Here is a 282,572-nt window from a genome sequence, read left to right as displayed (position 1 = left end):
AAAGGAGCTGTCTTGTGGAAGCCGGGAACATCCATCCATCCTCGAGAGCATGTGTTTTCATAATGTAGCTAATACGAGGAGAAAACACACCTTAAAGCTGCGTCTGTGTCGAGGTCTAGTGATTCGCTGGGTTGAAATGGTTACACTAGTTATAGAGTGAAGAGATTCTGCTTATCTACCATCAAACGCATTTGTATGAGTCTGTCAGCGCTGAACGTGAACATGACCCAGCGTGAAATTAGTTTCCCATTTTTCTGACTTTCTTTGTGGCAGACGGTTTAGGACCTACATCATATAAACATTTCTGTAAAATGTTGCCGAGCCGCCAGAGACGACAGTCATCGGAGAGCGGCATCTATCATTTAAGACTCATTTTAACAGCAAGACATTAAAGTTAGTGGCTCCCAGCTTCTCTCGACATCCTTAAAAGCCACTTCTGCATAATCCGAAAACACACACACAAAAAATTACCGGCTCCGGCGACGGCTCTTTGGTCCCTGTCTGTCCTTAAAATGTTCCACCACATCATTCTCTGGGGGAGGTTTTTACAGATTCACGCGTTCACAGTGGAAATCGCCCCTACGTCTTCTCACTACTTTTCCGTGTGTGTGTGTGTGTGTGTGTGTGTGTGTGTGTGTGTGTGTGTGTGTTTCATTTCGGGTTATTAAAGCTTTAAATAAAAGCTAGATGTAATTAATTTATTTTATAGTTAAAGCCGACTGCTCCTCTGAGTCTGTTAAAGGGGCTCAGCAGAAAGTGTTACTTTAAACATCACTTTTTAATTAACTTGGGAAGAGAAACTTATTATCATGTTCACGTCAGAATCTGAGAGTGAACATCAGATGAACCTTTGCAGATGTTGCTGGCAGGTTTACCACCTTCTGCGGCCTCACAAAACCTCTGTGAGCCCAGAGCTCCGTCTTGCAACAAGTGTTTGATGTTGATTGAGGAAAATGGACTCGCGGCGGTTTGTACAGCAGCCTTTTCTTTTCCAGCCGTCTTCTCAAACGGGGGCTTATTGATTTCTGCTCCCTCCGCGGAGCCGGCGTGCCGTGCGTCAATGTTGCTTTGCATTTTCATACCACTTCTGTTCATTTGCTTTGTCTCGGAGCTGCTGTGACGCGGTGTCTGTTATGTTTAGTGTTTCTGAGCCCAGAGAAACTTTGAATTAACATTCTAATTAGTTTCGCCTGTTTTCTCTCAGTGGTTCTTGAAGCCTCTTCACACGAAGTGGAGTTCTCATGTTAAAATGCACGAGCTGAAACCCGCCAAAATCCCACCCATTTTAAGCTTTTTTTAATATATTGGTGCAATTAACTTTTTAGTTGAGCAACTGAAATCTGAAACGGCGTCATCGGGTCCGACACAATCCATCAGTCACCAGCTCCGGGTGAGAAATATGCTTCAGCGCTGTCACTTGATTACACGCTGTGAAGGGACTGAGCGCCTGTCATGCACAACATCAGTAAATAAGGGGCTTAGCCAAAAATCAATTAGGGACACGAATAACGAGCAGCGTGCAATTACCACCCAAAAATAATACTTAACACGACAGAATGCGGCGTGAGGTAGCACTAACAAGACACAAATCAGTCCACTGTACTCCACCCAGCCCTCCGCCTCCTTCTAGCATCTACTACTACGCTCTGCACAGACCTCTAGGTAATATTTCTTATCAGATCACACTAAATAAGCGGCAGCAGGCGGGAATCATTAAATGAAACCTGAGCCTCGCTTTATGCCAGGCCGGGGATGGGTGTCGCTTCATGCTCTTGTCCACAATAAAATAAGCTTTGGAGAACATTTCTATTCCAGAGAAGCGCTCACTGTACATCACTGGGAGGACCTCGCCTGGAGTGTGTTATTAGCATTTCATAGAGTCCTATGGCACGTCCACGTCCAGTCGGTGCACAGGTTGGCCACCAGATCGTTAGAGACAGAACTGGGTCAGCCGGCTGCGATGGACACAAAGCATAACACATTCCCACAGCTGTCCATGAGCTCCCCTCATGTCACTGAGGGCCACACCTGACGAGATGACGGACGCGGCGCGACCAGCAGAGCTGCTGCTTCTTGTCCATAAACTGCACTTTACAAGCTAACGGCATCAAAATGCAGCACGGTTACGCATCCTGTCAGACACACCGGGTGTGTGTGTGTGTGTGTGTGTGTGTGTGTGTGTGTGTGTGTGTGTGTGTGTGTGTGTGTGTGTGTGTGTGTGTGTATGTGTGCGTGCGTGCGTGCGTGCGTGCGTGTGTGTGGCTGGTAGGCAGAACGCCAGCGTGACCCAACTTCAGCTTTTCAGCTTTAGTGCGGTGCTGCAGACAGCTGTGCCACAAACACGCTGCTACGGATCACCGCGAGGGCCTTTTTATTTAGGTCACATTCTGTGCTTCAGCGGCCAACAGAAGGGATCTCTGTCAGCTGCAATGAATACCTTTAGCTGGACACAGCCCACTTAAGTGCCCCGCGAGAAGCGGACACCGCGTGTGCTGCAGGAGTTGGAATATTGCAGATAGACGTGGGGACAGAGCGCCGTTTATTTCCTCATTTCTCCTCTAACGGTAAAATAATTAATCCCTGATTTATTGCAGACGTGGAATTGCATGTGGATTTCCTGGATTTTTTTAATTAATCCGATTGGCAGTCACATCAATGAAAACAATAACCTCCCCCCCAAACATACATTCATCCCCATAAACACATTCCGTGGCCTCCGTGGTGTCCTCTACGTATGTGAAGGCCTGATATGATATTTCATTCTGCCGCTGTGTTTCCCTCATTTCCTCTTATCTGCCTTCCTTTAGTTTCCTCCTCCTCTTTTTTTCTGCTCACCGCCGTGGCCTTTGCTACTGCATTATAAATGGCAGTAATGAATTCCGCAGCCACACACTGCTTTCACAGAACCGCACCGGAGTGTGTGTGTGTGTGTGTGTGTGTGTGTGTGTGTGTGTGTGTGTGTGTGTGTGTGTGTGTGTGTGTGTGTGTGTGTGTGTGTGTGTGTGTGTGTGTGTGTGTGTGTGTGTCTCATTATTATCTTGTTAGCTTTACCTCCAGTGCATTGGAAGCAGCGTGGCGTCAGCGCCGGCTCGGCCACGGCCCCAGATGGGCACGGAAAGCAGTTTAAGGGCACTGATGAATGCCATTGTTTTCATGTCACCGTGTGAGGGAAAGGTCATTTATTGCTGGTCGCCTCAACTGGCCCAGAAGCTGTCAGTTGGGTTTTACTGGCCAATTAGTTTGCCCTTAGAGGAGAACTGGAGGTACGGAGTGAAAGTGCAGGCTCAGGCTGTGATCGTTTGATGTGTTTGTGTGTGGGGGGGGGTAAATAAATGGACTTTTGAGTATTACCTAATCTATTAAAACACTGAAGGAATGAGCACTTTGAATGTTTGAGATTTTAAGGCACAGATCACCAGCTCTTGTTATACTTTTTGTTCAGACGCTTCATTTCTAACAGCACCTTTGAATAAAAATAGCACGCGCTTAAGCTGAAAATAGATTCAAATCATTCCCGATCCCTCTCCTTCCTTTTGTTTCCCTCCATTTCCTCGGTCGTCTCATTTATTTTACTGAAAGTCTACCGGAGCAAACGAGAGGAGGAAGCTGGAGGACAGATTCTGGAAGTCAGGGACCACATGCCAAGCGCCCGCTATATTTGGCGCCGCAGCTTTTTGAAGTTTTCAAGGACAAAAATAAAAGGTTGAAAGCGAATAATAGGTCTGAGTCCCGTCAACATCAGCGAGTTGTCTCCTCCGTGAAGGCGCGTCAAAAAGCATTTTCCTCAAAAGAACGCAGCAGAAGACGCTGCCCTGTGCTTTGACTCAATATAAATATGAGATATTTCTAATTCCGTTTTTCTCTCTCTCCTGTTTGTTTGTCTCTTGTTCGTCCGTAGAGCGACTTCCGAGGCCTCTGCAGCAGCAGCAGCAGCAGCAGCAGCAGCAGCAGCTGGACGCGCGAGCCGCAATGACCATGAAGGGCCTGTCGAGCAGCCGCAGTCACCCCCACGCGGTGGCCTGCGACCCCTCCTACGACTCCATGACGCTGGGCCACTCGGACCGCCGGCCCTACGTGCTGGGCCGGGGGGAGGCGCCCCCCCCCGACCGCGCCTGCTACAGCCAGTGCACCTCCTACCCGTCCGAGTGCGGCGCCTACCCCGACCTGGCCAGCTGCACCTTCCCCCGCAGGCACTACAGCTCCCACCACGAGCTGAAGGAGGAGTGCGGCGCGGTGGTGCCTTACATCGGGCCAGCGGCGGGCGCCAAGGGCAACGCAGGGGGCGGAGGCAACGGCAATCACGTCCCCTCCAACCTGCTGGAGCAGTTCGAGCGGCAGGCGCCGGTGCGGCGCGAGGGCTACCACACGCTGCAGTACAAGCGCACGGCGGTGGAGCACCAGCGCAGCGACAGCCCCGGACGCATCCGCCACCTGGTCCACTCCGTGCAGAAGCTCTTCACCAAGTCCCACTCCCTGGAGGGGCCCTCGGGGGCCGGCGGCGGGAGCGGCCGGATGAACGGCAGCAAATCCAGCCCCGACGACCCGCCCTCGTCCTCCGGCACCCTGAAGCACAGCAAGCGCAGCAAGAGCAAGGACCGCTCCAAGTCGGAGCCCAAGATGCGCACGGCCATTTCAGGCTACTGGAGCTCGGACGACACGCTGGACCGGGAGGTGTGCCTGTACCACCACCACGCCCCGGGGGGCCTGCCCTCCGGGGTCATGACCATGGGCCGGCACCCGGACAAGTCCCAGTCCCAGTACTTCATGGAGTCCTACAACACCATCAGTGCTCACTCCCTCAAGACGTCGCGCAGCAACAACGACGTCAAGTGCTCGACGTGCGCGGGCGGCGGCGGCGCGCTGCAGCTGGTGGGGCCGCTGGATGGACAGGTGCAGCTGAAGAAGAGCTCGTGGTCGTCCACGCTCACGGTGAGCAGAGCCAGGGAAGTCTACCAGAAGGCCTCCGTCAACCTGGATAAAGCTCTGGTGAAGGCCGAGCAGGGACGCACCTGCCACTTCCTGCAGGTAGGACCCGCGCGACAGGACCGGCCCTCACATGTCACGCTCCATCCGTCATCCGGTGCCGGCGCCGCCGTTACCTCTGGGTCGAGTGTTTTGTGCGCTTGTGTCTTGTGGGATCCCTTAATCCAGCGTGTGATCTTCACACACATGGAATCACACACAGACAATGTAATGCCCGTTTATTTGTATGTACCCGTGCAACATTCCCAGGTTGGAAAGGTTTAAATTCGCTTGACGTTAACAGGATTAAACGCTCTGCCTTCGTAGAACGTCTCGGGGCTCGTTCACGGCGGTAGCGTTTCAGATCTTTTAATCACAGACCTGCTCTTTCCTGAGATGTTAACACAATCCGTGGTTGCACCTGACATCAAGGTGAACTTGGTTTCCTAGCTGCACCCGGCATGTTAAATGACTCTCGTGCACTTTTCCCTTCCTCTGTATCCCGTTTCGTTCTCTTCAGAGCCGCTGCTCTAACAGCCACTCATGTTGGGGCTGCATCGGTTTGGCCCAACAAAACCCTCTTTGTTTCCCCCTCTCTCTCTCTCTCTCTCTCTCTGTCTCTCTCCCTCTCTCTCGCCATGTCTGCTGTCTTTGACTCCCTCTCTCTCTCTTTTAGATTAGGGCTGGAAGAGACTGTAGCTTTGCCTCCCTTTTAGTTTCACCGTCATTAGTGTGTGTGAAAAATCAGGAGAGCAGACGGAGGCCAGGAAACGGCAAAAAAAAAGTAGATTCCTTGCATTTGATATGCTGCTTGCATCAGAGGGCGCACAAAGAAGGCCTCCGGCGCACACCGGCTGATGGTGTGATCAAGGCAGACCCCGCAGTGCTGCTCGTACCGATGCGCGACATGCGCGGTGCGACACAGGTATTTATCCCAGGCCGCGCTCCGGGGAGCGGAGGCCCGGGTTGATCCCGGGCCCAGCGCGTCCTGCAGCCTGGAGGGCGGCTCACCCCCCTTCGCCCGTCTCCGCAGGTGCCGCAGGACGACTGGAGCGGCTTCTCGCCGCTGGGCAAGGACGACGAGATCCCGTGCCGGCGGATGCGCAGCGGCAGCTACATCAAGGCCATGGCGGAGGAGGACAGCGGCGACTCGGACTGCAGCCCCAAGCCGTCGCCCAAGGTGCAGGCGCGGCGGGCGAGTTACCTGAAGGCCACGCAGCCGTCGCTCACCGAGATGACGACGCTCAAGTGAGTGTGCGGCTGCTGCGCGAACGGGCTGAAGGCCCCTTAGGAACGCACGCCGGGCTCTCAAGGACTGCATTGTGGGTTAGGAGTCATCGAATATTTTCTCTCCCCCGAAGTGATTCCTTTTGAACCCATGAGGTTAAGAGCTTGTCTTCGCTGCTCGAGGAGTTTGGTGAAGTCGCCTCTGGTTGCGTGAGACTCCACTCGGCAGCGTACTTTTTCACAGCTTTGGCTCATGAACTATTCATAGTCTGAGGAATCCCTGATTTAATGCAGTCTGAGGATGTTGTTCACAGATGAGGCCGCACACACCGAATTTACATTAATTACACCAAATAGATTTTTGATTTACTTAACTTGGAATCTTGATTGGAACAGTAAAAAAAATTAAATTGAGACTTAATTGTTTTTGTTATTTACATAATGAAGCAGGTTCCTCCTTCATCTTTATTACTTGGCGACTTCTAACCAGACTTTCAAAAGGAACTGGCCACTGGTTTAATGCTGAGCACAAGGCTGGGACTGATTAACTGTGTAATGCAAAGTGATGACGAGAACACAAGCTTTGCCCCGTCATTGTTTCTGGCTGCACACATGCGCACACCCTTATGTAAGCGCCGGCGCCGCGGCTCGCGGGCCTCTAATGACTGGGCTTTGGCCTGGAAGAAGGCCGCCGTCGTGTGACGGGGCCCCGTGGAACCGACCCGGCTGCAGGGCTGCGCGGCGGAGATAGAGAGCGAGCGGCTGACATCTTGTTTTCACACAATGCGCTTCTGGGATCTGGCACGAGTGTGTGTGTGTGCGTTTCCCTCCGCGGTGGTGGTGAAATAATCAGCTCGGTTGCTCCATATGCTTCATGGTCCGTCCTGTGGCCACGGTGCCTTTGACTGGTGAAGGAGGTCTCCTGAGAACGTGGAGGGCTTTGTTCAAGCTAACAGCCTGCTTCATGCTAACACACAGCAGACTGAGGCGTGCTCGTAGGTGCTCAGGGTCTCTGGCAGACAAACCCTTGGTATTCTCTCGCCCGTCGCTTCTGCTCAGACGACGAAGAAGGTGGTAAAGAGGACGGCGGAGCCGGACAGAGAAAGCCTCTTAGGCAGCAGCGAGGAGAGGCGATAGACGATAGAGACAGAAAGGAGAAATCAGCAGACAGCTTTGGACAGGCGTGAGTCCTGAGTGGCAGACGGCGGCGTATTCATTAATGTCACTTGTTCCGTTGAGGGACAACCTGGGACAGACTGACCTCCTCCCTCAGGTGACGCTGATTACAGGCTGGGTCTGCCATTCAACTGGCACAATGGACTTCCCTGATCCGGCCTATAATCAGCCCCACAGGGAAATCACCATGAGGCGTGGACAGAGATAATGGTGTAGGTAGAAAGTTCGTTGACTTGATTCCTCTGTGCATCACCTGCAGTCACAGACTGGGTGGTTGTTACGGATGATTTATGCCCAACTACAAAAGTGGAGTTTTAAAAAAAACAGATTCTTGCTTGACTTAAAGGTTACTTTTGGGGTTTTAGACTTCAGGTGACCCATGGGAGTATGTTGACCCAGAAGCATGGAGGCGCTGAAACACAAAGTTTTCTAATTTATTGTACACTACAAATTTACTCTTGCCTATTTTGGCAAACGTACTAATACACCATTTATTTATTTTCAAGAGATAAAGGAAATTTCTAAAAACTGAAGACCTATTACCATAATGAATAATCATTTTACCCCTTTTTTTTTACCATGACGGCTAGACAGAGATAATTAAAGAGATAAAAGTTAGCTAATAAAGCTTTAGCTCGACAACCATTGAAAACGCAGCTCTGAATTGGAAGCAGCGCTGCTGAAGAACACCTCTGTTTGGAAAGCTGTGGTTAAAAAAGAATGAACTACGTTAAAGAAATTTACCCGGTGAGAGTGAGTCACCGTTGAAAGCTTTGATACAGGAGCTCCCAGTCAATTCTGCTCAAGATTAAAGACCTCAGAAGACAGTTTGGCTACATGGAGATGCTTTTTAAATTTAGTAACCGTTCTAATGAAATCACCGCCCTTATTCCCATCTCAGTAGCTCATCTGGCCCCCTACTACCTGTTCCTCCAGCCTCCATCTTCTCCCCTCTGTTCTTTTATCCAGGAGTGAGTAATCCAGTTGGCCTTGCTGTGCTAACCACGCTCTATTTTAAGGAGGAAATACATAATTAAAGCCAACCTGACCTGGAGGCAGAGATTAGGAGTTGTGTGTGCGCAAATGTTTTTATATCCACACGTGGGAATGAAGGAAATACAGTTAGAAGCTGGACCTTAGCTTCCTGTAGCTGATAGAACTAGAATACACACATTTCTCTTAGTTGGAACAGAATAATGTTCCCACAATTTCTGAGTTGTTTAGCTCATGTTAACCTGCTGCACACACACACACACACACACACACACACACACACACACACACACACACACACACACACACACACACACACACACACACACCTGCACATAGGTGTCAAGCAAGCTAAGCGGTGTGACTGGATACAGATGAGAGTTAATGAGACACCTCATCTTCTGTGGGGATTGGATGTGATCATGCTCGTCTTTGTCACACACACGCACACACACACACACACACACACACACACACACACACACACACACACACACACACACACACACACACACACACACACACTTAAACCTTGTTGTAAATCGGCGCTATATGAATAAAGCTGAATTGAGTTGGATTGAATGTACACAGTGTTTTAGTGTGCTTCAAGGACAGACTAGCTCAGCTACGGCCTGTTTCTCAATAGTACTGCGCTTGTTGATTAGATAAGGGTGTTTCCTGAAGCTATTGTGGATGGATCTGTATCTTCCCGTTCACACACACTGCTAAGGACTTTCTCCCGCTCTCATCTTAACTCTCCCTCTGCTGCTTCGCTTCTGTCCCTCTCCTTCCTGTTCTTTACCTTCAGCCGAGCTCCCTCTTTTCCCTGCATTTCAATTATTTATTCTTTTTGTCCTCTTTCCTTCCCTGCGGCAGGATTTCCACAGAGCATTCGCCCAAGCTGCAGATACGGAGTCACAGCTACCTGCGGGCGGTGAGTGAGGTTTCCATCAATAGGAGTCTGGACAGCTTGGACCCGGCAGGGCTGCTGGCCTCGCCTAAATTCCGCTCGCGAAATGAAAGCTACATGAGAGCAATGAGCACCATCAGCCAGGTTAGTGGCACCCAGGGGCCCGAGCCTTTCTGCCGTCGGCCCGCTCACCCCCTGTACCTTAACTGCTATGTCCAATAAGGTCGTGCAGGGGGAGGAAATCCAATCAGTTGCAGTCCTGAGGCCTAAATTAACCACCGGGTCACCATCTGGCAAAGTATGAACAGGACGAAGCTGTTTTCCTGGACTCTGATGATTACTGCTGAATGTACGTGCTTCTTGTGTCTGAGTTTGAGAAGCAAAATGACTAAAAAGGCCTACAAATTGTTTCCTCAGTCTGGCACCTGCTTCATAATGTCCCTAATTTGATGGTTATGGAACATATCAGAGAACTGGCGTGGAGACAGCGGATGCCTGTTATTGTCACAGCTGCTGCAAAATAAGATGTCGCTCATCTCGGATCTTGCGCCCAGCTTCATACTTCGCATCATTCGGAGTGACAGGGCAGCTTAGCTTACCTTTCTGCCTCGGCGAGGGGGATATGTACTCCTCTCCAAAGCCCAAGGGCAGCACTTAGCCTCGCTAGCTGAATGATGGACCCCTGAGACATCCCTTCAAGTCCTGGCGTAGAACAGGCCCGGGGGAGAATGACACACTGGACCTGGCATCTACAAAAATGCCACTGAATAAAAGAGGTGCTGCTAGGCTCTCTATTTTACTCACTCTCTCTCTCTCTGTGCATTGAGTGTGAAGTGATGCACCAAAAAGGGAAGCTCACAGGGTTGAATCGAGGTCCACAAACCTTTCTGACTCCAAGCTCCATAGTTTGTCCAGTAGCATTAGTCCCCGGCCACATGCCATTCCTGTGTGTTGCCTCCTGCGCAGGCGTCCTGAAACCCTCTCTCCGCTTGGACTCGCTGAACAAGAGCAATGTAAAGGAATGGAATGCAGGTTGACGTTCTCTCCCCTCACATAACCACACGTCTGCAGTGTTATTTTGGTTTCTTGTCTTGTTCCGGTTCTCTTTAAACCCGAACTGCACCAGCTGGCTAGACCTCCTGAAATCCCACCTTTATTAACAACACTCTCGCCCTTCACTCCTGTGTGGCCCCCTGACTTTTTAACCTGCAGTGATTCCTCCTCCTCTGCACTCCATGGACATGTTTGTTTTGCTTTTGTTTTGTTTTATTGTTAACAAAATGTACATTTCTATATGCATCTTAAAGCTTCACTAGACACTGAAGTAGTAGCATCACAGCTATGTGACGCGGTACCTGAACAACCAACTCTAATGGGTAATAATAAATATATGGTGTTACCCATAACTCAAAATTTAATATGAAAATGTATAAAATATCTGCAGTAGGAGAGGAGAACCCTCCAGCAGAAACAACCTGTCTACTGAAGCTTGACTCATTAACTGGAGTTTGCATCTGTATCATATTCTATTTAATCTAGGCTTGTGTGCGTTTGTCTTTTCCCCCCACAAATGCATGTGTGTTCTTCTGTATGTGTGTGCATGTGTGCGTGTGTATCTGTGTGTGTGTGTGCGTGCGCGTGTGTATGTGTGCGTGTGTGTGTGCGTGTGTGCGTGTGTGTGTGTGTGTGTGTGTTGGCCACACGCATGCCGCCCGCCCCCAGGTGAGCGAGGTGGAGGTGAACGGGCAGATCGAGGCCGTGTGCGAGTCGGTGTTCAGCGAGATGGAGTCGCAGGCGGTGGACGCCCTGGACCTGCCCGTGCCCGGCTGCTTCCGCATGCGGAGCCACAGCTACGTGCGCGCCATCGAGAAGGGCTGCTCGCAGGAGGAGGAGGAGGGCGGTGGCGCCGCGGCGGGCAAGCGGCGGGCCCACTCCCCCCCACGCTCCACCACCGTCAGAACCATCCAGAGCAGCACAGGTTGGTGGGAACATCAATACCTACTATTACCTATTGACACATATATGGACAGTGTATATTATAGATGCGCTGTGTGTTTATATCTGATGCAGAATTTATTTCAAACTGCACTTTCATATTGAATCAAGGGCCATCAGATGAAATAGTTTCACTTGACTCGCTTCTCAAAGCCCCTCTGCACTATTATTCATCTGACCCAGTTTTCCTCCCGAACACAAAGCGGTGAATGCAGAACTGTTGTTTCCACGCTGGAGCTTAGTTGAGCCGTAAAGCTCTCCGGCTGCCGCCTCTCGTGTGTGAGCCTCGTGGATCCGGGGGGCTCGGCTGCTGATGCCGCGCGGACCCGCCGTCGCCTGGGTCCCGTGGAGTCGCTGCCGCGCGTCACGCTCCCCCGTTCTAGTTTAATTACGCCTCTTGAAAGACACAGGCTCCCCGTCTCACCAACGAGGTTGTAAGCAGCTAATTAAACACATTTACTGCAAATTGGAAGAATTGGAAAAGTAGTTCAATCCATTCAAAGGGCTTACCTTGGCTCTGAATAAGCATTTATTTAATGGCTTCAACTGCTTCAACATCATCCAAGACTATAATTTCCATATTAATTTAATGAAATTAGCCCAACTTTGAAGCTGTGCCCCAGTGTTTTTATTATTACACGTCTACTGACAGTTCAAGCTAACAACGCAATTAAAGGCAATGGAGGATGCCGCTGATTGTTCTATTGTGTGGTGGTAGTTATTTATCTATAAATGGGGAGTGATAAGATTGAAAGAGCAACATTGGGATCTTTACCCTCCAGGAAGGGAGCGATAATGACGGCCATTCGTCAAGTGAAGTGTGGGGATTAAAGTGGGGTGTTGATGCTACTGTACCGTCGCCGTCTCCTCTCGCCTCCTCCCCGCGGCCTGGAGCGAACGGCCAAGCTGGGTGTAGCGTCGTCGCAGCTCGCTCGGAGCTCAGACGGAGAGGGGAGGCGGCTTGGAGTGATGCGCCGTGGTCGCTCGTGCACGTAGGGGGCGGCGCCAGATCCTTCCCCGGCGCCATTCATCACCTGCTCGGACCTTCACCGCCGCGTCGTCACTCACTATAATTAATTAGCTCCCCCTTTTTTCCTCCTCCTGTGGCGAGACAGTGATGGAGGAGCAGAGGAAGAGATCTCGGTTCCGCTCCGTGTTACCTGCCTCGCTGTTCTTCTCAGCGCTGGCAGTAATTAGCCTGCAATGTCCACGATTTTGGTTTCAGCTTCAGACTGTATAGTGAATAAAACATTGATCGGTTCACGACTTTTGCAAGTCTGGCTTCACACCAGCTTTTACTTACATAAATGATCTCAATACGTCTTCCATCCCTGGAAAAACTACACATAACTGATGGTTGCCAGTCACGGCTTGTACACTTTGAGTTTCTATCCATCATGTCTCCATGAGGGAGAAACACTCACTCACTCACTCACTCACTCACTCACTCACTCACTCACTCACTCACTCACTCACTCACTCACTCACTCACTCACTCACTCACTCACTCACTCACTCACTCACTCACTCAAATGCACACGTTCATATATTTCACTGGAGATTGACTGGGAGCTCAAAGTGAGACGTGAGCGTTGTTGTAGTGAATATTGCATGATTCTGAAGGACGGCCCGGGCCCCGGGTCCAGTAAAGCGGGCCGTACTTATGGTTTCGCTCCCTCTCGTCCCTGTGGCGAACCGCCGAGCGCTCACACAAACACACGGGAGCCCATCACCCACTGCGGCGCCCGTGCTCCTCTCCAGTTCGCCCACCGCGCCGCTCTGCTCCGCCGCATTATTATTGATGATCTTTTTAATCCCGCGGAAAGAGACCGCGAGTGCGGTTCTGTACTTTGATCTCCCCTCTTTGAACGTGGAGTGGCTGCGGCTGCGTTCGCCCGCCTCGGACGGACGCGTTGGCCTCCGCGTCGGCTCCTTTGGATTGGTTTAACGAAATCTGGAGCAGATCCTCTTTCACGAGCTTGGGAAAATCCATAGCAATCGGTTAATGTGAGGATTTTACTGCCTCTAAGCCCCGGCTCCTCCACCCCACGTCGTCTCGAGTTAACGTATTCATCACCTCTTCGCTCTGCTTTGTCTTTGGCTCCATTCCTTAAACTGCAGCTGCAGCACGGGAGCATTTAGGTGTGGGGAGTAAATCAACCTGTTGTTTCGCGGAGCGGGAATGACCTTCACTTAGAAAAGGGAACGCACACAGGTCTGACGTCTGGGAAAGCTGCCATAGTTCAGTGTTTGTCTCGCTCTCACCCTCGGTTTCTCCGGCTCACTCACCCGCTGTCAATTATCCACAGCCGCTGTCGATCAGAGGTGAGGATTCTCTCAAAGCTCAGGCCTCCACCTCGTGCCCATTGGACAATGTTAGATTTAATGGCTGTGAATTTCCAGGCGTTGCGCTCAATAAAGCCTTCCTCAAATAAGCATTTGACGCATGTAGACGTCCCGATAAAAAAAAAAAAAAACACGCTGGAGGTGCTGCCAAAGTCATTCAGTGAATAATGACAGGAAAAGCATCTACACTGTCTGATTTGAATAATATTCACTCACTGATGTCAGCTATGAGTCAGGGATAATCCTCAATGGGAGCAACTTGTTTTTCGATGATGCGGGAAATGCCGGAAAACAGATATTTAAAGCATTTATATAATAAAGTCAGTCGAGCAAAAGAACAGCTCATGCTCTTTTTAGGGGAAAGTACCATGAGAACAGAAAGAATCAACAGCTATAAAGACGTCCTTTACTTTACAACTTGGTTCGAAATGCCCAGTTCTGCATTCTGGAAAAGCCCGAAGCTCAGAATCGCTGTTTATGTGTGCAGACTTTTCTTTTTGAAATCACATCATGCTCCCGGCACCACAGGCCAAAATAAAGCCTGTACAACAGTGCCCCCAGGGGCTCAGAGCAACACAGCACTGCACCGCTGCCTTTCCTTTTTATAGTAGTAGTGCAGGTGGGTGGATGAAAACTGCCAGACAGCTTGACCCAATTAACAACAATCGCTGCCATCACTGGCACTTTTCCAAGGGTTCTGTTCTGGGAGAGGTTGTCAGAATTAATTCATTTGGATTTCCCTTGTTTTCTGAATATAAGTGGCACAGGAACAGACCACCGAAGGCCCTGTGTGAGATTCCCACTGTGTTTTGAGAATCTTTTATTTTCAAGTGCATTTGAAAAGGTCTCCTGTGGTCGCATTAGGCCCAGAGAGCTGTTGCTTTGCAGGGAGTTCACTTCCCCTGGATTTGACCATTTGTTTAGCTGGTAACACAGACTGGTGAGGTCAGGAAGTCACACGGAGTCACATTTTCTGTAAATGCTCCAAGTTAGTTGTGTTATGTAACCCGAAAAATATTTGTAATGGCAGAATGTCTTGGCAGAATACTTGACGTAAACCTCTAGCTGTATTTTATTAATGGAGTAATTACAGTTAGTCACAGTCTAAGCCAGACAATGTCAATAAATCAATCCGTTAAGCAATTATCATGATATCCGATTTGTTTATTATAAAAACACTTGGACACAATGAAAGTATGGATTTAATTATTTTGAATATTTTACAAAATTACTTAAAATAACAAAAACGATAACTGAATAAATAGCTTGATTTTCATTTCATTTTCATGATAACATTTAATTATTAGAGGTCGAGGTATTAAAAGGAAACTTGTGTTTCACTGCTGTTGTTATAGCGTCAGCTGAGTAAGTTAGTTTTATTAAGTGATAGTGGGGGGGGGGCATCGAGGCGCGTCCACATCCTGACATTAGATCCAGTATCGTCAGAGTGAAAGAGGAAAAGCGGGAGAGAGGACTCGTCCTGTCACCTCAGCTCAGCTCAGGGTTGCCAGATCGCAGGTTTTCATGACGTTTCTCCGGTGTTTGTACAGCGCGCTGCTCGGCATGTGTGACTACTGGATTCGGCTTTGTAAGTAAAAAAAATACGCTGCTGTGTTGCTGTGTTTGTCAGTGAGCCATGATGCCCGGTGGAGAGCTGCAGGCGCAAGGAAGTTAGGAGATGCGGTTTTCAAAATAAAGTGTTTCGCGGACAAAGAGACATAAAGTTGCGAGTTAGTCCTAAAATAAATTGTAATGAAGAGAAGGGACTTTCAGCACAAGTTACTATATGAGAATAATGATATTTAACGACGAAGTGCTCAGCAGGACAACATTAAAATGCTTTGCTGACCTTTACTGTGAAAACCTGAACCCGGTAAAGGTGTTTTTATTGTGGAAGGCTTGACGCTGAACGTGTCAACGCCCATCGCTAGCTTTCTGCTTATTCATGCTTCACATGGAAATGGGTGAATCTTCCTAAATGTGTAAACGGCTAAAAAACTATGACATATCGTACCTTAGTAAATATTTTTTAGGGTTTGTGAAGTTTTCAAATTAAAACACAGATTTCAAATGATGGTAATTAAGTAATAACGAAAAGTTAAACCTATTTTATTGTGGCGACATGTGCTTCTATGACTAACAAACTACTGACGCTGCTGTTAAACTTGGCGTCATGTGCTCATGACTCCGCAGCATTTGAGCGTACTGATACTTAACCTACGTGCCATTTGCTTCCCCATCTGCCCGCGCGTGCCGTGAAGCGGCGATCGGCCTCCAGCCCCCGGTTTATTTCGGTGTCATGTCTCTGATGGAGGGAGGGGAGACAGGTGTGGCGCCTGCATCACGCTGAGCAGCGCCTGGCACAGACACGCGCCTCTGCGGGGTCCGCTTATTTTAGGTCAGGCCGAGTTCCCCCTCTGTTGTTCAGGAGGGTTCATCTCAGGATCTGGAGCTCAAATGAAAAAAAAACAACTCGTGCCACTCACCAGTTTGAGGCCTCGAGCGTAGATGGGGGCCTTTGGCACCCTGCTGTGAGGCGGATGAGCCGTCTGTGGCCCCTGTGTTTCTGACCGACCATCTGCGTTGCCTGTGTGCTCACCTAGTGGCTCCCTGCGTTCTATTTTCAGACAGGGCTCGACGTGCCGCGCTCATAAACACATGCGCGCCGGCCGCACACGCTGATCCAACTAGGCCGTAGTCATGTGGGCTCGGGTTAATCCATTGTAAACGAGAGAGGTCTTACTGGAAACGAGTTAACGAAGGATCGGCTGCTGACACGCTGATCCAGGAAGTCATTAGTCATGGGGGCCCTCATGCGCGGGCAGGTGTTGAATCATCGAGTCATAAATAAAACAACTGCAAGACGAATGTAAATGATCTGTGCCATAAACTGGCAGCTGGAGTTTGTGTAAATTTAGACAATGTGCTCATTCTCACCACTTCGCCCCCTGCGTTTGGACGACACTGGCCAAGACGATCACCGTTGCCTCTATGTTTTTTCGCTCCCTTCATTTCTGCTTCTCGTGCTGTAAAGTCATTTTTCACAGAATCTCATTCGTTTCTTTGCTCTACCTACGCGTTCCCCAAAGCATCATTACCCTCGCTTTGATTCAGAAATTCTCCCAGCTCATCAGTACTTGCTTGACATTAATCATGATTAATGTTTTCTTGGGGACGCAGATATTGAAATGCCACTTGTTTAAATGTATTGGCATTTAAACTGATTAAAGTGCGAGGCTCTGGGGGGGGGTCCTCCCCGCTGGAAGGACCAAAAACAACAGCTCCCATTAATTATATCATATCCTGCTCATCAGAGTGTTTCATTGAGAAGGTGCAGCAACACAGAACAGTTACAGTGCAGTGTGTACGGTTTTAAGGTTGTGGTTGTAAAAAGCTCCGTCTTTAAGTAGGGACCGACGTGTGGGACTTCTGTTTGCTACTTTTTTCACTTTGCATAGTTTGACTGATTTTTGCTTTTCTTTCTTCTGTGCTTTCATCACTTTCATCTGCCTCCTAATTCCTCTTTGCTGTGGGCAACGTTAATGCCAGATTTGATTTAATCCACATGAAACGGCCAAACAGAGCAAGGAAGATAATGAGGTCAGGTGAAAATGTGGTTATTGATTAAAATGGCAAACGCTAACATGTGAATGTAGAAAAGAGACTTTTCTGCTTATTAAGCTTATTTTGCAAAAAAAAGTCTTTGTATGTGGATAATCAGCTTTATTTTCCACTGTGTCATATTAAAACAATTCAAACAAAAAGCTTTTTCATACCAGAGGCAGTAAATACAAAATACATGCGTTCTTAGTTTTTAATTCTCGTTGGTCGCCACTAGAGGGAGCCCCACTTCTATTTTCTAACTAATCTTAGTCCCTGTCGCCACAAGTTCTGTCTTGATATTGCTGTCAGGCGTTGTTTTTGGCACGTCGTCAGTCTTATCAACTTTACAAGTGTGTTGGATACAAAAAAGACTCTGAAACAGGAAAAAAAAAACCTGCGCAAGTGAGTGTGTGTGACATACTGTAAGCCTTGAGTCATGACTGATTGGCTCCTTGATGTACGTTTGCCTTAGAGACATGGCAAATCACACAAACGTTCAGCGAGGACGCTGCCCAGAAACGCTCCTTCCTTCCAAGCCTTCACCCCAGTCAAACACAGGATTCACTGTTTCCTGCTTTAATTACAGGGCCAGATAAGCCCCTGCCTCCTGTGCATGTGAATCCACCTGCGTGTCAGCGGATCAAAGCCGCCGACCTCTGAGGTGGAGCCATTATCCAGGGAGCGGCTGTCAATTACACAGCGCTCCGGTGTCGCCCGCCTTTCTCTTTGCTGCTCGCTCGCTCACAGCTGCACCGCGCCGCCGTCCCTGCCGCTTTGATGGTGCTGGCGGGTGTGTTTGACAGGAAGCGAGGGCCGGGCCGAGGCGGCGCCGTTCCCGGGCCTCCGCCGCGCTTTGAGAGGCGCGGGCGCGTGACTGCGGTGTCTCGCGGCGGCGGGATCGGGCCCGAACTGGGAGCGGGATGAGGGTAGACTGCGATTTGGCTATCGCTCTTCCCGGAGGAGATAAATCCTCAGCCATGCTGGTGTGTCAGCCACTCAGTAATTACTTCATCCTGTCATGACTGTCTGAGAATGCGAGCCAGTGGGAACTTGCGCTGTCGCTCTCTCACTGGCGCGGGGCGAGAGAAGCACTCAGCATCCCCTCCCTCCGCCTCGGCGCCGCCCTGAGCGCGTGAGCGTCAGATGTGCCCGTTCAGAACAAAGTTTCACATCTGTGTGAACTTTACTCTCCCTGATTAATATTTTACTCCTCCTGGAATCCAATTAGTAGCAAACCACTTGTTTTAATCCAGGCGCAAGCGTCCGACCTGCAGCACCAAATCCCCACTAGGTGTCATCACCGCGTCAGCTGCTTTCAAGTGTGCAGCGGGTCCAGACTGCACCTTTTGACTGACCCAAATGTGCGATCGCTGCCTCCGCAGACGGAATCGCACCTGTAGGCACTCGCTGAGCGCTTTTGTGCAGAAATTGCCATATCATCATATCAATCACGCGTAATTGGTGTGTTTCCGGGAGCAGAGCAGGCGGCGGCTTGCTCTGAAGCAGAATCCCAGTCCACGGGCTCCGCGTGCAGGACCCGGAGCTTTGTTTAGCAGCTGCTGAGGTGTTTGTGTTTGCTTACGACTTAATTGGCCCCCGCTCATTACGGCCTGGAATGCTTTGATTATAGGCATTCGGGGAGGAAGAGGAGCGTTTGGATTTGTTTTGACACAGGAAGCGCACACTGGAGGATGTCATTCATTCCTCTTCTCCTTTTTCTGAGCCTGAAAGGGGCGAGAGAGGCACGGGGAGGAGCCGCCGGGGCTCCAGCGACGTAAAGAATGGCTGCGGCAGCGCGCCCCTGCTGTCCCCCCCCCCACACGGCACCAAAAAAACACACCTACAGCAGTTTTCCCCATCGGAACATAAGTGATTTGCTTTGAGGGTGACTGCGCGGCTGTAAACAGCACGCTCGGCGTGTCTGATCAGGTGGAGGCCGCTCTGTCAAGAAGGGGCTGTCCCGCTCAGGGCTCTTCTCTTCCTGTCTGTGTTTTGTCATCAGAAGGAGCAAAGGAAAAGCAAAGCCCCAAAAGGATTTCCTTTGGTGTTGACTGTGGATGATCCTCGTGGCTCCTGCCGGCTAAACCTGGGCAGGGCATCGCCTGCAAGCGCAAATCCCCGCGGGGGACGAAAACACACACGAGGGGTCAGGATGTGCAGCCGAGGCTCCGACAAAGAGACGCAGCTATTTGGGTTGTCTCGCTAGGATGTTGGGAGTTTTGAGAGTTTTTTTTCCTGACAGCTAAATTGTGAGTTCATGCTGCTTTCACTGCTCGGGAGGGGAGGGAGCACGCCGGAGTAACTCAGGAACTGTGCCTGGCTGTAAGTGGGTGGTTTGGGCTGTGCAGTGTGGGAGGCCAGGCCCCAGTGCAAATTAAAGACTTCTCTGTGAAAGTCCCAGACTCAGCTACAGTAATGTGTGTGTGTGTGTGTGTGTGTGTGTGTGTGTGTGTGTGTGTGTGTGTGTGTGTGTGTGTGTGTGTGTGTGTGTGTGTGTGTGTGTGTGTGTGTGTGTGGCGGGGAACAGACCCAGCCCTCCTTTTTGAATTTTTTTTTTCAACCAGTCATTAAAAATAAGCCACAACTCACCCCGGGTACACACTGAGAGACAGCGAGAGGGAGAGAAAGAATGCATCTCCTCTTTCTCCGCCCTTTCTTTGAGCTTTGCTGCTTCACTAACCAAGTAAAACAGGGGGGGGGTTGTGGGGTTGTGTCCGAGGGGGTCTGATTCCACTCAGGGGTTTTTAAGATGCCCAATCAGACCCCTCCTCCCGTGAAGGGTTAGCAAGAGGGGCTTTTTTTCTGTCCAGGAGGGGACAGATAGAAAGAGATGAATGGGCAAAGGAATGCAGGAGACAAACGAGAGCTCTCAGCAGGAGAGTGGGAATGTCGGAGAGGCCATTGTTCCTCCCCCACAAGTTTCTGTAGGGAGCGTATGTAAACACACAGGAAGAGGGAAGAGGGGTGTGAGAAATCACACCTGGGGGACACGTCGAGCTCTTTAGCATCACCTCCCCTGATATTTCTATCCGTTCACGTTGCACACATGCAAACGCATGCCGCCGAGTGGCGTTGGATGCCAGCTCGTCCCCCCCCCCCTTTCCCTCCTCCCCCCTCCGCTCCTTCAACAGGATGTATAGGGTCACGGGGTCACGAGTGGAAACCGCAGAGATGCTGTGCATCAGTGTGGCCCGCTTCGTGCCCCCTCCCCCTCCTCACCCCCTCTCGTACTTCCTACCTTTCTGTCTCCCGCTCATTTTTCTTTCCCTCTCCCCCCTCGCTTTCCAAGCGCCCGCCCTCCCTCCCTCCCTCCCTCGCGCCTCGCACAGGAGGCGCAGAAGGCCCGATGTTTGGTTCTGGGCCCAGATGGGTTCTTTGCGTGCCTCTGGCGGTGGATTAAGCCACTGGTGTCTCCTTTAGCCTCCATGTGCAAGTGGTCGGGACAAAGAACGTCAAACAAGGGGAAAGGGGGAAGGAATGCGAGGAGGAAAGGGGGAGAAAAAAAGCCCAGCACTGTGAAACAACCCCCGACGCTGATGTTTCATGCCATTCCTGCAAGATTAAACTCCCAGCTTGTTAAAAACTGCCAGCCAGCTTTTGTTACTGTCTGCACACTCATTTTATGAACCCAGTTATGACTTTTTCCGTTTTTTTTTTTTAAATTAATCTCCAAAGTGCCTGCTACCATAAAAAGACCGAGGGAACTTTTGACCACACTCTGCTGCATTTATATGTAAATACCAGCTGCAGCACGCGGTGCTGGTGATCCTTCATGTAATGACATGACAGGAGCATTGTGTTTCAGCCTCCGTCAGGCCTGATGCCTGCGTGTTCGTGTGTGTCGGCCTCTTTCTTTCTCCCCGAGTCCTGTGGTTTCGTTTCCCTGCACTCGGGCTCCAGCGCCGCTGCCTTTGGGCTCTCGTGGACGGGCTTTGGTGTTTTTATCAGGAGCTGCGTTCGGCACTCGGAGAGCGTGTCGTGGCAACGTTGGCCCTGTTGTTGCGGGTATTTTTAGTTTACGAGACGCCGGCGCGGCCGGCGGCTGGTGTCTTCTTAGCAACGACACAGACACGGCCCTCTCTTCTCCTTCCTCCTCTCTCTCTTTGTGCGTCGGGCTCAGTGAGTCACTGCTCTATCACACATCCAGTGGCGTTCAATGACTAACGGACCCCCTCCGCCACCAGTCACTGCCGGCACATGCGATGTGTCACCGCTCTGTGGGAAGCGCGCACGGTGAAAGCATGCGTGAGATGCGTGGGCGTGTTAGCTCTAGCGTTAGCGCCAATACTCCGCTTCATGCCCCACAAAGCGGCTGGAATGTACAGGAACTAACGGAAGCAACATGGCAACGCTGTCCTCGTCCCCTCCTCTTGGTCTTTTGTTCCCGCGCTCCTCACCGGCCGCTTGTCTCCTCCTCTCCTCGCGAGGAGCGGCCGCTCTCTTTCAGTAGCCCGCAGGCAGGTCTTTGGGCCTGAAACAAAAGGCTGATGTGTCTCTTCATGTGGTTGTGGACTAGTCGGGGTAAGGCTCCTGCCATGGAGCGGTGGAGAACAATGGAAACAGCCTGGAGCCAGCAGGGCAGGTCTGATGAGAAAACCCCCTTCATGTAAGAGAAGTCTTCAGGAGATTAGTCCACACGCCTCCGTTTGTGCAGGGAGAGACTCCTGGATAGGTTTAAACCAATCAGCTGCCTCATTTATTACCTCAACATTAGATACACGCTAAAAAAATCTCTCCACAGTAGAGAAGAGAAGGAGCCAGATGTGTTCCCTAATAGGTTTTGGATTATTTATCTGCCCCGTCGGCTTGAACTCCCTGCGTGTCTCTCCCTGCCTGTCGCTGAGTGACGGCTGCGGGAAAGCGTCGGGACATAAAAGAGGAATGCAGGTAGCCGGGCTCTGAACTTGGAGCCCGCGAAAGTGGGTTAAAGCGAAGTGAATCTATTGCCCAACAGGCAGCAGCTGCCTGCCAGATTTGGCCGCGGCTGACAGTTGTAAACACGCTCTTATCTGGCGGTTCAGGAGGCGCAGGCCTGCCGGAGCGCCCGGCGTCGCTCCGAGGACACCTGAGGCACCGCTCGCCAAACGTTTTGCGCCGATACGCGTGCTCGAGATGACAAACTCAAATCAGCGAAGCGGGTTGGTGTCGCCCGCGCCCGGAAAGCGCTCGCACATGCTAAATATACCCTCAGTAACAGGCACTCCCAGGCTGCCACCTTCCCCTTCCGCGCTCTCCGCTCTCACACACAGTCGGCTATTGTGTCTGAGAGAGCTCTGGCATCTGGAGAGCAGAATCCCCCTCCGGTGACCTCTGACCTCTGGCGGCGGAGGACTGTAGACTGACGAGGAGGGTTTGGGAATTTCAGGTGGTTGGAGGTCTGACTTTGGAAGCAGCATTGCGTGTGTTTTGTCTGCGCAGCGTTAGCTAATCAACAGCTACTTGTTTATTTGCGCGTCTCTCTGGTTCTGGGCAGTGACTTGAAGTGGCCCGCTGGAGGCCACGCTCTGTTGTTCAGGATGCGTTTTGTGCCGCTGCATTGTTTTCCTGCGCGGCCGTGTAACGTCAAACGGTGTGAACCTTCTCAGCGTATTGTCATGTAATGGCAGCGTCCCAGATACCGGGTGACAAACTGGTTGGTGGAGTTTGGCAAAGTTGCACAAAGGTGACGCTTCAGGGAAACATCGCGGGACGTTCGCTTGCGACACAGTCACGTTTGTTTGCCGCCTTGGTGCGTTTGTGTGTGTTCTGAAGTCGCGGCAGCTGTGGCCCATTACTCCCGCCGCGCTTTGGTGTCGGCCGGCGTTGAGGTGAGTGTCGGTGCAGCTGCGGCGTGTTCCGTCAAGGTAAACAAATGGCCGACAGAAGCTCCCCTCTGTTTACCGCTGGTACAACGCCAAGCCTCCCGGCAAGCGCCGTGTTGCCGCGGGTTGCCGTGGTAACGCTATCACAAAGGACTCCAGCTGGTTGGCGGTGAGTGTGTGTGTGTGTGTGTGTGTGTGTGTGTGTGAGCAGAAAGCGAGGGCAGAGGCAGGAGTTGGACGGCCAGCGCGCAGACGGAGGCTCGGCTTCGCCCTCGTCCCTCCTCCTCCTCGGTTTTGTTCAGCTCCCCCCTCTCCCCTCTGGCAGACCCTCATCCCAAACACGCTGCAGCTGGGCTCAGCTGTCAATGTTCCCCCATAACGGCCGCCCCCTTTCCTGGCCTTTGTATTTGTTTGGATGGCGGTGAATTTGCCCTTGGCCCCCGCGTGGGGGAACCCGTTCCTGCTAGCGCGCCTCCTAAACCGAACCGTCTGCTCTTTGAAGTGGCCTATCGCACAGATCCGCAGATCGGAGATTACAAGGCAGCTGTCTGCCTTCAATCTGTCCAGTAACATGAACGCGGTGATTAAATAAAGGAAGCGGCGTACACCTAGGCCAACGGGACCCAGTGAAAACAGTGGCTAGCAGCTCTGTTTTTGTCCTGGAGGCTGCAGAAGGAGCGGAGACTGTCGGTCTCAGGGGAGGGATGATGGCTTTCTTTGATATGGTGGAAGCCAGGGGTGGTGGGGGTGTGCTCTGCCAAGAAGAACTGCTATTCACACCAACTCGCCGGCATGGGCCCTTTGAAGCATTTGTCAAAAGAGGGATTTGGCAGCGAGCTGCTGGAGGTTTGTCATTCACACAAGTCCTCGTTGGGATGACAATGCTCGCAGCGGGCTGCACCTACAGCTCCGAGAGGAGGAAGAGGCCAAACTCCACAAGCAGCGTTTCCATTCAGTTGGGAAGTTGCTCCTGGTGTTTGTTACATGCATGAGAATATAAATGATGACTCTGTTATTCTAGTCACCAAACCTGACTCCATTAGGCAGTATCAACCTATTTCCTTATCATGTCTGTGGGAACTGGAGACGAGGCCTCTGTGGGCCGGTCAGGTCCTTCCTTTGCTTGTCAGACGACTCGGTTTCTTTTCACACATGAAGAGGTCCTGTACAATTACTGGTCCTGCTAAACGCTGATGACTTTACCCCTGCCCGCCTTCAAGATCCCGCTGACATCACCTCCTGATGAATGGGGAGTATATTAGTGGCAGGAAGTCTGTGGTCTCTCTTGATGTGGAGCGGCTGAAGCATTAGGCTGGCTCGCGTCGGTGCTGCATGTGTGCTTCTGCAGGCCTGTGCGTGCATGTGTGTGTGTGTGGGCATGGGCATGTTCGGACCCCGGGTGTGTTTACCAAACCTGTCTCTGCATTCAGAACCTCCTGGCCCCGGCCCGTGACAGCTAGGTGGGACGCGGCGCGACGTCTCTCGTTTCATACGGAGCCGTGTGGCGTAGATGAAAACCCTCTGTTCTAGAAGCCTTCTGGGCACGAGAGGCGAGCGTGCACACGCCTATATACAATCACTCAACATGCACACACACACACACACAAACACACACACACACACACACACACACACACACACACACACACACGTGACTCTTAGATGACTTCAGACGATAGACGCTCTGAAGGGGCTGACATTCGAACCTTGCTGGTCGATAAGGGGCAGGGCCTGTCCTTCGCCTGTGTGAGCTCACTGTGTGGGTCTGTGCTCCCTGACAATTAGCCCCAGGTGTTGCTGAAAGACATGTAAGATCGTGGTGCAGGCCGTGGTTCTCCCAGAGGATTCATTCCTGCATGTACACCACGTCCCAAAAGAAAGACGTGTGGTATTTAGATGCAGGAGGAACAGTAAGTCTGTCTTCTGACTTTCTTGTGGTTTGTTACCACACTGTCAGAGACGCTCACTTTAGCAACTGTGATCTCATCCCAACACAGCGCTCGCCGAATCTGAGAACTTTCCAGCTTGTCAAAACCTGACTGTGATCTCACCCGGGATCTGTCCAATCGCGGCTGCCGAGGCAGGAGGGAGGCAGGGTGACTCTGACGGGCCGAGGCGATGAATCAGCGCCTCTGTTCACCTTTAATGCTCCGAGGCCTCTCCGTAGCCGCCGGCGAGATGGCAGGAGACAAAAGCGAGGCTCCTCGCGCTAATAGTTTTTGCCGCGGCCGCTCTTGCTGGGCGTGGCTGGCAGCGCCGGTGTCGCCGCGCTAGGATGTTTGTCTGTCGGAGGGATTAAAGACATCCAGGAAACCCGCTGTCCTAGTTTTGCTGCAGAGCACAGAGAGAACGACCTAGTTTTGATGACAGCACCGGGCCAAGGAGGAGATTCCAGCATATAATGTGGTCTGAAGGGGTTAAACATCTGTTAGTGTCCTTCTATGCGCAGGCTTTTAGCTGAGTTTGTGTGAGAGGCTCTATTGTCTGTGCGGAACCTGTAGCTGTAACCTGAGACGGGGTCACACGGAGCGCGAGGCCGAGCGTTTCCGACCGGAATGTGTTTGGTTTTCGCAGACTTCTTTGCTGCGCTGTGCTTTCCCATCCATTACCCTTTAATATGCAATTACAAGGTGGACGGTGGCGTGGGACTATATTTAGCCGCGTCACGTAGCTGTGGTTGTGTGCAGTGAGTGCATGGTGAGCTTAGCCATCTAGATCAGTGGGTCAAGTAGCTGATGTCCTAATCCCATTACTGGACGTGGCTCTGATTTGTTGAACTTGGCCCTAATCTACTGTCCATTTTGAGTCCAACACAGTGACCTAAGGCTTCCTGGTGAACTGTCAGCTGAGGCCAAAGTAGCATCCACTCAGTGAATCCATTCAGACTTGAGGCTCTATTATAAAGAAAGATACAGAAGTGAACAAACTGAACTGTGTGTCCAACACATTGTCTCCGTATCTACCTCCTCCCCACAGTGTCATCATGCATCACCACTTACAAGAAAACGCCTCCCCCCGTCCCGCCGAGGACCACCCCATCCAAGCCCTTCATATCCATCACGGCCCAGAGCAGCACCGAGTCGGCCCAGGACGCCTACATGGACGGCGGCTCCGGCGCGCGGGCCGGCATCAGCTCGCAGCCGGGCCTGTCCAACTCCACGGAGAGCATCGACAGCATGAAGGCCCTGACGGCGGCCATCGAGGCGGCTAACGCGCAGGTGCACGGCCCCGCCAGCCAGCACGTCACCAACAGCACCATCACCATCACCGCCACCGCCACCACCTCGGCCGTCGCACACCTGTCGGCGGACAGCAAGGCGCAGAGGGAAGCACTGCGCAAGTGCCTCTCCATAGGGATCCAGGTTGGTGGGTGGACCCGGGTTCATGTGGGGGGTTTTAGGTCACAGCTTCGCTTTGAAAAGTCTCTCCCCTCCTCTCAGGTGGACCCGGACGAAGGGGAGCCCGCGGACGAGCAGTCGAAGTTCCAGTCCATAGGAATTCAGGTGGAAGATGAGCGATGGTGAGCAGAGAGAGGAAACCCACCGTTTTTAAAAATGAAACCAGATAAGAATTTGGGAGGGACGAGTCAGAGTTGCCTGGACAGGAGATGGACTTAGGGAGACAGAGGGAGGCTTGTAGTGTGAGGTACGACCCCCCCCCCCCTGCACTGGCTTCCTCGCAGCAGCTGTCCCCAGTTTAGGAGAGGTTGGCTTCAGAGCCCCCTCAGCCAGGGGCCCCGAGTGACAGCTGTGCCAGAGGATGTGGTGCAGGGAGGGGGGGGGGGCAGTTGACAGCCATCTGTTGCTCCAGTCATTGTGATTCAGGCTACTTTGGGGCTGCGTGTGTTTGTGCGTGTGTGGAAGGGGAGGGGAGGGCGTTTTATTGGGTTTTTTTGATCGCGAGCAGCCTCTGTGCGTCGGCCGGAGCCTCTCATTCCGCAGCACGCCGGCAGTTTGAGCAGTTTGAGGTCTGTCTGTGTGTCTGTGGGGAACACATGGCGTTTCCCGTGGCCCGGTCCGGTCCGGTCCGGTTGACCAATGTAGCCACGCTGCTGGCTTCCGTCCCGCAGCCGGGACGTGTCGCAGGAATTCGAACAAAAGCCGTTGGCGTTAATCAGAGGTCACAGAGAGGACTGGGCCCGGCGCTTTAAGGAGCACACGCTCGGGGAGCGAGGGGGATTTCTGAAACGGGAGGACTCGGCTCGCTGGCCGAGCCCTCGGCCAAACATTAACTCATCCAGACACCTTCCAGCGAGCAGCGGCTCGGACGCTGCGCAGCGGTGCAGCGCGCGCATTCCTCGGTTAATGTTTGGACGATCAACGTGTACACACACTTCTGCCTGGGGGGTCCAGCTAGCTGCCCCCTGCGTCAGATTCCCAGACGGTGAGAGTGCCAATTTCCTGTGGCCTCTCTCCAGCGCACTGTGTTTATGTGCCGCGGAGCCGGGTCATAACCTCGCGTTGCTCTTTGAACTAGTATTAACTGAAAGAGGGCTGTAAAAAGGGATTAGCACAGCAAACAACGACAAACACGCACACACAGACACACACACACACACACAGACGTACAGTAGATCCGACCCCTTCTGTGTAGCGTCTGTGCAGCCATCTTGAAAAGTCACCTGTTTAGGACCGCTGAGGCAGGACCTCCCTGTCTTTTCGTTGAGCTTCTTCCCGGCTGGAGGCCTTTCATTACTGCGATAAGACACACTACCATCACAAGGCGCATGTGCCGCCGTTAAATATCAGTGTGCGGTGCATAATTGTGCGAGCGAGCGGTGTTTTTGTCATTTAGCGTAATCCTGCTGCTCTTTATTCTACGTCCAAACAAGACACGCTCCAGTCTTTGATTCACATCCGTGGTTCCAGAGGCCTTTCTCTCAAACCTGAACCGCGTGGAGTTGGACTCCTCCCCTGCCGACGTCTCATCCCTCACGTGAACCTTCCTCCAGAAACACCTTCCCCGTTCCTTTGCTGATGCGTCTGGACTGTGTTTGGCCTTGCTCGTCTCTGCCCATGCAGGAAGTTGTTGGCAGGCTGATAGAAAGCAGACTGAGGTCATTAGAAGCCAACACCTGCTCAGAGGAGTTACTCTTTAACTGCTGCACACACACACACATACACACACACACACACACACACACACACAGCACAGCACATGCGCGCTGTTTGATCCAGCCGAAGCCACTCCCTTGCTCTCGCTCCTGCTTTTTTCATGCTCGCATAAGAGCAGAGATGAATGAGAGCGGTGCAGATGAATGGGAAGCGCCGGGGAGGAGTGAGCGTCCGGGGACGGGCTTCTGTGTGTTATGCTGCAGGCGGGTCAAGCTGAGGTGCATGTCTGGGAGGGAACACGTGACCCGCAGCCGGGTCTCGGCAAACTTCTGCTTTGAAGTTGCAGTCTGTTGAGTCCATTCAGCTGAAATGTGCATGTTTCCTATTTGAGTCTATTGAGTCGCTTATCAAGGTGCATCTTTTATTCATGGCCCGGCTCAGTGAGCGGCTCCCTGGCTCGTTTTTGTTGGTGTTAAAGTGATCAGTCTGCTGCTTTCCACATCTCGCTGCCCAACGTCCTCCCACCAACACCCGCATCCCTCTGGCATCTCATTCATTAGCAGCGTGTTGAGAGGCTGTGTAGGACGTAGCCAAGTGTGTGTGTGTGTGTGTGTGTGTGTGTGTGTGTGTGTGTGTGTGTGTGTGTGTGTGTGTGTGTGTGTGTGTGTGTGTGTGTGTGTGTGTGTGTGTGTGTGTGTGTGTGTGTGCGCGCTGAGACTGCACACTTTGTTGCTCCTGAAAGAGCCAGGTGACAAAAGGAGGTTGCAGGAAATCACTGGGATCTCTTCAATTTCATAAACAATCTTATCAGAATGTGAATCACAGACACAGTACTATTTCCCCATAACGTGCGTATGTGAAATCAGAGCCTCCGCACCTGCTGCTTTGTCGTCGCTCACCTCTTCCTGCCTCCTGTCGTAGTCACCGCCGGATGACCCGCTCCAACAGCGTGACCACGGCGGTGCAGGCCGACCTGGACGAGCCCGGCGCCGCCCCGGCGCTGCCGCCGCGCCACTGTGCCACCATGCCCCGCCAGTACTCGCGCGACGCCGCCACCTCCACCGTCAGCATCCAGGGCTCGGGGAACCACTACCACGCCTGCGCCGCGGACGACTACGGGGACGCGGGCTTCGACCCGTCCATCCTGCCGCCGCCCGACCCCTGGATGGACAGCGTGGCGGAGCCGGAGGCGCCGGAGAGCGCGGGCCGGGCCGTGTGCCCGCGCGACGGCCGCTGGTTCCTGAAGCTGCTGCAGGCGGAGACGGAGCGCATGGAGGGCTGGTGCAGGCAGATGGAGCAGGACGAGATGGAGAACGAGCTGCCTGATGACAGTGAGTTGAATCGGCGCCGGTATTAGATCCTCCTCCTCGTTCTCCGATTCGGACCGCGCCGGTCTTCGTGGTATCGGACCACAATAGCTTCTTGTTCCTGTCTCGGTGCCTCTGGCCTCTTCAGACATACCGTGCATATTTATCAGTAGGCCACTGCCGGCGCTGGCCACACATCTGTATAATGATGCCTCACAAACACAGTGAAGGGCTGCTTCCAGATAACTATTTGATCTTCACACAACCCCCCCCAACACACACACAGGTTCATGTCTGCATACACACGTCTAAGTACATTTCACACACATACCAGACTAAGCAAACAGGCTGCAGGCGGCATAGGCTCCGCGTGTGCACCCGTCCTCACTATGCAGCTGACTTACCGAAAATGTCATTGCTTATGCAGCTCGTGTGCTGTTATGGTTCCAGGCAAGAGATTCTCTCACCGAACATACAGAACAGGGAGAGTTTCTCAAGGTTATGTTTCTCCCCCAGATCCCACACACACACACACACACAGACACACACACGTCCTGAAGGGCTATGTTTGTAGTGCAGATTCATTACTCCCCTCCTCAGCTTCTCATCTCATTCTGTTCATGTGCAGCAACGCACTGACAGCTCCTTTCCATGGGGATGTGTGAGTCGATAGGACTGACCAGTGGAGTCAGGACCGGCGGTGCAGCTCCACACAGCTCATATTTCAGTCTGCTGCACTGCTGTTGGGAAACATTCCATTTTTAAAATATGTCTGATTTGGCAAAACATGAAAGCATCCGAATGCGTTACTTTTTGCGTTTTTTTTTTTTAGCATGTCTAATTATTTCACACTGAATAATTCCTTTTCCTGAGAGGCAGCCACCATTCGGGGGCTCCTGGCGCATCCCTCTCTGCTCCATTACCAACGCACCCTGCTCTCTGTGAGCGCTGCAACATGCCTGCAGAACGCGGCGCCGCCAGTAATTGCATTGTGTGTGTGTGTGTGCGTGTGTGTGTGTGTGTGTGCACGTGTGCGTGTCTTTCTGCAGTCCTAGGGAAGATCCGCAGTGCAGTGGGGAGTGCCCAGCTGCTGATGTCCCAGAAGTTCCAGCAGTTCCGGGAGCTGTGTGAGGAGAATCTGGTATGTGTCACCTCATCCTCTGCATGCTCTCCCCCCCTCTCTCCCCCCAGCTCACACCCCCTTCCCCACACACACGTACCGCACTGACATCATCCTGCACAAATCACCCTGACAGGCCGGGCCGCTGCTCATTTACTATGCATCCAGTGTGTGCACCCTTTATCGTCTTCCACATACAAAGCAGATCTTGCGGCGTAAAATCTCCAGCCTGACGAACGGCCACGTTTAGATGCTGAAGCCAATGAATGCGCGCGTTTGTGATGAAGCTTTTGTGTTTTTTTTATTTTGCATGTCAAAATATTACCAATACACAGTATTATATAACAGTACAATCTTGTATTGTTTATTTAGGTTATTAGGCTGGATTCAAATAAACTTAAAGCAACTCAATTCTGTGCAGCAGATTTTGAATTTTTACAAGCGATTGTGTGATAAGCTGCCGAATCTGTGTGTGTCAGAACCCGAACGCACACCCGCGGCCCGTCTCCCAGGACCTGGCGGGTTTCTGGGACATGCTGCAGCTGTCCATCGAAAACATCAGCCTGAAGTTCGACGAACTCCACCAGCTCAAGGCCAACAACTGGAAACCTCTCGCGCCGCCAGACATTCAGGTACAGACGCACCCGGAGGGGGGGTCTGGTTTACTTACCGCCACCGACCTCAGCTTTGTTTTGGAATGCCGTACTAACGTGCACGTCATCTGCCGTCATTACTGTTTACGTCTGCCACGGCGGCGTCACGGCTAATGCTAACGCTTTGCTGCAGCATGCAGACATGTGTTGCGTACTGTCATGTTGCCTGCCTGACGTCACCTCTCGTATTTGTGTGTCTTGTTCTGTTTTGTTGTTGACAGTGAGCTGCTTTTGAGAAGCTACTCTACCTGCCATACACCGTTGGGGCCTGCCCGTCTCCAATGGTCATTTTTACCTCACACAGTGGCCACCACCGTGCTCCCTTACCCCACGCAAATGGCTGCCACTGTGAACCATAGCCTCATACGAAATTGCATGCCCTGACATATAACGTGCAAAACTGGCAACCGGCTTTCCGTTGCTGCTTGTTGTGTGTGTGTGTGTGTGTGTGTGTGGCCGCCGCGGACACAGTCGGTCATTAAACCTGTCTGTCATTCCTGTCCAGGAGAGAAGGATACCCCCCGCTGTGCCAAAGAAGCCCCAGAAGGGCAACCCTTCCCTGGCTAGGGACCGCTCGCTGGAAAGCTCTGAGCGCCAGCGTCTGGAGGCTCGCAAGCGCCTGCTAGCTGCCAAACGCGCCGCCTCGGTTCGGCAGAGCTCTGCCACCGAGAGCGCAGACAGTATTGAGATCTATATCCCCGAGGCTCAGACTAGACTATGAGACGCGCCGACACACGTACCCACCCCCCCACCCAGTAATAATGGTACGGCCAGGGTGCTAACGTTACATAATCAGAGTACCCAGATCACTGTGGGCTCAGTCGTGATGGAAGATGTTGTACAAGAAATGTACGTTTACAGTATTTATATTATTTATTTATTTATTCATGCCCCCCCCCCAACCCTTTATTTTAATCCCCCAGCTTTGATGTAGCACTCCCCCCTTTTCCTCGTTACCTCCACTTGCCTCTTACCCACACAGAAGTATCCTTAAATCTCTTTTATAAGTGACCTGATATGACAAAGTGTAGCAGTAATGCTTCATGATAACAGGAGGACGGTGTGAGTTGAGTGACCTGATCGGTCGGGGTTTATTAATCAAATTAGATGAAAACTCCAGACCTGATGCCATATTTACCGAAGTTGATTTCACGTTTGTCCGAGTCGGATCGTAGCGGCAGCTCACACGTTTTGTGTCATATACTGACGTTGAAGCATAGGACGGGAGGTCGGCCTTTTAGGAAGGGGTCAGAGGTCGCCTTTTTATCTCCTCCAGGTAAAGGAAAACGAGCTCCGGAGCCGACGCCGGCGTGAGTGCCCTTCACCGAACGAATCACTGTTCTGAGATGCCACAACCTAATCTCCGCGAGTGTTTTTTCCCGTGACTGATCGAGGTGCGCGTGTTTTTTGATGTTTCTTTTCAGAAGTGCTTCCTATTTTTCTAGGTCTAAAGGGTCCTAGCTGTAATGGATTACCGAGGTAGCCGCATCCACCGACCGTAAACACACTAAGCGCCCTGTCTCGTTCTAGGATTGAGCCAAACATATTTGTATAGAGGAACTATTATAACATAACGTGCATGCTGACACAAAGTAACCGATATTTTTGTCTTTTTTAACAGGTTCGATCCTTTTTCATGTTTCATTGAAGCGTTCAGTGGTACAGACTAAGCTATAATACTGATATTTGACACAATACTGGTAGTTGTACTATATTTTATGATGTTCATTTCTTGACAGTGCTGCGACAACAGAACTGAAAAGGGACTTTCTCTCTCACTGTGTGTGCACTATCTCTGCCTCTAGATGAAGCAATTCTTTGATGGTCATACAAAGGAAAATGCTATTTGTAATCTTTTGTATTCACATTTAATTTATTGATTAGGAGAACAATGACTGTTTGACATTGTGATTATTATTATTATATTATTATTATTATTATGCACTGAGAACAAGGCCCTTATACTGTGTTTATGTTTCATTTGTGTTGGTTCTTTTAGCATGACAGGCACCGTTTCGTCGTTTCCGTTTCAGTGATCAGCCTTAATTTAATATGATAGTCGAGCACAACAGCAGTCTCAGGGGAAGAAGCGTGCGACTGAGTGTGTGTGAGCGAGTGTGACTGTATGTGACCCACGGTTTCGTCTCTTGCTGTACATAACCCCTGTCACCAACACAGGCCGCGACCTTGACTCAAAGGAGGCGACGGCCGTGCCATCTTTAAACCCGACTTATATCAGTCCAACACGGAATATCTGTCCGCTGCTTGAATGTGGAGACAATCCTGAGCCGTTTACCGTCACCTTGTTTTTGTTGAATAGCAGGAGTTTGATGTGTTAGTCGAATCAACCTGAGAAAAGGTTTTGTGCCATTGGGTGTTCATTGGTGAGGATATATTCCTGCTATTTGTCGCTGTTGAAAGGTAGCAGAGGATTTAACCCAGACGTTTATTTCAGATGGAACTCAAGTGAAGGTCAAATTGTACGGGATGATTTGTATTTCCTTTAGATGTTTGAGATACAATTTTAGAGAGGGTGCATACGAGTAAGAGTAGTTCAAATGCCCTTTTATGTAGATGAAGGTCATTTTAGCATTTTTGTATTTGAATTGAACAAATCTGTCAAATGATCGACTTCTTATTTATGTTTCTTATAACAACATATCAATATAACAATCCTGGTATAGCAGGAGGAAAGAAATCCGACAGCTGGGTTGCTGGAAACACAAAAGGCACTTCAGCAACCGTGGCCCCTCAGAAGCTTGTGATGTAGTTATACTAAAACATTCAAATAAACATTTGTACATAAATGAATGTTTCCCTATGTAAATGTAAACTGAAAACCCAGTTAAATGACATATTAAGCATATATACATTTTGTAATTAATGTTACTACACTGTTGATGTTACGGCACGTGTATGAGCTCTTATCAGCATTAAAAGAAATATCGTTGCCATACGCTGTGTTTATTTCCTCCCCTTCTTCACATGTGTTTTCAATTGGAATATAATTAAACAGATTACAAGGCCAGCGTGTTGTGTTTCAGGGCATTTCCCTTCCGCAGGGCGGGCCCCCATAATTAGACAGCACTTTTGGCCGGGGCTCAGCCCTGATGCTCCTGTGCACGCAGCTTCTGGCGAGTCGCTGCTCTCGCGTCGGCCCCCGGCGTGGGGCGGCACGCTGACCTCGGCGGCCCGGGTTCAGGGGCGGGGGAGGGGCCTGGGGTTTGGGGAGGCGGGCGCAGCGTTCTGAAAAGCCGGGGTCAGCCTGCCGTGCACACACCCCGCCTCCCACGGTGGGCCACAGCCAGGCTGTGTTAGCGGCTCCGTCCTCCTGACTGCACCCAGCCTCCATGTGATCTGTCACTTTTGACAGGCTCCAGCTAATAAGGTGCCACATGCATTCTGGACCTTTCAGTTTGAGCTGATGAGGCTGAGATGTGCTCTGGGATTGGATGGTGGGGGAACATCCGTCCACCTGGCCTCAGACGAGGCAGCCTTCCCAGCCGTCGGGTGCCTTAACGCCGAATGGCGCGATGCAGACGCACGTAAAACCCTGTTGGCAGGAAACTGTTGACGTCTGCTGTTTGCCCGTGTTAATTCATGCAGGATTATGCTAATTGGCAGGAGCTGCTGTGAACCTCTCACATGCAGGAATGTTCCTGGATGCCTGCAGCCTGTGGAAGGACATGACTGACACTCCTCTATGGTCTTACTGTGCTTCACATCTTCAGTTAATAATAAACTGATTCAATACGCTGCCCTCAGGGGATTTCTATAATAAAAATAATCAGTTCTGAGATGTAGAAAAACAAAACTTTATTTAAATCCCATGTGACCCCTATTTGCCACAAACATTGCACAGTATGAAAAGAAATCACATCATTGGGCATCATCTCACATTAACTATATACATACATTATAATACATGAAAATGCTTTTTGGTGATTTCAAAAATGCTGCGTTTGCCAGGTTGCAAAACAGCAAATGTAAAAAAAGAAAAAAGACATCTGTAGTGTTTTATTTTCCAGTCCACTGGCCGTCGTTTTCGCTGAGTGATGGGATGAAGGCTCAGACTAAGAACCTGCTACATTGGTCATCTGAAATATCCCTCGATAGGGGGAAAAAAAAAGAATAAAAAAAGTCTTTCTTTTAAAATAGCTAAAAGTAAAATACAAAATCAAAACTATACTCGAGAAAATGCATAACATTTACTACAGTAGTGAATAAGTTTGTCATAGATGCCAAGAGCAAAGCATGTGTAAGACACTGAGATGACCTTCCTCTGCCGTTAGTGTGCAAACAAACGAGGCAGACTGACGATGAACTGACGCTTGAAATGTAAAACGGGTGCGACCACTTCGTGTGGGTGGTCCGTGAGCGAGGGTTGCTTCTACGTCTTCTAGCTCTGTTCTCTAAAAGGATACACGGTTTAGTGGAAGGACGTAAGACAGGCAGCATTTCTCGGATAACATTTTTGGTCCCTGTGTGCAAATAAGATACACATGTAGATACATACGCATGTATATGAAATGAATAAACAACTTACAGCCAAGGCACCTCAATACATGTTTTCAATAAAAAAACATCCTCATCAATTTGATTGGTATACCAAAAATAGAAATGATCAGGCTTTCATGTGGATTTGTTCTTTGTAGCGTGCAGACAAGTCACTGAACTCAGAGGAGCTTCATAGTGGAGACATGAAGTCAGTTCCTACTCCCTCCTCTTCCTCCGTCGCGTCTCCCTTTAGGAGACCAGCTGCTTGGCCTGCAGCTCCATCTCCGCAGCCCGTTTCAGGGCCACGTCCACCAGGAGCTGGAAGCCACTGAAGTCCTGTGTGAGGTCTGGGGGGGTGGGGGGAGGGGTGTTGAAGAGCCCGCTGCGGGGGCTCAGGTTGCCCTCCACGCCGGTGCCACTGAGGATGGTGGTGGCGGTAGCGGCGGCGGCGGCGGGGGGGAGCGGGTGGCTGCCGTCGCGGCACCTGAGCAGCGCCTGGGCCGACTGCAGCAGCTCGGCCGCCTTGTCACAGTTCGCCCCCCCCGCGGGGGGGTGGGGGCCGGCGGGGGCGGCCTGCGCGGCCGCCGTGACAGTGGTGTGACAGATGACGGAGGGCCGCGTGGGGACGGGCCCCGGCGACGCGGCGCTGGGGGAGGGCGCCGGGGGCGACGCGGCCTTCCTCAGCACGCCGGGCGCGGCCGCGTCGAAGCTGGACGGGTGCAGCGCCCGCCCGTCGGCGGCGGCGCCGCTGGCGGCGGCCGGCGGCGCCGGGCTGCCGTGCTTCGGGGACTGGGAGCTGTCGGAGAAGCCGTCCCCGGCTTTGCTGCCCTTCCGGGAGATGGTGAACTGGTTGGGGTCCTTGCCGTCCTTGCGCAGCATCTCGGGGAGGAGCCGCCGCCGCGCGTTGATGAACCAGTTGCACACCTGGACGAGAGAAGAGGAAGAGAGAGAGGGCGGCGGCGTGAGAGCGCTGCATCACGGCCGACGGCTCACTCGCGTCCTGCCTTGCAATTTAAAAGGAACTCTGCGGGCAGGTTTCCCCCAGGTGCACCGTGCACCTGTGCTTCCAGTGGAGAACTCAACGGGTAAACACCACCTATCACGCTATGAGTTCACACCGGAGCTCGTCTATTTCACACCATTAGAATTTCCTGTTTACCACTTGAGCCCTGCACAGCTTAAAAGCGCCGACGCCTGAAGACCCACAGCCGAGCTTAGCATGAAGCTGAATATTAACTGCACAAACGGCGAGTTCTGACTTCTTGTCTCAATAAAGACCCATTTCCTTCACCACGGCAGTGATCAGCGCCACGGTTCTCCTCTTTCACCCCCCTCAGTCCTCAGGCTAGTCGTAACTGGCTCAGGGAGGCTTGTAGCTCTAACTATGTAAATGACTCTGCATTGTTCCCAGACAGCTGGGATGGAAAGGGGCTGGAGGGAGGGAAATTCCTGTCCAAGTTCCTCAGCCAAGCCCACAGCACGCGCGCACACACACACACACACACACACACACACACACACACACACACACACGCACAGTGAGTGAGTTCACTCATGTTGTCTCACAGCCTTTAATGTTGCAACATCACGCTGTTTAAATGACCTTCACTTCACTGCGTGCGTGTCATGTTTTGTTTGCCATCGTCTCAGGAAATGATTCAGGCGAACTCACGCTCGCTCCCCCATTTCCCGCCGCACTCGAGCCCCTACCTGCAGCGTGGAGAGCTGGGTCTGCTTGGACAGCAGGGCTTTCTCCTGCTCCGAGGGGTAAGCGTTGTAGCGGTGCTCGTACAGCCACTCCCGGAGGATCTGGACCGACTCCTTGGGCAGGTTCCCCCTCCGCTTCCTCTTGCCGTTGCTGCCGGTGCTGGACGACAGGTCCAGGGGGGCGTCCACGCTGTCCTCGTCGTCCGTCTCGCTCCCCGACAGCATCATTAGACCTGCGCGGGGCGAGCGGGCAGAACAGAAGAGCGCGTGAGAGGGCGCGGGGGACGGATGCGCTCTGATGTCAGCCGCCCTGTCATCGGTCGCCACAGCTGCTCGGCTGAGAGCGTTTACCAGAACCCGAGCTGTCTGGGAGGTAGTTGATGTGTCAGAAGCAAGCTGTCAAGTCCGGCCACGTGATTCATATAAGGAGGGAAGGGGGGGGGGGGGGGGGGGGGGGGGGGGGGGGGGGGGCGCGACGTCACAAAGGCCAGTCTGATGCGGTGTCAGTTATAAAAGCTGCCAGGTCCACCGCAGCCTGGGCGCACGCCTGCACGGGTCAGGTCCACCGGGCCGACCACCAGAACCAGACCGGTGCAGGAGGAGATTAGGTGCTTAAGAACTGGAGCGATTACAGGGCTGCTTTTTGACACTGACGCTTTAAAGTCAGGATTAGTGTTGGTGAATGGCTTGAAAACTTGAAAACAAACTGCTGGTAAAACCTGCTTTGACGGTCGAGACTCTGCTGCATGTGATCATACGTGTTTATTATTTGTTCAACAGTCACAGACCAATTTTAATGCAGCCGTTTACGTCACTTTTCACACATCAATATCAGCTACGTGCAGGTGGTAAGAGGTTTAACCCACGGCCCACGGGTGTCTGATCTGCCGCAACGCGAGTGGGAGAGGAATAAGAAAGTTCCCAAGTTCCTGAGCGGCCGACAGGATGAGGTAATTACGTAGGCTGCGCGAGCGAAGGGGGAGGGGAGACCTGTTGCAAATCAGCGTCTCCAGACTAAACAAAAGAATCCAGGGCTGCGTGCTTCTTTGTATGCGATTCAAAAGTTTTTACACGCAAACGGGGACTTCGCCGTTAACTTCAACGTCCCCGACGAAGCACCACGCGCCCGAGTGGCCGCAAATGGGGTTTTGAGCCGGCGAGCGCGGCGCTTTTATAAGTTTAAACAACTTGTAATGGGCTTTCTATTGTGTGTGTGTGCGCGCCGCACCACGAGGTCCGTGAATGTAACAAGCCAATATCAACTTCCCACAATGAGGTCAAGAAGAACATTAGCCTACATTTCCCTTTATGCGCAATTTAAGCGAGCCCGGCTTGATTTTATTCGATATGGAGTTTTACATGATGGTTTTGAAAACTTACACTATGTAAAAAGGCGACGCTTCTTCCTCGCAACAGTCGCTTCCCTTCAACTCGTCGAAGTTCGACACAAACGGAGCCCCCGTCCCTCAAATGGGCTTTAACGCGAACGGAAGACGAGCCTCGTTCAATTACATTTTGACGTCTCGTTGGGCTTTAAAGTTGCTCTAATTGCGGCGTGACGTGGGAAAACAACACGCCTTCGTGTTATTGTGTCAAAACCGGTATAAAACCCTATGTACGAGCCGCCACATTGTGCGCAAACGGAGCTATATCGACTTTTGACACCGCGCCAGCACATGGCAGAAAAAGCCCCCTGTCATGTCTGGAAAGGAAACAATAGACTGCATGGTCTGCGTAGGAGCGAAACGGCTCCGAAGCCCGCTGGCTCGGCTCTCCCCCGAATTAATTGGGCAAATCCCGTCAAAAGGCATCGCGCCTACCTTTTTTCGTCTTCATGTCCGTTTGAAAAATGCCCACTTTTGCCTCGTTGCGCGCAGAAGAAACGTGTCTCCGGCGCGAGCGCTGCGCTTTTCTTCTTTCCCCGGATCTCCCCAGCGCGTCCGTAAATCCGTATTCATCCAAATGTGCGCCTTTTCGCTGGTTTATGGATAAGCCAAGCGCGCTTCGTCCTCGCTGGAGCCCTGCGGATGGAGTGGGGGGGGGGTTACCTGAGACCTCTGCGCGTCTCCTCGGGTCTAAGCGCTTTTCTCATTGACTGTGTGTGTGTGTGTGTGTGTGTTTGATCCTGAAACTGGGTGACAGCTATCTTTGACAGCTGCGTGACTCAACGCACAGAGATCCTCCCACCGTGGAGGGCAGGAGGAAAAATCTCTGACATCAGCACGCGTTGTTCCACTGACATGGATACAGTTGCGCTCAAAAACCGCCGCAGACCCCGCAATAAACGCTGCGAGCAAACATCCGCGCGACGTATTTTAAATCGCGCTCCCGCGAATAAAAAAAAAGGGCGTCGATTTAAGCGGGCAGCGCCAGTGACAACAACAACAATAACAACAACAGCGGGCTGGCGGGGAGCACTGCGGACCTCGTGGCAGCATCCAGCAAGCAAATGAAAATTGAATCAAAACGTCGCTACGGGCTACACGTTTTCTGCAGCCTCGCACTGTTATTATGTGCTGCCGTAATTTAGAACTAGGTCAGTTTATATAACAAATCAGCTGATCGGCGATTCTGTCGCTTTTATCTAGCGCGTGCGCTTTTAGAGTCACCCTTATTGTTGTCTATTCACTTAATTACTTATACTATAGAGATCACACGTTTAATTATTATATTTATTTTATAGCATCTCGCGTCTGTTGCACCGTTTCCTTTTTCACCTCGATTATGTAGGTCGTTTTCTTTATGTTTAATTCTTATTTAATTTGTGTAATTTCCTTCTTAATATTAACGGTCAGTATTTAAACATAAATTCGAACCACTTTGATTCCTCTCAGTAGCGAGAACATGTGTAAAACACAGTGTAGTGGATGGATGTAGCTGGAGGTGAGTGCACCAGTTCAGGTCAATGGAGACAAGGGTACAGCAGAGGAAACGATCAATGCCTTCATTTGTATGCGGCGCACAATCCTGCGACAGCTGCTGTAGCATAGTGTGTTTGCATGCGTTTGTTCCAGACAGGCCTTCGTTTCCACCGCCACCACCCCCGTCAGGCTTTATGTCGCCTCCGTGTGTGTACATGCGGTACTTGAATGCAACATGTCGAACATGTTGTCCTCTGATTCCCTCTAGCGGCGATGCTGAGAATGTTACTTTACTATAATAATTATTTATTATTAGAGCATGATCCGTTGCACAACGATACTTGTTTAATCAATATCTAAACATTACAAATGCGACTATGAACCTTCCTAGTTGGCTAGAAGGTCCATAGTCGCATTAGAAATATTTAGATATTTTCACATTATATATCTATATAATATCATATATCTATATCAAGCGATCACGTAACGTGACTGTGATTCACATCGGGTTCTTTTACTGTTTTGAAAATAGGATTGTGAGAAAGTCTAGGCTCGCAAATGTTTCCATTCTATTACACCATGTGTAAATTAATAATAATAATGATCATAACGTTGTGTGCATTCAGATGATGTTTGTTTCACCAGTCCTCATTCATCTTCATGCGTTTACGCTCCACGTGCGACAAAACGTGTCAGGATATTGGTTTAGTATGGAGGTTGTCAATGAGTTATTTGTTATTTGACAACACGTCAAATTCTCGAAACTTCATGCTTCTCGAAACTTCACGCTTCTCGAAACTTCACGCTTGTCACGAAATGAAGTTGCAGACGAAGAAAGCGGAAACAGTTTAAAGCCCCCCCCCCCCCCCCCCCCCCCCACACACACACACGTGTTGCTTTGTTCTCTAACTCATCACTTTACCGATATCGTGAGGCATCCGAATTTATTTTCTCTTTGTATTCACATTGTTTGAAGCCCCATGATTAATCACAATAAACATTTAAATTTGTGTATTATTCGGTGGTTTAGAGATGGTCATCATCTGGTGAGATGATCTCCATTTATTTATGTATGCAAATAATAGCCGGTGAAGACTCTGGCACGTTATTTAATTTATACTCACAATGAAGCAAACCTCTTACTTTTACGATTACCGCTTTTAAAAAGTTATGTTCGTCATCTGGGATTTTATTTTGAAGCCACCTAGGCGGAAGCCAGTATGGCTCCACTCAGTCTGACTTGACAGCTCGAGCAGCCAGGGTCCTGTCTAAGTCTAAAATTAGGGAGGCACCCCGACGCAAATGACGCCAGGAGGCTAAAGTGTCCAGTGCGCTCGTGTGTGCGCGCCAGCGGTGACAGGACGTCGGCCCATGGAAACGTCCCACACAACTGTGCTGTTGTTGATGACATGAGGGGTATTTTTAACCGCTGTTGTCATGTTTTCGTAACAGCCCGGCGGTGGCGTTCAGTATAAAGGACTCTTTGAAAATGCAGTTGTACAACAGTGCGCTGACACACTACCCGAAGTCCTCCCGCAAACTCACCATAACTTTATCGGCCGGATCCGAGCGTTTGAACGGGACTGCACCGAGTTCCCCCGAGCCTGAAACGCCCGGACTCGCACCAGCGGACCGAACTTTAGCGGCCAACGAGGATCCGGTGAGAGAGAGCGCTTCTTCCGCAAACATGCCTGCGTTTTCTTGTTACGAAGCTGCGCCTTTGAGGCCAATTTACTTCACGTCCACCGCCGAAATACTGATCCGCAGGCCCGACGGAGTGGAGCGGTCCGTTCCCGTCCACATCGTGACAGAGTCCAAAGCCAAACCGCCCTCTCCTGACGCACATCACGTGGACGGTGTCTTCTGTAATGACTCTGATGTGATACAGGTAGTGAGTTTGATAGATCATCTGCGTAATGGGGCAGACGGGCTGTTCTCCGACAGCCCAGAGCTGGTTGGAAACCACCTTTTCAGCCCCGAGAACGACTCCGAACCAAGAATAGAGGAACGCGCGAGCGACGTGGGACGTTCAAGCGAGGATGCAACGGCTCCGGCGACTAACGCTCATTTCAAAAGCAATGGATGGGACCCGACGCACGAGGAGCCGGTTTCCCCCCACGCAGATGGACCTGAAGCGGTCGCCCGCGCAGCGTCCAGGGATCCGGCCCCGGAGGCGAGGCGGGCCTTCGAGCTGAGCGTCCTGCAGGAGCACCCTCCGCAGAGGCCCCAGGAGAAGGAGGACGCCGGCGACAAAGTGGCGCGGTACCTGGCGGAGGTGGAGAAGCAGGACCAGTACCTCCAGGAGAAGCACAAGTACAGGTACCACATCATTCCAGACGGCAACTGTCTGTACCGGGCCGTGTCCAAGGCCCTGTACGGGGACCAGGCCCGGCACCGGGAGCTCAGGGAGCGCACGGTGCACCACATCGCCGACCACCTGGACGAGTTCAACCCCATCATCGAGGGCGACGCCGGCGAGTTCCTCATCGGCGCGGCGCAGGACGGCGCCTGGGCCGGGTACCCGGAGCTGCTGGCCATGAGCCAGATGCTGGAGGTCAGCGTGCACCTGACCACGGGCGGCAGCCTGGAGAGCCCCACCGTGTCCACCATGGCGCACCAGCTGGGGGCGGGGGGGGGCGCGCCGCGGCCCGCCGTCTGGCTCAGCTGGCTCAGCAACGGCCACTACGACGTGCTGCTGGACCGGCGCCTGCCCAACCCGGAGTACGAGCGCTGGTGCAGACAGTCGCAGATGCAGAGGAGGCGGGACGAGGAGCTGGCCAAGTCCATGGCGGCCTCGCTCTCCAAGATGTACCTGGAGAAGAGCGGCGCCGTGTAGGAGTGTAGTGGATAGGAGTTATGAATTTTTTTATACGGGACGTGCAGTGCACATTCACAAGAGCCTGTTTTGAACGCGTGGGAGCCTGTTCTTGTTGTGCTGAGTGGAATGCTTGAATGCGGTTCCTGTACATATACTGTAAGCGTGGAAGAGGGTTCCATTTGTTTTTCTAAGACTTCTGTCTTTCATTAATTCTGAGTTTAAAGTCAGAACATTTGACCATAATCCTCTTCCATATTGCGAGAGTGTTTGACTCTATTTATTTGCCCTTTCTTGGCAGACCAGTTATTTTTCTATAATGTTTGTGCTTTTAACCGTTGCCAGATACTATCAGTTACAGAGACTCAGTTTGCTGATGTCGCTTTTGCATAAAAGTCCTGTCAAGTCCTGAGTTTGATTTGTGTCTGTGAGAACAGTTCGTACAGCGGCGTTCCTGTTATTCCAGTTGTTTGGGGGGATTTGGGGAGATTAAAAAGTGTTATGAAGGAGCGTGATTTGTGGTGATTTCATATTCAGATCCTGAGCTCATTCCAGCACAGTTAGGGTGACGCTATGATCAGCTTTCATCCTGCAAAACTACAAACATGGGGCCCCTCGATTAAAGTGGATCAAGGCGGGGGCAGGTGATGGGTTGTGTGCGGTGCTGAGCTGAGCTCTCCCCACCCTCACCCCTCCTCCCCCACCCTCACCCCAGCCTCCTCTAAAGCCAAAAGTTATGTTTGGAATTTATTACACGCAGTAGGGCTGGAGCCGGCAGCATCTCGGTGTATTACGTGACGGCGGATCACGGGGGGCTGGTTGTGAGTCAGGGCTCAAGGGCGCGATGCCGCTGGAGTCGGTGCGTTCAGCGCCTGCCTTTCATTAATGGACCGCTCACAAGCGGCTCAGCTCGTGCTGGAACGTGACGCAGCTGCAACGGGAGGAACGTTCCGCTTCGTTACCGTTTGACGCGAACTGCGTTTGTGCGAGTCGATGTTTTTTTTTTTTTAATTTGGCCAAGTTCGCGATGGGGGGAAAAATGAGCAACAAAGAATTAAAGAGCAGAGTCCAGCATTAGAAAGGGTGATGGCGTCGCTCTATGGCAGTTCACCCTCGCTTCTGCTGCCTTCGTGCAGCTCGTGAACTGATCCGGCTCCGAAAGGCACTGGCGACGGAGCCTTTGCTGCAGCTGTGCAGGATCACACTTAATGAAGGCAACTGTAATGATTTGCACCCCCCCCCCCCCGCCCCCTCCTGCCCAGGACGCCAGCGGCTCATAGCCTCTTCCTCCTTTAGGGGGCATCACAGCCCCCCGAATGCTCTGCAACCGACTTCATGTATTATTGAAGGAATTTGTTCCTTTTTCAAATGATTGCAGCACATTCTCAGAGGTCCGCTGACTAACGCTCGCTCCTCCACACGCACACACACGCACACACACACACACACGTCAGGATTAGTGGATGCTAAACAACGAATGGAAACGAGAAAGCGTGAATTATTTACCAAGTGGAAGTTTTTGTGTGGATTTACCACTTTGTTCCAGCGTCCTGGGAAGTAGAGTATGCGCTATATGGTGAATATCCGTGTGAACTCAGTGCATTTCCCATGAACTTTCATAACAGTCCTGATGATGGAGCGTTTCCCCCGAGCGCTTTATGATGATGACGTAACCCTGCAGTCATGTGGACGTTAGGAAAAATAGTTTTGATCTTTTCTTGTTGCGGGAGGAGGGGAGGTGCCTCCCCCCGCCCCCGCGCGCGTCGCGTCAGGATCTTGGGCTTCAGAGCAGAGGGCAGGTGAGAGTGGACCGAGCGGGTTCTCCACTGCAGTACTGGCACACTGTCAGCACCGGGACACGCACACGCGCGCACACACACACACGCACACACCTGCGGAGAGCAGAGGGAAAGTCAGTGACAGAGGCGTTCCAGACGCGCGCGCCCGTGCGTGTGCCTGCGTGCGCGTGTGGTGCGTTTGGATCCGAACGGGCTGTGGGCTCGGTCCCCTCGTCGCGCTCGGGAAGTTACGGGACACTTCAGAACAAACGAGCACAGCCGGCGGTCGCGTGGCTCTGACCTGAGAGGAGGCGTCGAACATGTCGGGACACCGGGTGCAGTTCGCCGACCTTCCACGGAGTGAGCACGCGGGGAGTCCCAAATGTCACAGTAAGGAGAACAGCTGCTTCATTGTTACTTACTCCGAGAACAAAGCGGAAGTTCACGGGTTAATTTGCCCCCGTGCAGTTATCCACAGGCTTTATACTAACATGTAGGAGGTAAAAGTATAAGTGCTGCGTTCCAGTGAACAACATGAACATCACAATGGATTCTCTGACGTCTGTTAATGTCAAAATAATAATAATGTATCTGCTAATAAGAAGGAAGCTGTTTTTTTTATTTTCAAGCCAACTTTATTTGCTGTCTTTTATAAAATGCCATTTACATGTGTTTCAGTCAGTGTCTTGTAGTGGTGTCGACGCCTCACTGGGCTCTTTCTGCTGGGGCGTCTGTGATATGATCCCATTCACTCTGTGTTTTACACAGTTATGTGAGGTGGCAGTTGCCCTTTACAGGCAGCTCTTGGCCTTTTCCTCAGCGAGTCCGTCATTAAGGTGACGCTCACCTTGAGGTGCGTTCAGGGGACTGCCGCCGTGCCAGACGTCCGGCCGGCGCTGCCTCCCGCTGAGCTGGTCAGGAGACGAGCGTTTGGGCGCACGTGTGGTGCGACAGCGTCAGCCCGCCCCTGCTGCAGTGCACGCGCCGCGCAGGGAAGCTGCGCTCGTCTCCATGGCGACAGGTTGAGTGACGGCACACGTGAGCGAGGACACAATGGGGGAAAATTGGCCTGTTTGCTCCCAGGATCTCCACGGGGGGAGCATCCGCAGCGCGCTCTGAGCCGGAACCCGGCTTCTGCCTGCGTTTGCGTCCAAGATGGCGGCGGCTGCTCCGACCGGCCCCACGTGCGCCCGGCGACACGCATGTGCGCAGCTTGGGTGCATAAGCGCTGACGCCGAGCGCAGGCTGAGCTCGGCTGACGCGTGCTGGAGGGCAGAACGGCAGCTTCAGCACACGCGCTCTGACTCAGCCCGTCGCTCGTCCTGCTGCCCACAGCCCAGCGGCCGCGGGGTCACGTTTGCGCTGTCTGTGGGATGCCCGGGCTCCTTAGCAGACGCAGACGCAGACGCATCCGCAGACGCAGACGCAGACGCGCAGCCGTTCCCGGCTGCCGCTGTTGGGACTGAATTTCTAAATACATAAAACACTTCTCTCACTTCCAGCCTGGAGTCACTGAGGATCTGTTTGTGAGCTGCAGCATCTGCACTATATCAGATTCATGGTTGGACCAAAGACCCAACAGTGCATGAAGTTTGCATTAGTTTAACATCAAACCATGAAGGCACCGTCTCTGATTTATTTTAGAGAGGGCTCTCCATTGCTTCTCATGTGTTGCAGCCGGTTCCATCCTGACCACCCTCCTATAGATGCTGTAGTTGCAGGCGCCTCTTCTCCCATTAAGGGGACTGGGTTTCGACACTCACATTTTTCGCCCGAGAGCTGCACGTTGAATGAGTCAAACCGTGTTTATGTCTTTCATTGAGCTCCTCTACATCCCAGGCAGCTGCACGCTCAGCCGTGACCTTCATTACCTCAGATCTCCATCAACATTTGAAGATTAGGCCGGGGGGGGTTACATGCAGCCAGTCTGGTTTGAATCGCTGAAGAAGATGCCGTCTCAGCCGCCGTCAGTCTGGTAACAATTGTCGTGGAGAATTCCATCCGGCTGCAGTCCGTCTGCCGTGCTCTCAGCCGGGACCAGGTTGTTCCTGCAGCACGTCCCGTATGTCTGTCTCCGTCAGCTTGGATCCGTCACGTCTATTTGTACCTCGAGCCAAGTCAATCAAACAGAATTGTCGCGAGTCCATATTTTGTTGTTCCTGAGTTCCGTTGTGTCGTCAGCCATCTGCTTCTAGTCCGTTCTATCAGCCTGGCTTCAGACCACATACAGTGGAACAGCCAGTAGGACTGAAGATACCAGTTCAGTGGGCGACTGGATCAACAACAGCACGAGGGTGCAACAGTTGTGATCATCATTTAATGATTTGCCTAATTGCGCAGTGACAACAAACATGAACTCAGTGTTCTTCCGCATCAATCACATGACAGCAAGTGCTTAAAGGCCGCTTAAAGTCTGGATTCCACACATAGCGTGTGACTGGGCGTGTTGAGGTCACACCTTCGCAGCCAACGCTCTCAGAGCCGTCTTACTTAATGCATTTATGTTGCTAAAGAGGACAACGTGGTCAACCACAGTCAGGTGTGGTGTGTTCAGCCATGTTGTTGATCTGGATGGCTCCTCGTCGCCAGGTGGTGAAACCATCGTCAGGCTCTAGAGGCCGGTTTGTCTGGAAATGGGTCCGATAGACGTGAGAGTGAGGGGCAAAGTGGGGCCTTTCATTTCCTGGGGCACCGAAAACGCCACCGCTCCGTGCTGCTGCTTCTCGGAGGAGGCGTCTCCTCCGGCGCCGCCTCGCTGGTGACGCTGATCACGCCGGACGGCCGCTTGAGACGATCCTTCTGGAAACAGCCGAGGCCCTGAGACGCTCCCCGGCTGTTTTCGCAACACATTAAAAGCGTGTCCCTTAAGGGCTCTCAAGAATAAAACCTATATTTAAGGGGTACTTTGTGGCCTTCTCAGCCCGAGAGTAATGGGCTGTTGTTTCTCCAGCTTTCCCTGATAAAAGCCTGTGATCTTGAGATGACAGCCATTTTCTGTTCGCTGCGTGAATGCTGAGCTTACTTTAGAGTTGCAGAATTAAACAAAATTAAAGGAAGACGCTTATCTCGTCAATAATTCCACCAGCTTTTCTTTATTCCTGCAGCTATTGTGGATTCATGCTAGACTTTCTTGTCAGAGCATTCAATTTATTGTTGAATTCATTTATACTTGTAAAGTAAAGGCCCACAGTCACATTAGACGAGCCTCATGTATAATAACATTATCCTTTTAAACGTATGTATCAGTTTGATCTCTTTTTCCACATCACTGGGTTAAAGAGGGTTTCATCAGTTTTCCCGCTGACCTTTTCGTATCTTTCCAGCTGCTCTGTTCAGTAGATCCGGAGCTGACGCTAACGCATCGAAGAAGCGCTGCCTCTGTTCCCGTAAAAAAAACATCGCTCACTGTTTCCTGACATCTGACATTTCCTTTTCCTTAACAGGCGTTTGTGAGAACGGAGAGTTTGCGTAAAGGTCATTCTGGAGAAAGAAGCGAAGGCAGATAACATTTGAAAAGACCGAACATCAGGCTTTTACTGTAACGTACAGTGCACGTTATCTGACTCATCATCTCTGCCCGTCCGACAGCAGGATGCTGATGCTGCAGAGAACTCAACCACATGTTGTACTTCTTGACCTGCATCCTCCCTGATAACGATGCATCGAAGTACCTGTTGACATTTGGACCTCTGAGTGCTCCGTATCGGCCGCACGAAGCTGCCAGCGCGCGTTAGACTTCACTTCATTGTCGCTGCCGCGGCTCCTTGTTTACACTTCGATCAGTGTTTACAGTAATCCTAAATCTCCGCGGATGCGGGCGGGTCCCGATAAAACCCCGCTGTCAGCATCGGCTGCAAGAATGATGCCTCCCAGAGGGTGACGGGGCTCTGAACAGTCGTCATCCCCCCACGTCGCGCCGTGTCTGCCTTCCTTTTATCGGCGATTAGAGACGCGCGCGCGAATTGCAGATGCAGATTCGGACACAGACGAGCGAAAAAGTCAAAACATCCGTTCTTTGATGCTGCGGCGGGGGTCACGTTCAAAGGCGGATTTCAAACAGATACGAGGTTAGAGAGTGAGGTTTGCTGATGAAGGTGCTGCCGCGCACCTGACAATTAGGCCCAGCGCTTCACCCGCCAGCTGTGAACTTAATGATTTTACAAGCGAATGGAGATATCAAAGCTCGCAGCTCCTCGCTCCAACCCTCAGCATCACAACCAGGTGCTTAACTAACCCCTGCACGCTTTTCATCACACAAACCCTGTGTCTGTCTTATTGTCGGTAGTGCTGCATCTTTTGATGTGCAAAGCAGCGGGCAGCTCGAGCGCAGACGCCCGGTAATGAGGTGAAGCAGAAGCCGACAACACAAACACACATGCCCTGACACATTTCTCGGCGACAAACAGATGACGCGTTACTTGTGCTCGCGTCGCTGCAGACGAACCATCTGACGCCGCTCGTTTAACATTCCAAACATTTTGCTCCAGTATCTAATTTGATAACCGAGCTTGTGGATGGGACAAGAATCCACTCCCAGTCAATAACCGCACGCCGCCGCTGTCAGCGTGATGAATGGGAGGTTTAGTGCGAAGACACTGGTGGGTGTTTATAAGTGGATGGGACGCCAGCGGCGGGGTGCGGCCGCGGCCGGCGGCTGTGGGAGGGAGGCGGGCCGTGACCCTGTGGAACCAGCCGAGCCGCCACCTGCTGAGGTGCAGCCGTACGGCGGCCGGCGGGTTCCCAGCGGTGAAAAGCCACAGAGCAGCGTGAGAGGGCGGCCGCCAAGCGTCCGCATCAGCACAGTTCGACGACGTGAGAAAGAGGAAGCGAATGCAGCCGCTGCCGCGCGCAGTGAATTATTCGGCACTTCCTGTGCATTTCCAGGTCAACTTAGACTAATCCACTTTACTGCCTTCAAAGTCCGTGAAGCACCAGCTTGCCAATAAAGTGTGGAGCGGAGGCGCTGGTCTCAGCAAACGGCAGCAAGTTCAAATCCTCGGATTTGAGGCGCAACGTGAAGACAAAGAGACTCTGGGATTTCTGTTTGAGTGATAAGCTACAGTCAAGGTACCAGCGTTCTCCCTCTGGCGAGGTCATGGAGGTCAGGTCTCTGAGTCAGACTCTATACTGTAGGACCGTGTCTGCCAAAAATGCTTTTAATGATCCTCCGTGTGATTCATGTTGCCCATATTGCTATGGAATGAAACCACAGCGCGATGATGTTATTTCGGTTTGAGTCGTGAAGCTGACTTTGGCTTCACGCAGTTCAACTTTATTAAGAAGCTGAATCAGTTCGATGACGTGCATGTGTTGCCAGCGACTTGATCCATTCGGTTTGATTTCGCTCATCCGTGCACATTGACGGAACGCGAGGACGTGCTGTGAAACTCTACTCTGAGTTTCAGCCTGCGGGTGATTAACGCGGACGTCTTGGGCTCACGTCCCTGTTTGGCCGAATAAAACCGGAGCTATGGCTGCGTTTGATGCCTGCTGCGCCCGCGGGGCAGCGGCTCCTGCAGTCTGTGGACCACCAGGTTAGAGGCGACTATATGCTCAACATTTGGCTTTCCCTTCAAAACGTGATCATGCACCGTTTTTTTCCTGCAGGGAAAAGGCTCCGAGTCTGTTTGTACAGGAAGCTGGCAGCCTCTGCTAATCACCTCCAGGGTGAGCGGACGGCTTAAACACAGTAGCTGCAGAAACTCACCGGTGATTTATGGGACTTTTTCATTCTGCAGGTTTCTGTTTTCTCCTCGACGGCCCCTCGGTGGTTTCACACCGGGGTCAAAATCATACGTCACGTTTGTTTGGAGCCTCGCAGCTCAGTGTTTGCAGTGGCCAGAAATGTTAACGATGCCCTTTTTAATTTGATAGATGACAGCAGTATCGCGTAACAGCTGCTGTTTGCATTCCAGGGCGTTTGTATAAATATTGTGATTTGATGTTTTAGGTCAAGTCCTTAATGAACCGACAGCTCTGATTTCTGATCAGCATTAAAGCTCTGACACTTTTGGGAAAAGTCATGTTTTAGTTTTTGTGATTAAATGTATTAAAAAAACTCATTTTAATTTTAATATTCAACTAAATGAATGAACACATTGCTGATTTTTACTTAAAGTCACACAGTTTAGCGCACTAGTCTCCATTTACACACAGCTGCTCGTTATCGTCGGCTCCTGCTTCTCAGCTTATTCTGCAGTGGCCAATCACTAAGGTGCGAGAAGTTGGCTCCAACTTTCCTGCGACCTTCGGGTCCTCCAGCCGCTGTGCTTCCCTCAGAACTTGACACTGAATGTTTTAATATCACGGGGATTGAGGTTCTCCTGACTGATAGAGGTTTGCCTTGGTCTTTGATGTTCTTTGTGCCTCTTAATGAGGATCAGACTCGGGGAGGAGGGGGGCAAAAGGTGCCTCTTTTCCATTTGGGGGCAGAGATTGAAGGACCCGTTTAGCTCAAGAGCAAAGGATATTTCTCCTCCTCTTCCTCTTCTTCATCGCTCCCCCCAGTCTTTGCTTTTCCCTGTCCTTCTTTATTTAATCAGCCTCGATGGCAACCCCACGTCTGCGCGTCAGTCTGAGTTCATCAGTTCATTAGAGAGGTCTTGGCCCAGATGAATCACACCTCTGAAGTCTTTTTCATCAGCACCTTTGGGAAGCTGGAGGTGTAGTTTGGAAAAGCTGAGACGGAGACATGGCACAGGAAGCACACCCGGCCGGGGGGTGGGGGGTCCGACCCAGTCTGGTCTGGACACGAACACTAAAACATGTGTGTACACAAACCGGCAACCAGCCGACGGGTCGGGCGGATGTCAGGCCGAGGGTGGACCCAACTAACCCCTGACCCCAGATGTGAAATTGAAGGACCATCAAAAACACGTGCGAGCCAGAGCTTTAGACACGTCTGATGAATGGGAAACAGACACCGTGCGGCGTTTGCTGCACTGGAACCACTGGTTACACCACAGGCCTGAGAGGCAGCAGCATTAGAATCTGAACAGAACCCACTAACGAACTGAAGGTTACAGGTATTGGGAAGTTTTTGAATTCCTGTGAGGTAATGCCTTTGTTTTTATTGGTGAACCGAGCCCCGCTTTAGGTGCACATTTTCTGAGTTGTGTCCCTCTGTTGGGCTGTCAACAAACCCCTGCAGCTGTTTCCTGTCTCATTTATTACACCTGGCCTTAAGTCAGTGTTATTTCGAGCCGAGGAGCTGGACTGTTAATTCTGATTATTGCCATAGAGGGAAACCGTAAAGACTGGAGCCCATAATTCCTGTGGAAGCATTTGGGCCACAGCATAATGACGAGCAGAGGAGCATGTGTTCTGTTAAGTCCAGTCCCGTCTTGGCCTTAATTCTGCAGTCTAGTATCTGTTTTTACATCAATAATAGCAAATTTAGCTCCAATACATTTGACGCCATCGTCTTTTGTGGCCTTTTTTGTGTCTTCATCACTTTTTGGCCCCTTTGTGTCGGATGCTTATCTCTGCCCTGTGTTTTCAAAGACCCTGGCTGGCGCTGTTTGCTCAGCACATCTCGGCTGCTGACTGAAACCTTGTGTGTTTGTGTGACCGTGCGTTTGGTTTAATGTTTAGGGCGTCCTATTGTGTTGTGACAAAGATGCTGGTGTTTGCTGTCACTGCGGCTCACTCATCACTGGGACTTTAGGAAGTGCACCCGGAGTCATTATCTCCTCTCTTCTTAGTAATTCAACCCTTGATATCACTCAGCACTACTCTTAGAGGTGTGTGTCAGATTAGAGCAAATAGAAATACAATAAAGGATCATTTAAATGAGAGGACAGACTTGGTTGACCTCCAACTCAGGTCATTTTAACTACGCCTACTTTATACAAACCTTTATAATAAATAATATCTTTGCTTCTGTAAAATTCCCATGAGTTTTAACATAGTTCAATTCACCCTGATTTATAACATATGATGCGATTGCAGTGAGTCTTGTATTTGTAATGTGGAGTGGAACTATATTCACTGAAACCATGCAAATTTATGGCAACGGTAATCAGTCATTAGAAAGCTGTCAGCTCGGTTTAGAGACTCAACCCATGAAAACCTGCAATGAAAATCTACTTTGCTGGCGAGGTTGTGTGCACACACAAACAGAGACCCAGACGCACGCACGGATTACCCAGAATTCCCCTGGGAGCGCTTACACAAATTGCATTTTTCCATGTAAAAGGTCAGAAATAAAGTAGCCGATGAAATTGAAATTTTGGGATTCGAGCTGCTAAAAGGGCTCCGTGCATATAGAAAATTACATATTTAAGGTTCGTTTCAAGCATGACTGCTTGAAAAATCAAAACAAGGGAAAGGAAAAGAAAGACAAAACACAATCACCTTGATTTGATATTCTGTACAAGGAGGAACATGTCTGTAACTTCGTGATCCTTCCTTCGCCAAGAGCAGCAGAAAAAGCAAGTTGCAGCCGTGTCAAAACACAACCGTCGCTCCTCCATAATATATGAGACACTAAAAGGCTGCTTTAGCTGCTGGAGGTGTTTACACCATGCTAACAACAAGATCTAACAGGTCCTTATGGTTTGCATGTGTGTCTGCTTGGCCAACGTGGATGAACGCTTGTTTTCGCTGAGGATGTGTAGATGTGTCTGGAATATATTCACCTTTGTGTCAAATGTTGTTTTTTGAATGTGATGAATTTGTGCCACGAGCTCAAACGTGACCTCTTTAATTCTAGCTTTTCTTGTATGTTTGTTCCTGAGCGCGGCGGTGGGGAATCGTTTTTTCCTTCCTGCTGCTGTTTCAGGATTTACTACCTGCGCATCGGCGTCTGTCTTCCCGTCTCTTCTGCCCACAGACGACCATCCAACTAAAATCAATGAGCCATAAAGGAAGGGAAACGCTTGTTATTTACATCCGTCCTAATGGAGAGGTGCTTTGTCTCTCCTCATATATATTTTTGCACCGTTCCAGTACAAGCGGCCCAGTGACAGACTGTCCCGATAAGAAGCTAAACTCCCCTAAAAGGCCGAGGCGTAAAACCAGCGCGGAGGTGGAGGTGGAGGTGGAGGCGGAGGCATCGCCCTCAGGGAGACTGGGTGCGGGTGTGAGTGTGGAAGTCAGCGTCTGTGGGGGCGTCTGAGGATGCGTCCTCCCGTGTGGAGGGCGAGAAGCGGGAATGATTCACAAGGCCACAGGGGGGCCCCAGAGACAGGACAGAGGGAGCAAGGCTCCGCCGTGACACAGTGGAGCTCCGCTCCCATCGCGTTTCCTTGTCGCCGTGAGTCACGAGAACTTCCATTTTTACAACAATCTTTTTTTGTCCACGTCAAGAAGATCTTCCACTTATTCCCAGGGACGGGCATCACTAAATTAAGACGGCATGACTTTGTTGCCTCAAGCATTTCCCTTTTTTACAGAGTTTTTCTTCCTCTTGTTAACTGCAAATTGAGCCTGTTCTATCACTGTGGATTATTTGCTGGGCTTCTCCCTTATAGGCATCTCTTTCTATTCATGTCACTTTGCAAAAAATACATGAATAGGATCCAGCGTGAACCGATGATCCATCAAAATGTATTTATTTCCCCATTCTCCTTGTGTAGTAGCTACACGGCGCCCGTTGAAAGGCCTGGATTGCGTGATCTTAGCATGTTGTAACCTCCAGCGCCGGACATTCTGTTGATGCGACATTGCAGATCCATGGAGTACGACGGCGCAGACGCGGAAAAGGATGGTTCAGGGACGCTGCTCGGTTTAATTAGAGCGAACTGGCCTCCGTCGATCGCATTAGTCAGAGCGACGTTTGATGGTGACGGTCGAGGCGGCGCTTCCCTCCTTTGGCGTGAGTGGCGGGCTCCACTCAGACCCCCATCGCCCGCATCAGCACCGCTGCGTTTAAGGCAGCAGATCACGTGATGTGTCGAACAAGGAGCAGCTGACCGTTAGGACTAATTGTCTCATCTTATCGACTCGAAGGTTTCTGCCCCGACGACTCACACGGGAGTCGGCACCTAGAGCTACAGAGGGGAGTTGGGACTTGATGTCATATTTGATGGACAGACCATGATGAGGTCATGTCAGATGCTGATTATCTGACATGGGGTAAAATGTGAGTTTGGACTTCCCGTCTTGTGTGACGCTCAGGCTGCCTCACCTGCCGCACCTGGTCGGCCCCGCGCTCCCTCTACGCCGGTGCCTTTGTGCAGAGCCGCAGCCGATTCGGGCCGCTGATACTGAGCGAATGTTACAGTCAGTAATGACTCATGATATGGTTCGGAGGGAGCGCTGAGATGGAATGTAGGAAAAGAAACAACGAACCCCCGAGGGCTTGGAAAACACACTCAGCCTTAATCCTCAGCAGAGAGGTACACAGTTCACCCTTCCCCCAGCCCGTCTCCTGCACCCCCCACTGCACAGTCCGCCAGCGCTCCTCCACCAACCCGTGTGCGTTTACTCTGCTCTTAAATCGCGTCTAATGAGTATTTTTATACCAACAATGGATAAAATGATTAAAAGGCTCATCAAGATAAGTCCACTCAACCTTTACTGTCAACAGATCTGCTGTTCTGGTTCCCTCTCATCTCCACAGCAGCTTCTGAAGACGCATAATCCTGAACCTGGCTTTATTGATTTAACAGCCGTTTCGTAGGAACCTGTTGCTGCTTGTGAGAGCGTCGCTCCCCGCGTCGGTTCTGACCGTCGTCCCGCGGCTCGACTGCTGCGTCGGTTGCCGTCGTGTTTTGGAAGAATGTAGGCAGGTCCTGCACGAGCGGCGCCCAGAGCCCAGTCCCCACTGACCTCAGCTCAGCGGTGTGCAGCCCCTGTCTCTGGCCTAATAACAACCCGCAGGCATGAAAGTCAGTTAATTAGAGAAATGCCGTGGAGGCGCCCACACAACCCTGTCTGGGCCCACGGGCCTCCTACATGTCCAGCTGCCCCTGCTCTGCACAGCACCGACACCGGGGCCGGTTGGGTCCTTCACAACCCATCACGCTCCGAGTCCCCACTCCCTCCTCGCTTGTTTGGCTCCAGAACAACGTCTGTGGGTGGCGGTTTCGTCGTCGGGGTCTTTACTTTTTTTATTTTGCGACACCGGCTTCAAATCATCAGATTATCATCCTTTCACAAGTTGTTTTTGAAAGTGGGAATAATTGTGGCGGACTGTCTGGAATGCGCGAAGCGAGGCTGCGAGGGCTCAGTCGAGTCGATGCATACAGTAGATGCGCTTTATAATCTGCCACTTTCCACAAAATCACAGGCTTAATTAGGAAAGTCAAATTACATCCGTGCCTAAATGCTGCCTTATTTAAAGACTTGGAAGTGATTTCCCGCCGTTTGTCTACTGTACAGTCAGAACTGGCTGAGAGCCTGGGAGGCAGCCAGTCCACATAGAGGGTTTTAATTTACTCCCAGCACGCGCACACGCGCACGCACACACACACACACACACACACACACACACACACACACACACACACACAGTTAACCATAGAGTTTCCATTTCTATCCCGCATAGAAACCTACATGGACTCCGTGTCTTTTCATGGTCGCTTTTTTTAGATTTGTCGTAATCCTCTCTCTGTACTACGACGTTGTAAACACCGTAGGACTCAGCCGAGCTGGTGACGCTCGCACATAATCTGACACAATTCTCATATTTAATCTTATGTTAATGTCTCGCGCGTTGTGTTCTTCACTTTTTCTCTCTCCATCCATCAGATATGCGGCAGTTCCCGTGAGGTTCTTAGCGCTCAGATTTTGTCAGCGAATTATTCATTGGGAAAGTATGTAGGTCAATCTGCTTTGCTCTTTATCTAAAGCCATACAGATATGTGGCAATATGATTAATATTTCACATCTATACAATCAGCGGTGACTGTCATCGTGTTCGGAGAGCTTAGCACTCTCGAAGGCAGTCATGAGGCTGGTTCTGGAGCAGCTGATTGAATCTGTTGAGTGGAAACTTCTAACGCGCATGTCGCTGTGTACTCGTCTCCAAACAGAGCGGGAGGTGCGTGAAGTGGGCTGTTGGTTCGTCTCCACCTGAGCCGGGACGTCTCCCTTTTACAGCTCGGCGCTAGAATCTGAGCCCCGGCGTCGGCTCCGCGAGCATCGCTGCTCTTTTATGACGCGTTGCCTGGACGCGGCTGATCCTTCTCGCCCGCTGTAATCCATTTTCTGGTGTTCAGTCAGCAGGCACGCAAGCGGCGTCGCCGCGCCCGCCGTCACATGTCGCCTCACGGGCTGCAGCTCCACGGAGGCAACGCACATTTATTTACTGCCCAGAGTCTGTCAGCAAAAGGCGCCTCCGCTCCACACAACACAACAGACCCGCGAACGCTGATTCATCCGTTATTGTGTTTGCAAGGATCACTTCTGTGGAGAAATGGGAAACTAAGTGTGTTACGATGTGAGGAGCCGGGTGTTTTTGAGGATGAGAGCTGCATTCGTGGCTTTTTTTAGGTCAGAGGCTACGCAGGGAAGAAGCTCTGATCTTCTGTTCCTCGCTGTTTCTCTCCCAGCAAACTTCTGCTGCTGCTTTTTTTTTCTCCTTGTCACAACTGATGTCTTTGGTGCAGCAAATCAGAACGGCTTCACACACACACACACACACACACACACACACACACACACACACACACACACACACACACACACACACACACACACACACACACACACACACACACTCCCCTCCCTTGCGCTCTCTAATTCTCTGTTAAATCACACCACCCGTGCGTCGCTCAGTGCACGCGTGTGCGTTTCTCGCCTCCGGTCGCCCCAACATCTCGCTGCGCCGAAGGAACTAACGCGGACGGAGGGAAAAGATGAAGTAGGAGGGGGGAAAATGGGAGGAGGTGAAGCCAGTGATTTCTCCCACAGTGTGGCTCAGAGCGGTTGGCTGATGACGCGAGGCGCTGCACACACATCTGGAACAGCTTGAGCAGCTGCACCTGAAGAGAGAAGAAGCTCCGCAAAGCCTCTGCCGGCACTTTCCTCCCCCCTCTCTCTCTCTCTCTCTCTCTCTCTCGCTCTCTCTCTCTCTCTCCCTCTCTCTCTCTCTCTCTCTCTGCCTGCCGGAGTGCTGGAATGGTTACTCTCAGAGCATCAGCAACAGAGAGCGAGTGAAGCAGAGACGAGGACATTGGAGTGGATTATTTGGCATGAGGAGTGGTTGACAACCATGTTGGGAGTATAAGAGAAGACGAGGGAGCACGAGGGACTAGAGAGGAACAAGAATGGAGGAGGCGAGTGTGTGTGTGTGAGAGGCAGAGCGGGGATTTAAAACTCGGAATGCACTGACACTGGAGACCTGAGTTTCTGTTTGCGTTTGGCACAGCACATCCTGTTACTCCACAGGTTTGTCCACACACACGCCGATCCGCGAGCACACACACACTGTTTGCTTTGGAGGATGAGCCCCGGAGGCCTGGCCTGGAGAAGAGAACACCTTCCAAGGAGCTTTTAACATCCAACCCCCCCCCCCTTCAGCTCGCCTCCCTCCCAGCTTCCCAAAAGCACCCTCCCTCCCTCCCTCCCTCCCTCCGGCCCCATCAGCCTACCTGTACCAGTCACAACACGCTGGAGCTGGCGAGTCACATTCACAGAGGGCTGAGAAATCCCGGATTGCCCACGGGACACAGCTGTGGTCGCCCTGCCTGAGGAAGAGACTGCTGCTGCTGCTGCTGCTGCCGCCGCTGTCCTGCAGGATGTCCAAAGCCTCCCGGCTGGCCCGGCCCCCCTCGGCCGGGGTCGGATCCAAGCTGCCCTCCCCCAGGAAGGAGTGCCCCGGCGCGGACGCGGCGGCCGGCAGGGCCCGCGTGCTCAGCGTGGGGGAGAAGCTGATGAGGGCGGGCAGCGACGCCGTCCTCAACCGGCAGAAACCTTTAGCGGCCGCTGCGCCGCGGGACAAATCACCGAGCGAGACCCAGGCCCCCAACCCGGGTCCGGCCGAGAGGGGTCAGAACATGGAGACGGTGCTTCCCAAGAGCAGGATCAGCCCGCCCAAAGCCTCCAGCCAGCAGCAGGGCACTGTGCACAGTAAGTGATGAGTGGAGCCTCTGCATCCGAGCTGGCGTGGGACGCGTGTGTCTGTTAGAAGCCCCTGAGTTGCTGTTTTCTTGTCTGAATCGCATTATGAAGTGTGTTCATTGATTCCTGTGACTCTGTCAGCGCTCAAAATGGAAAGGATCAAATGGTTTTCCTCTCTTGCCGAGCGTGTGAGCGCTGCAGGGCACGCAGCCGACCTGGGATTAGCCTCTCCCTGTCTGTTGTAATGTCAGGCCATTGTGTTGTGTACTATAAGGAGCCGTCCAGGATCTACTTCCTGCCCCGTGGCAATGGACGGGATTCTTTTGTCAAGCGTTCATCGTCAGCAGCAGAACTTACGGTTACTGGTGAGAAAGTCCAAGATGCACCACGGTGCCACATCCCAGCATCTTGTGCCGACAAATGATGATGCAGCTCCTGTCACTTTTAAAACTTTTTGTAGTTGGAGGTTCAGTTTGCACACTGTACATTAGCAAGGCACGCTTTGACATCCGTGTTGTGGTTTTTGAACCGATGCAGCTCACTGCAGCAGACAGATGTCCAGCGTGATGCTCGCACCAGTGCAGCGGTTGAAATGGATGCAGGAGCCTCTTCTTTTGGACCAGAAGAGTGGAATCGCTGCTCCTGGAATCTCTGTCTCACTACCTCCACCCCCCCTCATTCCCATCGCTTCAGTCTCTGTGGGGCACAGATTAAGCAACTGGAGGCCAGGAGGTTGTGGAAAGTGGTCTTATCTTATTCCCTTGGGCTGCCTGGCTAGATAGCCGGCTCTGCAGGGTGTCGGCTTTCATGGTTTTGTCAGGTCACAGTCGTCTCGCTCGCTCAAAAGGCGAGAGGACCGGGTGCATGAGGATGAGTTTGTGAAACCCGCGCGTGGACGGCTGCTGTCGAGGGCCTGAGTCTCCTGTCACTCACTCCTGAATCACTCCTGACTGTTCAGCTTGTAGTCGCAGATGCAGACAGGGTTGTGCAACATGGGGATGGGTGGGGGGTGGGGGGTTTGTCGAGCACGAGGGTGACGCCGACACTGGCAACGGGGGGAGAGTCGAGTGAGAGGGTGACAGAAGGAGGTCAAGAATGTGAGCAGGGCATGCTGGGAAATCAACAGGTCTGGAGCTGCGAGTCCCTCCCTGCAGTAAAGACAGGTTATGGGTTACAAGGGGGCAGGTTTGTACTGGAAACCAGATGTTGGAGCCTGTGCTGCCTCCAGTCTCTGTCTTTGCATAAATAAATTGTCTTTCTGCAGACATGATTCACTTCTCCAGGGATGGGGCGACTTACCCTTCAGCTGATTGGCTCCTAAATTTAACCAAATTCCCCTCATAAAGAAGATTGGACGTAGAACCTTTAATGGAAAATGCCAAAACCCCCCTTTTCTTTTTTACAGCTGGTGTTTTTAAGTCATTCTTCTCGTGTCCTCCCTCGCTCATCTCACTCTTTTCACTCACTTTGCTCCATTTTTTTTTGTCTTTCTTCTCTTTATTCCCTTTTTTTCCCTGTTGTAGTTCTGACAGCGGCTGAATCAGTTATTGAAAGATGTCACGGCTGCCCACACACACACACACACACACACACACACACGCCCTGTCAAGTGTGAGTCTGTCTTCGGAGGCAGGCACAGCTCTTGTTATGGGCAGTAACTTTGAACTTACCATAACTTTTGAAGTTCCACCGCGGAGCCGGAGCTCCAGTCCAGCCTCACGAGAAACTATCTATGCCGAAGCCTGATTCCGCAGCCCTTTGATATATTGCACTGTATTTTACGTGTCATGTAAGGTATCCACGAAAGTGCTTTTGGGCCTACGAAGCCGTAAAGCAGCCAAGCACAATATTTGCATTTTAAACAGGGCAACAAAATGAAGCGGCCTCTGAAGCAGGCTAATGCACCGCTCCTGCTGTTTCCTGCCCACTTATGGCTTCCACGGACGCGGCTGTGGGCTGTGGGGTTCAGACCGTGTCAGGCCTCCGTCTCCCGAGCTAATGCCGGTTACAGGGCATGACAGCAGCTAAAGCGCGAGCCCACGGGGTCCCGGGGAGCTGATGCACACAGCTCCGGCAGACAATAAGTGCATGTGACAGGTGACATTTCCACTGTGTGAAAGCTTCAGAGCTGACTGCTGCCTGCCGAGGGGCCCAATTTCGCTCTTAACATGGCAGCTTCCACCGAAAGCAAAATCTGTGTGACATTCCCTGTGCAGACGGGGGACTAATACAAATCTCAAGTGCAGGTTCGAGTTAGACTTCCTCCTGATACTGTGTGACATTGCGTGGAGCCGCTGTTCGGGCCTCTCCCGTCCTGAACGCGCACGGACCCCGCGTTGCTTCAACGCTCCTCTCTCTCTTTCCTCCTCCCTCGTTCTCTGCCCGTGTGGGTGCTTTGATCCCGATGCTCAGTCACAGCACAGATGTGGGTGACCTGGCCTCCTGGTGATTGAAGGGGTGAGTCAATAAAGCAGAGGGCGCTGTGAGGTCGTCTCGTCGCGTCTGCCTTTTCTTTACTCACCCGGCGCGTGTGCTGCCTTTTTGTTCTTTCTCGCCCCTTATGGTTTCGCAATACGATCGAGTTGCTCCATGCTGTTTTTGATGTCGGCGTTTGAACGCACACATACCTGTTGACTGCTGTTAACACCACGCGAAGACACATTCATTATTAATAATCTTTCCGGCTTGAGTCTGTTGGAGGGTTTTTTTTTGCCTTACTTCCTTTTGGGAGTAGAGTTGAAAACACAGCTTAGTGTCATGGGAATGAGTTTGAGGATTGGGATGAGATCACCCGTTTCTTTGACACTGAAGCCAAGAGTGAGGATTATATTAATTGCAGCCTCTCATGACTCCTTAAACCCCCAGTTGTCTCTCTATCACTATCAGACAGACTAGAAGCGTTACTAAAGATACAAAATGCTCTGCTTCCACACTGGCTGTGCAGTTCAAATGATCACAGATTCATTTTAATGACCTTTTTGGATTCGGATCCTTCACATGTTCTGACAAACGTGCGAGTTATTTTACTCTCAGCTCCAGTTACCTTTCCTTTTTGGTGATTGAGGATTTGAAGTCTGTAAGTGGGGGGTTGATTTAGCCACCACCCGTTCCCCCTTTTAACTTTGAATTGTGCAATCACAAACTTCTCTTGCATCTATTTATGTCGCTTACTTTCCGTTTGGTCATGCTTTGTCGTTTTCCAAGAGAATTTTAGCCGACTATGAAGTCTTAACTGAACGTGTGTAAAGGTGGCGAGTCCTCTGACGCACTCACATATTTGTGTTTAAGCCTGTCACAGTGATCCTTTCATCGACCGGAGTCAATTAGGAGACTCTTAAAAAGTTTTGCCTTGGTGCTTTCTTAGCTGTGGGAGGCACCTCACCTTTGTCCCTGGTTTGTCAATAAGTACTCAGAGAAGTCCAGTGAATCATTAGAGGTGCGAGGGCAGGCGAGTTAATGGTGTGTTCATGGACCTGGGGTCTGTTTTCAGAAAAGGAGCGAATGTGACTCATCCCTCAAACAGAAACAGACAATATTCAGGCCACTGAGCAAGAAGAAAGAGCCCCAGTCATGTGAGTACTCATGAGTGTGTGTTGTAAATCCCCCTGTCGGGCCGGGTGTGTGTTTTTCTTTTGGGCTGTAGCTTCAGGGCAACGCTGCCTCTTCCTGATTCCTGGGGCTGCTCAGTTTTCAGAGAGAGACCTCTGCATCACAGATTATGGATAAAGCAACGGCTTAATGTCCTTTGTGCCCACACAGGCTTCAAGTTGGGAGGTTTTCACCTGCTCAAGTCAAACTAATGTCAAGTCTGCATGGTTCCCACATTTCATCACTGTGGTCCCAGTTACTAGGTTACAAACTCTTCAAAGTGATACTGCTAATGTGGCGTGAAAGGTCTTCAAAGCAGGCATCTCACCACCCGACTGTTTATTCGGTTTGATATAATGCATGTGCGTGTTCCAGCCCCGGAGCGTAAATGCGGTTAATTCACCTAAGGGGGGGTGTAAGCGGATGCAAGCCCTCTCTCGTGGCTTCAGCTCAAAGAGCCGGCGGAGAAATCAATACCTCCACCTCCTCTTGTGCCCTTTTGCCCTTTAGCCAGGCACAGTGGTGCATGTGTACGTCTGCATCTGTCTGTGTGGGCACACAAACTGCTGGTAAATATTCACCAACTGTATTCTAATTAGGTCTCTCGCTGTGTTTAATTCTTTCACGTTGACTTGTTGATGGGACTTTTTCATCTGTATTAATAATATAATAAAATCTGTATTCAGCGTTGCTTATGTGTTATTGTGTGAAGACTGGTTGATCAGACTTGCTAAAATACTTGATGGAACAGAATCCAGGTGTGGTTTTTACCTGCAGCTCTGGTATCAGCTGCTGCATATAACAATCGCGCCGTCTCCAGCGGTGGTAGGGAGCGTGAGCATGGAGAGACGTTTAGCCGGGACGGAACATCCAGTGCTCAGATATGCCGCTGTCAGCACCTGTGAAGCACGTGAAGCACAAAAGTTGGGGCTTTAGCAAGTCTAGGGGTTGTTTTGGAGCCAGTCTGGTGTTTTCCCCGCTGCTGCTCGTCTGAGCTCCGCTATCATCCGTCAAGCTCCTCCTGGCTCCGGCTGCAGCTCTTGACAGGGAGGCAGAAAGTGTTTTTGCAAAATGTTCAGCTATTGAACACGAACATAGAAGCTGGGCTTCATCAGCAGATGCTCGAAATTAGATAAACAGCTCATTGATAACTCATTTTAACACCAGACCGATGTTGTCAAATGACTTCAAATCAGTTTTTCTTTTATATTTCTGCTGTGGTTGATGATTTATACTATTAGATGGAGAACATTTTCATCTCTAAGGTAACAGTGAACAAACATTTATTCAGAGATTTGAGTGAAAACCACATGGTTTCTCCAAACATCTGTTCTGCAACGAGCTGAGTGTTTTCAGCGTGGAGACGTCACAGCAGCGCTTGTTCTCCTTCAACCGTCACCTTTCCTGAGATCATTTCCCAAATCACAACCTCGGAGACGCTCAGTCCGATTTTCCATTCTCGAGCAGGGCATGAAATTCAGCGTTTCAGGGCGGTTTCTTGAAAGCACGGCTGTGGTTTTTGGTTGGAAGCAGGAACTTGTAGCAGCATGACCCGCTGGTATCTTTATTCATTGTTGAACAGAGGCGCTCTCTGTGTTCTTTGCTTCTCGCGTCGCCCCTGATCTCGGGAGCGACAGCTGGCGTGTGCCCATGACAGCGTTGCCTGTGTCTTCAGGCTCTAAAATAGAAGCGTGGTGGAGGCACCCCGGCCATTTTGGATTTTCCTCTTGACTTTATCCTCTTGTCTGCGGTGCCACATGAGTGCAACAGCGGCTCTTAGTGCTTAAAGCTGCCGTCGCCCGTCGCGCTTTGCAGCAGCGATCGTGACGACAGACTGTGAACACGCAGGATCTGGGGTGAGAGTCACACAGCGCCCAAAATAGGCCGAATCAAAGGCGGCGCTCATCTTTGCTTTGCTGTCTGATGAACCTTTTCTTGACACTCTACGCATTGTGCAAATTCCAGCTTGTCATTTTTGACACATTTCTTACCTTGTGGTCAGTTTGTGCTAAAGATCTCTGTGACCCAGTTGAACGCACAAACTAAAGGAGCGGGAAATTACATTGAAGGCGTCAGCGCTGAGGGTTTGTGGATCCAGGAGGAGCAACATATGACTTTGTGTTTTAGCCAAAGCACGGGCTCGTAAAGGTTATTGATGACGCTCACTATGTGCTACGAGCGCTGAGCAGGATGAGGCAGCTCTAAATCTCACTGATGCATGTGCCCCTTCGTGTCCCGGAGGGGAAGACGGATGAGGGAGAGAAATTAAAAGCTAAAGCGAGGGAAAAGCCCGAGAACAGCGGCGTGTAGCGGTCCAGGCTTCCTTCCGGGCTGCATCCGTACTGTTTGTTGGTACCAGTGTAGACGAGCGGAGGTTTCGTTAAACATCCCAGCAGCAGCAGCAGCAGCTCACGCTTTGTGTTATTGTTGCTGCGTGCTGCAGCGCATGGGTCATAAATACCGGCTGGAGTGGCGCTAATGTGCATCACTTCTGGCGAGGAGCCACTTCAGATTTGCTCGATGAGACCCGTAAATCGTGTTCACTGGAAGCAACTGTTGCTCGCGAGGGGGGCGACGGAGCCCCTCCCCTCCCCCCCTCCTCCCGTCATACTCTGGGTCTGAGTGTGCGTCTGATAAGTGGCGCGTCCCGCTCTGTCTGAGTGCGTCGACGCCGTCGCCGGATCCTCAGCCGGTGTTTGTTTGAGCCGTTCGTGTGTGATTCACGCATTTAGAAACGGATGCCAGGCGTCTTTAAGTCTTGATCAGCTGTGCTGTGTCTCACGCTGCAGCGGATGAAGTCAAGATTGTTTGACTTTTATTCTAACGGTAGAGAAGTGCTGGATTCTGTGCCTCCATCACATTCCTGAACGATTAATCAACTCAAAGCCTGCGCCCTCGCGCTGATCTGGAGCCAGTAAGATCACCGTGACCTGTGTGCACCTCCTCCTTCCTCCTTCCTCCTTCATCTTCATCGTGTGTGGTGTCGGTGCAGGAAAATGAGGCCATATCACTTTAAACTTTGATCCTTGTTCAGTCTCCTGCTACTGGATTGAACTGGCTTCTAAATTAACAGCCAACTCCCCACATCCACGTTCCTGAATCGCACCTCGTTTGACTTTGGCTGCTGAGGATCGTGGAGGATCGTGTTTTGGAGTGTTTCTCTCTCTCCACATACAGTACTCGCACCTCGCTGGGAGCGCGGCGGGTTCGAGGGCTGGGAGCTGCTGGCGTGCAGCGCCCCCAGCTGTACGGCTCCCAGGACGCTCACGCTGGAGCCCGACTCTGTTCCGTCCCAGGCTTTGAGTTGACGCTGATTCATTTGATCCTCACCAGCGCAGCTTGTTCAATTACGCTGTGACTAAAAGCCTCGCTTTTCTGGCCAAGTTTCTCTTTTTCGCCCTGCGCTGCCGAGCGTCTTCCGTTCCTTTTACACTCTTAAACACTAGAAGCGCCGACTCCTCCCCCACCCCCACCCCCGCTTAAATCTGGGGATTTTTCAAAGGGGAATAATACTGTTTGGCTGTTTGATGAGGTCACTGGTGAGACATGCAAGCGTTTCAGCTCAAGCCGTCATGAGAATGATGCAGCATTTTAGCCTGAGCTGGAGGATAAGGGAGGGGGGCTCTGCTCAGCTGATGTTAGCAGCTGGAGGTCTAATACTTACACGAAACTGGGATGCACACCACATCTTTTCTTTTGTCTTCCTCACCGTGTTTCTTTCCACCCGGAATCGAATCAAAACGGGTGAATATGTTATCAGCCGCGAAGGCGTGGAACCTGGATAGGAGCAAATGTAATCCACTATTCAACCCCGCCACAGGATGAAAGGATTTAATCCCGTTATTGCTGTACTTTTCATGCACCCGGAGAAGCTGAGGCACGTTTGGAATCAGATCTTTCGGCGGCGCAGCGGCCGGACGTTCGCTGACGTTCGCGGCCGCCGCTCGTTTCTGGGCTGCCGTTGTCTGGCTGCGTTACAGTCAAAGCAGTGGGCGCTTGCCGTGATCCTCCCCGGCCGACGCGCGCGCCGCACGCCACACAGAAGAACGGAGATGAGCTGCGATGGGCATCAGAACCTCTTATCTAACATCCCCGCTTATATAATATTTGATTTCTTGTGACCAGAGAAAAAGACAATGTGGGGCAGAACAGACGGGGCGCCTTGTGGCATCGTTACACAACGGGAGGTGAAACCGGGACACGAGTCACATTCGAGCATTCAGTTGTGCGCTGACATGTGGCGGCTTCTGTGCGTCGTGTTTTACCTCGTGCACAGGTGCTGTTAGCGTCATGCGCGTTACTTTTAGGCTCCTGTGTTTTTAGGGAACAGATGCTGCGCTGCGAGGACCTTGAGGCGCTGACCCGTGCAGATTGTCCTCCTGAACCCGAGGACCTCTCCTCTTCAGCCGTGTCCACTCATCAGCACCTTTCTGTCTGATTGAGAAGCTCCCAAACTGTAAAAACACGTAATTTCATTATGGGAGTCTGGAGGATGAAGGATTCTGTGTGTGTCTGCAAACAAGGCAGTGACACAGTCATTTACGCTTTCCTCCTTGTTTGAAAGTCAATTAACTCAATTTGGCTGAAACCACTTAAGTCAGTGAAGAGGTGCTTTAATAATAATGTTCTAATAATTAAATCACAGAGAGTTAAAGGAGCATGTCCACATCTGACATGCCGTAAGCCCATTCCTCTGTTTTACTGTTCTCTTTACGCTCTGGGTGACGGAATATTAATTGTGATCGGGGCCAAATGTTTGTCGGTGCTGCATATTTCACAACACATTTGTTTGTTGCTGCGTGATCCTCTGAAGCCGCCTGACAGGCCGACAGGGAGCGTGTCTCGCATCGGTGGGAAGTCGAGGAGGATATGCGAAGTTGCTGATTGAGGCCCGGCGTTCGCGACGCGACAGCTGGCAGATAATGGGACGTGCAACCAGAAATCATCAAATATTAACAGCTGAGACATTTTGCAGTAATAAACTGTGCTTTTATCGACAGACACGAGAGTCTATGAAGAATCACTGCTCTGTTCTGGATAATAAATACTGTTAAATGCATATAAAATGCTGCAGCTTTTGAGTTAATTTTCCTTTCACAGTGCATATTATATTATTATAACCCACAGTTCTTTGCAGCAGATGACACTAGAGTGCACCTATGGGCCAACACAATTAAAATAAATGCTTATGCTTAAACCTTATTTCTTTAACCCTGGTAAAAATCACAACAAACAGCTTTTGTGTGCGGCATTCTACTGTCTATGATGTGTTACATAACAGAGAGGAAGGCCCAGATGGATTGATTGACGGGTGTGGGAGAGAAGAGCTCGACCCGACCTGAACCACAGTCTCCTCTTCCTCTCTTTACTTACTCTCTGATGCTGTGGGTTTTTTTCTATTCAGCAGCTGACGGACAAACGAGCGCCGCCTCCTCTTTTTAACGAGCTTCCGGGGCATCGGCGCCTCCTGCGTGCCGACGGCTGCTTCACAGGCCCCTGAACGTAAACACGGGCAGAATCTCACAGCCGCAGCCCAAACTCGCAGGCGAACGCGAGGTCACTCCCACGGTGGAGCGCGCGCCGGCCCATAAACAGGACCCGCTTCTTCAGTAAAGGTTGAAACAGACGCACGGAGCGCTGGAAGATGTCTCCACAGCATTTCTGTGAGATTTCTGGCTGCGTTGTTAATCGGCGATGCCTTCGCTGACCTTCTTACTCGGATAAACAGAGGGACCGCTCTCGCTCTCGCAAGGACGTTTTTTTTGTCTCACGCCGCGCTGCCACTTTATTGCATGCATGTGGGGGTGACTCAAAGACAGAGAGAGGCAGACAGACAGGAACACAGTCATGTGACCCCTCCAACCCTCTGCCCCGTTCCCCGGGTGAGCCGTGTCTCATTGTTCCCCTCCGTCATCCCAGCAGCAGGCTACAGGACAGTCACACTGGCCTCATAGTGCCACATTCGCTTCTCCAGCTCGGCTCTGATCTCACACCTCTCACTTCGGAAGCTCATTACTCCTGGCTATTATTAATTTATTTAATCAGCATCTGTTGAGGTCCGTCTCCCCAGGAATCCGTAATGACAGGCACATTCTCCGAGCTGCTCCGTCACATTATGGGCAGCGGCTGGAGTTGAGGCGTGTTCGCCGGCTCTCGTGGTCTTGTTGGCTTGTGGGGTATTATTTAAAGCGCACATGGTCGTCATCTTCACGCCGACCTGGAACCAGTAAATTAAACCAGGACTTGAGCTTAAAATATTGGGTGATCGCACTAGTCCAGGACTGTGGCTCCATTGTTGCCATCAGCTAAACCCCAGCCTCCCTGTGATTATGAAACAGGCTTTCAAGTGTAGAACAGCAGCTCAGCAGAGCCCCGGATGATTCCAGGCTAAAAGGCAGCTGAGGGGGATCTGGGTGGACGGCAGCCAGGGCCTTTTTGGGTGGAAAGATGCCCAGAGAACCAAAACCCAGAGCAAGTCAATATGACTTTGAAGGGTTTGTCACAGCTCAGAGAAAGATCATTTCCATTTAGTTGTTTTTAACTCAACAATGCATTCAATTAATGGCGTAGAGTTCCTATAGGACGAGCTGTCAAGTTGTCACGGCTCATCCGCGTCTCGCATTGTGTGCTATGACTAATCTTCACAGAGTTCCACTGCCAGGATTTTGGAAGCGCTCTCTTTGAGATCGCGGTGCCGTCGAGGGAATCGGGAGTTTCTCCTGGCGTTCGCGCCGCCGAAAGCAAAGTGGCTGCCGTCGCGCCGGAGTCGTATTCCTCAAACGCGGAGTTCAGCCTCTTCCAGAACACACAGGTGGCTCATTCACTGGGCTGCTGCCGGATCGGTCCCTCAATAGGCAGCTGGCACGGGCCGAGTCGCCCCAGTGAATGGCTTCAGGTGTAATCCTCACCTGCTCTCGCGCCGCGAAGCCCCAATGGTTTGATTTATTTAGCGCTTTCTCTGCTGTTTGTTTGTGTCTCCATTCAGCGACGGCAGGATTTATCACTAAGGGATTAGTCAAAGAGTATTGACGCGGGAGGAAAGTGATGTGGAGGCATTTCCTCTATCGCACGAGGCAGAAACACAGTGGCGCAGACGCACGTTGGCCCGTGTGCAGTTCCTTGCACCTGCCTGTTATCTGCTCCAAATATTTATTCCAAGTCAACGTATTCTTCTCAGTCTTTGTTGTGAGGATAAAGAAGCATACGAAATAGACGCTGATGCACAAAGCCTCCACGCTGTCACACCTGAGAGTAGTGACAAAGCACATTTTCCCTTTGAATGCGGGCAGTTTGGTCTTTTTCTTTTTACTAACTATCACTTTGAAGTGAACTCTTTTGTGCTTTTAAACGCTGTGAAAGTCCAGATCACGTCTGCTGGTCTGTGGGTTTTGATTGTGAGCACTAGAATGGGGTGGGGGGGGGTTCCTCCCCGTTCCAACACATGGTGCCCAGACTAAACAACAAGATGAGTGTTTCCTGAACCCAACCTGGCACGGAGGCCCCCCGATTCTGGCCGCGCGGCCCGCCGGGCCGGCTGAAAGGGGCGCAGAGTGAGGAGTGGGGGGGTTCTCGCTGCTTTAAGGGGCTTAAAAGTGGCTTGGGCCAACGTGAAGTGCTGAAAACACATTCTTTGAGTAGCACCGCTCTGCTGACCGCCAGGTGCTACCGTCACTTGATGATGGAGCCGTTAGCGACACCAACAAAAGCTCAGTGTGCTCCTGTCAACCTGCCTCCTCCCACACGTCACCTTTCACCTCGTTACCATGCAGCCCCACATCCCACCTCCACCCGCCTCTTCTTTCTCTTTTTTTTTTACTTGCAAACTAAGACAGAGCTGGCCAGCTTAGCGGGACCCTGAATTAGAGGCCGGGGCGTCGGGAGGAGGGTCTGATGTTATTGTGGTGAGAACTTTTGGCAGCCCCTCGACGGGCTCGGCCTCCACGCACGCAGTTTGTGGGATTTGGAGGAAGCGTTTTCAGACGCACCCCTCGCTCAGTCTGTCCTCCAAGGAGGAAGCCCCCTTTTTCCCCTCACTCCTCTACATTGAGTGGGGCCAGGATTTGGATGGTTGAAGGCGTTAAAAGCCTCAGTCTCACACTCGCACGCGGGCGGTACATGTGACCAGCCCCAGACAAACAATGGCCGTTGGCCGAGGCTCAGGAGGGGACGGAGGGGAGCGGTCGCTTCTTGGATGACCTGATTGGAGCATAAACAGCAGCCCAGGAAGTGCTGAACGGGGAGAGAGAGAGAGGGGAGGGGAGGGGGGGGGAGTCGATCTGCCGGGAGGGAGCAAAAAGTTTGGGGAGTGCAACGGTTTCTTAGTTTGTCACTCCGGTTGCTGCCTTCAATGAGGACGAGCTTCAGCAGAGAAAGGTCAGTAGCTCCATCTCACCCAAGGACGCGCACACAAGCTCCGATCCGGACGCTCATGCGGCGCTTTTCCTGTCTAAACGTACGGGCTCTGTGGTGTGCAGCTCCCTCCCGGTCCCGTGTGTTTGTTTGCTCTGTTTTGGTGCTGCCTTGAACTGCAGCCAGAACGCGGCGCCGTCTAATGCGTGCGCGGCCGTGTCTAATTAAGGTGACGAGAGCGGGGGCTCCACGTGGAAACAGCACAGTCACTTTTACACCAACTCCGGCCCGTGGAACCTCGATTGTCTCGCATCCAGTCGCTCTAAACCCAACTGCTCTCAATCTTTCCGCTGCCTCTAAATCTCATTTTCCAGATCCCTGAGAAATGTCATGTGTAGATGAAAGTAGCTGGTTTTGGGTCAGATTTACTGTGGATTTGGCCCGAGCGCGGTGCTGTTTGCTCTCTGGATTAAAGGGATTGCTTAAGTTTCCCACCGGAGAGATTCTGCTGCCCTCAGAACCGAGCGTCGCTGTCACTGCGCGACTTCAAAGCCACTGTCGCGCTCACGCGTCACATTAACCACGCAGAGCGACGTAGGTGAGCTCGTTTTACTGGGAAAAAACATTTTACGAGTTTGTCAATACCCTGCAAATAAAGTAGCATTTTAAATATTCGACTCTCTTCCCATCTGCAGCGTTCCCACACTAATGGAGGACTTTCCACCCTTGACTAGATTTGCATCTGGAGAAACCCAGTCTGCCCGAACTGAGGCAAATGGAAACACTGAACTAATTTCACAGCTATTCTATTATGTAAGAATGTGATAGAAATCTATCAAACACCATATTAAAAATGTTTTTATCACATTAAAAGAGCCAGTTTACCCCATTTAATTGTTTTTCATGTTAGCAGTACTGCTTCCTAACGTTCCCCTAATCCTGGTTTTCATCACTCACGCTCAGCGATGGGTGTCTCTCTTAGCAGTGACTCCATCAGCTTCAGTTCCTCCGCTGGGAGGGACGATAAACAGGTCAGAGACGAGCGCCTCATCAGAGAGACAAACGATCTTGCACCCTTCCCAGAGCCTCCAAGAGCCATCCTTCATCACTCGGTCGCGCTCTTTGACAGCGTCGGAGCGTCTGTCACACGTTTCCCCGGTGCCGCGCTGAGCTAGCAGCTCGTCAGCTTCCCGCGAGCCCAGACCAGCGCGTTGTTAACGCTAGGCCTCGACTGCCACTCGAATTCAGCCGCGCCATTTGTCCGGCGCTGGCACGCGTGGGGGGTGTTTTTACAGGCGCACGGTAGTTCCCGGCCTGCGATCGCGAGGTCACGTCGCCGCCTGATCACCTGGCTCAACTATTTGCTTGTGTCAGCGTCCAGACATAACGGGAAGTATCTGGATGCGTGCGAGCGCTAACGGGGGCCGCGCGCGCCGGTGGATGCGAGTCTGGAGCCGTGGCGTTGGCGGGCGGTCGCGGAACGTTGAGCCTGGTGGAAACACACCTGGGCCGGTGGCATGCGGCCATGAATGCGGTGGGAGGGAGGAGGGGGGGAGGGGGGGCCAGGTGTTGCTCTGGAGAGCTGTCTGCACCCACACCCCTCAGAGCCAGGCCCCGAGCCAACGCGTGCCGGGCCTCAGCAGGGCTTTTATTTTGGAGGAGTTAGAAAACATTTTTAATCGGTGGAGAGGCTGAAACAGAAAGTGAGGCTGGATGTTTGAAGACCTTTTACTTGTGCAGTGTGCACCACAGGACACGTTTAAAAAAGGCTAAACTAAATATAATGACACACGCTGTCCGTTTTTTTCATCAGCAGCTAATGGCTGCGGTTGAATGACTTATACAGAGAAAAGTGACACATCCGGGTAAAATGATTTAATAAGGCAGTGATATGTCGCTGAACGATTCATTAGCCTCAGTCTTCTCAGTTCGTTCCTTTTTCCTGTGCCCTTTTGAATTTGACGCCCTCAATCAGAAATGAACACATTTGCCCCCAAATGTGAAATGTGTTACAGCCAGTGATTTTCTGATATTGTTGTGCGTCGGGATGTCGGATGCTGGTGGTCCTGACGTTTTCATGGAGGTCCCTGTGCAGACTGTACAGGGACAGTCGGTTATGATGGGAGAGCTCCTCTCCTGTTTCCTCAGTGATCGAGAAAGAGGGGGGGTGAGACAGACGCTCTCCTCCACCAGGCTCATAGTCGGAAGCATCTCAAATAGACACAACCGACATTCTTCAGGCACTATTAGCCCCGCTCGCTCCTTCTTCGCAGCGTAAACATCCCTGCGCCGCCCCCATCCGTCCACTCCTCCAGGCGTTTACTTTGACATGGTGCCTCCTGGAGCACCCAGGCTCTTTTTGTTCGCTGAGGGACGTGCTTTGTGCGCACAAGAATGGAACTTGTGTGTTTGCGTTTTCATGTTTGTCCCATCGGTTTAGCCCCACTCGCGCCCTGCGGTCAGATTAATTAATAATTAAATGAGGAACAAGAAGTGAGATTGAAGATTAAGCGCAGAGGTGCACTGATGATATGACTTTCTCTCTAATTAGCGCCCTCCAAACGCCGTGATGTGTCGGGTCCAAGCTCCGTTTACATCAGTCTGACTCTGATTCTCCGTCTTCATAAAGTAAAGCTTTGTTAATTAAGAAAAGTGTGAGTTTGAGTATTAAAGCTGCCCAATCCCAATAAATATGGATGAGGCTTCCGTCCTGGGTCCTGTTCAACAACCTGCTGTGTCCGGCCTTTTTCCCCTCGCATGTCGGCGTTTTGATGTTTTCTCATCGACCGCATTGACCGCCCGCTAATGACTCGCTATCGTGGAGCGATTTCACAATTGAGCCTGACGAACTCGGGCGCGATGATAAAACCTCTGCTTCTGAAAATACTCCGCAAGCCGGTGACACAGTGTTTTGGCTGAGCCTGGCTATTCTGAGCACAGCAGCTACCTGAGCTGTGCAGGTTTCAGAGGGAACCTGTCTTCTCTCTGTCTGTGGTCTGCTCGGATTTCTCCTTCCTGGTCCGAATGATAAATAGACGGAACCACGTAAATACTGGGAAGAGGCCTTCGGAGTGGAGTTTAATGAGCATGAAAAAAAAACCATTCCAGACTAAATGCAGTGACGGATACACGGGGAGCGGCTAAATTTGGAGCATCCACGGATGCGTGACGGCCCAGAATGAAGCCTGTTTACTCTCTATATAAGCAGTGGTAGGATTAAACTAGTTTGACACTTCCTAACTTCAAATCCACTCCACAGCTACGGACAGATTTTTTTTTCCCGTGTAGCAGGAAAGTTTGGCAGTAGATGTGGTTTCTGAGCAATTTCCAGTCTGCGCTCTCCAGACTGAAATATGTCCTCAACTCTTTAATGAAGTGCACTGAAGGTTTTTGCAGGCGCTTGTATGACTCCTGGACCTGACCGTCCCCTTACCTCTGGTTTCATCCAGTAGGTGTGCGACGTTCGTGTTTGAAAGGCTGCCCTCAAGACGTGATCGTCTTCATATCCTCATCATCAGCAGCTGCAGCGGCAGCGGCCTGAGCATAAGTTTTACCAGACTATCATTACATTCCTCATAAAACGGCTAGTAATCGGTTCGCTTGAATTTTCCATCCACCCGAGAACCCGCCCTAAAACTCACGGAGCACAAAGTTCTGCACACTTCCAGTAGTTTTGTAAAACAGGAAGGTGGGGAACGGCTCCTTAACGCATGCATTCACACACACAGCACACACTGTTCCGTCCAGCGTGCACTCGTGTCCCTTTATTAGCTTTTCTTAGCACTTTGTTTCTAAGTTTCCTTCCTGACGAGCTTCCTTTCTCCAGAACGTGTATCCTCCCCGGCCGCCGCACGACAATGGCCCGCTTCATTCTGCCTCTGCGGGAGCTGCACCCGCTGGAGCCCGTTGGACCGCCAGGCACATGCTAAAGCCATTAGACGGTGGATGGCGGTGGTTAGCCGCGCTGAAAAATAACTGTATACTTAATAAAGCAGAGGGGTGGGAGGAGAGGGTGGAATCAGCTGTCTGCTCGTGTTCACGTGCAACGGGCTGCTAATCACACAACATGTGACTTCCTCACGTCAGGATATCAATTAATGTGACTTTCTGGTCAAAGTCCCTGTGAATGCGGCCAAGCGGGGCTGACGGAGCCCAGACTCATCCCAGGCTCAGGCTCAGGCAGTCTGATGGAGCCTCCTCTCCAGGCAGCACAATGGTTTAATTACGCTCACTATCTTCATCTAAATTTACTAGGCGTGCATCCATAATGCATGTCTCGCTCGCTATCAGCGGGCCTCAATTAGAGGCGAGCGATAATTGCGACAGAACCCTGCTGGTTTGATGCAGACCGACTGACGTCCGCATAGATTGGGATGTAAGAAGTTTGAATAGATGCACGAGTGAGCTGCCGTGATTTGTGTTAAACAGCTGATCGCTAACTGGGCACGCCTGATGTTTGGTGCTGGGCAGGTGGGTGACATGGGGCTCATCAGGGTTTAAAATAACCAATAGATTCTGTTTGGACTATTAATCTGTGCGGTTTCTATGGAGCAGCTGCATAATTCACACTCAATCACAGCACTTCAGAGTCCATTTCCTGATTAGAGTCTTTGGAAGGCATTTTTTCTCTCCAACCAGGACTTGGATAGATATTTGGAATGAACTATCCTTTGAATTGCGCTTATGCTGCAGTTGGTGGTCTCCAGGTTTGCGTCATGCGCTGCGCTGTACTGTATCATGTCCACGGGGGTTATGTGTTTTACAGGATGTCCCAGTAAGCTGGATTCTGTGCTGCTTTGATCAGGGTAGAGTTGCCACAGTAATCCGCTTGAGCTGTGGATGTTTGCCTAGGACACGTTAGTTACACACACACACACACACACACACACACACACACACACACACACACACACACACACACACACACACACACACACACACACACACACGCACGCTCATTCTCAATTTGTGATTAAAAAACAGATGTCAAGACCTACTGTAGCCAAAAAAAGCGGTCTAAATACATCAAATAGGAACAAGCTGACATAACGCTCCGATGTCTGACGGCACATTTGGATGTTCATGTGTGTCACTTCTGTCGCCGCAGACAGTTACACGGGGCCAAAGAATAGACCTGTACTCTTCATCCATATCAAGTAAGAACCTGTATTTAATGAAATCATGCTCACCTGGGAAATGCACACGACCGCTGATCCACATTTTAATTAAGCTTTCAGGGCAAATATAAAGGATCAGGAAATATAAAGACTTTCATTTTGCCACCTCTCCTCATCTTTTTAGTTAAAGCTTTTAATAGTCCAGGCCTTTTTATTTTTGCTCCTGTATTTTAGTACAAATTAACAAGTGGGGCTGGATTTTTATCTAGATACAGCTGATGGTGGAAGGGGGGAAGTGAAAAGATGGAGGCTGAGAGAGATAGAGAGCTGAGAAATGAGAGGAAAAGGTTCTATTTGAGCGTTGGTCTTGGTCCTCCCTGCATTACATCACTGAGATGCTTCAGCACTGATGACATCGTCTGGCTGGGAGGGGGCTGGCCCAGGGGATGATGTCATCAATAACCAATCAGAGAATTTGGGCGACCTCGGGTTCGGGGCCCGTTCCTGCATCTCTAATAGTGGGATATGTGACAACGCTTCGTCCTCCTCTCAAATCACAGAGCATCTGTGTCTTCATGTGCTTTGTCCTCGGGTTATTTTTAGGCGTCTGTTCAAACAAATATACTTCAGGCCTGTTTCTGCCTCTGCTACGGAGCAAAGGGTAAACGAAGCTGACTTTCCCAAACAGCAGACATCCATGTAAATATAGCCCTGCGGATATTAGTGCTGAGCGAGTGCAGCAGCCCACGGAGGAGCCTTTTTACTTGCTGCTGTCTTTTGGGGGGGGGGGGTCCTGCAGTGGAAGCTGTGGACCCCGCGTTAATTACACATTCACTGCAGCTTTAGCGGCTGCACAGTTTAACCAGTGAGCTAAACGATGCTGAAAGGCTGAGGGATAATTCTGATTGATCTCCATCACTGTCTCCTCACACATTATATGGTGGCGTGTATTGATGGGTTCAACCTCACAAGTGCCCACTTTCTCTCCTCCGCCATAGTGCAGCTGTGCGACTCCATTACACATCACTAATTTTAACTCACTGGGGATAAATGACGTGATTAGCTGCAGTTTATGCGCTGGGACCTTTCCTTCCTTCCTCTGCAGAACTCCGGCCAAGCCGGGACACATTTCCAGCTCGGCTTCTGTTTAAGGCTGTATAGAGTCCACCCACAGACTCACCAGAGAACATTACGGATGAAAACAATGTTCCTAGGTCTCTTGGAGCAACCGACCCTCTGTGGGGCCCATGACATCCCACCACCATCTGCTTCACTTACCAACCTAATATGTCTCGGACTTTCACCAGAGCAGGACACTACTATACATCATCCTCACGCCTCTTATGAAGCGCGAGAGTTCCGTGTGTATAAATGCTGATCTAGTATCGCTTGACTCCTTATTGCGCTGCATTTGTCGCTGCATCCCTGAGCTGTTTGGGCGCTAATACGCTTGAGATTTACACTGGTTACGCTGCGCTAGCATGCAGAGGAGGAGGGAGGAGGCGATGCCGAGGCTGAAGGGAGGAACACATGATTGACTGGCTGGCCCTAAGCTGCTTATCGCTACGAAGAGAGTCAATTGCAGTGCAATCACTTTTTAATAAACTTGTGAGAGAGCAGTCATTATGAAAGGCATATTTAAATGGAGGCCATGTGCAGGCTGAATGTGAGTTAGCACGCTGCAGCAGAGCGGGATGAGGAGCTTTCATTTGCTCAGGACTCTGCTCTGAAATCTGTGAGTCTTCATCTGGTTCATCTTTTTTAATGCATCTAATTATCAGCAGTCCACACAAGCAGGTGCTGCCAAGTCAGTGAAACATCCCGTCGTGTATTTCCTGTAGTTCCAATTCTGCTGTGTGCACTTGTTTTGGATTTGTTGACGCAGAAAAGTTGCCAAAGCGGATGAAAGGTGTCTTGTGATACACTCGGCACACGGCATGATGGACACCTGAGAGTTCTGTGTTCCTGCTTCACGTTGTCATGTTGCAATGCAGAGGCAACGCTCTCCCGTGCACGGCGGTCCTGCTTGTCAGGAGGGAACTAGAAAGGCAGGATGTTGATGCAATGTCGCGCGTCTGCAAGGTTAAAGGCGGCCGCAGCTTCGGCCTGGACACATTCCACAGATTCCAGACAAACGTTACTGTCGGGCAGCAGAAGAGGGACCAAAGTCCTCCCCTCTGTCGCTCCAGCCTCACCGTCGGCCCGGCGATGGTTGTCACGGGATACCAGACATGGCCAGCTTGACTCACACCCAGTCTGGCCACGAGTTAATGAAGTGTGTGCCCTGGTGGGATTTATTAGGAAACACACGTGCACACGCACCGGTTCATTAAGCAGCTCTTATTGGCCCAGTTAATAAATGACAAGGGGCTTATTCTAGAGCCTGTTTCCTTTTGCATTATTAAGAGAGCAAACAAACTCGCTAGTCAGTGATTCCCAGCACAAGCTGCATAATTTCCTCTTTAGCGTTGCGCAACATGCCCAGAATGTGTTCAACAGCCCCCCCTGGTGTGTGAAGGGTGCAGGTGGTCCCAGGAGGCGCTGCAGTGAGGAGGAGGAGGAGGAGGAGGAGGAGGAGGCAGATGTGTTGCGTGGCTTTGCATTGATCCGCCGCTGATGGGTGTTAGGGAGCAGACGTGGGCTCTGTGCTCGTCGGCGGAGCTGGCCAATGTATGAAGCTGTGTGTTCGACTTGAACCCTGGCTGTGTGAGAGCGAGGCCCAGAGCTGCTGCTCCTCTCCGCTCGCTCCTCCTGGTTTACTTTATTAGTTGCACCGCGGCAGCAGAAAGAAAAAGAAGCGGTGAAGGAGGCGGATAATAAATTTGTCTCGCGGGCGTCTGAGTATCATTTACTCGCACAAGGCCGGCGCGACAACGTTGTCCTCGGCTCAGTATGAAGGGTATTAACTTTGCACTTGAGTTAAAGATCTCCAAATCTCACACTCAGGATAAGCAGCGCTGAAATCTATTTGTCATGCGTCAGGGAGCCCAGCTCCTGTTTTGAGCTTGAGTTTGTTTGGATTCTCCTGCTCCTGTGCGACACGCGCGTATTTAACCTTTATTTTCCGGTGGTAAATTGTCAAATTGCCTGCTGCTCTGTGACTGTTGATATCTGCCTCCACCGCTGCCACTGCTCCCAGCACCGACACCCACGTACACTCACTGGGCCACATGTCTGTAACTCATATCTTTTGGCCGACAGCCTGTCAGGTTGGCAGCTTGCTCTGTTTATAAGCAGAGCAGAGAGCCTGGCCAGACCACACACACACACACACACACACACACACACACACACACACACACACACACACACACACACACAGATTATACTACTATATGTATGTACACACAGTGAATTGGTGTGTGTGTACTCCACCACAGAGCTCTGGGTGTCTGTATATGAGCTGAGACAGATGTTGCGGTGGTCTCAGCTAACCGGGTGGGGGATCAACAGACAATAGGAGCCGCGGCAGCTGGGAGATGTCTCATTAGGTGAGAGAAGAGGAAAAAGGAATGCATGGAAAAGACTATAAATATGCAAACAAGTCGAGTAGGGGAAAAGTTACTAGGAGAAAACTCTGACACGAGACGTCCAGAGAGCTTTCTTTAGCCACTAATGAGCTTTGATTTGTTTCATTTGTGTGATTTATGCAGATGTTGGTGTAACTGTGATGGAGTGGACAACACTGTGATCCTGAATGGATACATCACGCATAGAGAGGAAAAATAGGTTCAAATGCAGGTTAGAGGTCTAAATAGGAAAGAGAGAGAAGGTCAGAGAGTCCAGTTGTGTTCTAAGACAACATGAAGTCAAATAAACTTAGCTGCTGTGACGTCCTGACCTGATGTTCATACCATTCATCACTAATCAAACCAAAGCTGCACACATTCACATCCTGCTGGACAGAAGGGCTAAAGTTCAGCCTACTGGCCTCAAACCGGATCATTGGCCTCGTTATTATGACTCTTTGCAAAGTTTAAAATTGTCAACATGCCCAAAAACTGGACTTTCTGTGACTTTGACAGCAGACAACCCAATGTAAGCAGCAGGATCGTTGCTGTGTGTCGGTGCGATGGCGGTGAGGTCTGTGTTTGTGTGCCGGCGAGAAGAATGCGACCGAGCTGCATTTTTCAAACCCTGGTGTCGTTACTCTCACAGAAGGCGCTTATCGGCTGCATCAGCAATCAGCAAGTGGGCTGGAGTAGACTCCCCGTGGTTCGTGGTTTTCCGCAGCTTTGGGCAGGTCACCCACACTCGGCCTTCCACTGAGGAGGGGGACGTGGGGTCAGGGTGCAGCGCTGGCTGTGGGCAGCAGAACGTACAGGGATGAGGGAAGGCCAGAGAATCAGGTGGTCTCAGGATGACTGATGGGAAAATAAAAGACGCCACAATGCATTTGGATCATTTCGTTTTACCAGGAAGCACTGTGCGTTTCAGAGATCGCCCTGTGAGCTGTGTTTTTACCGCACACAGCAGGGTTTTGAATCTAAATGCACATTTATGGAAACAGCACTGGGGGAGAGTGGGAGAGGACACGGAGAGAAATTCCTCCGTAAATAACCCAGGACGACTAGAAAGTAGCCGTGAGCGGCAGGAGCCCCTGCTCCTCGTACGACCCGGGTGCTCACGAGCAAGTGCTCCACGCTGTCTTTCAACCCGGCGGACCATCATTTAGTCAACGCCGGCAGCTGCGACACAGACAGCAGCATTCCCCAGCCATCGGAGGAGGAGGTGAGGCCTCTGGCCTGGGACGGTGACAGGAAAAGTGCAGGCAGGCAGGTTGTTTGGGTCCCGGGCCGTAATTGGCAGTTTGGAGGCTTTAATTACGAGTTTAGCTTGGCCGCTCAGGCCGCTGGTTAGCTGGGAAGGCGCACGTGTCGCTGCCTGGACGGAAGGCGTTTGACACGGTCGGACAAGAGTGAGACCTCTGTGGGAAAACGTTTCACTCGGTGACACCGGGCCTCATTTTCATGATGTACGTCGAGTTTGACAGGATGTGGGAATCATCAGTGGCTCTATTACTGTTTTTGTCGTTGTTCAGCAATTACACATAGAGAAATCTATCTGATGAGATAGATTCGTCCAAGGTTATAGCTGCTGCTTCCACCATCTGCTAATCCAACATGTTCACATCTGTTGTTTAGGGGGAAAAAGAACAGCACTGACTTAAGCGGATGTAGATCTGGCAGCCTTAGGAAATGCATGCATCAAAAATATTAATGAAAACAAAAATACCGGCGAACAGAAATAAAACCCTGGAGTGCGTGACGGGATGAAAGCGAAGCGAAGGGGGGGGTCCCCACCTCTTGATCCCCTCACGTTTGTGCTCTTTCCTGCACATTCAAGGTCACTTACATCAGCAGGTGCGAGGAAGTGAGCTCATGCACAGATGCGTCGGCCACAGACGAGCGTCTACTGGGGTGTTTATTACAGTATAAGGAGCCAGTGAGTGTCGGACAAACAGGACACGGCTGCTTTACATAAGTCCCACAGCAAACGCTCCTAATTGGAAACAACACGGCCTGAGGGACCGACGCTCGTCTTCTTCTGTGGTGCCGATCAGTTAGCTTGATCGCCCATTAGCCGGCCGCCGTGTTTGGGTGTGGCACAGAAGTGGGTTATGACACATTTGGATGCGCGCTAGCGGCTGGCGGGCCCCTCGACGGGGACCGGGAGTTAAGAAGGAGGCCGCTCGCTGGCAGAGCCCTGACGGAGAGCAGACTGTGTATATAAGCAGCCTCCCTGTGCGTGAGGAAGTTTGGGAGGAAAGTTGCTCCTCTCCCCTGACGTTTGAATTCGGTGTATGGCCGCTCCATGGCAGCAGGGGAGCTTTCAGCCCGGGGGCTGGTGGCTCCGTCCTGGAATGCAGTTGACTTTCTAAATCCCCACCAGTCTATCCTGGGGCTGTGGGGCAGGGCCTATCGCAGGCCCCCTTCTCCATGTGAGCAACGTCTGGAATCTCCAGGCGAGCGGTCCGCAATCCGATTCCCTCCGGCCTCGCTCCGCTCGCCGCGCGCGCTTTGATCGCACAATGGAAGGAGCAGGCGCCGACGAGGGCAAAGATCGTCCGCTCGGCGAAGGTAATGTGCTTCCTGACGTGACGCCCACCAAACGCGGCCGGATCGCCGGCGGGTTCCGCTCCATTCTCTCCGCCGTGTGTAATTTGGCGAGCAGCGGGGAACTGTGGGGAGTTAAAAATAGGACTGGAAGCGCATGAGACGTGCTGCGTCTGAACTTGAGCAGAGTGGGAGCCGCTGACGAGGCTCCATCGTGACGTGGGAGCGTCGAATCAAGGCAGTTTTAGGCATTAGACGAGGCTGCTCAGTTTGAAAGGCAGAGCACAAAGAGAAGTTCAGCGGTTAAGCAACAGCAGCGTTAAACCTCTCCTGCAGTCCCAACACGTCCGGGAGGAAAACAAGAAATTCCTTCATCATCTGCGGCTCGCGGCTTTTAAGCCTTCAGCGAGGACGAGGAGCGTCCACAGAATAGCTGCAAATCGTTTCTAATGTCTTCTCTCAACTGTACTGCAGAAAGGGCCTTTATTTTCCCTCATTACCCCCTGAAGGTACACATTACAGCCCGTCCAGAAAACAAGGCTGTAGATCACTCTGTTTTCACGCTCGGGCAGATTTCGTCCTCTGTTGCCGTCCGTCCGTCTCAAACTCTCGCCGTGTAGTTTTAATCAACCTGCAGCGGCAGTGAAACTGGGCACGCGTGTCATTTAGAGGGAGCCCGGGACCTGGACGGGCGCGCACGGGTCGGTAATAAACGCAGTTTACTGCATGTGGGAGCCGCTGCTTGATTTGGGGTGAAGCGTAAACATTAACAGGTGTTGCCGCCGGTATTATTTCTCTCACGTCAAACTGTGGATTTACGGCGCGGAACCCGGTCTCACCTCTCGTCTATGTGTCTCTGCCCCCCCCTCCCCTTTAGAGCAAACCAAAAGTAACCTGAAGGTGACGTCCCCGGAGGACGCCGAGCACGCCGGCCGCAGGCAGGCCTCCCCGAATGGGACGCCCCCGCCGCGAGGCGACGCTAAGGGCAGCCGCACGGTGCCCCGCAGGCACACGCTAGGCGGGCCGCGCGGCGCCCGCGACATCCTGGCCATGCAGCCGCCCGACATGGACAAGAAGCGGGAGGCCTTCCTGGAGCACCTGAAGCAGAAGTACCCCCACCACGCCTCGGCCATCATGGGCCACCAGGAGCGACTGCGAGAGCAGGTCAGTGGGTCTGACGCGCACCGGTCGCTCCCGCGGCTCCTGCGGGCTAGCGCGACTCTGCTCTGTGTCGTCTCAGCGACGCCAGCTCGGGTTTACGTTTGCACTGTTGCCCCCAGGAGACAGAAAAGGCATCATTAGACCATCCGCAATTAGCTGCAGTAGATTGTGCCGTTTATCTCACATCTGTCATTTGAATTAGCCACAAGCCACAAATATCCCTTAACATGGACAAGATAAAACAAATTGTGTAGGATCGTTCAGATTTTGGGGGCAGAATGTCTACGCTTTCGTCCAGTCTTGGAGTTGATGGTATTTTTATTATCTCTTTGCAGACAGAGGCAACATTGCAACTGCAAACCTATTTCCTCCTCTTTTTTGGCCGCAGGTTAAATGAGAAGTCTGTCCTATAAATCACATTTCCCGCCCACAGCTGCTGAGAAGTGGTGAGGTAGTGTTTTTCTGAAGCAGCGGGAGAGATGTGATTTGCTCATACACTTTGAAAACCCGGTTTGATCACTGTAATTGAGGCGGGGAACGGTTTGTGTGTTCATGGCGTTAAAAAAACGAGCCTTTCACAGTGTTTGGGATTATAATGATTTTAAAGTCTGGATTTGGTGACGGAGCGACGCCGAGGGAACAAGCTGCAGATTTAGCTCACCTGGTCATTGTCGGTCTGTTTTTTCCGGATCAGAGGAGACGAAAAGGGAGGCGCAAACTGACTTTGTATCCAAAACAACCAAGGTAATGGTGAGAATGGCACGGAGCCACAGGGGAGCTCCAGGCGACGCACCAGCCATTGTGCAAGAGGCTCTTTATAAAGGTTGTTTTCAAGCCCAGCCTACATGCAAAGCAAACTTTTTTCCACAGCACTGATCATGAACTCGTGAAGTTGCATAGACCTAATTTCAGCCAGCAGCGTTAGATCGCTGCGTTCGTTGTTCTCACTGTGCACGCGCTGAGTTTAAACACTGAAAAACATCCGCAGACGGTCGGACGGTAGACGTTTGTTATGAAATTCATGTAGTCAGACAGGTAAGTTCGGCTCCGGACCGGGGTGGAGTTAGCGTTGCCATGGTGATTCGTGATGTCACCGCTGGAGGGGCTCAGTTTACGTGTAGGTGCCTGCTGAAGCGAACGGGCTGCAGAGCAGGCGATGGAGTGAGGGCGGCAGACATGGCGCTGCGGACGTGAGGCGGACGCGGGGACGGGAACTTTGTTTTGCGCGCGGAACGGAGTGAACTCAACCCGGTCGCAGGCGAGGAAGGTAGGACGCGGCAGAATGTTCACTTTGTTTACGTGTGCGCGCGTGCGTGCGTGTGTTTCTGTGGTGTGTGGGGAGGGGGGGGGCGAGTCGTTTGTGCGCGCGTCGAGGAGTTTCCGAGTTTCCGTGCGCGCGCACGTCCGTGAACCAGGTGCCGCGAACTCCTACGGAGCCCGTGCAAAACTTGGTGGGTTTGATTTTATCACCAGGAACTGCTACAAATAGTTCGGCAAAATTTGAACAAGTCACGTCGCTTGGCGGCTCCATGTTACAAATGTAGCCTCTGCTTCTTTGCGCGGCTACAATGCGTTTGTAAGGAAGGAGAGGAAGGAAAGAATCTTGACTATGACGTTTGCGTGTGGGCATGTATATAAAGCTCTGTTTGACTTGCAGGTCATTTAGTTTGGAATCCACTTTGCTCATTAAGTTTGTGCAGTGTTTGCTTTATTGTTTACCTTGTTCCAGTTTGTCTCCTTAAACTCCATCTTGACATTCCAGTGTTTTCAGAAGCAAAAGGAAGGAGAGAGAGAGAGAGAAATCCTGGAGCGAGTGATCTTATGCGACTGTGCTTCCATTGATTTGGGAACTCGAGGCCTCACATGCGGCTCGGATGCGTGCGGTGGTGAACTCGTCACGCCGAGGAAGACGATAAGAGGCGCTGTCAGAAAACAGACCAGTTCCAGCACGAGTTTCTGGCGAATAGAGGATGTGGTGATCGTGATCGAGGGCCACGTTGACGTAATGCAATTCAGCGTGTCAAGATGCGAGCCGTAATTCATTGTTAACATAAGCAGCCGGCAATTAAAGCAGAGCAGGGACGAGTTTTGAAGTTTATTGATGCATTTGTCATTGGGTGTCCCGGGGAAGTGGAATCATTAGGCTTTGACGAGAAACAGCCAAGGAGCGAGTCGGCCCTCGCTCGAAGCTATGACGCTGCTGAATCCCTGACAGAGCGTGTGGGAAAGAGCAGCCTTTCCTGAAGCGTTCTCACGCACCGCAGCTCCTGCCATACAGGAAAGGCAACATCGGAGGCGGCGGAGCGTGTTCCAGGGGTGAGAAGCAAACGCGCCTCCGGAGGCTTGAGTTACAGAGGCGGAGATTTGTCAAGGTCAGCCGGAGGTTAGGAGATGATATCACTGCGGCCTTGAAAGCGGACGATCCTCCGCCGCCGCGGCGGCGCAGACGCCGTTCACGTCCGGGGCGACTTGTCCGCGCGCGACGCGCCCCCTCCGTTCGCTTAAACCCCCCAACAATAGCGAGCGCTTTCATTTCCTCCGCTCCTCATCGAGCCTGCAAAGGCCCCGGATCCCACCCGGGGGAGATGAGATAACATCCCACACAGGCCCCCGTTCGCCACCCATCCTCTCGCCCCTCTCTCTCTCTCGCCCCTCTATCTCTCTCTCTCTCTCTCTCCCTCTCTCTCTCGCCCCTCTATCTCTCTCTCGCCCCTCTCTCTCTCTCTCTTTCTCCCTTTCTCTCTCTCTCTGTCTCTCTGCCCAGAGGGGCTTCGACAAGCACAAACTGAGCCGCTTGACCGATCACAAGCGCACACTTGCATTCGGCAAAGTCCCCTCCCTTCCGCCCGTGTGTGTGTGTGTGTGTGTGTGTGTGTGTGTGTGTGTGTGTGTGTGTGTGTGTGTGTGTGTGTGTGTGTGTGAGATGAGCTGTGACTTGCTGGGCCCGGGCTTTACGGGATAGAGTGGCTGCGTCCGGACATTTGCCTGCAGCTGTGGGCACCAGGCACACAGACAGACAGACAGACAGACAGACAGGTCTGTCAACCCAAGCCATGCTAATCCACATCTGATGAGAGCACAGATTATATGAACAGGTTCCAGTGCACTTTGAGGTAGTTTAGCTCCTCGTACCTGGCTTAGTGTAGTATTACTATTACTACTTACCACCAACAGCTATCTAAGAATTACGTCTGCTGCCAAGATCATAGCAGTAAAAATGCATTAAACCAAACAATCTCAGCAGGGATGAAGCTGATAAGATCAGCTGTAGTTGCATAATAATGGTTGTTGTGTTATCGCTCCACCACTGTAACTTCCTGTCATATATTGCACACAGACACACAGGTTGAATGTGCTCAGTGCGTTTATTGCGGCCAATACGACAACGCTGATGACCAGCAGCGTCAGATAAAAGTCCCAGTGTGAGATCCGACTGTGATCAGGGAGAAGGACTAGGAGGGAAACGCTGTTATCGGCCAAACGGCACAGAGAAAAGTAATTCCCCGACCTCCGCTGCCGCCAGTATCCCTGAAATGATTACAGTATCACAGATCAAGCTCCAGGCATGCGTGCAGATACTGAAACATTCATAACTCAAGGATGCACTTTCACAAAGCGCCTCTTTGTCGTGTTACACGGTCAATCGGGACACGTGCATCTGGTTCTGATCTCCCCCACTGACCATTAGCAGTAGTTAGATTGTGTTTTTTACGGCCGGCTCTGCATGAAGTGACACTTTTAGAGCCGCCCTCAGTAAAACAAACAGGGGCCTGTCACCTGGCAGTTAGCAGGGGTCACGAGGTGGGGCTTCGTTATTGGGGGTGCAGCACCCCCACCGCGAGGACAAGTGGTCCGTGGAATGGCGTCAAGGTGGGGGTGGGGGTGGGGGGTTAAGCCGCTCTGACAGAAGGCCCTGACGGACAAGCCTCCAATCACTGCTGATAATGAGTCAAGCCAGACAGAATTCTACACAGCGTCTCAAGCGCAGCGTTAATCAGACCAGCTAATCAGGTCTGAGCTCCTTTCAGCGCGCCACCCGCGCTGCAGAAGAACGGAGCGGCATTATCTCGGGTTTACGATGAGAACGGCGGCCGGAGTTGTCTTCATTCACGCTGAACAGGCACAAAGCGGCTTCCTGACAGATCCGCAGAGAACGGAGGCGACACGTCCGGGGACCCCTTTAACCCCACGCCCCCGCGTTTCTGCGTGGCCGCCATTAAACCCATTTATCAGTACAGCAGTTGTAGCATGAGGAGCTGCGGCTGACGTCTTGTTCCCTGTCCCTCTCTGACTCAGGCAGAATTAACAGAAGACAGAGCAGGTAATGAGGGTTTTCAACAGGGGACTGATTTAACAGACATTTATGTAGTCGACGATCACCCGGTGCTCCTGGTTTATTAATTTCCCATTTGCAGCCTTTGTCAGGTCGTGTCCTGACAGCGCTGTCTTTTCTATGAAGACAACTCAAAGCCTGGAAGCTCAGCACGTCTCACTCTTCTCGTGCAGGATCACATCTGCAGAAAGTGAAGTGTTGCTCAGTAATGCATCACCATTAGTTTAATTACGTATTAGCTCAAAGACAGAGACAGGCACAGTTGTCTTTTTTGTGTGCCACATGCAAGCAGGGGATGTTCCCCTTTGTTTTTGGTATCTCTGACTTTGGCGTTGCTAAGTCCAACATCTGGATGGCACCTTGGGGCCAAAGGTATGAACCCAACTTCAAAAGGCAAATCAGAGACAGAGGCTCGGGATGATTTCACCACTACCAGGACCGACTCCAAGCATCTGGATCAGACTTCATTTTTCCTCTCCTGCACTTTATTTCTCTGTGGTGTCTGTCAAAATGAAAGCGTTGCGTGTGAAGATGTGAGATAAACCTGAAGCATGTGATGTCATGTTTAAGGTTAAAACATACGTGTGCCGTGGAAGAGGAGGTTTCATGCATCTGCACTTCTAAAACTGTATGTTTTACATGTTGCTGTGTTACATTTAGATTTAACTGGAGGCAAGAGATGGGGGAAGATGAAACATGGAGATATTGCACTTCTGCATCAGGGGCTCTTGTTTGTTGAGATTGTGAGTTGGAGCGTCACCACTTACAGTAGCACATGTAAGTGTCTCACTGGCTGACTCATCCGGTGCTGATGGGTCAGGCCTGTGCACGTTTCTTATCGCGTCACCCACAGGTCAAATCCAGGTCATCTGTGGTTAGAAGAAAACAATCAGCATCGAATATTTCATGTAACGCGGGCGTGTCAAATAAACTGTAGCTGTGTGTGTTTACATGGTGCGTAGTGGAGGGAATACATGAGCAAAACACAGTTAACAGACACAGAGACGGGCTCATCAGGTCGTGTGTGGGGCCGTTTCGCCTGCTTTTGACAGCTTCCCTTGCTGTGCGTGAGAGTGTGACATGTATTTGTGACTCCGGGAGCTGTGAGTGCAGCTGTTCAGCGTGTCTCCACGTTAATGAGGTGATATTAACGAGCAGGTCCGGACACGTCACTAACCTGCAGCCCCGTCAGCACATAGTTGAGTTTGCATGTATTTGTTTGAGAGACAGCGAGTGAGAAATCGGCATGTGTGTGTGTGTGTGTGTGTGTGTGTGTGTGTGTGTGTGTGTGTGTGTGTGTGTGTGTGTGTGTGTGTGTGTGTGTGTGTAAACCAATGCATGCACGACTAGTTAATGATCTGTCAAACTTGGTCGTAGTCTGGGCTTGTAAATCTTACGTAACACCTCGGACTCGCTGCACAGCTCAAAACCGCAACACAACAATTTGGCAATATAACTGTGTAACGACATTCATTCATTCATTCATTCATTCCTTATCAGAAGTCTGGATACATGTGTGCTGTGCATGCTTCCTATAGGGCGACACCCTGCTGACTGTATGTTGCATGTACTCAGGACACCTCTATCATCTCCATGTCTTACCTTCAGGCGGTGAGATCGAAGCTGACTTTAGAAAAGCAGGTTATTGCTGAGGCAGCAGTTTTCAAATCAAATGTTTTTTTAAGCCTTGAATGGAAACTTTATGGATTCTCAAAGCTGTTGCAGGGATCAGATTCGCTGGAAAAACCCTGCGGGCAGAATGTAATATTCTTACAGTGTGATTCGAGGAGACACGGTCACACACGCAATAAGCGGCCATGAAGCAACAACTTGTGCGCCGAGGCTGGATTGTGTGTTTGTGGTGTGCGCCCGGGTCGTTGGGGATGCGGGATGCGGTGGGGGCATCTACTGAGACCGAGCAGAGAGAGGCGAGAGCGCTGCGCAGCGAGTGCCACGAGAAGTCGGAGCGGAGGAGGCTGCGTTTTCCCGACGCTCGCGGGTTTCACAGGGTCGGCGCTCGTCTGAGGTGGTAAATATGAGTTTGCGATCGATCGATCACAAGTGTTGCTTTTAAATGTGCCGTGTGCGTCGTGTGAGCGTTCATTCATGCGGTCAAGGCTGATCCGCGTTCACGTGGGACCGTCTGACGTGCTTCGTGGACTCCCACAGGCTGATGGAGCCGAGGGTCGCACAAAGTTGACTCCGCTGACCTTTCCCGCTCGCAGCCGCCGCCCGCGTGCGATGGGAAATCAATTGAGCCGAGTGCCTTAGTTGTTGAGAATGTCACCAGATCCAATCGTCATCTCGCCTGCTCTCTGCCGACAGGTCAGCGGGCGCGGGCTCTGTTGATTGTCCGCCTCCCTCGCGCTCCATCACAGATCCGCCTGATTGTACTTTACTTGCCGATGGGATGTTTTATTAATGAGACCCGCTTCTGGCCTCGTGTTTTGATTGCGCCGTGAACCGCACACGGCTCCACCTGCTGCACGCACTCGACCTCCCCCCCCCCCCCCCCCCCCCCCCCCCCCCCCCTCTGCGCTGTCGGCTTTGACTGCGGACTCTATAAAGTCATCCTCTTTTAACGGGCCAATTAACAAGCGAGCCCATCTCTGAAAGGTCATCTGGGGATTTGGGTGAAGGGATTAGAAGAGGAATGCATCAGAGGAGGGAGCGGGACTGCGGCGGTGAATGGGAATGGATGACTAGGGAATTTGAGTATAATGTCATTAAGGCCGGGGGAGACAAAAGATGTTGGTGTCCCCATAGACGGCGTACAGACGGCTGATTGATGGAGGGCTTTGTGCTTCAAAGCTGCGGCGCTTCGGGGTTTTGTGCTTGCTGCGTTGAACTTTTGTGGCACATTGTTGTCATCTGGACCCGCGTTATCTCTGTCGGCCTGCAACGAGCGATCGATCGCTCCAAACACCTCGGTTGCCTTTAACGGAGCGCCTGCTCCAGACGTGTGTCATGTGTGTGTTTACCGCACGCATGGGACCAGGTAATTACAACCAGAGGAAGGACGCAACCTCCCCACCGCTCACATGTTTACATTCCTTCACGTCTGGCGAGGCCGTAAAGGAGCGGCCGCACAAACCCGTTCCTCTGGTTCCCTCCGTGTGTCGACTGTGTGTATATGGGAGAGGATCGCACCCTGTGGCTGTCGCACTGTTAGATAAATACACGCGTGTAAAAGCTTTCTGGCTTTATTATTGTCACAAAATGTCCCCAGAATGATCCATGAGAGCCTTCGTTTTGAGGCTACACCAGGCTGTGATGGAAGAAAAGCTATTATGACCCCAACTACGCTGATTATGTAAGAAAGCAGGCACCAATCAGTGGGCTTTATGTAGGCAGGCAGCAGGTGTGGTACATGACGCCCTGACAGCTTTCGAGGCCATGTCTATACTTAAATCCCCATGAGTGACACAGCAGGCTCCTGATGGGAGCCGCCATCACACTTAACAATCATAATTTACTTTAATCGGCCCTTCTCGGCTCCGCGTGTCAGCCTGTCTGTCGGGGGCCACATGATATAACATAATGTGCTCCGCTTTGTGATGCAGCGCTTAACGGGCGGGTGACAGGTGCCCCGTGAAAAGCACCGGGCGCGTTCATGCATGTTCATGAGGGAGGTGTTTTTAATAGAGAACAGCGTGCTGGTTATTTGGCGAACGCAGCTTTGAGCTCTGCTTCTGGTGACGGCGTGCTGTTTGTCAGGCCACTGTTGCATAAATGTTATCAGGATGTCCTGGGTTCGGGTCAGATTTTCTGGAACAATAGCCTGGCTCACCCATGCACACGCACCCTGTCTGTCTGGTCCCTGTCTTCTTTATACAACACACACACACACACACACACACACACACACGCACACACACACGCGTTTGAGCTGCTTTAACATCATTATTATTTAACATCATTTTCTCTGCAGCGTTTCCCCTCACAACTTCAGAACTTGTCGTACTCCTGCGCATAAGCTAATGTCAGTGTTTGGGTTTCACATTCATCACGGCTGTCAGGGTAAATGGGGTGTACAGAGGGAGATGCTGTTGAAAAGGCAGAATCGCCGGCTGCGTGGTTTGGATTGCAAGCGGTGGGGGGGGGGAGCGGTTCGCCTGGCGTGGAATGCTCAGCACCGCAGGTGTGTGCGGGTCGGAACAGGTTCTGCAGCGCTAATCGGTAGTTGGTCTGCGGGTTTGACATCTGGATCCTAAAGCAGGAAGTGGTTGGCCGGGACAGGAAGTGGCTTCCGCTCGTGCGTATCTATTGTTGAGATAATAAATCGGTATGCGACCTTTAAAGGGGACATTTTAACCTAATTACCTCTTTCTTTTCTGTTCGACTGCTTCAGTTCAAACTTCCTTTACTGTGAAATTCTTCAGTATATCTTAGATTCTTTTCCCCTCAAATTCAGCATATGTCACTCTACACTGCTAGATCGCTCCCATGCAAAGTAATTGGCACCTGGGTGATGAGGGTGATGAGGGAGGCCGATATCATTTAACGTCTTTGGGTATGAGGAGGTAGAGCTAGAGTTGGAGAGCTGCTCAGCCCACCAGCACCGAATACGCTCATAAATCATTCAGCGTTCAGATTCAATTTCCCAACACATGTCTGGTTTCAGGTGTCACGTCAACTCCACGTGACCTCTGCTTTTCAGAAGGTTACTGTGTTTACAGGCTAAAGTTATAAGTGCAAATAGTTATTTATGTCCCTTTAATCCCTGAGTTGTGCATGCGAAGCGTGTTTCAGTGGAATTACAGAAGTGATGGCTCAGCGGTTCTCCCTGCTGTGTCAGGTTGATGTGCATCCCATGAAATGTAACGCTGGGATGAGAGGGATAAATGTGCTGCTACAAAATAAGACGTCATTCCATTGGTTTCCGCGCTCGTGCGTTTATCTCTGCACTTATTAAACTCAGATAAACTTATAGCAACAAATGTTTTGCTGTTATTGTATCGAACCTCAGTTCTTATTTTACCCTCTTTGAAACTGATTTGTCTCCACAGTTCTTCTGTTTTGTTTTGCAGGCCCGCTGCTTCTTCCATCTCACCCTCACGTGGCATTTCTCAACCACTTGCTTCTTTTTCTCCCAACAGTCTTTGCAGGCATTGCTTTCCTCCTTTCACTCTGAGCTTGACATTCAGGGGTATCTGACGAAAATCCAATTGCCCCACAGAGTTAGTCTGACTTTTATCTTATCTGCATCATGCCACGGCGTGTGCGTGCGTGCGTGCGTGCGTGCGTGCGTGCGTGCGTGCGTTTGTGTGTGTGTGTGAGAGAGATTGACCATCTTCCAACATTTGTGCCCATGTGCGTGTGCTGGCAGTAGAATTGGTCATTAGACCCTCACTGTATTTAACGTAATAGCTTGGATTGTTTAATTGTGTGTGTGTGACAACAACAGCATGTGCATGGGCGTGTGTTCCCGATAACCCGGTGGACCTGGGCCCCAGCTGCCAGCTCCACCACACTTCTGTCAGAGCAGAGGAGCATTTCATAGAGAGCCCTGTGTTCGCTGACCCACGTGGTTCTTGGGGAGTAGATCGGCTTACAGCACCACATAATAGCTCAATGGGCTCCGCAGTCATGTCACCCATCACCTTATCGTAGCTGAGGCTTGAGGATGCCACATCATGCGGATCTGATTACAGAGCAGCCGACTGATCTTCGAATTATCACGACTCCACTCCGTTTGGTCGCAAAAGGAATTTCTTGATCTTTCGGACTGGCATTGTTGGCTTCTGTTTGATCACTGAGGAGGGACTCACTGCCTTCCAAGTATTTAGACTCTTAAAGTAGATTCCAGCTCATGCAGGTACATATGAGATGCTTCACTTTATTCCTCCTCGTGCTTGATGACATTTAGAGGTGTGCTCAGTGCAGAGTGTGACAGACGTGAGCGTGCATTAGTGAGTTGGAACATTCAAATATTATCACCTCTCTGCACATTTGCATGACTGAACCTTTTTGGTGTGTTTGGCTGTTGTGCTGGAGTCAAGCTCAAAGTCAACATCAAAGGTACTTTATTCTAGCTGAAGAATGTGTGTGTGAATCATAACACAGTTGACGCTGTCAGAATGGCAAGTAGCTCATGGATTTCTAACTCCGCCGAATGCACGCAGTAAAGTACTAGAAGGTCTCACCCTCACCGTGGTCTCTTCACCCCTCCAGAGCAGAAGCCCGAAGCACGGCCCCAGCCCGCAGCCCTGCATCGGTGACCTGGTTGACCATTTGTCCTTGGCCTCCCTGGAGTCGTTGGACGCCATGTCTGAGGCTGATGCTCCCACAGCGTTCACCCGCGGCAGCCGGATTCGTGCCAGTCTGCCGGTGGTGCGATCCACCAACCAGACAAAGGACCGCTCACTAGGTACGCTGTGCTGAAGTCAGAGTTAGTCTTTGCTGAACACTAATGTTTCAATCCATTGTCTGATGTGTCCTAAACATTGAGGTGAAGCTGAATCAACCATCTGTCTGTTTGCAGACTTTTAACACAAACTTGAGAAACTTTAAAACTCTTGCTGTTTTACCTTGAAGTGTTTTCCTCACACGTCTCATCTCCTCCTTTCCTCCACACAGCCGTTTTAATTAGAATTAATTTCCTCTGTAGTGAAGGATTAGCAAATCCATCCACAATATGCCATCATGTTATTGACAGGATTAGAAGTGGGTCGTCTTATCAATGCGCGCGGCGCCTAATTTGCATTCGTTTGCGGAAACCGAGTGAAAAGTGTGGAATTAGGCTGCTGCGCCAGGGTGGAAGTGGTGCAGAGCGTTGAGGTTTTTAGGAGGACACTCATCCAAGGTAGTTCAAATCTCAGCAAGGCATCTGCTCCTGGGTAACAGCGCAGCGTCGGAGTGGCACGCCTTTCAAGCGAAGTGAGACTGAATGAAACCGCGGGGTGTCGCATGCGGCTCCCTCCAGTGCCGGCGGTGGCTGTTGCTCCGCGTGGGGAGAACAAATGTGCATTAGCACACACGCATGCAAATACACGAGCATGAGGCATCGCTCCCTTTCAAAAACATCAGGACAAAGCTTCGGGACAGTGGGGGGTATGGTGTGATTGAGGAGGAGGAGAAGAGGGGCACCGCTTTACTGTGTGGCCCCTCCCACAGTGTCTCTCACACACACACACACACATACACACTTCTCTGGGTCCCTGTGGACGTTCGGGGCTTCAGTTCTTACCGGAGGAGTTGGCACGCAGGCTTTTCCACAACATCGTGAGACTCAGCACAGAAACAGGAAATCCTTAAAATCCCTAACGTGAGTATCAGATTTAGTCTGGAGCGTGGCATCAAGCGTATCGCGTTTCACCCCATCTACTGCGGCCGTGGCTTTAAAAACCGCACCGAGTGATATTTTACGACTGCACCCTAAATGTTCGCGTCTCACGGCTGAGGCTTCTGGAGGTCGGTTCGGCTCGGACACAGCGTCGCGCTCGGCCCATTTGGTCAGGAAGGAATGGCCCGCCGGCCATTTGATCCCAGACTTAAAAGAAAGCAGGCGCCGAGGAATGTAGCACGGCTCTCCCTTAGAAATGAGCCATTAAACTTTGTTGCGGCGAATAAAACCAATGTTAATGAATTCAGATCTTTTAATATGCACACACAATCAATGGCGCTTTGTCATCAAACCCTAGTTGCTAACATCTGGTTGAAAACCAGCCGACTGTTAACATAAACGGCTCTCGGGGGAACCATGAAGTTTTTCTGCACATGGGCACTTTGTTAAGTTATTACTACTTAGGAACCCAGACAGACTGAAGACAGCAAAGGAAAGACTCAGCAATTTTATTTCCTTGATTTGCCCTCTCGCTGTCTCATGCAGCATGTAGGATCTTGTATAATATTTCACCAGCATCTGGTAGCGTTTTACATGAAGTAGGAACATGCCTCCTGTCCTTAAAAACTGGTTAGTTATAGTGTAGAACAACAACTAATCAGAAAGAAATGACATGATGCAATTAACCGGTTACTATTTGTCATAAAACTTTTGAATGAACACAAAGGCCTATTGTTAAACCGTGCTGCTCAAAGCAATGAGCCACAGACTAGAAATAGAAATGTGATTTCTCTCCTCCGTGGCATTGTTTATACAAGTGGGACGTGGGCGTGTCCATAAATTTTGTTGGAGAGGCATCTGTTTTTCTGAAGCGCAGCACAGAAGCCACACCCAGAGTTCAGAGGTTCAGGCTTGGGTTGAAGCGATCCGCCCCGATCACACGCCGGAGTCACGGGCCGATTTCCTTACTATGCTCAAATGTTTGTTTAATGTGGTTTCATTTCATTTGTGGCCCCTTTTTTAAATGAGGAAACATATTTTTCAAACACACATCAGAGGTTGTTGCGACAGGCACATTTCCTAACAGCACTTCATGTCCATGAAGTACTGAACTATCACAACAGCAGATCGTTTCATGACTTCACGTGGAGGCTGTTTACTGTGTTAATGGCCGCGTGGTCTCTGCCTGCAGGCGTGCTGTACCTGCAGTACGGGGACGAGACCAAGCAGACCCGCATGCCCAATGAGATCACCAGCATCGACACCATCCGAGCCCTGTTCGTCAGTGCCTTCCCACAGCAGCTCACCATGAAGATGCTGGAGTCGCCCAGCGTCGCCGTCTACGTCAAAGACGACATGAGGAACATGTACTACGAGCTCAGCGATGTCAGGTGAAGATGTGAATGCCTTTTCTGAGTCTCGTCAGTCCGAGGTTCACAGTGCTCCATCGTTTCCGTGCGCTTCCTGTTTAAACTCTCCCTGCACAGGAAGTTGCTGCCGAGGAAAGCTTCTCATTTCCTTTTCCCCTGTTTTCCCGCGGTGAAACTTACCAGGAATGAGGTTATTTGGAAATGAATCCCCCTCAGAAAATCAGAACATTTGCGATACTTTGATGACTTTCCTTCCTGTTGTCCTCGCGCTGCTGAAAGTTACCGTCTGGAAAGTTGCATGGGAGGCTTTCGTCCTTTTAGTGCGGAGCAGCTTCTACAGATCTGAGCACAGAAACACTGCGTGCATAATTTGCAGGCAAACGCACACGCACACTAGCTCAGAGCTTTTCTGTTTATTTATCTGCATCTCTTATTCATAATGCATCAGCATTGATGCAAGCAGGAAAGAAGGAAGGGAGGAACAAGCAACTCTAAACCTCTATCTGTTCCTGCCCGAGTGCGATGTGGACTTTGTGACTAATTCTTTATCACCGCTAATAAAAGTTGTCTCATGATACTTGCAGTCAGGGTTGGCACAAGTGTCCAGAACACGGTAGTGAGGGACTGAGAAAGCACTGGGATCCTGTCAGTTTTGGTAGTTTTGAGCCTTTTACAGTTCAGGCCAAATGTCAGGTCACAGAGGACTGATGCGTGACATTTCACGGCCTGCGTCGGCCTACGAGCCCTTATCACAGCTGCTGAGGAGATCCATGTTCAGACAGGATCGGCCGCTGTCCGACGGCGATATCTGGGCTCCTTTTTTACCGCCGTACACTTCTTCTCCCTACAGGAACATCCAGGACCACTCCTGCCTGAAGGTCTACAACAAAGACCCGGCGCAGGCATTCAGCCACGGGCCCAGACCTGCCAACGGCGATACCCGGGTGAGTAGTTACCCACAATGCAGCAGTGAACATGATCTACTTAACCGCAGGGACACGGCCAGAGATGTTAGCGATACAATAGCAACCCCAGCCTCCAGTTCTGCCTTTTCTCCATCCTGTTTGCAGTTACGGAGAGGAATGTCCCCCTGCCTCTTGTTAATCTGTTTACAGGGGGTCGCTTATTGTTCTCGCTGTGATTCAGCCTTGCCTGTGTGCTCAGGCGCAGCTCGCTTCAGGAACAATTCAATTGTTCACTCTTCCTCCACTATCAACTCTAATCTCATATGTGTTTCCTACTGATGTAACCAAACTTAAACCTCAAACGGCCCCTTTCTTGGAATGTTCCATCCCAAATCCACCTCTAATCCTCGCCACCCATTATCTAACGCCACTCCTCTCTCCGCCTGCTGCTAATTCCTCCGCAGTTTAATCTTCCTGTGCCACATGGTGAATGTGTGTCATTAAGTGAAACTGATGACGTTTAAAGGAGCGATGGGGGCAGCGTGATGATGGTCTTACTTCAGTTGACCAGATGACTTTGAGCTGCTGTTAAAACTCCTGTTGTGGGAAAGTGAACAAAAGATGGAGCATCGCAAACTGGGATCAGTGGAAGATTTCAAACTGTTGCATTTCCTACACGTTTTGCTATTTAATAACTCTGGGACTTGCTGAATCATCGCTTACTGTAAGTCAAACACAACTCACGCTGGAGCACACTAGGCAAAGAGAAGGCAGGCGGTTTTATAAGGGCTTGAGCAAACATTGTGAAATCTCAGGTTTAGAGCAGGGGAAAGCTCAAGAAGACGACTGTTGTCACTGTTTAACCAGGCGGCGGGCGACACAGACACTGGGATGGTGAACAGCAGAGAACGAGGAATTAGTGGAGGTAACATACGTGGGATTAAGTGAAAAATGCCAAACTGGTCTTCCCACACAAGCGCTGACAAGTTTCAAACACGCGCGCGCTTTCAGAGAAAAGCAAAGAGACAAGAAAGTCTTTATTTCTCCCTTTGTTTTATGTTCTTGGCAGCGTCTTTTAATAATGAAACAGGACCCCTGGCACTCGAAGCAAAAGGGCAAATACTACAAACTAATGAGCTGCACACCTGTTCAAACACTGTGGAGGGGGGGACTCCCACTGCTGCTGCTATTGAGTGTCTTCTTGTCTTACAGGAATGCCTGTCTTCAACTGCTATTGATTGAACACAACGTCTTGTGTGTCAAAATGAATAAAAATAGACATCAGACGAGCAGAGAAGGCTGCAGACGCTCAGGATGAAGCATTTGTTGGCTTGTTTTACCTGGTTGTATTGATGAAAACACGGTATTTCGTTTGAAATATTAATCTGTACTCAGGTATTGAGTCAGAGGTAGAGAGACTGAGCCCAGAGCAACACTTTAATTAAAGCGTGATTAATGTTTTGTATACAGTGAGTAGCTGGAGGACGTTGGTTTAGTTACTGGCTACCTTCTTTATATTAATCACAGGTTATTATGTCAATTAGCAGCATGCGTCACTCATATTGGGGGGATGGTATCTGGAGCCAGCTCTTGCAACGCTGACACATAGGGTGGCGTGTTTAGCTTGGCGGCCTGTACACGCTGCAGTTCTTAGTCGCTTTAGAAGTTCCCTCATGGCAAGAGACCGAGACTGCTACTGGGAGCATGGCTCCTCATTACTGGGAGGTTGGGCAGAAGCACAGAGGCTCAATGTGGCTTTGCATGGGTGCGTGTTTATTCTCCCAGCGCTTTGCATGTTGCACTGATAAGAGTCGGTGGCGGCTTCGTGCTGGAATTAGCAAAAGACCTTGCGCCGCGTGGCAAACCTTTTATTTTGAAGAGCACCTTGGATCGAGAGCGTCGTTAAGGTTTGATGATGTTTTCAAGTGAGCTTCTCAGGTTTCCCATTAAGTCTGTTGCTGCCATATATACAGGCGGCGCACTCTCGTTTGCCAGCAGGTCTCTCTCTCGTCCTTTGTTAACGGAGCCAAGCCTCAGTCCTTTTAGTCGTTACTGTACATGTTTGAGGCGCTCGCACACAGACGCCTACTCACACCACGCCATTGTTCCCTTCATTGCATTAGCCTTTGTCAGCATTGGGATTATAAATGATTTCAGCTAGGGAGAAGGTTGAAAAAACACTGTCAAACGCTGCTCATGTGGCTTTTAAAAGCCCTTTGCTTTGGGTTTCGACTTGTCTTGTGTAGGTGTAACTCGTGACTCATACCTTGAAGGAACAATGCTTTGTGTGTTTGGCAGGAAGGGGGATGGACTGGACTCAGCCCTGTTTGTGACACGCCCTGCGAAGTGTATTATCGTAGCCGGTGCATCTCATATCCTCATTGTTTACTCGTTCGCTTATGTTGAATCTTATCATACTTCCCTTTGCTGTACATTGCCCAGAAGCCCAGATGAGCTGACAGGTCAGACAATGCCAGACAGATCTGATTGCAAATCGGCCCATTTCAAGGCCCATGGGTGCAGAGACATAAGATGAGCTTCAAAGAGGATGACAACAGCTAAAGTGTTTCTAACTAAGGAGAAAACATATTGTGATACTAACACTGCTTTGTGTTTTTGTGCTTGTCTAGATGCACAGTGAGATGGTGCATGCCAGTCGTGAAGGACAGCACCCCCTGAGACAGCCCCCCATGGTTACCCCACCCCACCATCCAATGCAGGGAGCGCTGTCCCCGACCCCCCACTCCATGCCCCCCTCGCCCTCCAGGATCCCATTTGGCTCACGGCAGGGCTCCGTACCCAGCACCTCCACTATGCCAAGGGAACGGATTTCCAACGCCAACCCTTCGGTGCGCTCCATCTCGCCCTGTCCCAGCGCCATCCTGGAGAGACGGGACGTGAAGCCCGATGAGGACATGGGTGGGAAAAGCCACACGCTCGCCAGGGGACAGGAGGGGCTTTACGCAGATCCGTTTATGCTCCAGGACGGAAGAATGACCATGTCTGCAGCCCACGGACCTCACCCCAACCCTGGGTTCGATGGACAAGAACACGGCATGGGGGGGTTTCATCGTGCCTCCATCCGCTCCACAAGTTCCTATGGTGGACCAAGCCCCACAGACACTGTGGATCACCCCTCTCTGTTCAGGCAGAAGTCAAGAAACAGCCAGCTGCCTACTTTAGGCTCCAAGACTCCTCCCCTGTCCCCTCACCGGATGGCTGAGGTACGGATGATTGACATCCACGGGGGGCCTCCTCACGGCATGCCCCCTCATGGTGTTCCCCTGGAGAGAGGCTCACCGGTGCGCCAGTCCTTCAGGAAAGAGGAAGTAACTGGTACCAAGGCCCGAAACAACATGGGCTCACCTGTGATGCCAGACCTGCCAGGTAACGTCCAGGGGCCCGTTCCAGCCGCCGGTGACCCGACGCGGTAAGTGCAGGGAGGGAATTTTTACAGATTAGAGCATTGAGAAAGTGCATGGGAGCATGGACTAACTCTGCATCCCAGTTTCTCCCTAACCACCAGCATCATCCATAACTAAACCCATGGAAACGCCATAACTCCCCACCTCACAGTCTTAAGCCCCAAAATCTGAACATAATTAAAGCAGAATAATGTGAATTATTATGAAAATGTTCAGTTATGTAACTTGGGCGCTCACAGTCTTATTTATTATATTTATAATATATTATGTGACAGCATTGGATTATTTTTTTAGACAATGTAAACCCAAAACTAGCTACTATAATGACTTCTGAAAACCCTGGTGACCTCCTATGTATATTTTTTGTAGCCATAGTGCCACAATGACAACAACCCCCACTGAATGATGTTGTAGACATTGTGATACCTGGGTTAGATTAGTCTACTCTCACTGAGAACAAATAAACTTAGAAGCTGAGGTAGAGGAATGCTCGCCACCAAAACAGGCTGTGGTTTTACAAACACGGAGGTTATTGAAAAACGAAAAAAAACATCGAGCAGGTAGTTGAAGCAGCCTAATGGGCCAAACGGATCGGACCGGACCTCTGTAGCCCAAAGCCCTCCGTCTGAAAACAGAACACGGGACATTGCATCTTAGGCCTGTCCCAGTAGTCCGTGCCCTGTAGCTGTCAGATCATTTACTCCTGTGACATGTGCTGCATGACATGAGGGCAGGCATTGTTGTAGATCCTTTGTGTGTCTATTGTGTAGAATCACAGCCTCCTCTGTGTCCTGAACTGGCCCCAGATCCTTCCTCAAGATATATGATAATGTCTGAAAGCAAACATTATCCTTCCGCTACGCCGACCAAACCATCTCAGAGTCACGTTCCTCACTCTCCCCGCTGGTGTTTGGCACTGTCATTTTTTTGAATTGTCTTCTCCTCTTGGCTCCCACCACCCAGTGAGACGCTATTGTTTCGTTTAAAGCAAACAATTGGACTTGGACACAAGTCGTTCCTCTTGTTTATTCCATTTAAATATCAGCTGTAGCCTGACATGACAATGCATTTTAATGAGACTTCGTACAGTTGAGTCAGTTCTGTCACAGCCCCCCACCCCCAGGTTTGTTCAGAGCCAGTATTTGCTGTAGTGGCAGCTGTGTTGTCCAATAGGCCTCAGTGTTGAAAGTAGCATTTTCTGATGTTTCTGCAGAGAGCGAATGAAGGCTATGGAGCAACAGATTGCCAGCTTGACTGGCCTTGTACAGCATGCACTTTTAAAGGGGGCAAACACTAGTGGCACCAAGGAGCCTCTAAGGTAAGCAATCACAGCATAGGGCAGAGTGAGGCATCAGGGGAAATGGATTTTCAAATTAAAAGCTTGGCAGAGGGGATAAGATAAAGTGTGCCTTCTATAATGGCCATATCAAACATCGGGTGAAGAGGAAATGGGTTTGACTGTGAATCTGATATTAAAGTCATTTGCTTTCTAGATCAATGGCCTCTGTGTACGGTTTATCTGGCTGCATTTCACCTCTTTGCATTTCAATCTTCTTTGTGGAGACCTTAAACGTTTGCTTGACAGTGTAAAAGGTCTGAGTCGAGTGGATTTGTACGTTTCTGTGTAACACTGCGGGCGTTTGTTAACATTATTAACATTATTTTAATGTCTCTGGTTTGCCGCTTTCTACTGTCATATGTTTAATGTGTGTGTTTCCTGCTAAAACTAACCTGAAAATCTCAAAATAGATTGCTTGCTTTTTTGTGATTCTTCTGAATTTGTCTCTGCGGCAGCGAGCGGCCACCAAAGACATCGTCTCCAGCCCACGGTGGACATAGCTCAGGTGAGGATCACACTCATCCTGTACAACATCTTTCCCTTTTTTGTAATTGAAATTTAGCGCCATAATGTCTTGTGCAGACAAGCCCACACATCAGTGTCAGTCAGCAGTCTGCAATGAGCAGCGCTGTGGGGAGAGAAAACAAAGTCAGGTTTCTCCTCTTGTCATCAGCTCATATTTCCTCGGTCCCTTCCCCCGTAAATCCACTTTAATAGTAGTTAAGAGGCGAGAGCTTGCGCCGCTAACGCAAACCTCTCACAGGCACCATTACTCCTCGGGCCTGCCAGGATGATTCAGCAGTTCAGTCCTAGCGTCGCAGATCTAGGTTTGATAAGAAAGATCTGCAACCACACACACAGGGGGAACACAAGTCTGTTTATGTGTCCTTGGATCTAATCTCGTGTCCGATGATCCATTTCTTACGTCGCTTTCGGAGAGCTGTACTTGTCATGTTGCTTTGGAGCAAATCTTAAGAACATCAGAAAGTTGGAGTGTTTGTTTTGTCACAGTGTCCATACATCAAACATGACGAATCAGTGGCACTGTTTTCAAACACAACCACCGGTGTACTTTGCAACCTGTACTTCAGGTCTAGGCAGCTGTCACTTTCTGTCAATAGACAAAGTGTATTTGGAATCAAGAAGACAAACGTTTGTCGTTCCACTTCTCCAGCAGAAGGAGCGGTGGCATGCAGGCACACAACATCTACATTGTACTACATGCGCGGCCATTTTGTCCAACGCTAACCACACGCCTACGCCGCATGGCACGCGTCCTGCATGTTTTAATAAATATGCAAGAGGTTAAGCTATTTTTTCTTCAATTCCCGGGCAGAGATTCTGCTTTTTGGTTGTACAAAATAGAAAAACAGATACTTTTGGTTTTGTCTGTCCATGCCTTGAGGCATCCGTATGTGGGATTTATGCCTCAAACCTAATTTAATGGACAATGATGAATTTGTGGTGTCCACAGCTATGAAAAATTATATAAAATCATCAGCACAAACATGTTTTACCATAAACAATTTTCCAGTTACTGTGGATCATTAACACATGTTGGAACTGCTTTCACCAAAGAATTTAGAATAGTAGATAATAGTAAAGTAATGTGCACATATATTAAATCTACTCGATGCATCCTGAAGTTTATAAAGTCAAAGGTTAGAGTGGAGTTTCTAAAATTAGATTAGATTGAAGCATTATGTTTGTTGAGCATTGAGAGACTCTCACCCAAACCACAAATAACAGCCCTCTTAGATTCTACAGTTTCATCCTCCCCATCAGTCCACAGACATTTCAGAGGTGCAGCCGCTATGACTGCCAGTGTATCTGTGCTTGTTGTGCAGCCACAAAGAGGCAAAGAGTGTTGTTGTTTGTAGTCTCGATGATAGCATGAGGGTTTAGGGGAGAAGGATCTGTTTGCTGCAAAGTGTAACTTCTGTATTTTAATGATGAGATCTGTTAGAAGCTGTTTTAGGAGTATAGCATGTTCAGGTACAGTTAAACCTTTTTCCTGGCCCAGGTGGTTCCCCAGTCCTGGCTCCTAAGACCAGTGCCGCCCCTCCAGACAAGGGCACGGTTCCTCTCAAGGTCAACCTCCTGCAGTTCAGGAAGAATGTTTCTGACCTCAGGATGCAACTTCACCAGATGCGGCAACTCCAGGCAAGACCTCATTCACCGTCTGCTTCCTTTAGCGTGTGCTAGCACCTGTTCGGACATCCACAAACGATAACCCCAGATCCTCATCCCACTGTGTTTCCCCTCAGCTCCAGAACCAGGAGGCGCTTCGCTTCCAGCTGAAGCGAGCCGAGCAGGAAATCGGCGTTAAACTTGCAGAGGCCATGCGGCGTCTGGAGGACCCAGTCCAAAGGCAGAGAACTCTGGTGGAAGAGGACCGGCACAAGTACTTGGGCCTGGAGGAGCATGTCCTTACACAACTCAGGTGGGTCTGGGTCCTGTACTTGTATAATGGTTGTGTTTTATATCGGCTTGAGCATCAAGTACAGCTGATTAAAAATACATCTTATTTGCAGATAATAATCCAAATAGACTTTCTATTAGCTCATCTGAGCTGTTCAGCTCTTTAAAAAGCCACCACCCTCTGAATTGCATAGTGCAGGTTTATACAGGCAAGCAGTGCCTGACTCCAAGAGACAGCAGCTAGAACAAAGGACTCGCCTGTGGAGTAATTACTCACTATCCTGCTCTGACTTTACTTCACTGGCAGGCTCCTGCCAACAGGGAGCTGTAATTGAATCCCTTTATTTGGATGTTTACAGGCAGGGTCGAAAAGCAAAGTGTTGCTAGTCGCTGGTAAGCATGTGCTCCAACGATGCTCATGGAGAAATGAACAGGTGGAAGGAGGCGAATTAAGGCTCAGTGTTAGTCCATCCAGCCAGTCGTGAGTCAGCGAAACACGACTGCTGCTCTTTAAATAGGACTCAGTGTTGGGATCGTGGGGAGAGTGTGGTGTGAAAACCGCTGCCCTCGAAGGGGAAGAAGAAAATTCATCATGACGTCTGTTTCAATGATGAAGTGTTTGCAAGTCATCTGACAACAACAACAATCGAAAAATAAATCACATTAAGAATTAAATATTATGTGAGCAAACATTTATAAAAACAAACTCAAGAACCTGCATTGTTTACTCTGATATTCAGAATTATAAATGGTAGAAACTTTCCATATCTGTTTTTGTTTGCGGGAGATTTGATTAAATAATCCTCAACTGGAATTTCCCATCAGTGTTTCCTCAACACACTGTCTCCTTGTTGCCTCACTCTCCCGTTCGGGGACTTTTATAAAAGAGCGTTTCTCAAGGGTACCTGGCTACAATGAAACACCATTTTAGTCTCTCTCATGCAATCCAACACTGCACACAATGTTATCGTTGGCCACATTTCCCCTCGGTGCGACCCGTTCCCTCTTCCCTCTAGGACTGGGATGGCCATGGAGTGCCGTGATGGGTTTTCTATGTGAGGAAGTGCTCTGTCACAAATAAATGCTCATTCAGTGTGTAAACATTTGGGGGTTTGGGAAGAGATCCAATCCAATCTAGTCTGAGTGATGTGGTTTAGTCAAGAAAGTTTGGCTCACAGTGGAAGTTTATTGTCTTTTATAATCATTGTATGAATATGACATACTACTAGATTTTCCCCTAGTTTCTTAAGAGTCCATGCAGCTGCTCACTTTGACCAGTCAGTGCCACTTCATAACCTTCTTTATAACCTTGAACATACATGACTATGTCCTGCCCCCTGGTGTTTGCTGTTCGCATCAAATGTGATAACATGAATTAATATTTGAATGTTTTTCTCCTACATTAAGAATTGTGCAATTGGCATGAATGGCATTTTGTTTATGTCCGTAGTGAGCTGGAGCAGTTCGTAGGAACTCTGCAGAAGGACTCGACTGCGACACACAAAGTCGTGACCCTGAAGGATGTGGAAGAGGGAGCAGTGACTCTGAGGAAGGTGGGGGAATCTCTGGCAGGGCTCAAAGGTAAGTGGACAGATAACATTCTTACTACTGAGGACACTAGTGTGTATAAAAAGTAGTGTTTTAAGGAGTTACTTATAAGTAATGTACTCTGTTAAACCTTTGTGTTATTACCTTTATATAACATTTGTTCCTTTGAAGCTGAAATGATGAATGTTGCTTAAACACTCTTTCATCTTTCTCTGCATGTGTGTTTTTTCAAGGAGAGTTCCCAGCCCTGCAAACCAGGATGAGGGCTGTGCTCAGGGTGGAGGTGGAGGCTGTGAAGTTCCTGAAGGAGGAGCCTCACAAACTGGACAGCATGCTGAAAAGGGTCAAGAGCCTGACTGAAATGCTTGGCAGTCTGAGAAGGTAGAGGACAGATGGAGAAAGACTGTTAAAGGAGATAAAGTAGGCATCAGCAGAGGAGTATAAGTATATGGACTGAGTGGGCTGGAGCTACACTGGGCTCTGTGATGTGGTAGTCTGTGCTGTGTGATGATACTGGCAGGTCAGCCTTCATCCTATCAAAGAGGTCATTCCATGTGACAGGAGTACGGCATCCAGCCTGATTTATTTCCATCGCCTTCACTGAAGCGATGAGCGAGTTAATTTGGTGGACAGTGCAGCTCCTCATTTCCATTTTAATATGTCACAGATACCAAACTCACTATAGATATAGTTTCTCTATCTGCCTCAGCCTCCATGAATGTCTTATATATGAAACTTGTCTGGCTGCCAAACCATGGTAAGTAAAAGAGTAAAAAATCTAAAAACCTTTGAATAACAGCTGATTTCTCTTGGGGACGGGTGTCATTTTAAACCATTTGTATGATGATTTATTCATGTAATGTTTGCACACATGCCGGATCTGTTGCCTTTAAATCACACACTGTTTCCTTCATTTGCAGGAGCGCTACCGAAGGGGCTCAGAAAGCATCAGACCCTTCTGCCCAATTCTCAGTGGAGAACAGTCCTCCACCAGAGGTCCCTGCCGAAGCCGCTCCAGCAGTAGTCCAGGGTAGTGCCTCCCCAGCCCCACCTGAGCCCCAGAGCTCCACCATCAGATCAGAGGTGATGCCCTCCTCCCCCATGGTCATTCATCATGTCCAGAGCTCCCCGGTCCACATGCAGCAGTCCCAGCAGTCTGCAGCCTTGACCACTCAGCCCAGTCCTCCACTCACTCCCAGCCCCACTCAGGTTCCAAGTCCCAACCCATGCAAGCGGCAAGGCAGGGAATCTCCCAAAGGAGGCGCGTCAGAGTCACCCACATTTCTTAAGAAGACACATGGGAACCCAGTGAACAATGGCAACGGCACTGCCAGTCAGGTCCTCGTCATAGAGGAGCTGCAGAGCAGTCAAGACAAGAGCAAGAGCAGAGCTGTGTCCATAGAGGTATATTTGGCCACCCGACCAGAAGCATGTGGGCTTAGTACAACCATGGTGATATTGTGGTGTGTCTCTCTGCTCATTCAATCATGAAACTAGGCAGCGGAGAAGGAGTGGGAGGAGAAGAGGCAGAACATGGGCCATTACGATGGGAAACAGTTTGAGAAGATCCTCATCGAGGCCCAGGCCAACATGATGAAGGGCATTCCCAGTCTAGAGGTAGACGAGAACCCAGCAGCGCCTCTTACTGCCAGTAGAGAACAAGCTAACATCCAACATCTTGTGGAGGCAGCTACAACCTCAGGTACAACATACAGTAGAAGGCACATGGCCACATTTTACATGTTACTGTATATGAACACATGAGTATAGTACATAATTTAAATGATCTGTCTGACAGAAGAGCCCCAGTCTGAGCGTCACTCAGACAAACCAGCCAAGAAGGGAGCTGAGAAGCTTCCAAAGCCTGTGATGGAGAAACCAGCCAAACCCGTACTGGAGAAACCCTCCAAGACTGCCATGAAGCCAGCACTCACAGACAGTCTTACCAAGCAGGGCTCTGACAAGTCTAACAAATCCCCCCCACCGCCTCCGCCAAGGAAAACCTATTCCAGTTTGAGCTCAGGCATGACCACCACCCGCTCTGGAGAAGTGGTCTACACCAGCAGGAAGGACTCCGTCTCAGCTCAGGTCAGAGTTGAGGTCCTGGTTATTGAGGGAGATGTGGTCAGACAGCAGCTGCAGCTTGCTACAATTACTTAAAACAGCAAGGTGTGACTAAACAGTTTTTGTCCCCACCAACCCTTAAAGGACGGTGAAGAGGAAGTCTTGCCTCCCGCACCTCAACCCAAGCCTGCCAAGGTCCCACCAGAGACCAAGCCGAAGCCTGCTACCCCTCCCCTCGTTACTGCCTCTGTTACGAATGAAGAGGAGGATGAAGGGGACAAGATCATGGCAGAGCTTCAGGTAAGAAGCACGTATACGTTAAAACGCTTCAGCAAACATTCCTGCAACCATGCTTTCAATGGGTATATGATGGGGTCTACATGCTGCATTGTGGGAGTGGGTTGCCTTCCTGTGGTGATTGACTTCCTCACAAGTGGCAAAGGGTACAGTAGGCAGTGACAGCTGACGAGAGGTGGGGTTTTATAGTTTTCACGGTCAAGAAACTGAAATTCCTTCCACCTCCCTCGAATCCTTGTCCCCGTTCCATTTTTCTCTTCAGGTTTTCCAGAAGTGCACAGTTAAAGATGTAGTGGTGAAAAATTTGGTAGAGCCCACCACTCGAATTGAGCCACAAATCAGAGAAATAAGACCCGGGGCCTTGTTGCCCCTCAAAGAGAAAAAGGTAAAATCTATGTCGCCGTGCAGCTGCCCAGCTAACTGCCTGCCTCTGCCAACTGTCTGATATCACCGACGGCCGTCTTAACCACTTCTACAACTCTTTACACCCCTGCTTTGGCCCCAGAGAAACCAGTAACAGCTGCCTCTAAAACTCTCTTTTCTGCGCTGCCTTCTTTACCTTTCCTTTTTTGATTCTGCAGGATTAAGTCTGCATAAAATGATGCCTCTGAAAAGGCGCTGTGTCTTTTGTGTGCCTGGGCCAGGCAATGATGTGTTTTGCCACTGATTTATTATAACTTGTCTTTTCCTCCAAACCAATAAAGACATCAACACTGTCTTTCACAGGCAATTCCACCGTCTTGTGTCTTTTTTCTAATCACGTCTTCATAAAAACGAATATTTTTGAAATCACAGACAATTCAGAGACACAACATAGTTAAACTCTCATTGTATTGTAGACACAACCTGTTTTTGCAGACTTGGTTCACTAGAGGTCAGTCTGGCCACTTTGCATGCTCTTTCCCTCACTTACCACTATTTCCCCCTGATAAAACTTTTTCAATTTTCTTTGTATTTACATAACACTTTTTTCTCCCCCGGCTTCAGCTTGCAAAGTCACAGCCACAGTGCTACAATTATATTTAGCTTGAACATCAGCTACAATAAATAACTCTGCTCTGTGGCAGGAAGGACGGTCATCTTTAAGGAACTAATATTATTTCTAGGCCAAGATGAAACATTCTGTCAGATTAGTAGTTGATGCTATTACTGTAGTCAATACCATAGATCATCTGCAGTGAATCTAGGTATGTACGCTAAATTTCACACTGGAAACAGGATGTTAAGGTTGTTAAAAATTATACTAGATGGTTTATACAGATGTAACTATACAAAGTAACTGAATTAACTTAGCCCTGCACAAACATAGCAGGCAAAAGGTTGTAAATGAAAGGCTCGTATGGTCTTAGCTTTCTAAAATATTCAGCATTTATACACCAGATTTAGATAAGTCTATGCAATCCAAGGGTGGTAGAGTTGCACTGGATTGTGTGAGGCCTAAAACATTAGAAAAAGGATGCACTCCAGTACAACTGGATCACCCACTAAGCTACGGTATGGTACTATTACCCAGCACAGTGTAAACACTGGATGCTGCTGCAGCCATGTACAGCAGTTGCACAGTAATATTATTCCCTCACACACTGTCCTAGCAGAGTTCAGAGCCCAGTCAGGAGGTCAAAGATCCAGACACTGACGAAAATGGAAATACCACCATGAGACAAAGCCAAGGGGTATGTATAGCTTTATAAATATAAAACTATAATTATGGCTCTAAAAATTCTAGAATATACATTAACTTGACATTATTGAAGAGTTTTTTTCTATTTTAAAATCACAGGTCATTTACTATGTAACCGGTCAGATTCACAAAGATCATCCATCGCCGTCAGGAACCGACGAGTCCCTTGAACAGCGAGAGCCTGTACAGCCTTCAACACAGGTGTCAAATGTCAATGTTAATGACATTTCTCCAAGCCAGGAAAATCACCAGCAGCCACAGTCTCCGTCAGTCAAAACACCCCCACCAATAACGCCTCCGCCTATATCACCGAAGCCTGTTGGACTGAACGGCATCAAACTTTACAAGAAAAACATGAAACGCTCGGAGTCCTTGAAGACCAGTGCAGAAATGGAGAAGGGAAAGATCCTAAACAAAATTAACACAGAAAAGAAAAGCAAAACCTTTCAGGAGCATGTTTCTTCCAGTAAGAATAAAATACCTGACCCTATGAAAATCACAAAAGCCAGTGTTGTAAGAGAAGCGGCTAAAAGCTCTGTTGCTTCGCCTAAAAAGGTTTTGAGCGAGGCCAGTGATCCACCGAAGGAGGTGTATGATGAGGGTTATGACGGGGCGAGTCTTAGTCCTGACTTACCTGGAGAAGAGGCCCCTCCACCTCCAGACAACATAGCCTTCATGATCACCAACACCAAGGTTCAGGCCCTTTCTTGTGGCGAGTACCAGGAACTTGTTAACGCCAAGAAAGGAAGTGTCCAGACAGTTACTGTAGGCGCTGCCACAAACAGAGGGAACTCCACAGTGAATTCCAATGCACTGCCGGATAACGGCCTCACCAAGAAGCCCGTCATCATCATTTTTGATGAGCCCATGGACATCCGGTCCGCTTACAAGCGTCTGTCCACGATCTTTGAGTGTGAGGAGGAGCTGGACAGGATGCTCGCGGAGGAGCGCATCGATGAGGAGAGCGAGGAGTCGGACTCTGAGAGGAGCGGTGGGCCGCAGGAGAAAGCTAGCGAGACGGACTCGACGGACGGCACAAAGGCGGGTTCTTCAAAGGGCGCCGCTGACCACGTTAGCCTGTCGTCCTCGTCCTCGTCTTCAATATCAGAAAGCGGGATAAACTCGGAGTCAAACGGAGACGGCAAGCAGGATAGTAAGAAGAAGTTCAAATTCAAGTTCCCCAAAAAACAGTTGGCGGCACTGACCCAGGCACTTCGCACGGGAACCAAGCCAGGGAAGAAGACTCTACAAGTTGTTGTGTATGAAGACGAGGAGGAATCGGACGGAACCGTCAGGCAGCATAAGGAAGCGAAGAGATTTGAGATCACCCGCACGAAATCTTTAACGGAAACCTCCAAGCCAACTGGAATTTTGAAGAGGCAGAGCTCCGAATCCGTCTGCAGGACAGACGAAATTCGAAAGAGCACCTACAAGACCCTGGACAGCCTGGAGCAAACCATCAAGCAGCTGGAGACCACCATCAGCGAGATGGGACCACGCTCTCCCGACGAGCCGGGTTCTCCGGATGCGACTGCGGTACCAAAAGGGAAAACCTCGGATGGAGTGGGCTTGAAGAGGTCTTCCTCTCTCCCTGCCTCCAGAGGCTCCGGTCCTATGGTCCCCAGCAAAAAGAAGACTAAACCTCAGCTTCTTCCTCGCCCTGTAGTCATCCCTACTACCAACCCCACCAGCTCCTCCACCATTGTCCCCAGTGCCCCCAGCGCCGTACAACAGGTCTCTCTCTAGCTTTTGCTGCTCCGGGAGCCTTTGGGTCTTTCTTCTATTTCCATTTCCAACCTACCTCCACTTCAGTCCTAACCACTGAAACGACAAAATCCACGTGTGGTTGGAAATTTTGGAAATGTCCCCCATGGGTTTCTCCTCCTGGGGAATCATGGTGACATGACTGGGGGTGGCATTTTGTTGGGTTCCTGGCTACTGTACCATCTTTCTCTTTCAGTTCGTTGTTAAACCTTTGAAGTTCTCCACAAGTGGCAGACTCATCATCAAAGCCATTCAGCGCTGATATCTTTCTATCTCTGACTGCATGTACTGTGTTTATTGACTGTAATGTTGAAGGTCTCACTGGGTGCATGTTCTCTCATTGGTGTTGATTGAACAGGGTTTTTATACCTGTCAGTGCCTTGAATTTTCATACTTCCTATATGGTGTGTTTTTTCTTTCTTTTGTTTTATTTTTTGTTTTGTTTTTCGTTTGGATCCCCTTGCAGAACACCAGTGTCGCTTCCCCCACTAGTCGGATGCCCGTCCCTCTGTCTGCGAAGTCCAGGCAGTCACCGAGTACTACTGACAAAGCAGGAAAACAGCAAAAACTGCAGGACGCTCAGAGGCAGTTCCGACAGGTAGTTCTACTGTAGGGCTGTAGGGACACATGAGATATGTATTATAAGCGTGAAAAGACAACCAAAGCTGTGGGGGTTCAAATGTTTTGGAAAAAAAATAACGTTGCCATGGTGGCGACCGTGGATGTGCTAATGTTTCTCTCGAGTCTGCTCTGACAAGAAGGCATGTTTGACTCTTGACTGTTACCCCATAACATCACTGTACTGTACGCTTCTGCATGTCCACACTGGTCATGGTTTTCACTGTGTTGGTGACTAAACAAAAAAAAAAGGAAAAAGTGGAATCACATCCTGCATCTGAGTTGTCATCACATCTCCAGTTCCCATCACAGCTGAGTTCCTAAACAGTGTTGCCAAACTCCCAGGATGCTTGTGGCTACATGAGAAAACACACCTAACCGCCTTCTCGGCTGTGTTCTGCCCTTCTCACAATGCACCTCTGCACAAACCCAGCATTACTGCATAGCTTCTTAACCTCACTGTGATATACTTCCTCCCCCCTCCCCAACACCTCGGCACAACTCACCAGTTTCAGCGGAACACTGGCCCTGCTCCCACAGGTCAAACTCCTCACCCTGTTGTCTAACGCTGTCCAGCCTTTGCCTTCTGAACCACTTGACTAACCCGCAGGAAGCACCTGCTGTCTGCCACTGCACCGTCTAACCTTTCCTGTGTTCTGCTTGGAATAACCTCAGCCACTATCAGCGTCACTATCAGTGTCTCACATTTCATGTAACCTTGTAAAACAGAGCTTCGGTACATGTTGTTTTGGTGTCTTTTAGTTGTGTCTTAGCTCAGTCATAATGTGTTTGTGTGTGTATAACTTGTAGTTTTTTTTAACCACGTCTTGCTTTTTGTATCTATTATTTGATCAGGTTTCTATTTTGACAACCAGTGTCTGTTTGGCATCTCTGTTTGCAGGCTAACGGAAGTGCTAAAAGAGTGGGAGGGGATCATAAAACTTCCCCCCCTACTATACCCAGCTCTAAAATCCCTGCTTTTAATCCTAGCTCTACTAAAGGCAACCCCCAGTCTGCACAAAACTCAGATGCTACTAACCATATTAACCCTTCCTCCTGCTCCTCTGTGACAAAGTCCTCCATCCTGTCCTCTCACACCCCTCGCTCCAGCTCCCTCCCCTCCTCCCACATCCCCTCCCTGTGTAACGGATCCCTCAAACTCCACCCCGCACCCTCACAGCACACAGGTAAAGTTCTCTTGTTCTCCTCGCAGACTCAGAATGGTCGAGTGCACTCCTCCTCTTCATTCTCCTCCTCCTCCTCATCCTCTTCCTCCTCCCCCTCCCCTCTGTCGCCCACACCTTTGGGCCCAGGTGGAAAGAGCATCCGCACCATACACACCCCCAGCTTCACCAGCTACAGGTCCCACAACGGCAGCAGCGGCAAATCCTGCATCCCAACAGCCACAGCAGCTAAGGACACTACTTAGCTTCATTACAGCCTCTCTGGCTTTACCTTATAGCAGGTAGACTCATATTTTATTTTATTTTATATTGTTTTGGTTTCCTGTATTTCTGTTTTTTTTTTTCTAAAAGTATTCAGCTTTTCGCTCCCGCAATTCATGTCTGATTTGATACTATCATTCTCACACAGACAATTTTGGCTTAGTTGAGTTACATTTTCATCATTTTTACCACACTCACTTGGATTTTTGATTCTTCGTTGAAGGTGTTCTGACAAAAAAAAAAAGATTTTATAAAGAAACTAAACAATCTAGTTTTACCACATTGTATTTGAAGTGGAAGACTCAAGGTGTTACTTCTGTATCTCTTGCTGTAGCTAGAGCTCTGTGTTCACTCACAGGGAATGTAGAGGTGATGTACAATCACAAAGTATCATGTAAATATTGTGTTTTATTTTTCCAAACAAGAGATTGAATAACCATAGTATATTTAATCCTCTATGTTTCTTACTGTATGTTGCCAGATATTCACCACAGCCCTTGTAAATGCCTTTTATGAATGTATACACAAAGTATACAGACATTTAATAACATGAACTCATTTTAACTTTTGTTTTTTACGAGTATTTTCTCATTCCTCCCTCGTTTTAAACTGCCGATTAGTTTTACAGATATGTAATTCTAGTACCACCACTTTGACAAATACAGTTTTTCATTTCATGTGCCTCCTTGCCAAAGTTGTTGTACAGTGACCCACTGTATGTCAGGCCTAATTTAGTCACAGGATCTAGGGGAATTAACATGCTCTCTGTTAGTGTGATGGTTGAAGTGCTGACCTCAGTGTTTGTACTGCTGGTCTCGGTTTGTTAAATTAAAATATGTTGTTGTCTAATTGTAAACTTTACTAAAAACAAAGCGATGAATTTGTTTTACCACGTGTAAATAGATGCTTCTACTAAGAATACGAGTAGTTTTGTTAACATACCAAAGTTTATTTGTATGCATGCCTTTCAAATGCTTTAGGAGAGTGGTGTAAAAGAAGAGTTATGTTTGCACAGATAGATTTTGTAAATAGTTGTTTTTCTCTCCTTTTGTAAAGCTTTAAATCATACTATAACGGAGCTATGTGGTCAAGACAACACTGTGTTGTAGTAGCATAAATAAAGATTTGCATGCCTGAAATCAGCTTCATGTGTTTCCTGTTTCCTGTATGACCTGAGCATGTGCGTATAAAAGCGTGGATGCTCCACACAAATGAACAGTTCTTCTTTTCACTTCACCAAGCTTCTGCCACTGAGACTACACCAACAGTCCAGTTCTACAAACTGTTGTCTATAATTACAGGTAAGGATATTTTTAGTAACTACTGACACACTGGTTATGTCGAACAGAACTACAAATTTTAAGCCATTATCTGGGCTTTAAGATGTTGATACACTTTTTCAATGTAGTTACTTTAGCAATGCTTGGTGATGGCGAATCCTGATGTTGAGATACAACTATAAGATGTCACCTCTCACGGAATACTGAAGGCTTAGCACATGTTTACGTTTTTTAAATACAACAGTATTCCAATTTATTCAAACACGCGTTGCCTGCATTGTGAGAATAATTTTTCATCTGGATATTTAGAATTTTTTGCAACTACATAAAGTTGTTAAAGCTTTATATGCCAAGTTGCAAGTTAGGAGGCACTTCCTGTTTCTTATGTTTGTTAATGTGAGGTGGTTTTGGCTGTATTACATCACGCTAGTCATCTATTTGTCACAATGCACCATCTAGTTTTGTTTTAGTTTCGCGTCAACAGTAGAGTTGCGCATTAAAAGGTCATTCTGATTGCAGGCTCTAGGGGCTGTTGTGATTATTGTGATTCTCCTAACAGGCTGTTTGTGGCTGTTTGTGTGCTGCGTCAGGGCAAACCTCACCGCATCGACTATGAACATCTCTGACGAGGACAGGGATTGTATCTCTGCCAGTCAGTTAAACCAAGAAAACATCATCTTTGCAACATTTTACATCCTCGTCTTCCTCTTCGCTGTCCCTGGGAATGCTCTGGCACTGTGGGCCTTCTGTTGCCAGAAATGCACGTCTCCATCAAAGGTCTTCCTGAGGCACCTTTCTATCGCAGACATCTCCTACATTCTCCTGTTACCCATGCGTACACTGTACCATCTTTTTAACAGCCACTGGCCACTTGGGCACATCCTCTGTCAGTTATCAGGCTTCCTTTTTTATGTAAACATGTATTGCAGCATCTATTTGATGAGCTTCATCAGCCTGGACAGATTCCTAGCAGTGGTTCTACCAATAAAATCGCAGTTAGTTCGAAAGGCAACATATGCAAAGATAATTGTTGGCATAATTTGGGTAATGGTTATTGTTTCAATGAGTCCTATTCTTTTTTCTCGAAAGAATATGGCCAATAACGCAACAGGCGATTGCACTACCCTGTACTTGGAAAAGACATCTCCCAAAGCTCTGGTTTCCACGATTGTGGCTTTTGTTATTCCATTCAGCACCATTTTGGTTTCCTATGTATTGATACTCTTAAAACTACAAGCAGTCAAACAAAAAGAAGCTCGACCGGTGAAGGACAAAGCCATAAAAATGATCATTCTTGTTTTGATGAACTTCTGCTTTGCGTTCATACCCTACCATGTGAGCCGCGTAGTCTACATTATGAACCACAGCCACAGCTGTTCAACTAGAATTGACTGTGAGTCACTGGGAAGAGCCAACCGGATCACATCTGCACTCACCTGCGTCAGCGCTGTCCTGGATCCTGTCATGTATTTCTTCTTGAATAGAACATACAGAAACAAACTCCTACAGCTGTTCCGTGAAAGCAGAGGAGAAGATTAATGATATAATGATGATGATGATGATGATGATAAAAACTGTATTTATCACACGGACAATAAAGTTTTCAAGAAACTATTCTTTATTATGTCAAGACTATTTGAGACAAATGCATACAAGTAACCTGATCAATAGGGTCTCTAGAAAATATTTAGTTTGGAATTTTAAAAATCTAACTGTTTAGGGAAGTTAAGACACCTCTGATAACTATGCAGCAGGCTATTTTTATGTGCACTTATCATCCGCACGCCCTTCTGAAGAAGTTTCACAACATTTCACTTCTCAAAATCTCAGTGGAATTGACTTTTGCACAGTTTGGCTCGTCCGAGCTTCCGTAGTGCCGAGTTGTTACCAAGGCAGCGAGCAAGAAGCTGTTAACGGGACTGAGCCGTGAGTAGATTCCCGTTTAACGGAGACTCACGTAGTGTCAGGAACGTTTGCCGTGTTCGTTAACAATCTATAGAAATTACAGATGTGTACTGAAATGATTGTGAAAGTTGTCCAGTTGGTAAATGTCGCGCCGAGCTCGCTAAAGCAAGTGATGTACCGTTATGTTAGCTAAGGTTGGTCTGAGATGCTAGCTGATCAAAGTCGCAGCTTCTAATCTATTTCTAGACCAGATGTTCGTGGTCAAATAGAACTATTCAGCCACACAGCGGTTAAACGCAAACATCTTGTTAGTTGTGTGAAATGACGGGTTTGATGTATTTGGTTTTGTGAAGCTTTTGGCTTTGACTAGAAAACGTTTTACTTGACCAGTGTAATGTGATACATCACTGACAAACTCAAATATGCAGAAAAATACTGTCACAACCTTTCCCACATATTTTCCATCTTTGAAGAACAAGAATATACTTACTGGCATTTGTTTACTCGTGTGTCAGTTTGTTATCATAGCTTTTCTTCTACTTTCAGGTTTGTTTTGAGGAGTAAGAACCTCATTCACATCTTCCAGACATCCATGCCTGGCAACTCTTCCATCACTGGTGAAAACAAGTTTTTGTTAGATTTTCAGTCTAAGTCCAAAATGACTTATGTTTCTCTAAAACTCTGTAAAAATCGTGTTAATTGGAGTAAGACTTTAGTTCACAATTACACACAGACCCATAACATTACAAACTAGTTCTGCAGGACAATTTGTTGCTCTTGCTGCTACTGGAATCATTTACAACAAACCATGGGCATCTGAAAAGGCTGAATACTTTGCCACAGTGCCATCACCATGGGCACTGCCTCTTCTTTAGTCACCCCAGGAGAGGTTATTGAGGATGGATATGGAGGTGAAGGAGGGGAAGCCTGTGAGATCCCTGTGGAGGTGAAGCCTAAGGCCAGGCTTCTGCGCAGTTCCTTTCGCAGAGGACCTCGTGTGATTAGTGCCAGTTTCAAATCCACGGGTTCTGTGGATTTAGAATATGCTGCAGAGTATGATCGACTTCGTAAAGAGTATGAAATATTCCGGGTCAGCAAGAATAATGAGATCTCCTCCATGCAAAAGAAAGAAGCCAAGCTGGATGAGGAGAACAAGAGGCTAAGGGCTGAGCTTCAGGTAGGCACTGAGTACTTAGCTTATGAAGATACAAGCTCATTAGTTTTAACATTTTACATTACTGCATGTCACAGGCTCTGCAGAAGACTTACCAGAAAATTCTTAGAGAAAAAGAAAATGCCCTTGAAGCAAAGTATCAAGCCATGGAGAGGGCTGCCACTTTCGAACATGACAGAGACAAAGTAAAGCGACAGTTTAAGGTAAAGCACAGTAAATTCTCAGTCATTGTTAGGCATGACTGCAACCCTAACACACTGAATAAATGACCAGATTTTCCGAGAGACAAAAGAAAAGGAGATTCAGGATCTCCTGCGGGCCAAAAGGGACCTGGAGGCCAAACTGCAACAGTTACAAGCTCAGGGTATACAAGTATATGACCTAAATGATTCTGACTCAGATGACAATCAAACCGTTGTTACTGGTAAGGCCCAGAAATCCACATTTTTGACTTGGCTTTACTCATCTGTCTATTCAGTATACCATTTGCATCTGTGTAGCTGCAGGGACACAGTGTGAGTACTGGACTGGTGGTGTGCTGGGAAGCGAGCCCTCTATGGGTAGCATGATGCAGTTGCAACAGACCTTCAGAGGGCCAGAGTTTGCCCACAGTTTGATTGATGTAGAGGGGCCGTTTGCAAATGTGAGCAGAGGTAGGTAAACTTTGAGTATGTATATATAATAAAGGGGTGCATTACGATGTGCACAGTGGCTACAATGCAACGAAGATAAGACTATATATATATATTTTTAGAAATAATTGTCTTCTTATGTTCATGTGTTTTTCAGATGACTGGGATGCTGCAGTGGCCAGTCTGCTTCAGGTCTCCCCTCATGTGCCTCAGGCCCTATGGAGTAACACAGTGCGTTGCTACCTGATCTTTAACCAGGAGACTAAAGCTGAGCTCGATATTTTTTTTAAGGTTGGTTATACTGACACTATAAATGGAATGTACTGTAATAGTGTGAACTTGTATAATTATATCTGTTTATCTGTTGTATTTGTATTATGGTATGGGTTTTTTTCCTACAGAAACACTCTCCTCTGTTACGGAAAATGTGTGAGGGGCTGGGCCATTTCTACCTTAATGTCTACTTTCCTGAGGACAGTGCTGCCTCATGTGCTGTTGAGCGTAAGCAAGAGATTGAAAGAAGCTCTGTGTGTGTGCTACTTCTCAAAACTTCTGTCACTAGGTAGAGTATCTGCTATGCCAATAATCACTAGGTTATCTGTAATAGAACGTCTTTAAGAATTCTACTGTTGATACTTGTGCCAAATAACTGTGTCTAGTTCTGTAGTGGAGGATTGTCAGGAGGCGTTTGTGAAGAATTCAGATAGCCATCCACTGGTGCTTTACCTCAGGACCGAAGAAGATCAACATTTGTCTGGACCCACTAGACATCTGCTAGAAAGAGTCAATGCTGCAGATAAGACAGCTAAAATCAAGGTATGTGCACCATTTATTAAATGTGCAAGGTAGTTTAATGTTTAATGTTTGGAAGTGTTTTACTAATTGCTATATATTCAGGTGGTGGATCACAGTGGTTCTGCAGAGGATGGAGCTGACTTAATTTATGCTCAGCTAGAGAGAATCATCAAGCAGGTACAGAAATCATTTTTACTTTTTCATTAAGCAAAAGTAACATACTGTATGTACCCTTCTGGTTTCCTTATGGACATTTACATCTCTTCTTGCAGGAGTTGCTGGGTCTTGAAGGATCAGATGTTGACTCTAAGGACTCAGCAATAGAGGAGGGGCGTGAAGAAGACTCTGGGGATGTGCTTTGGGACCTGCATGATGAGCAAGAACAGATTGAATCCTACCAGCAGGCGTGTGACAGCACCACTTCTCATTTAGGCTTCCAGAAGGTAGAGGAGGCCTTAACCTTTTTTCAGTATCCTCAAATGTATGTGTCAGTTTAAATCATTTCTCTATGATTCTGTTGTATGTGTCGTTCTCAGTACATAGATCGTTTGAATGACATGATAGCTGCTCCTCCGCCCACTCCACCTCTACTGGTGTCTGGTGGTCCAGGTTCAGGAAAGTCTCTATTGCTCTCCAAATGGTGAGAACTGACTGCTTAAGTTTAGTACAATAAATGGTCTTACTGGTGGATTATGATGGATTCAATCTACTGGTTGTCCAATTTATTACTGTGAATGATATAACCGTATCCATATTTTTTTCTTCTTACAAATTTACTTATTTGAATTCAGGATTGAGCTGCAGCAGAAGCAATCTCCCAACACCTTGTTCCTATATCATTTTGTTGGTCAACCACTTTCCACAAGCTCTGAGCCAGTTCTCATCATCAAACGTCTCACAGTCAAAGTAACCTCTTACACTTGCAGGCCTACAGTAATTCTACTATTTCTTATACACAAATGTCTTATTTAATAACAATGTGTTGTCCTCCTATACAAACTGCAGCTGCTGCAGCACTTTTGGTCCATTTCTGGCTTGTCTATGGAACCAAGTAAGATATTGGAGGAGTTTCCCCGCTGGCTTGAAAGGCTTTCGGCATGCCATCAAGGAAACATCATTATCATCATCGACTCGATTGACCAAATACAGGCAATAACTCACCAAACACTGACAACCTACATTCCTTATTCAGATCAGTTTTCCCGAGAATGTTCTGTAATTTCTATTTCTTTCACAGCAAGCAGAGCGACACATGAAGTGGCTGATTGACCCCCTTCCTGTCAATGTTAGAGTGGTGGTGTCTGTTAATGTTGAGACATGTCCTCAGGCTTGGAGGTAGGACCCTTCATTTGAGTTCTGTTAGTTTATTCATATTCATATGTATATTGTTTTCTTGTCAGTAATAAAGGAACCACATCTTTCAGGCTGTGGCCAACACTCCACTTGGACCCATTAAGTCCCAGAGAAGTCAGGAGTGTTGTTATTGCAGAATGCCGGAATATGGATTTTAAACTTAATAAAGATCAGGTTGGTTATATTGTCATTGACAGTTTAAAAAAATATGCAGAAGTTTTAAAAAGTTTTAATTATCATTTGAAATTCATAATATTTTTGTGCCACAGTTGAATGTTTGAATGTTTTTTTCCAGGAGAAGAAGCTCGAAAGGCTTTGTCGCTCTGCATCAACCTGCAATGCACTGTATGTCACACTTCTAGTGAGGATGATCACCAGGTTGGCACATCTTCTGTTTACCCTTGTATGTGACAGACTGAGCTAAAAAAACAACATTCAATGCAGGTCTTTTTTTGTTGAAGTGTTGAGCAAATGTTTTTTATTGCACTTTTATGCAACATGCTACAGGGCACATAAATAAAGCCTTCTTTTTTAATTTTTTAAAAACATTCTGTTAGTGAAAGGCTTTTATGTCTGCATGTGTTCTCAATCTTTTTGTTTTGGCGATGCCTTGCAGTAGATCATGTTGGTCACTGGAGAAGAACATGGAGCAGTGTCTGCAGTGTCAGGACATCATGTCACTCTACCGCCTGGCTCTGAAAATGATACTAAACTCCCTCAACACAGACAGAGAGCAACACATAATGAGAGAGGTAAAATAGGTTTAGTCAAATTAACTATAGTGTCTGTTGGTTTAGATTAGAATAGCAAGTTTTTTCTGCTGGAATCATGCTTGTGTTCTCATGTCTAGATACTGTGCCTTGTATGCGCCAGCCATAATGGCGTGAGTGAATCAGAGGCACTGGATCTATTCCCAGAGCTAGAGTTGCCCATGCTGTCTTCTATGCTGTACCGTCTAAACAGACTCTGCATTGTAACCCTTCGTTGTGGACTTATCAGGTTTCAGCACTTGCAGGTAATTATGCCTTTTCTAGTAGAACATTATAATTATATATATATATATATATATATATATATATATATATATATATATATATATATATATATATATATATATATATATATATACCTACAGTATATAGTAATAGACAAGTTTTTGCCTTTCAGGCTTGGGAAGCTGTGAGGCTGGAGTTTCTGTCTGGTGGACGCAGCTCTGCTACTTACAGAGAAAAACTCATCCATTATTTTAACCAGCAACTCAGGTGCTCCAGAGTCACTTTTCCCTCCCCATGCAACAAAAAACGCACATTCTTTTGTGAGTACCACCTTTTCACTGTGTCTGTTTATGTACAGCCAAGACTATGTAACATGGCGGGTTGCAGATGAGCTGCCTTGGCTGCTCCAGCAGCAGGAGGATAGGACTAAACTTCAGTGCAGCCTCTTGAACCTTTTTGTCTCCCAAAACCTTTACAAGAGGTAAAAAACACTCTCACATGTAAGCTGATATCACAAAAGTACCCATATTGTTGAGCTATGAACAGATCTGAGTTGTTCTCTTGTTCCAGGGGACATTTCTCAGAACTGCTGGCTTATTGGCAATATGTGGGCAAAGACAAAAGCTCAATGGCTGCCGAGTACTTCGACTCCCTAAAACACTATGAAAAGAGCTGTGAGAGTGAAGACAGCATGACCAAGCTGGCAAACCTGTATGAGACCTTGGGGCGTTTCCTCAAAGACCTGGGCCTTCCAAGTCAGGTGGAGTATAACGTGGCAGAATTCTTAGCTAACTCATTTATTCTGTGTTTTACCTTTTATACATTTCTGTTGCTTTAGGCTGTAGCCCCTTTACAAAGGTCTCTTGAGATCAGGGAGACAGCCTTGGACCCGGACCATCCCAGTGTAGCTCGCTCCCTGCACCAGCTGGCTGGAGTTTATGTTCAGTGGAAAAAGTATGGCAATGCAGAGCAGCTGTACAAGCAGGCCTTGGAAATAAGTGAGAACGCCTACGGTGCGGAGCACGCCAGTGTGGCACGAGAGCTGGAGTCACTCGCCATTCTGTATCAGAAACAGAACAAGTAAATGGGAGCCTTTTGATGATCACACGACTGATGCATCATAGTTAATCAGCCGATACTGGCTGATTAGGAATATGTTAATAAAAAGGCATTCAGCATGATCCAATATTCTAAAGTCAGTCTATCAAAAGTCACCTAAAGCTATAAATTGTAATGAAGTGACACAGCAATATGCACAGTTCAACCTAAACATGTGTTTAATAGTTCACACTTGGCACCTTTACAATCAGATATGAACAAGCTGAGAAACTCAGGAAGAGGTCTGTGAAGATACGTCAGAAGACTGCTCGCCAGAAAGGCCATATGGTGAGCATGTTTTACATGTGCCCATATGCCCGGCCGTGCTCACTTAATCAGTCATACTTAACGTGCCTTTTCTTTACTGCTTTCAGTATGGTTTCACTTTGTTGAGACGCAGGGCCCTACAGCTGGAGGAGCTGACTCTGGGGAAAGACTCAGCTGACTGTGCCAAGACACTTAATGAATTAGGTGTTCTGTACTACCTCCAAAACAACCTGGAGTAAGACACGCAACAGCTGTCTGCTTTGTGTTCATTAAATGTTCAGCTTCAGACTAATACATTGTTGCTTTCATAAAGTGTAATGTAGTTTCTAACTTACGATATGTGTTTCATTGCTCTTACCAGTGCAGCTAAGGTGTTTCTGACCCGCTCTCTTGAGATGCGTCAGCGTGTTCTCGGCCCCGATCATCCAGACTGTGCTCAGTCCCTCAACAACCTGGCTGCATTGCACACAGAGAGGAGGGAATACGAGACAGCGGAGGACATGTATGAAAGGGCTCTGGATATCCGCAAGAAGGCCCTGTCCCCAGACCACCCCTCGCTGGCCTACACACTCAAACACCTGGCCATGCTCTACAAACGCAGGGTGAGAAACAACAGCTTGTTGCAGCTGAAATGGCATGTCCTTTGTTTTGGGTTCAGGTTGTGAACGGAAGGTGTGTATTATGTGCAGGGGAAGCTTGACAAAGCTGTGCCACTCTATGAGCTGTCTCTGGAAATCAGGGAAAAAAGTTTTGGACCTAAGCACCCAAGTGTGGCCACAGCCCTGGTCAATCTGGCAGTGATATATTGCCAACTGGTGAGACTCTTGCATATGTCTGTTATATAACTTATACTTTCCAAGGTTATTAATATTATGATGTTATCAAGCAAAGCTAACTGTGAATTACCTTTCTAGAAAAAGCACAGTGATGCCCTGCCTCTATATGAACGAGCACTGAAAGTGTATGAGGACAGTTTAGGGCGCTCGCATCCACGTGTTGGGGAGACCCTGAAAAACCTGGCTGTGCTAAGGTACAATAGATGTTGCATGGAACATTTGGTTTATCAGAAGTCTTTGTTTTTACATCGTACATTTTTCGGTCTCTGTCTTGTTTTATGATTCATAATAGCTATGAAGAAGGTGACTTCGAGAAGGCAGCAGAGCTTTACAAGCGTGCAATGGAGATTAAAGAGGCAGAGCCATCGTTGGTGTGTGGACACGCTCCATCCCGCCACTCCTCCAGCGGGGACACATTTAGTCTGAGGACACCTGCTGTACTCCCAAATACTCTGAGGTGACTGTATTCAGCTACTTGCTGCCATTATTACTAAGGTTAAGGCTGTTTAGGAGCCCAGACTAGATTGGAGCATGGTTATCAGAAACCATGGTTTCCTAAAGAGGGGAACAATGTAGTCATAATCTGGAGAAAGATTGTAGGACTTGGTAAAATATACTTTGGTATGTGGAATATAAAACCTACCATGTAAGTCTGTGAAACCTGTGTACAGGTTTATTTAATATTTTGTATGAAACTTTCAACCGTTTGAATCAGGCCATGTATGGGCCTGGAACTCAGGTTTACACTAATTTTAATGTAGGTTTAAAGATTTTATACTCATTTACAATCATCAGTGTTACGGAGAATGTTCTAACCTGAACATTAGTATTATAACATTTCATGTGGTCCAGTATACGGTGGCCACAATTTATAATTAGGTAACAATAGATTCCAGCAGGTCTTCTCCTGCCTGCTGTCTGCAGTCACTAAACTGTTTAGAGATTATTGATAGGACCTCAGACACTTTTGTTTTCAAGGTTCTGATTATGTTCTGATTATTAATGAGTAGCTGGAGCATTGCCAACCTTTCTTGTTTTGTGAATTTTTAATCAGCATTAGTATGAAGTATGCATTTTCAAAAGGGTAAATGTAGAACCCAAAACACTTCTGAGGAGATAATAGCTCTGAAGGTTTCTTCATACAAAGTTAAATAGAGATTCTAATTTGCAAGCAAGTTTTAAGGTACCTGCGGCCAATATGATGGTGCCATGTCTTCTATCAAGGTCCAATAAGATTGTCTGATAAAACGGGGCAATGTGCCTAAACATCTAAATATATGCATCATGCTTTCATATTTGTATTAATATAATGTAACTTTGTAAAATATGTACATGACTACAGTAATCACATCAAATATATCAGAAGGCTGTCTTGCCTCTAATAAATATTTTATTGAGACAGCATAAGCATTGTTCTGAGTGAATGACAGCGCACATACAGTAAATGAAGGGCAGGGAGCATCATTCATTAATACAGACATGTAACACATGACTAGTCATTTCATTTCACTGCTTTCTTGGAGCACTTGTCAAAGAAATGCCATTGACTCTAATTCTCATGCATTTCCTTTGTGTTAGAAGGAATTAATTCTTGGTTGTCCATGTTTTCATTAGATTTGGCTTTTGTCATTACTTTAAAAGAAAGCAGAGGATTAAACTTGTGAAAAGCAAGTACATTTTAAACTAAAAGTAGCATAAATGTGTCTTCAGGTTGCTGCCTACAACTTTCTCATCTGCGCCATCAGGTCCTCAAGGCTTTGTTCAGTCTCCTCCACGGTTTCTCCACTTTCTTTAACCTGGTTTGAACAAAGGAAAACAACTTAATTCAAAAGGCCCCTCACTCCTAACAAAAAAACACATGTATACATGATGCTTTTAATTTTTAATTAGCCTCATTCAAGATACTTAAATGAAGAGGAGAACATGGTAAAAACACTACCAGTAAATGTCTTTTAAACTGCGTTATGCTAAACAACACTGACCTCAGCTGGAATGGTGTACGCCACAGTGATGCCTTCTGGCAGGTCAGGCACAGTCCCTGTCGCAGCTTGTAACTCTGCTTCAGTCACCTCTGATACTAGTTCAATACCTGCACAGTCCAAGTGGTGCAAGTACACATTTATTGCAATATAAAATAGTGCACTAATCAGATCTGTTGCTGGTAGTTGAAGAAGTCATCCTCACCCCACTCGTTGTCCTCATGTACCACTTCCTCCTCCACCTTTACAACTTCTACCTTGGGCTGCTCTGCTACTTTTTTCTGAAACCGGTGACAAAGAACATCACAGGTTCACTGTTCGTATTCACAACTGTGGCAGCAACTGAACTGGGCCTTGAGGTGGTAGAGCATACATACTTTGTACTCCTCTTGCTGTTTCCTGCAGTAGCGGTCATTGCACTGAGGGTTGGCTTTCATGGCCATGGTGGGGAAGAAGTCCTGCATGGCGTTGTAGCCAAGGTAATAACTTACAGTACCAAACTTCAGCAGGTATCTGGATAGCAGGACATATAATTAATATTCAATGTAACCTGGCACAATTAAGCTTTAGAACGTGACACTTACTTGAGGACATTTTGTACCAAAATGCCTGCAACCACGCCCATTGTTGTCGGTAAACTGGCAGCACACACCCCCTCCCTTTTTAGGGTCTTCTCATCGATGTTAGCTGCTACCACCAGGGGAGGAGCACACTAACAAAAATATATGAATATGATGTTTGTAGCTTTTGTCACATGGTAAAGATGTATAGTTTGACAATGAAAACTTTCATAGGTAAAAGGTAAATGAAAGCTACATACAGCAAAGCAGGCCGTCTCTCCAGGATTGATCAGCTGGATGTGTCCTGATACAGCGTTCTCACTGACACCAGACTCCACCCAGATCTGACCAAGTTCATTACAGGCCTGAAATACACTACAAGATGAGTATCTACACCGTTTACCTTTGATTCTGTTTTGTCTTTGCGGTACTTACTGTATTGATGGCCATCCTGGCTTCAAAGTTGTCTACACAGCTCAGGACCAAATCTACTGGCTTCCCTTCTTCCAGCCCTCCGTGACTGGCGAGAGAAGATGAGAAGATGAGTTTGATTTGAATCGATGTGCAACTGTGTGTGTGTGTGTGTGTGTGTGTGTGTGTGTGTGTGTGTGGATGAAGAAACGAGGGGAAAGAAAACAATAATCCCACCTGATCCGATCCATGAAGTGTGTAAAGTTTTCCATTGTGGTGATGTTGTAGTTGTGAGTCTCGAATGACACATCAGGGTTAATGTTTCTGTTTGCAAAAATGAGCAGCATGTAAAGAGACAAAAAATGTGATTGTGTGATTTGCGGGAACAATAGTTAACAACTGTGTACCTGAGTGTGTGTTCTGCTGCTTCCACTTTGCTGAGGCCTGCCTGGTGAGGCTGGAAGAACAATCTGTTCATATTGGCCAGTTCTACTTTATCATAGTCAAAGAGGAGCAACTACAACAGCAGGAGAGGGGAGATGGGAAAAATAAAGGCTCAGGATACATACAAATATGCTAAACAAATAAATAGAGATATGCTGAAATAATGAAGTTTTTATTACCTTACCAATGCCACATCTTGTCAACATTTCAGCTGTCACACTCCCCACTCCCCCAACGCCGACCACAGCCACTGTGAACGTACGGATTTTCTGTAAACACATTTAAAGAATATTCATCCGAATCAACGCAGACGTATGAATGTCACATACAACTTTCTGGTTGATCCTTTTTATAGTCATCACACCTCATAATCATCCACGATGCCCATTCTCTTCAGAGCCATTAGACGGCTGTAATGAAGACACAGCTGACATTAGCTTGTGGTCTGTAAAAACCACCGTATGGGTGGGTGACTCATCAGGCGTAGTCTCTGAGTGCCGTAAACAAAGCAGACAAAAATATAAATAAAATAAATACCTGTATGGGTTAGAGTCCACTACCTCGGCGCTCATTATGTCAATCTTCGGTCTCTGCAGCGCATCCTCCACGGCACATTGCTTCTGCTTACACTTTATTAATTCATTTTCCAACTCTCTAATCCTTAGCTTCAGTTCTTCCACGGTCGCCATTACAAAAAAAAACGAAAACCACTAAACAACGCGAATGAACTATACGGTTATGAATTTAAGGGCTGTCTGATTGTATAGATCCCTTTCCAGCGCATAAAGTACACGTCTTCAAAACCTAAATCAGCTGTTATATGTGTTCCTAGAAAAACGCCCGTGCGGAAAATGTGACAAACTAGTCAATTGTGTCCTACTTCATAAGTTCATTAACTAAAATATTTCTAGATGTCATGAGCTGAATAATCAAATTTGTTTAGAATACAAGCGTCTGTGTCCGTAGGATTTTGACCTATAAAATTTAAATAAAGAGTTTTACAAAACATTTGACCACGTGACGTCCGCGTGTCCCACCGTAAAGGTTCCGGGTCCTTAGCAGCACAGTGTGCGAAATAACGCACCTAGAAATGATTAATCCTGAGTGAGACATGGAAGAGACAACTCCTGTGCGACAGCAACACAAATTCAATACAAGTAGGCTTCATAGATATTTGTCTGCCAAGTCGCTGGTGTCAAATGACGACACTTTTACTGTTAGACAGTACAGGTAAGACAGAGGTGCTTTGTTCCACGTGTTTTCATACTTTTTCATAAAGTTAAGCAAGAAATCAGCGTGACGCAAACATTGTGCGTGTCATTTAATTTGCATCTTGCTGGTGAACGGCTCTTTCTGGGCTTTTCAGTTCTGGTCAGTCAAACCCAACCTTCCTGATTCAGACGCCGTCCAGGAGCTATGTCCTCAGGAAGAAGCCCCCGGGCGAGCTGCTGCCTGGAGCCCACCAGGTGAGCGTGCTCCGCAACGACGTCTGCACCATAATTAAAAGTGTTGAGCCAGTGTTGGTGTGGCAGTGCGTGTTTTTGTCCAGTAGAGGGAGAAGCGCCAGCTCATTTTTGTCGATTTATCTCAAGTTAATGAATGACTAAATTATAAACTAAATTAGTCAATAAATGATCAATGGAAGAAATCATTCTTTATTAGTACAAATAAATGTTTCAGATCTTTTCTGTTTAGATCCAGGATGTTGGAGTTAGAACATAAAACACATATTGCTAGAAAAATTAGGATTAAGTAAATAAGGATTTTTGTGTAAATGTATCATAAATGATTTAACTGTCTCTGTAATGTGTTTTGTGGCTGTTTTTGATGCAGGTGGGGAGGGAGTACCGCGTGCAGAAGGCCCTGTTCTCTGCGGGTTTCCCTGTGCCTCAGCCTCTCCTGCACAGCACTGATGTAGAAGTGATTGGAACAGAGTTCTACTTGATGGAGCATGTAAAAGTAAACTGTAGCACCAGTCATAAATCCTTTGATCATTTATACCTCAAGCTGTTTTCTCTAAACTTTGCCCTGTTTTTCTGGACTTGTGCTGGCTTTCTGACACACCCCACTCGCGCACTGACCTCTGTCCTCGCTTTATGTAAGAGCTACTTTGTGATGAGAAGTTACACGTTTGAAAACACTGTTATTATGTCCTCCCTGTTGTTTAGGGACGCATTTTTAGGGATCTTCGTCTTCCTGGCGTGAGTCCAACAGAGAGGACCGCTCTGTATGTGGCTGCTGTGGAAGCACTGGCAAAGCTACACTCACTGGATTTGGCTTCTCTCAAACTTGAAGACTATGGGAAAGGAGCAGGTTACTGCAGGAGACAGGTGCAATAACACACAGTGTATGCATATCTTCTATTTGTATATATACACTATATGCATGGCCTGGAGTCTTTTATTCTCTGTCTTTTGAAGGTTTCCACCTGGACAAAGCAGTACCTGGCAGCAGCCCACAGAGACATTCCAGCGATGAATGAACTCTCTAATTGGTTGATGGAGAACTTGCCAGGCAGTGATAATGAAGTCACGCTGGTTCATGGAGATTTCCGACTGGACAACTTGATATTCCATCCGACAGAGGTACAATTTCTCTGACACTGCTACTTGTCACTTTGGTTCGTTTGATCGACGCTACTGCACTCATGTCCCTAGGCACGTGTGATAGCAGTGTTGGACTGGGAGCTGTCGACCACTGGGCAGCCCCTGGCAGACCTGGCCTACTTCCTCATGCCTCACTATTGGCCCAGAGGCCTCAGCATCATCAGCTCAATGGGCAGCTTGAAAGGCATAGAAGGTTACGTCAACAGATGCTTACATCATTAAAAATGGCCATTGGTTTCAGCTCATGAATAGATGTATTGATTGATGTTCCTCTATTATTGTCCTTTACTGAGCAGGTGTCCCAGCTGTGGGTGATCTGATGTCCATCTACTGCAGGTGCCGAGGGATCCCAGCTGAACTGCCAGAGCTGAAGTTCTACGTGGCCCTGGCTGTCTTTAAAATGGCAGGAATTGCCCAGGTCTGTTTACGCCGGTGTATGAAGCCCAGCTTATTCACGCTGGTATTGCTCTCTGACTAAAGGCCGCTTCTGTTCACCAGGGAATCTACGCTCGGCACCTTCTGGGTAACGCCAGTGCTCCTCAAGCTGCTCATTTTGGCCAGTGTGTGGAGCCATTGGCTAAGATTGCGTTGCAGCTTGTGCAAAGGTCGGTTTCCTTTTTATAATCATTATTTGGATCAATGCACTGTTATCCGAATTAAGCCTCTGTTTCTGACATTCCCTGGGATGTCAGAGATGTGGTCTTTGCCAGTTCGTTCACAGGTCCAATAGAACATGGGCTGTTCCTCCAAACAGCTAAAGGTCAGGCTGTTCTGCAAGAGGTCAAAGACTTTATGAGACAATATGTGCTTCCTGTTCAGGAGGTCAGTGCCAAAATCTGCCAAAACAAAGGAGAGATTTGTTTGCCCAGTAGTCATTAAAGGGTTTGAAAGTAGTTCTTTCATGGAGTAAGGGCCAATTAATTCAAGTCAGAAAACAATGAGTCCATTGACTTGATAGTCATTACTATTTCCTCTGCATCATACTCATCTTTATTCATCAAAAACCTTTTGTTGCTTTTATTTGTTAAAGAAATACTTTTGTAATTTGCTTTAGGAAGTTGAGGAGTACTACTCCAAACATGCTCAGTCTCCACAAAGATGGCACCCTCCCCAAATAATAGAGGATCTAAAGGTATGTTATCTATATTTTCTCACGTAGCCCTGACGGACATTTCTGTCTGTGGTGATGCATTCCAGCTGCATGTCTGCCTGCTCAATATTAATGTTTGCTTTAGCAGAAGAATTTGCTCAGTGTGATCACATCTGTGTGACCAGGTGAAAGCCAGGGAGGCCGGACTGTGGAACCTATTCCTGCCTGCGGTCTCTGGACTCAGTCAGCTGGACTATGCCTATATTGCAGAGGAAACTGGGCGCTGCATCTTTGCCCCTGATGTCTTTAACTGCCAGGCTCCCGGTAAAGCATTGATTTATTTAAGGCAAGGCTGTACCTGTACCCATGTCATCCTCTCAAACCTTCTCTGCACGTATTCAGTGCTGCTTTTGACAACGAGCATGTTTTTAGTCTACCCACATGATTTAAAACGGGATGATTTGACGTTCCTCTGGAGAGGATGGTATTTTTCACATAATTTACTAGGAGAATGTGTCTATTATGGCGTTTCCTAACAGACACGGGAAATATGGAGGTGCTGCACATGTTTGGCAGTGAGGAACAGAAGAAAAAATGGCTGGAGCCACTGCTCAAAGGAGAAATCCGCTCCTGCTTCTGTATGACAGGTATAATGACACCCGTGTCTTTACACATTATTTACTGATAAATTTCTTCAGGACTGTTCCATTCTTACTAGAGTCAGTAACGATTTGATTAGAGAGCTGGACAGGACCGACCATGAGCTGAGCTCATTCATGGAGGGGAAGCTTGACATGTAGAGCCTTGATGTGCTGCTAAATCCAGTCTTCATAATGCGTTGGCCACTTTGTAGTAATTGAAAGTTCAAAATGGCAACACTGAACATTAGTTGGAGTAATTCCAGTAATTCCTCTGTTTTTCTCCAGTTTGGTTACCGCTGGAAACAGCAGCACACTGTTGCCAGACGTGATTACACTGGGTGTGAATGTCTCTGGGGCTTTTGTAAACACAGATGGTGATAAGTAGTGTTTCTGGGATGCTTTTTGTCAACACTTTGCTTGATTTATTATGATGAGCGGTTAGGAATCGAAACTTCCACCCTCTGCTAATGAAGTTTTAGGGTTTGTCTGTTTTTTTACTAGTAAAACTGTGACTGCTCCGTTGTGTTATGTTTAACCACTCTGACGGTGGGTAAAGCTGGAATTGGGAATTCTAGAAAAACCAGAATGTGAAGCAAGTGCATGGGACTGGAAAAATTAATGATTGAATGACCTGTGGTCTGTTCCCCAGAGCCTGATGTAGCCTCCAGTGATGCGACCAACATAAAGTGCACTCTTCAGAAGGAGGGAGACAACTTCATCATAAACGGCAAGAAGTGGTGGAGCAGCGGTATGTGCATTTTTATTTATCATTTACCGGCATATACAAAATCACACGCTTTCAAAAACAACCAAAAGAGCTTTCTAGTTCTGGTTCAAGGCTCAAAATGTTAGGCGAGCAAGTTGTTTTACCTAAGGCAAGTTTAATTAGCATTGAGGTATTTCATAAGGCCCTTAAGTCTGTGATCAGAAAGGTTTGTCTACCAGCTGCTCAAGACCCAGTTGCTGCAAGACATAAGTTTGAATGTACTCAAGCTGTACAAAGCACAAAATAAATGCCTTCCCAAACCCCAAACTCTGAACATATGGACGGGAAAAAAGTGCAGATGAGTCATACAATAATCATTATGTAACACAGCGTTTTAACGATCATGAAAACACTTGGATCTGCTTCATTATGGAAAATATGTCGCAGAGCACCGTTGGGTCGCCAACAGTTCGAACCAGTAAAAGGTCAGATTGATGTAAGATAAACAAATGGTAATGCACCCCCCCCCAACACACACACACACTCACACACACAAATTGTGTTTATTATTTAGATATATAGACTCATCTGTGACTCAGTCAGTGTTGTGTAGCTTGTCCTGTTGTGACCACCCACGGGTTCTGGAACCCACTTTGAACCCTATCATCCAATCAACTAGTTCAACATGAGGAATGTTAATGCTAATTAAGCCACTAACATCGTAAAGTTCAGCCTGAAGCATTTAGAGCTTATTTACCAGTTATCGCATTGCTTATCGTAGTCATTAGATCTTTTATTATTTACTCTTAGAATAACTGTGAATTTAAAGCCATTACAGCTGTTTTCTCTGCGATTTAAGCTCTGAGTTTAAAGGAGAAGTCTGGTCTGTTGCTTTCAAATCTGCGTGGAATTGTCATTCACTGAGCCTTTGTACGGACTGTTATCTTTGGCTGGAGTCGGTGTCTGAAGTAAAACGTCCAAGTGGAAAACATTCTTGTGGAGTTGTGAGAATTTCGGCCGCCTGCGTGCGTCTCTCCTTTGGGTTTGAAGCTGCTGTGTCATACTTACGGTCCAACCATGGCTGCTTTTACCACGAACATATTATTCCAAAGTAGAAACTCCTTGTTTTTGTGTTTCTGCAGTCCAACGTCTCCAAGTGGAAAAAGTAGACGGCATTAATTCAAATTAGCTGATGTTTCTCTCTTGTGTCTTGTTTCCGAGTATAAAATGTGTGGGGTTTCCCAGTGATCTGGCCAAGGCGCTTGGCAGCTTTCGCCATGTCTCCCCTAATGGAGGATGTGTGTGTGTGTGTGTGTGTGTGTGTGTGTGTGTGTGTGTGTGTGTGTGTGTGTGTGTGTTGTTGCATTGGTACAGTAGGGCTTCCCACAGAGAAAACAACTTTTATTTCCTATTGTAATAATTGCTCAGCATGTTGTATTTTTCTTTGAGTGACTGCAGCTTGTCATGCAAGAACCCACTGGGAAAAAAACAGCTTCTACAGACACAACCAACTGATGCAGCCTTTGTTCTGATCTATAAGGAAGGGAAGGCACATTTTACCCGTGCAGCTTTGTGGTGTTTAATTTATGCAGGCTTGTCCTGTGGGCACGGAAATGTACTCAAATTATTCCCAGACCTGCAGTGGTTTATCTTTTAACCCACAGGCACTTTTGTACATTTGTATGCACATTCACACCGCTCAACCCTGTACAGGTACAGCGTTGTGTGTAGGTCAAACCCATGAATTTTAGTACAAGGCAGATAAGAGACTGGTATTGCCAGCTAAATGTACCTGTAGCTTGTTTTTTGTATTTTGTACATTGTCCAGGTCCCGCTTGCTGAAGCTGTAAGTCATTAAAGTGGAAACAGGATCCCTGACAGGTACTTCAGATTACATTCCTTTAGCCAATGCTTTTATCCAGTGCTAAAAGAAGATGGAAAAAGTGGTAAACAATGAAATCAGTTTGTGTGTGAAGGCCCTCGTCTGCGGTGGATCTGGTGGGGCCGTGGAGCCAGATTGAGCTGTTGCCTCCCTGTCGTAGCTGCAGCCGTGTAAACACGCTTCTTGGACTGGAGCCGTTCCAGCGCAAAGCCCACGTTCAATAAGTGCTTGTGTAGACTAGTGCTATGGAGCAAGCTTTAAAGCCAGCGTTTTTGTCTGTAAAGCGCATTTGCACGCCACTAAACTGTTAAGACATCAACTGCAAACAATTTGGCCAAGATCATATAATAAAGATGATTGGAATAAAAACGCCACTCGGTCTTAAGCTCCTCCAAGAATTATGCTGCTGCGCTGTCCCCCCGGCTTGACGGATCGACGGGGACCCTCCTGCTGCTCGCTGCTCTTTCTTTGTCGGCCAAATGTTTTCTGACAGGACGGGTCGGCCGCTGTACGACAGGACCGTCCCCCGTCGTAAACCCAAACCATGGGATGGTGCGAAATAAGATGCAGATGATTTTATGGAAGGCAGCGCAGACGTGAGGTTGGATTTGTTTTGTTGTGTAGCGCCCAGAGCATCCTGTGTTTCAACATCAGATCGGAACAGATGTGGGCGGATGCGTGTCTCTGAACATTTGAGTCCTTTTTATTTAATAAAATACATAATTTATACAAATTCTTTGCTTAGCGCATATAAATTCTGTATATGTTTAACGGAAGGCGTATCTTAATGTATATAATAGTAAACATGTATTTACAGATTATTTGTATAGAAGCTAAAGGGAATAGATACTGTAGCCATGCTAAAGTCTTAAATAGTGAAGGTGCTGGTGTCTTGGTCTTCAGAACCAGACTGCGAGTGGGTTTGTGTGGGGCTGTTGAGGGCGATCTCCACCGCCGGCTGCTCGGCCCCGTGCGTGGGGTGTCTCCCCAGTCGCTGTCCAAGGTGCTTGGCGGCTTTGAGCACGTTTCCCCTGAAGGAGGAGCCCATGAAGGCATAGAGGAGCGGGTTGACGCAGGCGTGGGCCAGCGCCAGGCTCTCGGTCACCTGGAGCGCGCGGTCCAGCCCCTTGCTGAGCTCGCAGTCGGTCACGAGCATGTAGATGACGTCCATGGCCCGGCACAGCTTGACCACGTTGTAGGGCAGCTGCGTGAGCAGGAACACGGCCACCACCGCCAGCAGCACCCGCAGGGCGCGCCACTTCCGGGCTCTCTGCACGCCGGCCGCCTGGCTCAGCGCCCGCCCCACGAGGCTGTAGCACACCACCATGACCGCGAACGGCAGCAGGAACCTGAGCGTGACCTCTAGAAGCTCCAGCGCCGCCTTCGCCGGCCGGGCCATGCTGACGGGGTAGCTGGCCGTGCACGCCATCCTGTGATGGGAGTGTTTGACCGTGGAGAAGATGAGGTCCGGGAGGCCGAGGAAGCTGGCCACTCCCCACAGGACCAGACACACCAGGAGCCACTGCCTGCGGACCCTGGAGCCCGTCCCGGTCCGGCCCGCCGGGTTCTGCGTCACGGCCCTGTAGCGGTCCACGCTGATGCACGCCAGCATCAGCATGCCGCAGCTGAAGTTGGTGCTGTAGAGGAAGGAGGTGACCTTGCAGGCCGCCGGGCCCAGCCTCCAGCCGTGCACGGCGTCGGCCGCCCAGAAGGGCAGCGTGAGGAGGAGCAGCAGGTCTGAAATGGCCAGGTTGAGGATGCACACGTCCGTCAGCGTCCGCACGCGCACCCGCGACGTGTAGACCACCACCACCAAGGCGTTCCCCGCCAGCCCCAGCACCAGAGCCACCCCGTAGATGACGGGGAGGAAGACGCCGGCGAAGGCGCGCACCGCCTCTTTGTCGCAGACCCCGTGGTCGTAAAAGGAGTCGTAAGTGTCATTCATGTCCTCATCATCAGGATAATCGAAATCCTCCATTATGGTTGCTGCAAAATCAGAAAAGAAACGGACAGAGGTGCAATTTCTAAATAGTAGAAGACAGTAAAATGCGTCCACGCATAAAGATCTGGTCTTGTTTTGTGAGCAAACGAGGCAAACGCTCCATTTTGAGTGAGTGTGTTTTACAATGAAGGAATGTTCCTGCATGGTTTCCCTAATAGCGGAGGCCCTGCTTTTCAACACACACACACACACACACACACACACACACACACACACAGAGATCATCTGTTTGTTCAATCACTTTGTATTCTGTTGAGCACCGAGTGATCCACAGACTTTACACACCGGAACCGCTGTCCCACTTTCAGCTCCCATTTGCTCAGTGAACTTACTAATTCAGTCAGTTTTTTTTCATTGCTGATTATTAGAGAGAGAGAGAGTTACTCACTCACAGGTGTTGTCAACGTCTGGTAAGAGAACGTTGTTTTTAAATGAGGTGGTATGTGCTGCTTCAATAACAGTGAATACAGCTTTAAACAAATGAGTGTATATGGAGAGCAGGCCATATAACTCCTGATAGAGGATGAACACGTGTGGATGTTGGATCTTGGGATGGAATGAGTCATCGTGTGCTGAAAGGGAGGAGTGTGTGACTTAAACGGGCTAAAATATGTCAAGTATTTCTTTACTGTTGACAGCTGCTATTTCAGTTTGACGTGTGGATAGTAAAGCAAACTGTTTTTGTAGTTTAGTAGAATTCTCGATCCCCACATTTTAGTTAGTGGTATTATTCATACATTAAAGTGATAATTGAAAATGTGAACCTTGTTGATATTGTGTGTAGAAGAGAGGAACACATTGTACGGATTTGGCATGTAGCTGCTGGTGGTCATCCGTTTTGGAGGGCATTTCTGTTCACTTTCATACTCAAGAAGCAGCTCTGTTTAATGTAGCTAAATAATAATTGCCTGAACACCTGACAACTAAGCTGTAACTTCAAATAAGATGTAATGTTATGTAAATAACAGGGTTTTCAATAGGCAAACTGAAAGCGGAGGGACAAATGCAGACACACTAATCTCAGGCAACACACTTTATTTTTTATCATTTCATCTCTCGTTCTAATATCATGTCATAAAATATTCAGGACTTTGACTGTAGGTGTAACACTGACGTAAATCTTTGACATCAGAAAAACAAGTTAATAAAACATGGGCTTCATTGACTTAGAATACCAACTTCTCTCAAGATCCTTTAGATTCTTGAGCCCTTTGGCTTGTTGGAAATATACCAAATCAGTGAGCAATGATAAAGTTGTGAAGACTTTCTTACCTTGTGTGTGTCCCCTTAATAAGACTTGTGAAGTCGATGCTAATAATCCTGAGTGAACGGCGAGTGGTTGCTGTGTCCTGTGGAGGGAGAAGCCGTCTGAACCGCTGCACTGGAGTGAATGATCTTTAAGCCGCGTCCCACCCCGCTCGCTGCTGACACTCTTTCCACCACGTAGCTCTCCAGCTCTTTGTTGTGTTGTCGTGCTGCGGGGAACACGGACGGTCTTTTCACTCAATCCTGTGGAAGCGCGGCAGGAAAGACGGGCTGCTTTTCCGAACTTAATCTGCTGCAGTTGATGTCATCCAGGGAGTGCCCCGTAGCTGGCCTTCGTGCAAAATATGATAATGGCATATAAAGTGACATTCCCAGTAGATGGTGTCGGTCACGTGTGTCACGTTTATTGTGGTTAGTTTGGTTTGCTGCAGTGTATTGGTTTGTTATAAAGTTTTGTGTACTCCTGCGTCACACGCGGACATCCTGGAGTTACTCATAAATGAATGTATAAACGACATTAGAATATTTTCTTAGGAATGCTGTTTCCTTATTTTGGCTTCTCCAGAAAGGTTCAACTTGTTTTTCTTTTCCTCTTCCTTCTATTTAAATAAATAAACCCCAAAAATCCACAAACCAAACGCCACTGGAACATAAATAAATAAAAGCGGGGAGTTTTTTTTTTTGTTTTTTTTTTTTTAAACCGGTTTGAAAAATAAGCTCAACAATGTAATTTGTTTAAATGTCGCATTCTCAGGATTATTGGCGTGGAAAGCTGTATATTCATTCCAGTGGTGATAAGACGTGTATGGGCATGACTCTCAAATGACACGGCGCTCGCCCTGTATCATACACCATGGGAGTTATGTAAGGGTGTGCAGGAAGAGCCAAGCTGCCCCTGAGCCAAACAGGCGTTCATTTGCGTGGGTCTGGGTGGAGATTGGTAGCGAGCGCTCCGTTTTCTTACATTGCAAACAGTGATGATGGAAAAAAAATCATATTTATGTTTTTGACCATAATATGGCTATTTTTTCAAGACACAGGAGTGTAATATGTGATAATCAAAATATCATAGTATGTGTGATGAAAATAGCCGTAGTATAGTATGTGAAATTAGGCTAAATGAAGCTCCCTCAACCTGAAGCCCGTCATCGGTCAGGCAGCAGCTCTACGCCGCTCCGTCGGCAGCGTTCGTCTTCGTCAGTGCAGCAGGTCAAACACGTAAATCCCTCTCATAGTGCACTCCTGCTGGGATTCTCTTCCTGTGGATGTTCAAAGGCGGCTGATGTCTGGTGTCCATGTGTCCTGTCCTCAGGGGACAGTTTTGACACTTGGACAAAAATATAAACAGGAAGCCAGACCATTGGTCACCCTGGCTGAGCCGCGGGGATCCGGGTCCATATGGGAGACGGGGTGGAATTTCCCCGGTCGGAAGCTTCAGTTTAGACAAAATGAGACACTGTTTTACATTTTTTTTTTTGCTCGTCAGATCTCCTGTTATCAAACGTTTCACACCTTCGTTTCACTTGTGCTTCGCGTAGCTCGGCTTGTAAGACCTCATCCATACGTCGTCTGTATGGCGTTGCCCTCTAGTGGGTGTTTTTTAGGGCTTGCATGTAGTTTTCATGGACATCTGCTCAATGGCGTCCCAACAGTTGCTATGAAGTATATCAGCTGCACCCATCAATCTGTCACCGCCTCCACCAGCGTCTGCACCGCTTCCCAGACTTTCCGGACCAGACTCGGGTCAGGACTCGGTTAAGGACAGGGCTGGAGTTCCTGGTCCTGTTGTGAGTCGCACAAGCGGAAAGCAGTGAAACAGGAATATAAATGAACCCCAGGCTTGTTTTTATGTCTCCTCCTTGCAGGTGCTGGCTTTTCCCAGTGCAAAGTAGCCATTGTGATGTGCAGGAGCAGTTCCCTGGAGGTTGGCAACAGGTCAGTACAAGTCAGTAGAGATTGTTTTCATATGTACTGTAGCTGCACAAGGTGCTGAAGCCACATGTGCTGTTATTGCGGGATTTCTGGTTTTATATGAAATGTTTTGTACAATTAGGTGCTTGTCTGCATGCCTTGTTTCTCTGTAGCACTTCCTCTGTGCTTCCATTATGATGGAAATGGGTTTGTTGGGGGACAAGGTCCACTTCCCAGCCTCTATTTGCATTTTAATAGCACTGCTCAGTATTCAGTTACAGCTATAATGTGCATTGTATAACAGTGTAATGGGTTTAATTGTGTTGAAGTGTGTTGACAGTTAAACCTTGCGGTTCACCCATAATTGGCACCATTGTTATCTAAGGCTCATCAGTCACAAGTGACATGTAACTGGAAAAAGCTTTGAAGCAGGCACACCCAACGCAATATGTGATACATTTTCTATTTCATTTGTTGCCACAGCAGTGAGGCAAAGCACACACCCAAGCTTGTTTAGAAAAACAGGAGAACAACAGGACTCCATGAGAAAACCAGCTGAACTGTCAGAGAATGTTGTCTTTGCTCAAACTCTGCCCGTTCCTTAGACACGGCCAACACAGCATGATCCTCGTGCCTATGGACACACCAGGCGTGAAGCTCATCAGGCCGCTGACTGTGTTTGGACAGGATGGTAGGATTACTCATCCTCAGTTTCATTTCGTTTTCACAAACAATCCGCCCCTGTTTCTTGTGTTTCCTCTTCGTGTGCTCAGATGCCATCCACGGCGGCCACTTTGAAGTGCACTTTGAAAATGTGCTCGTTCCCGCATCCAACATAATTCTGGGTAAGGAACTGTTTTGACTCTGCTGCCTCTTTGATAGAAGCATCTATGAAGTGATCTCCGCTTCCTTATCCGTCCCACTGCATGTTTGCAGGAGAAGGCAGGGGCTTTGAGATCGCCCAGGGTCGTCTGGGCCCAGGAAGGCTGCACCACTGCATGAGGGCCGTCGGCCTGGCGGAGCTGGCGCTGGAGCTGCTCTGCCAGCGAGCTGCTACCAGACACACGTTTGGAAAGAAACTCTACCAACATGTGAGTAAACGCGCACCAAAGACAATCAAAGCCACTTCCTTTTCTACAGGGTTCTAGTAGCGTGTGTGTGTACGTACTGTCATTTGTTTGGTTCCTCTGCCAACACTGTTGTTATTCGGTTGCTGTATAAACACAGTTTGACTGATAAGTGTGATTTCTGCTGTCTAGGAGGCTGTTGCTCACTGGATAGCAGAGTGTCGTCTCATGATCGAGCAGGCCCGTCTGTTGACGCTACATGCTGCTCACACATTGGATACAGTGGGTGTTCGGGCTGCTCGCAAACAAGTAAGAGTCTACGGCTGAGCTTAACCCGCTTTATTCCGTCCTTGGTCTTTGACTCCTGTTTCTACTGTGATCTTTCTAGATTTCCATGATCAAGGTGGCAGCAGCCAGGATGGCCTGTAAGGTGGTGGACTGCGCTATACAGGTGTTTGGAGCTGCAGGTGTATCTCAGGACTTCCCTCTTGCACGCATGTAAGTCGCCTTCCACACAAATTGGGAGCAATTTACAATTAATCTAATTGTTAATCACTATTACAATATTCCTTCTCAGGTATGTACACATCCGGACTCTGCGCTTTGCTGATGGGCCTGATGAGGTGCACCTCTCTTCTATTGCTCAGCAGGAACTGAGGGACCAGCTAAAGAAAGCAAGACTGTAAATTAGTAATAATCTAAATTACAGGTAGTAGTTAAACTACATTGTACAACCACACCGGCCTTGTTTTAAATGTCAAATACCTGATTGTCAACAAATACTTGATTAAAAATGACATGTTTATTAGGATTTTTTTTTTAATGTGAACTACAAAAACAGAAATTGACAGCATGAATAAGACTATTGTCGTCACACTCTGTATGGTGTGGTCTACCAAGTGGATGAACTCCATCTGAAAGTGGTGGGGAATCCAGACACACAAGCACATTATTTTTTTTGTACAATATAAAACAGCAATGGCCCCATCCATCAGATACACCTATCAGCAACCCATGCAACACCCTTCAATCTTCAGTGTCTATACATTAACATTTGATTAGAGCTCTTCAGCTGCCAAATCAGTCAGTCTATCATTTTATAGAACATGGTGCAGAAGGAGGGCAGGAGAAACGGCCGGTATAGAAAAAACGTGTCAGTGTTTGCTCTTCTTTGATTTTTTGTGAGACCGGTGTGGAGACCTTGATTTGGAGCGGGACTTCTTTGCTGATTTCTTGGGTGTCCGGGAGCGTGACCTCCTGGATCGTTTGGGTGTGCGTGGTGAAGAGGGAGACCTAGTGGGACAAGAAAGAATTACAGCTGTTAGACTCATGATTCAACCCAACTGGTCCATCTAATAATGATAATGGTGATGATAAAACAAGATGATCTGACCTCTTAGAGGACTTTTTGTTGCTGGATCGAGGGGAATCTTTGTGAGAGGAGCGTGAAGATGTGTCTTTTGAGTATGATCGATCAGAACGTTCTGATCGCTCTGAACGGGGTGAGGATGATCGGCCTCGTCTGCTGCTACTCCGTGTTGGGCTGGGGGAGCCACTGTGACGCCGTTTCCTATTACCAGGAACAAAACAATGATATAAAAGCCACACAAAAACACTCCGTCCACATCTTTCCTAACTGCACCTGTCAAATAGTTCTCACCTCTCTTTTCTGGTTGGTGTGTCATCTTTCTCTTTTTCCTTCTTTAACTCTTTTATCCGTGCCTCAGTCTTTTCCTTCTCTTTCTCCCGTTCAAGTTTCTCCTTTTCTTTTTCCTACAATTAGATATCAATGTCATTATAATAAATTACAACAGTTTTGTATATGCATTCATATTATGGTACTTTGTGTTATACAGTAATGTCAAAGCTGTATGCGTTACCTTTTGTAGTAGTTTGTCCCTGTAGTGCTCCACCTGCTCTTGGATACTCTGGCCAGGCTTTTTGGGCCTTTTACCAGACTCCAGCTCATCCTGGAACTTCATGACCTTAACCTGTGTAAACAATGATAAGGAAAATGGTCAGAATAAATAAAAACAGGTCACATTCTATGACATGCTGGTATATGGTCTCTGTAAACTACCTCTATCTCTCTGAGCTTTGTGCGTTTCTCCTCATTAATTTCAGACATCTTGGCCTTAATGTCAGAGTCATCTCTGATGGGGTTAGAATAGCTCTGAATGTCCTCTGATGAAGGGCTCCTGTCATCATCATCACTGTCCTCAACATTCCTTCTATGTTTAAAACAATTTAAAATATTAGTGTGCTGATAGATTTATAAAAACAGAATGAGACCCTCACATAGCAAAAAAACTTCTTAAAAAGTCTTACTTTTTAGGTTCTTCTGGTTGCTCAAATATCTCCCACTTTGAAGTTGTCACAGCTAAAGGACAAACAGAAAACAACAGCTTAGCACCATGGTCGTCATCATGTGTATTACTTTGTCATTCTACTAGTATTTAGGTATTTGTGAATTATGTCAATGTAATAAAAATATTTTTCCACCTAAACGTCTCACACCTTGAGACGCCAACTCAGACTCGTCCACAGCTTCCCATTTTGAGGGGGCTACTTTGAAGGCTGCCTCCTTGGACTGGTCCACTATTAAAAAAGGATGAGAAATATAAAGCCACGATAAAACATTTGGCCTGAAAGAGAACTTGCACAAAATTCTAACTAAGTTTCTATTAAACTCACAGGGTATTCCATCTATGTCTTCTTCCATGGGCTTGATAGGAACACCATCCAGGTCATCCAGGGGGGCTCCGTCAATAGCAGCCCCATCAATGGGCCCTGCATCAATCGGCACACCATCCACATCCTCCAGTGGGGTGCCGTCAACGTACTCTCCAATTGGAGCCCCATCAATGTCTTCTGTTGGCTCAACCTGCACAAATGAACATTTTTAACAAAAGGAAATTTGTAAATTGGACAGTTATGAAAAGCAATCTTTTATAAATTAATGAATGAATTTCATATTTTACCTCCACAACAGTAACAGGCTCTTTCTCTACAGACAGATTAACCAAACCCAGGAATATGTTCTGCAGCTTGATAAGGAAAGGGTCAGGATATACAGCCCAGTCCTCCCATGCCCGGAAACATGACATTACACGTTGCTGCACAAGGAGGAATAAAAAATACACACAAATACGTTTGAGCTGCTTTAACCTTATCTCTATTTTCTCTGCAAGATTATAGGTGGTTGAAGTTGAAATTATTCAAAGTGTTTGAATTAAAACTATTTACACATTTACCTTGAAGTTCTCACTCTGAAGGTGGCCCTGTATGGTTTTGTATGTCGCATTGAGGTCTGAGAAAATCTGGCAGAGCTTTGTCTCAAAACTGTTGAAAACAAAGGCATATTTTTTATCTGAACCTTACAATGCTTTTAAATATAATCCAAGATGATCAACAACTTACTATTTTCTGTAGTACGATGCATTTGCTACTTTGGCAGAAGAGTTGTACAGTACATCAGAAACTAGATATAACCGTGCAATCTGAGGTAAAAGAGACAGAAAATAAATTAGTTTTAATTTAGATTGATTCTATTGATACACTGCTTTGCCCATACACTTGCCTTTTTAGGTAGAGGAGTCTTGAGGATAGAAAGGGATTCTGTGACGCACTCTACTATCTCCTCAGCAGCTTCAGCATGGTTAAGACAGAACAACATGGCTTCTGCGATGTCTCCCCTCCTCGGAGTTAAACCGCGCAGCATCTCTTCCAGTTTGTCCCTCTCGCTGCAGAGATTAATATTTTAGAATTTTATAAACAACTTTTATTAAAAGCAGGGCATTTTAACTGCAGTTGAGTACATTAACTGCACAACTTAACAGTTTTCAAAAGGAAATGCTCTTACTCTTCCTTCAAGCAGCCTTTTTTGCTGGATTCCTCCTCCTCATCCTCTTCATCCCCATCATCATAAGGACCATGGAGATATGGATTTAGCGGAGGTGGGCGCCACAATGAGCCATTCTTAAACATCCTAAAGTCCTCCGTTCGCCATTTGGCTGGTGCTTCACCCTGAAAATAATAAAAGGCACATTGTGTTCTTGTGTAAACTATGATACCGCTTACTTTTTCCTAGACATTATGTTCATTTATGTCACATAAATGAAGTGTAGAACTTAACCCTAAAACAAAAATCACACCTGAAGTATGGTGTAGAGCTTCCACCGGTAGTACACGTGCGCTGGACTCTGGTTCTCAAACAGAAACCTGTAGGAAAAATACAAGTAAGCAAAAACTGAGGGCCTACAGATAAAAAAAATCATTTGTGATGTACATTTGTGATGTACAGCTGAACTGACCTGTACATAGGGTTGTTGATTTCTCTGTTCATGATCATGGCTTCAAACATTGGGCCTTCACGCACCACAAACTCGATCATTCGGTGGATGAGAGAGAGCAAATTCCTACAAGAAAGACACAGTTAAAGCAAACAGATTCAGACTGGCCTGACTTTTGAGCGCTGACACAGCCTCCCCACTAAAATGGATTTATGCTTGGTGGTTTGACACTGAGCAGTTTCCTGACCAAAGGCAAGATGGACGAAGACCCACTGCCGTTTTCACATACAGCAGGATTCAACTGAGCAGTGAACGCACCAAGAGCATAAATGGTATTGGACTCTGAAGGCAATTACTAATCTACCAGAACTCAAGAAATGTGTCACATGACCAGGCATAAATTCAGTGCAACTGTGATTATGCCTCTGGGTCTACACTGAACTGAACATTTATTTAAAAAAAAAAAAGAACTCAAAACAAAACTTACATACATTAATGAAGTCTTTAAAAAAAACAAATCATGTAACATGACTTGAGTTTGTGTTTAAGTTTTATGACTATGTTTTTGTAAGTTTCCAGTGTAGCTGGTTTTACTTACATTGCACTGATTGTACAGACTCTTTAAAATCCTATTCAGTTATTAAATTACACAAAATAGAAAACAAATAAAGCTGAAGAAGTTTGGAGCAGAACACTGACAAGACACCAATAGCAATTTGTCAATATGGTGCCTTTCAATGGCCACTCGTCCCGATCAATGTGGAGTGAGGAGGAACCAAAGCAGTAAGATTGTTGGCCTAAACAGACTTAATATATGATCTAATGATGAAGCTGGTAATGTCTCAATACATTGCAAATGGGATAACTAGAGCTTTTTTGATGATGTTTGGGGAAATGCATGGTGCAGGCTGTATACAAGTTAACCTAAAGTGCCCAACAAGACAAAGGATGTCTTTTATTTGACAACACAGATCACATTTACTTGTATTGGAGCTGACCGTACCAATGGCGGGGTAAAAATCAGTATACTTTCCCAATCCATCCCATGATGCTTTTCAGGTCCCTCGCTGCTGCAGACAGTTCAACTTGTGCTGCTCACCAAGGCCAATGTCAAAGGTCATAAAGACTAATCTTGGCAGGTTTAGATTTGTTGGCAGGGGTCAGATTAACTGAGCTCCCGATGGAATGACAGAGGCCAAGGGGGTAGACGGTCTGAATGAGCAATGGTCTAAGAACAGGTTTTCAGAAACTACAGACCTAGGATCAGCAGACTATGTATGTAACACTATTAACTAGCTACATTAAATTATTAAATGTTCATGTATGAAGTGGGACTTTGGTGGAACAATGTTATGATGTTTGGTTTAACACTTAAATGGCACATAAAATTAGCTAAGAGTGTTTCACTACATGTTAAAAAAATAAAATAATGATGGTGGGATGTGAAATGTTTTCAGTCAGTATTTGTCTATGTACTGATATGAAGATACTTACATTACTGCCTCAACCATTGCTCACCCACACAGACCAGCCCCCTGTAGCATGCAGTGATCAATCGATCAAACGTTTAGCTTTATTATGGGATGTTTTTTTCTAAGTTTGTACACCAATTTAAAAAAAGAAAAACATGTACCTTTCTGTTGGGATAACCACTTTGACTATGGCTTGCGACAGAGTCTGTATATGAAGTCACATCAGATAATAAACATAGAATGTGAGTATTGTTAAAAAGGCAACAGGTCAAAATTTTAAATATTGCATTTAAAAGTGCAAAAAAGACAACAAATTTCTCTTACTGCTGTCAGTTTTACTAAAGGTCCTATACCCCTTACACTTAATGAGCACCTACTATAAACACCTCTCACACTGATCATTCATCACACACATCCCTTTATACCCACATTGCGACAGACACTACTATTTTACATCACTCAGAAAAATGTATCCTATGACTTACAGGAGCTATGATTAAAACCTGTACTAACTGCTCGTTTGAAAGGCTAACATCTTACCAGCAGAATTACCAAAACATTGCCATAACCCATGAGAAAATCCTAGGCTGACATGTTGAGTTACCTTCTCAAACTCCTCCTTGTTTTTAGGTGGAGGAAGCAGGGGAGCATTAGGGTTCTTTAGCCTCTCCCGGGGCTGTGCGTTGAAGGGAAGGCCAGAGGGAGGTGGAGGAAGTGTGTGCTCCATCATAGAGGGAGGGATGTAGATGGGGTGGGGTGGAATAGGAACACCTTTGCCCCATCCTAATTTCATCTCAAAGTTCATTATCATCTTCCCTGCAAAGATACGGGTACAAGTTTATTTGTTATGTTTATTTTATTTATTATAAGAGCTTGAAAGAGCATATAACAGAATATGTAGGAAGACAACTTTGTACCATTTAGGTTCTTGAGTGCTCGTTCAGCATCCCTCCTGTTCATGAAGGCTACAAAACCACAGTTCCTCTCCCGAGCCCTCTCTTCATCTGTCCTCGGCCACATGATCTTCACACTGGCCAGTGGACCATAGCGACCAAACTCCTGACACAGCATCTCCTCGTTCATCTATATGATAGTGACAACATTTGCAAGGCATAATTAGATGAACATAGAAAGTGTGTCCCAGTCATGCCTTTAATGCCTCAGTTCTCCACTCGATATATGTTAAAACTGAATTTCACCTGTGGATTAATGTTTCCAAGATACAAGTTTGTTGTGGATGGATCTCCAACATCATGGGAACCCGGTGCACAATCATCCAAAACTGCAGAAACAGACAAGAGAGAAGATTTCCTAATGCTGTTTAAACAGAAAACATAATTTTCAAGCAAGATAAGAGAATGCACGGCCACTATATTAAGTCAAAATTACCACTGGACGGACGGTTTCTTCTTGAAGAACCATCCGCTAAAAGAAGCAGAAAGCAGTATAAATTTTGTTTCGGGGTGAGAGTGGACAAAGGGGTGGAAGAGTGGACGTAGGTGTGTGGACAGGGTCGTTTCAGACTAGGTTAGTACATGTGGTGTAACTTAAGACACTTACATGAACGTCTTCCATCCAAGCCAGAGAGAGGTTCAAAACGACTAACACGTCCTTTCATTTTATGTCTCTCATCCCTTTCCTCCTGAATTCTACAGGAAATAGTAAATATTACACTCAAAACATTCCAAAGATTCAAAATATTGTTCTACTAACTTTTACTTCAAATTATGACAGCTGAAAACCACTGGCTATGGATTTGCATTGAAACTTACTGTTTAAGTTCTTCTTTAAAGAGCTCTAAGTTGCTCTTCTTCTTTTCTTTTTCATTACTTTTCTTCAGTGTCTAAAATATTGAAGAGGAAATAAAGTACAGCAAAATGAAACACTACTATTTGGCACAGCATGAAAAGGACTGGCTACTTGTTGATTGAGACATTACTTACATGTTTTTTATCCAATGCTAAAAACTGAGGTGGAGTTTCCAAGGGCAAGAAGCTCTTTGACGGGGTCTCAAAACGCGACTTGGGCTTGTACAACTTCCCTCTCTTTTCATCAGCAGCTGCTTCCTCTGAAACGAGACAGGTGACTATCAGATTACATGATCATTTACACGTTCTCTAGTTGCAAAACAGCTATAATGACCTCAAACTTTGTGTAATTATTCAGCAATTTGTAAATATTGTACCTTTTGTTGCATTTGCAATACCCCCACGGACAAAGGCTTTGACTTTGCCCTCACCACCTCCTTCAAAAGCAGCAAGAAATTCTTCATAAATCTCTGCCGCAGCCCGCTCATCCTCCTGTGTGCAGAAATCAGCATCAAAGTTAGTCCAAACTGGGCTTCAAATTAGTTGAACTTGCAAATATTGTGTATATATTATATTTAGACAACATTATCCGAAAAAAATATCCTTACTTTTTTCTTTATTTCGTCCTGTTCCTTCTTGCTTAATGTCCTCTTCGCTACTGTCATTTTACCAATGCTGAAAGACTTCAGTTTGCTCTCAAGCAGCGCCTGTAAACAAAGCGTGGATAACTTTCATACGGTATTTCATACAAACACGTCAGTGCATAACTTCATTCGGTGGAGATTATTATTACTTGGATGCTAGCTAATGCATGACATTTTGACGTTGACAGGTGGTGTTGAGTTCATTAGGGAACGATATTTATTTCTGTTCGCACCACGTAATTCGTAGCGCACTAAAAAGCAGCATGTGTCCAGTTGTCACTCATGGCCATTTCATAAACATCTAAGGCCCATTCCATCCGTTGTGTTTACCAAATGTTTGTCCTTCGTTGCATCGGAGCATAAGTTACACATGGGCTAATTTTGTCTGCGGCCTAACAAGCTGGCCTCGCTGCAGCGCAGCGACTGGATGCTTTACCCAGTTAACAGGTAACGCTACGCGGCGAAAGACTGGTACAAGACGCTAAGGCCCAAGATCTTTAATTCAGTTGCAGAGCAACTTGGTTTTGTGCTTGTAACTAGTTGTGACAATATCAACCTAATAGCTGAAAACAACAATATTTCTTTTTAGGCTGAAATCTTGCTTGATGGTGGTTAAAACGTTAGCGTAGCTGAGCTAAACTAGCTAGGGTGGTCGGAGGCGCTTAGAGGTTAGCTTGGTAGTTAGCAAAAAACCGTTGCGCACACTCGAAGCTGTTGCCCCTTGCATGCTATAGAAATAATAACCGTTAATGTTGTAAACGCACGCCGTGTTTCAACGTTGTTTACGTCACAATCCATTTAACCTAGCTAAAGAAAGTACAAACAGTAAATTCACCTTAGCGCTAGCTTTTTGAGAGCCACCAGGCGCTCGGTCCGCCATCTTTTGTGAAACTGAAGTAAATCGATCGCAGATTAGGAAATAGCGGCAACGCTGAAAATCTAGGCGACACAATCAATCACCGAAACACCAACGCCTGATATTATTTTCTCTAAAGCACTCATTTGTGTTTAACCTCGGCTCTACCACATATAAAGACAATTTGTTATTGTTCATTCATCTTATACAAAACACGATTAATAATGTTTCTAATGTTTCTTAAAATAAATATAATCCATTCGCTGGCTTTATTTTTCATAAAATTTATTGTCAAATAAATCACAGATTGATTGATAGTCATAGATAGCTATGACTATCTAAATCAGTTTCCATAAATAAAAAAAATAAAATAAAATAAAAATCTGTCAATGGACAAACCATCTTTTTTCCACCAGATGGTGTTCTTGCACCCAGTATTTTGCATCTGGTTCGTACATTACATACGTCATCTCAGCCCGAGGCGGTTTCAAACGCATATTTTAATGTTTCACCTGGTTTAAAAATGTACGTTCTCCTAAGAAAAAAAAAAACACCGCAGTTGGCCTCGTCTTTAGCATTGGCGATAAGAACCACAACCCACCGACTAGAACGGCCCAACTAATATTTATACATGACTTATAGAGTCAAGTTTGGCATTCCATTCCTTGGCTTCCATAGAACTAGTGCGAGAACCCATGCCCGATCACACTATCTCCTTCTGGGAGGGAGGGGGGAGTAGTGTACAGTCGCCTGTGCGTCCTCCCTCCGTCAGCGCAGAACAGACGCTACATTCAGCTTGCAGTTACAGGAACTCCCTGCAGGAACTCCCGGGTACTCGCGGCGAGCTGCTGCGCGCAATGCCATTCATGCCACGAAACGGGCGAAACGCCTGCTCCGTTGACCCAGCGATGTGGAGTACACGCAGCGTTTTTTGCGCATGGAGTCTGCTGTTTTTGACAGAGGTCTGTGCGCAGGCTCAGCAGAGGTACATCTTTATTCCGAACTCATCCGAAAGCTTTACGACTGGGAAAGGAATCAAGAAGCCGGTGTATGCTGTGGGGAAGCAGCATCAGTGGAGTTGATGTAGAGGAGCATTCTGCAGTCTGGGCTGCCTCCATGTGGCGCAGTGCCTAGCAGTTAAATTAGTATTAATATATGTAGAGTATTTTTCAACATAGATCATTTTGCTAAATACATATTCTTTCCCTTTTAGACAAAGCTTTACTTGCGGCGGTAACATCACAGGGGAGTCTGGAGTAATCGGGAGCCAGGGGTACCCAGGAGTTTACCCCCCAAATACCAAATGTGTATGGAGAATCACAGTGAGTCTTGTTTAATATTAAAATGTTGTTATTAAAAACAGCTCAGAAATCGACTGCAAAAGTGATATCTAAACAATCCATTAAAATACAGCAAACAGCTGCAGTGTGTAACAGCATGGCGCTGTGCCACTAACCCCAAACTCCTAATTTCCTTCTAAAAATACTCAACCACAGCCAGAGCTGCCTTAGGGCAGTTTCTGTTCACTTTATCACACTAGTGTACTGTGCAGCAGTGAAGATGAGTGTGGGGTTGGGACATGTAAATTTAACAAATGCCAAGTCATGTGGAAATAATTGCATGTAATATATGCAGTAGTTGTGAAAGGTTTTAACCAATTTATCTTTTTTTGTTGTTCATGAATTATTCAAAAAGTATACATCTTGTAAATTCTCACCCAGGTCCCAGAGGGAAAGGTTGTGGTTCTGTCATTCCGCTTTATTGACTTGGAGAGTGACAGCCTGTGCCGGTACGACTATGTGGATGTGTACAGTGGCCATGTCAGCGGGCAGCGGCTCGGCCGCTTCTGTGGGACATTCAAGCCAGGAGCTCTGGTTTCCATTGGCAACAAGATGCTCCTGCAGATGGTATCCGATGCCAACACAGCTGGGAGTGGCTTCCTGGCCGTATTCTCTGCCGCCCATCCACACGAGAGAGGTAGGTACAGAGGAACAGTAGCTGGGAAAGTGGGCTTAGAAAATGCCAGATGGTTTTAAAAAGAAATTTATGAAAGTTGCTCAAATCATAACACAATGACCAGTGACCAACAAAAAGGAAATATGGTTTTACTTTGGCTTGAGAAAAGCCAGTGACCTTTGGAGGTTTCACTTTTCCGAAATTAAACTATTGTTTAACGCTTCCAGCAAGATGATGGAGTGAGAGCGTCTGAGCGCTTCTCACAGTAGAACGTGGAATTTCTCACCAGCAGAAAGCACAGGTCGGAGGTACAGTACAGCTGAGAGCTGGGCGAGCCTTTCCTTTCTCCGGGCTGCCGGAGTTTCATCCACTGTTTGTGTGGAATTTTAATAGCTGGTTCCCTGAACTCTGACTGGGAGCGGACGGCTTTAATGGACAGTGTCTGTTTGTAACCTGGCGTTTACACACTATCAGATACACGGTTGCAACTCGGACTCAGCAGTGTCAAAACTCTGCAGCACAACACATCCTCTGTTGCTTTGCTATTTTTGTGACTGGACATGTTGGAAAGGAAACGTGTCTTTAAGACGTCCAGTCCTTTGACAGCTTGAACAGCTTGTGTGGTTATTGAACTGATGTTTTGCAGATGTTTGAATCAGAACCATCTTGTTCTTATTATGTTATTTTGCTGCTGATACATCGGTTTTCACACAGGTGAACAGTACTGTGGAGGCAAACTGGATAAGCCCTCTGGGACGTTTAAAACCCCCAACTGGCCTGAGAAGGACTACCCGGCTGGTGTCACCTGCTCCTGGCACATAGTGGCACCAAAGAACCAGGTTAGTGCGGCCTTCCAATCACACTTCAATGCATTATCCCACACACCTGCCCTCTAATCAGAAAGCTTTGTGATCTTGGGCTTAATGAAAGACAATAAACCCTTCTGCTTTATGTCCTGCTGCAGATTATCGAAGTGAAGTTTGAGAAGTTTGACGTGGAACGGGACAACTACTGCCGCTACGACCACGTCTCTATTTTCAACGGTCCGGAAATAAATGATGCCCGGAGGATTGGGAAATATTGCGGAGACAGCCCTCCGGGGTAGGGCCCTGTCCGGCAGGACAGATTCTATGCTGAGGCCTCATCCGAGGGCGCTGTAGTCAGTCTGCCTCTGTTCCTGCAGGCCCGTGTTCTCCGATGGGAACGAGCTCCTGGTCCATTTCCTGTCAGACCTGAGTCTGACCGCAGACGGCTTCATTGGACACTACAAGTTCAGGCCAAAGAAATTCTCAACGACCACGGCGTCACCTACCACTACTACGCAGCCAGTCACCACCAGACCCATACGTACGTAGCAGCTCCTGTCCAATGCAAACCGCTAGAACTCTAACATCTGTATTTGCTGGAATCTTGCTGGATTCCGTACCAGCTACTAACGCTCCCCGTGGTCGTGGCTTCTGAATCAGAGCGGCGTCACGGTGCGTTGGAGTGCTGCAGACGGTGCCCCAGCCAACAGCAGCACATGTTCCAACACGGCGCTGCGTGCAGTTCACGAGTTCACATACGCTGTGGGCACACGTGTGCACCCACAGCCACAGCTCCTTTTCATGCGCTGCTTCACATTTCCACACGGCGGTTCTGTCCCTCAGCCAGGCTTTTCTGGCTCATCCCAGTCATGATGTCATACTGGGACTATGCTTTACAGCTTATCTTGCTTAACTTTTCCCGTCTGCTAAGTATAATATTTAAACAGCCTCTGAATTTGTTACAGAGTTTGGCTTCTGTGCCTATTGGACACTTTACTTGTGTCAGAAACCAAAAGCCAGTGTTTACTTTCATATCTTTTCGCTGTTTTACACAGTAGACATTGTTTCTGAGGCCGACAGTACTGTGTGGCTCACCCCCACTGGAACCCGATGCAACATGTAAACTCTCATCACTGGCCGGCGAAATTACAGAGACTCAACCTTCTGCGTGTGTGTTTGTTTGTGTGTCTGCGCAGCGTTAAAGTACTCGGCCGCCCTGTGCCAGCAGAAATGCAAGAGGCGAGGAACGCTGCAGAGCAACTACTGCTCCAGCAACTTCGGTAAGAACGTCTCGTTGCAATGATTATTACTTATTACTGAAAGCAGCACAATAATTAGGACGAGCTCCCGCTCTGCTCATGTGTCCTGAAGCTCACGTACCAGTCTTACAGTATATGAAGCATGGATTTATGGGAGCTTTTTAGCCCTGATATTGTCGCTGTCTCAGTTCCTTTGATCCTTCACTGCGAATCAAAGACATTGTAGACAGCCTGTCAGCAACTGAAGTGGCACGTACAGTAAGACGCAGTTGCCTTCAGTATAAACACACTCCTCAGCCTCTGACTGGGTAGACTGTTAATAAATGAAGGCGTTGATTCAGCTTCGGACTCCATTTGCTGCTCCCCCGCTCTGATGTTTTACTCCCCGAGATGTTTGCCACATGAGCTCGACTGGCATATCAAAGACTGCGCTTGGATTTGCACCAGGAGCCCAGGAAAGGCAGGCGGTGTGTGGAAAAACCCGTCCCGTTTGATGTGGCGGCGCAGTCGGCACAGGATACGTTGCTTTACATCCTAATGAAGTGGTTGGACCGTAGACTCATCAAATGGCATCAAGTAAACTCTTAAAAGCGTTAAAAGCATCTGTTTGTGTAACAGTAGCGACAGACGGTCAGGAAATGAAGCAGGCAGCACGCGAAGTCCAGGCATATTGGAAGCATCAGCATCAGAGTCCACTCGCTCCGACTCTGCAGCCGCTGCTGAACATCGGGTCTCTTCAAGAACACGACCTGGTACCAGACTAAACAGGAAACGACTGCAGATTCTCCCAGAGAATCTTTGACGCGACCACACTGTGAAGCGGCTCATTCAAAGACAGGAGGGCGTTTTCCATGGAGCTTAGGTCGTCACGGCGACACCCGCTGACCCCGTCGCAGGCTCAGCCCCGGAGCTGCTTATCTCTGGAGGCCTTACAGTAAACGCTGCCTTTGATGCGCTCGCAGGGCTCTTGAGAGGGGGCGTTTGGCTCATGTTGTGGAGAAGAAAAGCCATAAAAAGGTCACTTGTTGAAAGTGACTTTTGAAAGCCTTGAAGAAAATGTTGAGAGCCTGCGCTGTTAATTTACGTGACATCCTCCTCACTTCAAAGACGCCCAGCGTTTATGTTAGTCAGCGCACATTGCTCACATTTTTTCCACAATATTTATGGCGACAATAAAAAGCATGTTCCCTTCACTACAACTGTTTCTATCCCTCGTAAAGTCCAGGCTTTGTTATGTTTGATGTGTTGTAAATTCTCCTTTTTTCGTGACAGTGATCAGCGGCACCGTCATCACGGCAGCGATGAGAGGAGGAAGCATGTACGCCACCGTCTCCATCATCAACGTGTACAAAGAGGGCGGCCTGGCCATCCAGCAGGCTGGAAAGGCCATGAGCACCAAGATCGTCATCCTGTGCAAGAAGTGCCCATATGTCAGAAGAGGTGAGCGCACAAAGTGGTGGTAGATATGAAATCAGCTCCATGTTCATGAATGTACAGAAAACTGGTCATTAAGTGTTGATAATGAGTCCGTGTTGACTGCTTTGCGTCACCTATGGCTCTGAGTTTGCCTCCTCGGCTGATGGAGCTCGCCCCAGTACGTGAGTGAGCACAACTCACTGCCCAAACAGTCAATGAGGTTTATATGGAGCCATATAAACCCGTGGCATACACGCCTGCCGTGTGCACATTCTGATTGTCCGGCCTCCCTGAATGTCTCTGCCGATGCGCCGCTGCATTCAGGTGTTTTCTGTGTGACCTCACCAGGCCTGAACTACGTCTTCATGGGCCAGGTGGACGAGGACGGCCGCGGCAAGATCGCGCCGCACCACTTTGTTCTGGTGTTCAAGACCAAGGACCAGAAAGCACTGAATCTTCTGAAAAACAAGCGGTGCTGAGCTTCGGTGCCTCCACTGGAGCGGCGGAAGAAACAGCAGCGAATGATCTCGGAACCATCGAAACCCAAACCGGACGTGGAGCTTTAGTGTGAAGGTGTCAGTATTTGCTCATTTTACGGTGGATTGCATGTTTTCAGAATAAACTGATACTTTTACTTTGACAGTGATCTAAATCACATTCCTACCACACAGAAGGATATTTAAATAGATTTTTGCAGATCAATTTAAATTCTTGGGCTTCGGGATACTGAAAAAAATGCTGATTAAAGTGCAATATTTCATATTTATATATTCTTTTTTTAACAGAATTCAAATGCTGGCTTGTGGAATAAATCCACCTCCCAGCTGGAACGCTTTCCTTTAGTTTGTTTACAGATGCAAAGCAAAGCACTACCATCAGCATGTATCATTTCCTTACTGTCAAAGGCAGAGGTATGAAATGAAAAATATTTTCATATGGAAAAAGTCTGTGAATAGTATTTATAGTTTATTTTTTTCATCTGCCCGAATAAAAACCGTGAACATCTTCCTTTTCCTTGTGCATCTTTGATGAAAAACCTTCAGCCTGGTCTTTTGAATTCAGTCCGGGCGGTTTTGCTCTGCTAAGCATGAGAATGGATCAAGTAGACCACTGGCGCAGCTGGATCATCAGCTGACTTCCTCTGATCTGTTTTAATGGGGCACCTTCACAATCAGCTAGTTCTTCCATTAAAACTCCAACTGGGTTTTTCCATAGATCTTTATTTGTCTTTCTGTTGAAAACGATGGCTTTCTTTATTTACAAAAGATGTAATAGCGGTATAATACTGAAGGGGCCTGAGTCTTGAGGCTTTGGTGAATATATATTTGTCTAGTTAGGTTCCAGGTTTAAAAGTTGCCTGTAGAGTGTTTGCACATGCTCGGGTCACACGGAATCCCAGATAAACAAGAAGCAAAGGTTTAGTCAAAGGTCGGCGAGGAGGGAGCTGCATCTAGTCTCTGTTTAACTCCTTGGGTAAAACATGGCGTATTTGGAGGTCCGGAAGCCCAGCAGGTCCCTCATCTCGTTGCGGAACTTGGACAGGTCTTGGCGCAGGTCGTTGAGGTTCTCCACCGTGGCCTGGTCCGTGCTCTGCATCTTTTGCCGCGTGGACGTCAGGTAGCGATGCACCAGGCAGCACATTATCTTCTGGTAGTTCTCGTCCCGCTTCTGCTTCAGGTTCTTCCACTCCTGGAACAAAGCCGGAGAATCCAGACGTGGCACCAAGCGATGTGTGCAGGACAAAGGCAAAGAAAGGCTCCAGATTGAGTTCTCCTACCTTGAGGCTGTTCTGGCGCTTCACCTTCCCCTTCGACGTGTGGGAGCAGATCCACTTCCTCATGCTGGTCACCAGGTAGCACACCGTCTTCGGGGAGGGGAGGATGTTGAGCGGTGGCGGAAGCGTGCACTTGTCATCGAAGTAGCTCAGCCACAGTTTGGCCCGTGCAAACTTCCACTCTTTGTCCTCGTGATTCTGCAGAGCAAACAGAAAACTGTGACCTTTCAGAATGAAATGCAGTCTGATTAAATCTGAACGCAGCTTGAACTCACGTTACCAGAACTGAAACACCAGCCAGACCTTGTTTACACTTACAGCAATTTGTCTGAAGCTCTTGTGGAGCATGGCCACCAGCAGCTTGGTCAGGACGATGACCACCACGATGTTGTAGGTGCCGATGATCATGGCCCCCACGAAGGAGCGCAGCTCCTCTGTGTAGCTGATGCGGGTGACGAAGAGGGCGACGTGGGCCAGAGAGAAGATGTACCAGAACAGGGCGTAGCAGGTCCCCATAAACCTGTGAAAGAGCACGACCTGGTTCTGTCATCATCATGATCATGATCATCATCATCATCATCATCATTGTCATCATCATCATCATCACCACCATCATCATCGTCATCATCATCATCGTCATCATCATTGTTATCATCATCATCATCAGCAGCATCATCATCATCATCATCACCACCATCATCATCATCATCACCACCATCATCATCGTCATCATCATCATTGTCATCATCATCAGCAGCAGCATCATCATCATCACCACCACCATCATCATCGTCATCGTCATCATCATCATCATCACCGTCATCATCATCAGCAGCATCATCATAATCATCATCATCATCGCTGATCAAACAGCTCAGCCCCTACGTGTGAAATGCGTCGTTGCTCTGCTGCTGGCAGAAGATGCCCTCGCAGTCCTTGGGCGGATGCTTGTCCTTGTCCCGCTGGTCCTTCCCGTAGAGCTGCGTGAGTCCGATGGTGAAGGAGAATAACACCAGCAGGAAGAGGCCCAGGAACTTTCCGAACTCCTGCAGCATCTGGCCCATGGAGATCTGGGGGGGACATTAATATTTACTGCACCTTTAATGCTCCATCCTGCAAAAGTTCTGACCACGGGGCCGGCTTTTTGCCCACGTGTCTTTGTTTTGCCAGCCAGTCCCAAGACAAGTGGAAAATGCTGAAAGGCGATGGACAAACATGGTGGAAAAGCTTGAAAACAAGCAACGCCTTCACTACTGGGAGCCCGGTATTTTTAACACTAAGTGGCTTATGTGTTTACTGGGACCCGGGGAACCAGCGCACACAGCATGACCGCACCGCCTGCACCTCAAGGTAAACGGAGCCTGGCGTGTTTGCACTGGGAGCCATGCAGCACTATTAGGCTGATTGGCCTCTTGTCATGTCTGAAGGGCTGCAGTGTATTCCTCCGACACTCGCTAATGAACTGGGGTTTGAGGATGTTCCCTGACAGGTAGTGAGTGTACACATGAAGCAGGAATGTACTGAGGTGGTTAGAATGTACGTACAGGTGGGATACTTAAAATATAGGAGCAAACAACCACTAAATGTGTGTTGCTCCATAATTAGTTCTGTTCATAAATGCGCTTCTCAGTAAATCTTCCTGTAGATATTGATCTTCCTGTCTTCTCTAAACGTGTGCCTCGTGGTGTGCAGCCAGTTACAGTGGAATAATCCCGACAGTGAGGTTAAGTCTGGGCCAACACTGGTCACAGTAGACGCACGCAGACAGACGCCTTCAGTCAGTCTTTCCGCCCTCAGCAGGGGGCAGGAACATGAGCCGGCCTCTCCTGGGTGGAAGGAACGGCCCCGGAGCCGCATCGCTGACTCAGCATGTGACTCGAGCGGCAGCTGAACCGCATCGCTCACCTGTCGGGAAAGCGTGGAAATCTGTGGGCGTTGGAGCGCCAGGGAGGGAGGCGGCGGGCGAGCCACGTGAGCGAGCGAGTGAGCGAGCGAGCAGCCACAGCTACTTCCACAGCTAATCACTTTTCCGCCCCGCTGGGCCAGACGGTGAGGTCACAGGCGAGAGGAGGGAGAAGGGGGAAAAAAGACAAGCGGGGTGCAGGGCGCTCTCGCCACAAACTGCTCCAGGAACAGGAAATTGGCCCTACAAGCAGTCTGCCTCCACTGCATAGCTAAAGGAAAAACGACAACCCACAGGCTGCCAGCACAAAGCCAGATCCTGGCCGGCTTCACTGCGCGCGGTGCCAGCTGGCTGGGGGACGCAGATCATCATGATGTAATAATATTGAAATCGGCCATGTTAAAGAAATGGGCCAGACTTTATTTGAATGCATTAAACTGGCAATAAATTCATGTTGGATAGAGATGGCAGCAGTGATGGCAGGTAGTCTGAGGGACTATAATGCTCATAATCAACCAAGCATTAAAGGAATTAAAAAGCTCGTTTAACACTCGCTCTAAGAGGAGTTAAATAAACCCACACAGGATGAAATAAGTTTCTTTTTCTGGTTTGATTTCCCTTCCAGCTACTTTGCAGATAAAAATCAATCTTGGATCCAGTGAAAAAGTCCAGTCAGCTCATTCTGCTTTATATAAGGAGGAGGAATCAGTTTAGTGTAAACTACAGGATCAATAACAGCAGTGTGTTGATGCTTATGGCAACTATACACCGCCGAGTGTTATAGTGTGCTCAGTATATTATGGGCATATTATTACAGCAGCTCGCTCAGTCAGTACACTCCGCTCGTGCCTAATGCTCATGATGATGGTTACGAACGTCTGAGCACAGCTGGTGAGATATTTAGTGTGGGTGTGTGTCCTTGAGTGTTCACACTTCACTGACAGAGAAACAGAGTGGGAGGTATTTGGGTTTGTGTGTGTGTGTGTGTGTGTGTGTGTGTGTGTGTGTGTGTGTGTGTGTGTGTGTGTGTGTGTGTGTGTGTGTGTGTGTGTGTGTGTGTGTGTGCGTGCGTGCGTGTGTGTGTGTGGAGGGAGACGGGGATGGATGGAGATGGAGAGAATAATAGAGAGGGGAGCAGTTTTATAATGGTTACATAAAAAGCGCTGCACACATACTCTATATGATCTGAACCCCTGTAGGGATCACGAGCAAATGTTATGACTACCCGTGTGGCTTCGGCGCGTGCCGCTGCTCTCCTACCTGCAGCGGCCCCAGGATGGAGCTGGTGGTGTACATGAAGAAGAGGCGCAGGTAGCTGAGGACGTTGGCGAAGGCGAACAGGCCCTCGGCCACCAGGATGGGGTGGAAGGCGTCCCACTTCCTCCTCTCCGTGTCCGCCATGTTCTTGAACTGCACACACGATGGGGAACACAGGGGCGCATGGGGCGGAGCGGGTCAGGTTACGCTTTGGATGGGAATTAGCGAAGCGATCTGTGAGTCTGGAGTGTGCACCTTGCTGTGGGCGACGATCTTGAGGGCGAATGTGGCCAAGTACAGCGAGTTCATCACGAAGCTCAGCTGGTTCCTCGACTCGTCCAGGAAGTCCTCCAGCCCGTCGTACCACAAGCGCTTCACGTCCGACCACACCATACCTACGAGAGCGGACACATTCACTATCCCCTCTCACCAGAGCCCACACGCTGCTGGAAAACAATTTGGTTGCTCATGAATTTAGCCGGAATTCACAGGGGGGTCTAGAGGAAACGGGGAGGAGGCGAGAGGTCGCCCAGTCAAATGCACCGTAACACATAACGCATGCACGTACAAGCGCAAACACTCCCACAGACGCAGCCTCTGATTTCCCAGTAATGTGAGGCATCTGGCTGAAGGGAACTGCAGGAAGGAGGGGACAGAGGGGAGAGAGGAGAAGACGGAGCAATGCGCAGCTGATGGAGTGGAGGCTGGTGAACTGTAATAACCCCCGCTGACGCTCACAGTGAAGGAGAGGAGAATAAACTCTGGGATCCTTTTATTAATTCTCGTCTTGGATGTTGTGGTGAAGCTGTCGAGGGCCTCGGGTGTAAAATCCACATCGAATCTTGCAGCGAAGCCGCTTTGGAATGAGGCTGCCCTGCAGAAAAATACTGCAATCAACCTACGGTTCCTCAGATTGATCTTCGATGAAGCTTTGTTTTTTCCCCAGAGGCCATAAGAAAATCCATGACACCAACGAGCTGACTCTCACCTGCTGATTACACCACAGCTATATTCATAACAATGAGTAACAGAGCTTTGCCTCTTCCTTCTCATACAACCTGTCAGGCTGAGTTACTGGGATGACTTATCAAACTGGAGCCGTGCTGATTGGTGTCTAGTAGAGACGGGACCGTGATGCTGCGACAAGACACATATCTCTGCTGAGACGGCAGAGCCATTAAAGCAATTGAACAATCATGCTAATGGTTTCTTGGCACAAGAGGAAGATGCTCACATGACGAAGGGTAAGCACACACAAGCAAGCCCCCCCCCCACAGGGGTGTATTCACAGGTTCGGCGCTGACCTATAATCCAGAGGATGAGCAGGTAGTCGATCATCTCCAGCGCGGGGCCCATGGTGTTCTTCTTGTCCTCGTTGTACACCAGCGAGTAGAGGTTGAGCAGCAGCAGGAAGGTGAAGTAGGACGCGCTGTGGATGATGAACTTCACGAAGGGCGTGTGGATGATCTGGCCCACGCGGGAGCGCGGCCCCAGCAGGTAGCACACGGACAGCAGCGGCCAGAGCATGGCCACGCTCAGCACCGTGGCGATCTTCAGGCACGTGTGCTTGCGGCGGTAGCTGGCCGTTTCGCCGAACCACACCGTGTTGAGGAACTGCTGACAGTTGGACTGGGCCACAAACTGGAGGCGGGGGCATAAACAGCGAATGACAGCGAATCTGTACATTGTGGCTTCAATCCAAGTTATTTCCAGGTGTGAATAGTTGCTACTCAACTGCTGAAGCTGTAAAAATGATTTGAATAATAGTTTGAGTATGTAATACTGTATATAGACCAGTCTATTAACTATAATAGCACTAATTTACTCTCTGTAATAAAACTTTAACCACAAACATAAACACGATAAGATCCTGGTCAATGCTGAGGAGTTACTCTGATACACGAGTCCCTTCTTTCACCGTGAGCCACCCCTGCTGTAAATCACCCACAGCTTCAAACGTCGTGCCTTCCACTGCTGTTGCCTGGAGGAAGCGCTTCATCCTGCCAAGCTCATATTTCCCAGTGACAGGCACACGGCGTGTGCAGCAGATGCTTAGGCCGACGTGAAGTGCGCTAATAACGCAATAATCGCATTATTATCCCGCTGCTGTGACTGTGCATCGGTTTGGATGAGTGAGCGATTTGAGAGGCATGGTTTTCTCAACCTCCCCGTAGCCCAGGTTGGATTTTCAGCTAATGATGCTGCAGACGGTGACGCTCACCTCCTTTTGGTTGTACTTGATGGCCAGCTTGAGCCGGCTGAGGTTCATGCGCTCCTCCAGCAGGCCCCTCTTGTCCACCTGGTCCTCGCTGGACGTGTGGTTGAGAATGACCTCGAGCTCCCGGGAGTTCCGCGCCTGAGCCAGCAGGTCCTTGGCGAACATCTTGCACTGCTTCGCCAGCTCCTCGTAGTCATTTCTGGAGACGGGGAAGTCAATCAGACGCCATGGGGCGACGTGCAGGATTATGACCGCGTGTTTTGCAAGCGTCAGTGCAAACGCACCTGAACTCCACCTCGACCAGACTGAGCTCCTTGAGGTCCGCGCTCAGCTCGAAGGCCCTGAGTATGGGGTCCTCCTCAGTCAGCATGATCAGAGAGGGGCTAGCAAGGCACCGGTAGATGTCCAGGCGGAACCTTTGTAAAAAAGAAACAGGGACGTCCGTGCGGCTGAAAAAACAGTCCTAGCGCTGGTTCATCTGTACCTCGTCTGAACTGTTGTTTATCAGCCAATGCAGCCTCGTTCGTTTAGTTTACTGTGTGGGAGGACACACTGGCGTGCAGAGAGAAGAAACACGCGAGCAATATCTCATCTGCAAGTCCAACGCGGTATCAGTCAGCAACAATCACTATTTATCGCTTCTCGTTTTTAGCGTGTTAGCGCTAAAAGCCTGTCTCCACGGCGATGAGGGACGCGGCCCTTCGCTGGCCTAATGTCCTGCTGTACTGTAAAACCTGCCGACAGCATTCCCACAAGGCCACAAGATAAACTCTGACGACTGATGATTTCAAAATGCATCAATTGACAATATCACATTAGAACAGAGTGCTGCGATATTACACCGGCAGACGAACAGACGCGTCCAGTCTGCCTCCGAGCGCGTGGCTGAGGCCGCGTCGCACCTGGAGTGTCGCAAGCTGTCCTTTTTGTTCTTGGCGTTGCAGAGCGTGCACTCGCAGCCGACGGCGTGAGGCCGGGGCAGGGAGATGTCCTGCTTCAGCAGCATGGTCAGGATCTCGTAGTTGTTCCTGTGGGCTGCCAGGATGACGGGAGCCACGTCCATGGTGGTGGAGTACTCCGGGTTCTGGATGCGCTGCATCAGTTTCTAGAGATAAACACGTGCATGAGTGCTGCGCAAACACGGGGGAATATGGAGAATATTACTATGTAATTAGGAAGAGAGGAGGCTGACGGCGATGGAGGGCTTAGAGGATCGCCTGGGCCTGTGGTTGAGGAGAATGTCCACAGCTCCCACCACCTCGGAGTCTATGGCCACCAGCAAGGCATCCGTGGCCTGCAGCAACAAACACGTCATCGTACAGGCAGCGAGAATGGCCGACACATCCAACCGCTCCCACGCTGGACCCCGATGACGCCTACCTGGCAGCCGTGCTCCAGGAGCAGCTGCAGGATGTCCAGGTTCTCGTTCTCGATGGAGATGGTGACGGCGTCGCGGCCCAGCACGTCCACGCAGTTGACGTTGAGCTCCCCGTGGCGGTTCTCCTCCAGCAGCTTCTTCACCATGTAGTAGTCCCCTGGCAGAGCAAAGCAAAGCAGCGCCGGGTGATGAGCGCGCCGCACGAAAGCCGGGCCTATAAAAGCAGTGCTGCACAAGCGTGAAGCTCCACGCGGACGCGCTGCAGCGCAGCGGGCTCGGCTCCAGGTGTCCGCCCGGCTTCACTGGGGCATAACAATAACATCTCCCTCAAAGGATCCTCTGTGCTGCACTGATATATTTGCTTTATATGGTCACAGTGAAAGGTGTCGGCCTGCGCCTCAGTCTGTGCAACGTCCTCAGCTTATCAATGAGCCGTCCCCCTCCCACCTGCCTGTGGGAGAATGCACGTCCTGCTGCTGCTTAGTCTCTCTGGGTTTGTTTGCATTGACCTACTTACAGTAACAGGGGGGTTGGACGCTATTAGGATAACAGACGCTGTTTTCACAGTGGGGAAGGCGCAGGCTCCGTGTGCTCGGAGCACTTTTACCTACTGTGGAGCTGGCTTCCGGTCTCCCGTTCCAGGATCCCGAGCCGTCAGATTGCGCACCGAACTACCAATCGAGACACCAACCTTTCTCGCACGCCAGCAGGAAGAGCTTCTCGTCCAGCGTCGTCTCCTCCTTCACCTCCCGCACGTCTTTCAAGGCCAGAAATTTGTCCGGAGAGGACGCGTCCGTGCCCTGGTACAGCGCTGCCATTACGACGGAGAGCGAGTACGGCCAAACACTGATGTGCATCCCACTAGGAAGCGGCGACCATCACAAAGGGAAGCTCGTCATATGGATGACATGAGAAGGCTCCGCTGCGTGTCTGTCGCACGAGTTGAAGTCGTCGTCATGAGATTCAACCGAGGGTTGTTATCGCATCTCTGCTCCGCTTTGATCTGGCTGTAAAATGTCCCTCCCCAGCGTTTAGTCGGACCCAACGGCTTCAGAACTTCGGCTCAGCGTAAATCAGCAGCGACGGCAGTTTGACAGAGCAGCGATCATTCCCCTCGGCGTGTTTACACGCACCATCCTCTCGCATCGTAGACTCCTGGGGATTTTTCTGGTCCTGATGCTGCTGCCGAGGCTACTGCGCATGCCTCGTCCTCCACCTGCTGGTTCATATCGCGGGCGCAGCGTCGCTTCATGGTTACGTAACCAGAAACGAGGCTATACAGAGCAGCTGCATTGTGCGTGTGTGTGTTTATATGCGAAGCTACAGTGCGTCATTACACAAACACACACACACACACACACACACACACACACACACACACACACACACACACACACACACACACACACACACATATATATAGGATGTACACGTTTGGTTGTGTGCTAACATCTGCTACTGCTTCTATTTGTGATCGTTTAGATATATGTTTTATATGTACAGCAAATGGTTTGATATAAGCTAAAATATATTGATATGACACAAACAACCTACATTTACATGTAGGTTTACGTGTGCTTTTATTACTGAGACATGTGTATCACGAGGAAAGGTGCACTAAACTGGTAAAGTCTTGAAGTCTGAACATAATATCTAAAATAAAGTGTGTGGTTGGATTCCCACTTAGGACTTTAAGTGGCTTTAAGAGCTTAAAGTGGTAAGAATCAACCCCAATATGGTGCATGTGAAGTCATATTGGTCCAGACTAATTAACATTAATGAAGGAGCAGTTCAGCTTTATGAGCACTTCAATAATAAAAGTCTCCCTGTCCACTGCATTTCTGAAGAATTACATTGCAAGTGAAAGGAAACGTTCCTCAGCTGCATTTTATTATCCAACAATACAACATCACACAATGGGCCTCGCTTAATCAGACAGCACACGGAAGACGAAGATGCACGGACTGCTCTTACCAAAATTACACAGTAGCAGATCATCATTTCCGCCTTCACGGGGAACATCGCTCCTCCTATGCTTATATAAAAATAATGTAAATGAGAAAAAAAACATGAAATGTCTCTCTTTGTTGTGGCTGAAACACTGGCTCCAGCAGAGGGCGCTACACACAAAGGCTTTGAACAACAACCATGCGCATTGGGTGAGTAAGTCCCTACAAAATGAGCATCTATGGGTTAGAAACACCAGCACTAACTTGCCTGCGCGAGTTAGGGAGCATGACAGTAATTATACACCGTCTAATGCAATCATACTACAGATAAGAATCTGGACGCCTTACGTGATCTGTACTAGATGTTATAATTAGACAAAGGGGGGTTTGTGGGTAGAGGATATATAAAAATCATGACCACAAGCTGCCAGTAGTATTATTAAAAATGATTAAGCATCGCCGTGAAGACGTCTGCTATTACGGGTCAAAGAGCCCACCTCCCTTCCTTCTATCTTTTGTGCTCGTCAGCTGAGCGGAGCTCTGATCCCGAAGTGGCGAGCCTCTTAGGAAAGATGATTTTCAATCTGCGGAGCATGCGGTCTCTGCACGACGTGTCAGTTCCTGGGGAACAGCTGTCAAATGTCACATTTCACCTGGTTCCACTTGACAGTGAATGTCCGTGATTGTCGATGATTGATATGAACATATCCAATGACAAAGCACTGGCATGTTGTAACAGACCTGCCGTGATACTTCATATTGTTCCTGTTACCGCACGTCGACAGTGCGGGTGAGTTTAAAACGAACGTCATACAAAGTGTCAGGAAAGAAAAACATATAAATATTAGGAGAAGCAATTTGAAAACAGCTTGGCCTGAACCAAGGGTGGGTGAGCGCCCCCCAAAAAAAACAACCACCCAATCCTCTTAAGCAGTTGCACCCCGTGTAGCGTGCAGCTGCGTGTCTTAAAGCAAAGGGTGGAGCGTGTCGACAGCGAGGCAGGCCTCTCATGGACATGGCAGCATTGTTTCCCACTCTCTTACATTGTGGCGATATGCGCTTGTTAGGAGCGAGGCTAGCGAGCAAGACGGACGCGCGGCGCCTCCAATGGCGCAGCGCGCCGACGCACGTCGCCGCGGCGCGGACCAATCGGGCGCCTCTGTGGGCGGGTCTCGCGTCATGTATGTGATTGAATCGGTCCGGGTTGTATTAGTTGGACGGGCAGAGGAGCAGGACGAACGGTAACGTCTTTTAACTTGACACACTGACTGTGGCTGCAGCGCGTGACCCGCTCCGGCGCCACCCGTGCCGGGTCCTTCGACCCGCAGCCGCCTGCGCCTCGTCGTGACGACCCTATCGGCTGCGATGCTCGAGTCTCGCGCGGCAGCCTCCACACGGATTCATGAGACGTTGACTGCGCAGGGATGCCTCCGCTGAACATGGAAAAACAGGGCGTCTGTTACATGGATGGAGGCTCCTTCCTTTCCGCTCGCAGCACAGGCCACCCACGGGCACAGCGCAGCGCACTGGATGCACAACTTCGAGCCCGCTCGCGTGCGTCGTTTCCATGAAGAGCGTTGCGCAGTGCAGTGAAAACGGGACGTCGCGTTGTGGCTCTCGGGTTGTTGATAAATACATCAGCTCGTCAGCTGATACCGCGCCGGGCATCAGCTCCCGCTATATGGTACGTACACCCCACGCAGCGGCTTGTGGCACTGTCAGCGTACGGGGCTGAGGGCACAGATGAGAGGCAAACAGTATCACCACCCGCTGAAGTTAATAGCGCCCTGGGAGAAGGATGGTGGCTTCGGGAGGAAGCTCAAAACCTACAGGAATCATACCAAGATAATAGCACAGCCTGGGATCGTGATGAAAGTCCTTCGCCGGAAGAGGATCGTGTTGATTATGGCCTATTTCCTACTGCTGGTCCTCACTATGCTGAACCTGGCTAATTACAAATGGACCAAAGAGCCACAGCAGTGCAACCACCAGATGAGGAGCAATAGTTATCAGAGCAGATCTGACATCCGCTTCCTGTACCGGCCGTCGCTGGCCAAAAAGCGGCAGCTCATCTACGTCCTGACCACCTGGAGGTCAGGCTCCTCCTTCTTCGGGGAGCTGTTCAACCAGAACCCGGACGTGTTCTTCTTGTATGAGCCCATGTGGCACATCTGGCAGAAACTGTACCCAGGTGACGCTGTCTCCTTGCAAGGCGCAGCCAGGGACATGCTGAGCTCCTTGTACCGCTGCGACCTGTCCGTTTTTCAACTCTACAACAGCCCCGGTGGCAAGAATTTTACCTCTCTGGGCCTGTTTGGGGCCACTCTGAACAAGGTGGTGTGCTCTTATCCCCTGTGCTCAGCCTACAGGAAGGAAGTGGTGGGGATGGTAGATGACAAGGTGTGTAAAAAGTGCCCCCCTCAAAGCCTTAGACTATTAGAGGAGGAGTGCCTCAAATATAACACTATCGTCATTAAGGGGGTGCGCGTTTTGGACGTTAATGTGCTGGCCCCCCTCATGGAGGACCCCTCCTTGGATTTAAAGGTGATACACTTGGTCAGAGACCCCCGGGCAGTGGCCAACTCCAGGATTAAATCCAGACACGGCCTCATACGGGAGAATTTACAGGTAGTTCGCAGCAGGGACCCTAAACTTCGGCGGATACCGTTCGTGGACCCCGGACACAAGGCCAACAAGAAGGACGGGTCCGACTACCACTCCATAGGAGCCATGGAGGTGATCTGTGACCGCACCTCCAGGACTTTGAGGACCGCCTTAAACCCGCCCAGCTGGCTGAAGGGCAAGTACATGGCCGTGCGCTACGAGGACCTGGTGGAGAACCCGGTGAGGACCCTGAGGAGCGCGTACCGCTTCGCCAACCTCACCACCAACCACGACATCGAGTCGTTTGCACTAAACATGACCAGCGGCTCCAGCTCGTCGTCCAAGCCGTTCATCGTCTCGTCCAGGAACGCCACGCAGGCGGCGAGCGCGTGGAGGACGGTCCTCAGCATCCAGCAGATCAAGCAGGTGGAGGACTACTGTCACCATTCCATGTCTGTTCTAGGGTATGAGAGGGTGAGAACAGCAGGGGAGGCCAAGGACCTGAGCAAATCACTACTGACACACTCCAAACTGTGAAAGCATCCACGCCACCAAAGACCTTTTTAATTTAATGTTCATTTTGCATCGGGTTTCGTTGTACTGTGGAATCAGAGCTTTACTTTATATCATTGTTTGAGTGACTCCACTGGCAACGTTCGGAATGTATCTCGTTTCTCCTGCTGAATTGAAGGGACAGCTCCTGTGACACTGGATTACTGGAGGTGTTTGACAATGCGAGGCCTATGAATGACACAAATCGTGAATCTGCAACTATCAAAAAAAAAAAGCCCAACAACAACAACTATTGTACAATTCATGTATCTTGTTATGACACTTCAAAGTGGATGTTTTGAGGTTATTTTTGAATGTTCAAAATCTTACAAAAATCTGTTTTTTCAGTCTCCATTGCTGTCTGTAACAGTGAAAATAGTGGATGAAAGATCAACAAAAAAGCAACTGATTAAAAAAAAACAAGATCAGCGCTGATGTTTGTTTGTAATCTGGTTGAAGTCAAGAGACAATCAATAAATCCATGGTCAGGAATGTGATGAGGCTGAGTCTAAAGTAGAAGAAAGAGGAATGTTTTGATTTTTTTGTGGCGTTTTCGTGGTGTGGGGGCTCGAACGTCAGTTAGTGTGAGCAGGTTGCACATTTACAGTATAAAAAACAAAGTGGTATTTGTAGCAGTAAGTTTAATTCTTCAAAATGAGGCCTTGTTTGAAGTTAATGTGTCTGATGTGAAGTCTTTGGATTCTGAGCAGCACAGACTGATGCAGTCCACTGTGTTGTGTTGTGTTGCCTTGTGTTGCGTTGTGGTCAGCTGATTGTCCCACTCTGCACCGTCATTAACGAGGCCGCTCTGTGAATCGGTGACATTTCACCGCGTCGGCCTGTTGCTGCCGTTCACCAGGAGCAAAGGCAGAATTTATACAGGAGCAGATGATTCACGGGAGCTGAAACAGAGGAGCTGAAACAGAGGAGCTGAAACAGAGGAGCGTCCGAGCAGGCGCCCGTGCATGCAACGCAAAGCTCTCGCTTCAAGGACAGCGGCTTTAATAAGAGCGGAGAAACAGTCAGCGTTTTCACACAGTCCAACCTTCGCCGCCTGTTTTCTGTGCAGCACACAGCGTGCCGCACTCGAGGGGCCGGAGATTTATGATGATGTACTCAGAAAGCAGCAAAGTGCAATCTATAATTAAAGAAGTCAGAAGAAACCCCAAGTTAATAGTCTCTTTCTCAAACGCTGTTAATATACTTAAGCACTTGGAAGCATTCTGGCGCGGCGCGGAGCGATAAGCAAGACGTGGAGGAGGGGGTAACAAATTCAGGGGAATACATTTGAATCGGTTAAAAGGATTGTAGCAGAGAACTGGGCAATAAAAGTTTAATAGCGAAGTTGGCACAAAGCGTCGTTTGGGCTGATTAAGGGGACGGCTGCGGCGGATGCTCATGAGCAATCCTCCCTCCAGCTCCAAGAGGAAAGGTTGCGTAAGCGGGTGTTGCAGAGAGGCCGCCCGCCTAATTAACGCGTGACTAAGCGCCGCACGGCCGCACCACGACTGTTGCTTCCTGCGTCGAAGGCCGCTCCGCCGTGCCCAAACGCTCCTCCGTGAGCGGCTGAGTTCCTTGAAAGTGCAGCGAAAATAGCATCAGAGGAGCATCGGCGGAGCGAGCAAGGGGCAGCTCTCTCTCTCTCTCTCTCTCTCTCTCTCTCTCTCCCCCCTCCTGAGTGTGTCTCTGCTTGCGTGTCAACACAAAGGGGAGGCGTGACCTCCTGGGAGCCATTGTAACAACGAGTCGTGGCCGCCTCCTCTCGCACGCCCTGGTCACCGACCTCCTCCGCCGTGGGAGGCGGCGCCTCGGCCTTTGAGCAGCGGGGGCCGATAAGCTGGGGTCAGGGGTGACTCCGGGAGCCTCAGGCTTCCCTGGCGAGCGCTGGAGCCGAGCCAAGGCCCAGGTCCCCCTCCACCAGGTCCTCCTGGCGCTCCGATCCATCATCGCCGCTAACGGACAGGAGCTCGCCTCCTGTTTCCTCCGGGCCGAAGGTGGACTCCTCCGGCTCCGCGTCGCACAGCTGCTCCTCGTCCTGAAACCCAAATGTGACCACTTTTTCCAGTCGGTTCCATCAAACTGGACAGTAAGCACTGACACAGACGGGCCCCACCTCCTGCGCCGGGGCGGCGCCCAAGAGCCTGGCGAGCGCGCCGCAGCACCGCGGCAGCGAGTCGGCGAGCGGGGGTCCGCGGCGCGTCAGCGCCGGCGTCACGTATCTGAGGCCCCGTTAAGGAGCAACGGCGAGAGAGACCTTAACAGTGAAACAACATCAGAGCGCTTCTTTTGTTCCAATAGCAGAAGTTCAGACGCTGTTTACCACACGCCCTTACGTAAGAGTCTCTGACCAGACTTCCAGTTCCATATTTTTCACAACGCAAACAGGAGATAAGAACGCACGAGCAGGAGCAGTGACCGGCGCACGGGCTTTTTCTGGGGTTCAGGCCTCACTCCGCTAAAAGGACGGGCGTCAGCGCTGCTCCACGAGGATGAAACAGCCCTGACGCTCGTCCTCTCGGCTCCTGCTGATGCTCCTTGGCTATTTTTGCTCAGCTGCGTAGCTGCGTGTAGTAATAAAACCCGTGGCACAACAAAAGCGCCCACGGGGGAAGCGGCGGCGCAGACGGAGGCTCGTTCGGCCTTAATAAAAGCTCTGAACTGGGTCAGGCCCACATTTGAAGCCGGGCCGGGTCAGAGCGGGGCTATAACAGCGTCGGCGGGGTTTCACGCGGCTGTGGAGGTGTCGAAGACCCCCAGATGTTACGGTTCAACCCGCCAGAGGTGTCGCAGGCGCAAATCAACAAACACTCATGCTTGTGGGTGGTCACTTGTTATTCACAAAGGCCCCCGACTGCCTCCAGCGCCTCTCCAGCCTGCAATACTTTCCCTGGCACCGTCCGTGTGAATGACGCCGCCGTAAAAACACTGGCCGTGTGCAGGTGCTCATACGTGGCTCCGCTCGCACCTCGCAGCGATCACCCGGGGACGGACGCAACCTTTTCACCACAAAGCCTCTAATGAACGAGGCGGGAGCCGGCAGTCGCACGCGAGCACAGGCCTCTGGCACAAGACGGAGAGGAACGATCCAGTGTGGTAACTGGCACCGGCTGGTGCATTGTGATGCTGGTGTCGGTAACGTAAGAGGTGGGAGTTATGGGGACGGGGGGGGGGAGGATGGGAGGCGGGGGAGGCAGAGAAGGGGGAGCTAACGACTTCCTCGGGACCTGGAGAACGAGTCGTCTTCTTGTCGACACCGTGTCGACCTGTTCCGTGCTGTGTGTGTGTGTGTGTGTGTGTGTGTGTGTGTGTGTGTGTGTCCTGTATATGCTCCCTCCTTCATTTACTCTACTTCTACAGAATCGTTTAGACAGTTTAGACAATAGGTGCAAACATTAACCTTTAAGTAATGGATTTTCAGTGTCAGAGAAGTTGCACAAAAACCCACTCTGACTTCCTGAAGTTCGCTCAGGTCCGGAAGACCAGCTCCTACTGATAAAGTGCCACAAACCCACATCCTGATTTTCAAACATGCCACTTGTTGAGTATCCGTCCCTGTGGGCAGAACCGGGCTGATGCTGTGACCCCTGCTTCCACTCTGCATGAAAACCAATCAATCCACCAGAACCCTGTAGTGTCTGATCCAGAGAGGCTCCTGGAAGCCAGAACCATCTAACCCACTACACCACCCACATATAGTGACACATCACAGTAAAAATACGGCATAATTACTACTCCTATACACTATGTCTCCCACACAACACAAAATGTCGAGCACTACATGTTTACACTTGGTAAGGTTTATTGTTTGTGCCTTCCTATTGTGTTTGTAGGACATAAATACAGTAAAACACAGAGTCATGCCGGGACACACCCTGTTTCATGAAACACACATCTAAGGATCCTTAAATATGAGCTGCATCTGGGATGACTCAGCACAGAAATACGAGCTACTCATTCTGAGGAAAGTACCAAAACCGGCTTTCGTGTCCGTCAGAATCAGCATTCTTCACTAACGGCTTACATAAGAATCCACCATCATTCTGATCATTCAAAAGCAACGCATGAAACGCCAAACGGGACATTTTTCCAGGCTGGATGTAAGACTGAGGCCTGGCTCAGCGTCTCACTCATCTAACACCTTCCTGTGAAAAGCGTGCGAGGAGGCGCTCCGGCAGCAGGAACGCGGAGACTTGTGAGGACGCGGTGAACAATGAGGAGGCGCGTAGCTCAGAGAAGCCTCTCAGATTATTACAGCAAACGATGACTCGCGCACACTCTCTACCATCATTGCTTTCTGTTTCCTGCGCTCCGGTCACCTGACCGCTCCCTCCTCCATATATCATATTCATCGTCCTGTCACCTGATCTGCCCCTTTACTCACCTTCACCCGAGCGTCTCTAAACAACAGAGCCACAACACCAACAAACCCTTCACAGCTCATACATGAAGGGGAGACTCCACAACATGCAACCGTGTGGTCTCTCCTGAACACTGGACCAGTTCATGAGGCTGTTGAGTCGTTAGAATTGGATTAGCTTAATGCAGTTCACTGCAGACATGACTGTTTTCCTACAGACTAATGATTTAACTTCATTCTCTGCTTACAGGAATCCACTTCATCCAGGACGTAATAGCACACAAATCAAAGTTAAAGTCTAATATTTCAGGAAATCTACGCATATACATCAGATGCTGCTGGTGTGGGTCAGACTCTCCTGCTCCACCGTGGGCCCTTCAGTACCCGTTACGCATCGTGCTCTTCTCCTATTACTGCGTATTTGTATTTTCCCTCGTACTCATTAATGCGTTAACCATTGTGAGTTGTGAAAGGATACTTGTAGTCCAGCCTGTGCCACAGGCCCGGGGTCGTGTCCGGCCTCCCGGCAGCAGCCTGTGGAACATGAGAGAGCCAGTGTTTCTCAGTGACACACAAAGACCCTGTGGAGTGCTGCTCTAGACGGTCTGATCACAAGCCCCCCCCCCAGCTTCAGATGGCCGCGGACCTCATCTAGACAACGTTACATTTATCTATTTCCATAAGAAAGAGAGTTGGAGCCCAGTTTCATACCTCCACTATAGCTATACAGTAGCTATTCTGTCTGCACCACTGGCATCGAGGAGGAGGACGGAGGAGCTCAGACCTTCTCCTGTTCTCACTGAAGTGAGAGGAGGGGGCAGCTGCAGGTAAAGCAGCGGTGGTGGGTGTGTGCAGCCCAATAACACTGAACTACTGATTGCAGCCGTTTGTTCTAAGGGGAACATTAAATGTTTCTGGGCATAAACATCCCATAATACTAACTCTCAATATGTTAAATGTGATTAATGAGCAACACCTTATACAACAAAGTCAGCAAAGCAGACGCAGTGACAGTAAATAATGGCCCAGTTTATTAATAAATTAAGATGATTTTTTAATTATTTGGGAACATGATGAATTATTGAGCCAGCATCACTTATTTAAAATCCAATTAGGCTGTTCCACAAATGACTTTTACATTAAGATGAACTAGAAATGGTTTTGTATTTATTTCTCAGGAGGGGAGCTGACACTGCACAAAGTTAAGACTTTGGTAAAATATATTTCACGGCCTGAAAGGAGAAAAGCAGCCAGAATAAACAGATCACATAAAGCAACAATATGATGTTTTTACCTCATCAGGACGCTCGTCGTCATGTTCCCCCGCTCTGCAGAGAGAATGAAAGAGGAAGCTCTGATTCAATACAACAACATCACAGCCAGAGAAATAAACACCATTGTTTTTGTGCGGTTTAGAACCAGAAAGTGCGTCAGGTCTGAACACACTGACCTTTCATCTAAGACCAGTTCATGTTCACCACACTACAACAATCACAGGAAGCACAGTCACCCTCGGCTACAGTGCACACGCCCGCGTTGTGCGTGGCTCAGGTTTTTGCCGAGCCCTGGACAGAAGTGCTGATCGCTGCTTACGCTGCCTGAGGCCAGAGGAGTGAGTCAGCAGCGGCCGGCAGGCGCTCCAAGGGCTGCTCCATCACCTGCACTGCGCACTCACAAGGCGACAAGCACACGCCGTCCAACAGATCCACCGATCGGTCCGTGGACACGAGTCAGCCTCTGCTTCGTCCTCCTCCCGTCGGTGCGTCACACGTTTCAGTGTAGACGTTGTTTCTATTTCTGCCGTTTAATCTCTACAAAAACACGGTGAACCTGCTGAGTAATTAGATCTGACCTTGGTTTTATTCCAGCAAACGATCCAACAGAGTCATTTCCCTCAGTTTGCTTCTGCTGATTCCTGCACCCAGATTCTATGTCTGGCTTTTTTTGGCTTTCAGCACCAACCACCATTGTCTCTTCTTCACTATTTTAAGCTTTCTTTGCATCTTCCTATTTAATGCCATTGTCTCTCTCCACTTCTCCTCTTTGTTATCTCTTTAACATGAATGCTACGCTTTTAGGATCCCTCTTCCTCTGTTTCTCACCTCCTCCTACCATCTCCAAGCCTCGGTCTTTGTTATCTGCCCACCATCCACCGCGCATCTATTTTTCTTGTCAGAACACGAGAAAGGTTGAAACTGTGCACAGGAATAGGCGGAGCGGAGACATTGGAGATCTGTCTTTATCATCTGTAGTTATTCTGACTCTCCTTGTAGAAAAAAAAAAACCTTGCAAGGGATGCAGGATGTGACAGGCACAGCACAGTACATGACACTTTGCCACCAGGTGGTGGGTTACGCGGCAACAGCGAGTCACCGAGTCGCAGTGACTGAAAGAGGAAAGGGTGGATAAGATCAAGAAAAAAAAAAAAGATGACGGTGGAGAAAAGTACGAGGCGGAATTTCGTGAGTGTAATGAAAGATGGTGTGTTGTACCGCGAGTGACAGAATGAGTTAGTACCGCTGCTGAACGACGACGAGAGAGAGATGGTTCGTGGGTGAGTGAAATATCGACTGGGAGACGAGACGAGACAGAGAAGTTCTGATGCGACAGAGCAACGAAGTGATAACAAGTGTGTGTGTGTGTGTGTGTGTGTGTGTGTGTGTGTGTGTGTGTGTGTGTGTAGCAACAGCTGTCCACCAGCTCTCGCGTTCCCACGAGCTCTTTTAAACCGTGCGTCGTTAAGCGTCCTCGTCAACGCTCTGACGTTCAATGAAAACAAATGCCGTCCGAACTGATCCAACCAGCCGTGAGCACAAGTGCACGCGTGGTGAAAGCGGAGGAGCGGAGTGAACTTTGCATACATTTGTATTGAGCACAGGAAATGGGAGTTTAGACGAGAGGCGAGTCACAGATTCTTCAGAATCCTCGCTCGGCCCAGTTCCTGTAGATCCTCGCTGCGTTGGAGTTCCCCCCTCTGTGATTAAATCACACCTAAAAAACTCCACCATCGCTCACCGTCAGCGACTCCGTTCATGTCTCCATACAATCCCGACTTTCTCCCGAGCACCGCTGAGGCTCAAGTATGTCTGAGCGCATTCCAGGATGCCACACACTTCACACTGACTCAGTCTCTCTCTGGAAGCTGGCTCGTAGCAGGAAAACGCTGTGGGCTTGAATTTGTAGGAAGCCTGTTTTTATTACTGCAGCACAGACGTCCACGTGTTTCTACCAGACATGTACCTGCATCTCCCCAGCGAAGCAGGAGGCTCATCAAACACCCCACGATGTCACTTATTATACACCGTCTTACCTGGGAGGACGACTACAGGTAGTAGTTAACGGTGTTTACATGCAGGAGAGACGTTTCCTCAGGAGGAGGAACTCTGTGATTAGCAGCACTGGTTAATAAACATGCGGATGAGTTTCTCCTTGAGCTGGAGCAGCAGACACTTAACAGGCAGCGCAAATGAAGTTAGAGCCGCCCTCCCCACTGCTCCGCTCCCTCTGCGCCTCCTCCTTGTGTTGCTCTGACGGTGGGGATGAGAGGGGGGGAAAGGGGGGAGGGGCACAAAGCGATGGAGAGGAGGAGGGAAGGAGTCTCACGGGGGCTGTGTTTACTCTGTCATTTGAGTTTGGACGAGAGGAAAGCTGGAAGTCATGCGCTCAGTTCTCTAGTTGAACAGACTAGACACAAAACACACAAAGGAAAGACAATTCAACTGGTGTAATTGTGACAGATCGCAGGCAGATATTGCAGCACAGCCCCGTAAAAGGTGACTCCACAGGTTGATAGTGAGAGCATCTTACCGTTCGAGTGAGCAGAATTAAAAAAAACTCCTTTTTAAAAAGCACCATTTGTAGTAACAAATAATGTGCTTTGTTCGCGCTGCTGCTGTGCAGCGTGTCTGACCACAGGCACTTGATTCAGGAACTTGTGTTAAAAACTGAGAATGTAAAGAATGTCTGAGAACGCGCTCTGGAATGGCTCACGCACAAACGAAACAAACAGGCTGCAGACGTCAACATCCACAGAGTGACTCACACACTGGCTGCGAGATCAGCATCAGAAAACACTCAGGGCTCCAACATCAAAGTAGAAACAGACATTTAGCCCCAACCAAAGCTGGTGCTGCAGATGTCATGAGAACGTGCACACACACACACACACACACACACACACACACACACACACACACACACACACACACACACACACACACACACACACACACACACAGCTGTGCCGTGTGACGAGACGAGCTCTCAGCTTCCACTACATGTTCCACAAACTGATTAGCGCCGGCAGTGAGAACCCTTAAGTCTTCATGCATGAGTTGCCTTCAGCTGCACATGTGATAGAGATACAACTTTGCAGCGAGTGAGGAGCTTAAACAAAGAGGAAAACAGCAGAAGCCTCCTTCCTTCTCACTGCAGCGTCGCCAACAATCCGTCCATGGCCCCAGCTCTGACTGCAGTATTTGGGTCAGTCTACTGGAGCCCAGAGTGAGAACCCCACTCACTCTGCAGCTTCAGCCTCAATTCCCCATCACTAAAAATAAAGAAGGCAGAGCAGCGTACGAGTGCATGTGAATGATCAGCACCGTGTGCACTGGGCGTCCAAACCTTAACGTGCTCTCAGACAAAACGCTCCGGAGTGTTTCTGCCGTATCGCACGCGATGAACAATCACCCACTCAGCAGATGTCCACGCATCGCGTTCCGTTGCTCAAACCGATGCTCGGGAGCAACTCTGCAAATGTTAACGCCGGTTGGGAAAATAGCAGCGTGAAAAACATACTGATGCAACGTCATGCAAAGCGGACGGGCTGGAGACGTAAACGCTCCCTTATGTTAATGCATGCGGACAGATATGAGCATCTAACGCCGTAGAAAAGTCATTATCAGCCTTTGTGATAAGCTACGCTAATCAGCTGCCAGCTGTGGATTCACATTTAATGGGCATACATGCATATGAGAGTGATGGAAATATGCTCACCAGGCTCTCAGCTTGTATTATTTACACACACACACACACACACACACACACACACACACACACACACACACACACACACACACACACACACACACACAGATTTAGCTGCTGGATAAAAACATCGCTGTACTATGGAAGCTGACACCAATCTGTGCTTCTGACGGTGTCGCTTTAACAGGAAGGGAGTCTTTGAGCATTTCAGCCAGCTGGATCCCTGCGGAGCCACAGACAGTTGGGAGCGAAGGAGGCCGCGGGAGCCAAAGATATTATTATCACACAGAATTCATTTTCCTTCCCACAACATTCACCTGCATGGCTCAGCATGACACAGGCAAAGGTGCTAAATATAGTGCGGTGGAGTTCACAGGATGGCGGGCTGAGACACAGAAAGCCTTGAAATGGCGTTTTGCACATATACATGATACAGCTGGCGCCTTATTCTTCATTAATAAAGCAAGTATTAAAGTATATGACGTCATAGGTGTTTAAATGATTCCAATGCTCAGCTGTTTTCAAATCTCTGGATGCAAAGTCTTTGCTGAAGTGCTCTACAACCCCCAAGCTGTTTAATGACTGTTAATGACCGGCAGAGCATTTGACTGAAAACACAACAAGAGCCTGATGCATTACTGCTGCTGGTGTGTGCACGCGCCACGCCGACGGATGCATCACAATAAAAAGGGCTGCGGTCAGCGAAAGCCAATTAAAACCCAGCTTTTAATAAGCCAACTCGTCTGATGACACTCGCCTCCGAGTGGATTTACGCTGCAGGTCTCATTTTGGAGCTCTCGCTCTTCCTCCCTCTTGTTTCTCCTCAAGGACACAATGAAACGTCTCGTTTTGCTTCGGTCGTCGTGTTCGGGCCGGGGACGGGGGGCTGGTTTCAGCTGGCACCAGCTGAATTCACCACGCGAGGCCTCAACATGATGACGCGGCGGTAATAACGGCTTTGTGGACGCGGCACTCTGCTAATGAAGCCGACTGCAGGGATCTCCCCCGTTTAAAAGGAGGAACGGACGCGGGCCAGTAAGCGGCGGTCTAGTTAAACCTGGGGGGGGGGGGGGCGGTGGTGAGGCGCGTCCGGCCCTGCAGCCAGGACCATTACTTGAATATGTCTGACCAGTCAGACGGAGTGTCAAAACAGCGCTCCAGGCTCGGAGCGGGTGAGCCGTGACCACGGGAGCTGCACGGACGCGGAGCCGGACCCCCCGTCCGCTCACTCATCCCCCCACTCACATTCTACATCTACAGCGCTGCTGTTGCTGCTGCTCAGGGCGAGATTGTTCTCCATATGTAGGTGCTGATGAAATTTTTGAGGGCGAGCGGTGAATTATTTAAGAGGGAGAATTATGAGAGCAGCTTCTTGGCGCGTCGTTAGCGGGCCTGAATCGATACGAGACCCCCCCCCCCCCCCACACACACACACACACACACACACACACAGACTCCCCACCCCCGCCCCGGCCCACCTCCGAGCAGAAACATGGCCACAGGACCCGACAGACCGGACAGCCAGATGCACCGGGCCTGTGAGAGAGAGAGAGAGAGAGAGAGAGAGAGAGAGAGAGAGAGAGAGAGAATGGACTTGTGTGTTTGTGTGTGAGAGAGAGACAGAGAGGCTTAATTCAGACTGACCACATCCAAAAAACAGATGGCCAGCTCTGGGCCTGCCAAGTCCTCTCTTCTTCTACCCCGGTCGAGCCCGGAGGCGCCGGGTCCAGTGGACAAGCAGGAGTCCACACGGAGACATGTGGATCCCACAGACGTGCAAAACGATTTAGTGTCAAACCCACAACCCAAAAAGCGGCGATGTGTTCCTGATTGCGGCTCCTCTGTTTCCATATGTTCCCTTTAGCCGTGCACCGGTTACATAACAGCCCCGTGGCCCCGCCGCTTTGATTCCGCCGGCGTGATTCGCGCGGCGCCAGCGCTGAGAGGCTTTCACGACTGAATAAATCACCGTCTTCCAGCGCCCGCTCTCTTGTCTCAGGCCCGATTGTCTCGCGGCGCGTCCGCATCCGTGCCGCCCCCTCCCGCTGCACCTCGCTCTCCTTCCGCGGCGGCGAACGTGCGCCCGTTCCGCTGAACCGTTTAATCTGCCTCTCCCTCCTCATCTGTGCATTGGGAGTTCATCCTGTGCCAAAGCTGTTGTTCGCTCGCTTTCTCTCTCTCCGGCCAAGTGTTTCCTGCCTCAGGAACAATTCGGGAGCGAGCGAGAGCGACCTCGGGGAGTTTGGATTCATAATTCAGGATGGAGTGGCTCATTACTCATTACAGAGCTCGTATATGAACCGGCGGGATCCCAGAGGGCCGCGTCGATGGGCACCTCGGGTCACGTGCGCCTCCACGCCACTTGATTCGCGCCTAAAGATTTTTTTCTCGAGCTCAGAGAATTGGCTCCGCACGTCCCGATATTGACATTTCCCATCATTACTGTGAGTGCACCAGCAGTCGGCTCCAAACATAATCATATCTAGGTGTAACCCTTTAATGCTAATTCTGCTAAGTTGCTTTCAAGGTCTAACGAATCCACTTTTTGAGTAAAATGTTTCGTAAGTGAATATAATGCAGACGCGTCAGAAGCAGGTTTTAAAAGTCTGACTTCAGTCTTTTCAGGCTCTCTCTCGCCTTTTCATTTTTGGACTCAATTTTTTCCCCATGAATGGACTTTTTGTTAATTCTTCAAAAAGGCAGAGAGCTGAAATTATAGAGGGGCTAAAAATACGGGCGCTATAAATAAGAGGTGCCCATTGAGAATGATTGAGAGGTGAGGTCGCTAGGCAGCTGGGGATGCTGGGTGAGTTGGATTCATTAGAGCTCTCTGCTTCCAAAGAGTGTCCCCCTCGCCTCCGGCACCAACGCCGCCGTTTCTCGTAAACAACACACACACACACACACACACACACACACACACACACACACACGCCGGGAATCCGAGTCTTTCAAACACTTCCCATCTCTGCCTCTGCAGATCTCCGCAGCGCCGCAAATTTAGCCCCATCAGTACCATCCATCAACCCTCATTACCAGCGTCCCTCGGAGGATTCCACGCCGACCGCATTCTCGGAGCGCTGTTCACCCACCAGTGGAGTGGAAACGATGCGCGCGCGCGTGCGTGGCATCGCAGCGGCTGCTCGATGTCTTTTTTATTATTCATACTCGTGTGCGGATCCTCTTTCAGTCCACAGACACCTGCCCGAGATACACGCAGCACATACTGATGTTGCTGCTGTGCGCGCGCTCTCTCTCCCCCGCCTCCCTCGCTGGGGCTTAACTCTATAAACAATAAACTCAAATACGCTCCGGTGCCACAGCGAGCCTCAGCTACTGTACGGTATGCAGCCATTCGCATTCAGCATTCATGCAAAGAATGTGCCTCTGCATTTAGAGCTCTCTGCCTCCACACACCGATTGGATTGGGCAGCTTTATTGCCCTGATGCTCCCTTTAATGGACCCCCCTCCCCTCCGCGTTGACGTCACATCCATTAGGCCCGTGCCCCTGGGCCTCTTCAGCGCGGGCTGGAGCACAGGACTCCAGCGTACGAGACCCCCGTCCAGATTCAATCTTCACCTGATAAACTCGCCATATTGGCGGATCTGACAGACACGGTTACCGCAGCAATCTGTTCAGTCTCTCTGCACTCACTCCGGCGCGACTATCAATCCACTCGGAGAGGGAGCTCATTGAACTGCGAGTCAGAGGGTAGAGCGATGCATTAACGCCGGCACATGCGTGGCCCGCGGCTCCCACCTGTGTATCGTGTGCGCACACGCGCCCAGATTAACGATGGGCGGCGGTGAGCGGAGGGAGGACTGTGTGTATCTGGTGCCACAGAGAGTAACCCTGGAGGGCTAATGAGAAGAGATAACGCTTCATGTGTGATCAGCATCACAACCATTACTTACTGGCCTCAGCATGACTCTCATTACGCTCCCATCAGCAGCAACTGTGGTAAGGTCCTACGTTACCTGGCAGCACATGCAGCAGGTCCACGCCCTGCAACTGGACCTCTGGCACCGACCAGCTACACCAGAGTAATGACAGAAATGCAGAAACGGCCAGTGGGGCTCGTGTTGATTGGGAGCAGAGAGTTAGTTCCAGATCAGTGTGTCCCTAGAGAGGCTAAAATGAAGCTCGAGCCTTCGGTGCACAGGAGACACAATCAATGGATGCGGCTGGGTGAACTCACAGGACTCTGCCTCAGTGCATCTAAGCCGCCCGCTGCAGCGGAGCTCGGTGTAACCATGATAAAGCGGGGAAAAGTAAAACCAGAGTTTGGTCATTAACGTTTCTCGTCTGTTCTCCCACTCGCGACGCCAAAAACGCAGCGGCGAGAGCGATAGGAGGTCAGTGGGGCATGAAGAAGAGCGAGTCACATCAGAGAAGGGCTCTTCCACCCGTCCATCTGTCCGCTGCAAACAAACAGGCCTGTCTCTCGCCAGGCCTCAGCTGTTACGCCTTCGCCTCCAAGTTTTATATGTGCACGCACACGCACACGCACACGCACACACACACGCAAAACGCCGCTAGCTGGCGTAAACGTAAACAGCAAACGCTTGAAAGCCACAGGAAGGAGCGGCGAGGCGTCCGGGACATGCTGGATGGGGGATTATGTATGTGAGTGCGCTGATGCAGAGCAGGCGTGTGAAGGCGATCATGAAGGTGAGACGGGAACGCGTGGAGGGAGGACTCGGTCATAGAGTGTGACATAAAGTCAGCGGTGTGTCTACAGACAAAAAGGAGACATTCGTGAAAATCAAACAGAGAGAGAACACACAAATGTGACTCCATCTTATCTGTCCACGCCGACAGCAGGCGCACGCATCAAACCAGATTTGACCCACGCAGGATCAGATATAAACAAAATCCAATTTCACATCAAATCAGATCTGGGCGACTGCAGCGTTTAATGTGAAGACATCCTCTGGAGCCCTGAGTCGGACCTGGTGTTCAGCCCTGCACCTTCACAGCTACCGTACGGCTCATAGTACGTCACCACGAGAGCTAAAAACCGAATAAATGATCCATTCAGAATAAAAGGTCTGGTCGACGCTCACACCCTTAAAGAGGCGGCCTGACTCCAGGGCCCAGATCTGCCTCGCGGTGCCCTCCCACCCCCAGCACCCGTCAGAGAAAAGGAGACCAGCCGAAACTGAGAAGCAGTTGTGTGACACACGCATAGAGTTACACAGCAACACAAAAAAAGACGTCAGAAACAGGCGGAACACAAAGAAACAGACAGATGATATATCTTTATTTGGTTTAGCGTTTGAGTGTCAGAGGCCAGGACTTGCTTTGAATGAGGCCTGCGACGCCATGAGCTAAAAAGGCCTTGAGGAGCGGCCGGATCCAGTTACCGCATCATCATTATTCACGTGAACGTCTGTTGTGCGATGTCGAGATTGTTTTCAGTGACGGTAAGAAACTGGCAGCGACGCACTGGTTGTTTCACGGGCTGCAAACAAAATGTCCAGAGCGGTGACAATCGCCTTGTTAGGTGAAGTTTCTCCCTCCAACACGACAATGCGGATCACGTTGCAGCTGCGTGATGCATTTTCCCACAATATGAACACACTTAGAATCACCTAAAGCTAAAGCTTGTCATTGTCTCAAGTCTAATTAGTTGATGAGCTTCTAATAGAAAACTATGTCTGTATCATATTAAACATTTGAATGCGCATTATTCTGCAGCAGCATGACTGAAACTCTGGAGCGGGACCAAAAATGCACCCTGAAATGGAGAGGAATCGGAATGAATGGTGAGAGGAGCGGAGGCAGACGGTCTGGGTTTAACAGCACAAAAGGCCGATGTCTGACCGTCTTTCACGTTTGTTTTTCCTTTTTAGAGCCGGTTGTAAAAAAAAAAGGGTGTAAGAGGAAACTTTCTCTTTCTCTCTGGAGCTGTTCTGGACCACTGGGCCTCCGTGAGCCGGGCCGATAGCGACAGAGCAGAGGCTTATGTGCCGCGCCGATAAAAGGAACAAGTCCATAGTTCAGTCAGAGCTCGTGCGTTTGTGCGTCTGTCTGCAGTCAAATGTGCAGGCACCTGAAGAACCACAACCAGAACAGAGTTCAGCGTCGCAGGGAAACCGCTGGCGCGATAATCATCAGCGTTTCCTGTCGCCAGTGTGGGAAAGTGCAGGGTGGCCTCATTCACGGCAGACGCACCGTAAGCACCGCGTTAGCTGCGATAACAAGCTTTTAAAATAAAAGTCCCAAAATGAAAACAACTGATTTTCCCGCGTCGCCGCCGTGTTTGATGTCTGCGGTGCTGAGGTTTCAGGTGGTTCCAGGGTTAAAAGAAACGATTTCACTCAGAGTACAACTTTCAAAGACTCCTCCACAAAACCATTTTAGCAATGGAATGGAAGTTATACTTGCTCCAGGTGCTGAGATGTAATGTATTATTCAGGGAAATGAAGTCTTTCCGAGCTGCTGCTCGTCCCTTCAACTTCACACGGCCGTGTGAGCGGAGGGAGACGAGGACGGATGGCGGAGGAGGGGGAGGGGGTGTGGAAGAGGAAACGGATGCTCCGTCGGACGCAGTGGCAGCGGCCGCGGGAGGACGGAGGCGGGCGGCTCCGTGTGCACGTGGACGCGTGCACGTACGCGCAGGCGTCACGCGCGACTGAAGCGCGGGAACGTCACACTCGCACCCGCGACTGCCGGAAGCCAGTTCATTGCCCCAGGGAGTTCCGCTGGTGTTTGCTCCTATCTGGTGCACCAACGTCGGCGAAACGGAGCAAATTTGGATGAAAAAGTCGGAGGATTGAATTACCAAAACCAATCTGCAGTTCATTAAGAGAAGCCGCGCTGCCGCTCCGCCTTTTTAAACGTGACCAGCGATCCACAGGAAGCCGCTTTTGTTTATATTCGCTATGTTTTCACTTTTGTTACAGTTAAATAGCGTTTCTTTTCCTTTGCTGCTCCTATTTGCCCCTTTGGTATTTAAATCTTCAGAATGGGCGACATTTCGTTTTGGTGCGTTTCTTCCCGTGCAGCTCCAACGGACGTCTGGGCTCACACTGAGATTCAAGCACGCTGCCGTGAAAGACTGTGGGAGTCAATTACAGCACTGTGATCTGAGGCCGCAGATTACAGTTTAATAGTATAAGTAGTAATTACAGCCCTGCGTCCTTAACGATTATCACCCACTGGCCTCACATTCAGATTTGCCTCGTATGACTGGGTGAGTTCCCATCCAACATTGTTCCAGGGGCCTGTGGTCTCACAAGGGACGGAGATGGACACTCCCGACTCCTCCACACCCACTGTCTCAGCCAACTATTGTTTGGACTAACCTGATATCCAGCCTGCGCAAGACGGGATCGGCGGCCGCACCCAGCACCCAGACGGTGAAGCCGATGAGCAGCAGAGCGGTGGTGAGGATCGCGCGCCTCACCTCCGTGGACCTGTCGATATGCATGACCAGGCTGAAGGCCACAGCTCCCCTCAGACCTGGGGACAGAGCAGCGGGACGGAGGCGTGACTCAACCACCTGCCAGCATCACCTCTCCTGATGCTGACCAGTGCAACACACCCCCCCAAAGAAGCTCTTAGTGACTGAAAAGCGAACGTGATCACGGTGTGAAGCTGGTGAAGGCGGTGGTGGTGGTGGTGTGGGAGTTTTAAAAAATAGCAAGACAAGGGCTTTTTGAAAAGACCCCTTCTTACGTAAGAGGTAAAGTGGGTTAGCTGCTGCTGCAGCGCTACCCGGCATCACTTCACATCAAACAGCCCGTTCTCCTGCATCATCGATTGGTCTCAAATGCTAATGTGAGGGAATGCTTTATTTACGCTCCCTCCCCGAATACAGCTACCGAAATAGGAACGGGTGAGAGCGAACTCGTTTGAAAAGAATCAAACGCGCTGACTGTTTCAATTAGAGCAACAACCTTTTCTGGAATAACTTATTATAAAGGCGCTGCTATTTGTGTGCATGCGCATCGACTCAGATGAAGGTGTGGTGGAATATTTAAAAAGCCGTACCTGCAAACGTCATGAAGTGCTGGAAGGAGCGAGGGATCTTGTTGGTGCGGCCCAGGTTCAGCAGGAAAGATAAAGGGTAGACGTTGAACGCTCTCGAGATGAAGAGGGAGAGCTGTGTATCGGATGCAGATTAAGGAGAACACTTGTGACTGAGACACACTCAGACGCAGTCGAGTACACTTACGAATCGGCAAGTTCACGCAAAACACGGGGAAAAAAAACAACTGCTTCTAACAATTTTGTATTTTAATCAATTCATCAATTACCATTAAATTATTCCTGAAAGTCCACCTGCTTGATCCTTTTAATATGTAAATATAAACGTACAAACAGGAAAAGTAGGCTGTAAAATGACCACGCACGCACGCACGCACGCACGCACACACGCACACACACACACACACACACACACACACACACACACACACACACACACACACACACACACACACACACACACACACACACACACACACACACACACACACAGAAATTATCTGTGAATATTTTCTGTTTAGGATGCAAACACAGCAGTCTGGCACCATTCCGCGACGTGGAGCCAATCAGGCTCTGCCAGCTGTCTCTGCCCTCCACACACACTTTGATGTTTCACACAGAACGGGACTGAATGCTAAGCGCAGCGGTGGAGGGAGAGGAGATCTGGACCGTTATCAGGGCCGTGGCTGCTGTCCTGGGTGGAACCTCGGCCTCGTACGGTCCCTTAGACTTCACTCTTGGTGCTGTTCGACTGTGAACCAGAACCGATCGGGTGAAACTTTCAGAAACTTTGAATTTGACAGTCACCCCGGCTTAACGCCGTGTCAAGACCACATTTAAAGATTTTCCCAGGTCCAAAGATGAATCATAACGGGACCTCGCTCTGACATAGCATTTAGTAACTCCCTGCACCCGGCAGTCAATATTAGATCTCACGCACCCTATGGATTTTCAAAAGCAATATCCTGCTCCCAAAAGCCGTCATTTTTCTTTATCAAAGGCCTCGGAGCCATTTGAATGGAGGTAATTAAGCACTTTCATCTCAACCTCATTTCCAATAAAGCCCATCTCCATTGTCACTGGCAAAGGCTGCGAGCTCCAGCGATTAAAATCTACTGTGTAACCAAAGAGCGATTAAGAGCGTTGAATGATTGGGGTTATTTCATTTTTACAGACACGTTAAACGCTCTACAAGAGGACGTCCACCTCCATTTACCCCTGTTTGTACGTCCAGTTTGCCAGGTCCTGTTCGCTCTGAGCCTTTGTGTAGCGTAGGACTTGCTCGCTGGCGGCCCCCTCGCATCGGACACAGGAGAACTGGAGGAGGAATGTGCTCCGTCGACTCTTTCTCCGGCCCCTTTGACCCCGGAGTGGAAGATGGATTGTAATAATAATTGTTGGCCATCTGGGCAGCGGACTGTAAAAGCTGCTTGGACCGCGGCCAACGGAGTCGCTCCTCAGGCATGAGCTGATACGAGCGCTCGGGCAGGGACGCTTGTACAGTACAGTAGGTAGCCAGCAGCCCCTGTGGCCCCTTTGGCCCCTGTGGCCCCTGTGGCCCCTGTGGCCCCTGTGGCCCCTGTGGCCCCTCGGCGAGAGGGAGCGACCGGCGCAGCGAGAGCCGCACAACCAGACATATGTTACAACAGCTTCACTTGAGCGGCTCATGAGAGTCATGTTCTAGTAGCGTCATCCGCCGCGGATGGAGGAGCTGCCAGTGGAGGAGGCTTCTTATACTCTTATACTTATACGCAGATGGCACCTAATGGCTATTTTCTGACTGACTATTTGAATTCTTAGTATTTTTTTTTCATTACTCAAACATGCAATCAATTTAAGTTTGGCAGGAAATGCTTCACAAGCAATACAGGACAAACCTGCCAAGTCGTTTCCCTGTGGCATTGATATAAATATTTTAAATCTTTTGATTCCATAAAGACCAAAACTCACATTTGGAAAGTTGGATCTCACTCATTTTCACTAAATATTTATGGAGAAATTGTGAACTAATTACTTTAGGTACAGTTTAAATTCGATCAGTTTCTGGGAAGAGGAATCTAGTCCACCACTAAACCACACTTATATTGTGTGCCTGGGAAAAACACATAAACCTGTATCACCAATAACCGCTCAACCTCCTTTGAATTGATTTTTCCTTTCACTCGAGCAGAAAACTTTCTCCACTGGAGACTCGGGAACCGATTCGGCAGCGAAACAGAGCCTAATCCACTACAGTATGAAGTACTGTAAGCTTATCTCAAACTGGCAAACAACTTAATTCCACAGAGCTTTGCTAGAAAACCCCAACAAGCAGTTGTAATAATTTATAAGATGTGTTTCCATGCGTGTTCCACAGGGCGCGTGCTGCACTGCACCATCCTAATCTGCAGGAGGAGGATGCTGAACGTGGGAGATCTGTTAAATGGCTCTCACCAGCTTAAACCGAAACAATCTAAGAGCAGATTTCTTTTCTTTTACTATGCACTGAGGAAATCGCTGCACTGCAGAACTGGGAGGCAACGAGTAAAAGCCACTCTGGCCAAAGACGATTGCGCAGATAAGGATTATGACTGAAGGTAGAGGACACAGAACAAATCAGCATTTCTGGATTCAGAGTGGGTTCCAAGGGTTGCACAGCAGGACGTGAAGATGCTCCATCACGGAGCAGAAAGGATACAAATGCCCCAGAAATGAATAGGGCTTTGAAGACATGGTGAGGAAACGTCAACAAAACATATCCCATGTAGCCGAAGATGAAAATCTCCCCCAGGAAGTTGAAGACTTCAAAGAGCTGCAAATTATAAAAGGGATTGAGAGGATCATGAGGGAGAAGGTCATCGGAGAGGGGAGGAGCTGGGGTGTGTGTGTGTGTGTGTGTGTGTGTGTGTGTGTGTGTGTGTGTGTGTGTGTGTGTGTGTGTGTGTGTGTGTGTGTGTGTGTGTGTGTCAAAGCAAAGGGCTCAGATCATTTCTGAAATGAGTAAACAGACTTAGATTATTACAAATATTACAAATCCAGTGTTGATGTTATCCCCGGATCTGCTGAGGCAGCGGCTGCAAACATCCGAGGGGATAATGTGGCTGCGTTTAAACCGGGACGTGTCTTCGCCATTAAATTACCGTTTTTGTCGAAACAGTTCCTGAGCTGCCACAGCTGCTACCTTTTCCCCAATAATAACTGTAATTCCTACGGGGAGACATGACAACTCATCAGATCGGGCCTGCGGGTTCTGTAGCGATCCGGGCCGTGTTACAGAGCACGATATCGTTCGCTTCATTTTAATGAGGCATGAAAATTCAAGTCCTTATGTTGCGTCTGATTTCATTGATGGTGTTTTAATTTCTGTTTCTATCAGTTAAAGCAGCTTTGATTTAAAGCGTGTTATTTGAAGCCACCTAATTGAATAAGACGGCGACCCCTACGAGGAACAAGCGTGAGTGAGTTACTGAATATCAGGACTCCACCTTCTCCCTCAGTGCCGTATCACAAGGACACCGGATGCCGGATCTCCTACTAATTATTCAACTAGTGTCTGCATGCACTAAATCACTTTGTCTTCTTTTTTCCCTTTCAGCTGTGACTGCATGTATAAATCATAAAAATACAGATAAAGGCTTTGCAACACACTTCGTAAACACACCTACTCCTGCACGCCCAATCCACTTTAAAGGCAAATGCTTCAACTGCGCCGCACAGTTTTCCGTAGAAAGGCTTTTCTGTGATAAACCGCACTGTGGCACCAGTAATGAATAATAAATGCACAGATGAGGAGATGCGTGCACTTCTGATTTATTTGCGCCTCGGAAGCTCACATTGTGACAGTGGACCGGCCTCCGTCTGTGCGCAGCCTTTTAAGCAGAAAGCTGGAGACCGGCCTCCTACACAGACGCCCACTGGACGGGCAGAGCACTAATGGCACTTAATGACTGCCCGCACATGCACGCCAGACACAAACCCTGGCATCAGCAGGCGGCGTAATGAGGAGACTGTGACGGGGGTCTGTAAACCTACCTGCTCGGCCCTGGTCCTGCCCTCGGGGGACAGATTGTGACGCGTGTACCTGGCCTGGCTCATGCCACAAAACAGCACCGCTACAATCCCTGAAACACACCAGAACAGGCTTTTCCAGAATAGTGCAAACGCTGCAAAGATGCTAAACAGTCAGAACCCTGTGGACGGCAGGGAGTAAGGAACGTCCCAAGGGCTCGGGTGTGAATTTGAATGATGCTGTGTGTAGCTGGAAATGTGAGACCAGATGAAACCAGCCGTGTTCTACTGAATTCCAGCTGTATAAGCAGAATCAAATGAGGACTCAAACGTCCTCATGTTGCAATAAAGAACCCAACACACATCCTTTTCTACTCAGCTCTGGGGATAATACAAGCTGAAGAATGACATCATCGCACTGGATCGTGCCAGATGCGGAGGAGCAGAAATTAACAAAGGGAACACAATTGAAAAGCAAAGCACAAAAGGAAGCGAAACACAGAGAAAGATGGAGAACCCGAAAAGAGGGGAAACTGGGGGAGGGATGAGGCCAGAGAGGAGGCTGGAGTTTGGAGCATGAAAGGTGGGTGCTGCCTTGCAGGACATGCTTGCTTTGTTGCAGAAATTCAATTTCACGTCTCCGGCTCCCTCTATTTTCAGAGAACCGCGGAGGACGGCGAAACGTGCGATTACCGTGACGGTCGGGAACAGAAGACGGCGCCGGTAGCGATAAATGCAGCAACCGTGGTTCAGGCCGCTGCGGTCAGCGAAGCCAGGCGCCTTGTCACTTTCAGCGTCCGCATCTGACCTGCACCTGTAAATCCCCGCTCACAGCGTCCTCCTTTGTTTGTTTAACCCCCGACAGAGGGAACACATTACCCACAAACCCACACGAAGACTCCGCCACGCAGGGCACTTGGCAACAGATGAGCTGCAGTAATTAATGGGCAGTTTGAGAGGGAAGCGAGATTAATGACGGCCCGGTTTCCTGCAAAACCGAGGGTCATTAAACGCAGCCTCGCTAAACTCCAGCAATTAGCAAACACAGACAGAGCCGGACTACGCGAGGGAGCCGCAGACAGTCCCATCACTTCCTGGCTGCACCTGTGGAACCACAAAGACTACCTTTATACCTGACTTTTAAATTGCTGTGACTAAACATCTGAATCGCTGTAACCCCCGCAGGCCTGAAGTCAGAATTAAGTATTATACAATTATCTCTGGTAAGACAGCGGAGAAAAGCGGCGCATTACTAAAAAACACACACCCAGGGCCCTGCATCCGATTAGACGGAGAACCGCTGCCCTGGGTTCTCCTCTTGTGCGCCTCCCACACTGGGCGGCGTTCTGAGTGCTACTACTTAATAGACAGGGCATCTGGGTGCAACAGACAAAGGTCAAGCTTTTTCATTAGAGCATCTTCGCCTCCTCCACAGGCCACAGGGAGCGCTGCCAAGTGCGGCCGAGCGCCACAGCGTCAGCCCAATGAATGGAATCCCTCTGACACAATCAGGCCAGGAAGAACAACGGCAGCAGTGTGGGCATGAGTGCGCCGCACAGCCAGGCAGCAGCCAGGCAGCAGCCATGCAACAGCCAGGCAGCAGCCAGGCAACAGCCAGGAAGCAGCCAGGCAGCAGCCATGCAACAGCCATGCGTGCAGTCAGCTGAGTGTTTTAGTCGGGATTTCATCGGGTCTGCTTTTACATGTGACCGGAGAACTCGGCGACTTTTCAGGGCAACGATGCTGCTACTCGGTTGTCGGCTCGCATCAGCGGTGCCTGTGAAACTGATAGACAGAGGACGGCTTTAAATGCTGAGAATAGGATTAATACCTGCGGTTCGCTGCCGAGTGACAGCTCAATATGTTGTCGTTTGCAGGTCAACTTGTCACGATGCAATAACGTATATGCGCATATGTACACAACAGATGTGTTTCTAGTGTATACAAGGAGCTGATTTCATCTGTTTCTGAGAATGGGTTTTCGCAGACGCTCGTGTCTGGACCACGGAGACCACATTTTCAAGTCTGCGGAGTGTGAGAAGCCCTGTCAGTCAAACAGCAGCACGGGTCGCTGAACGCCTGTAGCCATTTGCGAGGCCGAGGAGGTGGTGGCGGCGGGAGGCGGAGACGAGCGGCCCGACGGGAGCGGGGCGGCGGTTCCGACTCAAACGCACAAATGAAGCGGGAGCGGGCCGGCGCTCACCTGAGAGGCCGGCGGCTTCAGCCGACAGGAAGCTGGTCCAGGACAGCAGGAAGAGGACGCATGCCTCCAGCAGAGGAGTGTGACGCAGCTGAGTGAACTTGGTGAGGTGAAAGGGAGCGTCAAAGACCTAACTGGGGTTCTGCAATGTGGACAGAAACTGCTCTAAGACCTGTAAATATGAAAACGTACTAATCTGTCAATCTGCTTCTTCTGTGCACCAACTGTCCTTAAATACCCCGAAGGCTCACAATTAAAAAAAAGAAAAGCCGAGCTTGATTGTCGCGTTCTATAATTAACAACACGTGCGGTTGCTAATTAAGGTGTGACAGCGAACAACTGTAGCGTTTGAAGAAGCTGCCGTTCGTAGGAGCGCGACTGCAGAGCAGAGCGCTGCAGCTAATTCTAATAAACGTTCACTTTGTGCTTCGCTTGCACCCGCAGATTAGTCACTGTAAATAAGAGCTGAGCTGTGCCCCCGAACGTCCCACGGCACATCCTCATTTTTCATCCTAAGGTCTAATTACTAGAAGATCAGGGAGAAACGCTGGACAACGGCGCACGTCGAAGCTTCATTAGACGCCATTGGCTTGATTGACGACCTCTCTGCAGCCATTAACGTCACAGGAGCACTTTCGGCCCAGTCGCGGTAGCTCCTGGTGACGGCGCCGGTACAGTAGGAGTTCGTTAGAGAAGCAATCATCAAGTTGAGGTGATGGATAGGTGGCGGCGGATGCCGAGGTGATAATTGAGTTTGGGGGCTGCGGAGGCAGAGCGGTGAGGGGACGAAAGGATATGAGGGCTGTCATGGCTGCAAACATGAAGCCCAGGAGGAGGGAGCCGGCCAGCACTCCGAGGAAATAGGCCAGCGCGTGGAGGGAGGCGGCCGGGTCGAAGGCGCGGCCCGCACCCGTCTGGATGTAGGAGGTGATGGCACTGGAAGGAAACCACACCGCAGGATTAGAGCCACAACTGAAGACGCTCCGTTAGGAACATTCCTAGGTTCAAGCTTGACACTAGTAAATGGGAATGGGAGGAATACAAACAGCTCCGTGCTACTCGCACCACCATAAATATTTACTTTGTGGGGGGGGGGGGACACTTCCACATGGGAGGCACTGAGTGCAATAAAGAGAGAGATGAGGGGGGGGCAAAGACGCAGCCGCTGCAGTCGGGACTCAGCCCATGGTGTGTGCTCTAGTTTAAGTGTCACAGCGTCTGATAGGCTGAAGGTCCCAGCGAGCGGCTGCTCAGGGCCAGTTCATGCATGAGAGTGGCTCTGTTGCTTTCAGTGTCAGGAAATGTCTGCCAAACTACCGCCAAATAGCCCATAATGCACCTGCACTCCTCACGCTGCCCGGCTGGAACGGGCCGTCACGTGACGCCGCGTGCTGAGAGGCAACAATATGGCCGCCAGTCACTGGTCAGCGTGACCTCCTGGGAAAGGTACAGTTCCCTCAGACGTGAGCGGCGCCGGGTCGCGGTTGAACGGCGCCGGGTCGCGGCTGCCGGTGGGGGCGCCTCAGCGTAAGGTCGAGCTGCTCTGGAAGCTTGTTAACATTCCAGTGCCAGGACCCGGCACGGCGCTAATAAGGGCCGGCTTTGTGCGCGGGGCCAGGGCGAGCAGCAGGCCAGCGGGCCGGGCCGGGCCGGGCCGGGCCGGGCCAGAGGCGGCAGAGGCCACGAGGGCCGCTCACGCCGCCGAGAACATGCACGGCGCTATGGGGCCGCGTCTCTGGGCTTCCCTTTGTCAAACAAGTGCCGGAATGCGGGTGAGAAAGGACGGGGAACAAAAACCTGCGCGGAGCGGCTGAGATGCTCGGACAACGGCCCCGTTCGCCGCTGAGTCTGACAGGCGCCGTGTTATGGCAGTTCGTTAGCTGGGAGCGCTGACTGCCTTAATGAGATGCTGACGCTGCCAGGGGCGACAGGCTCACGCGTTCCACCGCACGGCGGCTCAGACGCTCCTGCCGCTTTGACAGTCGCACCCGGGCCCGTTGTTTTCCCTCCTCTCCTCGAGGCCGGCGGCGTCCGGCCGGCGTCCACTCCCACGGGAAACAGCCTCATCTCAACGCAATTAGAGCCAGAGGAACGCGGCGACGGGAGGTACTCACTGCGTCAGCGCGAGGGCCACGGCGTCGTTCAGGACGCTCTCGCCGAACAGCAGCACGTGGAGGTCCGGGTCGACGCGCAGCTCCGACAGCAGGCCCAGCACGGAGGCTTGAAGGGATGGAATCAAGGCGTTACGGCGGAGGAGGCAGCGCGCCGAGAAAACCAAAGCATGTGCAGAATACAGCAACGCCTCTGCAGCCGCTGAGGGAAATAACGGGGTAATAAATGTTCCAGTGGAGCAACGCCAGCTGGCAGAGAACAGCAGCCTGTTGACAGAGCGGGGAGCAGGATTCTGACAACCTCAACAAAAAAAAAAAAGATTTATGTTTTATGATCACCAACGCTGCTCATAGTTGATCCCGTGACACGTCCGTCTGTGATTTCATGAGGTCAAATGCAAATCATCTGCGAAAGGTAACTAACCCGAATGGCTTGAAACCATTTGCATATAGATGATAGATTCCGTGACGGCCTGAGTGTTGAGGCGCTACTGTTCCATGCTTTGTGAGCAAGTACAGTAGGAGTGTGTTTATTAGCTCGGGGCGTTGCTGCAGCTCTCAGCGGGGAGGAGAGGACGGTGGAGATTAGAGCCAAGATGCTGCAGCTGATTAAAACATGCAAAAGGAGCCAATTACAGCCTAATGTGAGGGAACCGAGCAGAGAGCCCCATGCTTTAAATAATGCAGGGCTCAGTCATTGCTCAGCAATGTGAGGAATTTCACTTTCTCACACAGGTCATTCTTGCAGAATGACTTACTGTAGAGTGAAAGTGAAGCCTGTAGTCGCTTAGAAGGCGCTACGTGGGGGGGAGGAAAGAGAGAGAGAGGAATTAAAAATGTTTCAGATGTGTTCAAGCGTGCTGTCGTGTTTGGTTTGGAGGATCTAACTCGGCGGCGGAGCTCGTGAAGCCTTTCAGGACGTGTGGTTCAAATGCTCCTTTAATCAGACATCAGCAGTTTGAGATCAACAATCAGCAGAAGAGAGAGATATACATATTCTGCATAAACACGATCTGTGCGTCGTCTGTGGGTCTGTCAACACATTACATCAAGTGGAAGACGCTGAGCATATGAATGAGCACACGCACAACAGGGCAGCGCTGACACTGACTGACGGCGACGATAGTGACGCCGACCGTGACCGGCATAAAGAACAGGATGAATGAGGGACTAAATGAGCTAAATATAATATCCAAAACAAAATTAGACTAGGACAAAGGCCACAAATTAGTTTCAGGGAAATCGGTGCCGTGGATGATGAGTCACGGGAAGCCGCCGCTCGGCCCCGTTGTGAACACCAGGACAGCGAGGGCGTCGCAGCCAGAGCGGACCCTGACTCGCACTCAGAGGCCCGTCAAGGCAGCAGCCTCTGGACTTTTTTGACAGATCTGGCTCTTTGGATTTTGACAGTTTTACAGCTCCTCCTGCTCGGGAAGCCATCCTTTATGTGGCGAGGGGTGATGTAGGCCCCGGAGCCAGGACCGCTCCATTTCCCTGCTCCCACAATGCCTGGCTGATGACATTATGTCGTGCACTGCTCATGCCGGGAAAAAGAGGAGGGAAGGGGCGGCGGGGGGGCACCCCACGCGCGGGTGGGTGCGTGCGTGTTGGCTGTGTTGTCATGGCAACGCTGTCCTACAGCTGTCAAGTGTTCATCAGTTGCCACAGCAACGCCATAAGGTGGCGGGTAGACAATTATTTCAGACATAATACAATTGAAAGGGTCGAATGGAAACCTTATTAGGTCAAATTACCCTACGGCAGCGGTAGAGCCCGCGGCCACTGCAGCCGGGGCTCATGGGATTTGCTCGCTGATTTGGCCAAATTAGGCGGATATAATACCGAAAGTGACGCATTAGGCAGGAGATAACAGTCAACAGGGAATTACAGTAATCTCTGCAGCTCCGCGGGAAAAAGGTGAGCAGGTGAACCGTCTGAACTGAGTCCAAGCACTTTCTAGGTCGCTGCAGTTCACGCTGAACCTCACAGTGGTTCTGGCGCTGGTATTTCTCCTTATCTCAGAATAAATCTTTCCCTGTGATCAGCGATGCATACGTAGGAATGCGAGGCAGGCATCCATCGACCGGGCCTGGTGACACGGCTGGGGCTCAAACCACTGCAACTACAAAGTGTGAAGTCTGTGTGTAAATATAGTCCACATGTTGTAATGAGGTACGTGGAACCCAGCGTTACGTCAGTAAAGCTGCACAGCTCCGTTTCCCTGTAAGGGGGAGTTATTCATGTTTCTCCCTTCTTAGGTCATCGTGGCTGTTTTTGTTTACTGCATGATTTCTCCCTCCTGTTTATCCTGTATAATTTACACAGAAATTACTGCCTAGTCCGGTGTTGTGTACTACAGCGTTTCCTACCTATGAAAATGCTTGCACTGATACAAACTGACCCTGCGTGTCCTCCGAAAAGAAAGTCTTTCCTTTGTGAAGTTAAGTGAACGTCTCGCTGGCCTTTCGTACCGGTCCCTGAGGCAGCAGGATGCAGCACAGCAGGCGTTCCGCTTTGAGGCCTGGACCTTGTGTCTCATTCTGACTCCGACAAGAGCCGGGCCTCGTGTAAAATTAGCAATGCAAAACTCCACTCGCACACGCTGCAAGGAACAAAAAGGAACAGCCTGTACAGCGAAACCAAAGTGACGTCAGACGTCGTTGCTGCAGCCGTCGTGGAGAATCGCGCAGTTTAGGTTTGGTTCAGTGTAAAACGCGTGTAAACAAGGAGAACGTTATCACGATGCAGTTTTTGACGTTAGTCTATCTGTTGCACTGGTTGCACTCATTAAATTAATAAGATCTCACAGACCAGAGCAGGAAAAGTGGCAAATAAATTGGCCTTCTCCACCGCTCGCAGCCCGGCTGTCGGCTTGTGATGACTTTCACAGTCTTCTCAAGATCTCCATCATCTCAGCCGGTACGTGGCATCGCTGCGGTGACACAGCGGGCTGTCACACGCGGGTTATGACCATGATGAAAAGGCCTTTTCCTCAGCTCTAAATTGTGCCGTGTGTGTGTGTGTGTGTGTCTTCTCCTTGAGGATTCAAGTGTTTTGGCTGCTGAATGCACTGTGCTGCACTTCTAGGCAAGGTCACGAGGGCGCAGAGGTCACAGAGGTGAGCAGGGATGAGCACAGCGTGACGGGTAAAACTGTACATAGCGTGAGACGGGGCCCGGACATGATCATCAGCTCTTTAACACTCACACCGGTCAGCGTATTATCCTAAAGGGAACCATTTAGACAAAACTGACTTTGAGGACAACTGTTAGTATTATGGCTACACAGAGCAGATGAAGGCCACGCATGGGAAGGCGTGAGGGATGGAGCGGGAGAACAGGCTGAGCCAGGTTTGACCTCTTGTTATCTGGTAACTGAACAAACAAAGCAAACGCAAGTGATGTCAAATGGCCGGAAGTGTCTCTTGCCTTTGAATCATTCGTACAGAGGACTGCATGAGGCGATCAAATTTGTCTCGTCAGGGATTGCAGAGATCAGACGTTTTTTCTGTGTATGTAAAAGGACTAAGAAGATCAGCAGTTACTGAGTTACTGTAGGAGCGAGTTCATACCTACCTGGGTCTGTGGGTGACATAATGGCACCGAACAGGAGGCAGTCAGTGAGCAGAGAGTCTCCATCTGCTGCGTGGCCCAACAGCACCATCAGTCTGAGGAAGCCGTAGACGCAGGCGCTGCCATGGAGGACAATGACACACAGTGAGCCGGAGCGCGCCTATCACTCATCCTTCTAACCACAGCAGGGCTTCCCCCAGAGCAGTCTGGGTAATGGGGCCAGACGCCGCCAGCAGGTGTGTCGACCTATTTCCAGACAGCAGCCGCCTGGCACAGGTGGACGCACAAGCTGTGACTGTGTTGGGTAGCATTAAATCCAAGCACTGTAATTCTGATTGCACAGAATTACACACTCCTCCCTTTAATCCCCCCCCCCCACACACACACACACGCACGCACACACGCACACACACACACACACACACACACACACACACTATTTATCCCAAGTTCATTCCTGTGACAGGGTTATACTAATATTTTGGCACGAGAATTACAAACGTGTGTGCTCAGAATCCCGCAAAGACTTGAGTTGGTGAAGGACATTGTGACAGAAATTACACAGAGGAATCATTTTTAAAAGCTCTGGGACCTGGTGCTAAAAAGAAATTTACAATTTAACTGTCCCAGAATAAACCAGTGCACAAGTCACCTTCACAAAACACTGCACACTAGCGGAGGCTGCTAAGCTGACCGTTCGTCATGTGTCTCCTCTGGTCAGCTCCCGATGAGCAACCGTGTGTTAACGACCACTGTGAAACACCCCATAATATTTCATATCCTCTGGAGAAGCTCAGTGTCCGCTGGCATACCTCTGTTGCCATAGTGACAGCGCACGACTTGCCCCGAGACACTAAGCTGTCTCGTCCAGGCACCTCGAACCAACATTTGAGTTTGTGGCGACGGCGCGTGACGCACGCGGGTGAGACAGCGGATGAAGAAGAGCGTGAGCGGACGCCCTTCGCGAGTCGACGCGGGATCCCTCGCTCCCATGACGCCCGTTTCCCTTCAGGGCACGGCAGACTCGCTACGAAGCAACAGGACTGGTCAGGCCCGGCGGGCGGGCGCCGTGGAGCCAAAGAATGTGCACATGATCCAACATGTCAAACGTGTCGGGGGATTTCAGGAAGAACTGGTGGAGGAGCGAGGCAGGAAAAGGGGCACGATCATGGATAAAAGCCACAACGAATCAGAAGCACGTTATATAATCATGTAAACAGCAATTACAATAACACTGGAGCGATTTTAATAGTTCGCTGTATCTTACATTGCTAGAATATTAGTAGTGCATCAAAAAGATTATGTTAAATCAAACCCTGCAAGACTAAAGTTAAAAGCCTTTCACAGTCTCTGTCTGCTGCAAGTTACTGCAATAACTAAGAAACGCTTGGGCAACGGTGAAATTCCCCCAAAGTGCTAAAGCGCCATCTAGCGGTGTAAAGCTGAAATTAAACAACAAAGGACACGTTGTTGTGGTTGTTCTATTTCAGATCACACGAGCAGAAGAATAACACTGTTGTTATTACTGCAGTTAGATGTGGCGACAGAGAAATATCATTTGTATTTAGAATATATTGTGTGTGTAAATAACAATTGGATTAAATTAGATTAGATGTGAATTTACAAATGGGCCAGTATGACGGGCACAGTTTATAAATAGAAACTTGTATTTTAATAAAAGTGAGATAAATAAATAACAACCGTTTTACGTTACAATTGTGTGTGATTAACACAAAGGTAAGTTCGCACAAGTAATTGTGGGAACATATCAGTTGTCTACTCCTGTGGGGCCTTGTCGGATGTGGAGAGGAACACTTACCCTATGGTCACACAGCTTATTATGGTCCCCAAAAAGGCAAAGGTTAAAACAGATCCCAGATTCTCAAAGAATCGTCTCTGGAAGAGCAAATAAACAAACACACAGATTTGCTTAAAGCTGCAGTAACAAAGAGTCCGTACTAGTGTTTTTCTGAAGTAAACCCAAAGGACCAGTGCTTTGATAACGTGTTTGCACCTCCACCGCTGCATGTCTGGACAGCGGTCTCACCTGATTAAGGGTGTAGGCTCCATGGAAGATGATGGGTGACAGGAACAGATTGAAAATGACCTCGGGGTCAAAGGTCTCCTGTAACAGACAGAGGCGTTATGTTGGTGGGTAAGGGGGCTCCGTGGGGAACGGGAGGCGTCCGTCCGACTGACACGTGCACGGGCTCCGTTCAGCAGACGGGCATCGGTGGCTGTTCTTCTCTTTTGGATTCGCACTGTCATAATAATCTGCCACCGCAGCCATATTGTCCCTGTGTTTTCTAAAAAAGCGACCACATGCGGATATAAAAAAAATAAAAACAGAAAAATGTGAAACTGATTTATGTGCAGAAAAGAAGACACCTACAAAACAACAGTGCTGAAATGAGGATCCAATATATAATGGATACAAAAAACCCTCCCTGAGTAGCGGAACAACAAACTTTGATCTATATGGTGTTCGTCGCCTTGTGCCTTTAGTACAATTACTGCTCGCCGCATTAGCATTCTGTCAGAGTGCCGTGACTCATGCGTCCACAGCTGATTAAAGGAAGGCATAATACAAAGTGAGACGTCTAACTGGATGCGTCAGTCCTCACCCCCGAGGCCTCCGGCCTTCATTAGAATGGGAATAAGCAAGAAGCGCTAGTTTAGCCCAAAATGTCCAGATAACAGATCCACATTAAAGCAAATCCTACAGCTCCCAATCACGACAACCTACAGCGAAGGCGCGCGCCTCCACGCCACGCACGCGCTCCCTCCCGGCCCAGCCCACGTGACGGAGCGCGGGCCTTTCATGTGCTCATCCTCCAATCCGTTTCATGTGTACTGCAGGTACACGCTGCGAATCAAACAGCCGTGATATTTAATTTAGATCAAAATGACGCGGCGCCGCGATCCCGCAAAGTCCGGCCAGGCTGCGCAAATGTGCGTTCACGCAGCGCAGGTGGGTTTCGGTCCGCGGGCCAAAGATGTGGCGATGACGCGATCTTCGGAGCTCGGCCCAACACCCGGGACACTGCACTCATACGTGCCTGTTTGGAAGTGTGGTTCTTCGTTATCACGCGTGAGGCTGCTTTGAGCCCCTTTAGAGTTCCTGGAGCTTTTGTGCCTTTCTCAGTCATTTACACCCGAAGCGGTTGCTGGAGCTGCAAATTGCTCCCGTCTTTCTGCCTGCCGTCACGTGCCTCCACATAAATTACTGCTCCGCGGCTGCAATTACCCACGGAGCACGACATATAGTTTTTCACGTGCGCATGAGAAATGCGGAGCTGCTTAACGGGGACTAATACAGACACTGTAATCAATAAATTATGCATGTGCCGGCGGTTTTATTGGAACGGCCACCTGCAACATTCAGCCGAGGATGGAGGCGCGTTGTATACGCTAATTGCCTCTTCAGCTGAGCAACACTAAATTTAATCAGACCACAAACTTTAATGCCTTATTCCCCAGTGGCACGTAATGGACTCAGTAATGCAATGAAATCCTTATCTCCCCCCGCTAGGTCCCCGTATGGATCAGACTTAATGGCTGGAAGGCTACACACAACGCTCTGACCGATGCAATGGCCTTTGTAGTAACCTCGGCTGCATTACTAATGAGACCCCAACACTCACGGGGACCAAAGAGTCCAAGCCATTAGTGAAGAGTCACACTCGGCCCGGATGATTTGCAAAGTTCACGCTTCGCTCGCTCCTCCTCCTCTCCGGGGTTGAACTATTACTCGGGGATTAGGAAACGCGTCTCAGATGCGCTCCTTCGGCGCCGCCGCGTGCTCGTCGGCCATCGTGCGGCCGAAAGGCACGGCTGCTCGGTTGGCGTCTTTGATATGACAAATCTCTCTGATAATGTGAAAGCCAGAGACAGAAAATAGCACTAATGACAACCGGAAGCTCGTCTCGAGGCTCGGGTTCCTCCGCTGAGCGGTGACATAAAAGCCGGCGATTAATTCCGTCTGAACAAGGAAACCGCTGTGAACCCCGCAGTCTGCCGGCGTCTGCTTTAGCATTTAGGCGTAGCTGCAGAATGATTTCAGTGGCAGCTCAGTAACAAAGATTATTCCAGTATAATCCGCCCTCGCTGGCCGCTTTGTCGGGAACGACCTGCACGGTCTAGTTCCGTTCAGTGCAGCTGGAGGTTGGAATCACTGCTTTCCGTGTCACACCTTTCCTGCAGCGTAAGCACCAGTAGGTTATCGCTTGAAAGAGTATCTCATTAGGGACCTAATGTCTGGGAATCCAAATTCCAAGAAAAAAAATCAATGGGATTTGTAATTGTATTCACACAGTTTACGTTGCTTAATGTGACTCCGAAGGCTTTTTGTTCACTGATCAGATCGTAGTAGAGGTTGTTGAACGAAGTCCAGCCTATTTGCTTGTTCCTGTGTTTAGTTTCCTGCTTATTTCCCCTTGACTTCACCCGAGAACCGAATCTACCCCTTAATAAAACCCCAATTTGGCCTAAATTGCGCTCTTGCCCTGTTTTTCCGGGTACCAGCACTCTACTGCTTCCCTAGCAGTAAACAGCCCACGTTAACAAATCAGAGCAAAATCAATAGGAGAGAATCATTAGAGGACGATTAAAAGGCAATGAAGAAGATATATTTCAGGCGGAATAAAAGTACATCAGAGGAAATGAAAGCATTCTGTATGTTGCAGTTTGCTTATATCCCACAATATCATTGATGAAGTGATTTGGAAGCATTACAGTGTCTTTGGGTGTCACAGCCTGCAGCGTTTAATCAAATGAATGAACCCAAAGTGCTGGTTTACCATGCGAGGGGCTGACACCGTGGGGCACCCTTGGTTCGTTCTTCCAACGTGCCTGTAACAGTGCAGGTGTGGCGTGGCGTTCAGGGTCAGGACGTGAGGCGTGCTGTTCAGACCCACGCAGCTGCACACGGCGGCTCGGCTCGGCTCGGCCTGGTTCAGTGACAGGTATTTAACAGCTGAGCCCAGAAGCACACCTGCAGGTACGACGACACAGGTGGGTTATAATGGCAGGAAAACAACCAATATCTGACATTAATGTACAACAAAGCCATGTTCACCACCATGGAAGATTTTGAAGTTCAAATGTTTAGTTAATATTAGACTTGTTTACAAAACAAAAATCACATGTGGCCAGATTGACTTTATCTTAAAGCAAAATGTCTCATTTCCAAGTAGGAAGTGTAGTTGAGTTAGTGTAGTTGAGCTTCCGTGCCCGCTTAGTTATTGCACACATCTACTCACCATAAAACATTGCACCTCCAGTTTCGTACATCAGTTTATATTTGCACCGTTTCAACCTCCACACACTGAGAATAGTTATAAGTGCCAAGCACACGGCGGCGAGGAGCACGAGGAGAGCCTCACGGTCTGGTCTTGCCCTCGCTGCGGCCGACATCTTCACAACTCCGTTACTTTTCGGAAGAACTTGAGTCTCAGTGCGGATGCGGCAACATCCGCATCAGCGACGCTCAAAACAGATGCTGTGCTGCCTTCGCGGCTCCTCGGATAACTCACTTCTTCAAATCCAACTCTAGGTAAACTATCGGTTTTAGATTTGAGATGGATCTGTGAAAAATTGCTAACGTAGCTTAGTTGGAGCATTCTGATGAATATGCATGTAGACAATGTAATTTTACGCAACACACAGCTGTGATTATCGACTATAGTGTATTATGCACTCGAATAAAAAAATACCTACAAAGTTAGACACCGAGACTGCTTCCGACAGCTTCCTACAGTTCCGAAATTTGTAAAAGCACTAGAATGCACCAAACATTAAATGCAATTATTTTACTTTCCAGCAGATGGCGATTAAAACAAACGAATGCACGCAAAGCCCACTGGAAGCGGGACATTGAACGGCCACTTAATTGTGTTCCTTCGCGCTAATCTGTTATGACCTTTCATTGACGGCTAATTAATGAATCGGTTAATCGTTTGGGTGTACTTATTTATTTCGCTCTCTATTCTACACAAATAACTCCATATAACTATCTATATCTATAGACGTTCTGAAATAATATGGACTAATATAGTTTTCCAATAATTTTAATGGCTGATTCCATTTTTTCACAGCAAAGCATTATTTAACATTTTGTTTATATGTAGCCTTATGGTCTAATTTAGTAATTGTTCCTCAAAGCTAATTTTTTGATTGCATTTCTCCTAACGTACTCTGTAATACTGTTTGATGTTACATTGACATTTCTTTCTGTGTGTTTTTTAAGCAGAAGTAAGAAAAAGAGAAATCTCAGCAAACTTTGCACAGAGGGGGCGGGGCTACAGGCCAGACAATATTAGAACTGTCGCCCAGCAACCGCGGCCGCAAACACACGGCGGCTGTCGTGAGGGCGAAAAAGGCTGGTGCTGAAAAGAGTCGAAACAGAACCCATTGTGGTGTTGAAGAGGAGTGAGCTGCTGTCTGAGAGAACACGAAGGGGGCGATTACGTGGCCACAAAGGGAGCCGTGACCAGCGGACGCATGTGGACGTGAGCGGCCGACACCGGCGCCGGGTTTCTTTGTGACGAGGACCGCGTCGTTCAGTCGGAGAGACCCGGTATCTGAAGAGTTAAGACTAGACATCCCAACTGTTTATCCCCGCAGCTAGCTGGCTAGCTGGCTAAAAACCCAGGAGCTAAACACGGGGAGCCCGTGTGACTTTGCCTCGTAGAGGTCTTCGTCGAGCTTTGAAGAAGCTGCCCGTTTGCTCTCGATACGCTCGGCCGCGATTTCACTAGTACCCGTCGCGAGTAGACGCAACTTTGAAGAACGAAATCAAGTGATCGCTGGGCATTTCGACCACGACGGAGCCCGGGGAGCGAGGAGGAAAAGTGTGCCAGGTTTGTTTCCCCAGTTCTTTCCCCTCTTTGCCGCCGAGCGAGCCCCTCGTCCCCGGCGTGACCTGGCGCGGCGGCGGCGCGAGTTGTTGTTTTCCGTGCGGCAGTTGAAGGGAGCAACAGCTCGGGCGGATGCTTTTTGGAGTTGTTTCGGCGAGAACTCCAACGCGAGAGGACGTCCGACGCGTCGAGCTGTTGCAGCCCTCGGAAGTGATTAAGTGATAAGATGAAACGCAAGACGACAGCGGTTTGTCTTTCGGCAACAAACCCGCTCTTATCAGATGCCCGCATCCGCCGGAGGGCAACAGGACGTTTATTATTACCACTGCGCGTGGCGTTGCTGCTCCTGCGCCTCTTCTCCACTATTAACATTTATGTCGCTTCTAACCACTTTAGCGTCTCGTTTTCTTGCGGCAGTTGCTTCTTGCAGCAGAAAAAAACTATCAATGTTCATGAGAGGTACCTGAACGCAACTCGCCGTATCGCCGTGATAAACTGCAGTTTCTCTCTCATATTCACTCTCTACACGACAATTTAAAACGCTTTGATTTCTTTCGTTTGTTTGCTTTTAGTGTCATTTTAAGATTGCCAATTATTCACTGGACGTATTTCCTCCGCAAACCACGTTTCTGCATTGCTTCCTACGTGTTCTTTTGGCTCTGTGGTTTTTGAATGAGCCTCAACAGGTTTCCATCCAGCCAAATTGATTTGGATTGATTTGCTTTGTATTTGCTTCCTTGTTGGCGTGACTAAACATCAGGTTGAGCTATTTGGCCATCACACAGAGCAGCTCAGGCACTGGCAATGAAAGCCTAATTTACAATAATAGCATATTATAATAATGGCCTGAGATTAACACTGCGAAATAATGACTGTGTTCTTTCTGCAAACTTCTGCCTTTGATTTGCTGAAATGAAAGGAACCAGATTACCACAATAGTCCTGCTGGTTTGGTCCAGAGAAGCTCATAAATCCAGAGGAAGAGAACGTAAAGAGGAATCTTTACACTTTAATGAAACGAAAGAGTTAGTTAGAATATATTTTTTCATAGCAGGAGACTAATTGTGGTGCCTTTCTCCAAGGTTAGTCGACAAGGGAACAATGAAAATAGACCGATACACTTAAGATGTTCTGCTGGTGGTTGATTTGAATGTTTTTCAATGCTCAGCGGGGAAATGCCTTGTAATTGTGGGCTAAAAGCTCCCCTAGGGGCAGTTTATTTTTGTTTTTGACCTCCAAATTCACTAAATCATACCCAGATATAATAACTTCTACAGCAGATGGAGCAACGTTCGGAATGACCTTAAACAAAATAATAAATATCTGTCAGTTAATCAATTCCATCCTCCCTCGCACAGAACCCATTTCCCATTTGTTTAAACTGGAACTTTTTTTGACGTCTTGTTTCAGTCCGCGCCGATCTGTTTTGAGAATTCCCTATTTCGCAATTTGACTGTATGACAACTTGTTCAAACAGCTGAAACGCAGCGCTGCTGACTCGGTGGATGGAATGTGCGGATGTTTAAACCGAATCAAACAAACAAGTTATCAGAGCGGAGTCTTCCCAGTTCAAGTTTGTCCTTCCAAACAGCTGCGACAGCTTGATGCAAAGCAGACACCATTGATATTCTCATTAAAACCTCTATCATTTGGTTTGAGCCAGAGATGAATGGACTAATGTTCATGTGGGGATGCTGCTAATTGCTGCTTATATTGTGAGGACTCAATTTTCCATTAGGGGTGCGACTGTTACTGTCATTCGTATCTATCCATCACTGTCTGCGCGTTTGCTGTACTGAGGAAATCCGGCTGTGGCTGAATGTTTTTGTGATCAAACATTATTGACTCCCTCAGTCGATAACCTTGGCAACAGTAGTTCCTCTACCCAGCTAGAGCCGCACATTGCTTATTGGAGGGAGGGTCTGAGTCAGAGGAGGCTTATTCCGAGCTTTAAGTAGGGTTTGGTGGTAATTCCGGCGGTCTCTGGGGGAAGACACGGTCATGTGTGTTTGTCCGTTCGGAGACGGGGAACTGCTGCTCTGTATTCGAGTGATCTTCTCTTTCCATTCATCTCAATCATAAGAACACTCAAGTTTCTCTCACCTTGTTGTGTGCCAGCGCTCCACTCAGCCAGGTCGCTCTCTTCTTTCCCCATTCCCCGTGCTCCACCGCAGCCTTTTGCATTTCCTGGGGAATTAATCAAATGTGTTCATGTGTGGCTTGACTTCATTATATCATAATGAAGTTTAGCCTGAGGTGCAGTGAAGGAAAGCGGTTAGCTCAGAAGTAGCCTTCCTGCGTACACTATTATCTGAAACCATTTGTACACAATGAGCTGTGGAGAAGATTATTCAAGAAGCAAATTTTCTTTTCAAAGCCCCTTTTCTTATCTTGGTTATTCAGCGAAAATTTAAGTTTAATAAAAGTTGAAATACTCTGCCATTAAAGCACCATCTTCATCTGTCGACCTTTTGTCATTCTGTTTTAAGCCAACACGGGCCCTGTTGCTTTATCTTGCGCCTTTTCTGTCCCAGTAATGAGCCATTTTGCGGCTCTTAACATCTGCCAAACTTGGAACGTTCTGAATGCGAGACTCATCTCCCATGCATGAGGAGTCAGGCATCCTTTGATTTGCCCTCTTTTCTTTGCCTCTCTTCCGAAGCGCTCACCACCGTACTTTTGTAGACAGAGTTCGCTAAAAAAACTTTTACCCCACTTTTGGCAGCCGCTGTGTATGATGAGAGGTAATTTGGTGCTGATTCTAAACTGGAGTCCCCTCCCTGCTTCTTGCGGAGTGAACAGTGGGGGGGGCAGGATGAAGTATAGGGGGGCTAATTTGACATTTTTGTGGTTACAATGAGGTTTGCCTAAAAGAAAACACTGCCTTGAATTTCACTGTTTCTGTTCTGGTGGGTGAGAGCTGTGTTTGAGGGAAAATCATCTGGCTTTAATTTAGAGTTTAAAGTGAACCTTAACCTTGTCAAATGTCTGAGTAGGCAGCCCTGCCATGAAGCCCTATACAGTCTGCCCTCCTCTCTGCACATCCTGTTAAAGAACTCTATATACCGCAACAGACAGCAAGGTGGTTAAATAAATGGTTTTCCAGGTGTAAAATCCTCCACAAGCAGTCAAGTGGGATAATTACGTGAGAAAAAGATCACCGTCTTAATTTACCACCCCATCCCTCCAGTGATGATGAATGTTTGGGCCTCATTGGCACGTAGCTGTAGCAGCGGTATATAAACCTGCAGTTGCATGACGATTGTACTACTCGCCTGTCCCCTGCTGAGCAGTAGTATGAAATCAGAGATAAGCCACAAGAAGCACATTTCTGCCTTTTCATATTTCCAGCAACACCTCAGTTGTCTCATTACCAGAGAGGAAATGCTGTGTGTAACTTCTTTTTACAGCGGCAATTAGTACGATCATCGACATAATCCACGTAACGCTCCAGAGGTAATTGAGGACTAATGCTTTCTCAGGAGAGGAGGATGGGAAAGCGGTGTCCTCGCCTTTCAGCCAGTGGCTCGTGCAGCTCGGCACCGCTCGGTGCCTGGGTCTGGGTCACGTTGCTTCCATCTCCCTCTGCCTGAACAACGGAAGTTCTCCTCTGGCCCGGCTGAGATGATGTCGGGTCCCTCTTCTGGCTTTTGCTGATCCCAGTTAAATCTAAGTTTTCCTCCTGAAGATCTTACAGCCTCATCCTTGTCAGACACTAAATAGCACTTGAATGGAGATCTTATAGCAACAGGGTGTTCAGTTCTTCCCTCAAGCAATTGGCTTCCTCTGGCTTCCTGTGCTAGCAGGCACGAAGCTCCGTCTCCTATTGAAGCTACTGTTTTTGTCGAGCACTTTACACAAGATATCACTCTTTTTCCGATTTCAAATTAATAGCTCCCAGAATATAAAAAGTATTCCCAGACACAATTCAATTTAAGGTTTTTAAATGCAATTTGTAGGTGCTATGCATCAATTGTCAGGGGCATGGACCTCTATTTTCTGTTTGCATTGCTCACAGAAAATCTTGTTTCAAATTATATGCATGGGAAATGATCTTGCTTCTGAGATATTTCAGGATGGTGTGAGTTTGGGGGAATAGCTTCAGAAAGTAAATTTATGAAACAACATTATAGCATTAAGATAAACCGGTGTCTTCCAATATTTTGATAATTGGCAGCTTATTAAGTTCCATTTTAGGATTCATTGTTGCTGTTTGGTATTTCTTGTCATTAAGATTGGATCTTCTGAGAATATGAAAACGAATATGTCATAATCCCTGTTTTGTTATGGTAAGAGGAAAATCATTCACTTTTCAGTTGAGTTTTAAGATTTTGAAGTGATTATAGACAACGGTGTGAATCCTATTTCCTCTTTACTTAACGTGCAGTACAGCCATCTGTGGTGTCCTCTTTTGGACGCAGTCTATTTTTACCTTCCTGATATTGGCCTGATCTGCTGGAGGTATTTCCAGACAGAGGTGTGAGCTAAGAACTGGTGCACACAGCGTCTTATCGGACGCTCAGCAGCCGCACATCTCGCGCGCCCGCTGCTCTTTTTGGCTGCCTTCAGCCCCACGCCTTCCCAGATCTCTGCCTCTTCGATCTGAAAGCAAAACGTGGGGAATCCATTGACACGCACACTAATCACAGTAGTGTGCCTGCTCGTTAGCCATGCCCTCTCCAGTCAGCTGTCCTAATAGGCATGTCCTAATGAGCCCTAATTGTGGATGGCTAATTTGCATGGCCAGAGTCATTGTCGCACTTAAAGCGCCTTATAAGACTTACAAGACTCTATTGCTAAGAAGCTGATTGGGTGGTCCAGCATGGCTCCCCCATAGGCGGGCAATGGCGGCTTCTGGGGCTTTCTGAAAGCACAATTCTTCTACCAGAGCCCAGATTGTTGTCTCTTCCACATGGCTCCGTCTCTTACCTTCCCCTTCCACGCTGACATTGATATGCCTAATGGAGGTATTCACCACAACCACAAACGTTATTTTAGTGACAGCAGCCATTTTCAAAGAAACCACTTCAAAGCGTGATTTAAATGAAGCAGGGAAACTCTGATCAAAGGTTAAACTATGCACAGCGTGGCTCTCCTCACAAAGCAGAGTAAGATTTCTCCATTTGAAGGAAGAAGGGAGGAAAAATAAAGATTTTTCAGCTCGATGTATCTGTTGAGGGATGCAGATGGTGTTTTTTTCCTTTTTTTTTTTATCTACTGTGCTTCAGAGGAGAAGCAACGGATACTGCTGTAGCTACACAGGGGCATCCTCTGAGGCATTATCTAGACAGAGCACCACATTTTATTTGTACGAGAAAAAGCTGTTGTACATTTCCTTTTTAATTCGATAACTTTACCCGGTTCTCTGTATTTTTATTTATCTTTCTTACAGTAAGACAAATATACAAGCAAATCCTCACAGAGCGCTCACAACCGACGCGGCCCGATTTATTGCGTTGGCTGTGGGCCATCTCATTTGTGCTCAAAAAAGTAATGAAATCTCTCAAATGACCCAAGCTATTCAAATTTGTAAGACAATTTCATATGCCAGAGAAAGTGCTTTTTTGTTTTATTGCAGGTACTGCGCGTGAGAATTTAGGTGTCAAATCGCGGGCCCCGCAGTAGAAGAATTTAATAAACCCTTTCTCTTGTTATCCTCGACCAAAAGGGCAATTTATGTGTCATGAAATGCATTTTTTTTTTCATTTAACCTGATGTAATGAATTCCCCTCTCTCTCTCTCTCGTTTTGATTTCAGGCCTGCTGGCTCGAGGTTGCAAACAATCACCAAGAAAGGAGAACATGAGTCACTGGCCTCTGCCAGAGAACAGCATGGGGCCGCTGTGCCAGCCCTTCTCATGCCTGCCGGTTTAGAAGCTACCCTGCTCCACCATGACGGAGAGGCATTGAGGTTGGCTCCCTGACCATCATCTCAATACCTCTCCTCCTCCTCCCAGTCCCTCGAGACCCCCTCCCCCCCCCGACCCCAGCCCGTCCCCATCATGCTGCGCTTCTTGCCTCTCAAACTGGGCCGCCTGTATCGCTGTCTGAAGCTCCTGCTGGTGCTGGGGTTGTTCGTCATCCTGCTGATGAACACTCACAACCTGTTCGCCTCCTTCCAGAAGAACGAGCTGACCGACAGGCGCTTCATCAACCTCAACAAGTGTCCCGCCTGCTTCGGCACCAGCTGGTGCCGCAAGTTCATGAACGGCCAGGTTTCCTTCGAGACCTGGGGCCGCCTGCGTTTCCTGGACGTGTTCAATGTCAAGAATGTTTACTTTGCTCAGTACGGCGAGCCCAGGGAGGGCACCCGGCGCGTGGTGCTCAAGCGGCTGGGCTCCAACCAGGAGTTGGCTGAGATCGACCAGAAAATCTGCAAGAGGGCCACGGGGAGGCCGCGGTGCGACCTCATCCAGGCCATGTACAAGACTGAATTTGCAAGGATCAACGGCGACGTCCGTCTGCTCACTCCAGAGGTGGTGGAGGGCTGGTCAGACCTGGTCCACTGCCCCTCACAGAGGCTGCTGGACCGCGTGGTCCGCAGGTATGCCGAGACCAAAGACTCGGGCAGCTTCTTGCTCAAGAACCTCAAGGACACTGAAAGAATGCAGCTGCTCATGACCTTGGCATTTAATCCTGAACCACTTGTCCTACAGGTACTGCTTCTTTAACTTTCCTTTTGCTTTCATGGTTTTTTCCCCCACAATGTGAATGTCATACTATATTTCCTTTTTATGTCTATGTGAGGTTTATCTGTCACAGTCATAAAGAGGTGTCTGTCTGCCGAGCCGTGGCACCAGGTGTTTTCAGAGTAATTGATAAGGCTGCATTTACTTTTGCAACACAAACATAGGAACGTCGGTACAAAGCAAGCCAGGGTGTTGGCCCGCAAAGCCCCCAGGAAATTACAGGGTGGAATCCTCTTTTTCCTTCCTTCTATAGATCTGAGACAAACCATTACACCCTCTCTACACTCCAGGCTGCATGGAGACTAGCGGGCGCGTAGACACCACTTAGCGTAGAGGCTTTAGGAGCTGTGGTTGCCCAAAAGATGAGAGATTTTTGGCTGGCAGCAATACTGCATATTTAACACAATATGTGGGGCAGTTTTGAATTATTTAAAGATGCATCTGTTAATCGTCCAAGTTGTTTTTAATTTTATGACAAGTCTGTGTCCACTGGATTCTTGTCATTACAATATGTGAATTTATTAGAATTTAATAACTTCCGAAATGAGTTTTTTTATTTTAACTTCAACACTGCAGTTAAGACAATCTGAATCTTTTTAAAGATTAACATTTCTCTATGTAATGCATATGGACATTTTATACCATTCATAGACTTGCATTTCACCAAATGCATTTTTTTTCCCCCGTGAGGCTGACGGATTAAATTTAATTTGAATATGGTTATTCTAATATTAATGTTCGGGGACATTGGGAAGTGTTGTTTTGATGTAGAGTAATGTAACAAATAGCACACGCTGCCAGAATCGGAAGGGAGGCTATTCAACTTCTTTCTCTGCCTCTGACACTAGACTGGTAGTGGAATAACAGCCCGTCTCTCTCCTCCGTCGTCCTGTTCGTCAAAGGCCGCATACTCTCCATCGTACACGTGCTGCTCGCCGCCTTCTCCCGTCCTGTTTTCACAAGCAACCAATCAATTTCAATTTCTGTCCAGCATTGACCCAGTCTCATGATGGGATAACAACAATGGTCATGTCCCATGCAGACATTCAATAAGTTACTCTGACCTCCAGCGCCCCCCTCGTGCTCATAGGGGGCCGGGACACCTCCAGGCATTTCTGAGGACAATAGACCAGATCAGCTTTTTAGTCTGGTCAATCTATAAAATCTCATTAGTCCTGTTTGGCTACTTTCCCTCCCCCAAACTTTCTTTCTCTTCTCTTTTTTTGTCCTAGTTACATTTTCTTTCTGTCTCCCTCCTCTATTTATTTTCTGTCCCTTTCCTGCTTGTATACGCTCCACAAACTCTAATTCCATCAGTGTTTTTTAATGCCATTATGCTCCAGTTCAGAGGCTCGGTGAATCACCCCCCATGCTTATCTTGCACACACAACACCCACACGCACACAAACACACACACGCTGTCCACACTGCTCTTCACTCCCCGCTCCACGTAGCCCGCGCATGTTTACAGCGACTCATAAATCATTAATCTCGTCCTGAACTTGTGACCCGTGGGTATAAGGAATAACTGCAGGTCTGCATACGCATCGCGGCAGGCATAACAAAGAGTCTGCACGGGCTGCGGGCAGGGATAATATACAAAGAAATGCGCCAGAACATCCCAGAGAATCACTGATTCCGAGCGCTTTGACTGTATGTCAGCACCGCTGAACTCAAAGTACGAGGGGAAATTTGCTGAGAGACCCTATACACAAGGTTGAGCAGCAGCAGACCATAAAGAATTAATGGCATCTATAGAGACTGAACAGGAGGCAGCACCACAACACCTTGGACTCATTTATGCAAGAGGTTAGCGCTGCTGCCCAAGGAACGGTTTGAACCTCGATGAATGTAGGTGGACTGTTATGACCAGTTATCCAGTGGAACTTTTTCTTTCTCCCTAATTTTGCCTCCCCGCTTCAGTTGCAGACGCTCCTGTCACTCAGCGTGCGATTGAAATTTGCCACATTTGGAGTAAATAATTTCCTGCTGTCACCGGTCACCAGTGTTTTGGGTTTCTCTCCTCTGGCTTTTATACAGTCGGGTAACGCGAATAACATTTCTGCCGTCTGCTCAGCGAGCTGCACTTTCTCTCCGAATGGCTTCTGTTTCCAGTCTTTTGAAGCCACAGGCAGTAAATCGGCCCGGTTTCACTATGAGAAACCAGACCTCCTTTGTCAGTGGGAAACAATCTGCTGTGTTGTTTCGAGTCTGGCCAACAATGCGTTTTCTGTGTGCGCTCTGCGGTACGCGGGCGGGCACACGCACGCACGCCAGCCACCCCCACCCCCCCCCCGTCACGTGGAGAACAATTTGGCTTTGGGGAATAAATATTTTTGGAAGACAAAATGACGACAGGCAAACAAGAAAATCCTTGTGCACCGAGAGGCACCTCATGCAACTTCATCTGTTTTCTCTTGTTCCCTCTTAACCGGGCTGCTGTTCTTAGGATTTGTAGCTAAGTTTGCTCTAGAATGGCTTCTGTGTTACTGTGATGAATCTACTTGTGTCAAGAGGGTTGTCTCTTTGCCAGCTGGAGGAATTACACAATGCTGTTTAATTTTACCTCTTATTGGACGATAACTTGGTTTGCATGGCAAGCCAGTAATTTATTCTCCTCATTTGCCTGGCTAGAGTCGTCTTCGCCATCCTTGGCCCGTCTCCTCCGGCTAGATGACTCACTGATTCGTCAGGTGATGGTTGCGTTTGATGGAGTACATCTGGCTCTGCCCTAAATTAGTTCGATTTAGCCTAGTCCTCCCTTCCAAATCATTAAGCTTTGCGAGGTCGCCAGGAGCATGTGACTGCACTTGCACCCTTTTTGGTCCTCGGCTCTGTTTTGCTCAGTGAAGCTGAGAATAGGATGTGACAGGCCTGTGGGGTTAACTCAGTCATTGGTGCTCTCATCTCCTGCAGACTCAAATCAACCCCCCCACCCCCCAATACCTCACTCATTCTATATTACAGTCTGTCCCTGCCATCCAAATATCCTAATTCAACACACAGCCTCACCTCGCTGACACAGAGACATGCTTGTCAAAAAGCACAAGCCTCTCGCATCCACCCCCCCCCCCACTCAGACATCTGACATCGGCACTACGTAAATCAGAGACGCGCGAAGGATGACCTTATCTGCTGTTCCTGCTAACATTTTTGACAGCAGCAGAATGTAAAACTTTACAGCACTTTGAGCAAACATGCCAGCAGCTTGCTTGAATTTCAGAAAATGGGAGGATGCCTTTTTCGTAGCCTGTTGATTTAATAAGGTTCTGCATAATTTATTATGTCCCTTGGGAGGAAAAGCCAGAATAAACTGAATGAATTTGGGTTCTTCTTGACACAAAGGTGGCACTAAAAATGGTTCTGACATTAAACAATAATTCTAAAGCAGGAGGACAGGAACAGCTTTATGGTTTGTTTTAATACTGCTTATCCCTGTGAAGGTTATCAAGATAATAAATTTGCAAATCATTGAGTGGTTATGAAGTTTCTGCAATAAGCACAGATTTTGCGCCTTTATTTTCTTGTACAGGGACAATTTTAGCAATCTTATCTTGACTTTCTAGGTCAAGCTTCTTCACAAATGGGATCAAAGCGTGTTTTGTTTTTTTTGTCTCTTCGTGGATTGCACGGCCGATATCCCGGCCTAAGTGACAGCCCTCTGTCTCTAAGGCTGGCTCAGTGGATGTAGTCCACTGGCAAATAGCATTTAAGTTGCTAGTCTGTGATTAGTACCTTTTTTGTTTTTTGGGTCTGGGGGATTGTGATGCTCTTAGTACATAAGAGAGGGGGTTGTGTACGGTGCTTAACCCCGCATCAAGTGCTCCCAAAGCCCCTTTCATTATTCTTATAGGCCTTTGTGTACAGACTGAATCCTGTTAGGATAAGACAGGGAGTTATCTGAGCCCAACTTCTCTCTCTTGGCTGGCCTTACTGGATGGAGGCCCTGGTGGAAAGGGGAGAAGGAGGCAGAGGGGGGTGGAGGAGCTGGTTTTTCAATGTGTGTGTGTGTTGTACAAGCTAGAGCCTTGTGGTGTTTTCCTCCACTTGAATGAGCCAAACTGCTTGTGGTACCATAATCCTTTCTCTTCTTCCCCCTCTCGTCAAACACACACTCGCACAAACTAACGCACGCATGACAGCTGTGTTTGGTTAGGTAAATGCCTGTGGCTGAGCCCCCCATCCCACCCACCAGCTCCCCTTTTTTTTTTTTTTTTTTTTTTTTTTTTTTAGATTTCTCTCCCCCCCCCCCCCCCAGCCTGCACCCCAGCCACCCGTACGCCCAGCTTCTTAGGATCTAGTCCAGCACCACAGAAGCCTAACCCCGTTCACAATTCCCCCTGGGCTCGTTAGGGTGTCTAATATGGACCGGTAACGACGGCTCTTGCTGCGCTGCATCCCCTGGAGAGCCTTCAGCCGAGAATATGCTTTTTACCACATCAGATCGGCCACAGTAATAAAATTGTCCACTGCATTAAAGCGTCAGGCACCGAGTTTCTGTCGCAGGAAATATGACGGGTCAGGGACACGCTCCAGCATCTCCCACTCTTTGGCATTTGCACTGTTGCAAATGGCTTTAATCAATTAAGCTTGTAATAAATATGATAAGCGAGCTGCTGGGCCTTGCTAGGAATCTCATGTTTAATTGGTCCGTGTAGAGGGGCCTGTGTCTGTCCGCACTCTCCACACCACCATGCTGTCCCTGAGATAATTGGCGCCTGCTCTGAAATACGCAACCCTTGATGTAGGCCTCAAACCCACAGCCCAAAAAACATCAGAGGCCAAGTTTCGCCCGGGCTCCTCCCCAGCCACGTGGGCGGCAATACCACCTAGAAGGATTCGACACCACCGCCAGCGACGTGATTCGCCCCGCGTCCTGCAGCCGAGCCGCTTTTACGAGGCGGATGCGTGCGCGGCGGCTCGGGTTTAGGCCGGCGGAAGGTTGGGGCTATCGGTTGGCGGCGGAGCGCGCACCAGCAGCCCAGAGCCACGCTGCCCGCTGCTCTCATTCCTCATCCTGCTCTCATTCCCTCGCCCGCTCCCGAGCCGAGGCCCGCAGAACTCTCAGGACCATTCCTCACTGCTCGGCAGAGCTCACTGAATCATGTGTGTGCTCGTTCCCTCTGTGCCTCACAAGTCGAATATATGCGGTCTTACTCAGTGTCTGACCTCTTGGCTTTGATTTTTCATCTTGGCTGAGTGATTTCCGACCCCTTACTTTACACGTTTGCTGTAGTGGTGTGGCGACTCGTTCACGTAATGCATTCTCAACTTCCGTACCTCCAAGATTACCCATCACATCTATCCCCAGACTTCACCCCAGCCTAATCTGAATCCAAATCGTGGCCTCTCCCAGTGGTGTTGTGAGGACTGACTCTAATAATGGCACTGAACTGTAATTTGTTCACACAACTACTGAGACAAAGGCCCATGTGCCCAGCAACCCTTTGTAGTTTCTTGAATCAATGATTTTCTCTTTTCCAAGACTGCTGCCAGCTCGACACACTGTGACTTTGCACTCTTTGAACTGCACGTCTGGTAAAGAAAGAGGAAGGGCCTGTTCTAAATTCAGATACGTACGCTTTACTGTCTCTATCTCCCGCAGCCCGTTCCTCTTTGCAGGCGCACACGCTCTCGGCTCGTTGCTCTGACTAGGCACATCCTGGCTTCCATGAGTGGAACAGACAGAATCACTGCCCTGTAGTGCAGGTTTTGGGGGTGGAACAAAAAGAGAAGAGGGAGGGGGGGGAGAAGAAGGGTTAGCAGGAGAAACGGCAGCGGCAGGAGATGAGAGAGAGAAAAGGAGAAGAAAGGGGCAGCACCATGTGTGCCGCGATGAGGAGTTAGCGGCGGCTCCCCTGTGGGTCCGAGCTCTTACTGTGGACTAACCGACTGGATTTTAGACTTAAATGGCCAGCAAAATGCCAGACGGGGCTCGCCACACATCCCCCAGACACACAAGGTCAACAAGAGGGCTTTTTTTTCCTGACTGACTCGGCCTCGGCCTCGCAGACCAGATGTGACTCCTTAACTCTTGGCTTGTTTGATGTAAAACCTAATTTTCTAAAATGAGCATTGAAGGGCTATTTTTTAAGCCCTTGTTGTTGTTTGGCTTCGTGCTCATCCACCAAACTGCTCCAGCTTTACTGTTTGATCTCCCGAATCTTGCGGAGTCCTGTCCCGGCTCGTTTGCCGTGAAGCAACGCTGCTTTGTTGAAGGCAAAAAAATTTAGAAAATTTACACCTCGCCCTTTAACAAGCGGCACACGCACATAAAACACAGGCAGACCAGGCCTTTCCTTTAAGCTTTAAGTAGCTGTGGGAAGGCATCTGGTTCCTTTACATTTTATGAACAATCTATTCGCATGTGTGTATCTGGGCATGTATACGTCCGTTTGATGCCGCGGCCTCCTTTGCGGGCCGGCCAAGGCAATATCTTGGGAGCTGCTCGTGTTTACCCGGCCGCTGAAAAGAGGTTGTTATCAGCCCTGGTCACGTTGCATGTTCTCATTCACGTGCACTGGGATACAGTGTCACACGGAGACACAGGCACACATGCAAACGCGCACAAAGGGGCTCTTTCGGACCCCTCCGCACACATCCACGCCTTCCCCTGAGCGGCCCAGTAGAAGGGCATGCCTTTGTCAGCAGATGTCAGGACGCAGGTGTGTGTTCCTGCGCCTCTTACGCCATTCGTTTCATCCTCCCCTCCAGAGGCTGCCCATTTGTCTGTGGCCGTGTTTCATTTCGGCCCACTCCAATCTCCCCCCCAAGAGGACGCCAGCGTGTCTGTTGTGTTGCAGGGAGAGGAGTGGAAGACACAAACCCCCTCAGTCAAAGCGACTGTAGTGCATCAGCACCACCTTTTTAAGATTACATTCGTCAGACTCGGGCCTAGAAGTCACCATGAGGTCGCCTCTAACGAGACGAGTCCATTTTCCGCCCCTGTTTTTTGTTGTTTCTCGAACCAGGCTCATTATTTCAGAGACGCTGCAAGATTTTCTGACAAAAAGAAAATGTGTGGGGAAAATAATAGTATTGTCTGGCACAAGGTCCTTTGAGTTAAAACTTTGCTAAGCAGGAGATAAAAGATGTTTTTTATCTGACTGGAACAAGAAGTTGTGAGACCTTTTTTAAAGCCGTAAAAGTCGCTGGAATGTGTCAGTGGCACTTTTTTGCACCGTCAGCATCTTTTAGTAACGCCTATGCCCATGGCATCATTGGGGAGACGCCTGGCAAAATTCACTGCCTATGCAGCCCCGCACATGCACCTATGCAGCATCTCGGAGGTACTGCGGCGGCTGTAATATTAGGCGGCGTTTCCCCATTCCTTTCACCTCTCCACCCCTTCCTTAACGCCTCATTGCAGACGTTAATGACTTCCACAGAGCAACCGTTTAAAGATCACTAAGGGAGAATGAGTGGTGGGACATGTGGAGTATTTATCAACCTCTACAATAGGCGAGTTTGAATCCAAAGCTCAGGTGCCCGCTTCCCTATTAATAAATATAGGAACCAAAGAATGGCACCAGGGTATGAGTTGTCAAGACCACGGCAATGGTCGATGAAGCGAAATGAGGCTGTCAGTGCACTGAATGAGCGACGTCTATGTTAAGAACCGCAGACGAGGACCGGACAGACACGAAGGCATTCTCATAACAGCCGTTGACAGTGTCTGAAAGTAGCCGTAAGGCATTCATCCTTTTCCTCCCACCCACCAGCCAACACCCCCCCCCCATCTGCCGCCGCTCTACTTTTGCTCCCATTCAGGCTGAACCTGACAACAAAGAGAGAGATGTGTTTAGCAGGCAGGTCTTTGCTAGTTTATTCCTCCTGTCCACTGGAGCGGAGAAGTGAAAGACACTCTGTTTGTCTCTTCTGTTTGCCGTCTCCATCGTATCCCCCGCTCCCCTCTCTTCCCCGCCGCCTCCCCCTTTTCCCGGAAACCATCCATCTGGCCCACGGGGCTGAGCAGAGCAGGGCAGAGGAGGATGGTGTTGCACAAAGAAGGTTTAACCGTAACATTGGACAGGCTAAGTTTTGTCAACAACACCAAGAGCCGCTTAGATTTACAGCAACATGAAACGATCTGGGGTTTGAAACTGGGTTAAAGGGAACCAAGCCTAACAGGGATACACCAGCTCCAAACTGATTTTTCTATAGCAACTTCTGAAATTAGAAAGCCATTTTAGATATTTAGTCTGGTAAATCTCTAATCCTAAGCTCTATAGGAATACCCATTAGGTCCCAGTAGTCGGGGATTGTCTCCCTTCCAGCAACTGCTTTGTATTTTGGAGTGCAGCGAGTCCACCATTATGCTTTGTTTCTTACTATGTGCTACACTCTTCACTTTGAGACATGCCTGCTTCTTCAGATTCCTCTTCCTGTCAACTTTGCTATATCACAAAATGTGCAGGAAGCCTATTAGGCAAAGAGTTTTTTGGGGGAACTTGGGGTGAGTCATTGCCAAGTCTTAGGATGACAGGTACAGACAGACAGGCTGCTGGGAACAGGTAGTGCTTCCCGGACAGACTGTTGTCTCTTTCACAATTGATTGGGTCACCTTAGGGAAATGGGCTCAACCAAGACTGCATTGCTTGCAATTTATAATTGCCCTGTCTTCTTGGTGGGGGATCCTAAAGCCAACGGACCTGAGAGAATGAGGTACGATGATATCCACTCCCAAAAAGACAAGGAAGCTGCATATTACAACAGTTTATCATTGTAAAAGTTATTTTAAGTTCATGTCTAGAACTTGCAAGAACTGTGTTGCATCACACATCTAGTACAGATGGGATCCATAAGCTCCAGTCTGGTCCTGCCATGTCTTACAAGACTTGCGTAAAAGACACATTCACTGACTTAATGCACTTGTTTCAGGTGTAAAATGCTCACTGTTTTAAATGTAAATAAAGTCAGTACAGTCCAAAATAAAACATTAATGCCTTTATTTTCCAAAAAATCAGGGGTAGCAACAACAGTTACATCTCCAGCAGCAGTCGGCTACGATTTTACCCAAACTTATTTATTTACACATTTGGATGAAGGATAGAAAAATTAACGCAATGATTATATTAGCTTCATGAAATGAAAAAGACTAATGTAAATGATGAAAATCTTTCAATAACATCAAATTAACAACGGTTTCTTGTTGCCAATGTTGCCTGTGTGCTAATTAAATTATAATGCGTAGCAGATTTTGGTTTTAATCCAGACAGTATGAATTTTTAGAGCTTTGTTTTATGACTGTCTGGATGTCAAAATGTTGCTGTGTACTAATATTCAGCGTTGTCTGGAGACTTCTCTTCAACTAGTGTTGGTAAGACTTTGACTGTGCCATCACTTTGTATTAACAGTTAAAAAAGGTTAAAGGTCAGTTTGTGGCAGTGGTCCAGTTGTTCTATCTAAACTCCAACAGCCGGGTTTGAAAATGTATGTTTTTAAATAATTTGTATTTGATTAAAGTTTAAAGGCGGCGTCCATGCATATTTAACAACGCCCGCCCGGCCGGAGAGCGGAAGCTGCTGGGGTGTTGCATTACCGCAAATGTAAGGCAGAAATGCCACGGGCCTGGCAGTGTGCACCTCACCTGCAGCGGCCCGGTGCGTTCCCTCGCCGCGTCCCCCCGCTGCGTCTCGCAGGCGATCGGGTTTCAGAGAGCGGCGGCTGCTGAGGCCGGCGTGAAACGCGAGCGCTCCTGATCCCTCCGTCGGTGTCTGCGCGGCGGCTGCCTGCCAGCCAGCAGTACCACGGAATGGCTGGCTGTCATGGAGCTAGCGTACGGCCAGGTGTTTATTGTAAAAGATAGAGCGCGTGGCGGAGGGTTTATTGTGGGAGATGGGAGCTCATCACTCGCAGCAAAGGAAACTCATGGGGGCTGCAGCCAAGGAGGGATTTCATTCAATTATTTTCTATTGATTTGTCTTTGCGTTGTGATGGCCTGTGGCAATGCAGTGGACAAGGAGAGAGTGAGTGGGGGTGGCGTGTAGTGTGAGACGGCAGCCGTAATGAGACGAACCGTACAGCTTCTGAGCAGCCGGGCATTGATCAAATCCAGCTGTTTTATGCCCAACTCCTTTTTAAACGTGTGCACCCGTTCCACGCCTGTGCAGATGCTTCCAGATGTTTCACTGGGCACTGCGGGGAACCGCCGACGCCACGTCCTGCTCTCGTGGCGCTGCCCTGTTGCTGCTGGTATTAATCAACGCTAACGCGTAGTACGCAGCTATTTCTTGCCTGTATTCCCGCGCGGCGCTAACACGGTTAGCCGACGCCGCGCGGCGGTTTAAATCGCCTCGCTGCTACATCACAACACATGAGGGCTTCCTGCTAACTGCCGCTACCACAAATCACCTCCGATGGGTTGTGTGGAAGCGCCGAGTGTGGCAGCGTGCATCAGCTCATGGCTGTAGGGCTTTAGCACAGACTGGCTTATTTCTTTTTATTAAATTTAATCTGTTATACCCAGTGCTGGCTCTGTTTTCTGGGATCCTTTGGCAGATTTTCAGCTCTCATGCTTAAAATTGTGCATTAAAAAAAATTACCCAAGGCTTCACGTGGGAACTTGTTTGTTTTGTGACTTTTTTTTTCCCCCTGTCTCTATATTGAGATACTGATTTAAGTGCGAGTTAAACAAATGTTTTCTGACAGTTGGAAGGTTCCTGCGAATCCTGTGTTAGCCTCTTATTTATAAAGCCATCAGGGTATTGATGGCCAACTCGACACGGCCGGACTTCTTTTCTCCACAAGCGGGGTTTAAATCAACATCTCCTGTTCTCCTTCCCAGAGCTTTCCGTCGGACGAGGGCTGGCCGTTCGCCAAGTACCTGGGAGCGTGCGGGCGCGTGGTAGCTGTCAACTACGTGGGCGAGGAGCTGTGGAGCTTCTACAACGCGCCCTGGGAGAAGAGGGTGGACCTGGCGCGCCAGCTGATGGACATCGCCGAGCAGCTCACCAACAACGACTTTGAGTTCGCCCTCTACCTGCTCGACGTCAGCTTCGACAACTTCGCAGTCGGCCCGCGCGACGGCAAAGTCATCGTGGTCGACGCCGAGAACGTCCTCGTGGCCGACAAGAGGCTGATTAAGCAGAGTGAGTCGCATCCTCACCTCGTGTGCGCGTGCGTGCGTGCGTGCGTAAACAACCTCTTATGCCTTGTATTTGTTGACATTGACGCATGTCTCATACATTTACACTTCCATAGACAAGAAACGCGGCTCATTTCAGCCAGGTAGTATTTACAGTAGCGCGACTTCGCAGTCAAATGACGGCGCTGTAATACTTCCCTCGGATTGCTGCTTATTAACTTGAACTCCCGACTGTGGCTCACGAGGCGCAGATGAAGGGTGGAGTGGAGGCCTCGAGGGAGAGACAGCTGCCGACACTCAAAGAACACACTCCTCTGGCTCGGCGTTCGCCTCCGACACGTTGGTCCCCTTCAAAGCGGAGACCGTGTGGATAACGAGCCATCTCGGCTGCCCTAGTTTCATGCCTCTCAGAATAAACCTCGTAACAAGGACGGAGAGTACTGTACATCACGCACCGTGTGGCGTTTACTTACCCCTCGCTCCGCCTTCGCTGTTTCCTTCAGAAAACCTCTCAAATTTGCGTTGCAATTTTTGCCACATTACAGTATTGAACCCTGGAAAACTGTGATACATTTGCATTTAGCATTCTCCATCCTCACCCCGACTTCCTACTTGATTTCCTGAGAGAATAATTTCGATTTATTAGTCAACCCAAAGCCTGTATATTTATCCCACCGCCAATAGCTGCAATTTTCTACCCCCGTCAGAGTAGCCTTTCACAAATCCCAAAGCACAATCTAGGTTGAGGCTCCCTTTGTGCGGCCGACGCATTTGGAGCTCGACGACTCAAGCTGCTTACCCCGGCCATTCAGAGTTTAAGCCTCAAGAATGTTTACGTGCTCCTCGCGTGTTTGTGTGCCTGGATCCGTCCCGAGCGCTTCCGTGCCAAGTGTCAGGCCGCGGCAGGAAGGAGCGGGATGATGGCGGTAATGAGTGTCACGGGGTCGGCGCCGCGTGCCGGGCGGCAGCGGGGAGCGGGCGCAGTCACCCCAACAAGGGAGTCTAATCCTGACAATTAGAGGCTGTGATTGAGGGAATGTTAAGTGTGCGCCGGACCCCCTCAGCCTGACCGTGGCCAGTGGATTTGCAAATCAAACACGCGTGTCCTCATTGATGCGGCGGGTTGGGGGTGAGGGCTAAGACGTGCCGCGTTCGCTTCCGAGGCCCACGCGCCCCACGCCCAGAGTCCAGCGGTGCCAGAGGAGCCTTTCACCACCATGGAGTTTATAGCGTTTGAGGATGGTTTCACTCCCAGCGGTTTTTGGAAACACTTGTTGTATAATGTAACACACTTCACTCGGCCTCTTAGCCTCGCAAACACAATCGCTCGCCGGCTTACACACACACACACACACACACGCGCGCGCACACACGCGCGCACACGCGCGCACGCGCGCGCGCACACACACACACACACACACACACACACACACACACACACCAAACACATTCTCTCTCACTTTCGCGCTCATTCAATAATGCACTCTAACATAGGCATGCATTGTTAAAGCCCGACTCGTGCTCTTGAATGCCACTAGTAAGGCCACGCTAACAAGCATTTCAGGACCGACGTCTGTTCTCAGTTTTGCGCCGGGAACCAATGCGGATGCATGGATGGAGAGCGGATAGGCAGGACATGAGAGGACAGGCTCCGACCTCGTCCTCGGTTCTTCCGCTCTTTTAAATTGGAAGGTTGTTTTTTTGCAAATATTTATTTTGAAGGGAAAAAGGTGCAAGCAAATGGACAGAGGAGGTTTTTACTTTATTTATTTATTTTTTTGGCTGGACTCATCCTTGAGCTGGAACCTTTTTTTTTTTTGTTGTTGTTGTTCTCGCATGAATGTGTTTGTGTGGAGGTGAAGACGAGTGGAGACGCTCTCCTGACGCCATCTGTCAATCAGTGCTGAAGCGTGATGCAAAGACAACCCTCAAACATTAATTGCTTTCACCTCACCTGCCTGTGTGTGTGTGTGTGCGTGTGTGTGTCTGTGTGTGTGCAAGCAGGCGGGCGCACACTTGCATACACAGGCAGATCCATCTTCATCACCTACACTGATTGAGGCTGATGTGCCCCTCCTCTCTGGAGGGCCACGGGGGCCCCTTGCTAACAGGGCAGCGCTGGATGTTTGATTGAGTTGTACTGATGAGCCAGAGAAGTGCATTACAGCGCTGATACACTGATTATGTGTGTGCATCCTCTGGGTTTACCTCTCCCCACATTGTTATTGATCCGCTTTTTAATGCACAAACCGATAGCTCTCTCATCGTTCCAGGTTATTTTCTCTCCCCGCCTAATCCTCTAAAGAGCAGAAAGCCAAGTGAAATGAGCTGGAAAGAGAATTTTATTTGCTCAGTAAATCTGATAAGTGGTTCGCTTCTGTCGAATGAGACAGTAGATGAGTTGTTTGGCTGCACACTGTTGAACAATGGCATGTCAAAAGTGGCCCTTTGATCCTGTAACCTTCAGGTTTCAAGGTGATTTCATTTGATAATTTCCACAAATGACAGAATAACAGTAATAACTCAAGATTGCGATTGTTTGTTCATTTGATCCTCCGTTTTGCCTGCAGATAAGCCGGAAAGCTACGACGTGTGGTACGAGAGCCGCTTCGAGGAGTGCGACAGAGAAGCCTGCCTGTCCTTCTCCAAGGACTCCCTCTGTTCCAGGGTCACTGTGGACCACAACTACTATGCTATCTGTCAGAACCTGCTGTCGAGGTACGCTACGTGGCGGGGCACCACTGGAGGGCTCCTCCACGACCCCCCGGCTCACATAGCCAAAGATGGACAACTGGAGGCCCTGTTGGACGAGTGCACCAGACCCAAAAAGAGATACGGCCGCTTCCAGGCGGCCAAGGACCTGCGAGAATACCTCACGCAGCTCGCCGCTGCTTCCTCCTCCGCTACAGCCAGGTAATGAATGGAGTTGGCGCTAGCCCGTCGCACTGAGAGACTGGATCCGCTTTATCACCGGACTCCTGAGATCCTGGTTCTTGTACATGATGTCATTCACCCCCTTTTATGCACTGGAGCAGGAAGGCGAGAGCGATCTTGCATCAGGAAGTGTAAGAATCGAACTTCAAAGGCGATTTGTTAAAGCTGTAGCTTTTACCTGACTTTGCTCCTGTGCGGGTGGAGGAGTGTGACGCTACCAGATTCTCGTTAGAATCAGGATAAAGAGGGGATCGAGATAACTTCTCCTCTCCCAGGGTGGCCATGCTGCGCCAGGGATGGAGGCGAGAAAGGGCTCCGGTGAACGCATCCTTCACTGTATCCAGGCCGACACAAGCAGAGTAACCGAGCAGCAGTGGCAGCAGCCCTGACCGCAACCAATCCCGCTCCTCAGTCCTCAATCCATCAGAACTGTTGTGTTCTATAACATTGAATCTTAACGCTGACTCTTTCATTTTTATCCCCAGGATCTCCTCCTTTTTAATTTATTTTTTTTCCAGGGCTGAATTTAAGTAGATTGGTGCGTTTACATTTCTGCTGTGCCATGCTTTTTTATTTCCCGTAGCATGGCTGAAGAGAAGGTGTGGGGGGGTTGGTAGAATGATTTTTCTACTGTACGGCGGCAGGAGAAGGCTCAGTTACAGCAGGTAGGAAGCAAAAGGGCGAGAGGGTTGGACAGGGGAAAAAAATCCCTCATGGCTGTCGAAATCTAATTTCCTGCTCCTTCAATCAATCATTCAATTTCCAGGTTGAGGATTGTGGCAATCATGTTTTTAGCTTTGAGTGTTTTAATAGGAACCAGACCGAAACAGCTGCACATAGGAAATGGGAGGCGATAATTAGACAGCGGTCCCTTGATGCAGATGTGCCTATACCAAAGAGGCCATGTGTAATATTAAGCCCAAGCAGAGCAGCGTGACAGCAGCTTACCTGCGGTCTCCCCCACTAGAGGCGCCCATAGGTAACATGTATAGAGTCCTCTGAGCTGCCAGGCCTGCATACTGATCTGTCCTTCAGTAAGAACCATGTATGCAAAGCCAAGCCTGAGCACTAAATGTTCCATGAAGCCCTCTGCTTAGTTAATCTGCCCCCCCATGTTTCTTAAACAGGGTAAGAAAGATCTGGACAAAAGGGAAAGCAGAAGTGAAGCGATTACGAAGAGGGAGAGAACACAATAAAACTTGATAGCAGCAGCCTCCAGAGCCGGAATCGCTTTAATCTTTCTTCTGTAATTGATAAATGAATCCTATTGTCGGACGTCTCCCGCCGGTGTCGAGTGCACCGAGCTCAATCACGTAAAGGTTAAAAATAGGAATCAAGATGTTCCAAATTACTTTTAGCTCCAGAACCAGATTCTAGCCTGTTCTTTTAAATATTGCAGCCCAGAAATCTTTGAATATTTAAAGACGCAGCGCTGCTCAGAGGTTGGGCTGATTTTTACACTCGGTGGGAGAACAAATTCAAGCATAATCACGAATGTGGGCTGATTCACCGATGCAGCATGAGACATTATACTTAAGTAAGCATAAAAAAACAGGCCTCCCCCTCAGGCCCTTTTTATGCTTTGTAGGTCATATGTCATCAGACGCTAAATGCCCAGTGGAGTGTTTGTAGCACGGTCAGTGGGCAGGCCAGTAATCACGGAAATATGAACCACTCCATCTGCTGGGAAACTACAACGCTCGGTAGTTGCTTTTTGTTATTTTATTATCTTTTTTTTGTTGTTGTCATTTGTTTTGTCTTTTTTCGAGACCCGAGGAGCTGATTCGGCCCATGTCAGTTAGGAAAAGCAATAAAGAGAAGTCAGGCTGGTGGATTTCCGCTTCGGAAGCCTGCCTTCCCTTGTTTCTGGAGACACCTGGAGAGATTTTTACATGTGTAACTAACTGTCAACTTTTGTACTGTAATTTTTCTTTTTGAGTATAATATCAGCATTGTCTGATTTTTCCTGTGCCTTTCATTCAAAAGTTGTATTTACAACTTTTAGTGGGTTTAAATATTAAAATAAATGAAGATATATATATATATAAATATATATATAGATCTATACACTTATGCTGAGTGTGGACTCTTCTTGATTCTGTCTCAATCTTGTTTTTATGATTTCTCATGTATGTTGCAGGAGGCTTGGCTGCGCTTCTCGTTGCCTTTTTAAATTTTGATTCACTGTGGCACAGCTGGACGCCAGTAGTTGCCAGTCCCTATTTTATTTCCCCCCATCGTTTCTCCCCTCTCGGTTTTGATCTTCCATATCTTCATCTTTCCTCTAATTTAGATCCTAGCCCAAAATCCCTTTTGTTGTGCTCGCTGCTCCGCTGGGATTCTCCCTCGTGTGTTTGGGGAGATGATTTTTGAAACGGTTTACAGTGGCTGGAATACTGTCAGTTTTTTATAAGGACGTTAAATTCAACGTGAAAAACCAAACATTCAGAGGTGCTTTTAATTTCATACAACATAATGAAAGGACTATTTTACACTCAAACTTTGTGTGTGTACGTGTGATGTTCTGGTGGTTTGCTATTTCTGTATCTTACCGGTCTCTCTGTCTTCAGCCGGTTCGTGCTCGCAGTAGCAAAAGTGCACGAGCCAGAAGCAAAATTAGAAGCTGGATGGCTGACACTTTCTTCCCCTCTGTCTCCGTCCACGGCCGTTCCTCCTCCTCTTCTTCCTTTTCTCCCTCTCTGTAATTGTGCTTCTCTTTGACACACCCGCTGGTTTGTGCGGCGGCTTGATGTCACACTCGCTGTGGTGAAGTGCTGCCGCGTAGCCTTCTGCGCTGAAGCTACACTTAGCCCGCTTGATGAATGGCTCCAGGGTCGGCTGCCTAGAAGAAAACACCACAGAAATGAATGGCGCTCCAGGCGCTTCACCGCTGCCCTGTGATTTTAAATAAACATAAGGCCATTTCACGGCACAGCCGCCAGGGACGTTCTGCACTGGACACGGAGGGGACGACGGGAGAACTGTTGGGAAATGGAAAAAATACAGATGTGAAGTGTCTAAACTCCAGCAAATGGAGTGCAAGAAATTTCCTCCATGCACAATCCACTTTGCTTTGTGTGCGTTTACTTCTGTTCATTGGAATCCAAGAGGTCAAAGCCTCACAGGAGGTCACGGCAGCTTATTTTCACACATCAAGTTTGCAGCAACTACACAAACAGTAGATGGAGGTGGAACGTCTGCTACGGCCACGTGGGTTGTAATTGTGCTGCCTGTCACACGATTCCCCTCCAATATCAGCGGGCACTTCGCGGATCCAAAGCATTTTGGAAAATCCACCCCCGAATTCCTGCTTATCAGCGCAGGGGGACGTGTGAGAGGCAGAGGTGGAAAGCATTGTATTATCTAAATCTCCGCACAACGGTAGCGCCGCCTGTCATATCCCAGCACTGGCAAACCGCTGATATCTTATTCAGGTCACAAAGTGAGCGAGAGGAGAGTGAGAGAACCACCACGTGTTACATTACGGCGACAAAAGAGGATGAAAAACGAGCAACGCCAAAAAAAAAAAAAAAGGAAGAGGAAAGTTTCCTGGTTGCTGTTGCTCGTCTAACGTGATGTAAAGTCTATTTCATGCTCCGGCAAGCCCCGGGGAAAGGCGGCCATTTTTAGAACACGAATGACCTATATATTTTTTTTTTCCCGCAAGTGGGGGGAAATAGATTTGGCCGGTGCTGTGAATAAGAACATGTGCGGCCGTGTCAGGCAGGGTTTGCCCGTTGTGTGGGGCTTTTCCGGCTCTGGCTGCGACTCAGGAGTGAGCTCTGAAGGCGCTTTGTGAGCACCTCCTGGAAAATCATCACTAATGCAACACAGGAGTTGCTAGAAGCGATGTTCCTGTCAGGCTGCTTACATCCCTTCCACATAGTTATGTCACTCTCACATGTATTACGCTTCATTTAGATGGCGCCCCGCTTCTGAGGCTTCACGCCGTCGCCGACTTCAACCGAACGCAAAAAAAAAACAAAAAAATCAAGCGCGCCGTTCGAGAGCTGTTTGAAAACACGGCTCGGCTCTGGGTTTGATCTCCTGTCTCTGCGCAGGTCTGACGGCAGTCGAGGGGGGGGGGGCGGTCGTGTCTCCACAAGCCAAGGGCATTTAGGAAAGGCCTCGTCCCACTTCCCCTTTGAAGCTCCTCTCAGAAACATCTTTATTATGGGGGTTGGGAACTATTATCCTCTGAGCCGAGTCAGCAGTTCTGGCCAGGGCTCTGGGCAGTGTTTGATGATAGTAATGCTGCACTGTAAGTTCTCCTATACATACCTCAACACTCTATGACCTTTTATATTCAAGAAAAATACCAGAAGCTGTGAATTGTTCTCAGCTGACAGAAATAAGCAACAGTTTTACTTGCTTCTTCTTTTACTTTTACTTCTGCAACTCATACAGAGGAGGACACGGCAGACTTGGGCATTAGTCAATGTGTCAAAGGGGAAGTTTCCCCACGGCCTTACAACATAGTTCAGAAGCAGAAGCAGCAACTTCTGCAAAGCCGTCCGGCACCAGACTCACCCCCGCTCCCCGGGGCCCGTTTCTGCACTCAGCTCCCTTATTGTTATTTACCCCCCCCCCTGCACTTCCTGCCCGTGGAAATGTGCACGCGGCCAACGTTTCGCCGGCCCCGTTATTACCCTCGCACGCGGCGCCCGCAACCTAAACACGGCCGGGCGGCCGATAGAGGCGTGTGGAGGCTGCCCGTCCCCGGCGTCGGGGGAGAGGTCGGCGGCGCCATCAGGGAGCTTATCCAGCAGGAGGCCGGCGCGCTGGCAGTCCCATTAGCACCCGCGCTGCAGTCTAGGCCCACGTTATCGTCTGCCTCGGAGCGCCCCGCTCGGACGGATGATTGGAACTCCTCGTCTGCCGGCCCCCTCCCCGGCCCCCCGCTGCCCCGGCACATTAGCCGACACCCAGAGCTACGGTTATAAACACTCATTCGCCCGGCTCAAACAGACAAAACACCGGCGACGACGGATTGATTCCCGCACGCGCACATCTGTTGACGACGGCGCCTGCGCTCGTGTCGTATTCGGAGCGAAAGCGGGGAGATTTCTCTGAAATCTCGTTGCTGGCCATATGGTGCGAAGTGACTCAAGCAAGATGTTCCTTAACGAGTTGGAGATGATGCTAGATGACATTTGCATTGTTCCCACTTCCACTTCAGAGACAGTCTGCAGAGTGCTGGCGCCACGGCAACAGGCAAACGTCCTAGAAAAGGCCAAATCATGCGTCTATTACTGCACGGAACCTGTCGGATGCTGCAGCTTTAGCCCCGTCGTCGCCCCTCATGTAAGACCCCCCCCCCCATCTAATAATACGCTTCGTCTCGCTGCCCTTGAGAGCATGAAGAGGATGACACATCTGACACAGTCAGGCATCAGACTGAGGCCCTTAATGCTCTCCCCGGCTTGTGTCTACTCCTCCGTGACCTCGCGTGGCGCCTCCGCCGCGCTCGGGGAAAAGCAGCGGTGGAGCCGCAGCCAGCGCAGCTCGCTCCGGAGGCATCCGTCACTTAGTGACACCTGAACGGACCGAACGGAACATTTTCTCTGATGACTGTCCACCTCATTGAGTGACACGCAGGCAGAGCTGATGGAGGATTCGACCCTGGCTTCTGTCTGCGTGTTTGAACCCCCCCCTCCCGTGAGCCTGGAGGTTATCAATACACACGTGAACGCTCTCGACAGCCACCTGCTCGCGCTAAACGGCTTTATGATAGATCGCCAGGTTGTGGGCGTCATAAACGACGTTCCCTCTGACACTAACCCTCTGTCCTTAAATCTGACCTCACATACTTTAAAGCTGCTTTTAACTCCCCCCCTCCCACAGCAAGAGTAAACGGTGGACAGCTTGACCCCAGCTTCATATTGTACCTACGCTATATCTGCTTAGACCAAGCTGCTCTGACCAGTCCACCGGCTTATGGCCCACTTCAACTTAATGCCACAGTCCTGCCATTATTCCTATTCATCCTCCAGCACCAGCGCCACCGGACGTTCAGCCGTGTCACCGAACGGTGCTCCTCGACCTGGTGGCCTTCTGAAACACGCCTCAATCCTCGTCTGAGCTCTTGGCAGCGAGCGTGCACGGGTCACGTACACCGACGGACCCATTTCACATCCACTATACTTGGAGTCACTTGTCCAGTCGCCATTAATTCCACTAATCCCACCAGTAGCCACTAATTACCCCCGTGAAGGATTTGCCCGCACGTCGGGTCTTGCCAAACTGAGCCTGTGTGTGAAGCAACCGCACCTCGGCCGGGCTCCTCCTCCACAACCTCACACTGTAACGAGCAGCTCCCACGCTCAGCGCCGGCGCGGGCCGCCTCGCGTCAGCGCCACGCGGCTCCACTCCCCGAGCAACAGACAAGCTCCCTCATTTAGCCAGTGGCGCTACACACAGGTAGCACTGAGCTGGCAGCACAACAGAGCAACATCAGAGCCGTTTGCACATCCAGCTGATCAAAGTAGAAGGCCTGATCAAGCAGCCGCTTGCACTGTGAGCCATAGAACGCCGCCGCTTCCAGCATCGCGGTATTGGGACTGTTTTGGAAAGACGATGTCTGGGAAAAAGCCCCCACATCTGTATTCAGCAGCTGTCCTGCACATCTGCAGAGGTCAGACCTGTGGGCATCACGCTCGCCCAGCCTCTCTCTCCACCCCCCTCTGACCCACCAAGCGCTCGCAGGCGCGTGACGTAGCATGTAGCGCTAACACGACAACGGGGACTTCAAACAACTCTGTTAGCGCAGCGCGAAGGGATTCGCCAGATGTCAGCGCTGCCAACGAGCAGCGACAGACAATTATTTCCACAGTTTCCCTAGTCAGCTGCTGCGGCGCCGAGATTGCAGCTTGCATGTGCAAGGCAAGCACTCTGGAGAAACTGCATAATAAGCGATTCGGCGCCGTCGCCCGAGTGCTGAGACATGATGCGTACAGGCCCACAGCAGGCGGGACAGCAATTTGTTGAGTAGTTGACTAGACTGGCTGCCAAGTTCTGCCCTTTGAGCGAGTGCGTATGTAAAGAAACGCATCCGCACGCGGAGACAAAACATGACCCCCGTCCTCCTCTGCCGGCAGCTCACGCGCCATCTTTTTACCACTCCCTTCCGGCTTTGAAGCGTTTCCAGTCAAGCTGAGGAGGTCGTTTCGTTCAAACGCACACGTACCTCTTCAACTCAATAGTGGACGCTCACATATAGAGATGCGTCTTCATCATTCAGCTTCTCGGACTTTTGCGGTCTCCGTGTTTCGCGAGGGATGATCGGGCTCAGAGTCTTTCAGTATCTACCCATCAAGGTGCTTTTATGTGGTTCCCCTTTTAACAGAGATAAAAACATTTAAGCCAGGGAGACTCAGCAGTTTGAAGCAACACATAAAGCTGATGTTAAATTATTCAGTCAATTATATACAGCTGATAATATCTGCTAATGCAGGTATGGAGCGCATACACTTATACACGTACTGTACATACAATACAGCCTTTATGGGACTGTGCTAGGCTCCATTAGCTGAGCCCTGGGAGCTCCATGCCGTAGTGTTGCCTCATTGTGCTGCAGAGCTGTGGGTGAAGCATAAACAGCAGCCTCACCTGAGCCCCGCTGAAAAATTTACTCCGGCCTCACCAGGTTCTTAAAGGTGTGCTACATGGAAAATCGATGGCAGCCTCTGCTCTTGCTGGCGAAGGGCCGCGGACAAAAGGTGTTTGATGGGCCGCAGGACACAGGAGGACGGATTTAATCGAGACGGGTTCAAACGTGCGGAAGACGCTTTGCTCCCAGCAATTATGAAAAGGTCAAAACAGACGGAAAGGAAGAAAGAGGAAGAGTTGTGAACTGCACTTTACATTTATGTTGACAGATTATGGTAGTATTCAGTTTCATGAAATTAATCTTACTGTTCTCTGTTGCATTGGTTTAATATGTAGTTTTGTCTCCTTCATATGTCCAGCACACATTTATGTATAATGGATAAGACAAAGCCTGATTTATTTATTAGGGCAGATTGTTGCGAGGTCCCAGGTGGCCCAAGGGGCTTTGACCAATGTACTTCTTAGTGTCCGATGAGAATAAAAAATGACTCGTACAAGAAAACGTCATTTGTTTCATCAGTTTCAAGGTATGAAGAAAAAGATGTATCAGTGCCTCCCTCGTTTTTAACAAAACAGAATTCAACGCACATTGAAAGTCGGAAAATCATCTGGAAAACGGTTGGATGAGAGTAAATCTGGAATAAAGCAGCACAAAGGATTAGGTGTGGCTAGGTACTCAGAGATGGCAGGAACAAAGGGATTAGCCGGGGAGAGGATGTGGGTCACACCCGTCGGATAGTGAAACCAGCCAGCCTGCCCCGAGGCCGGTCCCTAATCCGCCAGGGATGGAGAGGGCTTTGTAGAAGCAGGGGGGTGAGGGCGAGGGGGGGGGGGGGGGGGGGGGGGGGGGGGGGGGGGGGGGGGGGGGGGGGGGGGTGAGGCGAGCGGCAGCGCTTCGGCTCGCGCGGCCGAAGCGTCTGCCTTCAGACGTCAGGGTCGTGTGAAGGGCGGTCGTGCACTTTGACCTGTGGCTCAGGGGATGAGTCCCCGAGAGGACGGTCTGACAGTCAGGCAGCCGATGGGGATTACACCATTAAGCTCTTCGTAACTCCAAGTCACACAGGATGCCTGCGTTGACGTATCGGACGCAGCCCTGCTTCTGTCTGGAACATGATAATAAGTGTACTCATAGGTGGATTAAAGCATCCTCCATCAACTGTGCTTCCCATCATCTTGTTTACAGGTTGTTCGTAATAAAATCATCACGCTTCTACATAAGCTCCCGTCACATTCAGGGGTAACGCACTTGAAGCCATGCAGCCTTACTGAGATTTAGCTTTTATTGCCATTAGAGGATAAGTGGAGGGTAGATGATATCGTGGCGCAGTAATTACTCTGACATCGCCTCCCAGGTCTCTGCAGACCTGGGTTCTCCTCAAACACAGGAAGCACGATGAGGCTCCACATCTGATATGGTGTCATGGTGGGAAGCGGCCTCAGAAGCAACCTCCCCTTTATCTGATGGGATCAGTGGGAGCACAGGAAACTCCATGACCTACATCTCCTTCAAACAAGCATCTGCTTCCACCTTTGGCCCCAGCCAAAAGCAACGGTCGCTCGTTCTCGTAGCCGCTGCACCTTTGAACGTTCAGGTGGAGCTTTGCGCTCTGCTCTGCGGAGAAATGGATGATTTCTGAAGAGGATCTTAATCAAATGGTGCCATCTGCAATGCAGGGATAATTAGAAGCATCCACGGCGGCGTGGGGTGCGGGGAAGGGCACCGAGGACAGAGGGAGGAGATGATGATTATTATTGTTGTGCCGTCTGAATGCGATTGGTGAGCTCAGTCTTGTGTTGGAAGCCCTGGAGGTCAGAGTATAAGAAAGAGGATTACAAGCAGGGACCTGATTCTACTGTGCTCTGCTTTAAGTCACGCCGCCATCCCAACACACGGTCTTTGCACACGCGTAGCTTGTAGCTTGTTGCCAGGGATATGTACAGTACGTGTGTGATTGCACTCGGTCTGCAGCAATAATCAAAGGGAACTAGTCGCTCAAAGAGAACAATCAACAAATGTACATCGGCTGATTGTGCCCCAGTGATCATGCAATCAGGGATTATAAATAGATGCTGGTTATTGCAGGACTCTGGGTCTAAAAATACGCAGAGATATCATCAAAAGGCGCAGCTGATGTGAAGTCAGGAAAACGGGATTCAGAGAAGAACAGATGAGCCCGTGTGAAGTATGGATAACGTGGAAGACATTTCCGCTGGCTCCGCTCCGCTCCTGCACTTTGCATGTGGCAGGAGTTGATGCATCTAAAGCAGGAGGAGGATCTGGCCTCTAGGAGGACCTGAGCATCACATGGGGAGTGGGGAGGAGGGGGGGGGGGGGGGGGGGAGTGACACTTTGGCGTCATGCACAGAAGCCGTTCACAGCAGGCGGCCGGCAGCGCAACCCTACGGCCCCGTGGCCCCGCGGCGGCGGGCGGGCGTAAACACAGCGGGCCCGGCCTGGCTCCGGGCCGATCACGGGGTTAATCACTGGATGAGATGCCGACGAACAACCACTTATTCTTTCCTCACCCGCCCGAGGCCAGTCTCCTCTGAGGTCAAGTGTTGCCGCAGCTACTCTGAATATGTAACAGTGATCAGCCTGAATTAGCGGCTGTTACTACAAGAAATGCTCTTTTCAAACGCGCTCCCGAGGAGATGAAAGGGTTAAGATGTTCCGAGGTGGTGTTGTGTGTATGTAAGACGAGCCGGGGCCATGGTAAACACTTGAACACACTCGAGCGACTCCTTATCGTGGCATGGCAAGTGTGAGGCTTCATCTTATTAGACTTTCAGAAATAGACTGGAGTGAATCTCTCCCTTCATATGGAGAGATTGGCAGTGCAGTCAGGGAAGTGATTTCAACACTGCATAGAATTGAATTGCCGATGGGGGGGTGGGGGGTGGCGTTGCTGGTTAAGCAAAGGGCTTTAATTTGCTCTGGAGTATGTATTCTCATACTGATATGCCAGAATGTAATTGGAGTCGGTACAAGAGCCGGCTGTTTTCATTTGAGATTCGAGGGTGTTCATTTGTGGTTTGAGACTTATTCCATGTGAACTTTATCATTTGAACCGGTCTGTGCTGGATCAGCGTGCAGCTCCGCTGACAGAGGATGGAGATGAGCAGCGTGAGCGGCGATAGCATCTCATCTGGTGGCGCATCCTGTAAAAAAAAAAAAAAAAAAAAACCCGCGCCGCCTCCCGGGCCTGCGACAGGCCGGGGTCGTGACGCGCGGAGACCGTCGCCGGCGCCACTTCCCACACACTTGTCCCAGTGTGATTCCCGCGTAATGATGCGGGGAGTCTGGACAGCCGTCTGCCGGGCTCCCGCCGCGGCGTGGGGTGCAGCGCCGGGTGAGGAGATGAGAACGGGGGACGAGACAGGAGAAGGGAGGCCGCTTTCATCCCTTCAGCAGTGCTCCCCAACCTGTGCTGACATGTGGGAAATTACCAAACGCAAGTTGAAGTGAATGTGCCATTAGATGACAGCGGCTCGCTGCGATCGACATCTGCAGCGAAGCCAAGGAGCCACGAATAATCATCCTGCTGGGACTTGTACAGTATGTGTGGCTTCATTTGAAACATCATTACATATAATAAAACAGCTAATGGTGATAGTTGGAACCAGCTGCACTAATGATACAAATCCTATTATTCTAGATGAAAAACATTCCTTAAGGGTGGTGATGCAGAAACAGTAGCTCTTAGTCGTCCGATGAAAAATGTAAATGCATTGTTATAGTGACATCGAGACGTCAATGAAGACAAAGGTTCAGCTTTTTTGTAACTGGACCAGTCTTGAAGCAGAGTCGTCTTAGAACCGTGGTGAGATACTTACTGGGAATACTGGTCCAGTAGAAAACAAACGCTCAAGGTTTCATACAAAAGATGAGCGAGAGACTGAGAGACACTTAATCTTTGACAAGCTGCATTAAAGCAATGGAAGAAAGGGAAGCAGCCGACGCAGATAAGAGGAGCTGCTTCCTGGAAGAAAAGGGGAGACGGGATGATGAGCTCGAGATGCGACGAAAGAGATTGCGCTGGAAACCAGTCATCAACAGATCCATGAAACAACGGCGGAGCCGAGATTGCGCCGCGTAACCGGCTTTCATTCAGTTTATCTCTGTGCTATGAACCCTCACAACCCAAATCAATTTTAAAGAAGTCTGCGATTCCTGGGTCCACGCCGCAGATTGTTCTAATATAAAAATGGTTTCGCAGCTCTCACATGACAGTAAATCAATAAACACCGAGCCCACAGTGCATCCATTACTTTCTAACAATAAACATGAGAGACTGGGAGGAAGCTTCATGCATATGGACAGCGGGGGCTGTAGGAAAACACAGATAGTCTGATTCGAACAATCTGCTTTGTTCTGCATATGACTTGAAGTTTACTTCAAGCTGCTCGTGGACAGTTTTGCTACAGTGAACTAAAGTAAATACCGAAGAATAGATATAAGAGTTTAACTCCAGGCAGGAAGGCAGCACGTGTCCCACAAGGCCTCGACCGGCTCTAATAGCATGCTCCAGCGGTGATAAATTGTTTGTATCTTTACTTAGTTTGTTTACTTGGGTTGAAGGCGTTACTTCAGGTCACTCATTTATATTTATAGAATTTCTCCGTGTCGGGCAAAGCAACGAGGGGCGACGAGGATGAAGGACAGGCGCACGCGTGCACGTGTGGATGGAGGTGCAGGTGTAGGCGTTTAAGTTGTGCTGATTGACAGAACTGAGGTTAATTCTGCACTAAAGGTCTCGAGCACAACAGGAAAGGTTTGGTTTCGTGCTGAGACTCTCTAGCTGACGAAGTCAGACATTATTACTGAAGAACTCAGCATCTACAGTACGTGAGAGCTTAAGAGTCGGCGTCATGTTCTCCGAGTGTGAATATAAATACTAATAAGAACAGAGCCTCAGTTCTGATGCAATTATTATGTCAGTCCAAGCACTGGGGCTTTTTCCTTCCAAATGGGAGCCTGTGCACTGCTGAGCAAGACACAACCAAAACAAACTTGTTTGCTTTGGTTTAATGGTAATTCTGGTAAAACACACACACACACACACACGCATAGATGCAAGAGGAAGCCGACAGACCAAACCTACGCAGACGCTCCCAGGAAAGAAAACAAGCAGGCAGGGGTTGAGGGTCAGGCTAGAAAAGCGGTGTCATTCTGTCAAACTATTTCATTTACCCTGCCCACATGGTTGGAGTTGTTGATGTTTTAAGTGGGAGCACAAGGATTTTTTTTTAGTCCCTGTGAAGCGATGACAGTACAGACTCATAGCCCAAAGAACAGCGTCTGTTTTTTCCAGATAAATCTTGCCCACCCACTGGCATCACTCTATATTAATTTGAAGTGGTGGGTTTTTATAAAAAACTCCGTAGGACGAGAATGTTAAAATGAAAATGCTGAAGGCTTTATGACACTCTTTTATGGCCTATTATAATTTATTATGAGCATGTTTTGGTGCAGTGTTATGAATTCTGTATCATATTACACTAAGATGCATCTAATAGAACGATTCAGAGGAGGGACATTACACTTTAAACAAGAAATGGGAACAGGTGTAATGACGTTCAATGGCGAGTCTCACTTGAGTTTTGTTCACATAAATATCGATTTTGAAATATCTTACTTACATCGTGTTGAGCAAAGCTGATTGAACTGGAAACAACGGCCTAAATGAGGCCTGACAGCTCCTTGTGTTACACCAAGAAACCAACCAACAACAACAACGACAAAGAAGTAACAAAGTTGTTTGGATGAACACACACACACACACACACACACACACACGCACGCACGCACACGCACACGCATACGCACACACACACACACACACACACACACACACACACACACGCACACGCACACGCACACACACACACACACACACACACACACACACACACACACACACACACACAGAACAATGCGGCTGTTGGTGACACGCGGGGAATGTTTTGCATTCATTCCTGTGTGAATTGGTGTCAAAAAGCCCCGAAGGCTTCTTAATCCTTCCACATCAAAATAGAACACGTTTCCCATAAATTACTATGGTGTACTCGCATAATTACTGTGGCCCCCGTGCTACATAAACAACTGGGTGAGGCTGATGAGATATGATCCTTCACTACTTATGAGAGCATGAGCAAAGTTTGACTTGGTGGCACATTCTGAAGGGTGCTGCGTTCCCTTAATGACAACACACTTGCCCCTGCGTGGTCTGTTCGCTCTGGATTATCATCATCACACATCAACAACTATTATAATCACCTAAAGTTCCCCATATTAGGATCAAAACTTCCAGCATGTGACAGGCTTTAGTATATTTTCATTCCCTTTTAGCTCGCTGTTTTGATCTTATTTTGCAGTAAGAAAAAAGCTAATAAGCAAAGTAAACAAGTGGCTGCTGAACATTGGGGGCACTTAGCATCTAAAGAGCAAAATAAGCAAAACAGCAGAACGGAGCTAATGGAGGGTGAGAGCTGGAGCTGGAGTGGACTCCAACAACTTCAAATTAATTATGGCCTTCTATATTTGGTGGAGATGCAAGTTGGCTACGGCATCATAGATCTGAATGCATTACTGGCTCCAAAGACGCGTGTGTCATATGTTAAGTGTGAATGGTCGTGTGTTTAGGCTGCAGCAGCCGGCATCGTGCCTCCTACCTTAAAAGCAGGATTACTAATGGATGACTGTCATGGAATTGTGTAAAGATGGAGATAAGAGGAAGTGACATCACTAAGAGCAGCACAAACCTGGCTCTTAGACAGCACATAACTCATGCGGACACAGAAGCTAATGGTGCTTTCATTTAGCTTAAGCTATTTCTTTGTGAAAGGTGGGAACACTGAGCCCTGACGTCTTATTGACATATGCGGTTGCCTGGCAACAAGTCTCCATCTGCTGTCCTTCAAGAACCTCAGATAAGAACACATCCTATTACTCACCCAAACTTTTACATCTTACCACGGCACTGGACCTTGCATCTGAGAGCACTGTAAATTTGACAAGCGTGTTACACACAGCTCAACGTCATCCTGTCATGTTATGCTGTACGTGATGTCTGTATTTACACAGTTCACGTCTACATCTGTTCCCCCCGTAGCCTGTAACTGTGTCTGAGCCTTTTATCCAAATTTACGGAGTGTGTGGCAGCACACTGTCGGTGTCAGAGCACAGCTGGAGCTTTTTGAGATGAAGTCATGCTCAAAGGCACTTACTGGTTCTGTAAGATCTTGTGCTGTGACATCAGTAGTCAGTCACAGTCTAGCACTTCCTATTAAAGTAATAACCACCCATGTGAAATAATATGCAGATAAGGGAGTGTCTCTAGAAATTAGTCTGCTGCAAAGATTTCTTGTTACATTAGGCTGCTTTGGACTTTCTGTTTTCTAGGTGCAGAGCTGGTGGGATCGATCCCTGTTGCCTGCCCATCACATTATATGTTGTGTTGTCTGTAATAAACCAAGGTGTCCCTTTCTCACCAGCACACACGGTAGCAGTGCACAATAAATAGCAGGAGGCATATTTGTATAATTAGCTCTACACAAAGAGGAATCCAGAAAATGTGGCCATGCATCATTAGATACACACATGCAATTTGATTCATGCTCTACGTTGATAAGACTTATTATTTTAAATGTGCCATCTTTATGCTTCTTAAAATAGTCGAATAGGAAACACATAAAAAGAGTCAAAGTAAATTCTACTCATCTCGCTACTTCCCTGAAACCATTTCAAGACAAACAAATGTATCTCGAGTCATTTCATTTATTCAAGCACTTATTTTTGCCTGTTTTACAACTCTGCTGGGACGGATCATAAATATTTTCATCATTTTCTGGCACGGCCAAGCGAACGTCATGACACCATGTTGAACAGTGGAATAATGGACAGCCGCTCTTAGGTTGCCCCTTAGAAATAGATAGAGCTTACTCACACTGATGCAAGCACCCGTCTGCAAGCCAAGTCCATACGTTACACCCGTGCACTGCTGACACATACACACACAGACGCGTGCTCTTTGTGATGTGCTAAATTTAAAGGACTTTATTTATATCCATCAAGCTAATTAGTGTGCATCACATCCAAATACTGAGAGGTTTTTGTATTTATAATTGTCCAAACAATGTTTGGACAATTATAAATACATAAAGCACCATCTGCTCAACACTGCCAGGCTACCAGTGGCAGCTGAGATGGAGCAAAATTTTGCCAACTGCCTACTTAGATCTGTTTTATCATCATATGAATTTATGGGATGCTGCAAAACACAGTGATTAATGTGAACTCAACACCGGGTTGGGATTTACAGTCTCTAGACAAATAAATAATGTGTGTGTGCGTATTTCTAGTTATTAAACAATAGATGTGCTCCTCCAAAGTTAACCTGTTTATTGAACTATGGGAAAAATATTGCGAGTACACAACCGCGCTCACTTTGTGCGTAACAATAACTCCCCTGATAAATAATAAATGGAGTTGCAATGGAGCCGCAGAACAGAGTTGAAGTATTGTATATTGGAATACGAAAGTGAGCAGCAGCATGAGTTGCAGGCCTTCCTTATCAAACCCTAGTTGTATTTACTGTTATTACTATTAGACCGTATTATTATAATCAGTATTTGGATGCTTGATCATAATTAATCCGACTTGTCCAACGCGTAATTGCAGTCAAGAGCATGTTTCACCGCCATCGGTCAGTAGGGGGCAGCAGGCTGCAAACGCAAACCAGGCGTCGCTGCTCTTATTCTACGCGAGGAAGACGTTTAGCGCCATTTTGAATGTGACAGGTGTGTGTGACGCGAAGCCCGCTGCTGAGATGTTGCTGCGAGGATCGACAATGACACGAACTCTGTCGCTGAGACGTTTGCTACTGCTCCATACGTGACGACGGATATTTGGGAAACTCAACAACATGTGCGCCAATAACATAAAGGAAACGTGCACAACCGGCGCTGGAAACCACGATGATGTGAGTGAAGCTAGGTAAAGAACCGATAACTTCAGGAAGACATTGAATTGGTAAGTGCATCCTCTTAATTGTGCTAATGTTTGTTTTGTGCGTGCCGCCTTGCCACTAACTGTCAGGGTTTTCACGTTTAACCTGAAAACCTGCTCTAAGGATGCTGTATATTGTGACGTATTCATGTCACGGCTGCGCCTGCCGTGTTAGGCGCGAGGCCGTGACCTGCTGGCCTCGTTGTGAGTAGACGTAGTGTTTTGCTTGCGTGTGTTTCGCATGATGTTTACCTCCGTCATCGCTTGTCTGACGTGGCCACGTGCTTTTAGCGGCGCTTACCTGCGCTCCGGCTGCGCAAACCGTGCTGTTCTTTCTGACGTCAGCGTGAGTCTCTCTCCACTGTCGCTGTCCATTTTTAAAAGGTGTGTGCAACAACAGATACACAAACACACAAATGGTGGCTTAAGCATGTACCGTGTTGTTTTTCTATTTGAAGCTAAAGCCATTTTCTCTTTCCTCTCTATACGTTTTGTTTTTGTTTTCCTCCTTTAATCAAGACTTTATATCACCACCAGGTGTTTACTCCACACACGTAGAAAAGCAAACACATTGATGCCTCCTTGATGTTGGTTTGCACTAACTGACAGGCGGCATAAAAGATAAGATGGAACGTTTTCGTTCAGCCGTCACAATAATATAGAGCTGCATTTGAAATTTCTATATGATCTGTGCTTCTCTCTGGTTCAGAAAAAAAAGTTTCTTTCCGTCTGGTGCAGACAGTTACACAACTGTGCTCCAAATGACTAATATAATTGGAGTCCTGCACAGGGCTGAGTGCCACCTGATATTTTGAAACATTGTTGATGTTGCCAGAATGTCCAGGTCTGGCCAAACAAATTGAACTGCAAGCGCTTTCTTTGCAACATTCCTCTGGGATTATTATTTTGTCTTCTTGGATAGGCATAAAAAACTGACTTCTTTCTTTTTTTTTTAACTTTCACTTTAGGGGGTTTTAGACTTGCATGTACTGACAGTGCCGAACCGAATGCCAGAGTGCACAAGTCTGCACCCCAGGCTGTGTTGTGTGTATGAGCCAAGTCTCAGGCCACATGTCCCTTCACTCATGATTGGAAAATGTTTTATCAACATCTTCAAATTCAGTTTATAAGGTAATGACTGCTACGTCTGCTCCGTACTTGACCAGCTCCCGCTATTCCACACATTTTCTCTTTTTGCTGCTACTTGTCTTCATTTATTACTGTGCTTTAAAATATGTGTTGTAATTATTGGGAAAACTGAAGGCATCATGAATTATTTTTTCTTTGTGATGTGTCCTCCCCCCCCCCATGGCGAATATGTAGACCACTGGCGGCAGGTGGAACTTGCGTAGGGGTGTTTTTATGAGGAGACGTCAATCAAAAAGACACCTGGCAGTTCATTAGTCAACTGTTCTTTCAGACTGCTTAAATTTACATAGGCAACTTGAGCTCTCTTTTCAGCATGTCCCTCTTGCAGCTTTACTTGCAAATGTTCACTGCTCACCTTCCCACAAGCCTTTGCAGTACGAGTGCACGTGTCCTTGTCCAAATGAATAAGGGCTGCCACTTTGAATGTGAAGTTTGTTGCCAGTGGACCTACACTATTGCGTTTCCTTGGATTTAACCTCTTAAACCACGGTGGGCCCACAGGGCCGTTATCATTAAAATGCACAGTGCGAGCACAGGCACAAACCCGCAGACATGTATTTCAAATTCTAGTCACGACACAAACCGTTCCGAAGACACCAAATATGTCAGACTGAATTACAGGGAAATGGTATAAATGATGCACAAGTGGCATTTTGGCTTCAAATGTGTCACTCAGTGTAAACCTCATGTAGCTCCAGTGAAGACCTGGAGCAGATTTGGATGTAACTATACGTGGAAAGTCTTGGTTTATGAAATAACTTATTTTAACTTTAAAGCTACTTTACTGCTGATACAAACACATTGAAATATATGACTACAAGTATATATCTCCTTGTTTTTTCCAGGGGCTTTGTTTGAGTAAATGAAAATGTATTTAACATCCTCGCATTGCCACTCTGGGAAGTTCAAGTTTATTCTATGATAAAATGACCTTTGCTTCTCTTTTATCCGTTTTTTAATCCTTAAAGAACACGCATGATTAGTTAATCAGAGTGTGCTGCATAGCATCAACTATCGGAAATGTGTCCTCTTGACAACTTGACCTTTGTTTAATGGTTGAAGATGGTTTGAGTGTGGGTCAAAATCGATTTGTTTCAGAACAGTTTTCAAAGCTACACGTGTGAAAAGCTTTTCAGAGTAAGAAGAGAGCGGTGTTGTTTGTGTGATACATTGTTTCTGTCTAGTTACTTTACACTGAGCAGACGCTACAGGCACTCTGAACTTCTTTGCACATTTCCTTGGAAACTGGGGTTAAAGTAAGACTTTTGTCTTGGACTTTTCAAGCAGGACTGACAGAAGCCGCGTTTGGAGAGGCAACTGATGGCACTCAATTGAGAAACTAGGTCAAGTCCTACTGACATTGATGACAGGTCTGTGGCATGAGGGCTGTACAACTGTCCCTCCAGGCTCTGTTGCATACCCACCTGTGTGTCACCTGTACTCCCTGGAGGACTATGAGAGGATCTTGGGGACCTTGTCGATTAGCCTTTGGGACAGATTCAGTCCTCACGTGCCTCTTAAAATCGGGCTCCATAGCTGCAGCCTTCCGTTTAGTGATGAAGATGACTGCTCCTTCCCCATCCGCGCTGCATTATTAAGGGTGACAGGACTCGTTGCACAGTGTCTCAACCATTCTCTTTGTACTGCTTCCCCTTACCCGCTACCTCCCACAACCCCCCAGCCCTCCTCGACATCCCACCGCCACATGTGTCCTCTGTGAAATGGAAATGCCGCCCCATTAAAAACTGTCAACCTGAAGCTGATCACTGCTGCACTTATGCTAATGTAGACACAGAAAAATATCACATGAATAGAAGAAGAAAAAAGTTAGAGGGGGAAGCAATTGGGATAAAAAAATTACCAGTTTCACATGAGGGATGAAAGTACAGTGTCTCTAATTGGAAATGAATACTGTTGTAGCGTGTATTAGGAAATAGTCACACATTCACATTTTGTGGGTGTTAGGGTGGATTTAAAGTGAGGGCTGAGGGTGCACTAGAGAGGGAGACATGGGAAAACCGAGACAACAGCAAACTAGGATGGGAGATAATTAGGCCCACAGCTTGGCCCTGCACTGAACAGCACAGGCATCCGCATAAATCCACATTTGCAGTTGGCCACAATGCTGCTGTTAGCAAGGCGTGCAGGCTGTGTTTACAGCTATTTATAAGTTTTTATGAATTTCATTTATTTTGTGTTGGGACTAATGTGTAAAGTGGTTTCTTGATAATTGTCCACTGCCAGAGCGCAAACACGAAGTGTAAAATGTAGCCTTGGCTGCTGAGATACAGACCTTACAATCACTCAACAATTAAAATTTAACAAGACTTCAGTGTACAAGTGATGCATAAAATTACAGCAGAAAATAAGGGTCCTCTTACTAATCTGTTTGATTGCGTCCTGGCGGCCTGGGATCAGCCCCTCTGTCACCATGGAGAGTGACAGTAATGATAAATCGTAATCAAATCTGCTCCCGCGAGGGTCTGCCTCATTCCTCACTGCACATAATGGGGAGAGGGGAGGAAAATTAAGTGTCCCTTTTGATCCATGTGGCTGAATACTGAGCATGTAGCAAATTAAAAAGAGATGCCTGCTGCACCTGCCTGGAGGATTGCTGCCAAACAATATGGGTTTTTTAAAGACTCTGACATGCTTGATTGTCAGTCTCAGACCTTAATTTTCTCTAAACGCAGCAGGCGTCTCTTGGCGCGGAGGAGAATCGTGCATTATTGGGGGCTCGAGCAGCAGAACTCTTTGTGAGGACACAAGTGGCAGACTTTTCACTTAAAAGTCTGGAAATATATACAGCAATTATGGTGTGTTTTCCATTTGCTTTGACTGTTTGACTCTTTACCTTGCTGTTAGCGGTAAATTGGTTCTAGTGTTCGGCACAGATGCACTCACACATGCCATCAGCAGAGCTCGGAATTTACATAAAATGCAGTTGCTTTAAGATGGAGGGCAAAAGCGATGCGAGTGCTGAATCTTATTCCCAGAGCTTGACGAGTGCAAACATCTGTGCATCTCTCCTACAAACGCAGGGCATCTTGATCAAACGTCTACCTCATTGTAAGGGTTGCCATGACTACATGATGTCGCTACTGTAATACGATATAGTGATTGCAATTTTTCATGTGAATATCCAGTGTAAGGGGGGTCTCCATTGGCCTCCTTGTCTGAAAGACGAAGTTGAACCCATACAAACATCAATTTGTCTTCGTGTTGTACGTGTTAAACTGGATCATGTATAATCATTGGCACTTTAATGATGCCATGGTGATGATTACGATAACAATCCAATTGGTTTGTTGTAGAAGAAGCAACATTTGTCATGTTGTGTTAAGATTCTTTTTTATTCTTTTCCCAGTAAAATGTCAATGGCTGGAAATAGAAAACATGCTCTGCTAATTAAGCGTCTAGATTCATTCATGTGATAAACCTTAACAGTTTAATGTTTACTGCAAAAGTAAGTGTAATGTTGAATCCTTTAACACTGTAAGCTGCCAAAGTTGGAAATGTTGTCACCATGTATAATGAAGTTCCTCACGTATGATCTGAAGAGCCGCTCACTTTGAACGCCACTAATTCGCATACTTCTTAACTAGACTTGTGAGTGATAGCATTGTTAAGTGTCATGGCCCCACGTTGTGAAGCGGTCAAACCCTTCAGGGAGAACAAATTATTCAGAGGAATGCGTGGGGCGATGCTCGGCCATATTACACGGATGAAAACAAATGTAACGCTGCACATGAGAGTCATCGAGGCAGAGTTTTAATTATTGTCAGTGTCAGACTTGAGCACAGCCTCCACTCAGGGAGGCAAATATAGAAAGGGAATTAGCCCCCTTTCACTATCCCTGACAGCTAACGTCGCAACAGCAAAGCAGACAGACAATTACACTTAGCTGCAGCTTGGGTTGAGCTCTAAAGTCTATAACATGGCTGCTGAAACTTTGATTCTGAAGAGGACTTTTCTCTTAGATCTCATGAGGGCTCAGAATCCAGGAGACGTCGTCTGAATGTTTGCATAATTTGTTTTCAAGATCAATATAAAGTTGTTCGCTCTGGCAGCTAGCGATGTGTGCATTCAGCTCACATTTGGCCTCGCTCCATGATGCAGCCTTAGACAGATATCTCAGCATGTGCTTGGTGAAATTCAAATGCAATGGATGTTGAATATGAGTTCAGCCAGGAAGAACGGCCGTATTGGCCTTTATCCAAATGAACATTGACTTCATCTGCTTGATGCGTTCCTGACGGCACGCAGAGACCGATGAGGAGGTATCCTGACTCCGGGGAATCATGAATAAATGATCCTATCTCGTATGTTTGGTGTAGTATTTTCAATTAATCATATTCAGTATGGTTTAATCAATCTAATCGTGGGTCAATTACTTTTCCCTGGATCTCTGCAGTCTGGCGGCTGAATGGGAGTTGGTCTGAAAGGGAGTGGAGGGCTTTGTGTTGCAGGGCTGCTGCTTTGTATCCCCTGCCAGCCTGGCACCGGCTCCCTGCTCTCTGTCCTCCAAGTCAAAAGCCACATCTCCAGTGCAGAGATGGGCAGAGAAAGGGTAGAGACACTGGCCCAGTTTAGTCTCTAGGACATTGAGGATCTGAGGATTTTTCCTGGACAGTCCTTCACTTGTGTAGGGATGCATATCTGAATACAAATGTTCTGTTAGTGGGCTGGGTTTGCAGCCTTATCTATCCATACTCGCCTATGTACGTGTTTATTAGGAAGAAGCCCAGGAAGCAGCTGTATTTATTTATGCGTGCGTGTTTGAGTCAGCGATCTCAGGCCAGCTGTATCACCACCACCTTTTGTCTGGCCCCGTTTGCTTGGTGCTGGCGTAAACAAGCAGGAGCTCATCTGCGACACCCTCCCTTGACAGCTTAACAAAAGGATACACAAAGCACATGTCGGCCCTGTCAGCAGCCTGTCACGTTATCCTAGTGTGCTGGCGGAATCAAATGTACTTGTGAGGCACTAAGGTGTCCTATAGCCCAGTTCACCTTGATCTGCAAGGTAAAACCACTGGTTGCTTCGGATAACGCCAGAGCCAGCTGGATTCCAACTGCTTTTGTACTCTCCCAGTCTTTGTTCTCCCCCAGCTGTTTACTTGGCTAAATCGCTGATGTTTGACAGCATGTATTTGAGACCAAAGAACAAAAATTATGCAGACTAAAAGAATTTGGCAAAAGCTGATATACCTGACAATCCGTGTGGTTGCCTGCTGTGATTGTTTCTCACATGGTGAGTAGGAACGTGCTCGTTCCTCAAGCTGGGTGTTTTGTGAAAGCAACGTAAAGAACTTCTGATGCTGCTGTTGAATAAGTGAACAGGGTTATTAGGTTGCAAAGAACCAGACTACATACTGGTTAGTATGAAGTAACTTGCAAAATTACGTTTCTTTTCATAATTTGGTGCTGGTGATCTGACACTTAACAGCAGTGCTACGTGGAGGGGTAATGATTGACATCAGCTTCTCATTGCTAAGCAAAGCTTTTCCATATTAGAGCATGAAATGGGATAAGGATATAACCTCAAAGTTTGTGGAACTTACTCTGTTCCCGGCCAGTTTTCCTTTTTTCTTATTTTTTTAATTCCTCTTCTGGGCTCTAAGTAAAATTGTAATGTAGTTAATGCACAGATCAAATGCTTCTAACTGATGCAAAGTAGCAAAATTATAATGCTTGAAAGCTCTGGCAGTGATTGAGGCTCAGTAAAGCGCTGCTAAATGTGCTCAGCTGATAGACGTTTAGAGCCCCATTAATTTAAGAAGTAGTAGTTTTGGAGGTGGGAAATGAATTAGACTAAAAGCCCTTTAAAAGTGCAGCTCGAGGTGACGTCCAGGAGAAGCAGAATACTCTTTTCCACATGCCACCGTATGGGAGAGAGGATGCTGTTTTAAACAAGTCAGATTTAGTTTCATGCTATTTGGAGCTGATATGACTGTTCGGCCGATCTCGATTACCAGAAATGGATGGCTGTACATTCCTAAATTTACTGCTCTCATTTAAATGTTCTTGTGTTTCTCACAATTATTTCAGTAAAATGTGTCTTGAAATGTCAGCAGTCTATTATTTGACCTTTTTACAGTACTTCCTGAAATGTGTTTTGGATATTCTGCATTATTGCCCAAGAGCTTATTGGAACGGTTCACTTTATAAATGGACTCGGGGGCTGATGACAACCGAGTCAGAGAAAGTTTTTAATATGCTTTATAATATGTGTAAGAGAGTCAAGTGAGGAAGTAATAAAGTAGGTTTTTCTAGTATAACAAGAACTGAGTCAGCAAAACCCTGCACTGATCCTCCACGGAAACAACACTAACTCCGTTTGACACCTTTAATATAAAACTTGGGAGACTGAGCCTTTAGGTCAATAAGGTTATCGCATCATCTTTAGTTGCATCCTGAGCTCAGTCCCCAGCTGCTGCAAATGTAATCGGCACTTTATGGCTATGTTCTACAAAGAGATCCTGATTCTGGTGAGTTTACAGGAAAGGATTATTATCCCAGGGAGGTGATGCTCAGTAGGTGAGAAGCCGTTGTGCGTATCCACGTATAACTGATGAGCTTCGGTGGAAGTGTTCCGCTCCTGCTGAGTTCACAGGGCACTGTTCCAGTTTCGGCACTGCAAAATCAAGACTGCACCACGACAGCCGCACGTAATTCCTTCACCCATAAATGTGTGGGTGTAAACCTAATGGTGAGCATAGGCAACAGACCTTAAATAGAGGTAACTAATTCCTGTGTTGCACTCTGCCTACAACTCTGCTGAGACATTTATAACAGGGGGCAGCTGCCAATACCCCAAGAAAGAAATGTATTGCTGCTATTTTGGTCACTGTTTAGCAGGAATTAAAGCCCCCAGCCATAATTGGCCTAAAGAGCCATTTATTAGATGATGCCATCTTTTGGACCGCTGTGTGGAAAGAGCGTAAAGGGGCCTTAAAAGAGAAGTGTGGTGGTGATGTCGCTAAGACACTGTGTGTATGTGTGCAAGTTGTTGGTCAAAACCTCTGTTAAGATTGTTTTCTATTTTATACCTTTTTAGGATTAAAATGTTTGCGGGAGAAACCCTATAGTTTTGTTGTCTGCGTTGCTTGGCAGACATGGAGCCATTTCTCCTCGCTAGCGAACTCTGCTTATTTACCTTGGCTTATAATCTGCATCCGATTGTACCTTCCCCTTTCGGGTTACCTCATGCATCATTTGTGGCATTTCTAATCATAACTTGCAAAGCGTTTTTCTGCACATTCATGAGGTCACTTGTATTTGTTTAAAAAAAAAAAGGTGCACAGTTTTAACAGGCTGTAAACGGCATCCAAGCACATAATGATTCATTTATTTATTTTATTTTTTTTGAGGGGCAGTGTGGAATTGGCAGATTATGATGAGACTTTTGACACGGAGGACAGTTCTTTTCAGTTCTGTCAAAGAGGTGATTCATTGGCGGGAAAATGTATTTTCTTCTACAATTACAATGCATCAAGAAACATTTCTTTTCCTTTTGGTTCTTTTTTTTTCTCTGCACGTTTTATATTCTGTAAGACTATTTCCTTTCAACCCAGCTAATAAAAATGCATCTAATTTGCATTTTATTTTTCTGACATTTCAAAAGTGCAATTCAGACTCTCTTGACAGTTGGATGGAAACAGTAATAGAGTCACCAACTGAGGTCAGCGTGCAACTTACTGGCAGTTCAAAGGAACAATTAAACCTGCGACGAGTTTGAAAAGAGAAACAGGCATAAAAACGAGGAAAGGGTACCTTTTTATAAGTTGTTAAGCTTGTAGTCTGCCTAAGATAAATGAAACCAGTGAGGAAGATGGAAAAATGGAACATCAAAGCCCCGTAGGAATTTACTGTGTGTCATTACTAAAGTCTCAATATTTGTGCAAGCGAAATGTGTTGTGAACTCTGAGGCGCACATGGTGTGTCCTGAGGAAATGAAGTTCCATGACAACTTGGAGGAGTCAATTAATTGTAGGGCCTTAGTTCAGGCAGAATGATGAGGTGGGGTTAAGTCCGCTGGGCTTCTAATTAAAAAGAAGCAAAGCTCATCTCTGTCTCTGCAACACAATGGTATTCTTTTAGATGGATGCTTTTGCCTTGTGCTTGCACACATACGTGCATGTGCAAAATGAAACTCCTATTACATTGCACAGTGAAACAGCACTTCTCATTGCAGTGGACCCAGGTTTCTAATGCACTGTGTAGGGTGTTAAGCACATAACTCAGTGTTGCACAATCACACGTTTGGGCTAATCGGGGAGCCACGCTGAAGTTGGCTAATCAACTCCATTAATTCAATGGCAGTGTAAAACACTGTTACATGACATTGAGAAAGCAATTATCAGGGAGACAATAATTTGGTTAATAAAGATCCCATTAAGAATCATTATGCGACTTTGCTGATTCTCTTATCTCAAGGCGAGCAGGAGGGAAAGAAGACAGATGCCCTAACTGCTGACAAAGACCTTATTTCATTTCTTTTGTTTGTGGGGAAAGACTGTATTAAAGATACGCATAGCTTTGAGCCCTTTATAATATCTCAGCTGTGTTCATTTTCCCCCTGACTAATGAAGCTTGGAGAAGGACACAAAGAATGGCTCACCTCTTCCTCTTCAACTCAGTCTACCTTGTCCTCCACATGCCTGACTCAGACCGCCAGCGCTCTGATTTGCATTTATGCTGCTAAATAATGAAATTGTGTGTTGTAGTACATCAGCGTAGAGCCCAAATTGTGTTTAGGCAGGTGGGCCAAAATGCATTCGGGCATGATAATGTGCTTGGTTATCCCAGCACAGTCCTGTCACTCATGTAATGGACTGAATGAGCACTTAAAAGTACCACGTGGACTTTCTGACCACGAGCACTACTGGGAGCAGAGTTACGGGTTGGTCTGCTCATACTCTTGCACCGCTGTGTGTACAGTATAAGTGGGAACCACATGATTGACGTAACAAACATCCAGGCTATTCATGGATTAACTGTGAATAACTACACATAGGCACATGGGCTAGAACATAAGAGCACGTAAGGTAACCATGAAGGTACATATGCTATGACGGGGAAGAAAGAACACATCACTTGTTATGGCTCTGAAGTTCATACCAATAATAATTTGTGTATGTTCGCATCCTTTGGCCTAAAAATAACCTCTATCTTCTCCCACCACCAGCACTGCCGTACAGAAACGCACACCCACACGCGCACCGAGCGAGGATAATCTAATTCCCCATGTCCTCATGTATTACTAGTAGAATCAGTGGTCCGCTGGCTCATACAGATTCAAACATAGGGGAAGCATTGCAATGACGATAGAACGAGGGGAGCCGTTATTGCCACCGTTCCAGGAAAGACACTTCATCCAAGCATCGACTCTGATTTACTTCTGAGGGCTATAACTGGCTGGCTAACAACAGTAACAACACATCTATCTGGAAGGGAAATGGGCTGCCTGGAAAAACTCGTCTTATCACTTGCCAATCATCTTCGTCATGCAACTAACACAAGAAGGAGGGCAGGCTATATTGTGTCACACAGCATGATGTTTGGTAGGAGCTGAAAATCTGTGTATAAAGTTAGTTAGGAAGTCTTTAGAAACACATTGAAGAAGTATTTTGATCTGTAACAGTTTCATTTGATGTGCAGTCTCTACTTTGGATCGCTGCTTGACACACTTCAGCGATGACGGCAACCTTCAAGCTGCTGAACTGGGTTAACTTAACCCACAGTGCCACGTGTCACAAAACACTGCAAATCTGTGTTCCACATGGTTCGTTTTGTTTGGTTCATATCCTGCAGATTTCTCTTTTTAGGTAGAAATGGCTCCGGGCTCTCATGAGTTAAGCTCCTTGATGGCGTCAGACCTCCAGGAGGCCACTTTCCTGGCTTCTAAATAATGCCTCCCTCACATGGCAGAACTGTTGCCTCTCATCAAGGACAAGCAACGATCAATACCTTGATGACATCTTGCTGTGTGTGCATGTATCTGTGCTGTGTTTTTTCACGCGCACAAAGACATGGAACTGCAGCAGATGGGTGGCTTAATAGTTTGAGGTCATTTTACAGGTACTTCGTGAAACTGCCTCATCCCTCAAATCGGGTACTAAAAATGTAATGTTCTCATACAGAGATGGACTCATTTTAATTCATAACATTGTTTCCTTCATGGGTCTCTCCGTGTTACACCGTCTGGCTTGTGTCTGAAAGTGGCTAAATTTCAGGGGGTCCGAGTGAAGCAATCGATTTCAAAATTGCCACAGAGCAAGAGAGTGCAATTGATGTCAAGGCTGCTCAGAAATGAGTTTTCTTGGCTTTTCCGATTGAAATGACGTTGGAGACGTCGTGATGGCAAAGTTGATCCAGACAAGAACCTTTTTTATTGAGTGCTTCCCAAACGGAACCCAAGCTGTCCAGCTTCAGACTTGGCTGCCCCACTGCCCTGCTTGTCTTCCCTGACAATGCTCTACCAACACATTTACAAAGGAGAATAACTTCATGTCTTGACTTCCCAGTGCCTCATCTGCCCTTTTGGTGTAGAGGGGTCAACGCGTCGGCTGTCCGGAGGTCTCGCCACTGGAGAGAGCCAATTAGATGCCCTCTGTTTGCTGCGTGTATGGGGAGCAGGAGGAGGCTCCCAGGCACACCTGTCAATATTTACTGTTCTAACAAAATACATCATTCATTGCCATCTGCTCTCCGGCAGCATGCATAGGGCGCTGGTGCTGCAAAATTAATAGCACTTCTAATGCTCCTTTCCTAATGGGCCTAATCAATTAATCAGCCATTCGCAATCTGGAGGCTCCATTAACTAGTGCATAAATTGCTAATGCTGTCAAAAGACAGGAGTTTGCTTCACTGCTAAAATTGTACATTTCTTCTGTATAAAGGTTATGTTACTTTTTAACTGCATGCATACTTTAAAAATATAGTGGCTCACTTAATCATCACAGTATAACACAAAGTCAAGCTTAAGGGACGGGTCGGTTTGCTTAAAGGAGTTCACTGAAATGATCGCGTACAGCCCCACTTTTAAAGCTTTTATCATGAGTTATCGTTCAGTTATAAATTTTAGATTAATTTTTGTAGAAAACCTATTTTTATATTATACTCCACAGCCTCCAACATGACTTCATAACCTGATTCTAAAGATTAATAAGTAAAGTAGGCGCTATTTGTTACTACTAGGCAATATAATAAAGGTTTGAGGTTTCACATACTGTACACTTCGATGGCTCTACTTTAATTAACGTGAATAAACAACACTCCACTGCTGCTGTCAGTGTTCATCAAGCTTTTAAAAAGGCAAACACAAATAGTTGTTGGAGCCATGGGACTAAAGTGGCCATCGTGAGCATATTGAGAAACAGGGAGGTTACAACCAATGTAGTTTATTCATAGTCTGCATAGTGTCAGGTTCTGTTGAACCACTGTACCGTGTAGCTAGTTGCTCTCTCCAGTGTGCGTTTTAAGTCGTCCTTTGGATTTGTGGGAGTAGTGTATATGAAATCATTTGGGCTTCTTAAATGTTTAACAGCCAACCATCTGTAGTATTGCTATTGTTGTCTTCTGTGCATTCCCTGCTATGCGATGACACATGCAATGCAAGCAGGAGCCGTGTACTCAGAAATATTGCATGGGAAGCCTGAAGCTCAGGCCCAGAGGCTGAATGTGATCATGCATTTTGATGTTCTCTCGCTTAATACTGTTCAGCTGCAACTGGAATGCACTCGACTCCAACCTGTCCATGTATATGCTGTCTGTTTAGCACCTCGGCTTCACTGTTTCCCGTCCATACTCGCCAAAGCTGAGCAGGACACGAGATGTAAAGAGAGAGATGTAAAGTGATGTTTGACAAACCTTTTTCTCAAGCGGCTTCTCATTCTGATTTCATAACCTCAGGCACCTGGTGAAGGGGAGGTCTGTTCAAACACTGAACCCCACAAAGGAATATACTGCTACCTTTTTAGTCTGGCATGTAGGGCAAAGTGTGTGTGTGTGTGTGTGTGTGTGTGTGTGTGTGTGTGTGTGTGTGTGTGTGTGTGTGTGTGTGTGTGTGTGTGTGTGTGTGTGTGTGTGTGTGTGTGTGTGTGTGTGTGTGTGTGTGTGTGTGTGTGTGTGTGTCTCATGTTAGTGGTGACAGTGGGTGGGCGGTGGATACGTGAATACAAAATCATTTGTCATAAGTAATTTCACTGTTCACTCTGAAGCCATCAACAGTATGATCACGCATCAAAGTGTCTACTGTGTCTGACTGCATAATCACCGGAGCAAATCTCAGTCCCATTCAGCCCGGAGTTATCAGAGGATATTGTTTTAACCGTTTGTTATGCGAGCATACGGTCGCTTTGTGCTGAGCTGGTTGATCCAACTGTACTACATCATTGAATGTTGGCCGACAACCTTGATCACATTTGGTTTGAGTGGATGTAGCTCGTAAAGCAAGTACACACAAACGGCTGGAGTCCAACACTCAAGTTGACACACTTCCTGTATTTAAGTATGCTAGCTTTATTTTTGACTCTTCCTCACACATGCAGCTGTTGCTTCTACATCCTCATGTTTACAGTGAGTATGCTTGCATTGCCATTCAGCAATTACCTTATCACTGGTGTCTCTGTTTGCCTCATGCACCCACACATGGATGAGCCATCCCTGGAATAGCGATCCACATCTGGCACACGGGGTTTGGTCTTCAGCTACGTCCCCCAAGGTTGTCCTTTACCAGACCTCATTCTGATGGATCACCTGCGGCCCGGGATGGATGGCGCCTTTCCCCCACGAGCACCCTATGTGCCATTTCATTCCATCTACAGCAACAATCTGTCATTCTTATAAGCAGTTTGTTATTTCACGTGGCTGCTGTGCGTACGCACGTGTGTCTGCCCACACAAGTGATTACCCGACCCCTGCCACACTTACATGCACCCAGGGGATACAGTCTCTGTGACTGTGGTGTGTGTCTGTATACTTGTACATTTACTTGCATTGAAGTGAGAACCAAAAAATTGAATTTCCTACCAAAGTGAGGACATTTTGAGAGTGAGGACATTTTTGCGGTCCTCACGGGGTGGACCGGGTGCCTCTCTGTGTGGAGTTTGCATGTTCTCCCCGTGTTCTCTCTGGGTTCTCTGGCTTCCTCTCACATGCATTAGGTTGATTGGTCACTCTGAATTGCCTGTAGGTGTGAGTGTGTTTGTGTGTGAATGGTTGTTTTGTCTGTCTGTTGCCCTGCGATGTCCAGGGTGTACCCCGCCTCTTGCCCAAAGACAGCTGGGATGGGCTCCAGCACCACCCGCGACGCCGCATGGGAACAAGCGGTAGCAGCACTAAGTTTTTGTCCTCCCTTTTTAGGAAATTGAAAGGTGAATGAAAAAGGTGAAAATTGGATGAAAATGTGAAAATTGCTTTGTCAGTTATGGTGAGGAATAAAAGTATCCAACTAGAAAGTGCAATGTTTATTTTTCAGTGTAGAGCAGTGTTACACATGACACTTTATTTGGATAGTCCAATGTTGCGCTATTATGTGAGAAAAGTATATGCTGAAGAAAGTGTCACTTCCATACAGACTGCATCATGCTGTTGTTGTAAGATACTGTAGCAGAGATATTTACCATTCTTAGTTCTTCAGTGTTGTACATGTAGGTACCACAGAATGAATGGATACACATAAGTCTGAAAAAAGACTAAATCAAAGCATCTCCTCATTTTCTGCCCTTCCCGAGTAGCTTTCCCAAACTCAGAAGTGTAAGTGAGCAGGCAGAGAGCAGGACCATGGCCAGAGGGGAGCCTGTCCATCAGTCAAAAGCCTCATCTCCAAACCAAGGGACCTCCAGCATCACACTGAGCTCCTCCACACAAACACGTGTTTAGCCCCGCAGCTGTGCAGAGAGGAAACTAAATAGAAAATCAGGGAAACGGTAAACAAAGTGGAGCCGATCTATGTCGAACAAAAACCCTTAGCCCGGGGAAAGACGGTTCAGACTTACCCCGTGTCCTGCTCCTTGGCCTAGAGTATAAACACATGAAAGGGATCGCCTGCCTCACCCTGTCCACATGTTCTCAGGCTGTTTCCATTCACCAGCTTATTACTTGGACTGCCTGGATGTGATTTCTGAGCATGGGCCTCTTTATCCACTGGAACCAAGGAGAGATGTGTAGCTAAATTCCCCTGGAGGTGCCTATGGAAAAACATGCACTTATGTTTACACAAAAGTTTCCCAGCATTTCTAATTTTATGGTTCAGTCGGCAAGCTTTGTTTCAACCGCTTTAGCTACGGCGGGCACCCTTGGGCACCGCCTTGGCCACTTATTGGAAGCAGCGGTCGTAGGTTTACGGTTTAGATGGTCAAAAGCAAAGGAGGTGTGATTTAGATAGTTGAAGCCCTTCAGGCAATCTTGCCCTGAGCTCTAAGAGGGTGAATGAAGATTGTTTCTGTTCCTGCTCTGGTTTCACCCTGTCCCAGTCCTACTAGAGTGGTACCGATCAGAAGAATGAACGGCATTAATCAGTCCCCCCCCCCCCCCCCCCCCCCCCGCACATTCTTCCTGCAAGTCCTTGAAAGTTTGGACCTCAGCAATCAATCGCAGATCATTCCCGCCGGTGTCTTGGATGATAAGCCACCTTTTGGTTGTTCAAAGTAAAAATAGATGAGGAAAAGTTTGCCACCGACTCTCAGACAGGTTTATTTTCAGCCTGCTTCTGCATCGGTACCCACGGAGCGTCTAGCAGCGGGGACCTAAGGTCAAGGCGCAGAGGCTGTCAGAGCTCTGTTCTAACTCCCATCGAGGCTTTTTCTATTGTTTGACAGTGTAATTAAGCTGCCTGGCTGTATGTATGACAATGAGATGTAAATTATACAGTGACACATCTCACTTGGCTTGTTTTATGTATAATGTATGCCTTTTTCCCCTCACTTTTGGGCTATAATGAGGCCTCGCTGTTCTCAGTGGAAACTTCCCCTGTGCTCAGACTCTGTAAAGACAGATATTGACTGACATCCTTAAACACTTGAAATTATACTTTATCAGAAAAACGAGCACTTATACTTCAGAATCCTTTGATTATTTCAACCAGAGCAGTTTGAGTCATTAATTAAATTCACAGAAAATATAGATATAAAAGCGTTTTTTTGTTAAATATTCTGTCAGATTTTTATCAGTTTTTCCTCCCCACATGACAGGATTCCTCGCTTTGAGTCTTGATATTGCAGCAGATGTTATCAGCAGCCTTTTCACAGAATACTGAAGAACAGGATCCTGAAGATGCTGGAGCCTATATTACGATAGGAATGCTTAGAAGGGAAAGGAGTTTGTCTCTTGATTGTTATTCATATGTGTTTATTACTAGTTTCTTTTGGACCTCTGACAACATTGTGTCCTATCTCTTTAAAGACGTTTCATCTATAGGTTTGTTTTTAAAATGTGCTGAATAATGGAACTTCTGGCATTTAATTTTGGGACAGAGGCTCCTTTTTAATTTATCACATCTGTCCTTTTATCCATTTTCTGTTATTGAAACTGAATTTTAGTCTGTTGCAGATTGCATGGATGAAAAAACGGGAAATCAGTATTGATTCATGATCCTTCCCTAGAGATAAGACTGTCCCCCTATTCGGCAAAGTTGTTTTCAGTTGTGGGGGATTTGTGGAGCGTGAGGAAAGGCTGCAAAAACAAAATGGCACACACTGCTGTGGTTTCCTGTTCCCCTAAGAAACCTGGTGGGCAAACAGCCATAGCCTGAGCTTGGGCTTCTGTCTCATATCACAGCACGATGTCACACTTTCAAAGGTATCAAAACCCAGCCACAGCTGTGACTGACAGGTGCAAGCTTTCCATCTCTAGAGGGGAAGGGATAAAGTTGAAACAACAAAAGCTCAGTTTCATGATGATCATCTCACTGCTCTGAGGCTGGCTGTGGGGGCTTTTAGTGTGTAGATGGAGGGGTGGGTGTAAGTTTCTGGATTTGAAAACAGTAATGCAACTGCATGAGATGTTTTGATTTCTCCTAATTCCAAGGTGGATGCAGGCAGAGGAACGTGTGGTGCTCTGCTGCTTTCAGACAGTAATGAGCGTGATGATCCTGTCTTTCACCTCCCCGAACGTTGTCTTAGTTTCCACACATCAAATGTGGATTTGAGTCATCATACACCCTTTGGGTTGTGACTGATGAGCAGAAAACCTCTGCTTCACCCTAAGTCTGATGAAACTTACAAGTTCAAATAAAGAATATTTTTCTAACATATTATAGATCTTTGGTTAACCTGCATATAAATAACAATCATAATGTCTTTCAAAAAAACTGTGGGACTTTTGCTTAAAATGCGAGTCGTAGCTGCCATAATTTAGAATGAATGTGAACTTGGTATCGCATCAAGCCCATTGTTTTTTCATTTTTTTATATAATCCGTTATCCCAGTTCGCTGCTTCAGCGCTGATGAGGAGAGAGGATAGCGTTCTGTAGCAGCGGTGGCCCATCTGCGAGCCCGAAGTAAAGGCCCAACACTGATGCCGCTGAGGTGATTGTGGCGTCTCATGACAGGCAAATTTATGGATAGCTCGTGTGTTAAGATGAGACAGATTAGCTCACGACAGCAGCGCTGCTGCTGCCGCTGCTGCTGCCGCTGCTGCTGGAGAACGAAGAAAGCAAGGGAATAAAAGGAGGAAGAAGAACCCACCACATGGCATTCCTGCAAAAATAGCACTTTCTCTCACATCATCCTCTCTTCCCAGCTCCTTCCTAGCAGCTGCTTTGATGGATCATTTTGTCTCCCTAATAGCAGCTTCAAATCCCTAGATGCTCTCCATTTATGTTCTGCGGGAGACTATAACAATTTAGCTAAACCCATCGAAAAGATTAGCAGAAAGAGCAAAGGAAAAAGAAAAGACAAAAATCTAAGATTTACCCAAGAGGGAATCAACGTGAACTTTATTTGGACTTTGTTTTGCTTTAATTTGTTTAATTCAATGCTTTGTCAATATTGACTGTAGTTACTGCTCTTAGGCTTTTTTTTTTTTTTTTTGAAGGGCTTGGGTATAAATCATACAGTCTTCCAAGTTTGCTGAAGCCTTTCAATCATGCATGAGTAGTGGATAAGAGAAGGAAGCTGCAGTGGCCCACCACTCTCTCTTCCTCCTCCTCTGGTTTTCATTTTGACTGGAGGGAAGAGGATGACAGAGATTTTGTATCACACCCACTGCTTCGTCACAAATATCAAGAGTGGAAAGAAAGTGAATGATGTTTTGAGCAGTAGACTCTGCCGGGAAGAGGGAGCGTATTTACAGTCTCAGGGACACATCAACCAGTGTGGCTTGTGTTCTGTAACGTCGGCCTGTCAATCAGCGGCACAAGACACATTAATAAAAGGCTCATGACACATTTGATCACACAGTTTCAACATGACTGTGTAACATTTATAGCAGTCTCATTACACATTTATTAAACACGACAGCGTATCGGATTTCAAATTAATATCCCTCAAGAAAAATGTTTAATGTTCTGCCTTGTGACGTATTTGTAATTAACAGTCTTGTCATATCGGTGTATTTGCAGGAGTTTGATTTTAGTAGATAACTGATCTATTGATTTTGCTGACAGGTTGCCAGTTCATTGATCTCAAACTCTTTTACATTCCCAGTATCATACTTTCAGTAAGTAAATGCAATAATTATAAAAGTCGTCAAGTGAAATGAAGATGTAGAGCCCATATCATATGATATTTAATATGGAATCTTATTTAAACTGTAACATTGTTTACTCAGTCAGTGTTGTTTTTCACACACAGCACACTTGTTCCCTTAAGCAACACATGGCCGCAAGTCACAACATCAGCGGTGTGTTACCAAAAATGCCACAAGTTCTTACTTTAACGTGTTGCACAGTAGAAAGGAGAAAAACAGGACCCCCCCCCCCCCCCCCCCCCCCCCACCTCCTTTGCGTCGTTACGGAAATTGCACAGAACAATGAATGCCCTTGTCAGCACTTCCATCTGGGTGTTTTCACATGTAAATGTTCCATTCGTGGAGCCAGCAGCCTCTTGTCTGTCTGTAATATGTTACAGGACCAGAACAGATGGGTCAACGGAAAACATGACTTAATCAGTGTTATTGTTTTGTAACTTAGTGAAACTGACTCTTCATTTGGGGGATAATAATATATATAATATCTTCAGTAAATGTTTCAAACTCTACATTCTAAATCATTAGGCCAAAGTAAGCTTGAATTGAACAGCATGTAGAGTTTTTATTGTGTGGTGGCAAAAATTGACTTTTCTTTTCCTCGCTGATTCATTCATGTGTGTGGTCTTTGTTATTTGATGTTGCTTTGTGGTTTGTCTTTGTGCTCAGTAGACGTGTCTTGATGTAGAATCTCCTTACACTTAAAATATTCAAATAACACCTGGTGCCATTTTTTCTTTCTACTTCTCACCATCAGTGGAAGCAGCTTTGGGTGTTGAAGAACATCACAGCTTGGCTGTGTGGGTGGGTGGAGACACAGGACACTTTTGAGCCTCTCGGCTGGAGCATGCTGTGTGGGACACCATGTCGTCACATTATATTAACAGCAAGAAAGGAAATGACTGGCCAACATCAGGAGGGAAATCTCTTATGCAAAGGAACATCTTGTACAGTGCTGGGAAGATGGATGGAACCAGCCCCGATTGTCTGAAATTGCAGAGAGAATGAGGGGGCAGAGTTCTTCCTGTGACCAGAAAATAAATCCTAAGTAGACTGTAAATGCACCGACAGATAACACGGGTCACAAACACTTCTATCTGCTTGCCTGGTAAATGACCCACGCTTCTGATGAATGCCTGGTGACTAAAGCAACACACCCGAATAACCAGGCCGCTGGTTAATCATGTTTTGCTAATTTTCAGAGCCTTTGAGACGACACTTTGTAAATTAGTTTTTACACTTGGATTGTTTTGTTTAGTGAATCGTTGAACCTTGTGGACGTGTAGAGCAGTACAGTAGCTTATGGGGAATATTTTGCTTTGAATATTGATGTCAAATTACCTCTTCCACAAACAGATTTTATACCCTGGAACCACAAAAGTAATGTGGTCATTTCACAAGTCCTCCTTTGCAGTATTCCTGTCTAGGTCTACGGTGTCCTGGCCCACAAAGGCAGTAGTAGTAGGATCCTGGGTTTTGTGTACTTTGTATTTTTGTGTATATTTAGGTCGGGGGGGAACAGCAAGGCATTTCTCCACAAACAATGCTCCAGGCAATTTCCTAGACTATTTCTTCTTCAGAAAATAGTTTCAAACAGAACAGTTCACAGTAAAGTCTGCAGGTTATCTAGAGCTACCAGGAACTTATTCTGTAAAGAAATGTAGCTGTCGTAGCCTTTCAAATGTCATTTTTAATGCTTTGAGCACCACAGACCTGGTTCTGATTTCACCCCATTGTACGTGGGAAGTGACTCAAATCATAAAAGTAAATCTCTAAACTTTTCTCATAAACTGAATCCATTTACATTGCTACACAGCCACATACAGTAGTTGGGTGGAAAAAAAGTATATTTCTGTGATTTAGACCTAATGATCCTTTTAAACACAGCATCAAACAAGGGTCTTTTATAAATAGCATCTTTTACACAAAGACGTCTTCCTGAGTGCTTCCGGGAATTCAGAACCAAAACAAAAGGCCGTCCAATTTAGATGTTCTCTGTGTCACGGCACAAAGTGGGGGTCATGGGGCCAAATTCCTCGTTTGAAGTCCCCAGGTCCTTCCCCTTACGTGGAGTCGCTGCATCCCCTACTCCTGCAATCTCCTCCAAATGAGGCCATCGCCGTGGTAACTCAAGGAACCTGCCAAACGTTGAGGGGATTATGGGGAGCAGCAGGACCCAGTGATTGAGGTCAATGCGAGAGGTCAGCGTGTCATTTTCGGAGCAAACCTCTCGTACCTTTTGGCAAACAATTTCTTGTCCCTTGGCTACAAGTTAAAGTAGTTTGTGAGCCCTTTTGCTAGCCTCAAAGCGTTTGAAGCTCACTCAGTCCTGAACACTTAGAATTTAATTAGAGCTACTGGGCTTGTGATATTGACACGTCCGTCACACGTTCCCTTAGAAAAATACTTCTTGTGTTTTACAGGCCTGTGCGAAACCGCCGGGACCACGATTCTCTAGGCCCCCTCTTAAAATGGCAAGATATAAAGCCTAAGCATGTTTTCAGTTCGCCCTTAGTTTTTAAGTGGCCCCATGGGATATTGATGATATATCTGTAGTTGCAGTTATTAAAAAGCTGTAGAGTGACATTTAGAAATGACTTGTGGTAGTCCTTCAGCTGGTTATGCCAGTGTGTGATGCACTCTCCTGTCGTACAGCTGAGCGAGTGGGAGCATTGTCTGTATTATGGGAGCGGAAAAAACTTAAATATTTCATGGCAATAGGTCAACAGGGTGTTAATGCTGTTTTTCTTCCCCGCCAGTAGAGATTATTCAGTGACAGATTAAATGCACTACTTGCAGACACTTGCTATGATGTAAATCAGCAGCGGAGACATGCTCTATTCAGCAGAGACCTCGCCGTGGTTGTTGGTTTGCGTAATTTAACAGGGCCAAAGTATCCTCAGAAGCGCACCCAGCATGTTGCGGTGTTGTTTCTCTTCTACATTTTATTAAACATTTGCTGGAAGTCATCACGAAATCCCTGGAAATATGCTTATGAAAGCTTTGCTCTGGTTGGTTTCAATGTTGGCAAATGACAAATCTGATGGAGGAATTTAATCACGTTGAGGATGTCATTGCTATGACACTTTATTAAAAATCAAATTAAGTATAATCAAAGCCCCAATTTTGCAAATCTGATATAATTTTTCATTCTTCTACATATGCGTTTGTAATATCTATTGTGCTTTATATTTATAGCTTGTTTGCATGAGGGGCTCAGACACTTGACAATATTTCTGTTGCTTGTGAAGCACTTTATGAAACAATTTGATTGTGACCTTTGATTATTCGATTGTGATTGTGAAATAGGGGTGTAGGGCGACGGTGACGAAAAGCGAGTGAAGCGAGATGAATAACACAAAAAACAGCCTTCACGCAGGAAAACAAGCTTTCAATGTCCGACCAAACCTTTTAATTTTCCGCTTCATTAAGAGCTGAGTGCTGGTGTTGTGAGCCCTAGGCCAGAGGCCGCTTGAGGCTGAGGCAGACCCTTTAATAGCCTGTTTACAGCCACACTCGACTGTGTAGGGAGCAAATGGAAAGACTGAGCTTGTTAAAAATTTAATGGCTGCAGTGACTGATTTAAAGATTTGCATACTCACAGAGGTCAAATTTCTTAGGTTCTTCACTGGACAGGGCTTAAACCCACACTCGCTGGTGTTTATGATCCCCACTGATCATTTTCAGGGATGGGCAGCTGTAATGAAGCCTAATTGGAGCCCGCTTCTCTCCTCTGTGGCCACATGATAGCTCAGAGAACAAAGACACAGTGCGGTGCCGGTGTTGCACATTAATATCCAAAGTAAAACGAGGATGCTTTCCAATGAAAACACAGAAAAACAAAAACGCTTATAATCACTGTCGCAAAGATCATCTCCTGGCACTTTGGTACACGGAGTGAAGCTATGAATAATGCAGCTGCAAACCTACCTCATTGCTTTTCAAGTCACAAACCAGAGACATAAATTTCTTTTGGGTCAAAATAATGAATTAGGATCTTGTCTCGTGATTTTAATTCCAAGGAAAAGCCTGACCTTTTTAATTTAGATTGCGAATGTAAAGAAACTGGATTCTTTTCTCCTGCCTATTTTAAATTCCTATTGAGTGAACGTGACATACATCAGATGTCCCTGGTTTCCTCAGACGAGGTTTCTTATCTCTCTTGTCTTCCTTTTTTTTGTATTCTGCAGAAGATGAATGGTGATGGTGACATTATGATTTAAAAGTAGTCTGTGTTTTAGCACCTTAGTGACTTTTGACAGCTCTTTCTTTCTCACTCTGCCTTCTTTTTTTTCTCACTTTCAGCCAGACTCTGTCAGACCATGTAATACATGCAAGGTTACACGATGTCTGGACAAGGACTAAGGGCATACAAAGTAATGGACCTTGACTGAAACAAGTGTGAAGTTGAGGCAGAATGGAAAAAGCAGAGCTGCAGAGTGTGGCCAAGGCTGCTGCTGCTGTGATGTGAATTTATAGCTAGCGAAGGTGTGGGGCCAAGCTGCAGACCATAAACAAAGGTGGAAGACCCACGATTACTTATACACCCTGACATCACATTACACACCTGAGCTAAGACACGACTAGTCCACTAAAGGACTTTGAAAGGTGGATACACGTTCTTCATGCTTCACCCGTTTCCCCATGTCGTTCCTGTGACTCTCATCAGCTTCTGTATCATAAATTAAAATGGCCAAATGCTTCCAGCTCGCGTATGACCTGGAAGGAGGGCAGGTCACTTACACATGCACGCTTGTGGCCCATTCGTGATGTGCTGTTGCTCATTTTGTTGCTTCCGACCGACTGCATGCCTCCACCAACGCAATTTGGCATTGAAAGTGCTTCCAAGTCACCGGTCATGACAGGCGGTCCCTGGGCTTATGCTGCTGCCCAGGGGTGACCCTAATACCATTTCATGCCACTGTGGGATCTGAGGGGGCATGGCAAGGGCAAGCCTGTTGGGTGCTGCCAGCGTGGGCCCTGTAGATTGTATTGGGCCTTTTAAAAGCAAAACATGTGTTGATAGGGATGGAGAAAAGGTAAATAAATGCTGCCTGGAATTGATGGGATTGTCAGTTTGTAATGCATTGTGAATTCTGAAGGCGTTGAGGCAATGCTGCAGAGAGATGAAACCGTTGTACCCTTGACCTTGGCTTTGGAACCGATCACGCACCGTGGCTCTGTCTGTCTCTATGCTGGCTCCTGTCGGTTCCCTCTGTCCCCAGGCATCCCTCTCCCTGACCTCTCCCAGCTGGCTCGACTTTCTGTGGGCACTGTCAACATCTCCTTGCACAGCAGCATTGCCATCTGGAGCTTTGTACCTCCCACTCTACATTCTTGTTTTTTTTCCCCGCGTGTTCACACAGATACTGTCTCTTCCTTTGTTGTACAAACAGACAACTACATGTGCAGGGGTTTGCAAAACAGTGAACGCTCGGTCTAAAGCGACAGCAGGTTTTCTTCGACGCGCACCCAAACAACTGGAAGGCATCCTCCCTTTTTTTTTTTGTGTAGCGATTAAAGCCTCACATGTGACAGTATACAGTCTGCACACAGGACAGTGCATATTAATAATGGATAGTTATTCAGCTTTATATTCAGCCTATGTGCTCAGAGACGATCAGACAGAAGAATAATTTCTGTTGGGAGGACAACAGCCTTTTACAGGTCAATGGGCATTTAAATAGGTTTCAGCTGAGTTAGGACGCAAATAAAACTCACTCATCCTCCCGTCCTTTGTGGGACATTGCTACAGTACATATTTAGTAGCATAGTACTGTAAATGTTGTTACAGTTTCTCGTGTCCTCCATCTTTGCTAGTAGTTGTAGACATTTACTTTATGTATATTAGACATTGGCCCTTCAATTTCGTTCTTTTTAGATTTTTTATGTTACTATACATAATGATGACAGTCTCATAATGTGAGACTGTCATCAAAAAGCATCAAAAAGCAATTGTGCATTACAGGATTTACTGTATAATACCTTACACAAATGATTGAGTGAGCTCAAAACTTACTAGAAAGCAGTGATCTACTTGTTCTTACATATTGTGCACTTCATACAGCTTTCCGCGTGTATTGACCGCATCATTGAAATTCCAATAATTGGCAATCGCTCATTGTCAGGTCCAGTGTTCAGGCGGGGACAATCACTTGAACAGAGCGATGGCTGCATGACTAGTGCGCTAGCTATTGTTGTGCTGGGATTTCATCAGGATTCAATAGCCTGTATCTCCAGCGTGTGAGCGATGGACGGACGCGACGGGACGGACAAGTAGAGGAAAGAATAATTACTGGGCCTATTTCCTTCCCCAGTCGTTCACGCTCCAGCAGGCCCAACAAAGAAGTCTCTCCCCCGCATTGTTATTATAAAATGAATAATAGGCGGCAGGCTGGTACAGTGACAGGCTGTTTGGTGTATTTACCTGTCATTTGTCTCCTTTAGGACAGGAGTGGACAGCGTGCAGTCGGAGAAGGTGCTCGACCACCGATGACACCGGGCAATGAGCCCCTGCTTTGGCGTGCAGACGGATGCGCTGCACTGCGAGTGTTGCGTTGTAATCTCGCCACATGCTGGTTGTTGGACATGGAGAGGAACACAGCGTATTTCAGATGTAATACATTTGAAAGCAGGCCTAATTAAAAAGCGAACCGGGACTTGGCAGGCATTGATTGTTTGTGTACCTGCACGTTGAGGATAAGGAGGAGACCATTCAGCCGCAAGGATACTCCGTATTAATTAGTGGCTGGAATCAAAGGCCACATTTGAACACAGAAAATGAATTGGCATGTATTGTCACTTCTTCCTCTCTACTTGTGTTATTAAATCAGGTGGACCCCTGCACGTCTGCTGATATGGCTGTGAACGGTTTTAGAGGAACAGGTACAACGAGCGTGTACATCCATTACATTCAACTAAATTCAAGCTCATTTATTGGCAATAAAACGGTCAAGCAAAGCCATTTGGGGAAATTTTGTGTTTACTGGGTCAATTTGCACCAGCAGTCTGTTGTATGAGAACTAATGGAGGTGTCATGCTGAGCTTATTAATGAGCTTAGAATTATGATTCTGTTTGCCTTCAGGATAGTTACCCAGCTTAAAAGGTTTCACCACCATCTGACTTCCATTGTGATGGCATCCTCTTCATGTAAACACAACAGTGGCACTGGCCACTTGACAAGTGTGTCCTTGACACACTTGTCAAGGACATTGAATGTATCACGGTTCACCTATAAGCTGTAAGAATTATCACTACACCAGTTTTTGAGGTTCCTTTAATGGCTTTTGGACATTTTAAATTCAAGCAATGCATATTTAAAGTGCAATATTTGCCCATCTGTCAGAATCAAACTTCAACTTTTACTTTTAATCACATTAAAGCGGCCCCCGCTAAGACATCTCGGGGAAGGAAACATTCCCATGCTTTAAATTTTTGAGGAAAGAAAAGGCATCCGCTAAGAGCTGCAGCAGAACATTTTGTTAGCAAGGCAGCGATTTGTAAAACTCAGCCACATTATGTGACAGTCAAATGGCTGTATGATGTCTGAATAATGGACTGTCTGGCTGATTATAACGTCTTTATCTTCAATCCGTCTTCACCAAATTGACTTTAACAGTACGCTTTACAGCAGCACGTTTTACTGCAGCTGGACACATTCTTGGGGTTTTGCTTCTTTCCATGTTTTCTCTTTGACTGCAGTATGTCCTGTCAATATACAGTCCTAATGTTTGCAGTTTGTTGCACAAGCAAAGTGCGAGTTAATCTCAGAAGTGAGAAGATCTTGAGCCAAAGCCGTATAGATGACATTAAACATGCATATGTCTCAGCAGGTAGCTGGTTAGAGTCCGCGGTGGTGACGCCACGGAGCATTATAATGTAGGTTGCTTATCAGACATGAGGGAGCTGATTCTACATGTTCCATCACTTGCATCAGGTTGTAAAAGGTTTGCTGTCAGTGTGTGGCAACATTAACATGACACACTGACATTGTTTTTGGCATTGGCAGGAATGCAGAACATCACAGCTGCGCACGCACGGAAGGGAAAGTCAATTTATCCTGGCAATTTGCAGACGCAGATCATGCCTGTCAGCCAACGCGGTGCTGACTTTGATGGTACCAATCACAGCAGCGGCGAGACGTGTGCTGTGAACTCCCTCCTATGAACTCTGCAGTTGGCGCTTTCAGCTTCTCTCGCCCTCCCTCCCTCCCTCCCTCCCTCCCTCTCTCCCTCCACCTCGTCTGTCAATAGGCTCCTGCACGCATCACTGGCATGCTCTCCTCCACACAGCCCTTCAAAACACAATCATTAAAAAATAAATACATAATGCCGATGGCAGTGAAGCAGGTGGGAGTGGTAGCGGCGTGAGCCTTCAGACTGACTCATACTCCTGCCCACTGACTCAATGCGTTTGCTCAAAACCACCGACGTTATGGATTCCAGGCATTGATTTTCTGATTTTAAAACTTAATGAACTGTAAAGGGGGAAAAAAGAGGAATGATTCTTGTAGACTGCCGTTGCTTTGTGGCTGACATTAATAAATTACTTTGCAGTGCATAATTCAAAGCTTTAGGATTTCATTAATGAAGAGAGTTGCTTCTCACAATGTTGCAGTCATGATACACAATAACCACTCCAGTCATTTGTTATTACTCTAATACTCCTCAAACATGTGCTTATACAAAGTGAAATGTTTAATTGACTCATGTTTGCATAGTAATGCATAGTAATCTTGGAAAATTGGTATATATTTTCTTTTTAGCTTAGACTTTAGACTTAAAATTAAATCGCTGAATAAGTTATCACACTACACTAATTTGAATTGTACTTTTTTGGCTTCATAAAGACTATATGTTCACATCTCTCTCTTCAGATATTTGAAGTATCAAGCGGACCGGCTTATTACTCACCTTAGACACCAGGCGGATGTAAAAATGATGGGCCACTCACTTAATTAAGCAATTTAATCATTAATAGATAAACAGCGGGTTTGCTCCTGTGGGTTGGAATGAAAATCCCATTAGGAGATTCACTTTACACGCAGAATCTAATCAGGAAACTCCATGTTAACCCCTCGCTCAGCTTCAGTGACTTTATTTGTGATGTGCTAAAATTAGATTGAAAATAATAATCCTTTTAGTCACATTGCAGCATGTTTCACATTTCTGTTTTGCTCATTAAGAAGGAGCCAAGGAGAATAATTATATCTTCTTTATTTTTTCCTCAGATACCTTGTTGAAAAAATGCGAACTAACAGTTGTTTGTATCCCTGAACATTTTATCTACAGTAGGCGCATATTCTTTTCTCTCTGAACTCTCTCTTTGTGAGTATGTTGTCGTGGCCCCAGCCAGTCCTAATTATTGCGTTTGGAGCTGTGCAGCACAGACAGCCACAGGTTCACTTCTGTTTATGCCAGGCCTTCTAAATGATTTTGTTCTGCTCGGCTGCACACTTTAATGAAAGTGTAAATGCTTTTGGAATGGTGGAATCAGCTGAGTTGGGCGGATTAGCACTTCCTTTTTCCACAGCCTTGATGTTTAATTACCACTAGTGTGTGTGTTGTGTTTTTATTCATCTGTTACTCTTCCCTTTTCAAGTTTTAGACGTCTCACATTTTGCCCCGGGCTTGAGTAATTGGCATATTTGGGAGTGGTGAAGGAAAACAAGGAGGTAGAGTTTTACCTGGCTTCTGTCTTGCAGACGGAAGGTGTGTAAAGGTGGTTTGAGAAGAAGTTTTATACCTGCTGCATATTCTACAATGACCATACTCTGCAAAACACGGCTTAATAGAGCACTTCTGTTCAGATCTTAAACTTCTCTATCTCTCTGTCTCTCCACTCTCATCCCCCACTCTCATATTACCCATCATGCATCCTTTTCCCCACTCACACAAATGTGCACTCCCACACATGCATCCACTCATTCTCTCTGTTTTCTCCTGTGACATCAGGTTGTGGATTATCATTACATCCAGCTGGCGGAGTATGTTTAGGTCATTGTTTGGCTTTGACCTGCATTTAGCATTTAAATCAGGCCAGCCACGGCTGTAATCTCATTACAGAGCCACCTGACTGTATTTGATGTAAAGTCTGGGCATTAATGAAGATCCCTCAAGGGTTGTGGGAGGGAAAGATGAGGCTTGTCCTGCAGCCCAGGTAATTTACTGCAGCACAGCAAGATGGAGAGACTGTGTTATTATAGACTTGATCGCTTGGCAGGCTGGCTTGTAATTGATCCGCGCTCTGCAGAAGTGCTCGTTGTGATGGAGGCTATGGAGGAAGAATTCGATGAGGAATGTAATACATACTATATTACAGTAAGACAGATCTATAGTTTGAAAACTGAGAGGATGGGCAGAAACGGCTTGGACAAGGGAACATTGATTTAAAAAAGAAAGAAAATCCCCTCTGACCGGCATTAAGCAAATTGTTTTGTGGGGTTTGGCACCTGTTCAGTACATCACTATGATAGAAATAATGAATTCAGTCATTTGGAGGAAATGGAGGCTGGAATTCAAGCTAGTGCTGTTTAGCATTTATCGCTCACCTTTTCTTTGACTCTCAAAGGTCATTCACATGGAAATAACCGTAAACTGATTAAAAATCACTTCATAACCTCATCACCTAAAGCGATGCCTTCATATTCCACTATTAAAAGGTTACGAATGATTTAGAAGCGTAAGAAATGTGTGTTATGTATTTTCAACTACATTGGAGAAAATTAAATCCCATTATGTTCTCATGCTTTAAGTTCTCATGAATAAATTAAGAGCTGGTTGTGAGGGTTTCATTGTTTTGTTAGTTGTGCATGTTTTCAGGCCGTTGTCGGTGAAATAGAAGCCAGGTCACCACGGTGTCCGCTACTGGTCCCTGTTTGTTGGGATGTTGGTCTCTATCACACGAGTCAGGTGTAAAAACAGAAGAATAAGATGTTAACCTGAACAGGATACTGTCGCAAATCTTTCCATGTGTCTTTTAATGTAATCACTGCTCACGGTGCTGCAGCCTGTTTTTGTCATTCACATCAGGAAAATGTGAAATGAGCTGATTCCAAAGCATCCCCTCCATCCCTCAGCACACCCGGGTAATAGATCTTGGGCAACAAAAGCTTACATGAATATAAATCCTGAAGGGCTCTCGAAAATGCAGAATCGGATCGTATATTCTGGCCACAATGTGTCTCATGCACAATGCTTTTTTCTTTTTGTGTTCAAGGAGTCATCACAAAGAATCCTCCCTCAACGTTTACCAAGACATTGTTTATCATCTTTAGTGGGGGGGGCACAAATCTCCAAGGCCTGCAGTTGATATCAGAGGTGGCACAGCCTGAGTGCAAATCTGGCCAGACACTCCTTTTTCTCAGGATTGCAACAAGGCGCTATTGATCGCGCTGCCCTAGGGAGTCAAACCTGCAACAAATAGAAAGTCTTCTAAAGGCTTATCTGAGCTACTCTAAATAATTTTGCTGTCTTCATCATGGCTGCTTACAGCTGGGTCCTTCAGGGAGCCCAGAATCAATCGGGCACAGTAGAGGTCTGCTTATTATGTGCCAGCAGAGGCTCCAGGAGTTATTTCTAGTGCCTTGGAATACAATGAAGTCATTCTTATGGAAGACGGGGGTAGGGGGAAACACAGTCTGTGATTTTTTTAAAAGTGCTCGCCCAAATCAGAGAAAGTTAGAGTTTAATGTTCGCGAGCTGTTGGCGATGGCAGCGCGGAGCACTTCCTGCGTGAATCACACAATTTGGACAGCAACTAGCGAAAATGTTTGTTAGCGGTGGTGTGGCAGCGTTGCCACTCCGCGTTCGTCAGCGCGCTCGAGAATGTTTTTGGAAATAAATAGAGATGTCGTCCCACATCAAGCACAGCTTTGGACCTAAATTCATTTGGCCGCCCTCCCTCCCCCGCGTCGTCGTGGTCCACCGGTCCCGCTGGATGTCTGGAGAGGGCGCGAGCAGGGGTGACATTTGGGTCAGGTTGAGTGACTCAGAACCATCGCGGGAACACAGAGCTGAGGAGTAGGAGGTGGGAAACATGCAGGCACAGACTCAGTGACACCATCCTCCATCGCCATTTTACGTCTCCTCTGTGGTCACAGGGCAAAATCTGAGCAGAGCACATTCATGTTCTGTGAAGCAGGACTACAATTGAGTTCATCTTTTATATTTAACAAAGATAAAAGCTTTTTACAGTTACATTACTTCTTACAGTACATCAAATTCTCAACCTCAGTTTGTTCCTTTATTATCTTCTGTGACCTACAGTAATTTACCAATTAATCACACAAGTCACTGTAAGAGCAATATTTTGTCTTATTGGTACAGAAAATCATCAGTGAGTTTTTTTTTTTTTTAAATTTTGCTCATCCACTCTCAGATTGATTATTCTGTGACACCCTCCATTAAAGCCCCATTAGCCACCATTATGCCAGGTTATTTTCATTGCCAACAATAACACTCAAACATAATGCAGCCAGTAAAGAGCACAGGATACAAGCACAGTTTGACACTTACAGGATTGTTCATCGTTAGCCCACATTGTCTGTGAGACACCGGAATATGTCATTCACTAAAGAGCCGCGGTGCGTCCTTCCCACTTGAATGGCCTGACATGACAGGACATCCTTCTCACATTCCTCCACACAGGCTTCTCTGTCAATAGGGGGAGGCGAACAAAGGAGATGGTGCTAATGACAAAAGATGCAGCTCATTTCAGTTAAGTGCAAAACATCCATCCTACATATCCTGTCCAACGCAGAGGGCTTTGATTAAGAGATTCAGTGGAAGCACTCTGAAAGGAGAGTGTCAAGGGGGAAAAATATATATATAAAATTTCCCGGCGCCTTCAACTGCATCATAGATTAGCAAAAGGTTTGATGGGGAGCCATTACCTAAAGGTGGAAGGGAAAAGTTTTATATTTGAGCAGTTACTAATTCTAGAGTTTGGATTAGGTGTGTCTGTGTCTCAGTAATGTTCTGTGTTGCATTTTCGGGATGTTTGGGGAAAAAATGTTTATAAAGTTATTTATAGTTGTGGGAATTTGCTTGACGGAGTGTTGGTATGTGTGCCTGCACTGCAAACAGTGATGTTTGAGCAGACGCCGGCGACCATACGAGGAAAACAGTGAGCCCAAAGTTTTTAGGTTGAGTAACACATGGCGTCATGTTGAGTCCCTTGAATGCACCGTAGGCTACATGGTATGTATGCGTGTGTTTGAGTGGATCTAAATACTGAGTTTGCTTCTGCCATGTGTAATTGTATGTATTGGTGTTTCTTTTATATTATACATGAAGTAAATCCGCTGGAGACACATGGAGAATAACAATGTGCAAGTAATTATATGGTGGGTGGCTCCCTCCCAGCATCTGTCATTTCTGCCAGTGTGTTGAATATCATCGTGTCTGCTCTGTTCTGAGAATCTTAATTGTGCTGTGGCCTGGGCATTCACGGTTATTGAGAATAAGCCAATAAAATTAAAATTTGGAGACCATCTGAGGCGTATTCAGAGAATGTACACCGGATTCGGAGGCCGGAATCCCTCATGATCAAGCGTTTAATAACTTTCTGAATGAATTTCTTACAGCAAATGGCAGCAGAGTCGCAGAGGGAGACGGGCTCGGTATCGATATTGACATTGTGATGCAAGGAAACTGACGAGGGCTACAGCTGAAATTAGCAGACAGCGGAAACATTACCCAGAGTTCTTTCGCCTGCTCACATCTTCTGAGGAGAAGAACACTGAATTTACCAATAGTTAAACGTGACTGCAGCTCGCCTCCTCTGCAAATAGCTTCACAGTAGTAGATGAAGATTCCGCACTGCACAAAAAACCCACTACGTAAAGAAGGAGGAAGACGTCTCCTTTTGGCTACACACCGTTCCAAACGGAGACTTCACGTTTTTGATTAGTGTGATGTGAATTCTTTTATGCACAATTAAAACTGTAAAGTGTTCCTTTTAACAAATAGGCCCATCATGAATCTCTGATGCACGCTAAGTACTTAAACTAATTGTGTTCCTCCGTGGTGAATAATAGGAAGGAGCTATTTACATGAGGAGTGTGTGTGGTGCGGATGCAGGATGGGGACTGGTCGTGACAAATGATGCGGCGCGCTGGATTTATCGATGTGTGATGCTGACTTCAACACTTCAGCAGCCATTGCTACACTTCAGTTTTGGTGCTCGTGACTGTAAACAGGCTTTGATTTTGGGGGCACTGCTGTGGATGGTGAAATAACGATAACCCATTTCTCTGACTTTTTGATATTGATGTTTCACATACACCACTCTCCCTGTGAAAGGAATTGATTATTTCTCGCAACAATGTGCATTTTTTTCCGCACAGCAAGCTCTTTATTTAGGTCATTGTTATAAAATGCTTCTGTATTTCTCAGTTTTATTATGCTGAGTACCCCCATCTGTCTTAAAACACACTAATCACGCTCTTGTCTCTGACATCATACAATTAATAGCCCAGGCATCTTGGCTGCAATACTCTCTGCAATGGCAGCTAATTAATGCTCATGGAACTATATGAATTAAAAGTTGAGATTTCTTGTGGAGTTTTCCTGTTGGGCTGTATTAGCATGAAATATTAACGCTGTGAGTTTAAGATCATCAATCATTCACAGGGCCCGGCCGGGTTAAGATGCTTGGAAACCCAAGGGTTCAATATGGAAATCAGAGAGTGAACCACATGGCTCTAATTTGATCCTGTGCTGCTTCCCAACTAGAGACGATTCTCTATTATTTTCATATTTCATCAGGACAGTGAAACGATGCTGCTGTTACTGATTAACATAAAACCGTGAAAGCATTTGGGAATTCGTCCCATCACCAGATGACTACACTGAATTTCACTGTCGACACAATGTAGAATCACTGAGCTGTGATTATGCATTTTTTTTGTTAACATTCTGAAATTATGATGATTTTTCCAAGACGTACTTAGAATCAACCTTTAGAAGCTTCTAACACAAACATACTGTGCACTGCAGTGGTGTGGAATCGTTAGATGTTGATTTTGAAATGCTAATTGCATTAATAAAGTGGGCTAAAAGGAGCTTTTATAATTAAAACATATACTTGAACAGATGCTCCAGAACCCATAGATCCTTTAGTATGCTCCAAATATACTTCCACACCGAGAAAACCGAAAAGCACCTGAAAAGGTGTTTCAAATTTGACCAAGTCAAAAAATCAGAAGCCCCTTAGATGATAGTTTAACCATCAGCTTGAAGATGAACCGATGAATTAAATAAATAATTTTATTCTGAATAGTTTGGCCTCATCTGTTTCTAATAATACTGTGCAGCGTCGTTCCTCTTCAAACAGCTGTTGATGTCGCATGTGCCTGTTCGTGCCCGGGTTCGCATGCTGTCGATTGCTGAGCGACTTGACTAAGAATACCGCTGCCACGCTCAGCTGAACCCCGAACGCGGTTACGGCCACGATCTGCAGCGTCACGGAGCATTTACACGGGCCATTTATTTCATGTGCGGAAAATGAAATCTGCATTTAAATCAGACAAGTTAAAAGGTGGCAGCGATCTGACTCGCTGTGTCTATGTAATTGTACCACAGACACGAGCACATGTGCTTCCAGAGATATCACACGCTTCCCGTTTGCACATTTGTTATCCCTTGCCTTGCACCGTAGAATAACGGGGCAAATTAGGATCATGCCCAAGGCGTTAAACAAAGCCTTGGATAACTGAGCTGCACTGAGCTTCTGTAAAATGTTGTCAGATCTCTACTGAGAGTATGTGGCACAAATTCAGCTTGCTTCATCTTGACACTCGCTTTGTGATGCCAAGGGACTATCAGCTTGAATATCATCATTTAGTATTAGCATTTTATTTTAATGCTTTGTGAAGGAAGAGCTCTTGAATATTTCTTTTTTTGTGAAACCGTGACCCCACTCCAGACGCGCGCTCATGTTATGTCAAAGCAGTCCCTTCAAAAGCCAGAACATTAAGGTCATTTAGCTCAACCTGTGCCCACTGATAGCGTTCACCACTGATTAGATTCTCCACTGGCCTGCGGGTGAAATCCACCCGAACTTCCTCCACCGTGTCTCTCCCCATCACCGTCTCAAGGTAGGCTGGCTAATGTCAAAGTCGCTCCTTTAATTTCTTATGAAGCTGAACCACCGGGGGAACCTGGCCAGCGCCGGCCACATTTAACAAGCTGGGGAAAAAATGTCCGGAGCGTAACTTTTCACCGGCCGATCGGATTTGCATGCTCTCTGGTTTCCCTGCTCGGGTGTTTTATTCAAGAACCACGGACCATGGTCCAGAACCTCTCACAGAACGTCAACAAATTCATCATTTTGCTAAAATGAAAACAGAACACATTCAGCCATTACAATAGCCGTCTCCACTTCGCAATGCATGTATAATAGTAACACTGTATTGATTGGTCTCTTCGCTGAAATAAACTCTAAGACACTGCTGATTTGCTTAATATCGCCTGAAGAATTTGAAACAGCCTCAAACTGTTTGAAGATCAAACTGAAGCCTCACTACAAACAGCTTGTTTTCTTTCTGGTGCATTTAGCTCATCAAACGTACATATGTTTTTCCCTGCTAGTCCGTTGAATTCCATGTAAAAAGACTAATTTATGTGCTTTCAAACGTGACTGTGAATAGGTTCTTCGCGACAAGGCTTGATTTTTGCCCCAACATTCCAGAGCTTTCATCCACCAAAATTAGACTTAAGGCGCCCGTTTTATCCACATTTCCTCTATCTACATTCCCAACTGAGTAAAGTCTTATTTTTTTCGGCCTCGCTGGGAATGAGAGAGCTTTGTGTAGGTGGCTGGAGGGCGTCATGATTGATTAGAAATGCTGAGTGGTTATGAGGCTGGGAGTTAGAGGAGTGTGAATGTGAGACGCTGTCTGACACGGTTCTTGTAGGTTGCAGCTGAAAGTGCACACCCTGGAAATCGCGTTTACCGAAACAAGCGCGTGTGCTGATTTCAGGTTGTGTTGAGGGAAGCATTTCACAGACATGCACAAGGGAGCGTTTGCAGGTGTCTGCGCAGGTGCTTTTGCCTCCACCGGACCAGCGTATTCTTCCAGTACACGGAGCCTCGGGACGCTCTAAACTCTATGCAGTAGTTTACTGAGTTAGCGGTAGCCTATATAAACACTGCTGACCTGTTATTTTTTGAGTGTATGGAAGAACAGAAATTAATAGTATCAGGGTTTCTGCAGGCTTCTATAGATTTTCTTGTACCAGAGGAGAAACAAATGTAGCACAAAGCAGAAAACATACAAAACTTACATAAGGACAAACAGGCAAGATCTAACCCACACGCATGCATCTGCACCCAGACACAAGTAATTATGGAATTTATATACTGTATATGAACAGTCGTGTTGGTTAATGCCTTGAAACTGTAAAGATTACACAGCTCAGCTCCCACGAGCTGCTTCCACAGAGGCCCTGCTGTATATAATAATACAGTACATCCAGCTACAGAAGACAGTTTCCCCCAGGAGAGGAGTCCTTCCTCTCTGGGACTGGGCCGTATTTCAGGAACACGCCATAGTCTCATCACAGGATGGAAAAATAAACCTACATGGTTTAAGATTCCAGCTAAAATAGTGAAATTAGATTTATTTATTTTTTTTTGACGCAGTGTAACTATCCGCCTCTGTACGGCTTCAGCAGACAGGCTCCCAGCTCCTCGGAGCAAATGATGCTGCTTATTTGATGATGATTCTGAAACCTCACTTTATGCACTTGAAGATTAATGGGAAAGTTAAAGCTCGCAAAGCTCAGTGGTTTTTAAGGCGTCTGAATGTGGTGCGATGACACAGACATTTCCTCCTGCAACTACTTTGAAAATGCTGATCATTAACTAACGGTGCTAGTATACTGTACCTGCACCCAGTGTTCACGCAGCAGACACTGGTCCTGGTATTGATGGTGCAACCACCTGCAGGTTATGTGTTGCAGTTTGGTAACTTCCCTTTACTGACTGTAATATATTCACCTTAAGACTGTGGAGGTTGTGGGCGACGCCACCTATTATTGTTTTTAGCTTCATCTCTCCACGCTTCTTTTATCACCTGTTGTTGAAGCCAGTGGTTTCTTTCTTTTTCTAGATATTACAAATTGCAGCTTCTCTCAGATTCGGAACGACCTGCTTTTCTTCCATAGACAGCGCTTTGGTTTTCATGCTTATTTTGGGGCTCTTTAAAAAAAGAAAGAGCCTTCACAGGTAAATCCCAAGCCCAATATCAAGAGCTATTCTTGGTCGTAACCTGTCACTCACATGTTCTAATACTCACCGCTAGAAATGTGGGTCATGTGGTACAAACCTCGCTGTGGTTTATGTTCAGGGTTTGATATTGTTCATTATGCATGTAGGTGTAAACACCTTACGATAAATGACACTAATTAAGATGCTTTCTCATTCATTTTAAACTTTGACCTAGTTATTTCAGTATATTTCAACTGGACAAGTGAAGATTCTATATCTATAGATTATTATTTATTTGTAGGAATAAGTACAGCTAACTTCACATCATTTAAATAAACTAATTACTACTGTACTGTACCTTTAGATCTGTGGTGATATAACTCTGGAAGTGCTGATAGTGTGCACAAGACTAAAAATAACATTTTAGAACAGCAATTTCAGTTTTCAAATCTCAGTCTGACGAACTGGGGGTCCCTCAGGCAAATAATCCTGCCGCTGATTGTATTAATCCAAAATGGACATTGATGTTTGGCCAGAAAGCAAATCCCTATTTACATAAACAGCGACAGCAATTTGAGCGATGTTTACTGATGCCGACCGTCTTGTAGAGGTTTACTTAGGGCGTAGCAGCTGCTCAAACACTAGACAAATGACATGGTGTCAAACCTTTTCCTGCTGTGCCAGGAGAGCCATTGTGCCGGCGAATCCATAGCTAATTACAGCACCTGGCTTTTAAGCCGGACAGTTTGACGAGGACATCGAGATAGCATGTATGCTGTGTGTCAATACGATTTATGTGGCTCCCTATTGGACTCTCTCACACGGTGCTCAGCAGTATTGGATGGGTTTCATTAACTATAAAACAGACACAGGACAATGAATTAAGGCCACGCTGGTTCTGTTTGCTTTGGCCAAAATGATTAAAGTAAAAGCGGCTCACCATAAGTTTTCCTTTTTTCCTTTAGAACCCATGAGTTCAATAACAGCAAATAAGGAACATTGTTAGGCCTGATTTTAATTTAGTTTTTGTTCTCATTTAAGTTGACATGCGAAGGAATAACTAGTGTTAGTCATGCTAATTAAAATGGCCTATTTATTGGCATCAGTGTGGGTGATGGATGTAAGTGGTGCGAAGGAGCAGGGCGCTTCATTATTTTAAGGAATTGGCTAATTGAATTTAGCTCCTATAACCCTTATCAATATATATGTAATGAGCCGCTAATGCTCCGCCTGTAAAACTGCACTGATCAGTGTTGACATTTTCTTAGCGCCGCTCTGATTAGTCTGCTGAGATCTGCTTCATCACGAACATACCCAAGCGTACAGTACCCTCATCTGCAGCATTAATGTGTTTTTGATTTGACTCTAATATGTTTCAAATATGATAAATATTGATAGGTCTCTGAATTATTTTACAGCCGTGTTGCCTGAAGTAAAACATAGAGACCGTATAAAGCCCTCGGTCTATTGAATGAAAAATTTATATGTTCTCTGCAGGTGTCATAGTCTCTGCTTCAACTACATTGCTCTCATTAAATCCTAATTTTCTTCAGTCACGTCCTGCTCGCTGCTTAGTTGCAGTCCTCAAACAGAAGGTGGATGTTAATTATGAGAGATGAATTCAATCTCTAATTAATCATTAATGTTGTTTTACAGTTGTGTAAAATCAGACTTGGCAGACGACATATGGAGCATTTTTTTCTCCACAACAATACATTCAGCTTAAAATAGCAGAGATTTTGTGATTATGAGTAATTAATTTAGTGCATATTGAAGGTGTTAAGATACCAAACTGAAACTTTTACATTTAATAATCTGCTGAAGAAGCTAATTAACTTTAAGTCCTCTGAATAAAGCAGTAAAATCTGGGACTAGAACCCATGATATAATGTAGCATATTAGTTATTATAGTATTTTAATTTTATGTGTCTTAACATATTAGAGATTTTAGTATTTAAATATGCAGCTTCAGCAACTGCACAACTTAAATGTACATTTGTGTTATTAACACTGGCCAGTGTCCTAATGATTATCCTTTTTTAGTGCTGCATTAACTCAGAGTGCTGATGGAGATTTTATAGAGAGTGAAATTGTCATCCAAATGTGTTTGCAAGGTCTGTGGCAGAGTAAGGAATAAGCTTTTCTCCTTTTGATACAGGCGCCGTCTTGAAAAGTGGAATCGTGTGAAGGAAATGAAAATGCAGGAGGAAGTGCAACTAGACTGACCTTGAGCTAATGATGCTTTTATCGTGACGGTAGAGAATAACAAGCATAACTGACCAGCCTTCCACATTTCAGCTGCTTCTGTCACTGTCTAGTGTCTATTTTTTTTCTATTTCCCCCGTTTATTTCCTGGCAAGCCCACGAGAGCCCAAAGTGAGGCTTTGAAGGACATCGCTGCGAACCCGGACTTCACGTCCATATGTCTCATTTGCCTAGTTCCAGCTGAAATGGGCTTCCTCTCTCCAGCCGCTGGTTTTGAGATTCGGAGCTATCGATTCTGGCAGCGAGGCGCCTCCCGTAATTAAAAAAATTCTATGTGGAAGATAGTAAACACTGCTCAAAGCCAACTGTTGCAGTTTGCTGGCTCTTTAATAAGATTTCAGTGGAAAAGCTAAGCAGCCAGCACCAAGAATCAATAGATTCTCTCTCAAATGCTTTTGATAATCTTCTCTAAGGCTCCAATCAATTTGGGCTGATGCAACTCATTAATAATACTTGTCCAGTCCCACTTAGACTATGTTTAAGTCTTACTAAAGGATCCAAAACTCTAACTTGCTTACATTATTTTCCATCAGCCTGGCACCAGGGAAACGTATGTATCTCGGCAACATGCTAGTAATCAATTATGTGAAGTTACTGTACTACCTGGAGCCGTGGACTGTGGAAACTACACTTGAATGCATCACCAGCAGGTGCTCTGTCGTCTCATTAAAGCATCACTCTTTATTAACATCCTGTCTCATCCCATTATGTTCTGTGTGAGAGGGGGACAAAATCAATAAACCATTAACTTTATTTCTTGTTTCGTAGCAGCTAATCTGTACAGGGCTCCCTCCGGTGTTGCCTTGAAACCTAACTGTACTCTTCTATTACAGAGGATGTTGTGAATACAGCTATGCAGTGCGCTCCTCCATAAGGCACCCTGTGCTTCCAGATCCGTGCCGTCGGCTGGTACAGTATAGACACGCACACACAAGGCAAGGCGACGGTGTGCCGGCCTTGTTTAAAGCTTTGTCTCTCTCGAAGTAATGAGCTAATCACACTTCGTCATTTACCTGTGTGACTGACATTAGCTCTGCAGGAAGCGCCTCGTAATGATAAACAGCTCAGTGGTGGAAGAGGAAACGCCAGGATAAAAAAAAATAATTTATAATCTTCCTAGACCATTAGTTTTCTCAGGTCTCCTCTTTAAATAAAGATGGTTACACAGGCTTGCTTTTCATTATTTTACTATCCATCCTGTACCTGCTGCACCTTTTTTTCTTTTTTTAACAAGGTGAAGACA

At 48.1% G+C, this 282,572-nt stretch overlaps 14 protein-coding genes across 36 annotated transcripts in view; 8 read left to right on the top strand and 6 right to left on the bottom strand.

Annotated features, from left to right (window-relative positions):
* dlgap1b (discs, large (Drosophila) homolog-associated protein 1b) overlaps positions 1–34,103 on the top strand; it is a 62,540-nt gene extending 28,437 nt beyond the window's left edge. The window contains exons 3-12 of one of the 3 annotated variants that reach the window (XM_029149493.3): positions 3,899–5,025; positions 5,996–6,210; positions 9,235–9,292; positions 10,991–11,246; positions 25,990–26,375; positions 26,454–26,533; positions 28,989–29,398; positions 30,424–30,515; positions 30,974–31,126; positions 31,653–34,103. In XM_029149493.3, the coding sequence (XP_029005326.1) occupies positions 3,970–5,025; positions 5,996–6,210; positions 9,235–9,292; positions 10,991–11,246; positions 25,990–26,375; positions 26,454–26,533; positions 28,989–29,398; positions 30,424–30,515; positions 30,974–31,126; positions 31,653–31,868 (2,922 nt within the window). In that variant the 5' untranslated portion in view covers positions 3,899–3,969 and the 3' untranslated portion in view covers positions 31,869–34,103. Of the gene's footprint in view, positions 1–3,898; positions 5,026–5,995; positions 6,211–9,234; positions 9,413–10,990; positions 11,247–25,989; positions 26,376–26,453; positions 26,534–28,988; positions 29,399–30,423; positions 30,516–30,973; positions 31,127–31,368 lie in introns of all 3 variants that reach the window. The other 2 variants (XM_029149491.3, XM_029149494.3) reach the window with 2 other exon arrangements.
* An 843-nt stretch (positions 34,104–34,946) lies between these two features.
* Positions 34,947–41,895, bottom strand: tgif1 (TGFB-induced factor homeobox 1). Of its 3 annotated transcripts, none has more exons than XM_029149499.2 (3): positions 41,758–41,895; positions 37,355–37,584; positions 34,947–36,568 (listed from the first exon to the last, which is right to left on the bottom strand). In XM_029149499.2, exons 2-3 carry the CDS (start codon positions 37,577–37,579, stop codon positions 35,894–35,896), a joined length of 900 nt encoding a protein of 299 aa, XP_029005332.1. In that variant the 5' UTR covers positions 37,580–37,584; positions 41,758–41,895; the 3' UTR covers positions 34,947–35,893. The 3 variants fall into 3 exon arrangements, with proteins under 3 accessions (XP_029005332.1, XP_029005331.1, XP_029005333.1); XM_029149498.3 differs by lacking the exon at positions 41,758–41,895 and adding an exon at positions 39,172–40,666; XM_029149500.3 differs by lacking the exon at positions 41,758–41,895 and adding an exon at positions 38,732–39,160.
* LOC114854792 (OTU domain-containing protein 1) lies at positions 41,443–43,537 on the top strand. The gene has a single exon (XM_029149497.3). It carries the CDS (start codon positions 41,702–41,704, stop codon positions 43,046–43,048), a length of 1,347 nt encoding a protein of 448 aa, XP_029005330.1. The 5' UTR covers positions 41,443–41,701; the 3' UTR covers positions 43,049–43,537.
* Positions 43,538–57,802: 14,265 nt separating this feature from the next.
* Positions 57,803–114,717, top strand: si:ch211-285f17.1 (sickle tail protein homolog). 7 transcript variants are annotated; one of them, XM_029146102.3, is made up of 22 exons: positions 57,803–58,821; positions 82,800–83,086; positions 92,516–92,596; positions 93,591–93,786; positions 95,894–96,092; positions 96,922–97,015; positions 99,607–100,406; positions 101,615–101,719; positions 102,196–102,245; positions 103,764–103,903; positions 104,008–104,183; positions 105,612–105,742; positions 105,943–106,090; positions 106,630–107,113; positions 107,207–107,411; positions 107,508–107,797; positions 107,918–108,073; positions 108,333–108,455; positions 109,666–109,743; positions 109,851–111,485; positions 111,982–112,113; positions 113,035–114,717. In XM_029146102.3, the coding sequence occupies exons 1-22, from the start codon at positions 58,491–58,493 to the stop codon at positions 113,560–113,562; spliced, it is 6,369 nt and encodes a 2,122-aa protein (XP_029001935.1). In that variant the 5' UTR covers positions 57,803–58,490; the 3' UTR covers positions 113,563–114,717. The 7 variants fall into 7 exon arrangements, with proteins under 7 accessions (XP_029001935.1, XP_029001934.1, XP_029001951.1 ...); XM_029146101.3 differs by having other exon boundaries at positions 109,663–109,743; XM_029146118.3 differs by having other exon boundaries at positions 57,804–58,821; positions 109,663–109,743; positions 109,851–109,952.
* Positions 114,718–114,766: 49 nt separating this feature from the next.
* On the top strand, positions 114,767–116,464 carry si:dkey-96n2.3 (uracil nucleotide/cysteinyl leukotriene receptor). 2 transcript variants are annotated; one of them, XM_029146122.3, is made up of 2 exons: positions 114,767–114,879; positions 115,449–116,464. In XM_029146122.3, the coding sequence occupies exon 2, from the start codon at positions 115,471–115,473 to the stop codon at positions 116,395–116,397; it is 927 nt and encodes a 308-aa protein (XP_029001955.1). In that variant the 5' UTR covers positions 114,767–114,879; positions 115,449–115,470; the 3' UTR covers positions 116,398–116,464. The 2 variants fall into 2 exon arrangements, with proteins under 2 accessions (XP_029001955.1, XP_029001954.1); XM_029146121.3 differs by having other exon boundaries at positions 114,777–114,879; positions 115,418–116,464.
* Positions 116,465–116,726: 262 nt separating this feature from the next.
* Positions 116,727–142,526, top strand: nphp3 (nephronophthisis 3). 7 transcript variants are annotated; one of them, XM_029148062.3, is made up of 48 exons: positions 116,727–116,784; positions 117,310–117,380; positions 117,607–117,940; positions 118,015–118,140; positions 118,211–118,361; positions 118,438–118,590; positions 118,727–118,860; positions 118,971–119,131; positions 119,229–119,385; positions 119,467–119,541; positions 119,637–119,807; positions 119,901–120,004; positions 120,156–120,270; positions 120,370–120,513; positions 120,602–120,699; positions 120,789–120,891; positions 121,013–121,095; positions 121,334–121,469; positions 121,568–121,732; positions 121,885–121,979; positions 122,071–122,193; positions 122,283–122,472; positions 122,551–122,792; positions 123,023–123,098; positions 123,185–123,312; positions 123,439–123,679; positions 123,767–123,892; positions 123,992–124,107; positions 124,206–124,370; positions 128,674–128,773; positions 129,141–129,266; positions 129,476–129,637; positions 129,728–129,892; positions 129,965–130,106; positions 130,210–130,331; positions 130,412–130,518; positions 130,606–130,735; positions 130,968–131,045; positions 131,189–131,327; positions 131,543–131,650; positions 132,294–132,392; positions 139,366–139,435; positions 140,017–140,102; positions 140,185–140,256; positions 140,348–140,502; positions 140,671–140,787; positions 140,867–140,976; positions 141,056–142,526. In XM_029148062.3, exons 3-48 carry the CDS (start codon positions 117,617–117,619, stop codon positions 141,162–141,164), a joined length of 6,099 nt encoding a protein of 2,032 aa, XP_029003895.2. In that variant the 5' UTR covers positions 116,727–116,784; positions 117,310–117,380; positions 117,607–117,616; the 3' UTR covers positions 141,165–142,526. The 7 variants fall into 7 exon arrangements, with proteins under 7 accessions (XP_029003895.2, XP_040926269.1, XP_055363793.1 ...); XM_041070335.2 differs by lacking the exons at positions 116,727–116,784; positions 117,310–117,380 and having other exon boundaries at positions 117,452–117,940; positions 130,624–130,735; XM_055507818.1 differs by lacking the exons at positions 116,727–116,784; positions 117,310–117,380; positions 140,017–140,102; ... (1 more) ...; positions 140,867–140,976; positions 141,056–142,526 and having other exon boundaries at positions 117,452–117,940; positions 140,348–140,488.
* Positions 125,269–128,151, bottom strand: uba5 (ubiquitin-like modifier activating enzyme 5). Its single transcript, XM_029148081.3, has 12 exons — positions 127,845–128,151; positions 127,672–127,717; positions 127,487–127,576; positions 127,271–127,380; positions 127,101–127,187; positions 126,888–126,972; positions 126,713–126,817; positions 126,477–126,604; positions 126,270–126,405; positions 126,098–126,173; positions 125,896–126,002; positions 125,269–125,709 (listed from the first exon to the last, which is right to left on the bottom strand). Exons 1-12 carry the CDS (start codon positions 127,994–127,996, stop codon positions 125,632–125,634), a joined length of 1,200 nt encoding a protein of 399 aa, XP_029003914.1. The 5' UTR covers positions 127,997–128,151; the 3' UTR covers positions 125,269–125,631.
* On the bottom strand, positions 134,914–139,342 carry ackr4b (atypical chemokine receptor 4b). Its single transcript, XM_029148082.3, has 2 exons — positions 137,507–139,342; positions 134,914–136,218 (listed from the first exon to the last, which is right to left on the bottom strand). The coding sequence occupies exon 2, from the start codon at positions 136,208–136,210 to the stop codon at positions 135,101–135,103; it is 1,110 nt and encodes a 369-aa protein (XP_029003915.1). The 5' UTR covers positions 136,211–136,218; positions 137,507–139,342; the 3' UTR covers positions 134,914–135,100.
* On the bottom strand, positions 141,259–149,671 carry u2surp (U2 snRNP-associated SURP domain containing). 4 transcript variants are annotated; one of them, XM_029148064.3, is made up of 26 exons: positions 149,530–149,671; positions 148,659–148,757; positions 148,428–148,542; positions 148,186–148,310; positions 148,015–148,085; positions 147,803–147,891; positions 147,632–147,667; positions 147,442–147,524; positions 147,160–147,325; positions 146,847–147,058; positions 146,404–146,447; positions 144,792–144,896; positions 144,633–144,699; positions 144,341–144,504; positions 144,059–144,221; positions 143,899–143,978; positions 143,733–143,820; positions 143,460–143,594; positions 143,173–143,362; positions 142,981–143,076; positions 142,807–142,858; positions 142,559–142,709; positions 142,359–142,469; positions 142,139–142,251; positions 141,872–142,048; positions 141,259–141,771 (listed from the first exon to the last, which is right to left on the bottom strand). In XM_029148064.3, the coding sequence occupies exons 1-26, from the start codon at positions 149,572–149,574 to the stop codon at positions 141,633–141,635; spliced, it is 2,916 nt and encodes a 971-aa protein (XP_029003897.1). In that variant the 5' UTR covers positions 149,575–149,671; the 3' UTR covers positions 141,259–141,632. The 4 variants fall into 4 exon arrangements, with proteins under 4 accessions (XP_029003897.1, XP_029003898.1, XP_029003899.1 ...); XM_029148065.3 differs by having other exon boundaries at positions 142,996–143,076; XM_029148066.3 differs by lacking the exon at positions 147,632–147,667.
* Positions 149,002–155,992, top strand: pcolce2b (procollagen C-endopeptidase enhancer 2b). 2 transcript variants are annotated; one of them, XM_029148079.3, is made up of 9 exons: positions 149,002–149,141; positions 150,764–150,872; positions 151,272–151,527; positions 152,221–152,345; positions 152,471–152,607; positions 152,690–152,853; positions 153,509–153,592; positions 154,844–155,011; positions 155,336–155,992. In XM_029148079.3, exons 1-9 carry the CDS (start codon positions 149,122–149,124, stop codon positions 155,464–155,466), a joined length of 1,194 nt encoding a protein of 397 aa, XP_029003912.1. In that variant the 5' UTR covers positions 149,002–149,121; the 3' UTR covers positions 155,467–155,992. The 2 variants fall into 2 exon arrangements, with proteins under 2 accessions (XP_029003912.1, XP_029003911.1); XM_029148078.3 differs by lacking the exon at positions 149,002–149,141 and adding an exon at positions 149,831–150,535.
* Positions 155,993–156,187: 195 nt separating this feature from the next.
* On the bottom strand, positions 156,188–164,764 carry trpc1 (transient receptor potential cation channel, subfamily C, member 1). The gene is made up of 13 exons (XM_029148068.3): positions 164,209–164,764; positions 163,520–163,674; positions 163,332–163,433; positions 163,042–163,244; positions 162,424–162,555; positions 162,143–162,338; positions 161,226–161,562; positions 160,177–160,316; positions 159,925–160,074; positions 157,647–157,831; positions 157,080–157,281; positions 156,765–156,959; positions 156,188–156,676 (listed from the first exon to the last, which is right to left on the bottom strand). Exons 1-13 carry the CDS (start codon positions 164,372–164,374, stop codon positions 156,449–156,451), a joined length of 2,391 nt encoding a protein of 796 aa, XP_029003901.1. The 5' UTR covers positions 164,375–164,764; the 3' UTR covers positions 156,188–156,448.
* A 1,829-nt stretch (positions 164,765–166,593) lies between these two features.
* chst2b (carbohydrate (N-acetylglucosamine-6-O) sulfotransferase 2b) lies at positions 166,594–169,052 on the top strand. Its single transcript, XM_029148080.3, has one exon. The coding sequence runs from the start codon at positions 167,210–167,212 to the stop codon at positions 168,605–168,607; it is 1,398 nt and encodes a 465-aa protein (XP_029003913.1). The 5' UTR covers positions 166,594–167,209; the 3' UTR covers positions 168,608–169,052.
* LOC114854033 (sodium/hydrogen exchanger 9-like) lies at positions 168,615–204,124 on the bottom strand. 2 transcript variants are annotated; one of them, XM_029148074.3, is made up of 16 exons: positions 203,094–204,124; positions 202,632–202,825; positions 199,880–199,957; positions 199,652–199,728; positions 197,836–197,951; positions 194,264–194,369; positions 192,947–193,085; positions 192,153–192,258; positions 189,974–190,062; positions 188,640–188,753; positions 185,966–186,077; positions 185,278–185,434; positions 174,274–174,307; positions 173,458–173,513; positions 170,736–170,841; positions 168,615–170,657 (listed from the first exon to the last, which is right to left on the bottom strand). In XM_029148074.3, exons 1-16 carry the CDS (start codon positions 203,245–203,247, stop codon positions 170,487–170,489), a joined length of 1,809 nt encoding a protein of 602 aa, XP_029003907.1. In that variant the 5' UTR covers positions 203,248–204,124; the 3' UTR covers positions 168,615–170,486. The 2 variants fall into 2 exon arrangements, with proteins under 2 accessions (XP_029003907.1, XP_029003910.1); XM_029148077.3 differs by lacking the exons at positions 192,153–192,258; positions 192,947–193,085; positions 194,264–194,369.
* A 104-nt stretch (positions 204,125–204,228) lies between these two features.
* On the top strand, positions 204,229–227,469 carry dipk2ab (divergent protein kinase domain 2Ab). The gene is made up of 4 exons (XM_029147365.3): positions 204,229–204,692; positions 210,446–211,343; positions 222,163–222,466; positions 225,033–227,469. The coding sequence occupies exons 2-4, from the start codon at positions 210,690–210,692 to the stop codon at positions 225,377–225,379; spliced, it is 1,305 nt and encodes a 434-aa protein (XP_029003198.1). The 5' UTR covers positions 204,229–204,692; positions 210,446–210,689; the 3' UTR covers positions 225,380–227,469.
* Positions 227,470–282,572: the final 55,103 nt, after the last annotated feature.

Source organism: Betta splendens, chromosome 4 (genome assembly GCF_900634795.4).
Source record: "Betta splendens chromosome 4, fBetSpl5.4, whole genome shotgun sequence".
Classification (NCBI taxonomy): Eukaryota; Metazoa; Chordata; class Actinopteri; order Anabantiformes; family Osphronemidae; genus Betta; species Betta splendens.
This window is presented reverse-complemented; position numbering and strand designations above follow the sequence as displayed.

Excerpts from the sequence above, each read along its gene's own strand:
- pcolce2b (XM_029148078.3), top strand. The coding sequence starts at position 150,246 with ATGCCCGATCACACTATCTCCTTCTGGGAGGGAGGGGGGAGTAGTGTA. Across the intron at positions 150,536-150,763 it reads TGTGCGCAGGCTCAGCAGAG|ACAAAGCTTTACTTGCGGCG; the intron begins GTACATCTTTAT and ends TTTCCCTTTTAG. Across the intron at positions 152,608-152,689 it reads TGCGGAGACAGCCCTCCGGG|GCCCGTGTTCTCCGATGGGA; the intron begins GTAGGGCCCTGT and ends CTGTTCCTGCAG.
- uba5 (XM_029148081.3), bottom strand. The coding sequence starts at position 127,996 with ATGGCGACCGTGGAAGAACTGAAGCTAAGGATTAGAGAGTTGGAAAAT. Across the intron at positions 127,381-127,486 it reads CAAGATGTGGCATTGGTAAG|TTGCTCCTCTTTGACTATGA; the intron begins GTAATAAAAACT and ends CTGCTGTTGTAG. Across the intron at positions 126,003-126,097 it reads ACATGAGGACAACGAGTGGG|GTATTGAACTAGTATCAGAG; the intron begins GTGAGGATGACT and ends TGGACTGTGCAG.
- LOC114854792 (XM_029149497.3), top strand. The coding sequence starts at position 41,702 with ATGCAGTTGTACAACAGTGCGCTGACACACTACCCGAAGTCCTCCCGC.
- dipk2ab (XM_029147365.3), top strand. The coding sequence starts at position 210,690 with ATGCTGCGCTTCTTGCCTCTCAAACTGGGCCGCCTGTATCGCTGTCTG. Across the intron at positions 211,344-222,162 it reads CTGAACCACTTGTCCTACAG|AGCTTTCCGTCGGACGAGGG; the intron begins GTACTGCTTCTT and ends TCTCCTTCCCAG. Across the intron at positions 222,467-225,032 it reads CAAGAGGCTGATTAAGCAGA|ATAAGCCGGAAAGCTACGAC; the intron begins GTGAGTCGCATC and ends TTTTGCCTGCAG.
- tgif1 (XM_029149498.3), bottom strand. Across the intron at positions 36,569-37,354 it reads CCCAGCTCTCCACGCTGCAG|GTGTGCAACTGGTTCATCAA; the intron begins GTAGGGGCTCGA and ends TCTCTCGTCCAG.
- chst2b (XM_029148080.3), top strand. The coding sequence starts at position 167,210 with ATGAGAGGCAAACAGTATCACCACCCGCTGAAGTTAATAGCGCCCTGG.
- si:ch211-285f17.1 (XM_029146101.3), top strand. The coding sequence starts at position 58,491 with ATGTCCAAAGCCTCCCGGCTGGCCCGGCCCCCCTCGGCCGGGGTCGGA. Across the intron at positions 107,412-107,507 it reads GGAGGCAGCTACAACCTCAG|AAGAGCCCCAGTCTGAGCGT; the intron begins GTACAACATACA and ends TCTGTCTGACAG. Across the intron at positions 112,114-113,034 it reads CTCAGAGGCAGTTCCGACAG|GCTAACGGAAGTGCTAAAAG; the intron begins GTAGTTCTACTG and ends CTCTGTTTGCAG.
- si:dkey-96n2.3 (XM_029146121.3), top strand. The coding sequence starts at position 114,777 with ATGCTCCACACAAATGAACAGTTCTTCTTTTCACTTCACCAAGCTTCT. Across the intron at positions 114,880-115,417 it reads ACTGTTGTCTATAATTACAG|GCTGTTTGTGGCTGTTTGTG; the intron begins GTAAGGATATTT and ends TTCTCCTAACAG.
- LOC114854033 (XM_029148074.3), bottom strand. The coding sequence starts at position 203,247 with ATGTCGGCCGCAGCGAGGGCAAGACCAGACCGTGAGGCTCTCCTCGTG. Across the intron at positions 188,754-189,973 it reads GCAGGACCAGGGCCGAGCAG|CTCTTTGAAGTCTTCAACTT; the intron begins GTAGGTTTACAG and ends TATAATTTGCAG. Across the intron at positions 185,435-185,965 it reads GCACTTCATGACGTTTGCAG|GTCTGAGGGGAGCTGTGGCC; the intron begins GTACGGCTTTTT and ends CTCTGTCCCCAG.
- nphp3 (XM_029148062.3), top strand. The coding sequence starts at position 117,617 with ATGGGCACTGCCTCTTCTTTAGTCACCCCAGGAGAGGTTATTGAGGAT. Across the intron at positions 119,808-119,900 it reads CTCATTTAGGCTTCCAGAAG|TACATAGATCGTTTGAATGA; the intron begins GTAGAGGAGGCC and ends TGTCGTTCTCAG. Across the intron at positions 121,096-121,333 it reads CTAGTGAGGATGATCACCAG|TAGATCATGTTGGTCACTGG; the intron begins GTTGGCACATCT and ends GATGCCTTGCAG.
- ackr4b (XM_029148082.3), bottom strand. The coding sequence starts at position 136,210 with ATGGAGGATTTCGATTATCCTGATGATGAGGACATGAATGACACTTAC.
- u2surp (XM_029148064.3), bottom strand. The coding sequence starts at position 149,574 with ATGGCGGACCGAGCGCCTGGTGGCTCTCAAAAAGCTAGCGCTAAG. Across the intron at positions 148,311-148,427 it reads TATTGCAAATGCAACAAAAG|AGGAAGCAGCTGCTGATGAA; the intron begins GTACAATATTTA and ends GTCTCGTTTCAG. Across the intron at positions 144,222-144,340 it reads AAAGGCTGCTTGAAGGAAGA|CGAGAGGGACAAACTGGAAG; the intron begins GTAAGAGCATTT and ends TAATCTCTGCAG.
- trpc1 (XM_029148068.3), bottom strand. The coding sequence starts at position 164,374 with ATGCACATCAGTGTTTGGCCGTACTCGCTCTCCGTCGTAATGGCAGCG. Across the intron at positions 163,245-163,331 it reads CCTCTAAGCCCTCCATCGCC|AAACTGATGCAGCGCATCCA; the intron begins GTCAGCCTCCTC and ends GTTTATCTCTAG. Across the intron at positions 157,282-157,646 it reads AGCAACGACGCATTTCACAC|GTTTATGGGGACCTGCTACG; the intron begins GTAGGGGCTGAG and ends GCTCTTTCACAG.